The sequence below is a fragment of the Rana temporaria genome, chromosome 5 (genome assembly GCF_905171775.1).
Source record: "Rana temporaria chromosome 5, aRanTem1.1, whole genome shotgun sequence".
Taxonomy (NCBI): Eukaryota; Metazoa; Chordata; class Amphibia; order Anura; family Ranidae; genus Rana; species Rana temporaria.
Genome location: NC_053493.1, coordinates 379,890,450 through 380,178,807, shown reverse-complemented (window position 1 = coordinate 380,178,807; position 288,358 = coordinate 379,890,450). Strand labels below are relative to the sequence as shown.

At 40.0% G+C, this 288,358-nt stretch overlaps 2 protein-coding genes across 2 annotated transcripts; both read left to right on the top strand.

The window, feature by feature from the left end:
- The first annotated feature begins 143,715 nt into the window (after nt 1-143,715).
- Nucleotides 143,716-176,907, top strand: LOC120941469 (CUB and sushi domain-containing protein 3-like). Its single transcript, XM_040354867.1, has 3 exons — nt 143,716-144,017; nt 144,578-144,904; nt 176,624-176,907. The coding sequence occupies exons 2-3, from the start codon at nt 144,607-144,609 to the stop codon at nt 176,863-176,865; spliced, it is 540 nt and encodes a 179-aa protein (XP_040210801.1). The 5' UTR covers nt 143,716-144,017; nt 144,578-144,606; the 3' UTR covers nt 176,866-176,907.
- A 5,368-nt stretch (nt 176,908-182,275) lies between these two features.
- On the top strand, nt 182,276-288,008 carry LOC120941319 (CUB and sushi domain-containing protein 3-like). Its single transcript, XM_040354645.1, has 15 exons — nt 182,276-182,300; nt 183,605-183,743; nt 190,335-190,522; nt 192,551-192,739; nt 210,722-210,838; nt 227,948-228,163; nt 230,361-230,549; nt 237,624-237,793; nt 246,423-246,579; nt 248,578-248,769; nt 248,933-249,059; nt 264,030-264,232; nt 271,022-271,213; nt 272,431-272,569; nt 287,596-288,008. Exons 1-15 carry the CDS (start codon nt 182,276-182,278, stop codon nt 287,816-287,818), a joined length of 2,466 nt encoding a protein of 821 aa, XP_040210579.1. The 3' UTR covers nt 287,819-288,008.
- Nucleotides 288,009-288,358: the final 350 nt, after the last annotated feature.

The following is a 288,358-nucleotide window of genomic DNA, read 5'->3' as shown; positions in this document are numbered from 1 at the left end:
TTTAATGGACTTTGCTAAATACTTCTAGTAACTAGGGTATATCAGCTATCCTATGTGAGATAGGTTGGTGTCTTATTTTGTTTCCAGGAATGCACATTTTGATTTAAATTATTATTATTATTATTATTATTATTATTATTATTATTATTATTATTATTATTATTATTATTATTATTTGTAGTAGTTGTACAACAATACAATTATTATCAGCTTTGGAACATTTATTTTTAAATACTTGAATCTCCCAATAAAAGTGTGCAGGAAGCTCAAGGATAATACAAATATTGCTCTCTCTCTCTCTCTCGCATAACTTCATGGGACAACCTGAGTGCACTCAGAGAGGAGGGGGGTATACTTAAAGGAAACATTCATTAAGAGCAAAATTGTTCTTTAAATTCTGCTTGAAGATATGTTCAAATTTGTTGAACCAACATTTTAGGTCCTCCCTGCTTTGATTCGTAGATCTTTCTCAATTAAAGCGGAGGTCCAACCAATTTTAAAAGTTTTGTTTAATCAAATAGCATACATGTATTCATTAAGAAACTGAACTTTTTTTTTGAGTGTACCTGTGTATTTATACTGTTCATCTCTGTTTCCTGTACATGATACTGCAGGTATTTTGCGGGTATTTCGTAATTTACAGTGACTCCTGGGAGCTTGTGTCATTGTTCCCAGGAGTCATTGGGATTTAGAGGAAGTGACGCGATTACTACAGTCAGAGAATGCCGTTACAACTGAGCATGCGCAGGAACGAGAAAGGAATGCTGGTAGCTCAGCATCACTGGAAGCAGGAAGTAAATGCTTGTGGGCTTCAAATGTCCACAAGCAAGATGAAAACGGCCGTACACATTTTATCTAACTTCTTCTTTGCAATGAAACCAGACATCAGGCAAGCTAATTCTCCAAAACAGTGAGTCTGGCATTGTTAATGTGTAATTGTGTTACTGTTACACAATCGTCAGTGGTCCTCCGCTTTAACTTGTTAGCAGTACAAGTCAAAATTTGTCTGGCTAGTATTAGTCTAGTCTACCCACAACTTTAAAAAGTTAAGTATTATTATTAATTTATCCAAAACACAAAAAAGAAATGCTGCACAAGTAATATGTGCAGTGCAAACAAGCTTAAGATGCTATCCAATTATCTGGCATATTGCTCATTAACATTGCAGTATCCTTTATTGTACAGTGTTTAATTAGGCAGAACATGATACCGTATCACCATTACTTATTGTCACATCATTCCATGCACTAACTACAACATTATGGCTTAATGTTTAAAATCATCTTGCTGTTAAGTGGAAGACATTGCATTTCTATTAAGCAGCAGTGAATGATTTTCCCAGAATTCACTTAGCCCTGCTTTGATCCGCAAGCAAAATGACTGATGAGCATTTAAGAAGGAAGGAGACACTGATAATATTGAATTTCCTATGCAATAATATTAGTAATTGCTAAAGAGGATTTTTTTTTTTGTGAATGTTCAAAGATATAGATCTGACAGATTTGTAGTCTTGTATAAAAGTTAGTTCAGAAGTTTTGATTGTTGAATAGTTTTTGTCTGATAGGGCAATTGTAACACATGTATTATTGTACCAAAGAATTGACAGAACACCAAAGTGGTATTAAACCCAAAAACAAACATTTAATATATTGCAGCCTATCAACTTTTAGAGTGATGGCTAAAATAATTTTATTTTTTAAGGCTTTTTTTCCTTTATTGTCACCTGCTGTTTTAGGATGTCTCCACTCTGGATAGAATAGCGATGGAGAAACTTTTGAACAGCATTTTCAAACTGTAGAAAGGGTAGTGCTGGATATAATAACAGATTTAGATGGACTTAAACAACGTGAATCTTACACTTTTAGGCAGTTACAACAACAGTTCGTTTTTGCTGGGCAGCTTGGTCTGTTAAAGGTAGTTGAAAGACAACACATTTACTGGCAGGGTCATCAGGTGAATATAATGAAAGAGCCTAAAAATAGAATACTAATACAGCCACTAAATTTAAGAATTGGTAAGCCACCTCGACCCCAATTCAAATTGCTTTTGCAGGTCACCACAGCTGCGAAGCAAATTATCGCAAAGGCCTGGAAAACCCCCCACCTAAACACTTTGGAAACCAAGAATATAATTACTAGAGCGATGATCCACACTAAGGTTGAGGCTCCTTGATAAGGTCGCTAAATTTGAAAGATTTTGGCAGCCTTCGGTAGATCACTTTCTCTACTCTGATTTGACAGCTCTCTACTCTGTCCTTAAATCACTCCCTTCCTAATTTTGATTACATGCAGGCACCGGAACCCCCTTCCCCCTCCCCCTCTTTATTGTGACTGCTCTTCTTTTTTTGCTCGTTCTTTCTTTCTATGCCTTTTCCTCTTTCCTCATCTTTACTGCATCTGTTGTCCTTCTTGGTTTTTCCCCAATTATTTATTCTCCTTCCAGGATTCATGTATCTACTTGTTGGTCTATGATCAGGCACCCCTAGTTTCCTATGTCTAGCCTGACTCTATTTCAACCTCATTCCCAACATCTGTTGTAACTAGACCCCACTCATGGGAGTAGCCCGCTGCATGTTTCAGGTCCATAGCTAACCACTGTCTCACCTTGTACTGGCTATATGAAGTATCAAATACTGGTTTTTAATGTTTTATTGATGTTACCATAATTTACACAATTGGCGCTATGTGCCTACTAGTTCCACAGTTTGTGTTCCACTCTCTACTTTGTTCCTGGAGGAAGCTTTTCCTCTCCGACTCTATGCCATGTACCTTTTACTCTTTCTAATAAAATGTTTAAACAAGACAAAGAATTGGTAGCCTACAATATAAAACATTTTTATTTTGGGGTTTAATACCTCTTTATTAATAACAACATGGTCAATTTTGTTCACGCACTTAACATGTCACAAAAACAGCTTTACAGCTTGCAGTTTCCCCTGAGGAAGCTAAACAAGTGGTGAAACACACTGTGAGTAGTTTTGTAGTTCAAAGCACTTACAAACGTATTTAGTGCAATATAATAATATTAAAAAAAACTGTGAAGAACATACAGGAAAGGCAGCATCTCAGTAAAGTATACAGGGCATGGGTTGTGGGGATGGGGCCCTTGTCCCCATCTACATGGGGACAAGGTGATTTGGGGGGGACCCAAAAGCACCCTCCCATGTTGAGGGCAAGCAGCCTGGTATGGTTCATAAAGGAGGAGCCCTCGCTCGTCCCCCCTTTCCTGGCCTGCCATGGCTGCTTACTCAGATAAGGGTCTGGTATGGATTTTGGGGGGACCCCCACACAATTGTTTTTTTAATTTTGGTGCAGGGTTCCCCTTAAAATCCATACCAGACCTGGAGGGCCTTGTATGGATTTTGGGGGCCCCCACTTCATTTATTTTTTACATTTTGCCATGGAGTTCCCCTTAATATCCATACCAGACCTGAAGGGCCTGGTATGGACTGAGGGGGGCACAATGTTCAATGTTTTTTTATCTATATTACCAAGAGCCGACAATACATTACAGCTGTATGTATTTTTAAATAAAAAAAATTCCTTTAGAAATTTTATTTTGCTTTGGCACAGTAAAACATGATAAAGATGCACCACTTTACAGGCAGACTAAGAGGACCCCCAAGCCCCCAAGACTATTTCATTTTTATTGTTTCATTTTAAGCATAAAAAATGGGCATTTAAAAACAAATTGCATTGATACATGTCCCACGGGGCAGTACCTGGGTCCCCAAACACTTTATATGTTATACATTTTAGATGCATCAAGACAAAAGGTGTGCAGTCCTATAGTACTTTTTCTTTAGAAAGAAGCCACATGCTAAGTAGAAAAGCCTGTCCCCAGTCAATATTTAAAAGAACCCTAAAACACACCACCTGTCGAGTAGAGAGTTCTCCAATCAGAGGGAAAATTGAGCTTTCCTGATTGAACAGCTATAGGTGTGACATAGCAGGGGGGTGTCTGACTTCTGCAGAAAGACCATTGACTTTACAGAGAGAGCATAAAAACTTTAAGAGTTTGCAAACTTTTTTTAATATACCTGGAATTTATTTAACTGATTGAAATTAAAAATGTAACAGGGCTTTACATTTCGTTGTAGAGGATGAAGTATGTTATGTCTGCATTTAAATGTATTCAGTTATTCCTACAAAGGTCATTATTTAGAGCAAGGTCATTCGATTCAATGTGATTATCAGCCATGAACGTCCAGCAGTATTGTCTCTTGCAGGGTAAAATTACCTTCAGGGATATAATGAGGTCATTGGTCAGGGGGAGAAGTGAAGGCCTTATTTTGGAAAGCTACCCTGTGAGACAGCATTTCACCAATAATAGCTCATTATATCCACTGTTAATTTAGTGGTTATACATTTATACCATTTACATTCTCTTCACATCTTGTTGTACTTACTAAATATGTCATATACTAAGGCTTATCACTTAGAATTGGATTGAGCTGCCCAAGTTGAACCTATTCAGGCACTATTCTCATCTTAGTTTCACACTTACCATCATCCGAAGCTAACATATATTTATGATAGGCATATTATATGTAAATATAAATATAACAGTCAAGCATTAGTCAGATGTATTTTATTTTTTGTGCTCTAAAAATAGGACAGTTGATTCCATGGCCTACCTTGATAAATTTGTTTTAGTGTCAAAGGGTCTATATGTGTGCACCATTCTTTATAATAAATGATAGTTCATGTAGTTCATCAGTTCATGATTACCTCCAGCAGGCAAAACATATTGGGGTTGATTTATTAAAGGCAAATAGACTGTGCACGTTGCAAAGTTGCAGTTGTTCCAGAGCTTAGTAAATGAGGTAAAGCTTCACTTTGCAAAGAAAACCCACTCATATGCACAGCAAAATCAAAAAACTGCATTTTTGCTTGCACATGATTTAATAATGGAAGTCAACAGTGCTTCTGTTCATTTACAACGTTTTGGAGCCACTGGTCTTGCAGAGTGCTACTGCTCTTTGCAAAGTGCACAGTCTTTTTGCCTTTAGTAAATCAACCCCTTTGTGATTGTGTCTTTCTACAAGTAAACATATTGGGGCAGATCCACATACATACGCTGCGCCCGGCGCAGATGTCAGATATGCTACGCCGCTGTAACTTACTTTGACTTGGTTTGAAACCTCAACGAATTTGTGCGTAAGTTACTGCGGCGTAGTGTATCTCTCGCGGCGTAAGGGCGCGGAATTCAAATTTGGCGGGTAGGGGGTGTGTTTCATTTAAATGAATCGCGTCCCCACGCCAAACAAACTGTGCATGCCCCGTCCGTCAAAACTCCCAGGGTGCATTGCTTCAAATGTCATCGCAAGGACGTCATTGTTTTCGACGTGAATGTAAATGGCGTCCAGCCCCATTCACGGACGACTTACGCAAACAACGTAACATTTTCAAAATTATATGTGGGAACGATGGCCATACTTAACATTGAGTACGCCACCAGATAGCAGCTTTAACTATACGCCGAAAAAGTTGAACGGAAACGACGTAAAAAAATGCGACGGCCAACGGTACATTTGTGGATCGTCGGAAATAGCTAATTTGCATACTCTACGCGGATTACGATGGGAACGCCACCTAGCAGACGTTGAAAAATTGCATCTAAGAACCGAAGGCGTACGAAGACGTACGCCTGTCAGATCTAACCCAGATGCCGTCGTATCTTGGTTTGAGGATTCAAAACAAAGATATGACGTGGGAATTTTTAAATCCGGCATACTTTCTTTGTGGATCTACCCCATTGTGTATGAATGTAATAACTTAATAATTTTCCTTTTGTTTATTTACTAGAAAGATTTGGGGTATAAAGTTCACTAGTGATGGTCTATTTGCTAGCTTTAGGGTACACAACTACAGCCACTAACATCTCATAACATCTCCAAGGGAACCAAATGTTCAGTATATGTAGTGCTACAGAGGTTGGTCAGAGACTGCTGAGATATTCAGAGACCAGCGGGATGCTAGAGGTTTTGTCAGTTATGCTGCAGATGACTGTTAGACTCTGGTGATAAATTAAATGAGACTACTGGAGATTATTACAATTATATCTGCTATACTAATGCTACCTCTACTGGCTGATAAGGATGACAAGTTTAATCTTAAAGTGATACTAAAGGTTCACGTTTAAAAAAAAATAACAAACATGTCATACCCCCACTGTGCAGTTTGTTTTGCACAGAGTGGCCCCGATCGTCCTCTTCTGGGGTCCCACATTGGCTCTCGCGGCTCTTCCCCACAATAGCTAACCCCCTCTGGGAAGCTCTCTCCTGAGAGAGAGACCTTGCCGGTGTGCTCCTGCATCATACATTCGGCGTACATAGCCGCCGAGTGTATGACTCGGCCCCACCCCCCGGCGGCCGCATCATTGGATTTAATTGACAGCAGCGGGAGCCAATGGCTGCGCTGCTATCAATATATTCAATGAAGAGCCAAGAAGCCACGGGGAGAATGACACGGGATCACACCCACGGAATTTTGGGGCTCAGGTAAGTAAAACGGGGGCTCGAGGGGGGGGCAAAGAGTGCAAGGTGTTTTTTCACCTTAACCTCCCTGGCGGTATGATTCTTTCAGAAAAAACATGCTGAAAGCGGTACCATTATTTGCAAGGAAATTTGGCGTTTTATATTGTAGGTCTGTGATTTTTAGGAATAACTCACTTAAATCTGACCAAACAAGATTCTAATAGGCATCCCGTGTATAACATTTTTTTAAAAACAAAATTATAAATTATAATATAATAAATAATTATAAATAATTATAACAAATAATAATATAATTATAATAAAAATTATTCAATAATGTAATCAAATTAAAATCACTGAAATTTGCTCAGTTGCAGAATTGTTGCTGTCATTATTTTTTTTTTTTTATGACGAATTTCCCCACAAATCGCTATCGCACAATTCTGCAAGTGATTATAATTTATTATCGCTGTTTTTTAGCTGATCTAAAACTATTTTTGACATAAAGGGACACTTTTGGTTGCTATGGACAATCTACAGTTTGCAGGGAGAAAAAAAGGTTTTTATTATATAAAATGACATGCAGGACACTGGGCAGACCACTAGGGACAGGGGGGGTGTGTTTTTTTTACATACAGTACTGTAATCTATAAGATTACAGTATACTGTGTGTATAGTGTTTGTTTACGTTTTTGAATTTGGCGCCGTTCTCCGTCCCCGTGCGTCGTAACGTCGCAGGGAACGGAGATCGGCGTCACACGGAGGCACTATGTGAATCGAGCGAGGTCCCGCTCGCTCACACAGCGCGGTGGCATCGCTGGATCCAGGGACAAGGTAAGTAAAAAGTGCCTGTGGATTCAGCGAGGCGAGCCGAGACTGACTCGGGGTTACCGATAGTAGCAGGAAAATCTAACCCCGAGTCAGTCTCGGGAAGACCGCCAGGGAGGTTAATGCAAAAGGGTGCATTAAGGTGAAAAAACAAATTACAACGCAGGTACTTGCTTTCACTGAATAAGTGTGAATGTTCTGTCATACACAGCTATAGTGGGGAACAATATTCTGTAAGCCAGAAAAATACACTCCAATATTAATTTTAAGATCATTTAGTTGGGATGACTTTTAAAGTTTAACAATTGAGAAGAATGAACAGTGATCACCCAGTTTATGGGAACCTTATTACTGCATGTAGTAATTTAAATCAGCCACTGCTGTAGAGCTAGTATATGGATTCCCTTTATTAATGGACATCAGTGACATCAGATTGTTTAGCTTTACATGTCTTAGTGACAAATTCTTTCCTTAACAATAACATCAGCAGAAAGATATTCTCTTATTTTCTCATTCCAATAAAAAGTGTGTATGCCTTTCTACTGTGTGTCCCTGTAACAGAGGTTTACCTTTGCTTCCTGTCTTTGTGACCACAGAAAAAAAATGAGGGTTAAAATGTAAAAATGCAGATAAAAGCACAGAAAAATCAAATATTTAGAATGCTTACTTGCAGCATTTTCTCTCCTGTGAATACGTTTAAAATGACTTGCATTTTGCCCCTGAACTTACTAGAAACGTTGACATCTTCAGAAAGAATCAATTCCCTAGCACATCCTCCTTCCTCCTTTGCACATCATAGCTCGCGCCCCTTTTGTCTAATTACTGTCTGTACTGGACCAGCTTCTCCACTCCTTCCCACAACTTGCCCCATAACGTTTTATGTAGCTGGATGGGAGTAGTGAAGAGGAATTCCTGTAGAGTGTAAGTTGAGTAATAGTTCTGAGCCTGCTGGTGTTGCTGACATTGCATCCAAGATGGCATTGCCCAACAGCAGCCTCAGGGATTTGAGATTTATAAACAAGGAAGGTTTTTACATGGAATATAATGCCTAAAATATGTTAAATGCTCAAATAATCTTTTGAAGATGACGGGGTATCTGTATTACCCCCAACAAGCACACAGTCAGTTGGAAAACTTTCTTTCAATCTAAAAAATTTTTGCCTGGTGTTGGCCTGAATTTATAAAAAAAAAACAACAGTGGTAAAAAAAAATGGAAACATATAAAAAAAGAAATGCTTGGTGGTTAACATTATCATGGAAGATAGACATTTGGATGATATTTTGCATCTGAGAACCAAACTTTTACATGGTGTTTAATAACTGGTTTATTTAATAAACAGTGAAAAGTGCCATAACTTTATAAAAAGTGACCCTTACCAACAAACTATTTGTTCCTAATTTTACTTTACTAAAATCTGATTGGTTGCGATTAGTTACTGAACATTACACATAGACATTGTGTGGTGTACTTTTTCATTAAATAGCTGTTTACATATTTAACATGTATTGGCTAATTAACTATTAGCATACATTACACAATAAATAAATACTTCATTCATATATCAAATTTTTCATAAACAAATCCTATTATATTGTAGATTGTGAGATTCAAGCTAAACATCAGGCAAACAGATACATCCTCAGATATATTGTATTTATGGGAGCTGCTTTATCTGTACCAAGGTTTGGGATTTACACAGATGGGGGCAGGGGAGGGGACCTGATTTTTTTTTCATCTGCAACTTAGTACCGCTTACAGATCTAGCAGGGTAGAACATATGATTGTTCTTGGTTGCAGTTTAGGTTCAGTAACAGGTATCCTCCTCTCCCCCAACCCATTAGTGGCAGTGAAAGGAGGAGTAACAGACTGATAAGCTCATATCTTAGTCACTTTGTACTTTCCTTATATCAGAATGCTTCTTGTCAGCACATGAATCAATTTGCTCCTTGTACTGCTTCTCATGTTACAATACTGAGCTATGTTGTACAAGGACTAAATAAGGATACTACCAGGTCGAATTTCAGTACGGCTTGCATTTATGGATGTATTAGTGAATGAATACTTGTATTAATGTGTATATTTTATATTCACTTGGAGCTTTATTCTTATACATAATGAACAATACAAACTTCTTGCATTAATTCTGTTTAATTCTAAAAAGACTTCAGTTAGTTCATTTTGATTTTAAATAGTACATGGTATAGTTCTTGACATACAGAGCAACAAGAAATATTACATATACAGTAGAAAATGATTTAGAAAATACACTAGGCAGCCAATTATCACAATCATGGTGCATTACTGATTAAAAATGTATTTAAACACTGAGCTGACCTTGTGTTAGATTTATCAGACAGTGTTCTTTTAATAAGCAGAAGGGCAATCATTTTAATTCATTTGTTTTTCTGCTGAGTAAGAGCTTTGGCAAGCTGGATCTTTTTGTCTTTTCTCTCCTTCACCTAAGCACTTTGCTGAATTGGAACTTTCACTGTATATAATTTACTAATCTGCTTATCAGTGTCAATTTCCCATTCATTTCTCAATTTTGCCTAGATCATCAGTTAACATTTTAAGAAAAAAAATAAAATAAAATAATCACTTATTGGAATTCATGACTTAAAAAAAGAAATGCAGCACTATATTCAGCTTATTTAAAGCTATATTAAAAAGTTAAAATTAATAATGTTTGTTGTTAATGCAAATCTATAGTCAAATTAACACTCCATTTACTCCAATCAAATTATTGACATTGCCAAATGCAGAGGCTCATGACCGAGTGATCTCACCTAAATGGTGAGGCCCCGTACACACGGCCGAGGAACTCGACGTGCCAAACACATCGAGTTCCTCGGCCAGTTCAGCACTGAAGCCGCCGAGGAGCTCGGCGGGGCGAGAGCTCCCATAGAACAACGAGGAAATAGAGAACATGTTCTCTATTTCCTCGCCGAGGTCCTCGTCGGCTTCCTCGGCCGAAAGTGTACACACGGCCGGGTTTCTCGGCAGAATTCAGCCAGAAACTCGGTCGGAAGCTGAATTCTGCCGAGCAAACTGGTCGTGTGTACGGGGCCTAAGACTAGAGCTCAAGCAGAGCTGCTAATTGACAAGCTTACATGTACTTACATTCCTTTAGCCTCTTTAGGTGGGATTGTCTGACACTGTTTTAGTGTAAGCTTTGTTTTCTGCAGGATAGGATTTTTAAAGCTTTGTTTACTATTTATGAGGGCATCTGGTAAAAGGCAATCAAAATATATTTTTTTTATTTGGCTATAGTAGTAATTTAGGCTAATATAATCCTTACTTTGTCCTTTCCTTTTCTAAATGTAATCCTTTCTAAAGCTATACAGGTCCCTCTCTCACCAAAACAGCCAAACTGTTTTATTGTTTGTGACATGAAGATTATTCTCTTGGGAAAGTCAAAGAGATTTTTTTTTAAATGACTCTCCCAGTTACATAAAGGTGCAACATAAATATTATGGGAGCCAGTTACAGTGATATCATGAGCTCCAACGTGATTGGTGTTTAAATGTTATATTTAAATTATCAACATTTTTTTTTATTGTTTATTTAAAATGTATTTTACAACCTAATTAATACTAGGTGCATCCATAGCACTGGAGTCCCAGTGCATTTTAGGTTAGAAAACACTGCATCAGCTATCTGTATTCAGACTAGTCTTTTCTAATTGAATCTTCATATGATTACATGTAGACAGCGAAGGCAGAGGGGAAGAGGGGGTGTTGAGCTAGACATATGTTTAAAGGTGTTAAAGCTTGACCTGGGAAATATGTACAATAGAGCATAAAACTCCATATACTGGCTAGAAAAAAATTATAAAATATATATAACTAATATTTAATGTTCTATCTGACTAAAATAATAGAACTGTACATAACAAATGTAATCCTAACTAAAATAAACTGTATACAAAAACACCTTAATGCAAATAACTTACCAGTTCAGAATTAATATTGCCTCTAGATTACATACTATCTTATTTTTTTATTTTTTTACATTTTTGTATTCCAATGAGACTTTTGTGCTGCATGAGGCTTCTTCTTTATTCCCTATCTGACCTTGTATCCACCAATGAAATTGCCGTTACTCTTCACAGATCACGTTAATGATACCTCCATTTATCTATATGAAGGATTAAAAGTTTCCCTACTTGCACAGTGCACATTACATCCACCTTGACTGTAAGCATTATTCAGATCCCAAAGAACATGCAGGAAATGGGGGTGTCCAATTCCTGTAACATGTGAACCTTTCTATTGGTTAGTAGAGCACATGTATTGCATTATTGTTTGCAATATGAGTCATGACACAGCTCAAAAAATTGTTGAATATGTTATTTATCAGAGTGGCAGTTTATTTTATTTCAACTGAATCTCAGACCAGGAGTTAAAGGAAAAATGAGCAGGAAATTTGTGGTTACCTTTACCATTTTTGAAACAGAGTAGTTTGAATAGAATTTATCTACGTTAATTTTCTACTGTTAATTAATTTGCAATTGCAGCATGCATTTTATGTTGTTACAGTTAAGAATACAACACTGTGATCTTGCTTAACACATGACAGGTTAGCTTTTACAGAACCATGATATTTTCAAATTGGCCTTGAATGATATCTCTTTGCCATATGCAGTATTTATTGCTGAACTTGACATCACTTCTTAAATGCAGGGCAGCCTGCATACTGGCAAAATGCAGATGGAGATGTGTTTTTATTCAGCTGAATAGATCACATTATCTTTTGTCATAGTTGGGTGCATATAAATGGTTTTACATTGTACCAAGACTTTTAAACAGTTTGTGCAACAATTTTCCCTGCATGAATTAATAAATAAGTAGCCTGTTAAAGCTTTTGGCAAAATATCTGGATTTAGTAATTTCATTTTCAATAATGTATTTGTGTGTTCCCTTTGAGCCTTTAATTCCCTGTGGTTTTTTAAATTCAAAGATATTCCTTTTATTTGTACTTGAAAATATGATGACATCAGTACTTTGGATGCAAGTAATACACAAGGATATTTTGAAAAATAAATCAAGGAAGCTATATGGAATGCCTAATACTGTAGGTGTCATTATGCTTAGCATGAATCTTTTTACACAGCTCTAATTGTCATATTTCATATCTACATTTATTAACCATCATAATATTTGCTAAGCTTCATAAAAACTTAAGACTACTTTTGGCACTAATTTGCCTATACCGATTATTACTATAATTTTTATTATTTGTTATTATTATAATTTATTTATTAATATTATTATTTCTGTCTTTTCATGCTTCTAAAAAAATTGCATTTTTTTTCAATGAGTTACAAAAATTCCTTCAAAGAGAGCAACACATGCAGGGGCATTAGTGTTTATAGGCCATGCCAGATTATAGTATATGGAACCCAAGCATACAGTTTTAAAGACTGCATGACCTTCATACAACAAATTGACAGTAAATATGTTAGAAATGCTGTAAAAGTAAAACTGGGTCAGGAAAAAATGGTCATTATTTAATGACTAAATTTCCATTGAATCATTTAGAAAGAGGGCCAAACTGACAAATTTTATGGAAACCTTAAGACCTGATATCTAACAGAACTTGGTTAAGGCTTTAGACTATTTACACATTTTGCCACTGTTCTCTCATTCCAAATCCTGTAATAGATCTTCAAAGGACTAATGCATGGGGGACCTTGAACAGCAATGACCCACCCTGCTAAATTATTACATTAGTAATATCTGCTGGCCTCAAAAGTCAGTCATCTTCCATAGGTTTATTGGTTTGTTTTATTAGCTTTTAAATAACCTAATCTTCTCAGTAATAAAGACAATTTATTTTTGATAACTTAAGCTTAAAAAAAAGTAGAAATTTGGTTGATGACATAGAAAGATAGATACCGTAGATAGATGTATAGATGGATAGATAGATAGATATATAGATAGATAGATAGATAGATAGATAGATAGATAGATAGATAGATAGATAGATAGATAGATAGATAGATAGATAGATAGGTAGATAGATAGATAGATAGATAGATAGATAGATAGATAGATAGATAGATAGATAGATAGATAGATAGATAGATAGATAAATAGACGCATTCTATTATTTCTTCAGTGATTTAAATGCATACCTTACTTTTTTACATTGCCAAATGGTTTATAGAATTTGTATGAGATGTCTGGATATGTGTTTCTTTAATATGAACTAAAACTACTGCTCTTAAAAAAAAGTGGTTCTCAAAAATTGGTTGACTGACAGCCCACATGAAAGATCAAAAGACCTTGTCAGCGGTCCAACTGCTGCAGCTAGATCAAGCCCTTAAAATAGTAATAGTCAGCTGAAACTAAGTCCCATGCATTTTGGAGTCTACCATACAATGTTGTCTTTGAAATATTAACTTAATTCCTATCAGTTTACGCAGATTTAATTTTACAGTCTTACTACTTTAACATTTAACAAAGGAAACATATGTTTTTATATAACAGTCACATTGATTTTAAACTAGATTGTTTTACCTTATTCATTTTCTTTTTTGTTTTCCTAACTAGTGAAAAAGTCCATAGATTTTAAATCTAGAGGATTTAAATTGTTTCCAGGGAAAGACCTCAGCAGCAAGTTTTCTATCTGTGAGTGTAACCATTTTGTTCCTCTTTTGGTGCAACATTGACCTCTTGTGTCTGTGTTTGTTTTTCAAAATTAAGATAATACAGCTTAATATGACTATATTTTTATGTTAATTGTTAGTCTGCATGCAGATCACTCTGTGTAATTTACCAACATAGCTTAGAGGTCTAATATCAAAGCTAAATTAAACATTTAGGAGTTTATGTATTAACGGTATCAGCATTCCCTTTCAGTTAAAATTTTGGTATATTAAAAATCATTAGACTTCACACTATAAGATGACTTGTAACAATGACATATGACTATTTTTACTAAAATAATTACATGCTCACACCATACCATAAATTATCCATAATATCATCATCGAATGTATTTTCAGATTCAACCTTTGCTGTGATATATAAATTTAGAAGACATTTGTGCTGACTTGGAGATCCTACTTATTGTGTTGTTTATTCAGTCTTTGTAATAGTTCATAAGGGGCCAGCTAAGGCACCAGGAGAAAAATGGGGTGGGGGTTGACTAGCTAAGGTCTTGTTAGCTCCAAAAAAGACTAAAAATGCATGTATATCATTGACATTTGACATGTATTTTTGCAACTTGTCTTACACTATTCCGTGGGGCATTTTTACCTGCATTGCAATACTGGCACCATGTAACCACCGGAAGGATTTACCCCCTTAATGGCGGGCCATTTTTTGTGATACGGCACTGCGTCATTTTAACTGACAATTGCGTGGTCATGCAACGCTGTACCCAAACAAAATTGGTGTCTTTTTTTCCCCACGAATAGAGCTTTCTTTTGAAGGTATTTAATCACCTCTGCGAGTTTAATTTTTTGCATTATAAACAGAAAAAGAGCAACAATTTAAAAAAAATTTTTTTTACTTTTTGCTATAATAAATATCCCCCCAAAAAATAAAAAAAAATAAAAAATATGTCTTTATCAATTTAGGCCAATATGTATTCTTCTACATATTTGTGGTAAAAAATTGCAATAAGCGTATATTGAATGGTTTGCGCAAAAGTTATAGCGTCTACAAAATAAGGAATATATTTATGGCATTTTTATGGCATTTTTATTATTTATTTGTTTTTTACTAGTAACAGCAGTGATCTACAATTTTTAGCAGGATTTTGACATTTTGACATTGCGGAGAACAGATCAGACACTTTTGACAATTTTTTTGGCTATAAAAATGCACTGATTACTGTATAAATGTCACTGGCAAGAAATGGGCTAACACTAGGGGACGAATAAGGAGTTAAATGTGTTCCCTAGGTGTGTTTCTAACTGTGAGGGGATGGTAGTGACTAGAGGAGGAGACATATCGCTGTCCCTACTTAGTAGGAGCCACCATACAGCTACGGCGATTCACAGGAACGTGCCATCTTGCCACCCTATAATGACAGCAGCTGGTTGGCAAGTGGTTAAAGCAATGTACCTATTAAAGTTCAATGTAGGCATGAATGTATCTTATGGTATAAAATAAGCCCCATAGTTAAGGCAAGTAAGTGAGGTAAAACAAAGAATATATATAAGCTATATAAGCCTATGAAAGCCTATATAAGCTTACTGGCCATCCAATTAAAAATCATAGGCATTGAAGCTTGTCCCACCTTAGAGGATATAAGCCAATAAAAGCCTCCACTATCGTGGAAAGGCTATCCACAAAGTCTTGGAGTGTTTCTTTGTAAATTTGTGCCCATTTATTTAAAAAAGCATTCAGTCAGCTCATGATGTTAGAAGGAAAGACTTGGCTTAGTGTTTCAATCAAAGTTCCATTCCATCCCAATGGTGTCTAGTAGGGTTATGATCAAAGGTCTGTGCAGGCCACATAAATTTCTCTGCGTTAGACTCATCAAATCATGTTTTTATGGTGGCTTTGGATACAGGGTACAATCATGCAGGCATAGAAAAAGGACTTTCCCCAAAACTTTTAAAACGAGGTTGACAGCACACACAAAATACTTTGTGCTGTATGCTACAACAAAAGTTTATGTTAAGGCAAAACTTGTTTTTGTTTAAATGTAGTGAGGAATAGTTAGAGCCTCTGTCACATTTTTTAGCAAACGCTATGTTCCTGCTGAAGAGGTTCACCCCTCTTTGTCCTGGTAACCATTTTCACAGAGATAGAAAGTGATAAGAAATGCAATATTTTAGAACTGTCAGGAGAGTAATGCAACGTAGACACGATCTGGCTTTTGCCTGACCAAAAGCACATTGAAATTCCGATGGAATCCCATAGAACATGTTCTATATTTAAACTTTGATGGAATTCATCGGAATTCCGATGGAATTTCTCTGATGGGGCATACACATGGTCAGAATTTCCTATGGAAAAAGTCTGTCTGACTTTTTCCATCGGAAATTCCGATCGTGTGTACGCGGCATAAGAGGTGAGGGGGATTTCATCCAGTAGGGACAAATGTCCTGGTATCAACTCTCTAAGATGTAAACTTCCTCTTGTATCTTTTTGAGTCTTAAGGACACTGAAGGAAAATCTCCCCAGTGGGTCAGAGACAAAAAAAAACTCAATAAGGATTTCAATCCTTCCCTACTCTATTATGGGCTAAAGAAGATGGGTACTCTTCACTTGATAGACCTGAACTAAAAAATTGCCGACGTATCTGTTGATACGCCGTGTAAGTTCTAGGATGCGCCGTCGTATCTATGCGCCGTATTCTTGAAACCAGATATGCCTGGCTCCATCCGACCAACGTAAGTCTCCTAAGCTGTTGTATCTTGGGTGCATATTTACGCTGGCCACTATGGGCGCTTCCATTGATTTACGCGTCGAATATGTAAATGACCTAGATACACCGATTCACAAACGTACTTGCGCCCGTCGCAGTAAGCTACGCCGTTTAGGTAAGGCGTATGTCCGGCATATAGTTATCCATCATAAAGCAGGGGTAAGTCATGTTAGGGTATGGACGTCGGAACAGCAGTGAGATTTAACGTAGTTTGCATAAGTCTTACGTGAATGGGGCTGGGCGTAGGTTACGTTCACGTTGTACGCATTGAGCCGTCGTTTCTTAGGGAGTATATGTGACGTGATTCTGAGCATGCGCGCGCATTCACCGTTCGTTCGGCCATTCATTTACATGGGGTCACGGTTAATTTTAATACAACACGCCCACTACCTTACAAATTTGAATTAGGCGGGCTTACGCCGGCCCATTTACGCTACGCCGCCGTAACTTAGGGAGCAAGTGCTTTGTGAATACTGCTCTTGCCTCTCAGAGTTATGCCGGCGTAGCGCATATGAGATGTGCTACGCCCGCTCAATGATACGCCAAGCTACCTGAATCTGGCCCATAGTTTATTTAGGAACTTTTCATTGATAATTAGATGTTTAACCCAAATGTCACTTTTCCTCTCTTAAATGCAGTATATAAGAACTTTAGAATGGACTGTGCCTAGGGGTTGTGTATGGTCATCTAGGTTCTCATGATCTCATTTTAACTACGCTTCCTAATGACATAAATATTTTTTAAATTGGTTTCAAATCAGATCTGTTTATCATTATAATCATTCTCACTGCATTCTATTTGTTTGTATTGCCTTCAAGCTAAACATTTTAAATTAAAGGGGCCACAGACAAAAAAGAGAAGGAAAAGCTTTTTAGAATGTCTTTTTTTGTACATATTGTACTGAGAGTGTAATGTCTATTACTGGTCTACAAAAGCAAAACCATTTCAATAAAGGACTACACATCTTCTAAAAGGACTGCATCTCATCTAATAGAAAGAAAAAGGTTCTAAATTAGATTTTAGGCTTGATCTTTTTGAAAGCCATAACTGTCATTTAAAATGTAATGGAGAATCAGACAGTATTATCAATATCCCTGTCCATGCTGAAAAACAAACCCTTGAAGTGTATGCTTCCATGATAAAGCTGTTCTAGTCTTTAATTGCAAAAGAATAATGTGATAGTCACTGTTTCCTTAGCCCATAAAATAGACATGTTAAAGCCCAAATAAAGGCCCATACTTGTTTCTCCCTTTTTTTTTACCTGTGTTACCATGTTTCATGATCTTTAGTTGACATTCAATTAGTGATGCCTTAAAATACTCTTTTCAAGGGAAAGATAATATAAAGTAAGATAAGATAATAGAAACATGATCGCTATCCTACCATTTCCTAGACATATGCTGGCACATATTTGTGCTTAATTGAACAATAATAGGCATAACTGACCTGTTCTATTTGAGCTTTGAAATACAGAAAGGAGCACCAGATCAACATTTTATAAAATAATCTGTAATAATTTTAATTTGTGATAAAAAAAGTATTCTAAAAACAGCCTACACAAGATACATCTTATATAAATTGTTATATTGCACGCTTAAGTGTATGCTGGGCTGCTGCCACCCCTAAGGGGCTCCAACCAGAGAACCGATTTTTAAAAAAGATTATATAAATATAGAGGTGGGAAGTGTGATCCTCCTCAGTGAGTCACTCTTCCCAGGTGAATGTGCAACAGATAGGTGATAAACACTACCGTCACCTGAAGGGTAATCCTCCAAAGTGAGTCACTCTTTTATAAATGAGTGGTGAGTGATAGGATATGTTGTTCTGTCTCTAGGACAGATAGCTAAACCTACTTGTCCCATAAACTTCAGATACCATATTTCTTTGATCTCGGTTTTATTAGAACAAGCCAGGTGAAACTACAAAATAACAGAAATAGACCTCAATAAGTACAATATTGCATACATTACAGCATACATTACAGAAACAATTATCTACAATAGAGGGTGAGATACGTTTCAAGTTCTCTAAGGGGTGATGGCGATAGATTGAGAAATACATGTCTTGCTTCCTGCAGTATCTTCTCAAAGAATGGTGGCTACTTCACTTCCTGTGAAGATTATACCCAGAATTCCCTGCTTACTAACAACTTCCTAACTACACACACAGTGAGCCCAATAAACAGAACAACTGCAGCAATACCAAAAAAGAACACTAGATGGAGCCTACACTCCACATATGATTGTCATATGTAAATTACAAACCTTACATGTATCTTTAACAACACAGATACAAATAATTAGCATAGACATCTGGTGGACAGAACATATGTGATTAGTCACAATGTGAGGTAGATGTCATGAAGGGCGTTCTCACCCTGTGCCTAAAAAAGGGTATACTAATTGGTTGTGCTGATTGCAGATGTTTGTGCCAACCTGTAATGTTGAAATAAATGTGTGTAGTGTAGTAGTGAATAATCTCATCAGATCAGCAGTCGCAACCAAATTTTATTCTAAACAATTCATTCCAACTAGTATATAATAAATGTGCAGAAAAAATGATATCCAAATTAATTGTGGAGATAAATAACAACTTCCAGTGAAAAAAGTGAAAAAAAAGTAATATTAATTCAGTCTTTAGTTGTGCAAAAGTGGCAAAGTTTCAGGTGACTTGTGCTTGTCCAAAGTGACTCGTGACTATGTAGCAATTTTTGGGTGACTTCCATTCTCCCCTTCCATTCCCCACTCACCAGATCCTTGCACCCCTGCAGGGATAAAGTGCATGTAGTGAGTGTAGTGGCAGTCCTCAGAGAAATCACCTCTTTCTTAGCTCAGCAAACGATAGGATATCCAAATCCTTAAGCCCCTTCGGGGGTGAGCAGCTTCCAATAAATAAGTAACAATATCTAACGAGTGGACATTGATGGTCAGACTTTCAGGCCAAGGAAGTAAGTTTAAAAAAAGTTCTATTTAATAGCATATAAATACAAAACTTCTGAGGAATATACAGTGGCTAATAATAATATTTTTTTGTAATATTATTTTGTATTATTGTTTTGTATTTATATGCTATTAAATAGAACTTTTTTTAAACTTACTTCCTTGGCCTGAAAGTCTGACCATCAATGTCCACTCGTTAGATATTGTTTCTTCTTTAATACTTTACAGATGCGGCCCATGTGAGTGCTACCCATACGTTTTTTTCTATTTTTTTTCCTGTCTCTCCCCCCTTTCCTCTCTATCTAGTCAATCTCTCTTTCTTTCTTGCTTTCCTCATTTTCTCCCCTTCCCTTTATTCTTTTCCTCTCTTCTCCTGTTTTTGTTCCAATAAATAAGGTTGCAGTAATTACCTCCTCCATGGTAGACCACAAAATATCATTTAAAAATATCAATTAATTTGGATGTAATTTTTTCTGCACATTCATTATATACTAGTTGGATGAATTGTTTAGTGATTAAATTTGGTTGCAACTGCTGATCTGATGAGATTATTCACTACTACACTACGCACATTAATTTCAACATTACAGGTTGGCACACACATCTGCAATCAGCACAACCAATAGAGCAGTATTAGTATACCCTTTTTTTAGGCACAGGGTGAGAACACCCTTCATGACATCTACCTCACATTGTAACTAATCACATTACCTATCACTCACCACTCATTTATAAAAGTGTGACTCACTTTGAAATATTACCCTTCAGGTGAAGGTAGTGTTTATCACCTATCTGTTGCACATTCACCTGGTAAGAGTGACTCACTGTGAAGAATTACTCTTCAGGTGACGGGCAGCGCCACCCACCCTTATACAGGATACGTCTTGTAGGCTGCCTGCAAAGTCCTCACTGCTGTTCCTGCACAGGGCCTTTTTTACACTGCTTTGAAGAAAAATATCGAATTAGAAATTGAAGCAGGAACTATACTGGTGTTGACAACTTCTTAAAACATGGTCCATGTTATCGCTGTATGGGAGAGTGTTGCCTTGCTTATTGCCCGCTGGTGCCATCTGGTGGATTCTTTGGAAATTGAACCCATGTAAAGTTGATTACCAATCTTTGGAGATTTTGCTTCTTGCCTTTTGACCTAGCCACAGGTCGAATTATTGAGGTGAGAGGCCACCCTTTTCTCTTGGTGGAGGTTAACCCTTTCCTGTGGGTCACGGATCCGTTGAAGATTTTTTGCACTTTTGATCACTATTGATTTTTTGGAGCACTTTTATCACTTTGCACTTTATGGACTTTACCAAATTTATTTATTGATTTATTATTGTATTTATTGTATTATTTGCGCTGCACTATTTTTCTACATATTCACTTTGAGATATTTTTGAGTTATATCTACAGTGCTGGCTTGCAATTTAGTTTAATTTTATTGATTTTCCAGCGCTGAATCACTTTTACTTACGTCTTGTATGGACTAAGAAAAACTAGTGACGTCATAGATCTATTTTATAACCAGTATTGAATTCTCCCCATGAAAAAAACAACAACCTGACAGCAGTTGCTTAGCAGCAATGGAGGAGGCTCTGTTAAAGTTCACTTGGCAGCATAGTCAAACTCTACTGACTGTTGGCCTGAGCAATAAAACATACACTGTGCAACTGCTATAGCAAGAAAGAAAAGTAATGAAACTAGTACATTTTAAAGTGACGTGTAATTTTAGTTCTCATAAGTTTTCTATGCATGCAAAATGTGTTTCCAAATAAAAATCACAATCAAATGTAATCATAAGTATATTCCTTTTGGCTTATTCAAGAGTTGTCGCTATATCCAAAAATGATCAGGAAGAAACATTGGGGTGGAATTACTAAAAACAAATAGACTGTGCACCATGCAAGTGCAGTTTCTGCAGAGCTAAGTAAATGAAGGGAAGCTCTGCTGACTTTCATCCTCCAATCATGTGCAGGGAAAAATGCTGTTTTTCTTATGGGTATTCTTTGCAAAGTGAATCTTCATCTCATTTGCAAAGTTCAAAGTCACCAGTATTGTCTGTGGTCACCCTTAACCCTCCTGGCGGTATTTTTTTGGCTGAAATCGGTAACCCCGAGTCACGCTCGGGGTAGCTATGCAGAGCCTGCAGCGCGCGCTGGCTTACCTTCTCCTGGATGCAGCGATGTCACCGCGCTGTGTGAGCTGTGTGAGAGCGAGCGTCCTCCTGTGACGCCGATCTCCGTTCCCTGCGACGTTACGATGCATGGGAGCGGAGATCGGCGCCAAATTCAAAAACGTAAACAAACACTTTACATACAGTATACTGTAATCTTATAGATTACAGTACTGTATGTAAAAAAAACACACCCCCTTGTCCCTAGTGGTCTGTCCTGTGTCATGCATGTTCTTTTATATAATAAAAACCTTTCTTTCTGCCTGAAAACTGTAGATTGTCCATAGCAACCAAAAGTGTCCCTTTATGTCAAAAATGGTTTTAGATCAGCTAGAAAACAGCGATAATAAATTATAATCACTTGCAGAATTGTGCAATAGCGATTTGTGGGGAAATTCGTCAAAAAAAATAATAATAATGACAGCAACAATTCTGCAACTTAGCATAATTCAGTGATTTTGAGTTGATTACATTATTGAATAATTGTTATTAGAATTATATTATTATTTGTTATAATTATTTATAATTATTTATTATATTATAATTTATAATTTTGTTTTTAAAAAAATGTCATACCCGGGATGGCTATTAAACTCTGGTTTGGTCAGATTTAAGTGAGTTATTCCTAAAAATTACAGGCCTACAGTATAAAACACCAAATTTCCTTGCAAATAATGGTACCGCTTTCAGCATGTTTTTTTTTCTGAAAGAATCATACCGCCAGGGAGGTTAATGTGACCTTTTCAATACTAATGACTTATGTTTTCTTATATTGCATTGTGTCTCTTGTTGCTGTTTCAAATCTATATATTTAAGATTTACTCAAAGAAATGATATGGGTTAAATAAGAGTTCTTTTGACCAGAAGTGAAAGCTTCAATATAATAAACATTTATTAGAGCTTATACAAAGTCTAATCTAACACACAAACTATCTATCACCTTAAAGAAGCAGGAAATAGCAGTTTAAAATACAAAGTCTTTACATGGAGGGATACAGAGCATATTCCTCTAAAACATTAAATTACAGACATATTTAGTTACAGGTACCGCAGACTCTTTTCCATAATTACCCTTTTAGAACCATCCTGCAGCATATCCTTCCATAAAAGTGAGCTCCCTTCTCCTCCCCTCTGGAGTCTATCTCTCTATGCTGTTGTCTCATTGGTTGGCCTGCCTTGGATCAGGATTGGAGGCCTTACTACACAAGTCAGCCCCCTGTCATGCAAATCCTGCTGACTATATCCGGGCAGGAGATTAAATTGAATTTTCCCAGATTTACAGGTGGGGCTATCTTCAATGCACATCCCAGCATGAGGTCAATTGAAGAAAGTGGGTTTAACACAATAGAATTGTCTCTCCAAACTTGGGGCTCCACACAGTCTACTTTTAACAAAAGGGCTTTCCTGGTGCTAAATGACATATATTCAGCAAGCTAAATGAAATATATTCAGCAGGCTAAATGAAATATATTCAGCAGGCTAAATTAAATATATTCAGCATGCTAAATGAAATATATTCATAATTACAATATATATTCATATATACGGCTATTTAGTGGAGGTTACCCAATAAAACCATAAGGCAACACTCTGTATGAAGGTGGCCAGCTTGATAGAATCAGCCATTTATCTCTCCAAGCCAGGGACAAGGAGCAGAACAGTAGTGACATCACCAAATCTCACTTCAAATCTCCTGGAACTAGCATTTAGGCAGCAGTGTAAAAATATCAAATGTTGTGCAATGCTTAAACCCTAAATAATATTGCCTATTGGACCAGTAAGTACATGTTTGTGGAGATAAGTCTGCTAGTAAAAACCGTGATAAGTTCTTTCGACACCATCTCACGAATAAATTTGAGTCTGGATGCTGGCCATGATGCAGGACTATTGGACAGGTAAGTATGGAGACTTTGGGCCAGATTCACAAACAGCGGCGCAAATTAAGTTACTCAAAACGTATGTCATTTAAGTTACGGCGCCTTAATTTTGTGTCGTAAGTGCCGTATCCACAGCGCATTTGCGCCCAAAATTGCGCAAGCGTAACTTAAATCCTGAGGCGTAAGGCGGGGTTATTGCAAGTGGGAAGAAAGTGGGCGTGCTCTATTGTAATGAGCCGTGACCCCATGCAAATGAAGGGCCAGCCGTACTGCGCATGCGCGCACGAATCTGCACCTCACTGGGCATGTGCAGAACTCGGCTCGGCGCAATCAGTGAGATAGGTAAAAGGCCAAGCGTACTTAGTTTGAGAATCGCCCTGTGTATAAATAGCCCCAGACAAACACACTTCCCTTGCAAAAGTACATCCCTGTGTTCCCCTTTCCTAGAGCAAGTTGCTTCTGCTCTGTCGTCTGTTGGTGTGTGTTGGTGAGTTTAGTGTTAGATAAAAGTTTTGGAGGAGTAGTAGAGTGTAGTAGCTGTTTTTTTTCTGAGTGTATTTTCTGTTTGTTTTTTCCGTGTTTGTTTTTTGCTGATTGTTTTTTTTTCTGAGTTTGTTTTTGAATTTGTATTAGCTGTCTGCTTGTGTGGTTTGATTTTTGTGTGTTTGTTGTGTGAGTATTTGTGTTTGTTTGTTGTGTTAGCTTTTTGTGTGTGTTTGTCCTGTGAGTATTTGTGTTTGTTTGTTGTGTTTGTTTTTGTTGGGGCTGAGTGTTGGTTGTTATGGCACCAAAGCGCAGGAAGTTACATTTTTCTGTCCCAGAAAAGCAGATTCTTGCTAGGGCCATCACCCGATATGGGTGTTATTTGCATGGCCCTGAGAGCCGGAACACCCCCCCGGCCAGGAGGAAGGCGATCATTCAAAAAATCACAGATCATATCAATGCGGCGGGGGGGGAGACGAGGACCCCCAGTGGGATTCAAAAGAAGATAAACGATCTTAAGAGCCTGGTCCGTGCCAAGATGGCCAAGATCAATGCCCATGCCACGGGCACTGGAGGAGGCCCACCCTGCCCCGTCAGGCTGACTGAGGAGGAATGGGCAGTGGCCTGGTGCTTCCACCCACAGCAGGTGGTGGGCCTGCCTGGCTTTCAATCTGATTCTCCTGTGAGGCCAGGTAATTTTGGGGTTTTTCTATCTGGTGAATAGCATGTGTGGGTGGGGGAAGGGAATATGTGCCAAGTGTGTGGATCCTCCAACCTGTGAATGTTTTGTGTCCTCCACAGATGGCCAGGAGATTGCTGGGCCATCAGGCCACGATGCACCATCCCCAGGACAACAGGCTGCAGAAGAGTCTCAGGAATGGCAGGATTCCCCAGGGGAGGGGAGTGGCCACACCTCCCCTCATGAAGAGGTTGAGGGGGAGGAGGATGAGGGGGTGGAGGCTGAGGATGAATATATGGACATTGCCAGGGAAGTCCTTTTGGCCTCGGATTTGTTTACCCCTCAGGCTACCCCTGAGGCTGGCAGCAGTCAGGCCACCATCAGGGGTAGCCCCTCCCACTCCTCCCCCAACAGGCCTCCACCCACAAGGGTCTCTCTCTCCCCTCCTCCCAGGCCACAAGACTCAGCTGCAGGCAGGATGGCGACCCATGAGACCAGGGGGGTGGCCGAGCGTCTGCCGGCCAGTCTGCAGAGGGACAATGACCGGCAGACCCGCCATCTGGGTCAGATCAAACAGACTCTGACCCAGATAGAGGACAGCCTGGGTTCAATTAAGGAGTCAATCACTGATGTGGCCACAAACTGCTTGGCGGTCATCACATGCTTTTGTGACCTGCAGACCGCCACAACAGGCGTGACCTAGGAGGTGAGTGCCCTGACCCAGGCTGTCCAGGACAACACCCGGGCTGTCCAGGCCAATACGGCTGCCCTCACTCTCAGTCTGACCAGGATAGCAGTGGCCTTGGAGGGCAGGCCAGCAGGAGGACAGTCACCAGGAGAGGCTCCTCCTTCCCCTGCTCACCCCCTCATGAGTCTCCTCCTTCCCCTGCTCACCCCCCCAGGAGTCTCCCCTGGTGGGCCGTGGCCATGGGTGGCCCAGGCGTAGCTCACGCCGCCGCCGTTAATTTTTGGGGTTACTTTTGATTTTTGATTTTTATTATTTTTTTTAGTATACTGTACTTATGATTTGTTTTATGTGTGTGAATGATGTGTGAATGTGGGGGTGGCATTCCTGATTAAATAAGGGTGTCACCCTCAGTTTTGGTGGAGTAGGGATCCCCAGGACCAGGGAGAAGTGATCCCAGGTCCATGTGAATGGACAGTGACATAATTGGAGCCATGGCATGGCGTTACTGCTCCCAAGTACCATTGGGGGTACTTGGATCTAATCCAATTAGATGTGCATGTGATGTGTCTGTGCTAGGGACCACAGTGGGTGTGCATGTGTGCATTCTCATTGTGCCATGATTAATGTGTGTGTGTTTTTTTTTTTTTCCACAAAAAAGGTTTTTATTAAGGAAAAGATAGTCATACATATACGCGTACAAAAATGCACAAGTACAAACAAAACATGATAATACTTCTGGTAGTACAATTATGGCGTGACATAAGCAAGGTAACACAGTTTATCACGGCATCAATGAGCACGTAAGGTAGAACCATGCAGTACTTAACATAATAACACCAGGTAAATACCATAAGCCTATGGACAAACCATGGATAACCGACACTTGTGGTTCAAACAGGGGGCCTGGAGGAGGTGTTGGTCGGCTATATCGCCAGAGGGGCCAAGGGCCCTAGTTGGAGAGGGGGAAGGAGAGAGAAAAGGAAAAAAGGAAGAGAGGGAAAAAAAGAAAAGAAAAAAAAAAAAGGGGGGGGGAGTGGGGTGGGTCCAGGTCGTGAGAGTGCTTCTGACAAGTAATTTCTTGCTAGCAAGGGAAGAGGGACTTGTAAAAATCTGAGTTCCTGAAGTGTGACCAACAGGCCCACGTCGTTGTAAACTTCTGAATACGATCTTGGGCAATATAAATTAATTCCTCCATCTCCTCAATTTTGGACACCCTAGCCAGCCACTCTCTGATGGTTGGGATATCTGATGAACGCCAGTGGGTGGGAATGCAGAGTCTGGCCGCATTGACCATGTGCATGGCCAGCGATTTCTGGTAGGCGTGTCGGGAGAGGGATGTGTGGTTTAAAAGGTATTGAGCTGGGGTGTAGTCTAAGGTATAGGTGGTGACCGAGGAAATTATGGAGTGAACTTCTCTCCAGAATGGTTGGAGCAAAGGGCATTCCCACCAGATGTGAATCATGGAGCCTATTGCATTTTGACACCTCCAACAGGTGTTCGGAACTGAGGGCGAGAACTTGTGTAAGCGAGCTGGGGTCCTATACCATTTTGTGATGATTTTATATCCATTTTCCTGGATAGCTACATTCATCGAGCATTTGTGAGCAGATGTATAGATGGATTCCCAGTCGTCTTCCGTGAGAGTCAGTTGTAGATCTGCTTCCTAATGTGTGTGTTTACTGTGCAAAGATGCATTCTGCGAGGCGTCTCCTGACTGCTGTTCCCTCAGAAGAGGGGGTACCCTTGGTTACTAAAGTCACTAGTATAGCTATGCGCATGGATGCCCCTGGCATGTTGGCATACAGATTGTTGTCCTGCAAGTGTGTGTTCAGCTCTTCCTTAATGGTGTTGCTTTAGCTGACCTTTACACAGCTGGTGTAAAATTAGGGCACCTTTTATAAAGTGTAATTTTACACCATGAAACTAACAGAAGCGCACAGGGCCTAATCTACGCCGCACAAACTTAATTTTGTGGATCGCCTTATCTTCCTCATTTGCATCTTTGCCTATCAAAACAGTGGTGTGTCTAGCGTATTTTGCGTGCGAAGAAGCGCCGGTGTAATTATTTTAGGTAGGACGGAAAAACCTGGATTTCAGGCGTATCTCATTTTGAGGATCAAAGATACGCGCAGCGCAAATTTCAATTACGCCGTGCATCTCGAGATAAGTCGGCGTAAGTACTTTGTGAATCTGGCCCATTGGTTCCACTTTAAGTATCCTTGTTTACCCAGAAGTGCTTTTTTTTAAAGTAATACAGTATATGAAAAAAGTAGATTTTTTGGGACTTCTTGGGCACAGTTAAAATTTAAATGAGTAAATGTCCAGTATAACGTAGCAAAATTCTTACTTTTCGAGTTCAGTTTCACTGTATTAGTTAACTATGGGCCTGATTCCCAAAAGAGATACGCAGGCGGAACTGCTGTTCAGTCTGTGCCTAACTTTGGAAACGATCCTCAAAAGGCTTTTTCCAAAGTTAGGCAGAAAATCTGACATGTGTAAGACACTTACACGGTCAGATCTTAGGATGCAGTACCGCATCCGCCGCTGGGGGCATTTCTCATTGAAATGCCGCTTTGTGTATGCAAATGAAGACTTAATCAGATCCACAACGCTTTTCAGCACTGTGATTTCTGCGTAAGTTCCGATTTGCTTGCGCAAAACTAGGGCTGGTTTTACAATGTGGAAAATTAGTCACACCTTGTAAAGGCCCATTCAAGCGATGGAATTTGGTATGCATTCCTGAGGGAGAACTCCACGGCAATTTTTAAATTCAAAACCAGCATGGGTTCCCCCCCCAGGAGCATACCAGGCCCTTAGGTCTGGTATGGGTTGTAAGGAGACCCCCCTACGCCGAAAATTCGACGTAGGGGGTCCCCCTACAATCCATACCAGACCCGTATCCAAAGCACGCTACCCGGCCGGTCAGGAATGGGAGTGGGGACGAGCGAGCGCCCCCCCCTCCTGAGCCGTGCCAGGCCGCATGCCCTCAACATGGGGGGGTTGGGTGCTCTGGGGCAGGGGGGCGCACTGCGGGCCCCCCCACCCCAGAGCACCCTGTCCCCATGTTGATGAGGACAGGACCTCTTCCCGACAACCCTTGCCGTTGGTTGTCGGGGTCTGCGGGCGGGGGCTTATCGGAATCGGGGAGTCCCCTCAAATAAGGGGGCCCCCAGATACCGGCCCCCCACCCTAAGTGAATGGATATGGGGTACATCGTACCCCTACCCATTCACCTGGAGGCAAAAAGTAAAAGTTATTAAACACACAACACAAGGGTTTTTAAAATAATTTATTAGTCTGCTCCGGAGGCCCCCCTGTCTTCTTTATTAGCTCTAATACCAGGGGGGGCTTCTTCTTCCGCTCTCCGGGGGTCTTCTCCGCTCTCCGGGGGGGTTTCTTCTTCCGCTCTCTGGGGGGGGGGGGTCTTCTCCGCTCTCTGGGGGTCTTCTCCGCTCTCCGGGGGTCTTCTTCTATCTTCGCCGCTCTCCGCTGTTGACTCGGCGCACCCCGGTTCTTCTGCAGCTGTCCGGTGCCTTCTTCTTCAGCGCTGGCTGCCTGCTATCTTCGTGTGTTAGCTCAATTACTAACAGGCAGCCAGCGCGGTCTTCTGTGACGTCACCTTCTTCTCTTCTGTTCTTCTCCCCTCTTCCGATGTTGACACGTCGCCTCTTGTCACTGCAATGATGGAAACGCGCCTTGCATCCCATTTATATAGGCATCACCGTCCCATCATGCTCTGGTAGGTACCCACGTGCACCCACCACGTGGGTACCAACCTAATAAAGAAGACAGGGTGGGCCTCCGGAGCAGACTAATAAATTATTTTAAAAACCCTTGTGTTGTGTGTTTAATAACTTTTACTTTTTGCCTCCAGGTGAATGGGTAGGGGTACGATGTACCCCATATCCATTCACTTAGGGTGGGGGGCCGGTATCTGGGGCCCCCTTATTTGAGGGGACTCCCAGATTCCGATAAGCCCCCGCCCGCAGACCCCGACAACCAACGGCAAGGCTTGTCGGGAAGAGGTCCTGTCCTCATCAACATGGGGACAGGGTGCTCTGGGGTGGGGGGGCCCGCAGTGCGCCCCCTGCCCCAGAGCACCCAACCCCCCCATGTTGAGGGCATGCGGCCTGGCACGGCTCAGGAGGGGGGGGCGCTCGCTCGTCCCCACTCCCTTTCCTGACCGGCCGGGTAGCGTGCTTTGGATACGGGTCTGGTATGGATTGTAGGGGGACCCCCTACGTCAAATTCTCGGCGTAGGGGGGGTCTCCTTACAACCCATACCAGACCTAAGGGCCTGGTATGCTCCTGGGGGGGGAACCCATGCCAGTTTTTTCTTTGAAAATTGGCATGGAGTTCTCCCTCAGGAATGCATGCCGAGCAACGCTGACAATTTTTCTTTTTTGTTTTTGTTTTCCCGGCGCTTTTTTTCACCCATCGCAACTTTAGTGTCCCGTCGCAATCCACAAAGCCCGCCGTAAATTACGTTCGCGCGCTGCACGTCGGGAAAATTACGTTACACGCATGCGCAGTACGGCCGGCGCGGGAGCGCGCCTCATTTAAATTTTAAACGCCCCTCGGAGAGGAGGACCGCCTTGCGACGGAGGCACTTAAGTTACACGGCCTGAAATTTCTAGGTAAGTGCTTTGTGGATCAGGCACTTAGGTAGAAATTTTCCTAAAATAATACATGGCTTTAGGAAATTTACCAACTGAATTATCAAAATGAAAAACTCTAAAAGCTTTGATGCAAATATTTTGAGATATACAAAGCAGTAATTAAATTTGGAAATTGCTTATTATAAATTGCCTTGTTTACAGGATTTATAAGTATGGACTATAGGAATTTATAATATTATGTTGGTCTTCTGAATGAATGTAGTCTTTTAAAGACTTGTTTCTATCTCTAAGTCAAAAAATAATAAAATAAAATAAAATAAATTTATTTTGTTATATAATAAAAATAGAAGCTATAGTACAGCTTCTATCAATGGAGGATGGGACAGAACGGGAGGGCATAGTCAGTACATGAGCGCAAATAGCTGGTTTCTTAGCTCTATTAACTCTTATAGCACAAGAAGATTACCACTATTTGGGTTGGAGGGGAAGGGCAGAGGACAGAAGTTTTTCAACTAATGGAGCAGGCAGCAGCACAAGGCACAATGCCCATCACTAAGACTGTAAGTACTTTAACCACTTAAGCCCCGGACCAATATGCAGCCTAAAGACCCAAGGTGTTTTTACAGTTCGGGACTGCGTCGCTTTAACAGACAATTGCGCGGTCGTGCGACGTGGCTCCCAAACAAAATTGGCGTCCTTTTTTCCCCACAAATAGAGCTTTCTTTTGGTGGTATTTGATCACATCTGCGGTTTTTAGTTTTTGCGCTATAAACAAAAATAGAGCGACAATTTTGAAAAAAAAGCAATATTTTTTACTTTTTGCTGTAATAAATATCCCCCAAAAACATATATAAAAACATTTTTTTTCCTCAGTTTAGGCCGATACGTATTCTTCTACCTATTTTTAGTAAAAAAAATCGCAATAAGCGTTTATCGATTGGTTTGCGCAAAATTTATAGTGTTTACAAAATAGGGGATAGTTTTATTGCATTTTTATTTTTTATTTTTTTTTTACTACTAATGGCGGCGATCAGCAATTTTTTTCGTGACTGCGACATTATGGCGGACACTTCGGACAATTTTGACACATTTTTGGGACCATTGTCATTTTCACAGCAAAAAATGCATTTAAATTGCATTCTTTATTGTGAAAATGACAGTTGCAGTTTGGGAGTTAACCACAGGTGGCGCTGTAGGAGTTAGGGTGCACCTAGTATGTGTTTACAACTGTTTGGGGGTGTGGCTGTAGGAATGACGTCATCGATCGTGTCTTCCCTATAAAGGGAATGACGCGATCGATGCGCCGCCATAGTGAAGGACGGGGAAGCCGTGTTTACACACGGCTCTCCTCGTTCTTCAGCTCCGGGGAGCGATCGCGACGGAGCGGCTATAAACAAATAGCCGCGCCGTGGTCCCGGATCGCTCCCCGAGCGGACCCGACCGCCGCATGTAGCGGGGGGGGTCCCGATCGGACCCCCCACCCGCTAATAGGCGAGGACGTACCTATACGCCCATGTGCCTGTACGTGCCATATTGTGGACGTATATGTACATGCGGTGGTCGGGAACTGGATAAGTAATTTCCCATGTGCTGATTTTTAAAACATATTTGTTGACTAAGCATAGACTTTTATTTACAATTAATTGATTAATGCCATGATGTGGTTGATTCACTAAAGGCAAATAGGGGTTGATTTACTAAAGTTTAATAGACTGTGCACTTTGCAAGTGCAGGTGCACTCATTTTTCTCACAGCTTGGTGAATATGATGTTTCACTTTCTAAAGAATACCCAATCCGATGCAAGAAAACAAAAAATGCATGTTTGTTTCCATATGAATGATGGAAATCAGCACAGCTTCACCACATTCACTAATCTCTGGGTAAAATGAGTGCAACTGCACTTTCAAAGTGCACAGTCTATTTGCCTTTAGTAACCTCATAGGCTGTTCACTTTGCAATGTATCATGTAAAAGATCCAATCTAATATAGTAAAATCAAGTAAAGACAAATTAGAGCTTGCTGGATTAGGGCCAGGCAATGTACTACTTTTGTTCTTCAAAAACAGGTAACTGATTGAAAAGGAGAATCTGGGTGTTATAGGCAGTCCTATCAAATAATATCAACACTGAGTTAACCATTAGGCTGCTGCAGAAGCTGGGTTTGTGTGTAAATCTGACACTCTGACACTCAACTATCAGATGGAAGCTATTGGGTGGCTGTACAGCTGCCCATTTGCTCCCACACAACCCAGCATTGGTCAATCCTCTGCTACTTTTGCTGGGTTTCATGCTCCCAATGGTGGACCCAGTACTGGGTTAGAGGTTCTCACCAGATATAAGGGGGGGGGTGAATCAGTATAACTTAATTTGCTAACTTCCCCTTCCTACTAAGAAGCTAGAAGCGAAATGTAAAACATCACTTACAGGTCTGACTGTCACTTTCCTACCCGCTGAGGATGGGGAAGAAGTTTATGGATTGTGATCTGCACTCTGTTATGTGCAAACGACCCCTGTTGTCTCATTAAAGAGTACCTATCACCAATTGAAATTACATTTGGACTTTTTTGTGTAATGAAAAATAAAGTGTAGTGAAAAAACTACACAAAAAACATTGATTGTGCTACACATGTTACATATTGCCACATATGCGAGCAAACATTCTATGGCCATTATTCAAGGTTATTGCTAAACTGATGACCTGTAGGGGCCTTTAAAATATCATCTTAATATTTAGGGTATCAGAGTTTTTTGCCATTTAATGAGAGCACGCAATTTTAAAGTGGTTGTAAAGGATCTTTTTTTAAACCTAAAATTCTATACTTATACTTGCCTGCTCTGTACAGTGGCATTGTACAGAGCAGCCCCAAATCTCCTATCCTGCCCCCCATCAGCACTCTCTGCTCTTCCTCTTCTGTGTCAGTCTCCAAAGCAAGCTACTTGCTATGGGGGCAGATGTGTGGCCTTTTTTTTCGAGCCAGGCTGTGTGCGTCCATAAACACACACAGCACAGCTAGGCCCTGCCCCCTAATCTCTACTCACAGTATTTGACTGAGAACAGCAGGAGACAATGGATCACTTTTTTGCCTCTATGTCCTGAATAAAATAGATCCATTCAGTGTGTATTGTGATTAGCTGAGATTGACCACAACTGATCATATGGTAAAGATGAGCTGTGATTAGCCATGTCTGTACCATGTGATTACTGTGACCAATCACAGTGTGTGATCAACACAACAGTACACAATATATGGCATGAATCAAAGCCTTTCATTGTGTAAAATTGTCATATGGTCTGCTGTGATTGGCCACAATGGTCAAGTGGTACCGGCAGCAGGCCAATACACTGATCTGTCATCCACTGTGTCTGGTGAACATACTGTATAAAGCCATGGGCCACGCTATGGCATGATCATAGGCGGAGATAATATGACCTCCACCCAGGACAATATGGCTCCTGCCCGGCCATCAGATGTCATAATAAATGAACTCCAGCATCCATACATAGGAGTTATGAAATCCTTTGCTGCCCAATCAAGATGTAGACTGTTAACCCAAAGGAAATCAGTGAAATGAAAGCATCAGTGAGGTAGTTCATGGATATTGTTTCACAGGAAAGAGGTACGTATAAGTGGAGTAATTGTTAAGCTTTAGAGGAGGGTGATTGGTACTCATTTCCATCCACCATACATTTTTGCATTTAACAGGGTGTCCTTTCATTGCACCAGTAACCCATTGTCAAGTGATGTAGTGTATGCATACAATATGTCATCACCCTCTGGCATTGATTTGCATTGTTTTTACGGGTGATATCCCCAACATAAGAATGTTTACAGTGCAGGTGCAATGTTCTTTAAGTCCTAAATACTCTTTTGCAGTCAGAACCCCTCTAAACTTATCATTCAACAACAAAGCTTTAAAAATCAAAAGATGTTAATTTAATTCTTTATTTATTTTATTTTGGCAGACATGGATTTTAAAATCATAAAATAGTCCACTTATAGTGGATATCTATTAGTGTTTACTTTCTAGTACCCTCCCACACCTGGTTTACTTAGTGTCACATATGTGTCACATATGTTTTATCTATGTTTTATCTAAATTTGTCATATAAACAAAAGAAGGAGCAAGTGGCTCAAGGTACAAAATTGTAAAATGACATGCTATGTCTAACAAGCTTATGATGTCAATTACTAGATCTCTGTGGGGAAAAAGAGAATCCCTAGCTGGTTGTCAAATTTGAAGGAAAACATGACTAATATGCACTTTACAAATGTTTAGCCTGTCATTTCATTTTACACAGTACATATATATTTCATTTCTAAATTTGTCCCAAGGCAGAACTGAATGCTAATCATTTTATAATTATTTAAGTTTATTCCCTGGCTCTGCTATGTAAATTATTAGCTAATTGCAGAGATAGTATAAATATTTTAAATTAATTTTCCTGAAAATCAATAATATCAAGTTTTATATCATATGTGACAACTGTGATTTCCTTTACTAGCTACATGCAATTAACCACTTACCCCCCGGACCATATTGCTGCCCAAAGACCAGAGTACTTTTTGCGATTTGGGACTGCGTCGCTTTAACAGACAATTGCGCGGTCGTGCGACGTGGCTCCCAAACAAAATTGGCGTCCTTTTTTTCCCACAAATAGAGCTTTCTTTTGGTGGTATTTGATCACCTCTGCGTTTTTTATTTTTTGCGCTATAAACAAAAATAGAGCGACAATTTTGAAAAAAATGAATATTTTTTACTTTTTGCTGTAATAAATAGCCGCCCTAGTGGCGGCTATACGATAGGACGTATAGCTACGGGCTCTCGCCCAGGAGAGCCGACCTGCCGCCGTATAATGACGGTGCGCGGTCGGCTAGTGGTTAAACACTAAAATGTGAATCTAAATACTTTTTAAATCTACACAACACTTTCATTTTAAGGCATTCAAGGCAGCAGAGTTCATTGTATTAAGTGTATTATTGATCGTGACTCCAGGTGGACAATTTCCTTTTCACCTGAACTGAGCTGTTACAGGCAAGGCTATGATATGATCTGAACAGCATCATACTCATATCTGGAATTCATTCTCTATATATTTCTCTGCTGATGTCACTGCCCCTCCCCCCCCCCAGTTTTTTTGTTAATATAGGAATAAATGAAACAAGCACTTTGGAGAGGAAAAATAGGAGGGATGTCCCCTCTTAGGCATTTTTCCCACAATTTTATTTTCATTTATAGATTTCCCCTTACCCTCACCTCTTGTTCCAATGACTTAATTTTCCATTACTTTGTGTATCAGAAACAGATCAATCGTGATAGTGAATCTCCACAGTGGGGTCACAGACAGCAAAAAAAACAACAGATTTTGGGCTCTAACCTATCTCTATCCAAAACAGAAAAAAATACATATGCATTAAAACCTTAGGTGTCATGGAAGCACCAAGTGAAAGGGTATCCCTCCTTTTGTGTCAGAGAGATTAGTAAATAAAATACATTTTTAAACCTATCTTCTCTGATTTCTTGAGTAAATTTATGCATACATAACAATTCTGTCGAGCAAATTGTAAGTTGGTTTTAAAACAAAACAAAAGTTATGCTTGAGAAGTCTTGCTAATCTTAGACTCTTAATTTAACCACTTACCCCCCGGACCATATTGCTGCCCAAAGACCAGAGTACTTTTTGCGATTCGGGACTGCGTCGCTTTAACAGACAATTGCGCGGTCGTGCGACGTGGCTCCCAAACAAAATTGGCGTCCTTTTTTTCCCACAAATAGAGCTTTCTTTTGGTGGTATTTGATCACCTCTGCGTTTTTTATTTTTTGCGCTATAAACAAAAATAGAACGACAATTTTGAAAAAAATTAATATTTTTTACTTTTTGCTGTAATAAATATCCCCCAAAAATATATAACATTTTTTTTTTTTCCTCAGTTTAGGCCGATACGTATTCTTCTACATATTTTTCGTAAAAAAAAATCGCAATAAGCGTTTATTGATTGGTTTGCGCAAAAGTTATAGCGTTTACAAAATAGGGGGTATTTTTATGGCATTTTTATTAATATTTTTTTTTACTAGTAATGGCGGCGATCAGCGATTTTTTTTTTTCGGTATTGCGACATTATGGCGGACACTTTGGACATTTTTGACACATTTTTGGGACCATTGGCATTTTTATAGCGATCAGTGCTATAAAAATGCATTAGATTACTATAAAAATGCCACTGGCAGTGAAGGGGTTAACACTAGGGGGCGGGGAAGGGGTTAAGTATGCCTGGGTGTGTTCTTACTGTGGGGGGGGGTGGCCTCACTAGGGGAAACACTGATCTTCTGTTCATACATTGTATGAACAGAAAATCAGCATTTCCCCTGCTGACAGGAACGAGAGCTGTGTGTTTACACACACAGCTCCCGTTCCCCGCTCTGTACCGAGCGATCGCGTGTGCCCGGCGGCGATCGCGCCCGCCGGGCACACGCACGGGAGTCGGGGGCAAGCTGGGGGCGCGCGCGCGCCTCCGGCGGCGCGCGTGCGCCCCTAGTGGCGGCTAATAGGCAGGACGTCATATTACGTGCTCTCGCCTAGGAGAGCCACCTTGTGGATGTATTATGACGGTGCGGCGACGGCAAGTGGTTAATTAATTCAATAGATTTGTTTTTGTTAAAGTGATTGAAAAGTCTTACTTTTTTTCCAAAATTACAAACATGTCATTATTACCTGCCAATGGTTTTGCAAAGAGAAACCCTGGTTCTGCTCTTGTGGGGTCCCCCGCTGGTGGTTTTGGCTCCTCTACTTCTGTAAGTGCCCCCATAGCAAGCTTGGCCCCATTCCACTGCTGCTGAGCCTCCTGTGAGAGAGGGGAGAGAAGAGCAGTGCTGATTGCAAGTAAACCATTTTCCACGTATTACTAATGCAAGGGTTCACTTCTACACTAACAACTAATATCAGAGGACATTTCATGTTTTACAGTCTGTGTTTCTTTTATTTGTTATTATTATACATTTTATTTAAATATTACTATTAAAAATTGTTTTGTTATTTACAGCACGTACATGTTAAAAAATGTATCTGGTCTGGGAGTCATATTCTAAGCACACTCCATTCCATATTATTTTATTTAAAACTTTTGCAACTTATTGACCACACTAATGTACCATGAGCTGTAGGTATAATCATTTTAACAGGGGTCCCCTGAGACCTGATAATTATTACAAGGGTTTCTCTGGGGTAAAAAGGTTGAGAAAGGCTGTTCTTGAATCTCATTGGAATGATGCCACTTGGATTGTATTATTTCAAAACTATCTGAAAGGTATCGAAAAAGTTATGTACTTATTTACATAAATATTAATCTTATGTTTTTTTTTTCCTACTTAACTTTTTATTTGGGCACGTTGTTGGCAGTGGTGACCCCATGTTCGCATTTAAACCAAAATTTATTGTAAGATAAACATTTTATGCAGGCAGTTGTAGCTTTGAGATATAGCTGGCACATAGCGTGTCTAGACTGAGTAATGCATTCTGCTTTTTACAGTGATTTGTATTGCCAGCAATAACATATTAATAATTCTGAATAATAATGCAGAAAAATTTCCAAAGTGCTTTAATATAGAATGTATGTCTCTGTTACCTCACCACATCGATATGTTTATAGGTTTCCTGGCTAAAATGTTAAATTTAAGTGTATATACACCCTAACAAATTAACTCATATTGTTACTTGTTGGCCTGTTAAATATTAATTTTGTTATAGCTGTTCAATATATGCAAAAAAAATGCAAAAAAAAAAATCAAAAGACCGGTTGAATTTTAGTGGTCTTGAAACGTTCTTTTCTGTAAATGTCTGTTAGCAGGGTTATGATTTTTCTCTGTGGACTACAGAATTGTTCCTACTTTGTCATGGATATAAAGAAAGTCAGAGATGTATCATGTTGCATTTCCTATTGATACTGCCTGAAATCCTGAGCTGATAACTTCCTGTCTGCTGCCTGAGAGCAGGAAGTACTGTGTTGACTATTCATGTGATTATGTGCATACACCTAAATCATTGTAGTCATATGGACATACACATATCTAGCTCTTAGAGATCTTGTAAGTAAAAGTCAGCCTAAGTATCCCAATCTTAGAAAAAAAAGGCTCTATCAGCAATACAAAAATAAATAAACAAAAAAATTAAACCTCCCAAATAGCAACCCTAAAACATTAGTCCACCTTTTTTATAAACAAAAAAACAAATGTTTGTTATGGATGAGACCAGAGCTTAAGGTGACCATTGACCTAAAATCAACCACAAACTAAAATGAATGTCAAAATAGACTCTAATACTAAGACTAAAAAAAGCAGCAAAGACATTCATTGATCAAATAAGGTAGTAATCAAAATTAAAGTGTAGTTTCCGAATTTACTCTAATGTCTCGTTATGCAGTTTTCATCTGTTAACTAGGTTAGGTGCATTTAGGAATATTTACAGTATCTCATAAAAGTAAGTACACTCCTCACATTTTTGTAAATATTTTATTATATCTTTTCATGTGACAACACTCAAGAAATTACACTTTGCTACAATGTAAAGCAGTGCATGTACAGCTTGTTATAACAGTGTAAATTTGCTGTCCTCTCAAAATAAGAGCCATAAATGTCTAAACCGCTGGAAACAAAAGTGAGTACACCCCTAAGTGAAAATGTCCAAATTGGGCCCAAAGTGTCATTATTTTGTGTGGCAACCATTATTTTACAACACTGCCCTAACCCTCTTGGGCATGGAGTTCACCGGAGCTTCACAGGTTGCCACTGGAGTCCTTTTCCACACATGACAACATCCACTGCCCCATTTACCACAGTCCACTCTTCTGGCTCTACACCCATCTCAGACTGCATCTGACTGTGGGGGATGGGTGACACACTATGACATCGTGGGGGATGAGTGAGACGCAATTGTGGGGTGGAGGATGGATGACGCACAATGATGGTGCGGGAATGGGTGACACACTATGACATGGTGGGGGATGGGTGACATGCAATGATGGGGTGGAGGATGGGTGACACACAATGACAGGGTGGGGGATGAATGACATTCAATGACAGCGTGGTGGATGGGTGACACACAAAGACGGAGTGGTGATTGGTGACACACTATGACATGGTGGGGGATGGGTGACACACAATGATGGGGTGGGGGATGGGTGAAACTCTATGACATGGTGGGGGATGGGTGATGGATGAGACAGAAATAGGATGGATGATACAGAAAAGGGATGGATGAGACAGACATGGGAAAGATGAGACAGAAATGGTATAGATGAGACAGACATGGTATATATGAGACAGAAATGGGATGGATAAGACAGACATTGAATGGATGAGACAGACATAGGATGGATGAGACAGACATGGGATGTATGAGACAGAAATAGGGTGGATGACAAAATTCTGTGGGGGTGGAGAAGGGGACACACAATGCTGTGTGGGGATTGTTTAAAAAAATAGCATTGAACACAAATACATTTTTTTTAAATGTATTAAATAAATAATAATGAAAGATGCTAGGAATTATACAGTGGAATGTAACTTTTTGTTTCAAATTACCATATTTTAGAATAATTTATTTGTTGTGCTGCTGTTACTGTGCCAAAGTAAGTTCAGCCTGGAACTGGCAAATTGGAGACTCAAAGCCGCTGTCAATCAGAAAACACATGGGGCAGAGCTAAGCCTGGGCTGCGGTCCAGAGCTCCAGATTCCCATGCCAATCAAAGGACATGGGAGGTGGAGCTATAGCGTTTTCCTTGGCCATGGCTCCTGTGCCTCCAAGCGCAGTCAGTGTCTCCCCGCAGAGATGTAGTCCCAGTGGTGGGAGCACACATGCACAGGTGCCCCATTGAGAATGACACTGCAGAAGGGGCACCCATCTGGCAGAAGGACCGGAAGTGGAGAAAACAGACCCCAAAAAAAGACATTTAGAAATGAAAACTAAGAAAAAGGTTAGCGAATACATGCTGAACTACTGTAAAGGAGCAGGCTTTTGAAAAAAAACCATGAGGGTTTAGGAGCACTTTAAGCTTTAAACAGATATCCCTGATACAAGTTTCCTTTGAAAGTGCTGAAGTGAAATTCGAATTTCCCTAAAAGATGTCATTTTTGTAGAACATAGTTAGCAGTTAACAATAAAAGTGTGCTATCTGCTTCAATCCATGTTATTTTCGACAACAGTAGAATACATTTAGGTAGGTTGTAGTCAAACTAAGATGTCTGTCACCTAAAATGAGACCATACATTTTGGGGACATTGATTTCCCTCCCATTTCAGAAAAATTCATTCCTTTCCTTTAGTAAAATTTTACAGATATTTTTGGCAAAATGTGAGAACGATTGTCACTGAAATATACCTGCAATTTAACATTAGGGTAGCCTAAAAGCAAATGATACAACTGTTTTAAATACCTTTTCAAAGTCCTGAAGCCACACAACTCTTTTAAAGGGTAAAATCAACTTTATTATTAAGTACATGCACTAACACAGACCTTCTGCCCAGAATCCTGGGTGGAGTATCTAAACTAGTGCAAATACTGAACAATAAAGTTGATTTTACCTTTAAAAAAAGGTGTTTAGCTCCAGAACTTTGCCTAATATTGTATGTGAGAAACAGAACCCACAGGAGTGAGCACCTATTACATAGTTACATATTTACATAGCTGGTGAGGTTAACCTCCCTGGCTTTCAGATTTTAGGTGCTGAAAGCGGTACCATTATTTTGCAAGGAAATTCGGCTTTTACATTGTAGGCCTGTAATTCTTAGGAATAACTCACTTAAATCTGTCCAAACAAGAGTCTAGTAGACATCTCGGGTATGAAAAAGTTTGAAAAACAAAATCATAAATTATAATATAATAAATAATTATAAATAATTATAACAAATAATAATATAATTATAATAACAATTATTCAATAATGTAATCAACTTAAAATCACTAAAATTTGCTCAGTTGCAGAATTGTCGCTGTCATTACTTTTATTTTTTTATGATGAATTTCCCCACAAATCGCTATTGCTCAATTTTGCAAGTGATTATAATTTATTATCGCTGTTTTCTAGCTGGTCTAAAATCACTTGTGACATACAGGGACACTTTTTGGTTGCTATGGACAATCTACAGTTTTCAGGCAGAAAGAACAGTTTTTATTATATAAAAGTGCATGTAGGACACTGGGCAGACCACTAGGGACAAAGGGGGGTGTATTTTTTTTACATACAGTACTGTAATCTGTAAGATTACAGTATACTGTATGTATTGTGTTTGTTTACTTTTTTAATTTGGTGCCGTTCTCCGCCCCTGTGCGTCATAACGTCGCAGGGAACGGAGCTCGGCGGCACACAGGGACACTATGAATCGAGCGAGGAGACACCGCTCGATCACACAGTGGAGAGGCATCGCAGGATCCAGGGACAAGGTAAGTAAACCCTGCCTGTGGCTGCTGCGAGGCGGTCCCGAGTCTGGCTCGGGGTTACCGGTTTTGGTGCTGAAATTCCACCCCGAGCCTAACTCGGGAATACCGCCAGGGGGGTTAAAAAAGACACAAGTCCATCAAGTTCAACCTGTGTGTGTGAGTGTGTATTTATGTCAATAGTACATTGTATACCCCGGTATGTTGTGGTTGTTAAGGTACCCATAATAGTTTTTTTTTAATTATCTATGCTCCCCACTGATACCACTGCTTTTGGAAGAGAATTCCACATCATTATTGCTCTTCCAGAAAATAACCCTTTACGCAGTTTAAGGTTAAACCGCTTCTCTTCTAATTTTAGTGAATGGTCGTGTGTCATTGTGTGAGCATGCGCGGGTTTTGAACTGATGCTTTCTGTACTAACCATTGCTTTGGACCGTTCGGGCAGCGCTCCATCAGTTCAGTTTTAAAGCATGTTTTAAAATTTTGGTCTGAAGAAAAACAGACCGATGGGCTATACACACGGTCGGTTTGGACCGATGAAACTGAACCTAGGACCATTCTCATCGGTTTTGTCCGACCGTGTGTACGGGCCTAAGGTGTCTGATTTGTCTGCCACAATGTCACGGTCCCTCTAAAAATCGCAGATTACTGTTAAAAATAAATAAATAAATAAAATGTAAAACATTTTTTTTAACAAAAATATGTACCAGAATACAAATTGGCCTAAAATGATGAAGAAATGTGATCAAAAAAACATTATTGGGTATGTTTTTATAGCAGAAAATAAAAAATATACCTTTTTTGTTTATGGCACAAAAAATAAAAATCACAGAGGTTAACAAATACCACCAAAAGAAAGCTCTATTTGTGTGAAAAAAGGACATTTGGGTACCGCAACCGCGCAATTGTCAGCTAAAGTAACGCAGTGTCGTATTGCAAAAAAATGGCCTGGTCATTAAGGGAGTAAATCCTTCTGGGGTGTCGTTAAAATGTAAAATGCATCAATCACACACAAAATTATATAAAACACTACACTGTGCTAAATCTCACTTTACATTTAAAGGGGTTGTAAAGGTACAATTTTTTTTTCCTAAATAGCTTCCTTTACCTTAGTGCAGTCCTCCTTCACTTACCTCATCCTTCGATTTTGCTTTCAAATGTCTTTATTTCTTCTAAAAAATCCTCACTTCCTGTTCTTCTGTCTGTAACTCCACACAGTAATGCAAGGCTTTCTTCCTTGTGTGGAGTGTCGTGCTCGCCCCCTCCCTTGGACTACAGGAGAGTCAGGACACCCACTAACACACAGCTTCTTTATCTGCAACATAGAGAGTGTCCTGACTCATAAAAAAAACCTCATAAACTTTAATAATATAAACATTGCAAAGGCACATTGTGTCCTATTTTCAATTTTTTTCAAGTATCTTGCAAATACATTTTCATAGATTAAGAGTTTCTTTAATAACACTTTTAAAATCATGCAGGTATTTATAAGCAGTAGAAAAAAAACAAGAGTGCCACTTTTGTGTTCTGATAAAGCAATGAATCCTGTCTCTTAGACGCAGCATGATGCTTTTATATCCAGCTGTGTGGGGATTCTGACTGGAAATTAAATAGCGAGAGACACCGAGGAACATGATGAAAGGTAGAAAACCACCTACAACTTTGTACAAAAGAAAGAGATAAAATACACACAAAAGGAATATGTAAAATCTGTACATAATCAAATGAAATAACTAAATACGCACTGACAATCAAATAATGGTTCTTTTTGTATTTTTTTGTAGATTGTTTTATGCTTTCAAATATACTTACATAATATTACATTTTAAAAAAAAAATATATAAAAAAATATATTTATGTCTTGGAAAATCCACTGCCCTCACAATAGTAAATATTGTATAATTATACATTATGTACTGTATAGAACAGTAAAGGACTAAAACCACTATTAGTTTATTGTTTGCTGTCTATATCCTTTTAGGGAGATTTCCATTCATTCATGTCTCAGAGATGCAACAAAAGTAAGAGGAAATCTCTTCAAAGCAAGTGGCACTCCCCTCGTAGTTTTAGTTTTGTGTGCTATAAACAAAAAAAGAGCGACAATATACAGTGATCAGAGCTAAAAATAGCCCCTGATTACTGTATAAATGTCACTGGCAGGGAAGGGGTTAACACTAGGGGTCGGTCAAAGGGTTACATTTGTTCCATGGGAGGTTTCGTTTTTTGTGCTATAAACAAAAAAAGAGCGACAATATTGAAAAAAAACAATGTTTTTTACTTTTTGCTAAATATTCCCCAAAAAAGTCTTCATCAGTTTAGGCAAATATGTATTCTTCTACATATTTCTGTAAAAAAAAAAAGTGTATATCGATTGGTTTGCACAAAAGTTGTAGCATCTACAAAATAGGGGATAGACTGATGGAATTTTTATTATAAATTTTAGTTTTTTTTACTAGTAATGGTGGTGATAAGTGATTGGTAGCGGGACTTCAACATTGTGTAGGACAGATCGGACACCTTTGACACTTTTTTGGGACCATTGACATTTATACAGTGATCAGAGCTAAAAAAAGCCACTGATTACTGTATAAATGTCACTGACAGGGAAGGGGTTAACACTAGGGGTCAATCAAAGGGTTACATTTGTTCCCTGGGAGGTGTTTCTAACTGTGGGGGCAGTGTAGTGACAGGAAGTAGAGATAGATCACTGTTCCTGATCACTAGGAAGAGCAGATCTCTCTCTTCTTCCCTGGCAGAATGGGGATCTATCTGTTTACATTGACAGATCCATGTTATGGCTCTCTAAAGAGTGATTGCGGGTCGCCGGTGGACATTGCGGCTGCCTGCTTCTCGCATGGGCTACGACATCGCTCCTAGAGCACTTAAAGCAGCTGCCGTTCAGCTACAGGGGAGCCAACCTGCTGCCGTATAATGACGGTGGCTGGTCGGCAAGTAGTTAATTAAGCAGTTCTTATCATAATGTGCAACTATGCACATAATAATTACAGATTATGACAAACTTACCTCCAAGTTTGCATTTCTCCAGCCATTTCAGCTCCTTCCTCAATGTTCCATCCACCACCACTGCTATAGTTTCTACTGTTTCTTCTGGTTGAGCATTTTCTCTTATTGGTCACTATTAGCAAATGATGGTGTAACTCCTACCTACCCATGCAGACTGGTGTTTTATAGTCCCAGTATTTACAGATTAAGAAAGCTGAATAGCTGAAGGCCAAAATACAGACTCAACCCAACCATTTACAAAACTATATGGAGATTTAGATATACAGTACATAGGCAGTTACAGGAACAACTGGCCAGTTTTGTTGGAAATCCTAAATGTTGTTCAGATCAACATCATGGCTACATACTATAGTATGCTTATTTGTAAAACATAGATATAATGTGAATAATACATAAAAGACATAAAAGACAAACTAATATTACTCTAAAAGCATTAAAGACCCCCTTTAAAATAATAGATACACATTTCTTATCTTGAGATTGATTTACTAAATAAATAGAGACCATTCATTTAGAAAAGTAAAGCTATGTTCACTTTGCGAAACCAGTATTTTATAAGGAAAGAAAAAAGAAAACTTGATGTTGCCCTGCACATGATCAAACGGTTTAATTAACCAAAGCATAACTTTATTAACTAATATGAGTAAACATTTTCTAGTCCTTTTACTCAATCATCCCCAGTATACATTTCTCAATTTTGCTACAATACTTCTCACAGTGAATATAGCTAGAAACCTATAGCAATAACATGATGCCAAACTTTAGAATAAATCATTATTCCTTTAGAAAAGAAAAATCCATTTGATCTGCCATTGGTCTATTTTCCCTTCCAATAACTAACTTTCAGTGTAAAGTTTAAAACCGTAAAACTAATAAAGGTCAAAGTTGTGATGATTGCTCAATAGTTATTCCAGTTTCATATACTTAATTAGCAAACTTCTTGGCTGGGAATCTGTAGGAATATGAATAATTCTGAATAATTAACTTAGTATGAGGCAAATTTGACAGAATAGACGAAAAACTGAATTTCACTATGGTTATATTTAATATGAACTTTGGTCATAATAAATACATAGCTATTGCAAATGTACTGCCTTAACTTCCCACAATCTTGTTTCTGTTTTCCTAGTAGTGCAGCATTGCTGAAGATGTGCACCCCAGGGCTTCAGTGCTGTAATTCTAAAAATGACAACTGGTTGCCACTGGCCTTTTTAATTGCCGTCATATGCACTGATCTATGCACATGACAAATCCCACAGTCCCTAGTTCATTCTGAGAGTGAGCAAGAGAGGGTAGTTCCTACATACATTGGAACCATGGGTAATGAACATAGACACCCTCTAACAGGAAGTTGGATCACAGCAGCAAAAAAGAAAATGGAATTTAGATATTCAGAGGAGGCTGAGAGCAATATGTATTTTTTTTTGAGTTAAGCATACATACTTGAATATATATATATTTTTTTTAAATTAGAGTTTACTGTCACTTTAAATAGTGTGGTGTCTATTGTTTATTTTTCCTATAGTCCAATGATGGCGAACCTTGGCACCCCAGATGTTTTGGAACTACATTTCCCATGATGCTCAACTACACTGCAGAGTGCATGAGCATTATGGGAAATGTAGTTCCAATACATCTGGGATGCCAAGGTTCGCCATCACTGCTATAGTCCATAGTAGCATTTCCTACAGTGATCATTGCAAATTGCTTCACAGTATCTATTAGACATGTGCACACTGAAATATTTTGTTTCGGAATTTCATTTTCGTCCAAAAAATGTATTTATTTAGTTACTCCCGAAATTCCTTTTTATGTATTTTGTTTTGTTCCGAATTAATTAAGGTCAAATCTGTCATTGAAGGCTTATGGTGTCTGTCAAATGTTCTAAGAAGATTCGACAAAGCAGCTAAACTGTACGACGCCGCAATTGTACATTTCCGGTCGAATGTTCTCCCTACAAGCTCTAGAAGAATTCTAATGTTCTATGACTAGTAATAATTATATTTATATATTATTATTACTAGTCAACCAACATTCAAATTCTTCTATAGCCTATGGGCCAAGCATTTGACCGGAAATGTATGATTGCGGTGTCGTACAGTTTAGCTGCTTGTCAAATCTTCTTAGAACCTTCGACATACACCATAAGCCTTCAATGACAGATTTGACGTTTTTATGTTTTTTGCTGCTTTGTCGAATCTTTGTCGTTCATGTTGAATGGTCTACCCCAACACCCCAACACTTTCCCTCTATGTCGAATCTTTTCTCTCTATGTAGAATAATCTTGGACTAATAGAGTAAGGTTAGGCACATTCGACCACAGGTTCGATAGACACAGATTGCAATTGTCAGCGTCATGTCGAATCTCCTATCTATATCGAACTGTTGTAGCAACAAAAATGAAAATAAAGCATTTTTATGTCGGATCTTTTGGATTTCGAATCCTGCGCGTTCGTTTTCATTTGTTAAAAAACGATAACGAAGATACCTGAAATTTGGACGAAAATGCATTCAGATGAAAACTAATGCACATGTCTAGTAGCTATGAGTAGGTCCTTATAAATAAAAAAATAAAAGGGACGGGATTCAGCACTGTATTAAATTCCATTGTGTGCAAGGACTACTATGTTGCTAAGTAAAAATGGAGCAAAATATAGAAGTTCATTGTTACAGTTTACATACATTTCAAAGTTGAGTTTTGTGTATTGCATGGTGTTCTTTTTTAATGTAAAATATATAGATTTCAACACCTAGTCATTTAAACAAAAACAAAAAACATACTGAGTGGAGTGATATACTGAAGGGAAATGCTGCTGTTTAAAATATATTTACTACCTGCTAGAAATTTATATTCAGGAGCAAAGTGTATGTCCCAGGAGTAAAAAGGGATAATTCATCTAGTTTATTTGTCATAGCAGATGATGAAGTACTCCATAGCGAAGGGTCACACCTTCTATCACTGTTGCATGTTTGTTGCTTGTTATATCTGTTCTTATTTGTTGCTGACTAAGGTCAGTCCCAGAAGTCATCATGTGTTAATCTTAACATCTGAGATAAAGCTGGCATACTTGCTTGTAGGATCATTAATAACATTGATGTCACACTGTACCCTATCTTGGCAAAAGCCGATAGGAAAGACCAGATGTGATTCCCTAGATGAATACAATTATAAGTACCTGGCAGCACAGAACTACTAATTATAATCCTGTGGCTTAACTTAGAATAATTCTATTTTTTTTGACCACCTTTACCCTCTGTTGTGTCATCTGTTTATATTGAATGATAGCGTTGCATTAAATATCAAATATTTCCAATAGCAAACATCCTCATCCTATAAATTATCTCACTTTCATGATGTTTTGTTTAGGGTTTTTCCAAAGTTCATGTAATACGTTTCATCATCGCTTGGAGAGATTGTTTACTGGCTGGCGCAATGTTTGTTATTGTGTACATAGCATTATGTGTTTTCTTCTTCTAATTAAAATATTCAGTCTTTCTTAATCCTATCTATTAACCCCTTGACCTTCGGAAGATTTACCCCCTTCATGACCAAGCAATTTTTTTGTGATACAGCACAGTGTTATTTTAACAGACAATTGCGTGGCCATGTGACACTGTATCCAAATATAATTTTTGCTTTTTTCCCCCCACAAATAGAGCTTTCTTTTGGTGATATTTTATCATCTCTGTGGTTTTTATTTTTGTACTGTAAACAAAAAAACGGCAAAAGGAAAAACAGTATTTTACACATTTTGCTATAAAACACAATAAAAAAATCAAATTTCTTCATCAATTTAGGCCAACAAGTATTTTTGGTAAAACAATTTCCAATAAGCTTATATTGATTGGTTTGCACACAAGTAATATCGTCTATAAACTACGGGATATATATTTTTTTACTAGAAATGGCAGCGATCAGCGACTTATAGAGGGACTGCAATATTGCTGCGGACAAATCAGACACCTAATGCCCTGTACACACGATCGGTTCGTCTGATAAAAACGGACCGATGGATTTTTTCATCAGATATTCGATAAAGCTGACTTTCATCAGTCTTGCCTACACACCATCGGTTAAAAACCAGATCGTGTCCAACACAGTGACGTAAAACACAACGACGCGCTGAGAAAAATGAAGTTCAATGCTTCCGAGCATGCGTCGACTTGGTTCTGAGCTTGCGTGGATTTTTGACCGATGGATTTCCCCACAGACGATCGTTTTTTTCTATCAGTTTTTTAACCATAAGAAAAATTTAAAACAGGTTCTATTTTTTTTTCCGATGGGAAAAAAAACGATTGGGCCCACACACGATCGGTTTGTCCGATGAAAACGGTCCATTGGTCCGTTTTCATCAGATGAACCAATAGTGTGTACAGGGCATAACTGACATTTTTGACACTTTGGGGACCAGTGACACTAATACGGTCATTAGTGCTAAAAAATATGCACAGCCACTGTACAAATGACATTGGCTGGGAAAGGGTTAACAACAGGAGCAATCAAAGGGTTAACTGTGTGCCTAGCTTGTGCTTATTTACTGTGTGAGAGGTGCTTTGACTAGTGGAAAGCTGATTTGCAGAAACACAGGATCAATACCTTCCATTCTAACAGAACAATGATCTGCCTTGTTTACATAGGCATATTGCTGTTCTACTTGTGTCCTGTGTAATTTTCAGATTGTTGGTGGAATCAAATTTCAGCTTGCTTGAATCAGCCCATTAAAAATGGCTTATTGCTTGTCATTAGTTGTTTTTACCTAATTTAGTAGGCCTAATTATCTTTCTTTTAGAGATAATAATAGTTACCACAACTAATCTTTACTCATTGCTACAAGTACCCCTTACTCATTACTACCAGTACCAAAATTATTGTATTATTATCTAAACATCATTATTTTTTATCTTTCATTATTCATCCTCCTCAAACATCATTAATCATCAACATCTGCGTTAAATATTATGGTAAATCATTTCTAAACATTATCACTTAAAATATGTCAGTCATAGCAACTACAAGAGTATACCATTTTTGCCATACATTCATACTGTACTAAGAGTGTCTTCTTTTTAAGTTCAGGACAAAAATGTACCAATCAAATTTCCAGTAAGGATCTGTAGATAATGGGAACTTGCAACATGAAGAGATTGGTCCTGAAGGAGAGCCCACCTTTTTTCACCTTAAACAAATACAGTGTATAGGTTTGCTATAATCCACTTGTTGGTCCAGGCCAATAATTGAAATAAGTGAGCCACTTTTAAGGGTTATATGGACCCTAGAAAGCAAATGATGTTTCTCAGAGAGTACTGCAATTTAATACTTGAAATTGAAAAAAAATTGCTCAGGGTGTTTTTAAACATTTGATGCGGACAAATCAGCGTTCTCTAATGGCACAAATAGTGTTAAAATATATTATTCCATAAAATTGTTCCAGAAAATGCAAAAAGTTTAAACCTTTTATCCAGCATAAAAAGGGTTTTTCTTTAGTACTTTAACTAGTTATTATTTTCAAAAAGAAAAATAGACCTCCCCTGTCCCTAAAGCAGGTGTGCCCAACCAGTGGCCCGGGGGCCACATGTGGCCCGCGGAGCCCTCTAATGCGGCCCACGACCTCTTGCTCTGGGATGGAATAAAATAGAATACTGTTATTAAAGGTACGTTTTTATTACAAAAATCACAGTGTGTGTGTGTATATATGGGCATATCTGTTCTGCAGGGGTTACTGGGCTGCTTTCAAACAGATCCACAGGTACAGAGAAGTTTACCTGTGGGTTACCTGCACTGAGCCATAGACTTCTATTACCTGCGAGTTTAGTGTGCTGAGAGTAGAGTGGGCTCTATAGAGCCAAGTGGACTGCCATCCACCCCCTCATTGTGGCCCGGGACTGGTTACCAAGTCGCTTAAGTGGCCCTTGCTCTTCAAAAGGTTGGGCACCCATGCCCTAAAGTATACGTTTTCTGAACTTTCTCCCTATTGTATCCCCTTAGCTCATTCTTTTCTAAAAGCAATTTTTTTCTACTTAGGTTTACCATTTTCTGTGTTATTTCTTCTTTACTTCCGCCTGTCCCCGCCTAGGTGATTACACACTAAGTGATTCACAAGGCTTCCTGGTATAGCAGCGTGATGTATCCCTGGAGCCCTTGTAATTGCTTACTGCCAAAATCTCGCTTTAGCTCAGCGGCATTACTGTGCATGCGTGAGATTGGGAGGTACATGCTGGACAGAAATCCAGGAAATTAACACAGGAGGGCTTCAGATGCCCACAGCTAAAATGGGACCTGCCTGCTTCCAAGATATGTGAGTAACAAACTATTTTTGAAAAAAGTGAAAATACAAAAAATATGACATGTAAAATTTAGAAATGTCCCGCAAAAATGTTTGAGGGACCGGAACTCCACTTTAAAGTAGATGTTAACCAAATTACTAAAAGTACACATTTCATAATATTTAATATGTTAATGTACTTTAAAAGTATTTCTAAATAAGAAACTTATTAAAATATTACATTGTAGTCCCACCATGAAAACCCTTGTGCAGGACGATAATGCTCTACTCTTGTCTCCCAATTGCTCGTCTGCATTGTCATCCTGTCACCCTGTTACCTAAACATACAGTGGAGACTATAAGCTGCAGAGCTCATTGTACATGCATGTTCTGTTGTTTTCACTTCAGGAAACCCACCCTCTGATATGGGCAGGCAGTTACTTGAGAGTAGAAAGATCAATGATCTTTGACAGTGCAAACCAGCACCCCTTGTAATTTATTTAAAACCACAAGCCGTCAACCACAATGGCTGATGGTACTTGTAGTCTATTCATTCACAGGAAACTATAAATGAATGACTGGCCATGAGGGGCAGTGAGAAGGCACCCCCCGCTGTCACAATGAGAGGGGATTGGGTTGAGAGGGTGCAGATGCTGCAACATGTTGCATGATCCACCCTTAAAACAGGTGGAATGTGTAACATGTTCCAAATGTAAACATATCCTTTATAACATAATGGGATTGATTTACTATGGTTTTTATTGTCAAAGCTTATGTCAAAAAGTTAGAAGTTAGAAGCAGATTTGCTACCATGCAAAGCTGTACCAGATTTTACACTCTTCAGGTATAGTAAATCAACCCCAAAGTGCTTTAAAAAATGGAATTCATTTCAGTTAGGGTTTAGATATTTAGGATTCTAGGTCATGTGAGCACAATTAAAAAAACATATATATATATATATCAGTTATTCAGTGTTATTTACTTATAAAATTATATCACATGGGAAGATTGCTTCTTTTGCCTTGTACACACAATCGTTTTTCACAATGAGAAAAGTGCATTTTTTTATATTGGTCGTGAATACCGGTCGTGTGTATGCTCCCTAGCAGTTTTCTCGAAGAAAAAACTGCCCACAAAACAAATTAAACCAGCTCTCTTTTTTCTGATCGTGTTTTCCATTAGTTTTTTTTTCATCGCAAAAAACGGTTGTGTGTATGCTTTTCCAAGGGGAAAAAAACATGCATGCTCAGAATCAAGTATGCAGCCCAAAAGCAGCCCAAAGGGTGGTGCCCTTTGAAATGAACTTCCCCTTTATAGTCCTGTTGTATTTGTTGGACGTCACCGTGCTTTGGTCAGACTTTTTTTTGCATGAATGTGTGTATGCAAGTCAAGCTGGAGAGGAATCACGTCGGGAAAAACGTTGTTTTCTTTCCTGCCGAGAAAAATGGTTGTGTGTACGAGGCATTAACCTCCCTGGCGGTCTTCCCGAGACTGACACGGGGTTAGATTTTCTTGCTACTATCGGTAACCCCGTGTCAGTCACGGGCTTGCCTCGCTAGATCCACAGGCACTTTTTACTTACCTTGTCCCTGGATCCAGCGATGCCACCGCGCTGTGTGAGCGAGCGGGACCTCGCTCGATTCACATAGTGCTTCCGTGTGACGCCGATCTCCGTTCCCTGCGACGTTACGACGCACGGGGACGGAGAACGGCGCCAAATTCAAAAACGTAAACAAACACTTTACATACAGTATACTGTAATCTTATAGATTACAGTACTGTATGTAAAAAAAACACACCCCCCTTGTCCCTAGTGGTCTGTCCTGTGTCATGCATGTCATTTTATATAATAAAAACGTTTCTTTCTCCCTGCAAACTGTAGATTGTCCATAGCAACCAAAAGTGTCCCTTTATGTCAAAAATAGTTTTAGATCAGCTAAAAAACAGCGATAATAAATTATAATCACTTGCAGAATTGTGCGATAGCGATTTGTGGGGAAATTCGTCATAAAAAAAAAAAAATAATGACAGCAACAATTCTGCAACTGAGCAAATTTCAGTGATTTTAATTTGATTACATTATTGAATAATTTTTATTATAATTATATTATTATTTGTTATAATTATTTATAATTATTTATTATATTATAATTTATAATTTTGTTTTTAAAAAAATGTCATACCTGGGATGCCTATTAGACTCTTGCTTGGTCAGATTTAAGTGAGTTATTTCTAAAAATGACAGACCTACAATATAAAACGCCAAATTTCCTTGCAAATAATGGTACCGCTTTCAGCACCTTTTTTCTGACAGAATCATACCGCCAGGGAGGTTAAAGGCCATTTGAATGCTGCTAATTGCAGCAACAAGGGCTAAAAATGTGTTAAAAGGGTTAAAAAAAATGCAACAAGGGTTTAAAATTTGTGCAGTAAGCACATAGGAGAGTTGGACTATGGTTCACACGCATACAGTGAAAGCAATGGCTTGGCTCTCCTGCTGTCTGACTCACGTTACTGAACTTTACTCTAATCAACATCTCTCTCCCTATATGTATATACAGCCTGGCTGCATTACAGTAATATACTAAGAGGTTTCAACTAAAATACCACTAGCTTTGGAGTGAAAATAATGAAGTTTCAGTTAGGTGTTTATTGAGGAGAGAAGATTAAGTAACAAAAAACATTGATCTAAGCATTGATTTGTGTTTGTAAATTGAACATATTGAAGAGAAAACGATCATGAGATAAAATACCAAATGATGTTTGAATTTTTCATCTATACTATTTTAATAAGCTTAAAGGGGATAATTATTTCGTGGGTAGAGAATATTTAAATTATTATTTAGTTTAAGGTCAAATTAGTGCAGAAAGTTTGTGATATCAGAAATGATGCTACTGTATATTTACAGTATATCTTATCTATCTATGCAATATTAGTAGAACTAAAGGCAAAACTTGTATTTCATTTTGGATTGGATTAAGTATTTGGAGTAAGAAAGGATTATAACGCCTGTCAAGTGTTTTTTGTCCATCTGTGTCCTAATTGGGAGATGTATCTTAATTTCCAATCCTATAACCAAAACAGGTAGTGAGGGGAAATCCTGTCAAAGTTAGAGAATCCCTGGAAGATTTGGCCTCTATTACTGTTCTGGGGAAAATCCAAAATTGAGGAATTTTCTTTTACTTTAGTTATATTTTAAGGTAAAAAATAATTATGTAACTAATGTATTCATCTTGTGTAGTTAATATGATTAATTAAATACTATCCTGTTTTGTTTATTTTTGTTACTGTCTAAACATACTATGATTTCAAGGAATTAAATATTATAGTTTATGCAATTCCCTCCAAACTGTGCTGCACCCAAATATAACTGTTGTGTTTGCAAAAGATAATAATCATGTAAGGACATCTTCATATATGTTGGTTAAACTAGAATATGTTCATATATACAGATATAAAATGTGTAAAGTTTCTCATATATATTTGCCACCTGAGGTGAAAATAAGGTATTATTACTTTAGTAATAAACATAATGCCGAAGAGGATACAAGGGGAGGTAGGTAAATGCTTTACTTGGTTTCAGTAATGATGGTTTTAATGCATTCTTCAAAAGTCACTTTTAAAGCATGCTTTGCTCCTATTTGTCTTATTCTGTTTGCCAAGTACCTTGGCAGCACTTGCAAATTAGCCGGTGGAAGATTTAGGTGTTACAAGTTAAATTTCCATTCAACAGTTTTGAAACTCTCTATAAGTGACATTGGGCTCTGGTACAATCATATCTTCTTACAGCTGTAACATATACAAACAGACATGGTTTATTAAAAGAGGAAAAAAATAGTGCAGAAGTTGAAATTAAAATGTATTTTTTAAAGATAGCATAAAACCTTCATTACTGAAAAAAATGTAAGGGCAGTACTTAATGTCCGCATTTCATTGCAGTATATCATTTGTTGAAAAGTGAAGCAAAATTTTCTTTTTGATTAAATCAGTTATATTTTTTGCAGTTGTTAGCTGGTATGGTATGCAAGTCTGGTATGCTTGCAAAAAATGGACATTTGATTTTCTTTTGGTAAAAAAAACATGCATTTCTTAAAAAGCAGGCATTTTTTAAAGCTAGTTACATTTTATGTTCTTGTGTGATTTTTTTTACAGCGTTTCTCTGTATTATATTATGTCACCTATATCCATTAATTTTTTTAAATGTTTTTTTTTTTCACAGTAAATGAGGGAGGTATAAAACAAGCATCAAATATGTGCCCTGACCCAGGAGAACCAGAAAATGGGAAAAGAATAGGCTCAAATTTTAGGTAAACAAAAATGAAAATATTGGTGGGATCACTATGGTCAACTGACTCAATTGTCTGAAACAATTTACTAATCCATAATTATCAGGCCTCAAATATACATCAATCAAGGAGCAGCTGATATGCCATATTTTCCTCTGCAAACCAATCAGTTCATTAACTAGTGGATTAACACAGGCTGTTAGAAGGCAAACAATCAGTGCAAGGCTTTCTTGAGAAATCCCAGTATGTTTTGCAAAAACAGCATATATACTCTGTAATATTTGTTTGTTAGAAAATAATACAAATAAATTGTAAATATTGTTTTGAAAAATGTAAATTCTAAGGCAATAAATAGATGATAGCAGATGCTGTATTATTGAAAAAAAAATGATATTTTAATGTCATTTGAAAATAGTCTACTTGTGTAATGAAGGTAAGTGGATGTGCTGTATCCGAAAGAGTGACCGTCAACTAACAGGCAGGACAAATGCTGAAGTAAAATAATGAACAGAATGGATAACAGACAGAAGTCAAACAGAACCTGTTATTTCAGACATATGCTAAATACACAGAAGTCTATTTAAGCATTACTGATCAGGACAGGTGTGTACTGCAGCATGACCTGAGCTGAGATGCTGAGTAAAAACAAGCAAGTATTGAACATTAATGTATGGTCTATTAAGCCTAAACCATCTATTCTTCTAAAAGGATTATGAAAGGGAATAGCCTACACAATTTGCTCTTTAAGGGAGCCCAGGCTTTTCTTCTTGGACTATTCCTTTTTTCTTTTTATTGGAGGAATAATTTCCAGAAGAAACACCTTGAACTTAAAGTAAACCTGAAGTAAGCCAGCTATCTCCATATTTTTTTTTATTTTTTTATAATTTTCTAGCATATAGACAACAGAAGTGTCTTATACTCAAATTACAGGTGAATGGTAAGCATCAAGCTAAGCCTGTCAGTTTGACTAAGCAAGTGGATCTATTGCAATGCACTCCAAGTGCTGAGAGCTGCCATGCTGAGTCTGACAGAAAGTTAAGGTAGCTTCTAGTGTTCGGACATGTGTGGTCACACTAAAAGGCTGAGCATGCTGGCCATAATCATTTGTCATTTGAGAACAGGGATTATTGGAACACCAGTAATGCAAGACATCATACATCAAAGAAAAAAACTAAATGGAATGGTCTAAATGTTTATAAAAGGGAACAGTCTAAACACCCCCTGAAGAAGTGAATGGGGCAGGTTATTTCCTACTATTGTCAATTCCAGAATTAGTGATAGTTTAGTAGTACAAACTTTGTAAAGGCCTTTGGAAAAATAATGGGCTAATATCTTCAATGTTTTATCATCAGGACATGCAAATAGTTTACGATAATGGTCCCTAAATATATCAAAAACGATTCTCCAAAAAATATAATATTTACATCAAAATGCATCTAGTCTAATGAAAAGCACCCAGTATGCACGTGGGATGTTTAACCACTTAAGACACAGACCAAAATGCAGGTAAAGGACCAGGCCCCTTTTTGCGATTCGGCACTGCGTCGATTTAACTGACAATTGCGACGTGGCTCTCACAAATAGAGATTTCTTTTGGTGGTATTTGATCACCTCTGCGGTTTTTATTTTTTGTGCTATAAACAAAAATAGAGCGGCAATTTAAAAAAAATTCAATATTTTTTACTTTTTGCTATAATAAATATTCCCCAAAAATATCTAAAAACCTTTTTTTTCCTCAGTTTAGGCCGATATGTATTCTTCTACTTATTTTTTGTAAAAAAAATTGCAATAAGCGTTTATCGATTGGTTTGCGCAAAATGTAAAGCGTTTACAAAATAGGGGATAGTTGTATTGCATTTTTATTATTTGAATTTTTTTAATAAATGGTGGCGATCAGCGATTTTTTTTGTGACTGCGACATTATGGCGGACACATCAGACAATTTTGACACATTTTTGGGACCATTGTCATTTTCACAGCAAAAAATGGTATAAAAATGCATTGTTTACTGTGAAAATGACAATTGCAGTTTGGGAGTTAACCACTAGGGGGCGCTGAAGGGGTTAATTGTGACCTCATATGTGTTTCTAACTGTATCTATATCAGGGAACAGGCGATCAATGACAGCGCCACTGTGAAGAACAGGGAAAGTGTGTTTACACACACCGCTCTCCGTTCTTCAGCTCTGGGGACCAATCGCGGGACACCGGCGACGATCGGGTCCACGGGTCCCGCGGCCGCGGTCACAGAGCTTTGGACCCACGGCTGGGCATTTAACAATCACATACAGGTACGTGATTGTGCCCAGCCGTGCCATTCTGCCGACGTATATCGGCGTTAGGCGGTCCTTAAGTGGTTAAATATCACAGTTACAAAAATATCAATTAAAATATAGGAACGCGGCAAAACACAAGTTGCACAGCAGATTGGCAACCTGTCATTGAGCGTGTGTGTGTAATCTATCTAAGCTATGTATTTAAAATAGCATGCTGCTAAATAATATCTTAATTTAGTCATAGTGGATGGTTGTAATTAGCACTTAACAATGGCAACCACATATCAGTTGATGTGATACAGTATGTTACCAATAATTACAATTAATTATCTGCTTTTCTTTCTACCTTTTTTCCATTTAGAGAGTTTGCTTGATTTGGAACTGTTGTGTTTGTTTTATTACTTTACATGTATATCCTGTATAGAAAACAATGATTATTTAAATGTTTTTTTTTTTTAAATGAACAGTTTAGGGACAGTCATATTCCAAAAGATTGTAAACAAAAATGTTCAGAGACCTATTCTGAAATAGCAGATACAAAGTTTAATTAATGGGATAGGTTATGTAATTAATAGTAGCAAAAGTCATTGGGCTAGATTCAGCATTGATTTACGCCGGCGTATCTATAGATACACCGCGTAAATTCAAAGCTGCGCCGGCGTATCTTTTTTCTGTATTCAGAAAGCAAGATACGCCGACATTAGCCTAAGATCCGACTGGCGTAAGTCTCTTACACCGTCGTATCTTAGGGTGCATATTTACGCTGGCCGCTAGGTGGCGCTTTCGTCGTTTTCAGCGTAGAATATGCAAATGACCTAGATACGCCGATTCACAAATTTACGTACCCCCGGCGCTATTTTACGTTTGGCTTTTTCGGCATAAGTTTGCTCCTGCTATTATGAGGCGTACGCAATGTTAAGTATGGACGTTGTTCCCGCGTCAAATTTTTTATGTCGTTTGCGTAAGTCGTTCGCGAATAGGGCTGGACGTAATTTACGTTCACGTCGAAACCAATGACGATCTTGCAGCGTACTTTGGAGCAATGCACACTGGGAAATTCCACGGACGGCGCATGCGTCATTCGGGAAAAATGTCAATCACGTCGGGTCACCACCCATTTACATAAAACACGCCCCCCTCATGCTCATTTCAATTAGGCGCGCTTACGCCGGCCCCATTTACGCTACGCCGTCGCAACTTACGGAGCAAGTGCTTTGTGAATACTGCACTTTCCCGTGTAAGTTGCGGCAGCGTAGCATAAATAACATACGCTATGCCCGCACAAACTTACGGCGGGCTACTTGAATCTAGCCCATTGTGTATTTTTTTTTATGTTGGAGTAACCATTGCTTTCCCTTGTTATTTGTGTCCCATTATGTTTTGTTTTAGCCTCGGAGCAACTGTACTCTTTTCTTGTGATGAAGACTATGTCCTTCAAGGTGAAAAAAAAATCACTTGTCAGAGGATTGCTGATGTGTTTGCAGCATGGAGTGATCATAGGCCTGTGTGCAAAGGTAAGTGTAGAGTGTGACAACTTACATCCAACCTAATTCCTATGCTCTCTGACTGAATGGTGATGAGGAAATATAAGTATTTGCTCTCTCGCCACAGTTTTATGCATATGACCAACTTCTACCTGGATTAACTGAAATTATATTTTAGTTAATATAATATATTATTCTTACTATTTTGCTGGAGGAATGTACACTGCAGAGTCTATGAACATCTAGCATTGTGTTATGTATTGTATATGACATACGTACCTTAGTATCATTATTAAAGGAGCATCTCTTATACAATCTAGTAAGTGTTTATGTTGAAATTTTCAATATTGGGGCCTAGACAGTCAGCTTGATAAAAGCTGACCTTGCGTGAAAAATTGAGAATGACAAATTCTATGAGAATGCACTCCTGCTCAGTAATAATCTATTTTGCTGAGATTTGGGGTTATCTCATCTTTCCCAGGATACTGCAAGATGCATAAGTGATGTCACCAGAAGATGAGATGTCACCATAGTTGAAAGGGTAGTGTTTTTTCTTCTAATATTCTTAGGTAAAGTGAAACTTTGCCCTACAATGGAAGTTCTGCTTTAACACCTCCTACCCCCCTCAACTTCCACTTTTGAAGGTTTCTTAGTTTTTGCAGGGACCTGCTCCCACTTATTCTCTGACTGCCTAGGTGATCGGAATGAAAAGGTCTTAACCCGCCTGCAATATTCTGGGTCCCATCAGGCTACAGGACCATTCATACAGCACAGCCAGCTCTTGCATGAACAGTGGCTGTTCAGTCGCAATGAGTCACAACCAGATTCCCTTAGTAAATATTCCGGCTCTAGGGACCCGAAGACTGTTGAAGGTCTGACCAGGGTGAGGACAACGCTGGATACCTGGACTGTCAAGTGCCCCATTTTTTTTAAGTCAGTAGTTTATTTAAATATTTTTTAAGGCTGAAGATCTTCTTTAAATTTCAGTGTATAAAGTAAATGTTTTCAATAGTTTTTGGTGTGGATAGTTTAGAATACCTATCAGGTTTTTACTTCTGCATCCAGGCTAGGAGGATTCACCCATCCTAATGACCATTATCACCAACACAGATAATGGTGTGAAAACCAAAATCTTACAGTTGTTCAAGTGACTTCTGTTGTATCTTCAGGACAAGTGAAGGGAAAGCATCTAAACACAACATAGACACAAAAAAAGAAAAACAATGACAGATTTAATTATTCTCAATTCTTTTTTTATGCTAACTATTTTTAATCACAGGATTAAATAGAACAGAGTGGTTCTACAAACTATTCTCTCATCCTGTTCTTGAACAATCAACATCTGCCTTGACACATGGTGATTGGATCAAGGTGTCAGCATTACCATTGTGGATATAAATGCTGGGGTATGTTCCTAAAAGTCATTAGAACAGAAAAGGCACTTGGATAAGCTGTGAAACGCCTTCAATATGTAAAAAAATCCAGTTGAATGTGATTAACCGATCATATTTGGCAATTTTACTACTTTGAAAATACAGATATCTGATCCACACATCTTTTGGCTTGTTGTTCATATTTTTTTTTTCTCAAATCAAACTAAAAATGTTTATTGTTCCATAATCTCTATCACAGTGATAACTTAAAAAAAAGGCAATATAGCATGATGTAATACTTTATGCTCTAACATGTATATAAGAACTACTGACAAGTAAGTAAGTATCCTGATACTGTATGCCCAATTTGAAAAATAATAAATAAATGACTGTATTTTACAAGAAGACATATGGCTTTAATTACAGTTTAGCAATTACTAAATGAGTATAGTATAAATATAAGGAATCTTGATAAACAGCTAAAGATAGCACCAGACAATTTTGAATTTAAAGAAAAACTTTGGAATACCACATAAAAACTGCAATAGGTACACTGACCTATGTAAACTAATAACCTTTATCAGTTTATTTATAAGCCTCATCCTTCAATAGAAATTTAGAATGCAATGTTTGTGATTTTACCACTCTAATTAAAAAAATAGCAGTGAAGAAGGAGATGTAAAACACATCCTGTATTTTCACTCAGCAGCTAATTAGAAACTACAGTTCCCATTATCAATAGCTGTAGAGTGAGAAGGAAGGGCATTGTAGGGAATGGGCGTGAATATGGGCAGGTAAATTAGGCATGTATTGCTTGCACTAAATGAGCTCATATACTTTCCCACATAGTTCTAATATTCATTACAGGTATGGGTTGCTCAGAGAGGTCTGTCAGTAAGTAAATTAGGCCATATGAGGCTAGATGTCTCCTGGCTGTCTTTCTTATGATGATGCATCACTGGGTGGTTTAGACTGGAGGTCTCAGAATCCTGTGTCCGCCCACTACAGTGGTGGAATTGAAAAATGTTCTGGTCTTACAAAATTGATATCACAGGCAAGGAACAGCAAACAAATACTGCTGCGCAATGGTGCAACGTTGAGTAGTCAGTCACTCAGGAGATAGTTGCTATGGTCTTGCTGCCCTCCAGGATAGGGGATATCCTAGTAGTCACAGAACAAGAAAGAAAAGGAGGGTGCAGCAGCCTTGTGCATTATCCCAAGCAAATTTAATAATAAAACCAGAATAAAATACTACTCACAAACATATGGGGAATGGGCGCTTAGACTGATCCTTGCAGACGTGTTTCAAAGTCATAGCTGAAGAAGAAACTATGACTTGGAAATGCATCAGTCAGCAGCAGCACTTATGTATTTTCCATAGCTATCTGGAGACTATTGGTCCTGGATTGATCGCCACAATCAGGTGGCTACGCTAAGATATTCTGGTTTTATTAATACATTTGCTTGGGATAATGCACAAGGCTGGTGCACCCTCCTTTGGTTTATTGTTCTGTCACAAGCAAGGAAGCCTCTGATTCAAATAACGCACCTCAATTTTCTCAGAGAAGATGGACTGGGAAAAAAATTAACAAGATCTTTGCTGATCAACCATGAACCATAAAGGAACCATCAGCTTACATAGAAAAAAAGTTTCTGCTCGTAGTTCAGCTTTAAGTAGAATACAAAAGCAGCAGTTCTCCTATTTTGCAATGCAGTACAAGTTCTGCCAGGTAATCAATGTTATGTCAGTCATATTACATTTTCTGTAAATGTTTAGGTAGCACAACAGACAATGGGGTTCAGAACACATTACCTAAAACAGAATGAATATGCCTTACACAGATGAAGCATATTATGAAGGATGTTACAAATGCCTACACTGGCATATGGTAAACAAATAAACAGATGGTATCAAAATGCTGGTTTCTTGTGTAATACAGTATAGGCGTTTTAGTTTCTTCAGGGATTGCTTTTCAGTAAATACCTTTTACATTTTGTTCACCTGCTTTAAGTTAGAGACATAATTGATATCACCACAAATGACACTGCCAGAAAAAGCGTTGATTCTTAAAAATGTTTCCTCTCCCTAATCCCACCTATCCCTATCCTGCCTAACCTGTATACAAAAGATCTGTATACTTACCTATTTTTCTTTCCAGTGGGTATATTGCCCCATAGGGCCTGGGATAGGATACATACTTATGGCATTCGACTCAGTGGGCCTGTATATGGTTTATTGTTGTGCTATTATTTTTCAGCCCGCATTGGGGGGGCTCGTATTTGATATTTAAAGAAATACTAGTGGGACGCACCAATGTTATGGACTAATCTATATATGATTCCCTGGATTAAATACTGTGCAATGAAAAGCTGAGATTTTATTTTTTATATTTTGTATTTGTAATAAAAACTATTGAAACATACTTACCTATTTTTAATCTGCTTTGGTCCGGTCCCACAACTCCAGCTACCTTGTGTCAGTGAGCAGCTTTTGCAGGAGAGGAAAGGGATCACTGACAATGGCTTGGCCATAAGAGCCTATGGGTGATATCATGGCTCCTGAAATCAGGGCCATTGTTAAGTGTTCCCTTACACAGAGCTGCAAGAACACATAACCAGAGCAGTTAAACTATAGGTATGAATTTAATTCATTTATACAGTTTAGGTAGGATAGGTAAAAGGAGGGGGGAAGGAACATTTTTAAGAACAGATATACTTAGGCTTAAAACTTAGGCTAATAGATATACTTAGGCAGAAAGGGGGAAGTCTAGCTGAGGAGCAGAGAGAAATATAAAATGCTCGCTGAAAAGCTGAACATATGAATGAACCCTTTATCACTTCTGAGAGGATACAGGTAGTAATAATAGTTTTTTAAATATATTTAAAATATATTTCTATCATTTTTATACTGTGTTTATAGAGATTATACAGTGGACACTTGGTGTTGTGTTTGAACACAATGGTTTTCAAGCTTGTTTGTTTTATTTTCCTGTGTACAAGTTACCTTTTAACTGGGAGGCATTTCATCAATGTGTACCTTGTCCTTTGTGTCCTTGATAGATTTACCAACATTTAATGTTTTAATGCCAATGACTAGGGGGAAACAAATCTGATTTGTTTGTGGAAATATTTGAACTTTGGATACTTCTATTTAACTTTACATTCAATTAAAATGTCCACACATATTTTGGTTATGAACTCATTTTACTAGTTTATGAATAAACTGTGTGTTTGTTTTTCCTTTTACTGACTTTTGTCAGCCAATACGATAGAATAAAAAAGTACTATGAAAATGATATAATATCTAGGTGAAGAACAGTAAAAATGAATTGTAAAAATCCTATTTCTTTTATTAGAATATAATTATATTCCTCTCCTTTTACTGTCTAAAATTGCTTCTATAGGGAACTGTGATTTCAGCAAAAGTGTCAATAAAATAACCTAGGAAGAAAGTTTCAATAAAAGGTTGTGTGAAATATATTCCAGAAGACTAACTTAAAATAGTCTCTGACAAGACTTAAAATGTGCATTCAATTTTCTTTTTTAGGGCAGTGAACAATAATCTGAAATTGGTGTGCGAGTTACAATTGCAAAAAAAAATAAAATAAAAAATACTGTTTACATGGGATTCTAGTACACAGGCCTAAAACACTATGGAATAATGCAGCGGCAATGCCATGTCCTGTTTACAAAAATGCTGTTGTTTGTAACTAAAAGGAGTATTACTTAGTAATTAATTAAATCATAACAATATAGTCTTCAAATCATCTGTTACATATAATCTGACAGACTCTGTCAGGTAGAACTGAAGTGAGATGAGAGAATGGCCAAGGTAGAATTTTGTGCAGCCCTACTAAGATGAAAGATGTGCCTGTGTTTGTTATGTACTTTTATTATGGCACCGCTATTGAAAAATGTAACTCTGAAAGGATCCTGACCATATTGTTGGGTTCCACCCAGCTGCCTGATTGAAAGATGACTGAGAGACAGCTGTGCCTGCCCCATATCCTGCTCGTCAGTCCAGTGAGCACTGGAGGAGCAGAGCAGAAAGCGGTGACTGACAGCCATCGCTCTCAGCTCACAACCAGTTGAGAACCGAGTGATCAATGGCCATGTGAATGCTCCGTTTTCAGTGGTAGAGCTGGTAAGGGACAGATGCAACATCAGACCAATGCTACAGCATGAAGGTAAGTAGGTAAGTCTGTTTTTATACACCCCAGACTTATCCTTTAAGTCTAATCTATTTGAGCCATCAAAATTTTATTTTTGTTTTCTTTTTTAGTTTCTCATCTATTTTGAGCTATAAAAGTTCAGATGATCTAATTCCATTTAGAAGTCTATTTTATGTTGTCCATTTCAAATCTAAATGGCTTTTGGAATAAACATTTACACTTTGAAAGCAGTATTGTCAGATATCTAAATAATATACAGTATATAAATAAATTACAATTTGATGGAGAAACTATGGGCAGAACGGTTAGTTGGCTTATTGTCTTCTTCATACTTATGCGTTCTGACCCTGATCTTGTTGGCAAACCTTTTAACCAAATATGTGCTAATTGCTATATTTTGTCATTTTTTGCCCTGTTGGTGCTATATTAGACTGATTCTTCTGTGTGGTGTTCTGGGTATTCAGACCCTCATTTGGTTTCCATATCCACTCCTGTTTGTTTCCACTCCTATTTGGGATGGCATGTTCTTTTTCTAGTAGTGTTAGTCTTAGGGATCTCACCATCATTTGTCCTCTGCAACTATTCATATATATATATATATATATATATATATATATATATATATATATATTCTCCTTATGTCCTGTACACTAGAGATGAGCTTCGTATTCAATCAAACTCACGTTCGACTCGAACATCGTATGTTCGATCGTTCGTCGAATTACCAACGTTTTGGGCCAATCGCGCCAAATTCGAGTGGAGTGTCTCGGCCCATAATTCACTGCGGCATCGCAGTGCATTGCTGACTGATGATTGGCCAAGCATGCACTATGACCCGCATGCTTGGCCAATCACAGCGGGCAAAAAACGGTGAGCCACAATTGGCCAAAGCCAGGGTGGCTTTGGCCAATTATGGCTCAGGGGATTAGTACACACCCCACACTATATAATGCTGCCTGTAAGTCGGCCTTGTGTAGTGTGTTGGGGGTTTACAGAGAGAGACAGAGAGAGATAGTGTCATTTTTTTCGAGTTAGATAGAGCAGGCAGGCAGGCAGGCTAGTCGGTTAGAGTTAGAGTGTGTAGAGGATATATATGCATCCCAGGTGTTGTATATATATTTATACATTGTATTGTGGCATGGCAGGCATGTGATTGTGCTAGCTGCAGTATTTTCACGTGGTGTACTGTCTGTGTCCTCTGTACAGTGTGCACCTAAAGCTACGTCAATTTGCTTAGATTAAATTAGATTTGCTGGTGTTTCTCATATTAATTCCTAAAGGCAGTAGAGCTGCACGATTCTGGAAAAAATTAGAATCACAAAGAATCTCAGAATGAAGATCACGATTCTCTCACGATTCTCAAAAAAAATGCATGGTGCTTTTGTTAGCATGCATTTTTGTGATTTTTATTTTATTTTATTTACACACACATTATATATATACAGTACAGACCAAAAGTTTGGACACACCTTCTCATTCAAAGAGTTTTCTTTATTTTCATGACTATGTAGATTCACACTGAAGGCATCAAAACTATGAATTAACACATGTGGAATTATACCTAAAAAAAGTGTGAAACAACTGAAAATATATTTCATATTCTAGGTTCTTCAAAGTAGCCACCTTTTGCTTTGATTACTTCTTTTGGCATTCTCTTGATGAGCTTCAAGAGGTAGTCACCTGGCGCAGCACCCCATCACTCTCCTTGGTCAAATAGCCCTTACACAGCCTGGAGGTGTGTTTGGGGTCATGTGTCCTCTGTACACTTTCTGTGTTGTCTCAAGGAAGGTATTTCCACTACCTATAATATTTCCACACTATAAGTAGTGGAAATATCTCCTACACGTGCACCGTTTAGGAGATATTTCACTTGTAGTCCACCGGTAAAACAAACGGCGCATGCGCCGGGCAGAAACTAAACTACTGTGTAAACACACAGCTCCACGTCCTGTCAGGGAGCGAGGAGACCAATCTGTGTCCCTTGTACATAGGGACACAGCATCGGTCACCTCCCCCAGTCAGTCGCCCCCCCCCACACACACAGTTAGAAACACTCCCCGTTTACACATTTAACCCCTTCCTCGCCCCCTAGTGTTAACCCCTTCACTGCCAGTCACATTTATACAGTAATCAATGCATTTTTATAGCAGTGTTCGCTATATAAATGTGAATGGTCCCAAAAATGTATCAAAAGTGTCCGATATGTCCGCCGTAATGTCGCAGTCCCAATAAAAATCGCAGATCGCCGCCATTACTAGTAAAAAAAATAAATAAAAAATAAATCATAATTCTGTCCCCTATTTTGTAGGTGCTATAACTTTTGCGCAAACCATTCGCTTATTGCGATTTTATTTTTAATATACAAATACTTAGAAGAATACGTATCGGCCTAAACTGAGAAAAAAGCACAGTTCTCTCCTAGCAAGGACACAGGGGATTAATTACTAAAGAGTCTAATTCAGATAACAAAGATATAGGAGAAACACAGTGGGGAAGCTGAAGCACAGATAAACCATGGCATGAGGTTTACAAGGAGACACAATGAGGATCTGCATTTATATCTGACCTGGCTGGAGGGGTATGGCCCCGTACACACGACCAGTTTCCTCGGCAGAATTCAGCTTCCGACCGAGTTTCTGGCTGAATTCTGCCGAGGAAACTGGTCGTGTGTACACTTTCGGCCGAGGAAGCCGACGAGGAGCTCGGCGAGGAAATAGAGAACATGTTCTCTATTTCCTCGTTGTTCTATGGGAGCTCTCTCCCCTCCGAGCTCCTCGGCGGCTTCAGTGCTGAACTGGCCGAGGAACTCGATGTGTTTGGCACGTCGAGTTCCTCGGCCGTGTGTACGAGGCTTAAGAGTACAGAATGTACACAGTAGCTGAGTCTGCTGCTAAAGCCATGATCCATGTGCACTGGGGTCACAAGTTCACAAGACAGGAAGAGAAACTGACCAGCTCTCTCACTGGTCTCCCTTCCTGTGCAGAGAGAAAGGGGGTGGGAGGGGGGTACTGTCACCACACTCTGTATGAGAGAGAGCTCTCCGAACACTGCAGCTAGCAACTCCTCTTCCACAACGTTTTTTTTTTTTTTTTTTAATTGGGATATTTATTATAGAAAAAAGTAAAAATATTGTGTTTTTTTTCAAAATCGTCGCTCTTTTTTTGTTTATAGTGCAAAAAATAAAAACCGCACAGGTGATCAAATACCACCAAAAGATATCTCTATTTGTGCGGAAAAAAAGGACGTCAATTTTGTTTGGGAGCCACGTCGCACGACCGCGCAATTGTCAGTTAAAGCGACGCAGTGCCGGAAGCTGAAATTTCGCCTGTGCCCAGTAAGCAAGTGGTTAAATAATACATATTATTTAGACCAGCCCTCAAATTTTCCACTCGCCTACTCGCATTTTGCGAGTGAAAAATTAGGGCTGGAGAGGATCTGAGCTGCCTGGGAGAGGGGGGGCGAGCACCATCGGCATGTGGGGTTGATCGGGAGACGTTCTCCCAGGGCGATGTGGAAGAGGAGTTGCTAGCTGCAGTGTTCAGGGAGAGCTCTATCTCATACAGAGTGTGGTGACAGTTCCCACCTCCCACCCCCTTTCTCTCTGCACAGGAAGGGAGACCAGTAAGAGAGCTGGTCAGTTTCTCTTCCTGTCTTGTGAACTTGTGACCCCAGTGCACATGGATCATGGCTTTAGCAGCAGACTCAGCTACTGTGTACATTCTGTACTCTTACCCCTCCAGCCAGGTCAGATATAAATGCCGATCCTCATTGTGTCTCCTTGTAAACCTCATGCCATGGCTTATCTGTGCTCCAGCTTCCCCACTTTGTTTCTCCTATCTCTTTGTTATCTGAATTAGACTCTTTAGTAATTAATCCCCTGTGTCCTTGCTAGGAGAGAACTGTGCTTTTCTTCTCTGCTTCAGCCCAGGTTCACACCAGTGCGATTAGAGATGTTGCATGCGATTTGCACCCGCACCTGTGGTGCCGATCGCATGCGATGTCTGTGAGATGCACGTTCAGCCATACAGTTGTAGTTGGATTGGTAGAGAAAAAAATCGCAGGGACTTGTTTTTCCCACACTAGAATCAGATCACATGAGTGTTCTCACCTATGCAATCTGATTCCTGTGCGAGTTAACAGTTCACACTGCAATCTGCAAACTAAACTGGGGGTGTCGTTAACAATGTATTGACACCCGCAGCGGTTCACAGAGGGCAGTGTGAACTGCCCACAGAAGAGATACGATGCGGCAACTGGCACTGGAATCGCACTGGTTCCCGCATCGCATCAGTGTGAACCCGGGCTTAAATAACACATGTACACTGCTGCTTACCTAAATGGTTAAGGCTGCACTCACACCTGAGCATATTTTTTTCCAGACAGAATGTCACGTGTTTTTACCACAATTTTTGCTGTGTTTTTTGCCCCGATTTTTGTACAGGTCAAAAGGTCACCAATGTAAAAAGCAGAAAAATGCCTGTAATCTGCCTATAAAGAAGTTCATGTACTTTTTTGAGCTTGGGCTCTTTTTGGGCATTTTTATGCTCTCAGCCATAGCTCTAAAAAAAATCCCATTCATTTCAAAGGCCCCTGTTCACATCCGAGCTTTCTGTCACCTAAAGCAAAAGGTCTGTTGCTAAAAAAAAAGTACAGGAGCTTCTTTTTTGGCAGATTACAGGCGTTTTTTATTCTTGTACATTGGTGACCTTTTGACCTGTACAAAATCGTGTAAAAAATAGCGTGACTTTTTGCCTAAAAACTATACGCTCAGGTTTTGAATGCAGCCTCAGGCGTTCTACTACAGGCGACAAAACGCTCAGATGTGAACAGGGACATTTAAGTGTCATTTAATGATATAATTTATGAGGGCGTGATTAGGGGCGGTGGCAGGGTAGGGGTTGGGTGGGGCAACTGGTGGCGAGTAACCCTTGAGGCCTGGCTAGTAGCTCAGGACTTGAAATTTAGACCATGGATTTAGACCATGGATTTTTCGCTGCAGAATAAGTTCTAATCTGGCAATTGTGTTTATGGTTAAAGTGTTTTAAAAATAATGACAGTGAAAAGCCATAGAGGCAAATGGTCAGATTGTGAAAGAATATATACACATATTTATAAATACATATATGTATATGGTGGATGATGGACTTTGAAGGCGTAATAGGTTAAAAAATTGAATATTTATTGAGAAAAACACATTAGAGTCATTGAAAAACATAAAATTCATAAATAAGGCCGTTCCTAAGAATGCCTAAGAATACAAAAACGCTAGCATGACAAAACACCTATTACATATGGGTACAATACAAAGATAAGAGTGGAGGACTAGCAACCACTTCCTAGTAGTAGTTATAACAAAACCCTTGAAGTTTGCAGGAGGTGAAATGTCATACGATGCTCAGCCCTATTCATATACACAATTCCACTCTGTGATGATCTGATTTGTTATTTCAAATGATCAGATTGAGCAACTAATCAATGCAAATTTGTTAACATTGAATAACAACAAATGTAGGCTTATAGTAAATGTGTGAATAAAGAACAACAAGCTGGCACTAAATAAGTGATTCCCACTTATGCACTAGTGTACCAAAACAGGTAATTAATAAGTGCAGTGCTATGAACTAATAGAAATATAATCAAACTAACACAAATACCAGCTCCCAATGCAGTGCAATAACACACTTCAAACAATGCTGTGAACAAACAGTGATATAAATTGCAATATCTATAATGTTGCTCCAATACATACAAATTTACCAAAGGCAAATCCACTTTGTACTACAAGTGCACTTGGAAGTGCAGTTGCTGTAGATCTGAGGGGGATATGCAAGGAAATAAAAAAAAAAACAGCAATTTTGCTTGCACATGATTAGATGATAAAATCAGCAGAGCTTCCCCTCATTTCAGATCTCCCGTTCAGATCTACAGCGATCTACAGCAGTTGCACTTCCAAATGCACTTTCAAGTGCACTTGCAGTGCGCTTGTTGTGAAAAATGGATTTGCCTTTCGTAAATAACCCCCATTCTGTTGACAACGTTAAATATAAAACAGCTGTAATGGTCTACAGTAGTAAACAATCTTCAATACTCAAATTAAGCTATTAGTGTTCAAACATAAAATGCACAAACTCAAAACACAACATTAAAGTCCATACAATATACTAGCATGTTTCTTTGTGCTTGTGCTTCCAAATTTCACATGTGGTGTGCCCATTCACTTAGTAGCACTCCAAACTGCCCACCTTTATTACAGACCTCTAAGTTATAGGAGGTATGCATTAACTTGTAGCAATGAACATCTAACTTTGGGGTGAGTAGGGATAAAAAGGGATAACAATCTGCCTCTCTCATGGATCACCAGAGCCTAGAAAAAAAATGCACTTGCATAGTGCTCTCTGTGTAACTTTATTAAGATTTCCCCAATGCCAAATGAATACTCACATTGATAAAATTATGGAGGCTAAAACATCAGTGATGGCTATGCATGTACTAGACCTACCATAAAATCAATCCTGGAATCATAGGCATGCGCACAGGGTGTGCCAAGTGTGCCTGGGCACACCCTAATCACGCTGTGCTTCACAGATTCCCTCTGCTGCTTGGGTGCAAATGAGGGGACTGTGGAATCTCTGTATAAAAAGTGAGACATCGGGGGTCTGTTTAGACCTCTGATATCTCACCAAATCCCCCAAAAGCTCCTAAAAAATGTATAAAAATAATAATAATAATAATAATAATAATAATAATAATAATAATAATAATAATAATAATATGTTATTAAATGAAATTGTAATTTAAAAAAAAAACATAATATAAATAAACTACTGACATCAATCTCTTCCCTACTGACCCTGTCCACTGCTCTACTGAACTGATATACAGTATACTATATATATATATATATACACATACACACACATGTGTGTTTGAGCTTTGGGTGCACACCCTAATACCATGGTCTGTGCACACCTATGCCTGGAATCAAATGTAACATTCTACAGAGATTGGCAGTTATACCTAATTTCAGCATGCTGTGCATGTACTTAGCCAAACCAATCGGTCCAGGAATCCAATGTAGTGCTTTGCAGAGATCAGCATTTTCTGATGAAGTTCAATATAGGATGTAATATGTAAGGCAAGACTCTGCCTCGATCACATCAGTACGCTGATACTTTTTGGAGTGTACTATTGTACTGCACTGAGAGTTGGTATTTACTGGTATTTGTATTGGTTTAATTATTTGTGTTCTTAAAATTTGTTAGCATTCTGCCACATCCTGTTTTGAACTAGTCTCCAAATACATTTGCCCTGTTATGCCCTATTATGACTATGTAATAATGCTGTGGTCGACATTAAACCTGTTCTTATTGTAATGATACAACCCTATGACAACAAACATGAATGCACATTTACTGTAAAATATTAGATATATTTTATACACTCTGGGCATAAAGTTGATACTGAAATCTAAATGTTTCCTTTGAAGCATCATTATTTCCAATGTTCTATAAGGAAAAAAAAAGTTAATTGAACAAAAATAATGAAAGTAATTTACTTGTACCTTCTGCAATTGTTTTTTATCTAAAAGACATGTGGGATGTGCTGGACTGGAAATTAAACTTTGCCCTGTTAAACTCATTTCTGCTCAGCCTGCCAAAGTTAAAATATCAGAAAGCAGCAGAGAGGAAAGGGCCAGAAGCTGTAACGCCAATGATATAGCTTATGGATAGTTGCACAGCAAGGGAGAGACACTCATTTCTTGAAAATTGGACTTCCACAATATGTAATTTTAATTTGATGTGAAGAAACAATTATGGGTAAAAATGTGAATATAAAGCTACAAGCTATCACAGAAGTATGGATCATATGAGACCAAAAATTACCCATTTACTCCTGGGGCTCTAAATTGCTCTTCAAAGTAATACCAGCTACTTCTTAGAATGGATGTAGGGATAACTTCAAATAGAACTTAGTGTATCCCTTCAAGGGATATGTAAAGAATTTCAACAGCAGACATGGAACAAGAAAAGAGAAAAGTAATAATATTAAAAAGAACAAGAAATGCATGTGTAAAAGAATATATATTGCTATTGGTTATGGCTCTGCAATATTACCCTTTGGTCAAGCGTTATCTGTCTTCTGTAAGTCTGTGTCTATAGAATTCTTTATTCACACCAAAAGCTTCTATATATGGGATTCCAAAGACGCAGGTTCATTCTTCAGACACAAATAAAAACCTGTGTTGACTTCCAATACTGAAGGTGGAGAGGAAAGAGAATTTGGACTTTTTGGGTGCAAAGTAAATTTCCAAAATATCAAATGATTTTACTTTCTATTTTGAGCAGCAACATAAAAATAAATATAAATGGCTAGTACAGTTTATCACAATTTCATCGAAAAAGCAATATAAGATGGACTTCCGTACATGTTTCACCCATATGTCAGGCTTCTTCAGGGGATGCTGTCCGGTTTAGGACTACAAGCCTTCTATCAAAAAGCACAAAAGAACATATATGTATCATATTAAATCAATACATTTAAAATTCATATAGTACATTAACATTTACATTTTTATTTATATATGCATGTGCATCTTCGCTGCCAAGGCACTGCCGCTTACCTATATCTCCTAGCAACAGATCCAAGAACTGCCAGAACATCTAGATGTCTAACTGCATTAAAGGAACCAAATGTGATAGGCGGCCATAGATGGTAATCAAGGACCAACTACAAATTGAAAAAATATATATATAGGTAAATCAAATGCTTTTAAATATCAGAAAGAAAGAGCAAATATCCTTGCAGATTTTAAAAGCAAAAAACTGTATTATATTGCCCACTTACAGGAACAGGTTCTGCAGCAGACTTAAATAGAAGAAAAATCAGCGCAATAAAAATAAAAAAATAGAACACAAACAGCAGCTGTACACTGGGATTCAGTTAAAAAAATTCCTGAAAGTATATATAAAAAATCTGCAGCAGACTTACAAAGGGCACACGCTCTCTCAACACTTCTCAAAGGCTATCTAATTGCACAAAAATAAAAATAAAAAGGAAAATACAGTTAAACACTTGCAGTACAGTGCCAGCAAGAGAAAACAACAATAGAAAAAACTATTGTTAACTTAGTATGCCCAGAGAGAGAGTGAGGCCGATTTCCAGAGTTTCAACTGTTTAGAAAATTACCTGATTGTTCAAATAGTAACTTGCTTGTGTCCCTCGATTCCTGCAGGGTCTCTGTGCTGCATACAGCGGCCTTAAATACCATCCACCTGGTCCGAAAACCAGAACCGGATGCAAGGACCATGCTGCACATGAGCGAGCCCAGTCATTCCACACACCCCGTCCCATACCTCCGGGACCTAAGGCCCAGCTGGAGAACAGGAAGCAGGACTCCCTCTGGTGGATTGGAGGGGGATTCCCATATGTTAAAAACATATAGAGATCCAAGGAGGCAAGACTGAAGACTGAGGGCAGCTTATAGATAGTGACGAGCGATCCTGGTAGGGTTGGATTTATAGGAGATTTTAAAAATCTAGCGTGAATCCTGCAAATCTATTTGCTTAGTGCCAAACCCTATTGAAGTCTGAAGGAAGCAAATCTTGTTATTTTTTTCTCTTTGTTTTTAAAGCTAATAGATAAACTATTGTTAAAAATAAGAAAAAAGGAAAGAAACTGCGCTAAGATACCATTGACAAGAGGAAGTGAAAAAAAGGAAAAAAGAAACCTTCGGCCCAATCCTGGCCTATTCACTCTGAGAGCTGTGATAAACAAGTAAACAATAAGTACAAGAAGAAAATAGTGATAAAAATAAAAATTGTGCTAACTCTAAACATATGAGCCTATTAAAGGCACCAAACAGTGATATTTGAAGACCAGTAACATATAATGCTATGTCAGAATATATATATATATATATATTGGGCCATATTCAGAAAACACTTACGCTGGCGTATCTAAAGATACGCAGCGTAAGTGTAGAGATGCGCCGTCGTATCTATGCGCCTTATTCACAATACTAGATACGCCTGAAATATGGCTTCTTCCGACCGACGTAAGTCTTAGTACGCCGTTGTATCTTGGGTGCATATTTACGCTGGCTGCAAGGGGCGCTTCCATCGATTTACGCGTCGAATATGCAAATGACCTAGATACGCCGATTCACGAACGTACTTGCGCCCGTCGTATTAAGCTACGCCGTTTACGCAAGGCTTACGTCCGGCGTAAGTTTACCCCTCATAAAGCAGGGGTAGGTCATGTTAAGGTATGGACGTCGGAACAGCCGTTGATTTTTACACTGTTTACATAAGTCGTACGTGAATGGGGCTGGGCGTAGGTTACGTTCACGTCACAGGCATTGAGCCGGCGTATGTTAGGGTGTAAATTTGACGTGATACTGAGTATGCGCGCGAATGCGCCGTTCGTTCGGCGCTTTATTTACATGGGGTCACGATTCATTTAAATACATTACGCCCATCTTCCACCTACTTTGAATTAGGCGGGCTTACGCCGGTCTATTTACGTTACGCCGGCGCAACGTTGTCGGCGAGTGCTTTGTGAATAGTGATCTTCCCTCTCTATATTAGCAATATACACCATGTAAAAACAATGATAAAGGCTCCACATAGTGTATTAAAAGAGTAAAACAATTTATTTTTAAAAGGTAATGCACTTACAGAAATGCAGTAAAAAGATCGCCTTGAATCTGATGTGCCGGCCGGAACACAAATTCACGGACACAAGTCCACTGGGGAACGCTTGGAGCTTGTTTGGGTGACGACAGTATCACCGTTTCTTTTTGGTCTTGTTATCTACTACATGATATTTGGCACAACTCACGGGTGTTCCGATGAAATCTTCATCAAGAATTTATGGACTTTTTCGTTACAGTTCTAAATTCAACATAATTTATATTTACTTGCTTTGTTTACTTTGATTTTCAGTTTTTCAGTTTCTGTCCATATATGTCTATTTGAAATGTTTAAACTGTTGGTATCACTATAATAATGTATATTAACATTGATGGGTGTTGATATGGTGATCTAGTGCCATCTAGTGGCTACCCACTCCCATCACACAATATATATATTTTCTGACACAGCTATATATAGCATTATATGTTACTGGTTTTCAAATATCACTGTTTGGTGCCTTTAATAGGCTCATATGTTTAGAGTTAGTGCGATTTTTATTGTTAAAAATGGAAGTGGGAAAAAACAAAATAAATAAAAATACTGTTAAGTGGGTGGAGGGTCTTTTCAAGTGATTTAAGTGTCACACTGAAAATACACAAATAATATGCTTGGGGAGTTTCTAAAAACTGCACATGGTTTTATAGAGCAGTGCTAGGAACTCCTTTAAAGGTAACAGAACATTAACTTGAAAAGGGTGCCCTATACACAACATCGCCCCAAAGAAACTCCAGAATTATTACTTTTATAGTGGAGGGTGGTGCATTTTTTACTGTGCTTTTTGGTGCATTTACAGCATGTTTCTGAAATACACAACACAGCATGCATTTTCTGTGCAGTTTTTAGTGCCTTCAGCAAAAACACAGATGTGAATGGAGCCTCATTGGTTTTGTGTAAACACACCAATTTTACTTTCAGGCCCCATTCATACCTAGCGTAGTGGGAGTACATATTTTTTGGCTTCTCTTTCCCATAACACACATAGGGCAGCCCACTGATTTCAATGGGCTGCTCTGGAAAAGTGGTTTATGGCCCATTTTTATGTGTTGTGGGTTGCCCCTTTTTTTACTGTGCTTTTTGCTGCACTATTTTTTTCACACAGCAAAATGTGAGTTTGCTTCTGTGTTTGGTGTGCCATTAACGGTTAATGTTACTGGAAGCGCAACTAGTTAATTTTAGGTGTATAAAGGTGGCCATATACTATATAATCTGAAGTCCCGTAAACATGACCGGGAATCCCTTCAGGAAAAAAACGTTGGTTTTCCCGACAGGATTCCTGGCAGGCTTGCCCTGAAAAGCTGTGTATACACATGGCCACACAAAAACCCGCCGTTATTTTGAATGGCAAGAACGCAATGATGTCATTGACTATGACGAGCCGGTATCTCTTCACATTCGATGCCGTCGCCGCTATCTTGCTACACCCCACACTAACCTTGTATGCTACTGCGCATGCGTCAAAGTGTTATCGAGCATGCAAGGTTTTTCACCGCATACAGATGACTGGTTTTCTCGGCAGGAAACACTCTGCCAGGAAACTTGATGAGAAAATAGAGAGCAGGGTTCTCTATTTTCCCATCGGGATTACCGTCTGTTTTCCTGATGGGAAAACTGCTAGGGCGCATACACACGACCGGGATTCCCAACCCAATGCTCTCTTGGCAGTTTTCCTGCCGGGAAAAACGGTTGTGTGTACGAGGCTTCATTGTACAATCTCTGTATGATCTCCTTTAGATTTACCAAAACTATATATTGTTTTGGTCTATGTCCTCATTAGAGAGATTTACCATCTCGTTTTTTTTTTTATTAGATTTTTTTTTATATACATGCAAACAACATTGAGACAATACCATCTCCCTTATAGGGTGAACAGCTTCAATAAACCCCTGGCAGAGGCTCTAACCCTTCCACGCTTGATCCAAAGCAAAATCAAAAGCTTTAGCTGGAGATAGGCTTTATCCCCTTCCCGATCATTTGATCACATCAATTGAATTATCATTTGATCACATTGATTGGCTGTCACATAAATAGAAACCCATTCCGGCAGCTCCCGATTATGAACAGGGACCCAAAGCTGTCTTCAACAGCTCAGTCACTGTGTTGGCAAAGCAAATTGAGTGTGATTTCAGCACTCTATTGATGCATATGTGTGGCAGGTCAGCATTAATGCCCACCTGCCCTGCTGCCACACCTATGTGTTATGTGATCAGAAAGATGTTAATGATCCATTAATGGGATTACTTGTTGTTCCAATGTGATTTTTAACAGAAATTTTTATGGAAATAGCCTTTGTATCAACATCAACCAAATGTATGACAGTACAGATAATCAAGAATGAATGAGTGAGTCATGGAAGCACTAATTTTCCTATCTGTAAAATTCATTATGTATGCAAGCATACATTTATTTATTCATGCATTTACTTACTTCATTTTTGACATCCCTTCAAGCTCAAATACCATCTTGAGTATTTTAAAGATAAGTAAACACCTCTTGAATAATAAACCTGTTTACAAAACTTGTAACATTTAATGCAATCTCAAAAAAAATCTGTTTAAATTGAAAGAAAGACAAAAAATAGGGTCTTCAAAAAGTTTTCATACTTTTTTATATTTAATAGTGTTAAAAAGGTCCTGAAACATTTTGAAGCACCCTCGTAATAATAATACAAATTCTTTGATAAACGTATTTGCACTTTACGGTATGAATATAACTAATAGTCAAGAAAGTGACCAACCAGATGGCACATCCTTTGTTAAATATTGATGAAAGAAATATAGATTCTCAAATGCTTCTAGTGATAAAGACTGCCATTGGCATAGTATTACTTAGTGAAAAGGCTTTCATCAATGTAGCAGTAATGTTAAGTGTATATTGATTGTTAACACATTAATGGTGCTAAGTGAATTTTAGGTTACCTTTTATGTGAACAAGTGATTTTTGTTGAATAGAGAATCATTACAAGGACTTAACAAAATATAAATATAAAATGCCTCTCTATTGTTGATTGATGATACAACAAATGCACAATCTAGTAGACTTGTTTTTGTTTTGAGTACAGGTGTATGTACAGATAGAGGTGTATGTACAGATAGAGGTGTATGTAAATTCAAAACAATTTTTTAACTTTAAAGTTTTTATTGCTATTTGTGTTTCCTCAATTTGTGTTGGTGACCAGCATCACCCATATGGAAAGCCGTGGGAATTCCAAATCTTTAGAGCTGTCTCCAAAGCAAGAGAATACATTGTTTAACCTCCCTGGCCGTATTCCAGAGTCTGACTCGGGGTGAATTTTACATACCAAAAGCAGTAACCCCGAGCCAGACTCTGCATCTCATTGCAGGATACAGGGGAAGTTACTTACCTTGTCCCTGGATCCTGCGATGTGTCCCCGCTGTGTGTGCGAGCTGTCATCTCATTCGATTCACACACTGGTGACTGCCGAGTGCCGCCGAGCTCCGTTCCCGAGCGGCGTGACACACGGTGACGGAGTTCGGCGCCAAATTCAAAAAAGTAAAAACACAGTATAGATACTGTATACTGTAATCTTACAGATTACAGTACTGTATCAAAGAATTTCACATCCCCTTTGTCCCTAGTGGTCTGTCCAGTGTCCTGCATGCATTTTTATATTATAAAAACTGTTCTTTCTGCCTGGAAACTGGAGTATGTCCATAGCAACCAAAAAGTGTCCGTTTATGTCAAAAGTGGTTTTAGACCAGCTAGAAAACAGTGATAATAAATTAGAATCACTTAAAGAATTGAGCAATAGAAATTCATCATCAAACACTGAAAATAATGACAGTGACAATTCTGCAACTGAGCAAATTTCAGTGTTTTTGATTTGATTACATTATTGAATAATTTTTATTATAATAACATTATTATTTGTTATAATTATGTATAGTTATTTATTATATTAAAATTTATGGATTTGTGTTTCAAACTTTATCATACCCGAGATGTACTTGACCATGGGTGCTCAACCTGTGGCTCTCCAGCTGTTGCGGAACTACAATTCCCATGAGGCATTGCAAGCCGCTGAACAGTTTTTATTGTTTCTAGAGTCTCTTTAAGCTTAAACAATATTACTAAATGTTGGCATTCAAAGAGTTTAAAACTCAGATATTACACTCACATCGATTATTTTAATTGTTGTGCATATGATTTTATTAGGCAATTATGTGCTCTTGAAAAGTTGGAAATGTTGGGTCTATCCAAACTTTAAAGGACATTTTTCGAAAAAGCATTAACCAAAGGCATTTTCTGGTTTACCGGAAAAACTGTCCTGAAATTGCACAAATTGAAAACAAAGAAATGTTTTTACTTTACACATAGTTACATCATCACAAATTAACATCAGCCAGTGCTCTCTAATGTACAGAGCAGTAAAATAAACAATTGGATGACATGTGCAACCAATGATTCTGGTGCTGTATTTTTTTAATTGTTCCCTAATTAGTTTTAAATAATGTTGTAAATAACTCCACTGTCATATTATAAAACAGATGGCAATGACAAACGTTGCTGCATTCTATGAATATTGATTAGATGATATGATTTTCAATTTTTATTTAGCAATCCCTTATGAGTTTTTCCCGAAAAAAAAATGTAATCATATTTACTTAGCAATCAAAGTAAATATGTGACAAAACAGAGACGCTGATATAATAATATTGTAAATGCAAACTTCAATATTTAATACAATGTGCTGTTATCCTAAACGAAAGGAGAAAATTTTGCTTACTGGCAGAAAATCCAATCTGTTCCTGAATAAACAAAGAATTGCTTGGATAAAGGCTCTACCTCTACAGACTAACAAATGATTGTGAAGCCAGATTTTAGAATAATTTCATTCTATCTTTGGTGCCTGAGGAATGAATGTGAAAGACCCTGCCAAACCTATTCACTTTTGCTTTTGACATTTTCCCTTCTTTACAGACAGATTGAGCTTTACTGCCTACATTATATGTTGCTGGAATCCAAAGTTCTGACTGCAGAACATTCAAATGGGCTATTCAGTTAAAAATAATTCCTAAAACGTATTAGCATAGCTTCTAAATAGATTCTAAATAACATTCCACATTACCCCCAAAATCAGCGATAGATAGGTAGATAGATAGATAGATAGATAGATAGATAGATAGATAGATAGATAGATAGATAGATAGATAGATAGATAGATAGATAGATTAATTCTCTTAGCTATGTAACCACTTGCATCCTGAAAGGTTTACTCCCCTTCATGAGTAGGCCATTTTTTGTGATACAGCACTGCATTAGTTTAATTGACAAATGCGCGGTCGTGTGGCACTGTACCCAAATACATGTTTTGTATTTTTTTCCCACAAATAGAACTTTCTTTTGGTGGTATTTGATCACCTCTGTAGTTTTTAATTTTTGCGCTATAAACAAAAGAAGCCTGACAATTTTGAAAAAAATATGTTTTACTTTCTGCTATAAAACACATCCAATAAAAAAATTGAAAGAAATCAAATTTCTTCCTAAATTTAGGCCACTATGTATTCTGCTACATGTTTTTGGTAAAAAAAAAATCCCAATAAGTGTATATTGTGCAAAATTAGTGATCAGTGCTAAAAAACATATTCACTCTAATGACACTGGCTGGAAAGGGGTTAACATCAGGGGAAATTAAAGGGTTAACTGTGTGCCTAGCTTGTGTTTTCTTTCTGTGCAGGAGGTGTTTGTACTAGAAAAAGGCATGTATTGGTGCCCCTGGTGACACAGGATCCATGGCTTCTGTACTGACAGAACAGCAATCTGCCTTTACATAGGCAGATCACCATTCTCCCTCTCTACCAAAGGATCAGCATATGCTGGTGGACATAGAGTTTGTGGTACCCATTGACTCCCGCAGTCCAGTGGGAGAGTGCTGTAGGCGACATGTGTGCGTGCCGCCTGACCTTGACATGTCAGATCACGTACTAGATACATCACTCTCTGACTATCTAAGTTATACGGTCGGCAAGTGGTAAAAGTGTATCCAAAGCCTAAGATCCTTTGCTTTAGTTAAACCAAGAAATGGTTAAAATGGTAAAACCTCTCTCTCTCTCTCTCTCTCTCTCTCTCTTTTGTGTGTCTTTGTTCCAATAGGAAGATTCCCTATATTTCCTGCCTGGGAGACACAACAGAAAGGGAAATCTCTCCAAAGTGATGGGGGGGGGAATCCTCTGTTAGACAGTTGTCACGGACACTGGTGTCCTCATTGAAAGTCATTTGAGATTGGACACATTTTAAATGACAATAATTGTGTTATGTAATCACTGTTTTTAATCAAAAGGTGGCACATCAGTTTTGTAAAAGTCTCTTTAGATTTGATCAGAAAATTTATTTTTTCCCTTAATGGTGACACATGGAAATTCTGTTTTCACCACTTTCTGATAAAAAAAATGTATTTACAATTTTGGGTGATTTTTGGGTGAAATCTGGAAATCAGTAATATCTGAAGATTGAATGATCAGATTGAAATGTGTGCATGTGTACCTTACGGTATATCTAAAACGATTTTTTGGGGGGAACTTATCGGAAATCATATAGTAGTAAGATGTAACTATCCAAAATATATTTTGTTTCATTTGCTTTTTGTCTTTGGGACATAAGCTGAAGGAAATATATTAAGTGGGACACAGACAACATAAAATAATCACATTTTGGATTTCATATCTCCTTCTGTCTTGGCGACAAGAGAGAAGTTGACAGGATGAATCTCCCTAATGGAGAAACAGATGGCAATAAAAACCCAATAGTGATTTTATCTATTTTTCAACTCTATAAAAATAAAAAAAAATTAAAACAAGAATAATAATAATAATAATAATAATAATAATAATAATAATAATAATAATCAGTGTTGGCTTTAGATATGCATTGAAACCAATAGTCCTTTCCTTTCTGCTAAGAGACAGAAACTGCTATTTTTTACAGTGAATTATGATTACAAACCATGACTTTATCACCTCTCACTGCTGTCTGGAATTATTGGTACTGAATCTATTGAATACTGCAATAAAGCAAGTCTCCACAGGAGTCTAAAAGTTTGTCTCACAAAGGTATGGGCGACTTTTAAAGGCAAGCCTTAGCACCCAATTACTGATATAAGTACAAAAGTAGTTACAGTGTTCCCAGAAAGTCACTTTTTTCCACCAGGTGTATACTTGTTACCTCTTTGAAATGCTGACATTCTGATGGCTAAATGTTTGCAATTACGAACACGTTTTCATTTAGTAGGCTTGAACTTGTGCAGATGTTTGTTTCAAAAGTGTCATAGAAAGACAAGATAACTCGGCAAGCCTGCTACATGGTAATCAAATGACATGCAGAGACAGTTCAATCTTGCGGGTCACTTATTTAAGAAATGGTCCATTTCTCTCTTAATACTTCTAAATCTTATCAAAGCAGTTAGCTGCAAACAGCTTTAGTTTAGTCTCCAGCAAGCAGCATATGCACTTGTGTTTTTACTGCTGGGAAAGTGAATCGGTTGTAGAATGACTAATCTGTTATATCTTACAGGGAAGTTGATATAAAGAAAACAGGAGTTCCTTGTATTTACAGAGTTTTGTTTTTGTCAGTGGCAAAAAAATTTGAGAGAAAGGATACATTATAGTTCTATGTAATTTGTAATATATTTAACCACTTAAGCCCCGGACCAATATGCTGGCTAAAGACCCAAGGGGTTTTTACAGTTCGGGACTGCGTCGCTTTAACCGACAATTGCGTGGTCGTGCGACGTGGCTCCCAAACAAAATTGGCGTCCTTTTTTCCCCACAAATAGAGCTTTCTTTTGGTGGTATTTGATCACCTCTGCGGTTTTTATTTTTTGCGCTATAAACAAAAATAGAGCGACAATTTTGAAAAAAATGCAATATTTTTTACTTTTTGCTGTAATAAATATCCCCCAAAAACATATATAAAAATAGTTTTTTTCCTCAGTTTAGGCCGATACGTATTCTTCTACATATTTTTGGTAAAAAAAATCGCAATAATCGTTTATCGGTTGGTTTGCGCAAAATTTATAGCGTTTACAAAATAGGGGATAGTTTTTTTGCATTTTTATTTTTTTTATTTTTTTTACTAGTAATGGCGGCGATCAGCGATTTTTTTTCATGACTGCGACATTATGGAGGACACTTCGGACAATTTTGACACATTTTTGGGACCATTGTCATTTTCACAGCAAAAAATGCATTTAAATTGCATTGTTTATTGTGAAAATGACAGTTGCAGTTTGGGAGTTAAATACAGGGGGCGCTGTAACATTTAGGGATCACTGTGTATGTGTTTACTAGTGTAGGGGGGTGTGGCTGTAGGATTGACATCATCGATCGAGTCTCCCCTATAAAAGGGATCACTCGATCGATGCGCCGCCACAGTGAAGCACGGGGAAGCCGTGTTTACACACGGCTCTCCCCGTTCTTCAGCTCCGGGGAGCGATCGCGACGGAGCGGCTAAAAACAAATAGCCGCGCCGTCGTCCCGGATCGCTCCCCGAGCGGACCCGACCTCCGCATGTACGGGGGGGGTCCCGATCGGACCCCCCACCCACGTCTAGGCAGGCACGTACAGGTACGTTGATGTGCCTGTCCGTGCCATTCTGCCGACGTAAATGTACATGAGGAGGTCGGGAAGTGGTTAAATAAATGGAGTAGATTTACTAAATGAGTTCACTTAGTAAAATGAATAAAGTAAAGTGTTCACTTCAATTTCCCAATTATTTTAAAGGCAACCCTTTGTTGCTTTTTTACTTCCCTGCTTATGACTGGGTAGTCAAGGTAAACACATATTCACTTTGATATGCAAACAGTATTTACTACCCCTTTAGAAAACCAACCCCAAAAGATTGAATGACTATACTTCACTATGTGAATATGCTAAAGCCCTGTACACATGATCGGACCTTTGTCCGACCAAACTCACATCAGAATTCTGACGGAATCCATTGGAGTAAAAGAGAACATCTAAATATCTAATATCTATCTAAACTCTGATGGAATTAATCGGAATATCCGATGGAAAAACTCAGATGGGCATACACGCGGTCAGAATTTCTGATGGAAAAAGTCTGTCTGGCTTTTTCTATCGGAAAAATCCGATCGTGTATACGAGGCATAAGAGAAATTAAGTAATTGCAGGATATGTCCATCTTTGTTTTTTCTTCTGCAGTTTTATGAATATTTGGGTTTATACATACAGGGACAGATCCACAAAAGCATTACGCCGGCGTATCTATTGATACGCTGGCGTAATTTTAAATTTCCCGCGTCGTATCTTTGTTTTGTATCCACAAAACAAGATACGACGGCATCTCGGGTCGATCCGACAGGCGTACGTCTTAGTATGCCGTCGGATCTAAGCTGCAATTTTTCGGCGGCCGCTAGGTGGCGTTTCCGTCGAAATCCGCGTTGAGTATGCAAATTAGCTAGTTACGGCGATCCACGAATGTATGTCCGCCCGGAACATTTGTTTACGTCGTTTGCAATCGGCTTTTTCCGGCGTATAGTTAAAGCTGCTATATGGTGGCGTACTCAATGTTAAGTATGGCCGTCGTTCCCGCGTACAATTTTGATTTTTTTACGTTGTTTGCGTAAGTCGTTCGCGAATAGGAATTTGCGTAGAATGACGTCACCGTCATAAGCATTGGCTTGTTCCGGTTAAATTTCGAGCATGTGCACTGGGATACCCCCAGGGACGGCGCATGCGCAGTTAAAAAAATACGTTGTTTACGTCGGGTCACGGCGTATTTACATAAAACACACCCCCATTACAACCATTTGAATTCCGCGCCCTTACACTGCCCAAGATACACTACGCCGCCGTAACTTACGGCGCAAATTCTTTGTGGATTTGAAATAAAAAAAATAAGTTACGGCGGCGTAGTGTATCTTAGATACGCTGCGCCCGGCGTACAGCTGCGCCGTTGTACGAGGATCTGCCCCACAGTTTATAGTTTTTCATTTCAACTTGGTATTACCACTGTGATGCTCATTACATCTCAAGGCCAGTTAATCCCAAAAAGGATGTTTCAGTTATTTTTCAGTCTCGAGCTTTGTATATACCCTGTATTATGCCAACAGTTCTCCCTACCATAATTTAGGGTTCTGCTCCTGCCCACCTGAACATTTGTTGGTGTTCCCATCCAACTTTTCATGTCCAAACCCCTCTTGTTGCATTCTCTATAATCTAAAATAAATAAAAAAAAATCCTGCAATCATCTCATAATGATGGCAACAACAGGTGGACCTGACAAGGGCAGGGATCACCAATTAAATCCCTGAGGCCCCGTACACACGAGAGGATTTATCCGCAGATACGGTCCAGCAGACCGTTTCCACGGATAAATCCTCTCAAAGATTTCCGCTGATTTCGATGGGATGGAGTGTACACACCATCGCATTGAAATCCGCGCGGAAATCCTCTGCCGATGACGTGTCGCGCCGTCGCCGCGATTATGACGCGGCGACGGGCGCGACGCTGTCATATAAGGAATTCCACGCATGCGTCAATTCATTACGACGCGTGCGGGGAATCCCTTTGGACGAATGGATCCGGTAAGTCTGTACAGACGAGCGGATCCATCCGTTGGAATGGATTCCAGCAGATGGATTTGTTGTGCAGCACAGCAAATATCCGATCTGCTGGAATCCATCCCAGAGGAGATTTCTCCGCGGAAACAGATCCGCTGGCGTGTACACACCATAGAATCTATCCGCAGAAACCCATTTGCTGGGATTTATCTGCGGATGGATTCTATCGTGTGTACGGGGCCTGAGAGATATACAAAAAACTGCCAGGTAGTTTAAGATGAAATATTGGTTTGAGGTGGACTGCCATTTTAATATTAAAATGTACACCAATTAGCTAACTGATTATGATAACCCACCTACTCTGCTTCTAAAACAGCCTTGACCCGAAACGGCATGGATGCCACTAGACCTCTAAAAAGTATGCTGTGGTGTCTGCCACCAAGTTCTCATAGCAGATCCTTTAAGTCCTATAAGTTGCCAGTGTGGACTCTTAGACCCCTTTCACACTGGGGCGGGAGGCGTGGTGGCGGTATAGCGCCGCTAAAAATAGCAGCGCTATACCGTCAGAATTGCCGCGGGATTCGGCCGCTAGCGGTGCGGTATTAACCCCCGCTAGCGGCCGTAAAAGGGTTAATACCACCTGAAATGCGCCTCTGCGTGGGCGCATTGCGGGTGGTATTACCACGGTTTCCCATTGTTTTAAATGGGAAGGAGCGGTATACACACCGCTCCTCTCACCGCTCCAAAGATGCTGCTTGCAGGAGATTTTTTTCTCTCCTGCCAGCGCATCGCCTCAGTGTGAAAGCCCTCTGGCTTTCACATTGAGAAGGCTGGGCAGGAGTATTTTAGGCAGTATTTAGGCGCTATTTTTAGCGCTGTACCACCTTAAAAACTCCTCAGTGTGAAAGGGGTCTTATGGATTGGACTTGTTTTTCCAGCACATACCACAGATGCTTAATTGGATTGAGATCTGGAGCATTTGAAGGCCAAGACCAAACCTCACAATCATTGTTGTGTTACTCAAACCGTTCTTGAACAATTTTTGCAGTGTGGCAGGGCACATTATCATGCTGAAAGAGGCCACTGCCATCAGGTAATACCATTTCAATTAGACCCCTTTCACACTGAAGCATTTTTAAAGCAGTTTAGCGTTAAAAATAGCGCTATTAAAACGCTCATAAAACGCTCTCCATGCATCTTAATGGACCCTTTTACACTGAGTCCTGCAAGCAGCATCTTTGGAGCAGCTTTTGGGCACTGAAAAAAAACGCTCCAAAAACGCCCCTCTCGATTGAAATGAATTGAAATCGCTGTAAAAATGCCTTACCCTTTCACACTGAGGCACTGCAAAAACGCCCTAAAACGTTAGGGTCTTGGCGGTGCTTTACCAGCACATTGGGATTGCAGATGAGGCTTCGGCTCGAATAACGCTTGAATAACGCTCGAAAAACGCTGAAATAGCGCTTGAAAAATGCTTGAACAACGCTCGAAAAACGCCCCAGTGTGAAAGGGGCCTTAAGGAGTATACTTGGTCAGCATCGCAACCTCTCTGCCAGGTTGCTTTCTTCCTATACTGCATCCTGGTGCCATCTCTTTTCCCAGGAAATGGACACACATGCGCCTGGCCAACAACATGTAAATGTAAAATGTGATTTATCAGACCAGGCTACTGTTTTCCATTGCCCCATGGTCCAGTTATGATGCTCATGTGCCCATTGTGTGCGTTTGGCTGTGGACAAGGGTCAGCATGGGCTATGCTGCCCAATACATGACAAACTGTGATGCCCATTTTTTCTTCTTTCAACAGATCAACTAGGGATAAGATGCTTACTTTCTTCCTAATGTAGCCCACTGACTTTCAGATGCCATTGTAACAAGATAATCAATGTTCTTTGTTTTATCTGTCAGTTGTTGTTATGGCTCATTGGTGTATGTATAACTAAAACTTTTTTTGTTTAATTCTGGATACAAGTTTTGTGAGTTTGTTTTTTGATGTCTGTGTCGTGTCAGAGAGGAGTCCTCTCACTTTCTGTCTTAGGCCTCGTACACACGCCCAAGGAACTCGTCGGGTGAGACACATCGTTTTCCTCGATGAGTTCCTTGTTAGGCTTGTTGAGGAACTCAACAAGCTTGCTTTGCATACACACTGTCAAGACAAAATCTCCTTGTTCTCAAACGCGGTGACGTACAACACGTACAATGGCAGGGGAAGTTTGATTCCACTGGCACAACCCTGGGGGCTGCTTTTGCTAATCTCATGTTACTGCGTGTTAAGTAAAAGTTTGGTAAGAGACGATTGCCACTTTTCAGTCTGTTACAGCGTGAAAAATGTGTTATCTCCATTACAAATGCTACTTTTACTCCCGTCTCATACTTTATTCTGAGTATGCGCGGGTTTCTTAGCATACACACGCTCGAGTTTCTCGTTGAAAACTAGCCCGACGAGGAACACAGCGAGGAAATTGAGACTCCCGTCGAGGAAAAAGAGAACTTGTTCTCTTTTTTTCTCGTTGAGTTCCTTGACAGTTTCCACGATGAAAAACGTACACACGACCGTTTTCCTCGGCAAAAAGCTCTCCCACCAAGTTTCTTGATGGATTCTGTCGAGTTTCTCGGTCGTGTGTACGAGGCTTTAAAGTGAGAGAGATTTTCTATCTTAGACAGTTGTCACCAGAACATTTTTCCCAACCCCCTATGTTAAGGGCATGTGGCCTGGTATGTTTCAGGAGGGAGGGGAGCTTGCTTCTCCCCCCTTTCCTGACCTGCCGGACCGCATGTACAGATAGGGGTCTGGTACGGATTTTGGGGGGACCCTGTGACATTTTTTCGAAAAAAATTGGCATGGGGTTTACCTCCAAAGCTATACCAGGCTCAAAGGCCGTTTTTTCCTTTTTTTTAGCAGCCACTCTTTTTATTGTTCAGGTGTCAGCGAGGAAACCCATTGACAGCTGATGACTCATTAGTTGTTGAGGACGCTGCGGCTGGCTTTCCGGAGCCGCTGCTTAACAACCAGCTTACACTGAGCCCTGATTGGGCAAAGCTTTGCCCAATCAGGGTGCAGAATGCACTGTGCAGTGCATTGCAGGGTGTTTGTGAAAATACGGTTGTTCTGCAAACAGATGAATGAGCAAATGTTCAGCCCAAAGTCATGCTTGGGCTGAACCATTCACCCCTACCTTTCTAGGTTTAGGGCTAGTTCACTTAGTACAAAAGCATTTTTGTTCTTGTGATCTTTTTATGACAGATAATGCCATTTTCTTTTCACTAAAGATAGCATTTTCAATAAATGAATCAGATTAATTTACACAGTAGTCATATTATACATTTTTGCAATTGCTGTATAATCACAATTGTATGTCTTGAGTGTCAGTTTATAAACATTATCAAAGAGGTTCTCACTCACTCTCATATATAAAAACTTTATAGCTGCTGTAGCAAATAGTCTTATTTGGGTATCAAGACCCTTATGCCGTGTACAGACGGTCGTTTTTTGTGATGAAAAAAAACGTTGTTTTTTAAAACGTCATTTAAAATGACAGTGTGTGGGGAAAACGTTGTTTTATGTCTTCTGAAAAACGACAAAAAAAAAATTCGAACATGCTTGAATTTTTTGTGTCGTTTTTCAAAACGTAGTTTTTTGTGTCATTTAAAATGTTAGTGTGTGGGCAAAACGACGTTTAAAACGACGTTTTTAAACACGCGCATGCTCAGAAGCAAGTTATGAAGCGAGCTTCAATGAAACAGAGTGCCGTCGTACGTGCTAAACGTAACCACGCTTTGCTAGAGCATTTTGAAAAAACGATGGTGTGTAGGCAACGTCGTTTTTGAAAATGAAGTTTCAAAAACAACGTTTTATTTCATGATTTAAAACGTCGTTTTTTTTTCATCACAAAAAACGTGTGTACGCGGCATACGGCTGATTCACTAAAGTAGTTAAAAATCTTCATAAATTAAGTGAAGATTTGCTTTACCACTTGACCTCTGGAAGATTTACCCCCTTCACGACCAGGCAGTATAGCACTGTATTATTTTAACTGACAATTCCGCAGTCATGTAAAGCTGTACCCAAATAAAATATATGCCCTTTTTTCCCACAGATATTTATTTTGGTGGTATTTGATCACATCTGCGTTTATTTTTTTTGCGCAAGAAAAAAAATCTGACTATTTTGAAAAAATATATATGTTTTTGACTTTCTTTCTGCAAACATATCCAATGAAAAAAAAACAGAAAAATCTAATTTGTTCATAAATTTAGCAAAATATGTATTCCACTGCATATTTTTGGTAAATAATCCCAATAGGCGTATATTTATTGGTTAGCGCAGAAGTTATAACGTCTACAAACTGTGGGATTTTTTTTTTTTTTTACTAAAGGCATGTATGTGTGCCCCCCTACCCGAAAGTGGAAGATCACATATATACTGTATATACGTGATCCAGTGCACAGGTGCGCCCTGTAGCAGTAAAACTGCTATATGGCGGATCTTAAATGGTTAAAGCGGAGCTCCTCTGTTAAAAAAAATATTAAAAGCCAGCAGCTAGAAATACTGCAGCTGCTGACTTTTAATATTAGGAGACTTACCTGTCCTGCAGTCCAGCAATGTCGGCAGCAGAAGACGAGTGATCGCTCATCACTCTGCTGCCCCCACCGCCATCCTCGGTGAGGGAACCAGGAAGTGAAGCATTGCAGCTTCACTGCTGTTGCCCGTGCTCACTGGTCCCCACTGTGTTCTGGGAGCTGTGTGTTTCCCAGAACACAACGGGGGGGACGGGAACTGACATTCTGTCCGCAGTCTACCCGCAGACTGTGTGACCGGAAGTGGGAAATACCTGTCTTAGACAACAACAGGTAATTCCAAGTGAATGCAGCTACAGTTTTCTAAACAAAGATTTGCAACTCCTTCAATAAATCTGCCCATAGTATACTTCTTTCTCTAAAGGTCCACAACTAAATATCAGAAACACACATAAGAGTCTTCCATGATGGTTCTAGCTAATGTTTATTTTGAAAAACCATGCAAGTTTTCACTAGAGTTGTAATCAATTTCACACTGAGGCCTTGTACTCACGACCGGATCTGTGCGCTGGAAACTGTCTGCCCGACAGTTTCCGGCGTACAAGGCTGATTTGTGTTTTGTTCCGCTGGCGTGTACACACCAGCGGACCAAATTCCCGTCGTACCGGAACGCGTGCACGTAAACTACGTACGACGTCACTATAAAGGGGAAGACCAAAGTTAATGGCGCCGCCCTCTGTTCCTCTTTTGCTAGTTACGTGTTTGCTCGTGTTAGTGAAGGTTTGGTTAGAGCTGATTCGCGCTTCTCGGTCTCCAGGCTTTGACAGCGTGTATTCACGGGTTCAGTGCGTGTGCTTGCGGTAACGTAGTTGTCATTCGGCTATAGGCAAGCAGGTTGTTTCTGCTTTAGCAGTTGCATCCTGTGCGCTCGTATCTGTTTGTCGCGCGTTTGTCGCAGGTAGTGCTGGATTTGCGAGTGCTTTCTGTTTCAGTGTGTTCTTGACTGACCAGCCGGCCGGTTTGAAGCCATGATGGAGCAGCAGCGTCAATTTTCGCGAGTTGGTGCTGTTTATGGGATGGCTGCTGGATATGTTCATTTGTCCAGTACTTTGGCCAGAAACAGGGGGCGGAGGCGTTTCTGGACCAAGAATTGGTTGCGCCAGCGTGACCAGTTCTCACATATGCCTCTGCTTAGGGAACTCCAGGAGAATAATCCTAATGACTTTAGGAATTTTCTCCGCATGACGGACCCCGTATTCAACCGTCTGCTGGATCTTCTGTCCCCCTATATCACGAGGCAGGACACTGTGATGCGCCAAGCCATCACGGCCGAGCAGAGGCTTATTGCCACGTTGCGGTACCTGGCGACTGGGAGGAGCCTGCAGGACCTCAAGTTCTCGACAGGCATCTCTCCGCAGGCGCTTGGGGTCATCATACCGGACACGTGTGCTGCCATCATCAAAGTTATGCATGAGGAGTATATTAAGGTAAGTTTCCTGGCTCTAATAATGTGGCCAACTAACTTTATTTTTATTTTCCCAGATATGCTGTGTGTTTAACTAACGTTAGCTTTTCTCCCTATGCATGTTGATATCAGCTTTACATGTTTTATTCTTGGCCTACCTGCATATTTGTCCCTTACCCAATATTAACCTGTCCAGCATGCTATCCTAGGGACAAACCCACCTTGCCATTTTTTCAAACAGGACTTTTTGGGGTTTTCCCCCCCCCCCCCCCCCCCCTTCAAACTTTTATTGTCCCCATCAGAGGGCTGTGGAGTCTCTTAATGAAGTGGCCCTATATATTTCATTTTCCAAATTCTCCATGCACATTTTTCTAATGCAATTTTAATACTGTGAACTGTCACAAGGATGCTTGTAGGATGTATTTGTTACAAAGTACTAAATCTCTAATTTTGTTTGTCCCCACAGCTACCCTCCACACCACAGGAATGGCAGTCTGTGGCTTCCCAATTTGCCCAGCGGTGTGATTTTCCAAACTGCGGTGGAGCAATAGATGGGAAACACGTCCGCATTGTGCCCCCACCCCGCTCGGGGTCCTACTATTATAATTACAAGGGTTATCATAGTATTGTGTTGATGGCGGTGGTGTCGGCACAGTATGAGTTTCTATATGTGGACGTGGGGAAGAATGGCCGGATGTCTGATGGGGGAGTGTTCGCACGGACTGATTTCTATGATCGTCTCCAAGCTGGTGGTCTGGCATTGCCACCAGATGAAGATAATGTGGAAGGACTTCCGTTTGTGTTCCTAGCGGACGAGGCTTTCGGGCTTGGTCCTCACCTCATGCGGCCTTTTCCCCAGAGGACCCTCACCTCAGAGAGGAGTGTGTTTAATTTTCGGTTGGCCAGGGCTCGGAGGGTAGTCGAGAATGCCTTTGGGATACTCACCAACCGGTTCCGCCTGTTCAGGACATCGATACATCTGGCGGAATATAAATTGGACACCGTTGTATTTGCCTGCTGCATTTTGCACAACTTTTTACGCAGGCACTCCCAGACGTACCTACCCGACATCGGTTCTGAGGCAAGACTACCCTCAGATCCCCTTCCCGGGCTGGACACTGGTCGCGCTGGCTTGGCCCCCCAATCAGCTCGTGAGGTACGCGACAAATATGTTGAGTACTTCATGGGTCGGGGGGCCATTGCTATGCCAGATCATATTTCTTTCTAATTCGGCCCCCAAAGAAAGGAATATTCTAAAAAATAATAAATAATTAGACCATTGGACTTTATACAGTTGTTTGTCATTAATGCTTTTTCTCTTTTTCTGTCTTCCTGGTTCTCTAACTAACTTCTTCAATTGTAATGCATAATTGATTTCTCCACTTTTAGTAACTAACCACATTTTGCACAGTATTCACTCATCTACAAACAGGGTATTGAGTCTAGAAATAAGAAGCAACTCCATTTGTAAATGTTGAGGTCAATTTTTTTTTATTTTTGCTTGTTCATGACCCCAAAAAAATTTTTTGATTTTTTTCATTACTCCCTGCTTTTGTACTTAGGAGTCTTCAAAATTTTTTAAAAAATTTTTTTTTTTTTCAGGTAATTCAACCAAAAATATTATGCAGATTATACATTTATTAACAAGTTCACTTTTTTTTTCCTCAAATATAGTTAGATTTATTGTTTACATATATATATATATATATAGATTATATTTGGTGGGGTGTTTACCGCCTTAAATTTATTTTTGGCCATATTTTTTAGGCACAAAAAACAATAATTTTGTAACCATTTTTCTTGTTTTTGGTGTGTTTTTCTAAAACAAAATTTTTGGGTGAGAATTTGGAGTCAAATCTCTACTTCACTAAATTCAGTGATTAGAGAGATTTATAATTCTATATATATATTGAAAATAATTTTTGGCGTTGTTTATTCTTTATGGTCTAAACTTTATAGTATCCCAAAATGTTCAACATGGTCAAAAAGTAACAAAATCAAATTCAAAAAATATAAAAACTCACAACAGCAGTCAGTCATGGTGTGCTTTCACACTGGAACACGCCAAAATTGGAAGATACACACATTCAGTGCAAACTCGCCAAATGTCATTGGTTCAACAGACAAATGGCCACATGTGCTATCTGACATCATGGGTGATCAATGTCTGTGTTTTGTGGGAGCAAACCCTTCCTCTCAACTACTTGAGGATGGAGGAGGGGGTTGGACCCACAAAGCACAGACATTAGATATTCTGTGATGGCAGATAGCACATGTTGGCACACTGTGTGTGTATCTTCAAATTTTGGCGTATTCATTATTCAAACTGTTAAAATGTTTGTGGGGGCGGGGGATGGGCGGGGGGTGTTTCAGTCTTTGACACGGCCCATCATGTCAATAATGTTCTTAAAATTTGCTTCGATTACCATCATTCTTTGCCGCATATTGTCCATTTCCGTGCTGCATTCCAAAAGGACATTTGTTACATTCTGTTCCATGAGAAACATCCTTTCACGCATATTGTGCATTTCAGTGCTGCACTCCATTACCTGCTGAATAATTATAGCAGCACTTGCACGTGAAAATCTTGGCACACCATCCTCCTCCCCTAAACCAACAAAAAAAAAATGGCATTTACAATATTATTTTTCAATGAGGCCTATCTACATATGTTTTTTGGAATCAAGCTAGGGTGACACTGACCTGATGGGCTTCTCCTTTCCACCTCTTCGACATCTTCTATCACTCCTCCTTCTTCCACCACCTCCCCATCATCTTCAATCACTCCTCCTTCTTCCACCACTTCCCCATCATCTTGGACTCCTCCTTCATCCATCAATCCACCTTCTTTCAATTCGCCAAATTGTTCTTCCGCCACTTGCCCTTCATCTGCTATGACTTCTAAGTCCAAAATTACTTCTTCCTCCTCTCTTCCTTCCTCCTTTCTTCCTTCCTCCTCTCCTTCCACATCCTCCTCTCCTTCCACATCCTCCTCTCCTTCCACATCCTCCTCTCCTTCCACATCCTCTTCTCCTTCCACATCCTCCTCCTCCTCCACATGTTGAGATGGCAGATTTTGGCCTTGTCTGGCCCTCTCTGCCTCCTCCAAATGCTGGCGACTTCTTTCCCCTGAAATAAACCAAAAAAAATGTAGACTCATCAGCACACAGATATTGGAGAGCATAAATCGCACACATTGCTTAGAAGATGCTTTCATTTAGTTACTTTTATCTTTCACCAAACCTACATTTTGCAATTACTTCTATATGGCAAGCTCTGATCCTGCCCCTTTTTAGCAAAGTGACACACATGGATGTCCCCCCTAAACTGTATTTCTGGGATACCCTACCAAAACCCATTTTTGATTTGGGGAGACACAGGTGCTCTGCATTGCAGATGTGAAAACATCTGCTTTATTACCACTGTTTTTAGAATGAATCCTGTTTGCCTTTCCCATTCTCCTTCTTTTTTTTTATAGAACTAGCTTTTACACAATGTTTACAAACAAAGTTTTTGGCCAGTGAGCCATGTCCAGGTGTGTTGTTCCTGGAATAACCGAGCCTTTCTGATAAACTATGTGATGTTACGTTGTTTACTAAGAACACTGTTTGTAAATATGTAGTTATTTATGTTCTAAAAAATAAATAACAACATGTCTTTAAAATTACAAGCAGGCCAAGGAGGCAGATGGTGAAATATACATGGCAACACATTATTGCAGACAATCACCACCCCCCCCCCCCCCAAACCCAATATATATTTACTTACTTTTACGCAGAATTTTAAGTATTTTCTTCATCTGATGTGGCTCCCTCAATTTTAAGTCTGACCATCGTTTCCTCAGCTGTTCCTTGGACCTGGTGATCCCAAACATCCTCTGCATTCTCCTCGCCACCTTGTCCATAATATGTGCCTTTCGGCGGTTAGGGGTCTTGTATGGCCCTAATTCACCATCATAGTCCTTTTTTCGCATGATGTAAACTAACTCCACCATTTCCTGGAACCGCATATTAGTGGCTTTATATCTTCTTTTCCTTGATCGGGACGTCCCTGCCTCTGTCCCTTCACTTGTGGCATGAGAGCATCGTGCCCGCTCGTGTGACATCGCCATCTTTCCTTTCCCACAGAGATTATGGGCGTGGAAAAGATGAATTCTTACGCCATGGGCGGAGAAGAGGGCGGCGTTTAATACATACGCGGAGTGTAGAGAATGCAAACAACGTGTTTACGTCCGTTACGCGGAGAATCTTCGAGCGCATCCAGAACATACACAGTTAACGCCATATTTCCTAAAATCATTGATTAGGGGCCTCGCAAAGGTGACGAGGGCGGGGTTTCATAAATACGCGGAGTGTTAAAAAGGTTTACGCCGTGATTACGCATCTTACGCGGTAATTAGGCGAGCGTGAGAAACGAGGAGCGAGAGACAGGAAGGTAAGGAATTTAAAAATGTGATCAGCAGAGGCCTTGAAAATGTAGACACATGGGATGGGGGTTTGGGCTGTTGGTTGCACCCTTTTTAAGCTATTCTGTCTATGGGGTACCACAATGTTATTTTGGTATCCAAATGCTTTTGGACACCTCACAAAATAGAGATGTGAACAATGCTGTACCTCATTGACAAGTTTTTGAATGGTGTATTCAGATCAGGCAAAGTATTGTTCAAGTGTTGGTTGTACAGAGGTCATTAGGAAGTGTCTTTTATGTCATCCATTGTCAGGGGTATGAGATTTACACATGAAAGAGTGCCTAGATGAAAACTGTCATTTGTAAGCATTGTTTAATTTAATATATTTAAAATATTTACTGCAATGTGAACAATGGCTCTGCATCTAGCAAATCAATGTTTGGTACAAGCAATGCGGCCGAGCTGCCAATCATTGTTTAAACAAGAGAGACTGTGTTTGGAATTAGATATAGGTAATAAATTTGAAGACACATATTAGATCAAGGTCAACGCTGATCCTTTTGAATATTTATTTTTCTGTGGTTTATGTTTTTGTAATCTAGACTCAAAAAGAAATATAATTTTTCAAAAATTGCAATGGACCTCCTACAAAGCAAGGAATCTATAGAGGCCTTACTTCAAAAATACCAGGACACGCCCATCCTGTGGAATTCAAAACACTCGTTATATTGCAATAAAGAGGTACGAGCGGCAGCACTAGAAGAGCTAGCAAATTATATGCAAACTTGGGTGCCAGGATGCACTGCCAACATGGTGAAGGATAAACTTGCCAACCTCAGAAGCACATACAGGAGAGCATACAAAGCTAATAAAATCAAAAAATCGGGAGCAGCAGCAAGACAAGCAAAGGAACCCAAACTGTGGTATTATAAACAGATGGCTTTTTTGCGGGACGAAATGGAAGGCAGGAAAACGATGTCCAGTCTTTCTTCCAACCTTTCCTCCATGCTACCTTCCAGCGGACATTCCCCAGATGACCACAGCCCTGCAGAGTCGGAGGAAGAGGGCCTGGCTGACAGAGATGCAGATCTGCCACCCTTCGATGAGGAGGTATAGTAGTTTCCTCTATATTTATGGCCTAAATAATTCTTGGTGGATTAATGATTAGATATTGAAAAAAAAAAACCAAGCTGGAAAAAAACAAACAAAAAGGTGTACAGACAAATAGGTGTCAGGGATGACAACTGCAGGGGTCAGAAGTAGAGTGTATTCAAGTAATAATGAACAGAAAATACTGAACGAAAAACATGAAAATGAGTGTGGTTTTATTTAGCGAAATTGTAAAAAAATTCCTTTTTTTTACACACAGGAAGAAGAGATCAGCCAGGAGGTGGCAGATCCTCAGGTGTCTGTCAGCCAGGAGGAGGCCGGGGTCAGTGGCAGCCAGGAGGAGGCCGGGGTCAGTGGCAGCCAGGAGGAGGCCGGGGTCAGTGGCAGCCAGGAGGAGGCCGGGGTCAGTGGCAGCCAGGAGGAGGCTGGGCCCAGTGGCCTGCAGCAGGTCCACCCGGCCAGGAGAACCACCACCAGCCAGTCTTCTCCCCCCCAGGTGAGGCCATCAGGCCGAAGGAGGCAGTTGAGGCCTGTGGAGGAGGCAAGCCTCCGCATGATCCAGGAGGCAAGCGCCATCATGAGGGCCCCCCTCAACCCCACAGAGGCCTTCAGTGCCTCATTGGCCCATGATTTAAATGAAGGGGAGGAGGACCAGAGAAGACTGGCAAAGGCCCTGATGAACCAGGTACTTTGGTGGATGCAGAGGGGCCTGCTGACCCCAGACACTGGGCTATGTGACCCGGCCCGGCTTGCGGAACACCATCCTCCTGCTGCCACATCAACCCCACCTGCAAGACCCCGTGTTCGATCCGCTGGAAGGCTGCCTGGAGGGAAGGCTGGAAAGAGGAGGAAACGTTGATTTTCTGCCTTCCATTTCCTTCCACATAAAGGACATCTTGTTTGTACTACCACAGTTTGGGTTCCTTTGTTTGTGTGCTGCTGCTTAATATTTTTGTGTTTGGCTCCTGAGGCTTGGAAGTTTATCCTTCACCATGTTGGAAATGCAAGTTTGCATATAGTTTGCTATCTATTCTAGTGCTGCCGTTCTTTTTATTTTTTTGTGATGACATTTGCCAGAATAAAAGGCCTTTTGCTTTCATTTGAAAACATGTCTATTGTTTGATATACTGTGGGGATTATTAGGCAGCAAACCTTTAATAAATATACAATGGGTAATTTACAAAGGACACACTCCTTGGGGGGGGGGGGGACATTTGGTGTGCCAACATGGTTTAATATTCTCTAATGAAACACCAAAAAAAAAAAAAAAAAATTAAAAATACATGTAAAAAAAAAATAGTTTAAATGGTGACATAACTAGAAACAAAAAAAGAAATTAAAAAAATGCACATTCCTTTACAAAAATGAATACTCTAAATTATGGAGGACCACCAACCAAAACACACGTCTGGCATAGAAAACATTATTAAAGGATTACATCACAAGCAAGAAATGTGACATTTCAGTATGGGACAACTCTATTGAAATTGCATCAGCAAGAGAACGGGGTTATTCTAGCAAGAGAAGAATTAATCAAACGAGGCTTGAAAATGTGGTTTAGTGCGCCTTTTTAAGACATTGTTCTCTTGCTAGAATAAAAGGTTTCTAATGACGAATGTGCCATATCCCAAAGAAACGCGAGTTTTACCTGAACGAGCGCTCCCGTCTCCTCATTTGGACTGAGCATGCGCGGGGTTTTTGTACGCTGCTTTTGTGTACAGACGACCGAACATGTCTGACGGACACGATTCCAGCAGACTGTTTTAAAGCAAGACCAGGAAACAGTTGTTCGTTGGAAAACGGTCTGGCCGACGATTGTTTGCTGGAATTCTGTACGTTACTGCCTACACACGAACGAACATGTCCGCTGAAACTGGTCCGCGGACCAGTTTCAGCAGACATGTTTGGTCGTGAGTACGAGGCCTGAAAGGTTAATTTAACCACTTACGGACCGCCCGCCGCAGAAATATGTTGGCTGTTTGAAGAGGAATACCATTGTTATAGTAGCAGCTAGCTACCATAACCCCGGTATCCTCTTCTTCAGCGGGTGATCCGCTACAAGATAAAAGTGGTCTCTGCAGCAGATACGCCGCAAGATCACTTTTATCGGCGGCAGGAGAGGGGGACCCCCTCCCACCGCTCTCCGGTGCCCTCGGTAGCAGCAGAGGCAGTCGGGTCTTCAACCTTGATGTGTATGGAGACGAGTGAAGGTAAGATGGCCCGAACTCATCTCCATTTCACTACAGGGCGGAAGCAACATCAAAACGTCACTTCCGCCCATAGCCCTTAAAGGGACATATTTTTTTTAGAATTACAATTTTTTTTTACCCCAGATCTCATATTTAACAGGACCTGTCATGCTTTTTTCTACTACAAGGCATGTTCCTTGTAATATGAATAAAAGTGACCAATTTTTTTTTTAATATAAAACAATATCAAAAGAAATAAAATTAAGTAAAATAAATACAGTAAAAATCGCCCCATCCCGACAAGCTTGCACGCAGAAGCAAACGCATACGTGAGCAGCGCTCTCATATGAAAACGATGTTTAAACCACACATGTGGGGCAATAATTCTTGCCCTAGACCTCCTCTGTAATTTAAAATATGCAACCTGTAGAATTTTTTAAACTTAAACGCCTATAGAGATTTTAAGGGTAAAAGTTTGTCGCCATTACATGAGCAGGCACAACTTTGAAGCGTATTATGTTGGGTATCAATTTACTTGGCATAACATTATCTTTCCCAATATAAAAAAAAATTGGGATAACTTTAATGTTGTCTTATTTTTTAATTCAAAAGAGTTTATTTTTTTTTCAAAAATGTTGCGCTTTTAAGACTGCTGCGCAAATACCGTGTGACAAAAAGTATTGCAACAACCACCATTTTATTCTCTATGGTGTTATAAAAAATATATATAATGTTTGGGGGTTCTGAGTAATTTTCTAGCAAAAAAATACAGTTTTTAACGTGTAAACACCAAATCTCAGAAAGAGGCTCAGTCCTTAATTGGTTAACACATTAAAATAAAATTATACTGATTGTGGCATTCACTTCATCTACTGAGAATAACACAAAAGGAATGTTCATTGTGGTCTGAAGGTAATAAAAGCATACTCTCTGAACCATATAATTGAGAAACATATTAACTAATTATTAAAGCTTAATTCCTTATAAGACAGGAGAAATAGCGTTCTCCATTTCAGTTGTCCTTTAGGAATAATTACAGGGAATATATGTTAAGTATATATTATACATTTATTTATATCTATATAGATCTATATATAGATCTATATAGATCTATATATAGATATATATACTGTATATACATATACACTGTATATTTTTATAGATTAATACTCTTCTTCTATTCTGAATGGATTAAAACAATATATTATTTTATAGTAATTATTTGCAAGTCTCTTTAATATAAAGTATATATCAGTACATTATGCCATAAATGTGTATTATAAGTGTATTTTTCTGTTACAGTAAAAACATGTGGCTCAAACCTTCAAGGTCCAAGTGGCTCATTCACGTCACCAAATTTTCCATTTCAATATGACAGCAATGCTCAATGTGTTTGGGTCGTTACAGCTGAAAATCCTAACAAGGCAAGTATAACTTTAATCATTTTGAATACATGTGCTCTTTTTTCTTATTGTAAAACAATCTGAAATATTTTGTTGACCATACCAAATAAAAGGTTAGAGGTTACTGTGAAATCTTAGATCTTGTTTACACTCCATTTGCTCTGTGAAGAGTGATCTGAATGCAGATCACTCTTCACAGAGCATTTAGCGGGCAGTAAGGAGGCATTGTATCAAATCCTCACTGCCTGCTTTAACCCATTGAATCTCAAATTAGAACCCCACAACCACATGCATTGCAGGTGGTTGAGGGATGATTTCAGAGCACCCCTATTCACTTCAGAAGGGGAACAATTCCTGCTGTGGCCCTGAAGTAAAGCATTGTGGTTTGCGGCATCTGTACACCCTTGGTCACTGCTTTTAGAAGCTAAAGAGAGTAGTTTTACCACCCTCCAACCAGTGGTGTGAATGAGCCCTTGTGGAATTTTTGTTTTCACTGTGGAGGCACTATTCCAGGAAACGCACATGTATAACATCCTATGGATTCTAACATATGACCCTTAAAAGGATCAATTCCACCATCAGAATAATGCAAAGAACAAGGCTGCCTATAATTACTGTATATTTCATTATCATAATTAATTTTATAATAATAATACATTTTAATTTATATAGCACCTTTAAAGGTACAGTAGGTGAACCCGATATTGTGTCAATCTCGCTCTCTTTCTCGGCGAGATTGAGCACCTACGAGCCCCATCGCGGGAGCCAGCGCCGAGCTGGCTTGCCGCGATGGAGACAGAGCCGTCATAGAAGCGACGGGAGATCCGACTTGGATTCCTGCCAATTCTACACGTGTACGGCGTTTGTTATGAATCCTGAGGGGGAAGTCCCCGCCGGATTTTAAATAAAAATCCGGCATGGGTTCCCCCCTCAGGAGCATACCGGGCCCTTAGGTCTGTTATGGGTTGTAAGGAGAGCCCCCTACGTCGAAAAAAAACGGCCCCCCCACCTCAGAGCACCCTGTCCCCATGTTGATGAGGACAGGGCCCCTTCCCGACAACCCTGGCCGTTGGTTGTCGGGGTATGCGGGCGGGAGGCTTATCGGAATCTGGGAGCCCCCTTTAATAAGGGGGCCCCCAGATACCGGCCCCCCACCCTAAGTGAATGAGTATGGGGTACATCGTACCCCTACCCATTCACCTGCAAGAAAAGTGGTAAAAACACAAATAAACCACACAGGGTATTAAAATATTTTATTAGTCTGCTCCGGAGGCCCCCCTGTCTTCTTTATTAGCTATTTTACCAGGGGGAGCTTCTTCTTTGACGTCTTCGGGTGGGTGGGGGCCGCCGTCTGGTTCTCTTCCACCGCCGGGGGGGTCGCTTTTAAAAAAGCCCCCACCCCCCGGCGGGTTTCCTCCGGCGTCTTCGGCGGGGGGCTTCTTCTTCCGCTATCCCGACGGGTCTTCTCCGCTATCCGGGGGGTCTCCTTCTATGTTCGCCGCTCTCCGCTGTTGACTCGGCGCACCCCGGTTCTTCGTCTCGCTGTCCGGTGCCTTCTTCCGTGCTGTACGTCTTCTTCTCCTTCCGTGCTGTGAGTTCTTCTTCCGTGCTGTGACGTCATGTTCTTCACTTCTCTTCTTCTCCCGATGTTGACACGCCGGTTCTTCTCGCTGAAATGACGGATGCGCGCCTTGCATCGGACCTATATAGGCCTCACAGTCCCATCATGCTCTGTACCTACCCATGTGATACCTACCACGGTCGTGCGACGTGGCTCCCAAACAAAATTGGCGTCCTTTTTTTCCCACAAATAGAGCTTTCTTTTGGTGGTATTTGATCACCTCTGCGTTTTTTATTTTTTGCGCTATAAACAAAAATAGAACGACAATTTTGAAAAAAATGAATATTTTTTACTTTTTGCTGTAATAAATATCCCCCAAAAATATATAAAAAAACTTTTTTTTCCTCAGTTTAGGCCGATACGTATTCTTCTACATATTTTTCGTAAAAAAAAATCGCAATAAGCGTTTATTGATTGGTTTACGCAAAAGTTATAGCGTTTACAAAATAGGGGGTATTTTTATGGCATTTTTATTAATATTTTTTTTTACTAGTAATGGCGGCGATCAGCGATTTTTTTTTCGGTATTGCGACATTATGGCGGACACTTCGGACATTTTTGACACATTTTTGGGACCATTGGCATTTTTATAGCGATCAGTGCTATAAAAATGCATTAGATTATTATAAAAATGCCACTGGCAGTGAAGGGGTTAACACTAGGGGGCGGGGAAGGGGTTAAGTATGCCTGGGTGTGTTCTTACTGTGGGGGGGGGGGGGGTGGCCTCACTAGGGGAAACTGATCCTCGGTTCCACAGAAAATCAGCATTTCCCCTGCTGACAGGAACGAGAGCTGTGTGTTTACACACACAGCTCCCGTTCCCCGCTCTGTACCGAGCGATCGCGTGTGCCCGGCGGCGATCGCGCCCGCCGGGCACACGCACGGGAGTCGGGGGCGAGCGGGGGGCGCGCGCGCGCCTCCGGCGGCGCGCGTGCGCCCCTAGTGGCGGCTAATAGGCAGGACGTCATATTACGTGCTCTCGCCTAGGAGAGCCACCTTGTGGACGTATTTCGACGGTGCGGCGACGGCAAGTGGTTAAATGCTACAACATTTTCATTTGAAATATCCTTTTACTATTATTGCATAAGATGTGCCCTAATCATAACAACCAATCAAATGTAACAATTTGTGAGGATGTTATAGAAAGTAAATGTTCTGTAGGGTGTTACATTTCTCTTGAACTCTCCAGACCATGATATCAGAACATACATGAATGGCTATGCATAAGTTTTGCCATTCGTCTAAGCTGTTAAAGACCTGGACTAGGACAAATAAAAGACTTTCCGCCAGAAGAATTTCTTCACTACATTGCTCTCAGCATTTTATTTGATATTAAAGCAGGTATTAAAAAACTGTTCATTAAATTGCCTATGGAGCCTTGCAGTGCGGTTGAAATTAAACATGACTTTTACAATATTGTTCAAATTCTTAATGTTCTTGGTGCAATTGATTGCACTCGTGTATCATTAGTGCTTTCTTTCATGCATTAAGCTATGTTTAAGAACATGAAATTGGTCATTTCCACCATCTGCTTGTAACAAAATCCCAAAACGACTCAAAGCTGCTTTTTTGATGTACTTTCTTTTTGGAAAAATAATGTTCCGATATTTTTTTCTGTGAGGCAATTTAGCATGAACTGTGTAAGTTCTCTTCCTTGTGCTGAAGTTGGGTATGCAAAAAAGATAACTTACAGCAAGATAAAACATTATTTTTGAAAGTACTGTAAACACTATCAGATACAGCTGAGAGCTGGATATTGCAAAAGAGGGTCTGATATCTTACAAACTATCTAAGGGGGTGGGGAGGGAGACATTACACATATAATAATGACCATTGAACCTGTATAAAACGGTCCCCAACCTCCCCGACACCAGAGACCGGCTGTACGAAAGTCAACCATTGACTGGGGGGGCTGCAGACTGTAGTAGTAGATATATTAAATTCTATTGACTGACTGTTAAAGGCTAGCTCATTGTCCAGGCTGGGAAACCAGTGCCTTCAAAAGAGAGAGGGGAAAGATAGGGGCACCAGGCAGCAGTATAGTGTAGTAGTTTGTTTTACTGTGAAATAAACAATTAAAAATACACTCACAAGAACTTTGTGAACAAAGCCATGTTACTGTAGAGAAGATATGCAGTATCCAAGGTCTGGAGTGTGGCATGGATGGCATGGTGAACTGCTGCAGGCATTATTCCTACAGGATGTGCAGGATCCAGGGTCTGAGGTTCAGGATGGATGGGATGGGTGAACTTGTGCAGGTGGGTTCCCACATTGAAGCCAGTGTAAAGATCGCTGGAGTCGCCGCAGACTTCCCTCTCCTAGTACCATCAAGAAGAATTGTGGTCCATCTCAATGAAGGGTGGTCGGACAGTGGCAGTTCAAGATGAGCTGTCTCACTCTGCCCACTGCTAACCCCTGCTGCACGGCCCAGCTTCCAGCAGGCCACAAACCTGTACCGGTCCAAGGCCCAGGGGTTGAGGACCACTGCTGTAGATGATGCATGCATTTAAACTATAGACATAAATACACCCCAAAATTGGTATTTTCGTTTTCGGTTAACAAAACAACCCATTTCTTGTATTGCTTTGGAGTATATTGGTTAACACTCTCTGCATTTAAATGACAATGAAATAAGAAAAACTTGGAACATGCAGAGGTGGGTGAGAACATCAGACATTCTCAGGTTGACAGAAAGATTTAGGAAATTTGACAGACAGATGATGCTGCTGGAGTATAAAAGGTATTGAAGAGGCCAGGGGCTGACTATTTATACAATAGGTAGGTGTATAAATAGGTGTAATATTAAAATGTCATTTTTGGGTGCACTGACTGAGTAAGCATAGCTTTGCTTCATTCGCTAAAGCTACTCTATTGATAAAAAAAGAAAAAAAATGTTTATAAATAATGTGCCCCCTGCAAAGAAGATGATTTTAATTTCTGTTATTGGCCATACCCCCACTGCTGCTTAAAAAATCATCTGAATCAGACACTTCCTGGAGTGTCTGATTCCTAATCCCCCACCATGCGTTATTGTTATTTCTGCTACCTCCTACTGTATGTGTGTAATGCAGCACTGAGTCCCTGAAGTGTCAGAATCAAAGGATTCTTCAAGTGGTGGCTTCACTGAAAGACAACAGTGATGCTTGGAAAATGTGCCTTATCCTTTTTTTCAGGGAGCATATTATTAAGCATTTTTAGTTTGGTGATATATTCACTCTAGGCTTAGTAAAAAAAAATATATATTTCTTTAGATCAACCCCAAAGAATGACTGATGTCAGGATATTTGAATTTGTTCCAGAGCTTGGTATTTTTCATGCATTATGTAGATAAAGAAGACTTTTTAGACTTAATTTTGTAAACCCTATGGGCCTGATTCTCAAAAGAGATACGCAGACTTAACTGCTGTTCAGCCTGCGTATCCCTGTGCCTAACTTTGGAAACGATTTTCAAAAGGCTTTTTCCAAAGTTAGGCAGAAAATCTGACATGTGTAAGACACTTACGCGGTCAGATTTTAGGATGCAGTACCGCATCCGCCACTGGGGGCATTTCTCATTGAAATGCAGCTTTGCGTATGCAAATGAGGACTTAAGCAGATTTTCAAAGCATTTCAGCACTGTGATTTCTGCGAAAGTTCCGAATTTGCCTGCTCAAAACTAGGGCTGGTTTTATAATGTGGAAAGTTAGTCACACATTGTAAAGGCCCATTCCAGCGACGGCATTTGGTATGCATTCCCGAGGGAGAACTCCACGGCAATTTTTAAATTAAAAACCGGCATGGGTTCCCCCCAGGAGCATACCAGGCCCTTAGGTCTGGTATGGGTTGTAAGGAGACCCCCCCACGCCGAAAAATTGACGTAGGGGGTCCCCCTACAATCCATACCAGACCCGTATCCAAAGCACGCTACCCGGCCGGTCAGGAATGGGAGTGGGGACGAGCGAGCGTCCCCCCCCTCCTGAGCCGTGCCAGGCCGCATGCCCTCAACATGGGGGGGTTGGGTGCTCTGGGGCAGGGGGGCGCACTGCGGGCCCCCCCACCCCAGAGCACCCTGTCCCCATGTTGATGAGGACAGGACCTCTTCCCAACAACCCTTGCCATTGGTTGTCGGGGTCTGCGGGCGGGGGCTTATCGGAATCTGGGAGTCCCCTTTAATAAGGGGGCCCCCAGATACCGGCCCCCCACCCTAAGTGAATGGATATGGGGTACATCGTACCCCTATCCATTCACCTGGAGGCAAAAAGTAAAAGTTAGTAAACACACAACACAAGGCTTTTTAAAATAATTTATTATTCTGCTCCGGATGCCCCCCCTGTCTTCTTTATTAGCTCAATTACCAGGGGGGCTTCTTCTTCCACTCTCCGGGGGTCTTCTCCGCTCTCCGGGGGGGGTTTCTTCTTCCGCTCTCCGGGGGGGGGCTTCTCCGGACTCCGGGGGGCTTCTTCCATCTTCTCCCCTCTTCCGCTGTTGACTCGGCGAACCCCGGTTCTTCTGCAGCTGTCCGGTGCCTTCTTCTTCAGCGCTGGCTGCCTGCTATGTTTGTGTGTTAGCTCAATTACTAACAGGCAGCCGGCGCGGTCTTCTGTGACGTCAGGTTCTTCTTCTCCCCTCTTCCGATGTTGACTCGTCGCCTGTTGTCGCTGTAATGATGGAAGCGCGCCTTGCATCACATTTATATAGGCATCACCGTCCCATCATGCTCCGGTAGGTACCCACGTGGTGGGTGCCTACCCACGTGCACCCACCACGTGGGTACCTGCCGGAGCATGATGGGGCGGTGATGCCTATATAAATGTGATGCAAGGCGCGCTTCCATCATTACAGCGACAACAGGCGACGAGTCAACATCGGAAGAGGGGAGAAGAACAGAAGACCCTGACGTCACAGAAGACCGCGCCGGCTGCCTGTTACTAATTGAGCTAACACACAAACATAGCAGGCAGCCAGCGCTGAAGAAGAAGGCACCGGACAGCTGCAGAAGAACCGGGGTTCGCCGAGTCAACAGCGGAAGAGGGGAGAAGATGGAAGAAGCCCCCTGGAGTCCGGAGAAGCCCCCCCCGGAGAGCGGAAGAAGAAAACCCCCCGGAGAGCGGAGAAGACCCCCGGAGAGTGGAAGAAGAAGCCCCCCCTGGAAATTGAGCTAATAAAGAAGACAGGGGGAGCATCCGGAGCAGAATAATAAATTATTTTAAAAAGCCTTGTGGTGTGTGTTTACTAACTTTTACTTTTTGCCTCCAGGTGAATGGATAGGGGTACGATGTACCCCATATCCATTCACTTAGGGTGGGGGGCCGGTATCTGGGGGCCCCCTTATTAAAGGGGACTCCCAGATTCCGATAAGCCCCCGCCCGCAGACCCCGACAACCAATGGCAAGGGTTGTCGGGAAGAGGTCCTGTCCTCATCAACATGGGGACAGGGTGCTCTGGGGTGGGGGGGCCCACAGTGCGCCCCCCTGCCCCAGAGCACCCAACCCCCCCATGTTGAGGGCATGCGGCCTGGCACGGCTCAGGAGGGGGGGGACGCTCGCTCGTCCCCACTCCCATTCCTGACCGGCCGGGTAGCGTGCTTTGGATACGGGTCTGGTATGGATTGTAGGGGGACCCCCTACGTCAATTTTTCGGCGTGGGGGGGTCTCCTTACAACCCATACCAGACCTAAGGGCCTGGTATGCTCCTGGGGGGGGAACCCATGCTGTTTTTTTCTTTGAAAATTGGCATGGAGTTCTCCCTCTCAGGAATGCATGCTGAGCGACGCTGTCATTTTTTTTTATAATCATTTGTTTTCCCGGCGCGTCTTTTTTTTTCACCTGTCGCAACTTTAGTGTCCCGTCGAAATTCTCAAAGCCGCCCTGCGTTAATGCACGTCGGGAAAATTACGTCACACGCATGCACAGTACGGCCGGCGCGGGAGCGCGCCTCATTTAAATTTTAAACGCCCCCAGGAGAGGAGGACCGCCTTACGACGGCGGCACTTAAGTTACACGGCTTGAAATTTCTACCTAAGTGCTTTGACGATCGGGCACTTAGGTAGAAATTTTAAGTCAGTGTAACTTAACTGCTGAAATTTAAGTTAGGCAGACTTTTTGAGAATTTGGCCCTATGACCTTAGTATGGCCTCCTGTGACCAATGACCACCATTAAAATTTTTACCAACAAAAAATAATATTGTTAAAACAGTTGCAACAGATTGTCAGAAAAAAAAAGTATTTGCTTAATAAAGTACATCTTATTTATGTACTTGAGCTAATAATTGTGATTTATAAGAATGTAATCAGAAGACCGGAACTGCATAATTGTTAGCAATTTCTGTCTAGATGGTCTGTTTTCTCTGTCACTAAATACGCAATATGCTAGTTATAAATGTATTAAATAACATTGGTCTTTCCAACATTGACCCTGCTCATTAAATGTTTAGCAGTATGGTCAGAAAATGATAGTGGATCAGTCCACCTGTGACTTCATTACTGAACCACACATATTATTTATTGTATTTATTGGCGTATAACACTCACTTTTTCACCCTGAAAATAGAGGGTAAACTGTGCCTGCGTTTTACGCAGGGGGTTGTGTAAAGTGTTTTTCCTGAAACTTCCCTCTTAAAGTTAGGGTGCGTGTTGTACACCTGTGCGTGTTATACGCAATAAATACGTTATATTTGTCTGTCTGCTTTTGGAACATTTTAAATTGCAAGTTTCTGTGAATCCGTGTCTTATCCACTTACTTTGTGGTAAATACATTTGAACAGATTAATTTTCTTATACATGTTATGGTTCTTCTATTTAGATTATTCAAATCAATTTTGAAGAATTTGATTTAGAAATAGGCTATGACACCTTGACCATTGGAGATGGAGGAGAAGTTGGAGATCCAAAAACTGTTTTGCAAGAGTAAGTACATGGTCAATAATCTTTCATTCAGAATCCCAAATTTGATATAAACTTTGCTGATATACCAACACCCAGCTTTTCAACTAAATGCATGCCATGCATAGCCCTGTCCTTGCCCTCTCTACCCACATGCTTGCCCACTTTATATTCCATGACCACATATCTGTGTTCTACTCCTACTACCATGCCCCAGCCACTGAAAACAATGCTAAGAAATGAAGTAGCAGCATATCATAAGCCCAATTGCACGTTAGTCTAGAGACTTGAGCTGCAGAATCACACACTGACATTCACAAGAAAATGTTACTAAATAGGTAAGAAAGATTCTAGGAATGTTTTTAAATAATATCAGATGAGTATTCAATGTTGCATTGATGATTAATGATTGAGAATTGAACCAGATTTTAACTATTTGTACCAGTCCTTCCTATAACAGTTTATAATCAAACTCTCTTGCCATATTCATTTAGGCAAAAAAACTGTAAAACCAGTTTTTAATTAGAAGCTGTTTTACTGTAGCATAAGTAGTGTCTTCTAAGGGCATGTTGCTAGCAGGGGCAACTTAGAACAGATCTTTAGTTTCCAGCACAAACATTCTGTACTATGTTGACTGAAGGTTCTAAAAACAAAACAAGGCAATCCACAGACAGAAAGTGATTTTCATTGATTTATTGTGTAGGCGACTCTGCATAGAAATCCCATGGATATTGTTACCATGGAGAGTAAAGAAATCTATAGCAATTGAACATGTAATCTTTTAAACCCAGCTTTGTAACAAAATACGAAGTGTTCATAAAATGTGACGCATAAAGATATTATCATTACTTTTATTTTTCGATAGGTTAACCGGAAGTTTTGTTCCAGACTTGATAGTAAGCATGAGTAATCAGATGTGGCTTCATTTACAAACTGATGACAGCATTGGCTCAATTGGTTTTAAGGTGAACTATAAAGGTAAGCTGTCAAACATGCATGCCATTATAACTAAACTGAAAAAACTGAACAAAACAACAATTTGGGATTTTTGTTGCTCTACTGCATACATGCATGAATGTCTATCCAATCTGCAGGTCACCATATAACTCATGTATCAAGATTGCTTTGCTTTTTTTAAATTGCATGTGTCTCTATAAGGAAGTATTTAGGAATATCGAAACTGATGAATCTGAAGGTATTTAACTAATACTAATTATTAATAATTATACCAATGAGAAGATCTAGGGCTAACCAGTTACTCTATTGTTCTTCTCCCCCCAGTGCACATACTACTGTAAAATTAAGAAATTACTAAATTAAAGGCATATTATATAACTATTACTTTGCATGACATGCTAGGCGAGATCAGGCTCCACACTCCATAATCACATCTCAGGAGTTGGCTTGTCTTGTCTCCACCAAAGCTTAATTGAACAAGCTGAGGCTGTATTGGCTTCCATGCACAGCTGCACCAGATGTTTCACTCTCCAGTTCTATTAACCCCAATATGTTTAACCACCTCATTACTGTGTTTTAGCTGAAAGGCAGCATCAGCCCACATTCATGGATGTCCTCCCAGAACAACGTCCACTACACCTTTCTGGGTGTGCATCGTGTATGCTCTGTGACTGCTGTGTTGTTAGGACACAGCTGATCACAGATCCCGATAAAGGGCCAATCACAGCTGCTCTTTATGATGTGATAAGCTGTGATTGTCCTAACAACACAGAGCGTGCACCATGCACACCCTAGAAGGGAAAAGCAATATTTTACCACATTTACTAAGTTCTGGGGGAAAGTGCAAGTTCCCTTGCAAAGTAAACAGCTTGTTTGTCTTTCAGAAATTAAGCCTAGCATGTCTTTTCAGTGAAACTAGTTCCTTAAAAGTCCAGAAAATAATATTGTCTTAGTCACTGCAAAATAAAACCAAACTACTGATTGTTGATCTCTTGAGTATCTCTACACTTTTTGAACTGAAGAAAATCCTGTAAAGATGAAACAGGACTGATTTTATACATTCAGACTGTTGAATGTTTACTTTCATGTGATTGGTCGATTGAAGTTAACACAGTGAGCATTAATTTGGTTAAGTGGATATTCTTTATTTATTTCCTAAGTAACCCCAATGAGTTTTAATTAAAGATACTTCATAAACTGACAGTGAGGGTTATTTACTAAAGGCACATCCACTTTGCACTACAAGTGCAAACTGCATTTGAAATTGCACTTAAAGTGCTTTTGGAAGTGTTGTTTCTGTAGATCCAAGGGGGACATGCAAGGAAAATAAAAAACAGAATTTTAGCTTGCACATGATTGAATAATAAAATCAGCAGAGCTTCCCCTCATTTCAGATCTACCCCTCAAATTTACAGCGACTGCACTTCCAAGTGTACTTTCAGTGCATTTTCCAGTGCACTTTGAACTTGTAGTTTGCACTTGTAGTGCAAAGTGAATTTGCCTTTCAGAAATAACGCCCATATTTGTAGTATTATTGATATTCTTAGTTTTCAAATATCAAGTCAGCAATATCAATATCTTGGTGCTGGTAGTACAAAATGATTTGGTGGTAATTGTTGCAGAACCAGGAAAATCAATTAACACTTAGTCCTTTCATCGGTGTTAGGGATTTTTTTTTTTTTTACTTTGGATAGAGTTAGGCCCCGTACACACGGCCGAGGAACTCGACGTGCCAAACACATCGAGTTCCTCGGCCAGTTCAGCCCTGAAGCCGCCGAGGAGCTTGGCGGGCCGAGAGCTCCCATAGAACAACGAGGAAATAGAGAACATGTTCTCTATTTCCTCGTCGAGCTCCTCGTCGGCTTCCTCGGCCGAAAGTGTACACACGGCCGGGTTTCTCGGCAGAATTCAGCCAGAAACTCGGTCGAAAGCTGAATTCTGCCGAGGAAACTGGTCGTGTGTACGGGGCCTGAGGGAAGGTTATAACCCCAGTAAGTTTTTTTCTTCACTTTTTATGTGCTGTTGTGGAGATTTCCCTTTACTTCTTGTTTCATAGCCAAAACAGGAAGTGAGAGGAAATTACTGCAAAACCCCAAGGTCACTAGAACGATTGTCCCCATAGGAAGATGTCCCCAAAATGTATGATTATCTTTTACTGTCACTTTCAATGATAATGAATCTCTTTACCAGGGACACGAACAGCAAAAAAAAAATGATAAGCATTCTAATCCCTTTCCACTCTATCCAAACTAAAAAAATAAAATTGCCTTTTTTATACTTTAAGATTTGTTAGAATTATTGGTAACTGTTGGTAAATTAAAGCCCTGTGCACATGCGCCAAATTTTAAAAGACATCAGGCAGTTAAAAAAAAACAGGCCCATCTGTATGTCAAACTAGAATGCCGGAAAACCATCACCAGACTGACTCCCGGTGAGCGCTCTCAGCCAATGACAGAGATCACTGATTGGAGTGTTCTGGTGAGGGTGGCATCCCCCTGTCAGAAGACAACAGCTCAATGGGGTAGATTGCTGTACTAACATTGAATGGTTAGTAGAGTGACTCTGACCGGAGCTGACAGTTTTTTTTATTCAACTTGCTGAGTTGAATGAAAAAAAAAAAACTCATAGTGTGTACCAGGCTTTAGTAAGGTACCAGGGTTTCAGCTTAGCTTACCCTGGCTCTATAGTACCAACGATACCCATGGGCATGATACAATTACAAGAATAGTAAAATGAACCAAACACCCAAAACAATCTGTACCTACCTTAAATGAAACACCACGATTAGCATGTTATTTTAAATCCTCATGCATTGAAAATGAAATACAGGAGATTAACCTACTTTTCAAGTTTAATGATACCACATTTTTAATGATACCGTTAGTATCAATTCACAATGCATTATTTATAAAAAAAAATCCATTATTAAAAAGAATATTGTTCTATAATATGTGTTTATGTTTAATAGAATTTATAGAGTTAAAACTCAGTTCAGCTAAGTTACTTGGCTTGCCATCCATTGTAATACATTTGGTAGCACTTGTTATCCTCCCCTGGGAACAGAGAGAAATGTGTCTGCCAATAGCAGTTGTAGGTTTGCCAATTTAAAGCTAATCTGTTTCTCACCACTTCAATCACCTCTCCTGCCCTTGTGGATTAAACCATTCCCCTGTATCGGTGCCCCAGGTGAGTACATGAAGTTCAGTGGGTAATCCTGCCACTTGTGACAAGTTTTTTTGACCTCTATATTGAAAAAGGCAGCATCTTGTCTAATACACACAGAAAAAAATGTATGTTAAAAAAAGGCCATATAAATAGTTTTTTTGTGTTAAACAGAGCAAGGGTTTAGCCAAATCCAGTAAACTATTTTACAATGTACCCTTCCACTTAGCAAATCTGCAAGTGAGTCAAATGTATTTTTATTATTTGATTTGATTTATTATCACAAATGGCCCAATATGAATATAGTCATATAATCTTTCAAACTGCACATTTAGAGGGGATCGGCTGTGAATAAGGTTCAGAAGTGCAGTATTTTTCAGTATGAAACTGAGATCAGGGACACAGCGACATAACCTCAAACTAGCAGGAAAAAAGTAAAAAAAATAACTTGATAGGAATTTTTTACCAAAAGTGTAGTTGGATGCTTGGAACAGACTTCCATAAGTGCAAGCGAGTCAAACAACCAGAGCTGAATTTAAACATGTTTGGGATAAACATTTATTATCATGAATGGTCCAACAGTCATATAAAATTGCAAATTGTAAATTTAGAGGGGATAGGGTGTAAAAAAAAAAAAGTTAGACGTGCAGTATCTTTATGTATGAAACTAAGGCCCCGTACACACGACCAAACATGTATGCTGAAACTGGTCCGCGGGCCAGTTTCAGCAGACATGTTTGGTCCTGTGTGGGCGCAAGCGGGCCGAATTCCAGCAAACATTTGCCCGCCGGGCCTTTTCCCAGCGGACAAATATTCCTGGACGTGTTTTAAAACCGTCCGCTGGAATCCTGCCCGCTCGGACATGTACGGTCGTCAGTACAGACCTACCGTACATGTCCAGGCGCCCGCCGTCCCTCGCATGCGTCGAATGACTTCGACGCATGCGTGGAAGCCTTTAAATGGCAGGCCCGCCCACGTCTCCGCGTCATCGCCGCGTCATCGTCGCGGCGACGACGCGGACACGCCCCGCATAATGTTTACGCGCGGACTTCTGTACGATGGTGTGTACAACCATCGTACAGAAGCCCTCTGGCAGACATGTACGGTGAAAACGGTCCGACGGACCGCTTTCACCGTACATGTTTGTTCGTGAGTACCCGGCCTAAGATAGGGAAAATGGGGGCATAACCTCCAACTTGCAGGAGAAAATCCTAAAACAAATCTAGGAAGGAATATTTTACATGTAATTTTTTGGGGGGGAGTGGGTTCTTTGTTTTGACTTCATGTTCCACTTCCTCATTCCACCTACGGGCCGCCTAGGCAACTTCTCCTCTCCCCCTCCATCTAGGTGATCTCCTGGGACATGTGACAGTGGAACTCCTATCCACTCTGAGAGCACAGTGCGACTAGCGCATTCGCAGCGCACGCCCGGCCGTGAAGCCAGAAGCTGTGGCCGGGTGCCCACAGTTCAAATGAAGGCGCAGAGGAGAGGAGGGGGGAGGAGCAGGGCTCCGTGTGGCCGCATCGCTTGACCGCTGTTTATTAAAAGTCAGCAGCTACACTTTTTGTAGCTGCTGACTTTTGAGAAACTAAAAATAGCCTGGAACGCCACTTTAAAATAAATACATTTAACAATTAATAAAAACAATAGTTTTTTACTTAAAAAAAACATGGAGGATGCAGAATCAATGAACCCTCTTTGATTCTTTCCAGAAGACACTCTTCTTTGTTTCTATCTCAATGAAATTAAGCCGGATGGCTATACACAGATTGAAATTCGGTAAGATCAGCAGGGACTGGCCGAGATTCAATCTATGTATGGGCAGACTGATTGCACCCAAGTCGATCCATAGATTGGCTTGGGCACACAACAGTCTGTTGGATTTTTACTTTCAATCTTTTTATTATGGATTTTCAAAGAGAAAAATAGACATACAGAACTATTAAAGATCAGGGATACATCTGCAGTCGGATGCAATTTGTGAAAAACTGGCAACAAGGAAAAATGTTACAAAATATAACATCCAATGATCATCCTACCCAGAGTAATGCCTTGTACAGTCAGGGGGACTTTTTCCATCAGATATTCCAATCGTGTGTAGCCCCATCTGAGTTTTTCATTGGATATTCCGATGAATTCTTTCAAAGTTTAGATATAGAACATGTTCTATTTCACTCTGATGGAATTCTATTAGAATTAGAGGAGCATTAGAGGAGACCCCTGAGAGTGTAACATTAACCTAAAGAAAAATGGTGCACCACTCAGAATGTATATTTCAGAACAAAAAAGGGAACAGCCCCAAAGTCACACATTTGTTGATAGAACTATAGCTGGAGCTATTGGCTCAGCTATGATCATGGGCAGACAGGTATAAATGGTTACAGACAATAAATTAGAACAATATTGCATACATTATCTATCAGGCATAGGGAGAAAAATAACAAGAAATTCAAGTGTAGGAAGGGTCAAAGTAGTACAGGGCACACATGGGAAAAAACTCTCAACCCTATATCAACACAGGGCTTCTCAGAGGTATGCATGTTGGATTTTTTTACATGTCATTACTGCCGGTAGCAATAACCTCTAGCAGCAATCATTGTGTTCTGCCTGCTGGGAACGCTCCACACACTGGCAGATCATAAAAGTCCTGTGGGATCGATTTACCCATTAACACTGACTGTGATTTTCCTTCCTTCCACCCTTGGTGTAAAGAAAATAAATGAAAGTCATCTATGGCCTTACACTCTGTATACCCCTTGGCAGTGACAGGACGTAGGTGATAATATTAAATACCATAATGCTTTTATGCACACACAATAAACTAAAAATACATTATAGCAGTAGATAATAACTCAAACCACTGTATTACATTATGTTGAATGAGCCAGGCCTCACTCAACATCAGCAAAGGGGCGATTCCGCCGATTTACACGTCGAATATGCAAATGACCTAGATACACCGATTCACGAACGTACTTGTGCCTGTTATATTAAGCTACGCCGTTTACGTAAGGCTTACGTCCGGCGTAAGTTTACCCCTCATAAAGCAGGGGTAAGTCATGTTAAGGTATGGACGTCGGAACAGCTGTCGATTTTTACGTTGTTTACGTAAGTCGTATGTGAATGGGGCTGGGCGTAGGTTCACGTCACAGGCATTGAGCCTGCATATGTAAGGGAGTAAATTTGACGTTATACTGAGCATGCGCACGCATGCGACGTTCGTTCGGCGCTTCATTTACATGGGGTCACGATTCATTACATCACGCCCACCTTCCACCTACTTTGAATTAGGCAGGCTTACACCAGCCTATTTACATTACGCCAGCTTAACGTTGTCGGCGAGTGCTTTGTGAATAGTGATCTTCCCTCTCTATGTTACGTTGGCGTAGCGCATATCAGATGCGCTACGCCACACTAAAGATACACCGATGTATCTGAATCTGGCCCATAGTGTGTAGATATATAACATGCTTGTAATCCAAAGCACTTGTATATCAAAGCATTTTTTTACAGGGTATAAAAGAGAAGAGAGGCACCTCTAAGTGTAGCAATAAGGTGCTAAATGTTGTACCTTCTTTAAATGTAACCATATTGCTATACTGAGGCCTCGTACACACGACTGAGTTTCTTGGTAAAAACCAGCAAGAAACTTGATGGGAGATATTTTTTTGCAGAGGAAACCGGTCGTGTGTACATTTTCGTCGAGGAAACTGTCGAGAAACTCGACGAGCCAAAAAGAAAGCATGTTCTCTATTTCCTTGACCGGAATGGAGAAAATTGGCTTGTCGAGTTTCTCGACGGCTTCACAAGGAACTCAATGAGCAAAAGGATGTGTTTCGCCCGTCGAGTTTCTCGGTCGTGTGTACGAGGCCTTAGAGGCTCCTCTCTTCTTTTTTATACTCAGTTGTGACATCACGCTACTCTTAAATCAAGACATAACCTGTATATCAAGGCAACATTTATTAAAACATTTTGCTTGTCTTGCAAAACGCTCTCAAACCAAGTTACTCTTAAACCAAGGTTTTACTGTATATATTTTTCAACCTTCCAAGTTTTTATGATTAATGGTTGTTCAATAAAAGTTTTTGATTCACCACCGGATGTGTGAGTGCCAGCTTTGAAGTAATTCCCACATTTCATACATACAGCAGTGCCAGTTAGTGATACATATCTAAAGCCGTGTACACATAATTTTTTAAATTGGTCATTAAAAATGATCGTGTGTGGGCTGTAGAGCATTTTTCACGACGTGAAAAATGGGCATTAAAAATTTAAAACATGCTCTATGTTTTTTCTCGTTGTTTTTCAAGTCGTTGTTTTTCTTGTCGTGAAAAATGGTCATGTGTAGGCTTTAACGACTTTTACTAACACAAAATCAGCAAAAGCAGCCCAAAGGGTGGCGTCATCTGAATGGAACTTCCCCTTTATAGTGCCGTCGTACGTGTTGTCGTACGTGTTGTACATCACCGCACTTAGCTCGAGCATTTTTTTTCGCAATCGTGTGTATGCAAGGCAGGCTTGACAAGAATCACGTCAAGAAAAACATTATTTTTTTCTATGACATTAAAAACGGTCGTGTGTACACGGCATAAGGATGTGGGCTGAGAAACATTCCCCAAATGTAGTAGTTTTTGTAAGCATTAAAAAGATCTTACTATAACAAATGCATTTAAAGGCTAGCAGTTCGAAACAACAAAGAGGTTATTAAATAATCTCTCAAGACTCGATAGAAGAAAAAAATAGATATAAATTCCCAGAACTTTTCTTTCTGATCAACGTTCTGTTCAGATGGATGTCAATCTGAAGAGACATGTAAACAACAGTAGATTAAGGGTACTAATATATTAACATATTATCCTAGGCATCCAAGCGTTCAAAATGTATGCAGAGAATCAATAGAAATGCGATTAAGTGTTATGCATTTTTTGCATAGTAATAGAATTTTAGGATGTCATTATGTATGTAGGAAAACATCTGGGTACTTTAAGTATGAATTTAATGAAGCAGCTTGCATTTCTAACAATACATAATCTCCAATGATTAATTAATTATGCTAGGAAAGAAAATCGCTATTGTTAATTATCTGACAATGTCAATGCTTTTTATACTTGGGTTGTTATATAATTTTAGTGTTACTCTTTGGATTATGAGCACTGCTTAACCATGCTCCCACTACTGGAGCGCCAATGAATACAAAACAAACTATTAGTTCAACTGCTGCTCTGAATGTCTGTGAATCTCTAGAATCACACCTGTCCCCTTGTACAAATTATTTTATTAGCTTTCTAAATCAAGACAACACAAACTCAAATGGAACATTTGGAAATTTGTAAAAGAACACATTATATTCTAATATATAATCCAATGATTCTGTTATATAATAACAAAGCAATAATAATAATAATAATAATAATAATAATAATAATAATTTATTTCCAGTAATTATGTAGCACCTGCATCGTACACATTGCTTTGCAGAATATACAGTAGGTGTTTGTGATATTGTGCTTTTAGCACGACAGCGTCGCGCTGATACTCGGCGACATGGTGCCGAGATCTCGCCGACATCTTGCACTCACTGGAATAGTGACAGCACATCCCAGCAAGCGCGTCATAGAAGCGACGGGAGATCCGACTTGGATTCCCGCCAATTCTACACGTGTGCGGCGTTTGTTATGAATCCTGAGGGGGAAGTCCCCGCCGGATTTTAAATAAAAATCCGGCATGGGTCCCCCCCTCAGGAGCATACCGGGCCCTTAGGTCTGTTATGGGTTGTAAGGAGAGCCCCCCTACGCCGAAAAAAACGGCGTAGGGGGTCCCCCTACGATCCATACCAGACCCGTATCCAAAGCACGCTACCCGGCCAGCCAGGAAGGGAGTGGGGACGAGCGAGCGCCCCCCCCCCCTACTGAGCCGTACCAGGCTGCATGCCCTCAACATGGGGGGGTTGGGTGCTCTGGGGCAGGGGGGCGCACTGCGGCCCCCCCCCACCTCAGAGCACCCTGTCCCCATGTTGATGAGGACAGGGCCCCTTCCCGACAACCCTGGCCGTTGGTTGTCGGGGTATGCGGGCGGGAGGCTTATCGGAATCTGGGAGCCCCCTTTAATAAGGGGGCCCCCAGATACCGGCCCCCCACCCTAAGTGAATGAGTATGGGGTACATCGTACCCCTACCCATTCACCTGCAAGAAAAGTGGTAAAAACACAAATAAACCACACAGTGTATTAAAATATTGTATTAGTCTGCTCCGGAGGCCGCCCCGTGTCTTCTTTATTAGCTCTTTTACCAGGGGGGGCTTCTTCTTTGACGTCTTCGGGTGGGTGGGGGCCGCCGTCTGGTTCTCTTCCACCGCCGGGGGGGGGTGGCTTTTAAAAAAGCCCCCACCCCCCCGGCGGGTTTCCTCCGGCGTCTTCGGCGGGGCTCTTCTTCTTCCGCTATCCCGACGGGTCTTCTCCGCTATCCGGGGGGTCTCGCCGCTCTCCGCTGTTGACTCGTCGCACCCCGGTTCTTCGTCTCGCAGTCCGGTCCCTTCTTCCGTGCTGTACGTCTTCTTCCGTGCTGTGAGTTCTTCTTCCGCGCTGTGACGTCATGTTCTTCACTTCTCTTCTTCTCCCGATGTTGACTCGCCGGTCCTCCTCGCTGAAATGACGGATGCGCGCCTTGCATCGGACCTATATAGGCCTCACAGTCCCATCATGCTCTGTACCTACCCATGTGATACCTACCCACGTGATGTGTCCTCATCAACATGGGGACAGGGTGCTCTGAGGTGGGGGGGGCCGCAGTGCGCCCCCCTGCCCCAGAGCACCCAACCCCCCCATGTTGAGGGCATGCAGCCTGGTACGGCTCAGTAGGGGGGGGGGGGCGCTCGCTCGTCCCCACTCCCTTCCTGGCTGGCCGGGTAGCGTGCTTTGGATACGGGTCTGGTATGGATCGTAGGGGGACCCCCTACGCCGTTTTTTTCGGCGTAGGGGGGCTCTCCTTACAACCCATAACAGACCTAAGGGCCCGGTATGCTCCTGAGGGGGGGACCCATGCCGGATTTTTATTTAAAATCCGGCGGGGACTTCCCCCTCAGGATTCATAACAAACGCCGCACACGTGTAGAATTGGCGGGAATCCAAGTCGGATCTCCCGTCGCTTCTATGGCGGCTCTGTCTCCATCGCGGCAAGCCAGCTCGGCGCTGGCTCCCGCGATGGGGCTCGTAGGTGCTCAATCTCGCCGAGAAAGAGAGCGAGATTGACACAAAATCGGGTTCACCTACTGTAAAGGACTATTCAACTCAGTTCCTAACTGGGAAGTCATTGTAGCTTAACACCTGGAGTATCTTCCCCAATATAGTTTTAAGGGCAACCTGTGCTTAGTGAAATATGGAGGATGACACTTAAACAGCACAATTTCACCAAAAAGAGCAAAATACCTTTTAATATAAAAAAAATCTATCTTTGACTAGACAACTGTAACTATCTCTTGTAAACAGTAGACATGTGCACACTGAAAGATTTTGTTTCGGAATTTTGTTTTCGTCCGAAAAATAAATGTGTTTGTTTCGTTACTCCCAAAACTCATTTTTAATTGTATTTTTTAGTTAGTCTGAAAATCTGAATTAAAGAGGAAGTAAACCCTCTTTCTTTAAAAAGGTAAAAATCTGTCAATTGATGGCTTATGGTGTCGAATGTTCTAAGAAGATTCAACAAAGCAGCTTAATTGTATGACGCGGCAAATGTACATTTCCGGTTAAATGCTCCCCCCACAAGCTAAAGTAGAATTCTAATGTTGAATGACTAGTAATGATTATATTTATTAATTATTATTACTAGTCAACCAACATTACAATTCTTCTATAGCATATGGGCAGAGCATTTGACCATAAATGTCTGCTCTTCTATCTATATCAAACTGTTGTTGCAACAAAACAAAAATAGAGCATTTTTTATGTTGGACCTTTACGATTTCGGATTCTGCACGTTCGTTATCGTTTGTTAAAACAAACGTGAAAATCCCCAAAATTTGGACGAAAACGAATGCACATGTCTAGTAAACAGACCATGGGGTAGATTCACGTAGAATGTGCGGGCGTAACGTATCCTATTTACGTTACGCCTCCGCAACATTTACAGGCAAGTGCCGTATTCTTAAAAGAAAGTTGCGGCGGCGTAGCGTAAATAGGCCGGCGTAAGCCCGCCTAATTAAAATTGTGAAGTGGTGGGCGTGTGTTATGTAAATCAAGCCTGACCCGACGTGATTGACGTTCTTCCCGAATGCCGCATGCGCCATCCGTGGAATTTCCCAGTGTGCATTGCCCCAAAGTACGCCGCAAGGACGTCATTGGTTTCGACGTGAACGTAAATGACGTCCAGCCCCATTCACGGACGACTTACGCAAACGACGTAACTTTTTCAAATTTCGTTGCGGGAACGACGGCCATACTTAACATTGGTGCGCCGCATATACGCCTCATATAGCAGGGGTAACTTTACGCCGGGAAAAGCCTAACGTAAACGGCGTAAATGTACTCCGTCGGCCGGGCGTACGTTCGTGAATTCGCGTATCTAGCTGATTTACATATTCTAGGTGTAAATCAGCGTACACGCCCCTAGCGGCCAGCGTAAATATGCAGTTAAGATCCGACGGCGTAAGAGACTTACGCCGGTCGGATCTAATGGAAATCTATGCGTAACTGATTCTATGAATCAGGCGCATAGATACGACCGGCCGGAGAATCTGGCCCCATATGTTTATGTAAAATCATTTTTGAAAAGAACAGTACAGTTGCTAAGGTAGCTGGTAGCTGAGAAATGTGATACATGCTGAGAGGTAGAGTTTTAATTTTGATAAATGTTTTCATGAATTTTTTGTTTGCTGCGTTGATTTGCTTCAGCATGCCACAGCCACACAAGCCTATACACGTGTTACACCTCCTACACATGCTCTGTCTGTGCCGGCATTTCTCTGGCTCTTTGCACATTCTACTATGTTAACTCCTAGTGTGCTGGAATGTGCAAAGCCCAGAGAAATGTCAGCACACAGACAGTACAGTGAAACTCACGGGGCTGTTTGTCAGTTGTGGATTCTAATCCCTCCTGACCTCCCAGCAGCCACATGCCTGAATTCCTGTACCCTGTAGTGCACTTTTTAAAGGGGAGTTCCACCCTATTTTTAGTTTATTAAAAATCAGCAGCTACAAAAAGTGTAGCTGCTGACTTTTATAAAACCAACACTCGCCTGGCCCACGGTCCATCGATGCAGCCGCACAGAGCCCCCCTCCTCTCCGCCATCAAATCTAGTCTGTAGGCACCCGGCCATGACAGTTACGGCTTCATGGCCGAGCACGCACTGCGTTCTTCCACTTCCGCTTGGGGCGCCCCCAAGCGGAAGTGGAAGCGCATCAGCAATCGTGATGCATCGCGGAATCGAATCGAATTGAATCATTGACCAGATAATCGTAATCGAATCGTGAGCCAAGTGAAGATGCGCACCCCTACTATAGACTATCAGACTAAATTCTGACCTTCCAAAATGCGGTGACGTAAAACACTACAACGAGCCGAGAAAAATTATGTTTAATGCTTCCGAGCATGTGTCGACTTGATTCTGAGCATGCGTGGATTTTTCTCCAATGGAGTTCCACACAGACGATCAGAATGTCCTATCATTTTTTTTTCCATCGGAAAAATTTAAAACATGTTCTATTTTTTTTAACACCAATGGAAAAAAGTCCGATGGGGCCCACACATGATAATTTTTTCAGATGGAAAAAAAACAATTGTTTGTACACGGTATTAGACCCCTTTCACACTGGGGCGTTAGCGGTAAAGTGCTATTTGTTTAAACAGCGCTTTACTACTGTTTAAAGCGGGGGTTCACCCGAATTTTTTTTTTTAACATTAGATTGAGGCTAATTGTGGGAAGCACAATCGGTTGTTTTTTTTTTTAAATCAATGCAGTACATACCGTTTTAGAGATAGATGTTCTCTGCGGCTTCCGGGTATTGTCTGTGGGACTGGGCGTTCCTATTTGATTGACAGCCTTCCGACCGTCGCATACAGCGCGTCACGAGTTGCCGAAAGAAGCCGAACGTCGGTGCGGCTCTATACGGTGCCTGCGCACCGACGTTCGGCTGCTGTATGCGACGGTCGGAAGGCTGTCAATCAAATAGGAACGCCCAGTCCCGCAGACCATACCCGGGAGCCGCGGAGAACATCTATCTCTAAAACGGTATGTACTGCATTGATTTAAAAAAAAAACACCCGATTGTGCTTCCCACAATTAGCCTCAATCTAATGTTAAAAATTAGTTTTCCGGGTGAACCCCTGTTTTTAGCAGTGCTTTTCGGCTGCTAGCGTGGCGCTTTTAATCCCAAAGAAGGGCACTTCCAAAACACTTTTTAGGCACTTCAGAAGCTCTGCCCATTCATTCCAATGGGCTCCCAAACCGCCCCAAAGATTCTGCTTTCATGACTTTTTCTAATGTCCCGCAATCACACCACCCCAGTGTGAAAGCACTCAGGCTTTCACACTGGGGCGACATGGAAGGCAGTTTTCAGGAACTTTACAGGTACTATTTATAGAACTAAAATGTCTGAAAACTGCCTTAGTGTGAAAGGCACTGTAAGGAACAAACATGTTTAGTGCCGGCAGGGTAATTTTTAATAAAATGATATCAGCACAAGTGCACTTTGATACCCATTATGAATTAATGCACACAATCGTTATATTTTTCTGTGCTGCATTGGCAGTTTTAAAGGCTTACAAGGGAAATGGGCTGTGTTATGAGATAACAACACCTGATTGGACAAATGCCAAGGCCATCCAATCAACTGGCTCTGTCCAAGAGAGACATTTTCAGTGTGTTTATAATTACCCTAGGCAGCAATTATTGGAGATTTGGATTTTTAATCTTTCACAGCTGCATCTCAGTAACATTTGACACCTGAAGGAAGTGACCCAACTGATCTCGAAAATAAATGTCCAGCATTTGTTTTCATTATTATATAATCTTTAAATGGCCTTTTTTGGGCCAGATATGCTAATACGAATTTTTTGATGTGTTACAGAACATTGAAAAGCTTACTATTAAAAATCAATTAAAGTAAAAGCTAATGGGAGGAAGGAACCACCAGCAGTAAGCTGTTCCCAGGCCATTGGCACATTCCTGTTATGGGCTTTCGCCTTCATGTCGGTGCACTCATTTGCATGCCTTTGCCACCTGCAGACTAATTTACAGATTGCAAGCTTACTTCTTTTAACAAAGGAACTAGGTATAAATAATTTTTGGTTCAATGTGAAGTCAAGCCCAGAAAGGTTCTTTGTGCTCCTTTGTTACATTCTAGTGTTGATCTTTAACATATAATTCCATATACAGTATATCTCAGATCTCTATCCTGTCATTTTGTTTGTAATACTTGTAGTCAACCTTGAATCTTGCCAATTATATGGCTCTTCCTAATCACCTTCTGCCCTGGCCATTTATTATTTTAGTGTATAAATCCTTTTGTTGTCTGCCTTAAATGTCAACTGTCACAACCATAGACAAGATTCAAAGCTTATACAACCATATCAAAACTTCCTTAAATGATTATATGTTCAGAATGTATTCTAACCTATTTATTCTAATCTATTTCTTTAATCTCACAATTTCTTCTGCATCAATTTTTTTTCATCATTTACTTTGTTTTGCATAAAATTTATATTTTATATTTACATCTGAAACCAAAAAAGCAACTTTAAAGGGTCACTAAAGGAAAATGTTTTTTTTTTCTGAAATGACTGTTTACAGGGTATAGAGACAAAAAAGTTAACTGATTCCTTTTAAAAATGATTAAAAGTAGATACAAATCAATCATATAATGTGCCTCTAGTTTCACTTTCACTTTTAAACTGGCTTCATGTTTCTGTGAAGTAGAGAGACACAGAACAAAAACAAACAAATCCAGGGCAGTGTTTTGTTTTTAAAATGAATCTGATTGGTTCTGGGAAGTTTTAGACACACAGTAATGACAGCTTAGACCACCGTGAGAAAGCTCCCAGTATGATGGTTATAAGGAGCCAGACAAGCAGGAAGTGTGGAGATCACAGCAGAATTACAGCTACTTCAAAGCAAAAACAAACAATGAGGACATGAAACCAGGACTGCAGTAAGGTAAAGGAAGCTATTTAGCTAAAAAAAAAATCCTTTAGTGACCCTTTAACCTGAACTAGCTGTGACTGTAACTCTGATGCCGCATACACACGACCGTTTTTAATGTCATGGAAAAAAACAAAGTTTTTCTCGAACATTAATTATTAACTAAAAATGTTAATCTTTATGCTGCTAGCCAGGAAGGTATATTATATTTACTTATTTTAAACGTTTTCCCCCATTTAGTCAGTTGCTTCCTGGTTTCTGGTCTAGGCCAAATTGATGTCATACATCTCAGGAGCCTTTATAACTATATTTTTTCTTTCATCGGAATGATGGGGAGAAGGGGTTTTCTAACTAAGTATGCCCTCCTTCCTGTATGACTGAGCTAAGGGCAGGTGGATTCCAGGCAGTAAATGCTATGTAAATCATCTACCCTTACGCAGGATGGCCACAGAGACATAAATGAATGTATTATTTTGCTTTGAATTTTTTAAATAAATTAAACAGTGTTTTCAGTTTGTGATGCTTAGATATAGTTTAGTTACTGTTTAATCACTTAAGCCCCAGACCATTTTGCTGGCCAAAGACCAGGCCACGTTTTGCGATTCGGCACTGCGTCGCTTTAACTGACAATTGCGCGGTCGTGCGACGTGGCTCCCAAACAAAATTGACATCCTTTTTTTCCCACAAATAGAGCTTTCTTTTGGTGGTATTTGATCACCTCTCTAAACAAAAATAGAGTGATAATTTTGAAAAAAAATGCAATATTTTTTACTTTTTACTCTAATAAATAACCCAAAAAAATATAGAAAACAACTTTTATTTTCCTCAGTTTAGGGCGATACATAGTCTTCTACATATTTTTGGTTCAAAAAACCGCAATAAGCGTATATTGATTGGTTTGCACAAAAGTTATAGCGTATACAAAATAGGGGATAGAATTATGCCAATTTATTCTTAATATTTTTTTACTAGTAATGGCGGCGATCTGCAACTTTATGGCAGACACATCGTACACTTTTGACACATTTTTGGGACCATTGTCATTTTTACAGTGATCAATGCTAAAAAAAATGGACTGATCACTGTGAAAATGACACTGGCAGTGAAGGGGTTAAGCACTAGGTGGCATCAAAGGGGTTAAGTGTGCTACAGGGAGTGCTTCTAACTGTAGGGGGGATGGGCTAAGTGTGACATGACAGTGATCACTGCTTCCGATTACAGGAAGCTGTGGTCACTGTCCTGTCACTAGGAAGACTGGGGAAATGCTTGTTTACATCAGCATTTCCACCTTCTTCCTCACCGTGACACGATCGCAGACATGGTCGGAGTCATGGAGCTTGCGGCGCGCGTGCGTCCACAATGCCCCTTCTAAAAGTGAACGTATATATACGTCCTTTTGCCTGCACGTGCCATGCTGCAGACGTATATCTGCGTGCGGTGGGCGGCAAATGGTTAAGAACTGTAACTTTAGAGTGGAGAACAATGAATAATTTCAAATCGTTGGTTCATATTTTATTGGGAAATGAAATGTGAAGTAAAAGTAAAGTGGGGCACCCAGGCATTTTAGGGCTATTTTTATTCATTAGATAGATCCTATGGGAAAAATGCCCCTTAAATTGGTGGCTGGTCAAACGAATGTCATCCTTACAGTAGTAGTCAGAATATCACTCTTACTGACCATTTAAAAGACCATTGACAATATGCAGCTGGCTCTACCAAATGGCACTGGCCTTAGAATTATGTGGGCACCATCAAATTGAAGGTCAGACAGCTCTCGCGCAAGGCCCCTGGCAACCTCTTTAGGGATCCAAGTGTTACACAGAACCAAGGTTGAGAATGGCTCTTAAAGTGTTACTAAATCCTGTAATAGTAAAGGTCTGCAGACCTCAGCACCTACCATCTTTTCTCTGTGATTTTCATCTTAAAAAAACAAAAACACCACAAGGATAGAGCACCTCTGAGGCTACAAAAGCAGTTTATTTAATTGATGGACATAAAAATATATCAAGTCATAACAGTGTATACTCCCCCAAGGAGAGTTCATCTTCACTATCACCCCCCATGTCCCCTGCACACACCTCCCACCATAATTCCAATACCCCCTACGTGAACCCCAGCCCCACTCCAATGACCCTAAACTTCACTCCACCATCTTGAAAGATAGACTTATGCCCAGTTCTTGCTTTTTGGTAATTTCATCCCCTTGTAGAGTTACATTTTGATTTTGAAAAGTAAGTGTAGCCCAAAAATTATTATTTAAAAATGTATTGTGGAAAGTTATCTCTCTCTCTCTCTCTCTCTCTCTCTCTCTCTCTCTCTCTCTCTCTCTCTCTCTCTCTCTCTCTCTCTCTCTCTCTCTATATATATATATATATATATATATATATATATATATATATATATATATATATATATATATAAATGGTGGGTACACTATATATATTTTTTTCTGTTTCAGGAGTTATATAAATTAATGATTATAAAAAATATCAAAGCAACCTGCAAAAAAAAGTTATAAATACAAATTTTTCCATTTTACCTTAGCCTAGACCAATGATCTTGGGAACACTTGCAGCTCTAACTTGTTTATCCCTCTAAAATCACATCACTACTGTATCCTACAGTGATTTTAGGTCAAAAGGGACTAACTAGCGTGAACACCCAGAAGCATCAGTATCCCAGCAGTATTCAAGGGACAATAATCCATGACCTGAATGTAATAATAATGTTGTCTGCTGTCACTCATTTTGTAATAGGAATAACAGTGATAAAAAAAAGTGCCTGGGATTTATATGGGCATATGTTGATGGACATACACATCTATGGGACTGCTAAACCTACTTGAAACTGGTAAAATTCAGGTTTGAAATAAATAAATCACAGGTCAAATGCACCTGTCAATGGTGTATACATGATCTCAGAAAAGTCTCATACTGATGTCAAACTGATGTCATCAACACAAACCTAAAGTTGTTAATACAGGTCCTAAAACTTCATTCCACTTTTGAGTTATATTTTCCATTCCTCAAAGAAGAGTCCACAAGAGGCTCTATATGTGTATAGAGTCAACTGTTACAGTGACTTAAAAAAGTATTCATACCCCTTGAAATTGTCCACATTTTGTCATGGTAAAACCAAAAACATAAATGTATTTTATTGGGATTTTATGTGATAGACCAACACAGAGTGGCACATTATTGTGAAGTGTAAGGAAAATGATAAATGGTTTTCAAACTTTTTTACAAAGTGTGGCGTGCATTTGTATTCAGCCTCCCTAAGTTAATACTTTGTAGAACAACCTTTTCCTGCAATTACAGCTACAAGTCATTTGGGGTATATCTCTACCAGATTTTCACATTTAGAAAGTTACATTTTTGCCCATTCTTCTTTGCAAAATAGCTCAAGCTATGTCAGATTGGATTGAGAGCATCTGTAAACAAACAATTTTCAAGTCTTGTCACATATTCTCAATTGGATTTAGGTCTTGACTTTGACTGGGCCATTCTAACACATGAATATGCTTTGATCTAAACCATTCTATTGTAGCTCTGGCTGTATGGTTAGGGTTGTTGTCCTGCTGAAAGGTGAACCTCTGCCCCAGTCTCAGACTTTCTTCTAAGATTGCCCTGTATTTGGCTCCACCCATCTTTCCGTTAGCTCTGACCACCTTACATGTCCCTGCTGAAGAAAAGCATCCCCACAACATAATGCTGCCACCGCCATGTTTCATGGTGGGGATAGTGTGTTCAGAGTGATGTGCAGTGTTCGTTTTTCATCACACACAGCATTTTGCTTTTAGGCCAAAAAGTAACATTGTGGTCTCATCTGATCAGGACACCTTCTTCCACATGTTTGCTGTGTCCCCCACATGGCTACAATCAAACTGCAAATGGGACTTCTTATGGCTTTCTTTCAGCAATGGCTAACTTCTTGACACTCTTCCATGAAGGCCATATTTGTGGAGTCAATGATCAATAGTTGTCCCAAGGACAGATTCTCCCACCTGAACTGTGGATCTCTACAGCTCCTTCAGAGTTACCATGGGCCTCTTGGCTGCTTCTCTGATTAATGCTCTCTTTGCCCGGCCTGTCAGTTTAGGTGGACGGCCTTGTCATGGTAGGTTTGCAATTATGCCATACTCTTTCCATTTCCAGATGATGGATTGAACAATGCTTTGTGAGATGTTCAAAGCTGGGGATATTTTGTTATGACCTCAGCCTGCTTTAAACTTGTCCACAACTTTACCCATGATATGTCTGGTGTGTTCCTTGGCCTTCACAATGCTGTCTGGTCACTAAGGTTCTTTAACAAACCTCAGAGTGTTTCACAGAACAGCTGTATTTATACTGAGATTAAATTGCACACAGGAGGTATTTTTTAATTAGGTGACTTATGAAGGCAATTGATTCCGATATATTTTAGTAAGGGGCATCAGATTAAAGGGGGCTGCATGCAAATGCACGCCACAATTTTCACATATTTATTTGTTTAAAATTTTAAAAAACATTTATAATTTTTCTTCCACTTCACAATTATGTGCCACTTTGTGTTGGTCTGTCACCTAAAATCCCAATAAAATACATTTACGTTTTTGTTTGTAACATGACAAATTGTAGAAAATGCTAGGGGGTATGAATACTTTTTCAAGGCACAGTATGTTATACAATCTACCTTTTTACTTTGCAGGGACATAAGATAAATTGTCACAGGTGGCCTATTTAAAAAAAAATACCTCCTGTTCAACAAAAAGAATGATTGGAAGCTAGTATGATGTCAACACCTATATAAGTGAATAGGTCATTCCCTGACTATTAAGGGGGACTTATTTTTTCATGGGCCAATGATCGTTGCAGTCGGTAGCAGACAACCAAACCACAGAGGTCCTGTATGCTGAATTGACAAAAGCTATAGCCCACTATTTCAGTTTGTCATTAAATTGTTCAAGTATAGTGTTGTCACTATGAATAAGAAAACATAAGAAATAAAGGACTGAAAAAAGAGGGAACCTTGTCCTTAAATATTCACATATAACCTCCAAAAACACGTAATCATAGTTTTTAAAATATAATGAAATATTGATATGGGTTATTCTACCATTCATAAATTATGTTCATGTACACAGATTTGTTATATGGATAATTACAGCAATTGAGCGTTGTAATATTTCATCTGACAGCAAGAATTGTTAAAGATTAAATGTGTATTTTTCCTGCATGAATCGTAAATGTATTATAGGTAATTTCCCTGTAGGGGTCAATGATGATGGCCCTGATGAGCCAGCATCTCTCTTCTGATTAGCACAGGTAATATGAGATACAGCATGGGAGGGCATGAACCACGTCCAGCAATAAAAAACCCATATAGTTAAAAAACATCTTCCAATAAAATTGCACCTCACTGGGGCTAATTTGAAGCTGAACTACAGGCAGATATAACAGACACACCATAATGTAACATTCTATTCATTGTTGCATCATTAAACTACACATCCTGCAAAGATAAGAGTAAATACTTATCTCTCCCATTGCCCATGCAGCACAGGTAAAATTAACTCTTTCTGGGAATGACGATCTCCTGGTTTCCCTCTCCATACTCAGTGGTTCCTCCTATTAACCTCCACATCTCTACAGGACATATCACTGATGTGGAGTTTGGGGTGAGGAACCACTGAGCGAAGTGAAGGACCAAGAGACTAACATTAGCATAAGTGCTGATTTCTCAGCAGACTTTCATCTTTTCAATGGCGTGGCTTTGATTTTTGCAGGGATAGCTTTCTGGATACTTTTAGTCTTTTGACAGGGCCACTTTAATTATTTTTTTTAAATGCAAAAGTGTAAGTACCTGTGACCTTATATCAGCCTACTGAAATCCCTTGTAGCTAAGACTGGGAGAGGGAGAAGTAGCACAAAATGTCAATAAGTTGTACTGCAGTAATCCTGTGCTAACAAGGGCATGTTTATAGGAGGAAGTGGCAAAGTAACAGGGAGATGAGCTCATGTCTACCTCTTTTCCTCTCTCTCTCTCTCTCGCTCTCTTTATATGTGTATATATATCTATCTATGTGTGTTGACCTGTCAGCCAAGGCTGTGGATAGATAGATTGTATAAATGTCAGGACTGTGTGTTTAAAGCAGCTGTTTAAAGTGGTTGTAAACCCTTTACAACCACTTTAACCTACAGGTAAGCCTAGATTAAGGCTTACCTGTAGGTTCTTGAAATATCTCCCAGACCTGCACGGTCTAGGAGATATTTGAAAATCGCTGTAAGGCGATTTTGTTCTGCGCATGCGCCAGAGTTAGAAAGGGCATGCTGTGCCCTTTCTAACTCTGGTCATGCCGCGCACATGAGGCCAGAGCCAGAGTTCACGGCCCCAGAAAGAAGAGGGGAGAAGAGTAACCGCTCGCTACTCGCGAGGAAGACAGAGATATCGCGGGCTTCTCCTGCAGGTAAGTGTCACATAATGGGCTACTTATGCTGCTTACACACGATCGGTCAAACCGATGAGAACGGTCTGATGGACCGTTTTCATCGGACCAAACCGATCGTGTGTGGGCCCCATCGGTTATTTATTCATAGGTTTAAAAAAAGCAATCTTGTTTTAAATTTAATCGATGGATACCTAACCAATAGAAAAAAAACGATCGTTATTAGGCACAACCATCGGTTAAAAATCCATGCATGCTCAGAATCAAGTCGACACATGCTTGGAAGCATTGAACTTCGTTTTTTTCAGCACATCGTTGTGTTTTACGTCACCGTTTTCTGACACGATCAGTTTTTTAACCGATGGTGTGTAGGCACGACTGACCATCAGTCAGCTTCATCGGTTAACCAATGAAAACGGTCCATCAAACCGTTCTCATCGGATGGACTGATCGTGTGTACGCGGCATAAGCGATGCATTGCAGCCTATTATGCTTTACCTTTGCAGGGAAATAAAGAAGAAATAACACCCATCTGGGTTTACTTCCTCTTTAATTGTGAGTGTTTTCCCTGTTTGAAAAGTCATGTTAAATAAACTAATGAAACAAGTATAAAATATGCATAAGCTTATGTACTTGGTACAATGTCATAACAAATAATGAAATAAAAACAAGCTATTTTACCTATATGTTAATATAGAACAGTGCTGTGATTGCACTGAAATTGAAAATGGAATTCAAATGGACACTCATTGACTGTCTCCAATAACTGAAATCTCATCATAATCATAGTGAGAATTTTATCTCCTTGCAGTTGACAGTCTGCTGTGAAAAGGCTTGTGCCACTGCTAAAAGCATTCCCTGCAAATGACTGAGACATCTATTACACTCACTAAATAAATATATACCATAATGTGTTGGAGAAAAAAAAATAACATTTAGATACACCATTCTAACCCCCCCCCCCCCCGCCAGTCCCTACTGTACTTACTTCCATGGGGACGAGCTGACAGTGCCTTTACAACTGGTGTAGCATTCAGGGGATTTGAAATCCCGACTCCTCTCCATCTTCTTTCTGCAGGGCTTCTGGGACTGATCAGAGTGAATCTCTGTGCCACTGCTGACCAATCTGTGTCAGTGCTGACCTGTTCTGGAAGCCCTGCAGAAAAAAAGGGGGAGAAGAGCAAGGATTTCAAGTTTCAGGACCACTACACAAGCTGCTTGTAAATCACCAATGGAGGAAAGTACAGCAGGGACTGGGGATGGTGTAGGATTTTATCTGAAAAGGTGAATTTACACTTTAATAATGACCTAAACTGTTGAAGGTGTGCCTAAAAAGTCAAGCAGAGGGCAAAGTACTAGTCATTAATGAGCTTTGGGTTCAACTCAAACCCAGCCTGTTGCAGTCAGGGGTATGGGCGAATAAACTGGCCAGTTTGGCCATGTTTGGCAGTTTGCCCACGTGAAACCCAACTGATGTGAACAACTGCTTAGACACAATTATTATTTCTCAGTATTTCTCAGTGTTCCCTACAATGTAGAACATCTGTGCTTTTTGAGTTTGGGTCCACTGAAAATAATAAAGAAAGTTCAATTACTCTTAGGCCCCATACTCACGACCAAACATGTTTGCTGAAACTGGCCCGCGGACCAGTTTCAGCATACATGTTTGGTCGTGTGTAGTTACGAGCGTACAGAATTTCACCGTACATTTGCCCGCCGGGCCGTTTTCCAGCAGACATTTATTTCCAAACTTGTTTTAAAACCGTCCGCTCAAATCCTGTCCGAACGTACATGTTTGGTGGTGAGTACACAAAACCAACGTACAAAAACCCCGCGCATGCTCAGACTAAATGAGGCCACGGGAGCGCTCGTTCAGGTAAAACTCACGTTTCTTTGGGATATGGCACATTCGTCAATAGAAAGATTAATTCTAGCAATAGAACACTGAAGCAAAACACACAATAACCAATGCTTGATGCCGTCGTTTTATTCATTCTTCTCTTGCTATAACTAATCAGTTATTTAGCTCATGTTATTTCAACTGAGTTGTTCCATACTGAAAAGTGACATTTGTTAGCTGTGATGTAGTAAGATTTTTGCAAACTTTTATTGGCCCGACGTATCATATTTTTAGTGGTCCTCCACATTTCAAATTTTTTGCTTTTAATGTTTAATGGTTATCTTTCCCACTTTCTTTAGGTGTTTATAGTTATGTCACCATTTAGAATATTTTAATAGTAAATATTTTTGATTTAGCTTTTGTTTGTATATTTAACATGATTTTGTTGAAGGTTGTTTAAATTGTCTACCATGTTGGCACACCAAATGACCCCCCCCCCCCCCCCACATGAGTTAGTGAATATTTTAGATTAATCATTTTATTTGTTTGTAATGTTTGATGCCTAAAATAATACCCACAGTATTACAAACAATAGGCAAGTTTTTCAAATCAACAAAAAGGCTTTTATTTGAGCAAATTATAAAAAGGATCAAAAACAGAATGGCAGCACTTGAACAGCTAGCAACATACATGCAAACTTGCATTTGAAACATGGTGAAGGATAAACTAGCCAACCTCAGGAAGCACACTAAATAAAATCTGAAGCAGCAGCACATAACCAAAGGAACCCAAGCTGTGGTAGTCCAAACAAGATGCCATTTGTGGGGGATCAAATGGAAGGCAGGGCATCAACGTCTCCTCTTCCTTGAAACCTTCCTTCCAGGCTGCCTTCCAGCGGGTCTTCCCTGGGCCCTTGCAGGTGGGGATGATGTGGCAGCAGGAGAATGGTGTTCAGCAAGCCGGGCCGGGTCACATAGCCCAGTGTCTGGGGTCAGCAGCTCCCTCTGCATCCACCAAAGGGCCTGGTTGATCACGCCCTTTGCCAGTTGCCTCTGCTCCTCCGTGCCTTGATTCAGGTCATGTGCCACGGAGGCACTGTAGGCCTCAGTGGGGTTGAGGGGGGCCCTCATGATGGCACTCGCCTCCCTAATCATTTGGAGGCTGGCTTCCTCCACTGCCCCCAATTTCTTCTTACGGCCTGGTGGCCTAATATAAAGGGGAGGAGCCTGGCTGGTGGTGCTTGTCCTGGGGAGCTGCTGAACGCCACTGGGCCCGGCCTCCTCCTGGCTGCCACTGACCCCTGCGGCCTGGCTGTCAGTGAGGAGAGGATCTGCCACCTCCTGGCTGGTCTCTTCTTCCTGTGTAAAAAAAAGGGACATGTTGTAATATATTTAGGAATATACTCACTCACATTTTCATGCTTGAATCTTATTTTTTGCCTTGAATTTAAACTTGAAAACAGACTCACCCTCTGACCCCTGCAGTTGTCATCCCTGACACCTATTTGTTTGCCCACGATTTTAGATTTTTACTTCCCAGCTTGTATTTTATTAACCAATATCAAGTCAAGAATCAAACAATAATTAATATTATTACATAAATAGTTATGAAACTACTATACCTCATCATCGTAGAGGCGCAGATCTGCCTCTCTGTCAGCCAGGCCCTCTTCATCTGACTCTGCAGGGCTGTGGTGATCTTGGGAAGTCCCGCTGGGAGGTAGCGTGGAGGAAAGGTTGGGATTCAGACTCGACATTGATGGCCTGCCTTCCAGTTGATCCCGCAAAAATGACATCTGGTTGTAATACCACAGCTTGGGTTCCTTTGGTGGTCTTGCTGCTGCTCCAGATCTTAGCTGTTTTTGGTGAGCTTTGTACGCTCTCCTATATGTGCCCCTGAGGTTGGCAAGTTTATCCTTCACCATGTTGGCACTGCATTCTGGCACCCATGTCCTCATGTATGCTGCTAGCTGTTCAAGTGCTGCCGCTCGTACGTCCTTATTGTGGTAATGGTCCTGCTTTGAATCCCACAGGATGGGCATTTCCCGAAATTTATCCAGCAAATGCTGGATAATGTCTTGGCTCTGCAGGAGATCCATTGTGAAATATTTTTTTTTTTTTTTTTATTCTAGATTGAAAAAATGAAAAGAAACCAAAAACACAATTAAAAAAAGCCTCAGCATTTACATTGATAGAATATGTTGTTAAAAAAGTAGTACCTAGATATAAATACAAACACAGTGTCTCTTGTTTAGAAAATGCTGGCCAGCTCTGCCCCATTGGTTGGTTTTAGCTAACATTTTTTTTTAACATGCCGCCCCTTTGGTTACATTGCAGGAAATAATATAAATCTACAACCATACACAATTATTACAAATGACAGCATTCATCAAGGCACTATTGCATGTGTAGATATCCTGCCCCTCAGCATTGATTACATGAAAGAAACTTCCTAATGACCTCTGTCCAACCAACACAGAACAATACTTGGCCTGATCTGAATACACCCTACATAATTACTAATGAGTCACAGCATTTTTGATCTCTCTATTTTGTGATGTCTACAAAAGCATTTGGGTACGAAAATCACATTCTGGTATCCAAGAGACATAATAGCTTAATAAAACTGTGCAACCAACAGACCAAACCCCCATCCCATTGCTCTACATTTTAGAGCCCGCTGCTGATCCCATGTTTAAATTTCTTACCTGCCTCTCTCACAATCCTCGTTTCTTCCGCTCGCTGAATTAACACGTAACCTACGTAATCACGTCAAGCGCCTTTTATACACTCCGCGTATGTATGAAACGCCGCCCTCGTCACCTTTGCCATGCCCCTAATCAATTGAAAAAGTAAATGTGGCGTTAACTGTGTAGGTTCTGGAATCGCGCGAATATTCTCCGCGTAACCTACGTCAATACGTTGTTGGCATTCGCGACACTCCGCATATGCAATAATCCCCGCCCTCATCTCCGCCCCTGACGGGACATTTCCTCGTTTCCACGCCCCTAATCTCTGTGGGAAGGAAAGATGGCGATGTCACACGAGCGGGCACGGAGCTCTCATGGCGCAAGTGAAGGGACAGAGGCTGGACCGTCCCGATCCAGGCCTAAAAGATATAAAGCCACTAATATGGCGTTCGAAGAAATGGTGGAGTTGGTTTACATCATGAGGAGGAAGGATTATGATGGTGAATGTGGGCCCTACAAAACACCGAACCGTAGGAAGTCACACATAATGGACAAGGTGGCAAGGAGAATGAGGAGAATGTTTGGTGTCACCAGGTCAAAGGAGCAACTACGGAAGCGTTGGTCCGATTTAAAATTGAGGGAGCCACATCACATGAAGAAGATCCTCAAAATTCTGCGTAAAAGTAAGTCCATATTATTTAAGGGGGGGGGGAATGTCTGCAATAATGTGTTGACATGTATTTTTTCACATCTGCCTCCTTGGCCTGCTTTTACTTTTGAACATGTGTAGATACTGTATTGTGTTTATGTCAAATAACAACCTTAAACAAATTTGGTTAAATAGTAAACACGCGTAATATGACATTGTTTCGCAAAAATGTGACGTTACTCCAGGAACAACACACCTGGACATGGCTGACTGGCCCCAAACTTGGTTTTCCAACATTGTTGACTAGCAAAATCACAGAAATTAAATTGAGTGAATGTGACAGGCAAACAAGATTCATTCTCCAAAATGCAAATAAAGCTGATGTTTTAACATCTTGAAATGCAAAGCACCTGTGTCTCAAAAATCAAAGTATATTTATTTGGAGGGTCGACGAGAATTAATGTTTTGGGGGGACATCCATGTGTGTCACTTCTTTGCAAAAAAGGGGCAGGATCTGAGCTTGGCCTAGAACTACGCCAAAAATGGAGGATTGCTGAAAGAAAAAACAACCAAAAATCATCATAAATGTATCGTCTATGCAATGTGTGCGATTTATGATATCCAATATCTGTGTGCTGATGAGTATCCCTTTTGTTTTTTATTATTTCTTATAGGGGAAAGAAGACGCCAGCAATTGGAGGAGGCAGAGAGGGCCAGACACCCGGAAAATCAAACACCTCCACATGTTGAGCAGGAGGAGGCTGGGGAAGGAAGAGAGGAGGATGTGGAAGGAGAAGAGGATGTGGAAGGAGAAGAGGATGTGGAAGGAGAAGAGGATGTGGAAGGAGAAGAGGAAGGAAGAAAGGAGGAAGGAAGAGAGGAGGAAGAAGTTATTTTGGACTTAGAATTTATATCAGATGAAGGGCAAGTGGCGGAAGAACAATTTGGCGAATTGCAAGAAGGTGGATTGATGGATGAAGGAGGAGTCGAAGATGATGGGGAGGTGGTGGAAGAAGGAGGAGTGATAGAAGATGATGGGGAGGTGGTGGAAGAAGGAGGAGTGATAGAAGATGAAGAAATTGGGGATGTGGAAATTATCAGGCCATCAGGTCAGTGTCACCCCTATATTAATAGGGCCAAACATATGCAGATAGGCTGGAAATTATTTACATATTTTGAATGCCAATTTGTTTCTTTTTAGGGGATCAAGATGGAGTAGCACATTTTTCACGTGCAAGTGCTTCTATCATTGTACAGCAACTAATGGAGTGCAGCACGGAAATGGACATTATGCAGGAAAGGATGCTAGTCATGGAGCAGAATGTGCGAAATGTCATTTCTGAGTGTAGCACGGAAATGGAGAACATGCGACAAAGGATGCTAGTCATCAACCAAAATTACAAAAATATCATGGACATGATGGGCCGTGTCAAAGACTGAACCACAGAAGCCCATCCCCCGCCCATCCCCCGCCCACAAAACCCTTTTTAATTTTTGTACTTTATAATACGCCAAAATTTCTAAATGCACACACAGTGTGCCAATATGTGCTATCTGCCATCACAGACTATCTATTGTCTGTGCTTTGTGGGTACAAACCCCTCCTCGATCCTCAACTAGTTGAGAGGAAGGGTTTGCTCCCACAAAACACAGACATTGATCACCCATGATGTCAGATAGCACATGTGGCCATTTGTCTGTTTAACCAATGACATTTGGCGAGTTTTCACTGAATGTGTGCATTTAGAAATTTTGGCGTGTTCCAGTGTGAAAGCACACCATCCATATGACTGACTGCTGTTCTTTTTTTAAATTTTTGTTTGGTGTTGATCTTTTTTGGTTTGTAAATGTTTCCAGTTTCAGATCACAAAACGAACAATAAATCTCACCTAAAGAAAGAAGTTAACTAATTTTAGAAAAAAACAAAAAAATTTTTGTGTTGTGTTAAAATCTTGTTTAAAAAATTAGACACAAACAAATGACAAGCCCAAAAATTCTTGCGTATAGTTTCAGTGAAATTATTGTTACATTGTGTTTCGATCATTATTATTGATAATCACTGTCAATAAAGACCAAAAAATAAATAATTAAAAGCCAATATTTTGTCTCCAGAATTTGCAGGAAATGTGTTCTGCCTAAAAATACACATTTCTTGTTAAAAAATGACTAAAATAAAAAAAATAAATGAGACATCAAAAGCAGAAAAAAGAGTGGCTTCTTATTTATAGACTGAATACCCAGTTTGTAGATGAGTGAATAATGTGCAAATGTGGTTAGTTAATACATCTGAGTAAGTAAATGTGGCACTAGAAGTGCACTATTTTTGGAGATAACCTGGAAGACAGAAAAATAGAGAAAAAGCAGTAATGACAAACAACTGTATAAAGTCCAATGGTCTAATTATTTATTAGTTGTGAGAATATTCCTTTCTTTTGGGGGCCGAATTAGAAAGAAATATGATCTGGCATAGCAATGGCCCCCCGACCCATGAAGTACTCAACATATTTGTCGCGTACCTCACGAGCAGATTGGGGGGCCAAGCCAGCGCGACCAGTGTCCAGGCCAGGAATGTTCTCTGAGGGTAGTCCTGCCTCAGAGCCCATGGGGGCTAGGTACGTCTGGGAGTGCCTGCGTAGAAAATTGTGCAAAATGCAGCAGGCAAATATAACGGTGTTCAATTTATATTCCGCCAAATGTATCGATGTCAGGAACAGGCGGAACCGGTTGCTGAGGATCCCAAAGGCATTCTCGACTACCCTCCGAGCCCTGGACAACCGAAAATTAAACACACTCCTCTCTGAGGTGAGGGTCCTCTGGGGAAAAGGCCGCATTAGGTGAGGTCCAAGGCCAAAAGCCTCGTCCGCTAGGAACACAAACGGAAGTCCTTCCACATTATCTTCATCTGGTGGCAATGCCAGACCACCAGTTTGGAGACGATCATAGAAATCAGTCCGTGCGAACACTCCCCCATCTGACATCCGGCCGTTCTTCCCCACGTCCACATAGAGAAACTCATACTGTGCCGACACCACCGCCATCAACACTATACTATGATAACCCTTGTAATTATAATAGTAGGACCCCGAGTGGGGTGGGGGCACAATGCGGACGTGTTTCCCATCTATTGCTCCACCGCAGTTAGGAAAATCCCACCGCTCGGCAAATTGGGAAGCCACAGACTGCCATTCCTGTGGTGTGGAGGGTAGCTGTGGGGACAAACAAAAAAAGAGATTTAGTACTTTGGCACATAAACATTGCAAACATAATCCTACAAGCATCCTTGTGCAACTTTACAATTTTTAAATAGCATTTGCAAATTTTGAAGGGAGAATTTCGGGGCACAAATATATAGGGCCACTTAATTAATAACAGACTCCACAGCCCTCTGATGGGGACAAAAACACTTTGAAGGGGGGGTGGGGGGTGTTTAAACTGTTTTTAGAAAACCAAAAAAATTAAAATAAAGTGGCATGGTGGGGGTTGGCCCGAAGATAGCATGCTGGACAGGTTAATATTGGGTAAGATCAAAATATGCAGGTAGGCCAAAATAAAAAGAACATGTAAAAGCTGATATCAACATGCATAGTGAGAAAAGGGAACGTTAGTTAAACACACAGCATATCTGGGAAATAAAATCAAAAGTTAGTTTGCCACATTATTAAAGACACATTGTGAGGTTAAAATGAGGAAACTTACCTTCATATACTCCTCGTGCATAACTTTAATGATGGCAGCACACGTGTCCGGTATGATGACCCCAAGCGCCTGCGGAGAGATGCCTGTCGAGAACTTGAGGTCCTGCAGGCTCCTCCCAGTCGCCAGGTACCGCAACGTGGCAATAAGCCTCTGCTCGGCCGTGATGGCTTGGCGCATCACAGTGTCCTGCCTCGTGATATAGGGGGACAGAAGATCCAGCAGACTGTTGAATACGGGGTCCGTCATGCGGAGAAAATTCCTATAGTCATTAGGATTATTCTCCTGGATTTCCCTAAGCAGAGGCATATGTGAGAACTGGTCACGCTGGCGCAACCAATTCTTGGTCCAGAAACGCCTCCGCCCCCTGTTTCTGGCCAAAGTACTGGAATAATGAACATATCCAGCAGCCATCCCATAAACAGCACCAACTCGCGAAAATTGACGCTGCTGCTCCATCATGGCTTCAAACCGGCCGGCTGGTCAGTCAAGAACACACTCCAACAGAAAGCACAATCAAATCCAGCGGTACCTGCAAAGAACGCACGACACACAGATACGAACGCACAGTACGAATCTGCTAAGCAGAACGAACTGCACGCCTGTACCCGAATGCCAACTACGTACCCACAAGCACACGCACTGAACGAGAAAATACTACCTGCTAAAGCCTGGAGACCGAGAAGCGCGAATCAGCTCTAACCAAACCTTCACTAACACGAGCAAAGCCGTAACTAGCAAAAGCGGAACAGAGGGCGTCGCCATTGACTTTGGCCTTTCCCTTTATAGTGACGTCAAACGTGGATTACGTGCACGCGTTCAGGTCCGCAGGGAAATATCGTCCGCTGGTGTGTACAAGCCAGCGGGCCAAATGAAAAAACAGCCTTGTACGCCGGAAACAGCCCGTCGGACATTTCGAACGGACATGTTTGCTCGTGAGTACTCGGCCTAAAGGTTGCCGTTTAAGATGCATTTTTATCATTGCATGCATCTGTTCTTTCTATTAGTCAATGCACTCATATGTAAATTAAATAGCAATGTACAATTGCTGTTCTTAACAGTTTATCTTCAGAGAAATATATGTCCCATATGTAAATTAACTATGAATCATACTGTTTTGGTCAGGCTTTACAATAGATATTTGCCTACCTTGCTGATTCAGCTGTATAACTCTCTAGTTAATATTTGGTCTCTTTTTATATAATTAAATAGTCGATTAGGTGACTCATAGGATAATATATAACAAACAAGTAGTCATGTGTAATCTGGTGCAAATGCTGACATAAGGAGAAAGAGGCTACTCAAACTGAATCTTTAAACAGAATTTAGATCTAATGTTGTGTATTGGTGCACAAATAAACTGTATTTAAAGAAATGTTTTGAGTTTTTGGTAAAGTTGGGAAAGGGTTTTACATTTTTCAAACTTTTGTTGCTGTCTATGTCCTTCCTAGGGATGTCCACCCCCCTATTTGTCCTTTTCACCATGGTTACTGAGACAGAACGTTTTGGGCAAATACATAATTTTGGAGATGCCACCACTAGAGTTGAGCGGACACCTGGATGTTCGCGTTCGGGTCCGAACCCGAACTTTAAAAAAAAAGTTTGGGTTCGGGAACCTGAACCCGAACCCAAACTCCAAACCCCATTGTAGTCAATGGGACACAGACTTTTAGAAAAAAAAATGCGCGGAGGTCCCCGCAAATTCAATAACCAGACCCTTTAGGTCTGGTATGGATATTAAGGGGAACCCCGCCGTCAATTTAAAAAAAAAATGACGTGCGGTTCCCCCTAAATATCCATAACCAGACCCTTCAGGTCCGGTATGGATAATCAGGGGAACCCCGCCGTCAATTTAAAACAAAAATGACATGCGGTTCCCCCTAAATATCCATAACCAGACCCGTTATCCGAGCACGTTGACCTGGCCAGCCGCAGAAAAGAGGGGGGGACAGAGTGCGACCCCCCCTCTCCTGAACCGCACCAGGCCACATGCCCTCAACATGGGGGGGATGTCCCCATGCTGATGAGGACAAGGGTCTTATCCCCACAACCCTTGCCCGGTGGTTGTGGGGGTATGCGGGCGGGAGGTTTATCAGAATCTGGAAGACCCCTTTTACAAAGGGGACCCCCAGATCCTGACCCCCCCCTGTGTGAAATGGTAATGGGGTACACTGTACCCCTACCATTTCACGAAGGAAGTGTAAAGTCTTGTTAAAAAAAAACACACTGACACCGTAGAATAAAGTCCTTTATTAATAAAATAAAAAAAAAAAAAAAACTCCAGCGGTGATAATCCACTCATTCCCGGCTTCCTGCGTTGTCCTGATCCTGCAACGGCTGCGGGTGATCTCCAGCGATGAGAAGATCCTGCGTCGGGTGATCTCCGCTCCAGCGATGAGAAGATCCATCCATCCAGCGCAGCAGCATCCCCGACCTCCTCTCACCGCTGGACACAGCCCAGCGATACCCTTTTTAACAGTCATTTATTTATTGGTCCTAACAATGGCCAGGGTTTAATAACAAGTATCATCCCTCCCTCCCCAAATCCACCCACAGCTGTATTTCAAACAATATTTGTCACACCCTTTGCAAATTGAACTTGGGCAGCTTCACCCATCATTAATAGCAACCCTAAATACTTATTCCCTTGCCTTATAGGATATCAGCTGGCATTCTCATTGGCCATCAAAAAATGGACACCTTTTACAAACTACCAACCTGATGTGGAAGGTTGCTGGGCTTTTCCTTACCTTTGACACCCATGAGAGTCAAGGAATTCTGCTCTATATCAGCCCATACAGTAACAAGATCTGTTGGACTGTTTGCTATGGTTAAATGAAACTAAGTCAGAGCCTCTAAAAATCTTTCTAGTATAGAGTAATAAAGTGCAATCCTCTTCTTATGCTGTCCCAGGTTAGGTGTTCATATAATATAACGTAAGATGGTAACCATATTAGCTGCTTTACCAGTATATACCATCTATGTTTTTACTGAAATTGTTATTATTCATTGATTTGTTTCTTTATTGTAGAAATTGAAAAAGCGAGCTGTGGTGACCCTGGAACACCTCTGTATGGTATTCGAGAAGGGGATGGTTTCTCCAATGGAGATGTGTTAAGATTTGAATGCCAATTTGGATTTGAATTAATAGGTCAGAAGTCAATAACTTGCAAAGAAAATAATCAATGGTCAGCCAATATACCAATATGTATCTGTAAGTATTTTTTAATATACCTTGGTTTATTATGCATATAACACAAATGAATCATTCCAAAAATCTGTCTAATATGCTGAATCTTATAACTGGCACTAACTTGGTTGTTGTTTACATATACAACTCTCCTTATTGAAATATCCAAATGTTTCTCTTAAAGGTATGCTAAAAAATAAAAATGGTACATTGAAACAGTTTCTGCTATCTGTTCTATAAAACTTTGGTGAAGCAATGCAACTGTTTAGTTGACTAATATAATCAAACAACACATTTTAACAAATCCCAAAATATTTTCTTAATTTAGGTGAATAAATAATACTTCTGTTTATTCTTGTATTTTATACAGAACTTATATGGTATCTACGTAAACAAAACTGTTTTCAAACAAAAAGAAAATAATTAAAGCTGACAATTGCAATTTTAATTTATTCTCTGTCTAGAGAATTTATATACACATAAACAATCAAGAATAGTAAGCCATGTTTTATGCAAATTTGTATAATGAATGTGGAGTACTTGTTACAATTTGTCTGTACTTTATGTATTTATTTATTTTGCAGTTCCATGCTTATCAAATTTTACTGCACCAATGGGGACAGTTCTCTCTCCAGACTATCCAGAAGGCTATGGAAACAATTTGAACTGCATTTGGACTATAATATCTGATCCAGGGAGTCGGATCCATCTGTCATTTAATGACTTTGACTTGGAATCTCAGTTTGACTTTCTTGCTATTAAGGATGGTGATTCTTTGGACTCACCAATATTGGGAACTTTCACAGGTGCTGAAGTCCCGTCCCACCTTACCAGTAACAGTCATATAATCCGCCTGGAATTCCAAGCTGACCATTCAATGTCTGGACGAGGTTTCAATATTACATATAGCAGTAAGTATTATACAAAAAAAAAAGTTAGCTGGTAAATATTATAAGTGAACTTTTGAACTTTGAAATGCTTATGTTAAAGTGTTAGTAAACCTCAGACATGAAATATGAACAAAGCATGTTCCTCTTTAGTATGTATTTGTCTCTGTCCAGAGCATTAAGTGGTTGATTTACAAAAAATGGAGCACTCAGAAACTGCTACAGTTGTGCATGATAGCCAATCAGCTTCTAAATTCAGCTTGTTCAATTAAGCTTTGACAATAAAACCAAGAAGCTGATCGGTTCTATGCAGAGCTGCACCAGATTATGAGTGCTCCAGTTTTAGTAAATCAATCCCTGTGTGTCATTTCTGTCTGCTGCTCCTTTTCTCTGCTATCTGCATGAATCACTTCTGACAAGTTTTATTAACAACAAGAGAAAAATGGTGACAGGGGAGGGAGCTCCAGCTGATTGAAAACTGAAATTCTGTTCCTGTGTGCTATGTGAAGGGGATGTGTCTCTTCCCTCCAATCAGCTCTGCAGAGTGTAACTTCAGCTCTCATCCCATTTTATCTGACAAATCAGACACGCTTTATAAATTCCAGACTTTGAACGGGTGTGGAGAAGAGAACACTGCAGATAAACAGATACAACTTGTGTAGGATGATTTGTTTCATCTCTGTGTATCACCTTAGGCCAGTCACTTACTCGGTACTGTATATGTAAGGCTTTTCAACCACTTAAATTATAGTGTGTCTTGTGTAAACTAGTATGGTAAAACAAATTCCAAAAAGCCAATTTCCTGCCTTGTACATTCCTTTGCGTGGAATCATGCAACCATTTCTTCCAAGACACACTTGCCTCTGTACTCCTCACCTGTTGACACCATCTGAACCAAATAAGCTTATCTTGGTCTCATCAGACCATAGGACATGGTTACAGTAATCCATGTCCTTAGTTTGCTTGTCTTCAACAAACTGTTTGCAGACTTTCTTGTGCATCATCTTTGAAGAGGCTTGCTTCTGGAATGACAGCCCAGCAGACCAATTTGATGCAGTGTGCAGTGTATGGTCTGAGCACTGACAGGCTGACCCCCACCCCTTCAACCTATACAGCAATGCTGGCAGCACTCATACGTCTATTTTCCAAAGACAACCTCTAAATATGATGCTGAGCATGTGCACTCAACTTCTTTGGTTGTCCATGGTGAGGCTATAAGAAGATTGCCAAGACCCTGGAACTGTCCTGTTAAACCGCTGTATGGTCTTGGCCACCATGCTGGAGCCCAGTTTCAGGGTCTTGGCAATCTTCTTATATCCTATGCCATATTTATGTAGAGCAACAATTCTTTTTTTCAGATCCTCAGAGAGTTCCTTGTCATGAGGTGGCAGGTTGAACTTCCAGTGACCAGTATGAGAGAGTGAGAGGCATAACACTAAATTTAATATACCTGCTCCCCATTCACACATGAGACCTTGTAACACTAATGAGTCACATGACACCAGGTAGGGAAAACGGCTAATTTAGCCCAATTTTGCCAGTGGTTTAGACATTAATGGCTGTGTGTTGAGTTATTTTGAAGGGACAGCAAATGTACACTGTTATGCAAGCTGTAGACTCACTACTTTACATTGTAGAAGAGTGTAATTTCTTTAGTGTTGTCACATAAAAACATATAATAACATATTTACAAAAATGTGAGGGGTGTACTCACTTTTGTGAGATACTGTACATATTACACTATACACTATATTACCAAAAGTATTGAGACGCCAGCCTTTACACGCACATGAACTTTAATGGCATCCCAGTCTTAGTCCATAAGGTTCAATAATGGTTTGGCCCACCCTTTGCAGCTATAACAGCTTCAACTCCTCTGGGAATTCTGCCCACAAGGTTTAGGAGTGTGTTCATTGGAATCTTTGACTATTCACCCAGAAGGGCATTTTGTGAGGTCAGGCACTGATGTTGACGAGAAGGCCTGACTTGTAGTCTCTGCTCTAATTCATCCCAAAGTTGATGGTCAGGACTCTGTGACCAGTCAAGTTCCTCCACCCCAAACTTTCTCATCCATGTCTTTATGGACCTTGCCTTTGGTGCATAGTAGTGTTGGAACAGGACGGGGCCATCCCCAAACAAAGTTGAGAGCATGAAATTGTCCAAAATGTCCTGGTATGCTAATGCCTTAAGAGTTCCCTTCACTGAAACTAAGGAGCCAAGCCCAATCACTGAAATGCAACCCCACGCCATTATCCCCCCTGCACCAAATGATTTGGACCAGTGCACAAAGCAATGTCCATAAAGACATTAACGAATGCACTTCTGGAAGAATGGTCAAACATTCCCATACACTCCTAAACCTTGTGGACAGCCTTCCCAGAAGAGTTGAAGCTGTTATAGCTGCAAAGGGTGGGCCAACTCAATATTGAACCCTATGGATGAAGACTGGGATGCCATTAAAGTTCATATGCGAGCCAATACTTTTGGTAATATATTGTACAGGGAGTGCAGAATTATTAGGCAAATGAGTATTTTGACCACATCATCCTCTTTATGCATGTTGTCTTATTCCAAGCTGTATAGGCTCGAAAGCCTACTACCAATTAAGCATATTAGGTGATGTGCATCTCTGTAATGAGAAGGTGTGTGGTCTAATGACATCAACACCCTATATCAGGTGTGCATAATTATTAGTCAACTTCCTTTCCTTTGGCAAAATGGGTCCAAAGAAGGACTTGACAGGCTCAGAAAAGTCAAAAATAGTGAGATATCTTGCAGAGGGATGCAGCACTCTTAAAATTGCAAAGCTTCTGAAGCGTGATCATCGAACAATCAAGCGTTTCATTCAAAATAGTCAACAGGGTCGCAAGAAGCGTGTGGAAAAACCAAGGCGCAAAATAACTGCCCATGAACTGAGAAAAGTCAAGCGTGCAGCTGCCAAGATGCCACTTGCCACCAGTTTGGCCATATTTCAGAGCTGCAACATCACTGGAGTGCCCAAAAAGCACAAGGTGTGCAATACCCAGAGACATGGCCAAGGTAAGAAAGGCTGAAAGACGACCACCACTGAACAAGACACACAAGCTGAAACGTCAAGACTGGGCCAAGAAATATCTCAAGACTGATTTTTCTAAGGTTTTATGGACTGATGAAATGAGAGTGAGTCTTGATGGGCCAGATGGATGGGCCCGTGGCTGGATTGGTAAAGGGCAGAGAGCTCCAGTCCGACTCAGATGCCAGCAAGGTGGAGGTGGAGTACTGGTTTGGGCTGGTATCATCAAAGATGAGCTTGTGGGGCCTTTTCGGGTTGAGGATGGAGTCAAGCTCAACTCCCAGTCCTACTGCCAGTTTCTGGAAGACATCTTCTTCAAGCAGTGGTACAGGAAGGAGTCTGCATCCTTCAAGAAAAACATGATTTTCATGCAGGACAATGCTCCATCACACGCGTCCAAGTACTCCACAGCGTGGCTGGCAAGAAAGGGTATAAAAGAAGAAAAACTAATGACATGGCCTCCTTGTTCACCTGATCTGAACCCCATTGAGAACCTGTGGTCCATCATCAAATGTGAGATTTACAAGGAGGGAAAACAGTACACCACTCTGAACAGTGTCTGGGAGGCTGCGGTTGCTGCTGCACGCAATGTTGATGGTGAACAGATCAAAACACTGACAGAATCCATGGATGGCAGGCTTTTGAGTGTCCTTGCAAAGAAAGGTGGCTATATTGGTCACTGATTTGTTTTTGTTTTGTTTTTGAATGTCAGAAATGTATATTTGTGAATGTTGAGATGTTATATTGGTTTCACTGGTAAAAATAAATAATTGAAATGGGTATATATATTTTTTTTGTTAAGTTGCCTAATAATTATGCACAGTAATAGTCACCTGCACACACAGATATCCCCCTAAAATAGCTCAAACTAAAAACAAACTAAAAACTACTTCCAAAAATATTCAGCTTTGATATTAATGAGTTTTTTGGTTTCATTGAGAACATGGTTGTTGTTTAATAATAAAATTAATCCTCAAAAATACAACTTGCCTAATAATTCTGCACTCCCTGTATGTGTAAAGCAGAAATGTAACTTTCACCCAGCATTCATTGGTGATGAATCAATCGCTGTAATTGAAAACCTGTGCACCAAAAAGATGGACCTGCAGTAAATGTTTGTAAATTGTCATGTTAACTGATTAATAAACATGCAATTTTAGGTTTTAAGGTTTATACACATGGACATTTTCCTGCCCCCAGGGACACACGGATTCCACATACAAGCTAGCTGTACATGGATGTACTGTATTTGTGTAAACACTGATACTTGCTTGCATCAACATTTACCCTTGCAAGTGCATATCATTTATTTTCCAAAGAAGGATTTTTTTCATTTGAAAAATACATTATTAAAAAAATACAATATTATAAATGCCAGTTCTTTTGACAGAGGAAAAAAACAAAATTCTCATATAGAGCAATTTTGTACAATCATTTGAGCGAGTTTCGGCATGTTTAAGCACAATTAGCATTTTTCTCTGCCAGGAAACTCCTGCAATCCAGAAGTTTCTTTTTTATTTTTCTGCCTCTAAACACTGAGCTTAAAATATGACTCTAAATGTCCTAATGTGCATGGACACATGATATAAAATTGAGTTGCTTCCACAGGCAAAACACAAAACTCCAGTAGAAGCAGCGTTTTTTAAGCCCAGTGTGCATGGACCTTTGGGGGTTGAAGACAAACAGACTGTGCATTTTTCAAAAGTACAGTTGCACTCTGCAAGAGCAGTTGCTCCAGAAGCTCTGCTGACTTCCATCATCCAATTGTGTGCAAGCCAAAATGCTGTTTTTTTGTTTTTTCCTTGCACATGATTGGGTATTTTTTGTAAAGTGAAGCTTTACCTCATTTACTATGCCCTGGAGCAACTACACTTGCAGAGTACAACTGCAGTACACAGTCTATTTGCTTTTAGTAAATCAACCCCTTATGCCACGTACACATGATCGGATTTCTGACGGAATAAAATCCAATGGATTTTTTTGTCGGAAATCCGATGAAGCGTCGAATTGATTCTGAGCATGTATGGATTTTTCTTCGATGGAGTTCCACACAGACGATCGGAATTTCCTATCGTTTTGCAATAAGCGTTTATTGATTGGTTTGTGCAAAAGTTATAGGCCCAGATTCACAGAAAGCAAGGCGCACATTACGCCACCGTAGAGCAAACACTGTATGCTACGCCAACGCAGCACAGAGAGGCAAGCATTGCATTCAGCAAGCCAGTGCTCCCAACGCTGAGCCAGCGTGGCGTGGGTTTCGAAGGCGTACGCCGGCGTAGGTGGAAGTGGGCGTGACCCCATGCAAATGATGGGCCGAGCGCCAGACAGGTACATATCACGAACTGCGCATGCGCCGTCACGTGGACGCACCCCCCTGCGCCTGCTCATAACCATGCCGGCACAACTGCCTAAGCTACGCCGGATCACTGTGTACGCCGTGAACATAACGTATGCCCAGCCAGACACACGTCTAACGCACAATACGCCGGTTTGTGTTCCCTGGTGCAGACCTGAGCATGTCTGTTGCTGGGTTGCACCTCCTTTATTGGGAATAACTTTACGCCCGGCCATACAACTTACGTGCATCTCGCGTAGCATGCGCCGGGCACACGCACGTTCGTGAATCGCCATATTTCCCTCATTTGCATGTTTGAATGGCTAATCAATGGGAGCGGCACCATGCTCCCAGCCTAAATGTACGCCCACCCTTAGCCGGCGTAAGCAAGATACGTTGGCGGGGTGTAGCCTGTTTTTAGGCGCATATTAGTTTGTGGGTCTGGCGCACAGATACGACGGCACACATTTGCACTTACGTCGGCGTAACTTGTTATATGTCGGCGTAAGTGCTTTGTGAATCTGGGCCATAGCGTCTACAAAATAGGAGATAGTTTTATGGCATTTTTATTAATATTTTTTTACTAGTAATGGCAGCTATCAGTGATTTTTATCATGACATTATGGCGGACACATCGGACACTTTTGATGCTATTTTGGGTCCATTCACATTTATACAGCGATCAGTGCTATAAAAATGCACTGATTACTGTATAAATGTGACTGGCAGGGAAGGGGTTACCCACTAGGGGGCTAGGAAGGGGTTAAGTGTGTCCTATGGAGTCATTCTAGTGCTGCGTATATACGATCGGTTTGTCTGATGAAAACGGTCTGATGGACCGTTTTCACCAGACGAACCGATCGTGTGTGCGCCCCATCCGTTTTTTTCCCATCAGTGAAAAAACGTAGAACCTGTTTTAAAATGTTCTGATGGTTAAAAAATGATCGAAAAAAATTATTGTCTGTGGGGAAATCTATCGGTTAAAAATCAACGCATTCTCAGAATCAAGTCGACGCATGCTCGAAAGCATTGAACTTAATTTTTCACGATCGTTTTTTCAACTGCTGGTGTGTAGGCAAGACTGATGAAAGTCAGCTTCCTCGGATATCTGACGAAAAAATCCATCAGACCGTTTTCATCGGATGAACCGATCGTGTGTACAGGGCATTACTGTGTGGGGGCGTGGCTTACTGTGATACTACAGTGATCACTGCTCCCGATGAGAGGGAGCAGATGATCAGTGTCCTGTCACTAGGCAGAACAGTGAGATGCCTTGTTTACACAGGCATCCCCCCGTTCTGCCATTCCGTGACACGATCGTGGCGTGCGTGCGCCCATGCGGTGGCAAATTTAAAGGGATGTACCTGTACCCCCATTCTGCCAACATAAAAGTGCATGCACTGGTCGGCAAGTGGTTAACAAAGACAAGTTTACGCTTGACACATTTTTGAAAATTGTTTTTGTAGTTGATTACTTAGCATGGATACACATAGTTGAAAGACTTTTAATGCTAAGTTAACGTGTAGGTCGTGAGCAATCTGTTAGGTTTATGAATACCTTGAAGCAAATTTTTAGTTTAAACGGCAAGTAGGTTGTTTTTAATGTTATCTAGATAGTGTCTGAAGTAGTTGTCTAATCTTATTGCAGTTTCAAAACTAGTAATTGTTTCTGCCAAGGCCAGAATCATGCAATTAATAACAATATAAATTTAGTGCCTTTCCAAAGTGACACTAGTGGATAATGCTGTCACTAATAAGTTCTCAAAGTGTAATTGTGTAGCATTAACATTAAATTGACTGTGACATATGTCACGCCAGCTTGGTATATAAAACTGCTGTTTTGCCAGTAGGGTTTTCTTTTCCAGTGTTAAATATTCTCATTTGACTGAAGTTCAGTTACCACGCATGACTTAAAGTTAGGTCCTGTTCCTCCATGCTGAAACATTCCTACCACATTCATACTCTGTGTGCACTTAATTATACTGCAAGCAAAGAAAAAAGGAATCCATTCAAAAAAGTCTAAATAAAGATTTTAATACATTTTTTATTAGCTTTCAATGGCTGCATTGAAAAAGAATTGTGATCTTAAAGGGTTAGTAAAGGGAAAAAAAAATCCTTTAAAATAACAAACATATTATACTTACCTCCACTGTGCAGTTCGTTTTGCACAGAGTGGCCCCGTTCCACGTCTTCTGGGGTCCCTCGGCGGCTGTCTCTGGCCATAGCCGCTCACTGTATCACTCGGCCCCACCCCTCAGCGTGCCGCGTCACTGGATGTGATTGACAGCAGCGCCAGCCCAATTTTAAGAAATCGCTTTTTAAATGACAATTGCGTTGTCATGCTACACTGTACCAAAACAAAATTTATATAATTTTGTTCCCATAACTAGAGCTTGCTCTTTGGTGGTATTTAATCACCTCTGGGGTTTTTATTTTTTGCTAAACCATTAAAAAAAGACTGTAAATTTTGAAAAAATATATATGTGTTTCTGTTATAACATGTTGTAAATAAGTAAGTTTTCTCCTTCACTGATGGGCACTAAGGAGGAGGCACTGACAGGAATTGGTAAGGTGGCACCGATGAGCACTGATGAATGAATGAATGAATAACTTGTATAGCGCTACACATGCGAACTGAATCGCCTCTAGGTGCTTTTTCCAGCCAGTGTCTGCTTGGCTGGTGCAGTCATTTTACCCCGTAGGATCTCGACACGCTTGGGACACACAGTCATACACACAGATATACATATATATACTGGGCCAATTTGGACAAGATCCAATTTACCTACCAGCATGTCTTTGGGGTGTGGGAGGAAACCGGAGTACCCGGAGGAAACCCACGCAGGCACAGGGAGAACATGCAAAGTCCAGGCAGATGGTGTCGTGGTCGGGATTCGAACCAGCGACCCTGTAGCTGCTAGGCGAAAGTGCTACTCACTACACCAATGTGCTGCCTGATGAGGTGGCACTTATGAGGTGGCACATATGGGCACCGATGATAGGCACTAATATGCAGCACTTATGGGCACTGATAGGCAGCATCATATGGCGGGCGGAATTGGTTAATCACTTCTTGACCATGCTATAGCTGAAAGATGGCTACAGCGTGGTTGTCCAGTTCTGGGAGGGTGTCCATAGATATCCTCCCAGAACCACACCCCCTGTGAGTCCGCTGGGGTGCACATCCGGTGTGCTCTGTAATTGCTGTGTCCTTTAGACACAGCTGATCACAGATTGGTTAAAGGGCCAATCACAGTGGCTCTTTATCATGTGATCAGCTGTGTCCAATCACAGCTGATCACATATAAACAAACTTGCTGGTTTTCAGCATTCCTTTCATCAAGAGCTGTGCCGGTAGCCACCAAATGTGATAGGGTAAATTTACACTGATAATCACGGAACAGTGCTAATCAACACCCATCAATGCTGCCTATCAGTTCCCATCAGTGCTGCCTATCAGTGCTGCCTATCAGTGCTGCCTATCAGTGCCCATCAGTGCCCTCCAGTGATGCCTATCAGTACAGCCTCATCAGTGCCGCCTCATAAGTGCAGTGCACTCTATTCCACTCCTGAAAACGCATCTCCATCCCGGGATAGTATTAAAAAGGGGGGGATGGGGTTGGGACTTTAGATGAGGCATATGATAGAAACTACCACAGGCCTCCATCCCTGTAAATGTATAAAAAGGGGGGGAGAGCTGGGACTTTTTAATACTATTCAGGGATGGAGATGCGTTTTCAGGAGTGGAATAGAGTGCCTCCACCGATCTACCACCAACAGTTAATTATGCATTGTCATTTTTTGACTAGCTGACCCCGTTTGATGTGGTCCGCCTTTAGTTTGGTGGTATTTTGGTTTGGTAGGCATGTTTGGTTCCACTCCTGCATTTCTTTTATTTTTCCAGTGCTCTTTTTTGCCAGACCAACTATAGATAGGGGCGGGTTTAGGTGATCACCTGTCCCCTATCTATTGATTAGCACGACTGTGCTGCTTTTTAGAAGACTTTACAATTCATAGTTAGGACTGCAGTACCGGAGTGCCTTGACGTTGGCCTGCGGCTTACACAGGTATTTGCAAATACATGCAACTAAACCTCTGTTTTTAATTACATACAGTTAGACAGATTAATTTAGTTTAGTGCTCTTTTGGTTGGTAACTTTGAGCCTGGCTAATATGGAAACATTTGTTATATTCCATATATATATATATATATATATTTAATCGCATACTGCTAAAAACGCATCAAATTCAAAGTCCCAGCTCTCCCCCCCCCCCTTGTATGCAGTATCTTATGTAACAAAAATAATAAATTCAAATTTTTTACTGCAAAAATATGGGATTTTTTTATTTCTCCTTAACCACTTAAGCCCCGGACCAAAATGCTGCCTAAAGACCCAAGGGGTTTTTACAGTTCGGGACTGCGTCGCTTTAACAGACAATTGCGCGGTCGTGCGACGTGGCTCCCAAACAAAATTGGCGTCTTTTTTTCCCCACAAATAGAGCTTTCTTTTGGTGGTATTTGATCACCTCTGCGGTTTTTATTTTTTGCGCTATAAACAAAAATAGAGCGACAATTCTGAAAAAAATGCAATATTTTTTACTTTTTGCTATAATAAATATCCCCCAAAAACATATATACATTTTTTTCCTCAGTTTAGGCCGATACGTATTCTTCTACCTATTTTTGGTAAAAAAAAAAATCGCAATAATCGTTTATCGGTTGGTTTGCGCAAAATTTATAGTGTTTACAAAATAGGGGATAGTTTTTTTGCTTTTTTTTTTTTACTACTAATGGCGGCGATCAGCAATTTTTTTCGTGACTGCGACATTATGGCGGACACTTCGGACAATTTTGACACAATTGTCATTTTCACAGCAAAAAATGCATTTAAATTGCATTCTTTATTGTGAAAATGACAGTTGCAGTTTGGGAGTTAAACACATGGGGCGCTGTAACATTTAGGGATCACTGTGTATGTGTTTACTAGTGTAGGGGGGTGTGGCTGTAGGAATGACATCATCGATCGTGTCTTCCCTATAAATGGGATGACGCGATCGATGCGCCTAAACAGTGAAGCACGGGGAAGCCGTGTTTACACACGGCTCTCCCCGTTCTTCAGCTCCGGGGAGCGATCGCGACGGAGCGGCTATAAACGAATAGCCGCGCCGTTTATTTGTTTATTACCACTTTAAGTGCAGTAAGAAAAAAGTAAAATCACCAACCTGGGTGTGCTGCCTGTCAGGGCTATGTATATCTCAGGAGTGGATAGAAAGAAATATAAATTATTTTAAAGTTTGCGTTTAAAATATTTTGATGCAATGTTAATGTTTTAGATGCTTGCTGTGACATATTTTATTATATTATTACATACCCAGGGATCTAACAGGAAATGAGACAAAAGTTCCCAAAATGGAGGTGAAATCCCCTTTTAGGCACTTGCCATCCAAAATAAGGATTCCCACAGGAACATTTCCTTTCACTTTCTGTTTCGATAACAACCAAAAAACCTTGGTTTTTCCACCATACATCCTAGTGACAATGGTCATCAGAGAAATTGTGGAAAGTAATTCTCCACAGCAGGGACACAGAGAGAAAAAAAATTAGAAAGGCATGAACAATACACTTAAATGATTGTTATTAGCAATATGATGATGATAATAATGGTCATTTTTTTATTCTCAGTAATAATTAATATATAATTTTCTATAAAATTACATGTTACATGTTTTTCAGTAGATTTGTATTATATATCCACCCCGTAATTGAGAATAATCCAGATTGTCTTTATCAGCAAAGATACCAGCATAAATCCAATCATCTGTGATGTATTTAATTATGGGAAGACCTACATCTGCTGATATGTTTTAGCATTAATAGGTTCATATGGCATGTTGAGAGATATCTAATAAAATTTATGTCTATGAGCCTGTGACTTCATGTTCAGCTAGAATTGCCTAGAGGAAGTCAGTGGGAGTATAGTATGGAACAAAACGTCTTCACTCGCTCCCAATACTCGTTAGCCTGGAGTTATAGATGCACAACAGGTCACATAGGCATAAAGAAATGATTTGAATGTCTCTATACAATATTCATTATATGAAGAATGAACTTTCTATGGAATGGATTGAGGTTGCAGTAAATATGGAATTACATCCTTTTCTAAAATATCCTTTATAAATTATCTATAGTGGAGGTCCTCTCAGCCTCATCACCATAACATTAAAGAGACACTGTAATGGTTTTGGGTCTATTTTATTTAGATTTTATATACACAGTTTTTTTGTATACAAATAAACACTTGATTCATGATAAAGTATTCCAAAAGCATTATGCATTTGCTAAAGAGGGAGTACATCAGAAGGTATCTCCTTACATACAATGAGGAAGCCTTAATTGAAGATCTAGTAGTAGTGTACATCACATTTTTGCAAAGCTTTTGCTGAGATTTAGCTTGAGGTGATTGTAGCCATATTAGTGCACATGTACATTCCTGTACTGTCTGTGATGCTTTTTTATTTGCAGTTAAAAAAACACACAAACAAACATACACAACAATGGTAAATAAACTTGAATTATGGTGGAAAACATATTCTAAGACCCCAAAAAATATTGTAATAAAATATAAGCAGCGCTGTAAACAATGTAAGATGAAATATCAGTTTTCACAGGTATTCAAAAATAATGCTAATGTCCATAAACATCACCATGTGACAAAAGTGAATATGTGCACAAATTTCAAAAACTGTATAAATGTCTTTAAATATGAATTAAATATAAGTCCATATAACACATCAAGTAAGTTTGTGAAAAAATAATGATAATAGCTTCCAATCTTCCACCACACCCGGTGTCAGTGAATCCTCTCCCTTTAGATGCAAAACTCACCAACTCAAATTGCCTAATGCCCCGTACACACCATCACTTTATGTGATGAAAAAAAACAACGTTTTTAAAAACGTCACTTTAATTGACCGTGTGTGGGGGAAAACGTCGTTTTATGTCTTGTAAAAAACGACCAAAAAAAATTGAAGCATGCTTCAATTTTATGTGTCGTTTTTCAAAACGTCGTTTTTTACTTCACAGAAATTGACTGTGTGTAGCAAAAAACGTTGTTTAAAAAGACGTTTTTACACCCGCGCATGCCCAGAATCGAGCTTCAATGGAAAAAGTGGTGAGAACATAACCTCGCTTTGCTAGAACATTGTGAGAAAAACGATGGTGTGTAGGCAACTTCGTCTTTGAAAATTGAAGTTTCAAAAACGTAGTTTTTTACTTCACAGAACATGTCGTTTTTTTTCATCACATAAAGTGATGGTGTGTATGCGGCATTACACTCTCGTGTTTGGTGTGTAAACGTGTACAAAAAGACCTCACTGGTAGGTATAGCAGATAATCCCAGTTCCAACCAATTCACTGCCAGAAAGCTCTGCATGTAAATAAAAGAAGTGCTCAAAATAGCGTGATACCGTGATACCGTAAAATCAGTTTAATACCACACTTAAATCTTCAAATATAGCACTCACATGAATCTCAAAAAATAGAGCAATACACTGCACAGCAAGCACTCGTTCAGAGATGAACCAAAAACCGAGTATTTTGGTCACAGCAGACCCAAGGTGTCAACTTATTGATCACCACCTCCCCTCTGTTCCTTCCTGGATCTCTGCTTCCTCGATCGGCCTTTATACATCACACGTTCACTTCAGATGGTTGCCGCACAGCCACTTCCTGACATGTTTCGTCATAAAAGACTTAGTCATGGGATTAATGGGATTGGCTGTGCAGCGCAGCAAACCCTCCTTTTACCCCCCCCCCCACGTGAACTCGGGGTGAGAGAAATAAAACCAAACCCTCCGACTATGGGCGGAAGAATGATCGTCACAATCACCTCTCCATAGGCTCAACAGGTGTCCCCGTGACCTTAATACACTCGCTTCTGGTTGCAATATTTCAATTAGATACAGTATATCTCTGTCATCAAAACACTTCCACAATTCCTCTGCAAGTGTACCATAATCGTAGAGTTCATAAGTGCGAATGATAAACAATATTAAAATATATTAATTAAAATTAGCTCCGAGCATTATGAGATTGATTTCTAAATAACGGATACTTAGAAAATGCAAATAACATGTAAAACAATATATATTTGATCTCACTAACCTGGATGAGTGGTAGAGAAAATATATACATATCTGCACATACATATATATACATAAACTAAAAATTGTGTCTATAGCATTCCCAATGTGATTACAAATAAACACACCCTCACTCACAGCAGATAACCACTTATGTAATATATATTACCTGATAAAATATACTCATACTTTGCTGTATTAAAAATAAATGACCATACACTACACTAATTCATTGGTATGGGTGCATTAACCATAGAATGGTGCAAATATGTAGAAGTAAAATCAATAATTAAAAAGTATTTCAATATATAAATATTAAAAATATATTAATTAAATACTTTAAAAGTTATTAATAAAACCGTTGAGATCTAACTCAATATTAAGGCCCCTAGGATTAAGACTCTTTAAAAGAAAAATCCACTTGGTCTCTCTTTGTGACAGATTCCTCACACGATTAGATCCCCTCCATGATGAATGCACATGATCTATGCCACAAAATGGGATCAGGGACGGATCCTGCTGGTGTTTCTCTTTAAAGTGTAATGACACACTATGATACTTAAAGCCCTTCCTTATATTCGCCAGGTGCTCGGCTATACGTACTCTAAGTAGTCTTTTTGTTCGGCCTACTTAGTACAAACCACAGGGACACCACATGAGGTATACCACATATGATGTGTTACATGAAATAAATTCCTCGATGTTTAAAAAGTACTGGCAGATTTTAAGTCGTGATAGGCATTTAGGGGAGGTCTTACCGAAACAACCCAAATTTATATATAGACGTGCCCCGAGCTTTGGGGATCGAGTGGTATGTAAAATTCTGGACCCTCCTGATGAACAGTTTTTAAAAATGTACTTGAAAGGATTCTATGCATGCAGGAAATGCATATGCTGTAGAACAGTGAAAATACAAAAAAGAGGTAAAATGAATATCATGAATAAAGACCAGGAGACTTTTGACATAGAGGAATTTATTTAATGTAACACATCATACGTGGTATACCTCATGTGGTGTCCCTGCAGGTTGTACTATGTAGGCCGAACAAAAAGACTACTTAAGAGTATGTATAGCCGAGCACCTAGCGAATATAAGGAAGGGCTTTAAGTATCATAGTGTGTCATTACACTTTAAAGAGAAACACCAGCAGGATCCGTCCCTGATCCAATTTTGTGGCATAGATCATGTGCATTCATCATGGAGGGGATCTAATCGTGTGAGGGATCTGTCACAAAGAGAGACCAAATAAATTTTTCTTTTATAGAGTCTTTATCCTAGGGGCCTTAATATTGATTTAGATCTCAACTGTTTTATTAATAACTTTTAAAGTATGTAATTAATATATTTTTAATATTTATATATTTTAATACTTTTTAATTATTGATTTGACTTCTACATATTTGCACTATTCTATGGTTAATTCACCCATACCAATGAATTAGTGTAGTGTATTTACATTTACATCCAATAATAACTTGAACATGACTTTTACTGTAGTAAAACGTTAATTACATTTACACACAGCATAGTGATATACACATGTCTTTTGTTTGACAAAATCTGTTCCTTTTAGAATATCTAATTTTATCGTATCACCAACCTGAACTTTGGTAGCTTTGCCTAAAAAAAAAAGCAGGTTCAAATGCCAATTCACAAGTACTGCCTGTATATATACGTCTCCCTATTTCAGACTTTCCATACCTTGTTTTGCACTGTCTCTATGTGAAAGTGATCCTATTGTTAAAGAAACAGTCAGAGACAGCAGTACTTTGTTGATCTTATATTGCAGATATATAGCTATGAGGCGCACGGCTAAGCACATAAAGTGGACTTTAATACTTCAAAATTAATTAATGGCAAAGGATACATTTGTATGGTACTTTTTAGGCACAATTCTCGTTTTGGGATGTCACAGATAAGAAAGCAAGTCTTCGTTTTTTTATTTCAAGTCCACATCAATGTCCATCATGTATCATTTAGCTGAAAAATAGGCCAAGTGATGATCCTCTAAACAGACACATAGGAGAGAATTTTAATGTCTTAAGGCCACTGGTAAAACTATTGCTCCATATAATGTAGTATTATGAGGACTCATTGCAACACGTCTTCTTGGGAACAAAACTGATTAAATAATCAACATCAAATCGAAGAGAAAACAGCTGCACTGCCCATATGCGAGTTGTTACTAGCACAGCCTGAATTGACTTAAACCGATGTGACACAGAGAAAGCCTTGCTTATTTCAAGACAAATCGAATTTGCCATGACAGAAGTTAAAAATGTTGCTCAAGGCATCCAAGGCTTTATTGGAGTGTTTCATTCACTAATAATTTGTAATGAAGAGTTGTACTGTGGTAGGTGTTTTACTGCAGTTCAGTGATGAAGCACATCGCTTAAGATATGCATTTGGTATGTTTTCAAGGTCCTCTGCTTTTAAAGCAAAAAAAATCAGGATATACTAAGTTCCTAATAACTGTCAGTTACAAATTCTGCCAATATATATATAGCAGAGCTCTTGACACTGAACTGATTTCACATCTTCAGGTTTGTAGATTAGCATGTCCCCATGTCTGGCTGCTGTGGTTGTTCTGAGGTATGGACTGCAGAGAGAGTGAAACCATTTTGCCCCTGTAAAAATCATTAGTAAGACCTCATCTGGAATACACAGTTTAGTTTTTGGCACCAGTTAACAGAAAAGAAAACGGGAACTCAAAAAAGTGCAGAGAAGGGCAACCAGACTAATAAGAGGCATGGAGGAGCTCAGATATGAGGAAAGATTAGAGGAACTGAATTTATTCTCTCTTGAGAAGAGGAGAATAAGGGGGGATATGATCAACATGTACAAATACATATGTGGTCCATATAGTAAACTTGGTGTTGAGTTATTCACCTTAAGGTCATCACAGAGGACAAGGGGCACTATTTACATTTGGAGAAAAAAAGAGATTTAATATCCAAATATTGAAAGGCCTTTTCACAGTAAGAGCTGTGAAAATATGGAATATGAAACTATGGAGCCCTCAAGAGCTAGAACCAGCTCATTAAATTGTTAAAACAAATCCTGGATTTTTTCCTAAATCCACATAATATAACTGGATACTAAAATGTATAGGTAAAAGGATCCAGGGGATATCCTGTTACCTCTTGGGGGGTCAGGAAGGATTTTTTTCTCTTATCTGGATCAACTGTGGGTATATGATTGTATATATGGAGGTTGTCTGTGTGTGTGTTTTTTTTTATGTTGGTTGAACTGGATGGACTAATGTCTTTTTTCCATTATTTTATTTAACCAGGAAAATACAGCTCCAGTTTAACAGGTCATTAATACAGAAACAAGTAACAAATGAATCCAAATAACATAGACAAATAAACTATGAATGAAACATTTTGTTTTTAGAAAGTCAGTAAATCAACCAATTGAGTTTTGTAATGAGAAAGGTATCAAACTCTAATCAAGCACAAACAGCCTTTTGGTATGGGCCATTTGGGGAATCACATGGAGCTACTCATTACATTTTTCTTTTTTTATACACATTATAAAGAATAAGAAGAAAGACTAGTGATAGAGAGGAAGAAAGAGATAGAAAATGGGTCAAATAGAAAGGGAAAGAGGAAAGTTAAAGGAGAGGGGGATGAGGGAGGGGAATCGGAAGGGGATTTGGAGGGAAGGTTTGCAACGGTAAGGCAGAACAGCTCAATGAAAAAAAAAACAAAAAAAAACGGAATGGCCTTGTGGCACCCATTTATGACATAATAGAAGCCATCTACCTGCTGTTAGGAAATGGGAGGCCTGGCCTAATTTTCTTTTTCAGACAGATTAACTATGTAATTATATAACTCCTGACAACTCTTATGTTGCTAATATGTGCTCCAAAGACAAGGAGTAAGTAAGAGAAAGCACAGTGGCCACTATTTTGTTCTTATGAAGAAATTCGTTTTAGCAAATGAGCAAACAAATAGATATGTCTGATTGCGTTTACCCCCTTGTTCTTAGATCTGACTATTCATCAGAATAGGCATGGTTGACCTCTTATGGATAAGGTTTGGTCAGTTTCATAAATAGTTAACAGAGACTGTCTCTTTGATTAGGCTTGTTTTTGAGTGAAATACATTTACAGCAGATGATTTTACAGCTAGCAAGTTTTCATTCGGATGACTTTTTGCAAGGAGCAGGGATGTGTTTAAAGGCAAGCACCTGGAGTTTGGTTTTAGCATGGCAGGTAGGAACAGTGTGCTTCAGAGCAGTGTTTTTTGAATTGTCTACCAACTATTAAGCATCTCCATTACAACAGTAACTTCATATTTTTATTTGCGACTATTGCTGCTGATGTTATTGTAGAATAATTAAGTACTAACATATAAAAAGGTTACCATGTATACTTTGCCAGCTATGTTTGCTGAAAATACCTCTTTGCACTGTGCATATTGTGACAAATCATGAGATCAATCATTTGAATACACCCTCTATAGACTGTCAATAGGCAGAGGTATGACTGAGTGGTGCACTTGTCTCAGCCCAGCCAATTGTTAGCATGGCCACAATAATTTTAAACTCCATAAATGGGTCAGCACATGGTCCAGCAGTCTGGGCTTAGCTTGTTTTGCATCGATATACCCCATTGACATAAGAAAATGGTGTTAATTTACTAAAATAAAATAGAATGTTTACTTTGCGAGAGAGCATATGAGGTAAAGCTTCATTTTACAAAGAATGGCCATTCATATGCAAGGAAAACAAAAACAGCACTTTTGCTTGCACGTGATTGGATGATGGAAGTCAGAAGAGCTTCCATTCAGGAGCAACTGCATTAGCAGGGTGAAACTGCACTAGCAAAGTTCACAGTCTACTTGGCTTTAGTAAATCAACCCCAATGAATAAGCTGATTTATGAGTTTTAACAAAACAGTTCTGTTTTAACAAAAGGACAACATAATATCAGGAAACTTCTAAAGCACTTATTCAAAAAAGTTTAAACATTCCTCTTCACAGTCAAAAAATGTAAAATAGTGTTCTATATAGTTCAGTATTGCTGTTTCTTTGACATTGCACAAATGTTTTTAAATCATTTTTAAAAAATTGACTTTGTTTAAAATAGGAAGTCATTTATTTATAGGCAATAAACATACACCTTTTTTGTTTATTAAATAATGATTATTTTGCATAGGTAATTTAAAAGCATTATAAGAAAAAAATAAAATAATAACTAATCAGATACAAGCTCTGTTTAGTCTGGCATAAACGGAACTGACGGAAGAAAACTAAAGAGTAGCTTAGTGACCAAGGGTATTGACCGTGTCATGATGACATTGAGAGATTTGCTGAAGTCTTCACTTTAAATTTCATTTGTCAGCTTGCTGTGACCTTGGAAAAGTCACTTGATTTTTCTGTGCCATAGCAACAAAAAACTAGACAGAAGCTTGATTGGACAAAAAATATGGATTAAAGATTACAAATAAAGTGGCTGGCTAAGTTAAGGTAAATACCTGCATCGCTCCATTTTTTTTTATTTTTCTATTTCCATTTCTACAATATGAGAATAAAAAATCATACTATATATGTGTATATATATATATATATATATATATATATATATATATATATATATTTTTTTTTTTTTTTTTTTTTCATTTTAAAGCCTAACTCCATTAGGCATTTTATTTAGCTGTGGGTAGAGTGAGGAAGAGTTAAACATTCTGTCAGGTTTTATTTTCTGTCTGTGAGGCAATTGGGGAAATTTGCCCTCACTTCCTGTCCCTGTGACAGTTATACAAGAAATGGCAGAAATGGTTGTTACTTAGACAGGAAGGCACAGAGAGTAATACAATTAAAAACATTGTCAGATGCTTTATTAAAATTATGTTTTATTTTCTGGGGGGAAATCTTCCAAGTTACAACTCATATGACAGTAGAAAACTAACAGAGGCTTTCCCGCTCAAATCAGGGATGTCCAACTTTTTGACAGTCCTGGGCCACATTGAAAGAAGAGGAATTGTCTTGGACCACCCAGAAAATACACTAACAATAAGAATAGCAAAAAATTGGGTAGCTTACAAGTCAACGAACACCAATGTAGATAATGTACCTATTTGAGTTTTTCTTTAATTATAAATGTAAAAGAGGGCAACACGAAGCTAGTGAAATATTTTACACTGTTTTTGATAAGCTAACCCATCAATATCTGGTTTGATGGATCTAGTGGCAAGTCTCAATTAATTTCTCAGATTTATTGGTTCTAATCTTGTCCTTTGTGTGATTCATCCTTGAAAATAGTTGTTCACAAATATAGGAGCTGCCAAAAAACTGATCACATGAAAAAGGCGTGATTGTGAAAAGTAGAATATTTTTCTTTGGGAAGATAAAACTTGTAAAAGTCTAGTAACGAGACATTGTCAGATTTTTCTTTGGCCGCATGTGTTTTCCAAGTGTAAACACTTTTACAAAAAACTCCCCAAAACAATAAAATGTTTAAGTAATTTTACAATTTTATTTTGGGCCACATTCATAGCCACCTTGGGCCTCACGCGGTCCGTGGGCCACAGGTTGTACACCCCTCGTAAAAATAGGATTAAACAAAAAAATCTAGCTGTAGCAAGCTTTGATGTATATTTAAATACACATTCATAAATATGTGTATGAACATGTACAGTAGATGCTTTTGTAGAAACAAAGTGAGAAAGTAAAAAAAAAAAAAAATTGTGGCTTAGGGTAACTGTATTGCATAGTTGGTTAGCTAGGTAGGTGGTGATGAGGAGAGTGATACGTTCTGTTTTCAAAACTAAATATATGAGAAAAAGATCATGCAAATAACTTCTGGAACAAGAAACATAGCAGGCTTCAAACAGTTAAATGTCACGTTGCCTGAAAAAATAACCCTGGCCATGCAGGCTTTCTTCTACATTAAGCAAACATGCTTGTTTACATGCCAGGGGAGAACAGCTTCCATTGTGTATAAGCACTCATGATTCCCAGTGTGACTGTCATATCTCTGCCTCCCATTTCTCCAGACCATTCACAAAAGACACAGCCCCAGGCTTCATTTTGTTAATTGCCATGAGGAGAGAAAATCAGAGATATGACCATGTTGAGGTCTATAAGACCTGTAGTGTTCACATCCAAATTCAAGAGGATTCTATAACATAAAGAGCTAAAATTTCTTTGGCATGTAATTAAACAAGTTTGCCTAATGCAGAAGAAAGCTTTATGCTGGGCCATTTACATGGAGAGGCACAGTGAAGAAGGACATGGGTCACTAAACTTCACTGGCACTCTGCCTGTTGCCACACAATGTATTCTCTTTATGGGGCTACTTTCTTATTGTACTCCTCCCCTTTCACAGGTATGCTTGCCCTACTTCTGGGGCAACAGCCGTGACGCCACAGCCGTGACTCCCTCCCCCTCCCTCAGGTGCCAGGACAGTAGGAGAGCGGAGCGTAGCCTTGTGCATTTGCAGTAGGGTTCCCAGCGTGAAGCTGTAAGGCTTCACTGCCAGGTTCCATTACTCGCATGGGAGGCGGCATGCACCTGACAGCTGATGGAAACATCAGCTGCGGTGCCGACATCGCTGGACTCCAGGACAGGTAAGTGTGATTATTAAAAGTAAACAGCTGCAGTATGGGCAGATCTCCGCTTTAAGTGCCTTTGTGTCAAAAGAGGCATTATTTCTGACTTTCAACTTTAAAGCCTGATTCTATGATTTAAGCCCCCCCCCCATGGACCTTTAACCCTCTCTTCTCTGAACTCCCCCCCTGCAATTTTTTCACAAACAAAAAAAATGTATGCCCTAAACCTTTTAGCCTTCTGCCTGGTGACATTGTGGTTCCATCCTCATCTTTTCTAACAGAGTGTCACTATGTCAAAGTGTATTGTGAGCCTAGGTCGACATGATGGTCTGATGGCACGATGATGACATGATGGCATGGCCGCCTGAGCACACAGAAAAAGGTTTGATTATGGCTATCAGAAAAATTAGAGAACAGTAATTCTACTTTGTTTTTCAGGTGGGTTTGAGTTGTGTGTTAGGTTGCAAACCAGCAACAGGTTGGATCTCAATATTTCACTGTTTTAATAAAGACATTTTTGTATCATATACCTGTACCTCAGTCCCTTTTGCCAGTAATGTATTTGAGAACCCCCGGTGATGATGTGTAGGATAGCTTTTCCTAAATCCATCCACTGCAAGATTTGTGATAGTTCTCAGTTACAGAAAGTCTGATGTGAAGTCTTTGTGAGGTTTAAATGTTAATGGTTGAATAAAAAGCAGAGAGATAGGAAGACGCAGCTCGAGTTTTAGGATGTACACTCCTAGTGATCTGTAAGGTTGCCTGAATTCTTGCTGCAGTACATTACAGAAAGCAGAGAACTCTGAAGAAGTATGGAGAAGTAATTAAATATCAACATTTTAGTACAGATGCCACATTTTCAGCATAGCATAGATACTTAGTGGCTGATCAAACTTCATGCCTGGATTTTCTGATAAACATAATAATATACTGGTAGTATGTGAGGTTTAGTAAAAGATTATTTTTACATCAGTTTAATTCCATCAGAACAATGAAATAATAATTCTGATTGCTTGATATCCATTGCTGAATTTTACAGTGGTTCTTTGTCTCATTATTTAAATCCCATTATCTGCTTTAAACTTTTACATAAGGTATATATTATGTGCGTTGGCTGACTTTGAAGACAGTTGTTAAACCATAATGTATATGAAAATTAAAGAAAAGAGAGAAAAGAGAGAAAACCGTGCTGTCAAGTGGTATATGTGTATGATAGCTGCCTGCACGACAGATATACTGTATAAAGGCAAAAGTGAAAACAGTAAAGTGTGGCGCTGAGATTGATAATTTTGATGTGATCAAAAAATGGATGAATAAGAAGGTGCTGGCTATAGTAACTCAATCATTAGACTGCACTAGTGTGATGATTGCAATGTACACACAGAGGATAATGCATGAATTTTAATAAAACAAACAAAATTAATGGTGCATAAAAACATAAAAAACAACAAAATCCTGATAGACAAAGTGTGTAGCTGCACAAAGAGATATATATATATATATATATATATATATATATATATATATATATATATATATATATATATATATATATATATATTGAACATCAAAGTGACAATAAACCAAGGGTGTTGCTAAACAAGTGAGGATAAAGTCCAAATATTCCACTGAGATGAAAGTGACTGTATAATCAGTTGTCTGTAGGTAATCCACCACCGGAAGATTAAAGGCTTACCAAACGAGTTGGACCCAGCGAGGCTTACGCCTGATGAATCAAACGGACTTGTTGGTGTATCTCACCCAGAGAGAAATAAACAAGTACGGCTTCCAATGGAACCAGGCAGAGGTATATCGCAGAGTTGGCATCAATGAATATATACCATGGATAGAGCAGCAGTACTTCATATATAATCCTCCCAATGTAAGATACGGTAAAAGGAAAAAGATTGGGCCACATAGTGTAATTCCGTTTCAAAATGAGAACATTTATTAAAATGATAAAATGGTCACTCACATTTGAGAAGACATATAAAGCAGATAAAAGTAACGCAGTGGCATAAGCGGAGCCATTTCTGACGCGTTTCTCCTAATAAGGCATCATCTGGGGAGCTTGTCCACTGCGTATATATAGGTATGGAGGATCCCCCAAATTAGGGCCAGCTCTACAATTGCCAAAACCAGGAAGTGAACTACTTCCTGTTTGTAAAGATGGCACCCATGGCTTGCACTTCAAGCCTCATTCTGAATTATGGCTCAAGCCTCACTTTCAATAAAATAGTTTATTTGAAATTGAATTAGTGTATGAATATTATATACATATAAGCCACAGGATCTGATCCTTCTAGCTGAAATATGTGCAAAGAGTGTATTATAAGGCGGCAAACTAATGCTCTGCCTAAATAAATATAAAACAAATGAGATTCAATAATGTAATGGCATGAATCCACAACAAAATGGCCCCCAGACTCGGAAGTGCGACACTTCCCGACTCAGGAGCACATTCCAACTGGGCACCACCCAACCACATCACAGAGAGACCCGACCACCGAGCCAACAATAGGTACGCAGGACCACAAACATGCACCGAGAGGGCCCAGGGAAACGATGTGCCGTGGGGCTACAAAAAATGGCACCTGCGAGCGGAAACATGGTCCTCTAATGATTGTACTCAATCTAATGGTTGATTGAACCAGGGGAACCAAGCCTCGTCCTGGCTCTAAGAACAACTTCCAGATCGGATACCGGAAGTGTAGTGACAGAATGGAATAAGAAAATTAACATGTTAATAAGTGCACTCGGGGGCGAATATAATTAAAACTAATAAAAAATATGTAATTTTAATTTTAATTAAATGAGCCATATATTCCCCAACTGTATGGATGGCAAATGTATATATTAAAACAAGTGAGTGTATGAGTCTACCTCTACATGGCCTCCACTGGACTCTGTGTACACAAAATATGGTCACCGGGTCAGTGGAAGGTAAAACAAACATATAGTAGAGCTGACCCCCACCTCAGGGTATTGCATAATAAAGAGATATACATATAGGAATTACCAATAAAATAAAAAAATTAAATTAAATAAAAATAAAGATAAAATGGTGATAGTTTTGTGTTGAATGAAATATAGAATTCAAATGAATGATTTTTAGAATAATAATATTATACATTCACAAAATAAATAAATATGAAAATATAAATCCAATGGATAAATGTGAAAGTAACAAGGAAATAGACATTGATCTAAAAACATACTGTAAAAGAAACATCAAGCCTTGTTTATAAATTTATTGACATCCCATTCTACGTTCCAAAATGTCTCCAATTGTGATACACCCCTAGTGAGGGCGCCCCCTCTCCATGGGGGAATGTAACTATCTATCACCTGAAAACTAGTACCTGCGGGATTGCGATCATGATGTTCCCTGAAATGTTTTGGAACCATATGCTTGGTGTCTCCACCTTTTATACTGTCAATGTGTTCCCCTACTCGAATGGTAAACGTACGGGTAGTACATCCAATATATTGTTTCCCACATGGACATGTGATCAAGTATACAACATATCTTAAAGCACATGTGTGGAAACCTTTAATTGGGTAGATTTGGTTAGTGACAGTAGAACTGAACTGAAGTTTTTGTCTTCCCAATTTTATTATGACTACATACCACACATTTTTTGCAGGGATAGTATCCTTTTATGTTGTGAAAAAAGAAGGTCATACAGGAGGGTTAATTATATTGGGGGGCAATTTTACTGTAACGACGGTACTCCTCTAAATGTGACTTTGGCATTGGCTGGAAGTAATGGACGGAGAACCTTGTCAGTTCTCAGCACATTCCAATGTCTATTCAATATAGCTTTGATGTCCCTATGTTGTATGGAGTAAGATGTTAGTATAGCCCATTTATGTGAAATGTCCTGTGATTTTGGTGGTCGATCCATCTACAAAGAACTTCTCTCTATCTCCAGAACCTCTTGGTATTGTGAATGTACTGACATAGGGTCATAACCCTTATCTATAAATGTCTTAGTCAATGTGTCAGCTTGTTTTATAAACAAACTCAGTTTCTGTACAATTCCTACGAAGTCTTAGGAATTTACTTCTTGGGACAGCTTTAAGCCAAGATTGGTGATGGCAACTGTCTACGGGAATAAACCCGTTTCTATCAGTAGGCTTAAAAAATGTTTAAAACTTGAAGCGTCCCAATTCAATCTCTACTTCCAGATCTAAAAAATGTACCTTGGTAGAACTAGACTCATGGGTCAGAGAAATCCCGTTGGAATTTAATGTTGAGAAAAAGAACTCAAGAGATTCTGGACTGCCATGCCATAGGAGGAGGATGTCGTCTATGTATCTATCCCATAAGACTAGAGAGAGACCACCCTCATGATAGACGACATCCTCCTCCCACTTGGCCATAAAAACTTTGCCCCATCACTACACCTCTGTTGGATGTACTACCGTTGGTCAAACCAAAAGTAGTTATGCGCTGTAGCAAATTCCAACATTTCTATGATGAAACCGCATTGAACCTATGTGATGGAAGGATCATTAATTAAAAAAAACAGCATTGATACCCAAATGGTGGGGAATGCAAGTATATAGGGAGGCCACATCGGCCATGGCCAAAATGTAGTCTCCCCGTATATCTATTTGTTCCAACAACTGAATAGTATGACTGGTATCTCTGAGATACGAGGGAACATGTTTGACTAACGGCTGTAAGAAAAAGTTGACATATCGGCCGGTTCTTGAAGTAATTGAATCGATGTCGCTTATAATCGAAGACCAGGGGGGTGAATGGGGTCCTTGTGGATTTTGGGTAAAAAATATATGGTAGGGATCCTAGGTGCTAGGGGCACCAAATAGGATCACTCTTTTTGGTTTAAATGTTTAATTTCAAAACCTTCATCAACTAGGGATACCAATGATTCCCTGAAACTGTTTGTGGGATTATTAGGTAACTCCTTGTATTTCTCAGTATCACCAAGAATTCTGTACATCTCTTTATCATATTCAGTCCTATATAAAACTACAATACCCCCACCTTTGTCGGCGGGGCGTATAACTATATATTTGTTTTCACTAAGTGATTTGATACCAGATTGCAACACAGGATGACTGCAGGGTTTTTGAATGGATAATTGGGCCAAATCACTAAGGACCAAATCCTTGAAAATACTGACTGCTGGAGCGATGGAAACAGGGGGGTTAAACAAAGATTGATTTGACAATCCAGAATGAACTGTGCCCGAAGTTGCAGCAGCCTCGTAACATTCACAAGGGTTGGATACAAGATATCTCTGAATGTTAATTTTTCTAATATACTTTTGCACATCAATGAAGGTGTGAAACTTGTCAAGCTTTTTTTGAGGGGCATATTTAAGGCCTTTTTCCAAAATGGATAATTCATCATTGGTTAATGTCTTGGAACTCAAATTAAAAACACCTTGGCCAACTCTGCACCCTCTTTTGGGTCTGGAGCCCTTTTTCGTGCCCTCATGTCCTGTTGAAAAACCTGATTTGCATACACATGTTGATCATAATGATTATTTCTAGGCAGAGGTTCTTGGTAATCCTCAATATAATGACAATAATCCTCATTATATGTGTCCTGCAAAGGGGCAAATCTGTTATATGTAGTGGCATAAGCACGTTGAGAGGGTCGCATTTGCATATTATGCGGGGTGGTATAATCACTGTATTGAGAGGAAGAATTATATTGTAAATAATACCCTTGCTCTCTCTGGTGTTGAGGATTATGCCCTGTACACACGATCGGTTAAAAATCTGATTGTGTCCAACGCGGTGACGTAAAACACTACGACTTGCTGAGAAAAATTAAGTTCAATGCTTCGGGGCAGAACCTGTTTTAAAATTTTCACATGGTTAAAAAACCGATAGAAAAAAACGATTGTCTGTGGGGAAATCTATCGGTCAAAAATCCACGCATGCTCAGAATCAAGTCGACGCATGCCCCGAAGCATTGAACTTAATTTTTCTCAGCACGTCGTAGTGTTTTACGTCACCGCGTTGGACACGATCGGATTTTTAACCGATGGTGTGTAGGCAAGACTGAAAGTAAGAGTCACGCTGATGGCCTCTAAAATTTCCTCTCCCACCTCTTCTATTTCCACCACCCCATATATGGTTCTGAGGGGGTGCGTGAACTCGGGTTCCTACTTCTATATTGAGGTACAGGATCCTCCTTAGGTGATCGACCTCTATTCTGACGAGTTGGTCTCTGGTTGGTAGAATTAGGCGGGACACTACCCGCCATGGTGATGGCACTGGCTTCTGCTTCTATAAGTATTTCTGTCGTACGTTCGGTTGCAGTGAGTCTCTGCCAGCCAAAGAAACCATAATGTGTCTTCAATTAATTATTTTTTTAACTATTTTCACAATACTTTTTCCTGCAGCTTAATTTAGCACGTGTGACATTACATAACATATAAGAATGTTTTTATCATGTTCTCTTTTCTATTATATCACTTTCTGTTAAGTAAAGTATTTATGTGCAAGGTTTCATTAACAGCATTTAGACTGCATTATTTAATGTACGTCTATTGGTTAAGAGAACCAAAACTGACAGCTCGCCCACTTGCAGCTAAGGGTACTCCGAGTTCATAATTTCTATCTGCTTACTGATATGAAACTTTAGTTTAACTTTATCAGCACTTAGAAATCCATCTATGTAAAAATGTATTTATTTTTTTCAAATAAAAGCTTTGTCACACATATTCAAAGCTGAACTTTAGGTACAATAACTTTCATTTGGATATATTATTTAGCAGCCTTAAAGTGCATCTGTGCCCAGACGATGAGCATTAAAATATTTACATATTCTTAAGAAGCAGTAAAAAATATCTATACTACGAGCCATCCATGTCCTCTCTAGCTGCTTGCACAGGGAATTAAAGAAGTAATAAACCCAAAAGCAAACATGTATTATATTGCAGCTTACTAATTCTTAGATGTGATGCCTGAATTATATATTATTTCCTTTATTTTGATCCAGCCAAAAGTCTGTTGTTTTTTAACCTCTTGACCACCGCCCCATGTCAAAAAGACGTCCTCCTTTTTAAAGTTCAATATCTCGATAACGGCAGCAGCTGCTGCCACAACCGAGATATTCATCTTTTCAGGGGGCGGTGGTGTACACGATAACGGCGGTCTCCGCGGCGGATTCGCCGCGAGATCGCCGTTATCGGTGGCGGGAGAGGGGCCCCCCCCCCTCCCGCCGCTCTCCCGCGCCCTCCGCCGCTTACCGGAGCCGTCGGTAGCGGCGGAGGGGATCCGATGTGTCCGGCAGCTGAGCGGGGACGGGACTGAAGGAGAAATCTCCTTCACCCGTCCTCCTAGCTCTGCTGGGCGGAAGTGACGTCAAAACGTCAGTCCCGCCCAGCCTCTTAAAGAAACATTTTTTTTTTTGTCATTTGAAATAATGACATTTTTTTTTTTTAATTTTTTTTTTTGCATTTAAGTCTAATTATGAGATCTGAGGTCTTTTTGACCCCAGATCTCATATTTAAGAGGACCTGTCATGCTTTTTTCTATTACAAGGGATGTTTACATTCCTTGTAATAGGAATAAAAGTGATCAATTTTTTTTTTTTTTTTTTTCAGTGTAAAAAATTATAAAACTAAATAAAAATAAATAAGAAAACCAAAAAAATTTTTTTTAAAGCGCCCCGTCCCGACGAGCTCGCGCGCAGAAGCAAACGCATACGCGAGTAGCGCCCGCATATGAAAACGGTATTCAAACCACACAAGTGAGGTATCGCCGCGATCGTTAGAGTGAGAGCAATAATTCTAGCCCTAGACCTACTCTGCAACTCAAAAAATGCAACCTGTAGAATTTTTTAAACGTCGCCTATCGAGATTTTTAAGGGTAAAAGTTTGACGCCATGACACGAGCGGGCGCAATTTTTAAGCGTGACATGTTGGGTATCATTTTACTCGGCGTAACATTATCTTTCACAATATATAAAAAAATTGGGCAAAATGTATTGTTGTCTTATTTTTTAATTCAAAAAAGTGATTTTTATCCAAAAAAAGTGCGCTTGTAAGACCGCTGCGCAAATACGGTGTGACAAAAAGTATTGCAATGACTGCCATTTTATTCCCTAGGATGTCTGCTAAAAAAAAATATATAATGTTTGGGGGTTCTGATTAATTTTCTAGCAAAAAAATTGTGATTTTCACATGAAGGAGAGAAGTGCCAGAATTTACCTGGTGGGCAAGTGGTTAAATTACTTTGACAGAACAAGCTGTCCATCAGAGGTGGCAGTTGGATGGCTCAGACAAACCATTTAACACTGACAGGGATGTTTACAATGATTAGCTTTCATTTATTTATGTACTATATATAGAGTATTGGTACTCTAATACAGGAAGTGTGGTGCTGGTCAGATCAAAGATCAAAAGAAAATGAATGCAGCCACCATATATACTGATTGGTAAGTTGTAATATACTACATTTTAGTTTTGGGTTTAATGTCATTTTAATTAATTTTCAAAACATACATGGGTCAGGTGGAGCAAGAAACAGAGCATATGGTACAAATGCCCTCCTATAGATAGGCAGATATTGGGATAAACCTAGGTAAGTGGTGCATAAATAAATATTCATATTTGTAAAATTATATATATATATATATATATATATATATATATATATATATACACAGTATATATATATATATATATATATATATAACCTGGGAGCCACCTATAATAGGATATTGATGATGCACTGAGACTGCTGAACAGCCAAGGTCCTCCCCCCGGGGTTTCCTAGTATATGGAGAGCTATGGTAAGAAATCTGACAGTTAAGCCTCGTACACACGACCGAGGAACTCGACGGGCGAAACACATCGTTTTCCTCGTTGAGTTCCTTATTAGGCTGTCAAGGAACTCAACAAGTCAATTTTCTCCATTCCCGTCAAGGAAATAGAGAACATGCTCTCTTTTTGGCTCGTCGAGTTTCTCGACAGTTTCCTCTACGAAAATGTACCCCTGACCGGTTTCCTCGACAAAAAAATATCTCCCAGCAAGTTTCTTGCTGGTTTTTGCCGAGAAACTCGGTCGTGTGTACGAGGCCTGAGAGACACAGATGACACCCACCATACAGGGGAGTACATAGGATACAGTCAGTAGAGGCATGCTCTCCCTGTCTCCTGTGTATATGACCCTCTTCTTACTCCTCGCCTATACTCCAACACTGCACTACTTAGACTGGACAGCGGGTCTTAACTAAACCCAACTAGTTGTCTCTCCCTATTTGTATGCATCCCAACTGGCATGCCAGACGTGGGCAATCAACCCTTGCCTGACGTAACTCGGCCCGGCCGAAGGTGCACGCCCTCTGAGTCGGCCACGCCGTTCATGCGCAGAAACCCCTCAGTGGTACCTGGAGGCGCCGCATGCAGCATTTAATAGGACCAAGCCCACCACGGCTGGTAGACAGTAGCGGAGCCTTCAGCCATAGGAGGACAAAAGACATCACCAATGCTTCTAAAATGGTCCCATTGCTCATCCACGGTCCACATCTGTTTTCTATAAGGGAAACAAAGCAACAATATAGTTAAATAATATAGACAAATAGTTAATGAACCCAGATATGTAAAGAGAAACCAAAATATATTCGGCACAGATACCATATAGAAGCCATACTGAAGCTACAAATAGTTTCTCTATAGTGTAGTAGATTGCAATAGGGTTAAAAGATTAAACACAACTGGAGCCCAGATGCTTATACAGTACCGCTGTCTGTGATTTCAACACATATACACAGAAAATGTATTAGGTTAAAGGTATGAGAATAATCAATGTCTATGTCCATCTAACTGAATGCTGCAAGGAATGTTATCTTTGAAAAATGTCAAGATACATGTTATGTGTTGGGAGTAACTGCTGAAGATGTGAAAAGACCAATGACGTGATCTCACAATACTAAACTTACAATACTTCCTTTAATGTGATTTAAAATGTTACAATTGTAAAAATATTATCAGTATGTATATTACAACACATATACAGTATTAATGCATTACTTCATGTGCAGCTAATTTGTTAGTGTTGTAAAAGACATTAAAATCAAAATTGCACAGGTTTTGATGAGCTGATGTTGTATTATTTTTTGTTTTGTATTTAATATGTTTGATATTTTTATCAATCAGGATTTATGATTGCAATATCATTTTCTCAATTGACAAAGTCAAATATTATGTCACCTTATGGCAAGGTATGGATTTAATTAATGAGCTTTTGTTTGTGAAAGCATGGCCTGAACAGCATCATCATTATAATAATAATAATAATAATAATAATAATAATAATAATAATTATTATTAATATTAATATTATTGTATTGTTTTATCATTATTATTTTTAGGTCATTAAATAGCTTTATAAATGCCTAAGATCACATCATATTTTTGCCCTAGACACAATAAAATTAACTTTTAGCTTAAGTCTAAACAAATAATCCATCTTACAATGAGTATAGTGTTACATTTTCAAAAGTCGAATTTGTACTCGTGCACTACTGTAAACTTGGTTGCAAAAATGTATATATTTTTAATGGGTTAATTAAATTAATATTTTACTATAGCTTTAATTTGGCTCTCAGAAACACTGTATTGCCATATGGTTGTCAATAGTTATCTTGATACTCTTGTTTTACAGCATTTGGTCACAATGAATGCCCTGATCCTGGAGTTCCATTAAATGCTCGTCGTTTTGGGGACAACTTTCAGCTGGGAAGTTCTGTATCAGTTGTCTGTGAAGAAGGCTTCATCAAGACTCAGGGCACTGAAACCATTACTTGCATGCTGATTGATGGGAAAATTATGTGGAGTGGTCCAATACCAAAATGTGAAGGTCTGTGGCCTCCATTATTTTATTGTTTCAAGATTTTTAATCTTTGATCTTAAACTGACTTTTGTACATCCAAATGTTGCAAGTTCAGATTGTACACATCGGATTTGAGTTTCCAATATCCTAACATGTGCCTGTTAAGATTGTTTATCAGTTAAAAACTTACATTCCGCTTCAAGTAGTTTTGTGAGCAAAACTCAAACTTGCAAAAGTGGAAACTTGTGGCATCACAGGAGTACTGTTTCAACAAGTCTTTGCAAATGTCTAGAGACCTACAAAGAAATATGTGAGGACAAAGACCCATTACTACTATTTTACATCTATGCCCATGCTACTATTTTTAGTCTTGTGTGTATATATATATATATGTGTATTTATGCTAGTGTATGGTTCAATATTGGCACTCATAAGTTGGCACTGATAAGGTGGAACTGATGGGCACTGATGAGGAGGCACTGATATGTAGAATTGATGGGCACTGATAGGTGGCACTGATATGCAGCACTGATGGGCAACGATAGGTGGCACTGATATGCAGCACTGATGGGCACTGACAGGTGGCAATGATGGGCATTTATGGGCACAGACAGGCGGCACTGACAGGTGGAACTGATGGGCACTGATCGGTGGCACTGATGGGCACTGATAGATGGCACTGATTGGCACTAAGTGGCATTGATGGACACTAATAGATGGCACTGATTGGCAGCACTGATTGGGCAGGTACTGACCAGTGTTAATGCTGGGCACTGATTGGAACTGTAATATACACCGATTGGCACTATGGTGGTCACTGATTTGCATTGTGGTGGGCACTGATTGGCACTTTATTGGGCACTGACAGAGGGCGATGATGCAGCACTGACTGGCGGCTACTGGGCACTGATTGGCAGCTGATGGGTACATTTGATGGGGCTGAGCTCATAATCAATGTGTTGATTATTAGCATAGAGCCTCCCTTTGACAGGGAGAGACGCCGATCGTCTCTCCCTGTCAGCGTGAACCATGGAATGCCATTTAGCAGCAATTCCTGGTTCACGTGATGTGGCGTGTCAGTGTGACACGCCGCACTCGCGATCGCCGTGCTGCGCAACAGTGCGCGACGGAATGTTATCAAGATAACAGAACCAGCTGTCATTTTGCTATAGGCCGGGCGGGAAGTGGTTAATTTTTCCCGTAAAAACAATAATAAAAGCACTGCTCCCTGTAAACCTCAACACACACACACACACACACACACACAGAAGTAATACAGATTTATAGATTTTAAGTATAACTATGGGTAAAATTAAAACTGAATCCTAGCCAAAACCAAAGTAGAAGTCACCGAACCATACCAATTAATGGGCTAAACTGTGCCTTGGTAAGTACCCATCTTTCATCAGTTCACATGTAGAGAGTCAATGGCCTATTTGTTCTAAACTTACAGGGATGTCTGAGGGCTGCCTGAGCTTAACCTGCTCCTAACAAGATCAGTAGAGAACATTTGAATTGGATATGTTCCCTCTGAAAAATGTTTTCTGTTCTCAGCAAGTGCAGGTGCACACTTCAAGAGTGCTTTCTACTGAGGGTCAATACATCCTTTGCAGTGGGTAGAAGCACAACTCCTATTCCTGTTTTAACTGTGCATAGCTAGAAGCTAGAAGCAAGTCTTTGTACACCTAACCTAAAGCATAGTGGACTAGTTTTTTTAAAGTAATAATTTTTGAAGCCAGTCTCAGTGTTAAGAAGTCTAAGAAATTCTACTACCTTTGAATGCATATGAATACATTGAATGAATATATTTGGGATTAAAATGTTGTACATTATAGAAATCTACATACAGTATTTATTTTTCGCAATATTTTTAAGCCACTTATATTTCTATGGTACACTGTAATACTTTGCATCATAGTTATCATAATTGGTCACCCAAAGCACTTCATTACTGTCAGACCTAAAATTACTTTCCTAAAAATGCTGAAGTTGGAAAATTAGAAAAGTCAGAGGATGAAAAATAAATAAACTCAATGATATATGAAATTGTTTCACTTTTGCACCGAAAATTAGATTTCATGTTCCTTTTGTTATTAATATGACAAGATATTTTTAGCTCATGTTATAAGTATGTTTTGTGGTCTGCAAGGATAATCACGATAATAGAGTCAATCATAATAATAGAGTAAATTAGCATAACACATGCAGTATTTTAATTACTGTGTATTTTAAAAAATGTTATGTAGCACTACCCCCGTAGGAGCTACTGGTTAGTTTTGGGCCTGCACGTTACCTCAACATTTGTCATCTAGGGGAAGAAAGTCTGAAATAACTCCAATGTCCACACAAGATGTAAAACCTTTAGCTGTCAGGTTTCATTCTTTTTGCTCAAAACTTGTGAAGAAGGTAGAAGGATGAAGGGGAAGGGAAGGGAAGGTACACGGTACATATCACTGGGGGAAAACCCCTAAACTCCAAAGTCAATCACCACTCCCACTTGAGTGGGTATTGCTCACCCAGATAGACCCCTCTCACCTGGCCTAGCAGCCAGAATGATGCACAAACCAGTTCGATAACAGTCTCTGCCACAGAATGATTCGAGAACCAATTGAACAGTCCGGAATCCTCTGCCACAGGATGTAATACCTGAACTTCCAGCTGTACAGTTTAAAGAGCCTTTAAGCCAAACCAGCGAACTGTAGGACAACTTGAGTTGTGGATCCCTCCTAAATAAGGTCACCAGGCTTATCCCGAGACATAAGCCTTCCGCTTGGTCTCCTCCAGGGCAGGTCCTCCCCTCGTTTCCTTCATTAAGGCAGCTTCCTTCTCCTATATGAACAGCTTGAGAACCCTCTTGATTTGTAGGCCCCAGTCAGCATAACTGGGCCTAGATATAGAGATGCAGCTTCGGGCCAACGTGGTCCCCGGGGCTAGAAATCACGCAACACATACCTTGTGCCAGGAGGACGACGAGGCGAAGAACCCCAAAATATGGCGTCTGCACCTTAAGTATCCCTTCCTGGCATGCCCAGCGGAGCACCACTCCCACTGGGCTGCTCCCAAGGAAAGATACTCAATGACCTATGGCGTGGCCATGTTCCAACACTGACCTGTGGGGGTATCACCACCTACAGGCAACAGTGGGAAAATGCTATCAGGCACAACCACTGCCAGGACAGAGGCTAATTTAGAATAAATCATACAGTCTGAGCCACATTATCGGCTCAGACACCCACTAAATTTAACATAGCGCCCAGTCATTTGGGAGCAGGGAGCTACAGTTAAGATATTTTTGTTTTATAAAAAAGTTAAAATAGTACTTGGAAAAATGGAAAGAAACTGTGCTAAAAATAACAAAAATAAGAAGAAAGGAGAGAAAAAAACCTGCAACGTAGTCACAGTCTAATCCCTCCAGGTGCTGCGATTACCGTGTAAACAATAAATACAAGAAATAAACATAAGAAAAATATATAAATCGCGCTACCTCAACCACCCTTCTTGACAAACACAAATGTATGCAAGTGGGTGATCTATGGTGATATATCTGGCTGCTATATTAAAAAGTGACCTATAATGGACACTAGGGTGCAACATGCAGCCACCTCAAAATCCCTCAGCAGTCATAGTGATGGTGATTTAAAAGAAAAACAAACAAAAACCAAAAACAAAAGACACTTGGATCAGAAACCATCAACTAAATATGAATTTTGGCTCTGGATGGGTTAATAAACAGTCCGAAATCTTGACAGTAGAGAGTCCATTAAATAGCAGGTAAGATGTCAAACACCCGTGCATCTGTGCCACATTACAGATTGGTTGTAAACGTGTCCAAAAGAAAAGAGTGACATGTCCTCCACCAGACTTATAGATTGGCTTCTTACAGAATTCCCACGATCCCTTATGACAGGGGATGGTGTCTTTTTAAATATATTTCTACACATTTAATGCACTATGTGGGGCTGTCACTGTTTCTTACATGGTGGGCATTGATACTGCTGAAATTTCTTGGGAAACAAGATCCATCAGGACTGCATATCTGAAACTGCGAGATTGGGACCTATTATATGCTGTTTCTGATCCCCTGTCATAAGGGATCGTGGGAATTTGATAAGAAGCCAATCTATAAGTCTGGTGGAGGACATGTCACTCTTTTATTTTGGACACGTTTACAACCAATCTGTAATGTGGCACAGATGCATGGGTGTTTGACATCTTACCTGCTATTTAATGGACTCTCTACTGTCAACATTTCGGACTGTTTATTAACCAATTCAGAGCCAAAATTCATATTTAGTTGATGGTTTCTGATCCAAGTGTCTTTTGTTTTTGGTTTTTGTTTGTTTTTCTTTTAAATCACCATCACTATGACTGCTGAGGGATTTTGAGGTGGCTGCATGTTGCACCCTAGTGTCCATTATAGGTCACTTTTTAATATAGTAGCCAGCCTTTCACATATATCACCATAGATCACCCACTTGCATACGTTTGTGTTTGTCAAGAAGCGCGATTTATATATTTTTCTTAAAATAGTACTGACTTGTGACTGCCTTTAAAGTAGAACTATGCTCTCACAAAGAATAGTTTAGGCTCCAGAACGTGAAAAATGTCCATTAAAAATTTAGAACATGCTCTAATGTTTCTCGTTGTTTTTCACGTTGTCGTTTTTCACATCATGAAAAACGGTCGTGTGTAGGCTTTACCGACGGGAAAAAAATGCGCATGCTCAGAAGCAAGAGACGGGAGCACTCGTTCTAGTAAAACTAGCGTTTGTAATGGAGAAAGCACATTCATCACACTGTAACAGACTGAAAAGCACGAAGACTGAAAAGCGCAAATCGTCTCTCACCAAACTTTTACTAACACGAAATAAGCCCAAAGGGTGACACCATCCAAATTAAACTTCCCCTTTATAGTGCCGTTCTACGTGTTGTACGTCACCACGCTTTGCTCAAGCATTTTTTTTCACGATCGTGTGTGCAAGGCAGGCTCGACAGGAATCACGTCGAGAAAAATGTTGTTTTTTTCCATGACATTAAAAACGGTTGTGTGTACGTGGCATAATAGTAAAGAGAGACAAATATATATATTTTTTATATATCTTGATTTACCTGGATATGGATGCTAATTTGGCTCATCTGTGACATACAACACAATTTATAATTCAAACCACTGCGTCCCTTGCATTGGACAGAGTCATGTGCCAAGAGAATGCAGTCAAATTTAACATCACCATAAAACGCTTACTGAATCTGGTTGTGATACATTAATTCTTAGGTTTAACAAAACTTTGTGGACTTTTGTTTTTTTAAGTGTAAACTTTAACAATGAATGTCTCAAACCAGTTCGATAACAGTCTCTGCCACAGAATTATAGTTTTCAAAAAGAGTTCTTACACAGTTAAAACAAAGAAAATATATGGGGTAGTAACAAAATATAATAAACGAGCATATATATAGAATTAGGAATTTTTTGCTATTTGCAGGAATGGGCTTATATTTCATGTGTGAAGGTAGAAGCTTATAACTTTTGTGATTGAGCACATTTCCGACTCCGGAAATATGTCATGCTCCCTATAAAAGTAGCACAATGACAGAAGATTTTTGCACATCATTAAATCATTCTTGCCCAAACTTAACTTTTCAGATATATGTGGCAGGTATTAACTGGTGTTCTAGTGTTCATTTCAAAGAGAGACTGTGTTACATTTCAATCTAAACTTAAGAAAATGACTGTTAGATATTCAATCACAAAAATGAGATCTAAAAGCCCTTCTTATACGTACAGTTAAATTTCCAGCATGCTGAAAACTAGCAAACGTGGAGAAAAAGTTATAACTCTATAAAAAAATTTAGACAACAAATGTCAGGTTTTAAATAGGAATTCATAACTATTCTATTTATTTATTGATAGTATGACATGGATTTCTGCAATAAATAAGTTATACACAAAATAACAAAAATAATAAAATATTAATAATGATAATAAAAATAAATTATTAATAATAATAATAATAATAATAATAACAATCAAAGCAAACAAGTAATAAAATGGTGGGGGTGGTTATAAGAGATTCATGTTGAGAGGATAGCAACTGCTCATTGTGCAGTAAGTACTGAAGGGAGCAAGGAAACATCTAAGATTAAAATATCTCTCTGTGTAAAATAAATAAAAATAAAAGCTATGCAGTACATATTTGCAATACATGCATATTTCTCCATGTGTTTTCCTTTTTTGAAAATGCTGCAGATATCCAGTGAGCCCCTAACTTGCTGCATACATTATGCGCCCACTTTATCCATGAAAAAAAAATCACAGTTTGTTTTTTTGTTTTTAACAGACCCAGTATATATTTTCTGATCTTCAATTTACAAGTTTTTGTAAGTTTCAATACAATTATAAAAACTATCAAGATTTATATAAATTTGCCACACACTGATGATATGAATCCTTCAACTAGTTTATTTAAGTCATACAAACTAACATGCCCAGCTTGTATTTATGTCCCTCTAACTCATTTTTACCAAGATCAGGCTTAGTTGTAGGGCTCTGTGATTAAGCCCTATCCCAGTGAAATGCATTGTTGGGGTGTGGCTACAAGTGGGGTCTGGAAGTTTGCTTAACTTGAAAAAAACTACTTGAAGAAATTACATCATCAATGTGTCTCCACTATCTATGGACCATATAGGATGGCCAGAACCTTTTACACCTTGGGATGGGGGGCTGGACAGTGATTGGAGTTGTGCTCACACAGGACATTCTGTAACAAACCATAAGAACGGTTACTAATATGAAATGTATATCTTTCCCTGACAGCTCCCTGTGGCGGTCACTTTTCATCTCCCAGTGGAGTCATTCTTTCTCCGGGATGGCCTGGATATTATAAAGACTCTTTGAACTGTGAATGGGTGATCGAAGCAGAACCTGGACGCTCCATTAAAATCACATTTGAAAGGTTTGATTTTTTTTCACATTCCTTCATACATTTTACAGAAATACTCTTGCATATATTTGTACATTTATATATCTGTACATTTAAAAACAAGTTTCCTACAATAAAAAAAAATCTAATTTGTGCTTGACATGCCAATTGTTCAATTTTATCACTCTTCTGATTCAATTGGATATCCTGTGGGTGGTTGGTTTAAACAACCTCACTGTGATTTTTTTTGTGTGTGTGTGTGTGTGTGTGTGTGTGTGTGTGTATACGTGGGTGTGTTGTTTTATCATTATCGTTATAAAAGAGGTGCTTTAACAAGGAAACAACATCTTACAAAACAAAGCAGAGGAAAAAGGATTAGTCACTAGCATTCCTTGTGGTCTCTCTGCAGTTGATATTCCCCCCATTACTGACTTCCAATGCCGTGTTCTGCTCTGTATGTTTGTGTGGTTGCAGCCATCTTGGTAGAGAATCAAGGTTTTGTTGACTTATGTCAGATTTGCCTCCTCATGACTGATCATCTCATGACTAGTAGGATAAGGATCAAGAAGTAGGAGGAGAGATGTTGAAAACACAGATTCACAGAATGAATGAGGCAGAAGCAAAGAGCGTGTTGTATTTAGATAGAGATTCTATTCCATAAAGAATAACAGTGATCAGAACAACAGTGGCATTGCCAAACCTCTCTCCAAATCTGGTAAGACTGGTAAGCAGAGGCAGCTTCTCCTTGGATGATCTCATGCTACAGATGTACAGCTGTTATGCTACATAAAAGGAGTTCCTAGGTAGAGAGTCATGTCAGAAAGTGCACTTTTATTTTTCTGGAGAAATTCAAGACAAAGTGTAAATTATGTAGGGAACTGCTGCGGCACAATTAATATGTTTAGATGATCTCTATAAGATAGCACATCTCCAATTTTTCGATATTTTTTTTTCAATTCAGATGCACTTTAAAGTTATATAATAAACCATTGGTGATAGTAATGAGGACTGATGAACCCCCAAACTGGATGGGGAGAATGGGATATTATACTTAACACAATGCCACCTTCAATGCTTCAAAATTGTGCAATTCAGTGACGAAACATTCAGATTGAACAATGTAGAGCCGAGAGTTATCTAAATCCTGTTTATCCAGGATCTGCAAAGCATGTTAATGGAATCACATTCTAAATGGTTAATTGACTGTCATTGACAACATTAAGCCATTGACCTTTAATGAAGCACTGTCATAAAATAGTTGTTAAAACATTCTAGTTTATAGCACCTTTGTCAGAACAAAGGCTCAGTCTCATTAAGCCTCAGTAGAAGAGTTTTTAACCCATAGTCTGGTAATGACCATCACAAATATCAATTAACCTCTTTGCTGCCAATTTTACGTTTTTTTTTGCAAACACTTAAAGTGGATGTAAACCCAAAAAATAGCCAAATTATAAAGTCTGTTTCTCTGTTCTTGCTTTGTGTTACAGGTTATTTACATATCTAGAGCTTGGACATGTTTATCATATGTTATGTTATGTTTATCATAATATGAGGTGATACAAAGTTCATTGTATATTACCAGGATATGTAAATAACCTGTAACACAAAGCAAGAACAGAGAAACGGACTTTATAATTTGGCAAGTTTTTATCTGGAATTCTGCTAATTTTCACTGAACATTGAAAGAGGATTGCTCAGCGCTGGATTAACTCTGTGTGGCAAGACTGGGCACAGATGATAGGGAATCTTATACTCTACATTGTGACATCAAAAACAAAAACAAAAATTTGGGGTTTACATCCACTTTAAAAAAATGTTTTTTAGAAAGCAGGAGAAGCTTCAGAAAACTGCTTATCAAATGCATGTTTTTAGTACAAGATACACTAAAGTTATTTAGTGTACACCAATTATTTCTGTATATACACGATGATGTTGCCTTTTAGTAAACAGATACCCAACGTGTGAAGTTTTAAAATGACCTCACTCATAAATAGTCACAAACTTCACTCCCCAATTTATCCATAGGCCTGGTTTTAAACCCTCTACAGGTAATTGGTTTAGAGTTAACTGTGAATTATGGCCTTACAATTATTACTCTCACTCCAGCATGCATGTAGATCTATAAAATGTGTAGCACAATAGCCATTTTCATATAAAGCCATACAAATTCATATTTAATGCATACATTTATGTGGCTATTATTAGAAGGAGGACTGGGGAAGGGAAATTACCTAAGGGAAGGTTACTTGGAAAGAGGTTACCTTTAGCAACAAATAATGATCTTCACCAAAGAACGATACAATTTAATTTTATTCTAGTACCGTAAAATCTTGGAAAAGTACAGTTTAGAAACTCAATAATACAAAAAAAATGATTTGTTGCTAATGGTAACCTCTTTCCAAGTAACCTTCCCTTAGGTCAGTCCTCCTAATAATAGTCGTATATAACGGTTACAGCAACGAAACCCAACAGGGTACATGATCAACTATAGGTACTATCAGAGACAACCTATAAAACCAGCGTACATCTGCCACTCCCCTTCCCCCACATTCCCTCTAAACTGTATACATTTATGTGGAACAGGGGTTAACCACTTCCCCACCGACGCATTGGCAAATGACGTCGGCAGGAACCCTTCCTAGATCTGGGTGGACATCATATGACGTCCTGTATTCCCGGCATTCTATGGCGCACGCGGTACCGCTCGTGACCCGGTGTGCGTTCCGGTGGCCGTGATTGCCAGTGATCACGGCAGGAGTGTGAATCTGTGTGTGTAAACACACAGATGCACCTCCTGTCAGAGGTGAGGAGACCAATGTGTGTTCCCAGTACAGAAGAACACACATCGGTCTCCTCCCCTTGGGAGTCCCCTCCCCCCTACAGTTAGAAGACACTATAGGGAACATTTTAACCCCTTCAGTGCCCCCTAGTGGTTAACCCCTTCCCTGCCAGTCACATTTACACAGTAATCAGTGTATATTTATAGCACTAATCACTGTATAAATGTGAATGGTCCCAAAAACGTGTCAAAAGTGTCCGATGTGTTTGCCGCAATGTCACGGTCACAATAAAAAAAAAAAACCCAGATCGCCGCCATTACTAGTAAAAAAATGTATAAAATAAAAATGCCATAAATCTATCACCTATTTTGTAGAAGCTATAACTTTTGCACAAACCAATCAATATACGATTATTGCGATTTTTTTTTCTTACCAAAAATATGTAGAAGAATATGTATCGGCCTAAACTGAGGGAAAAAAAAGTTTTTTTTTAAATAAATTGTGATATTTATTAAATAAAAAAGTAAAAAATTTTTTTTTTTAATTTCGCTCTTCTTTTGTTTATAGCGCAAAAAATAAAAACGCAGAGATAATAAAATACCACCAAACGAAAGCTCTAGTTGTGGGGGGAAAACAACATAAAGATTTAGTTTGGGTACAGTGTTGCATGACCACGCAATTGTCATTCAAAGTGCAACAGCGCTGAAAACGAAAAATTGGTCTGGGCAGGAAGGGGGTGAACAATGATTTTTTTTTATATGTCACTTTTATTTTTGAAAACATTTTTTTATTAACTGTATTGCCATCACGTGGGAGACAAACAGCCCCATGTGCCAGCATATTATAGGGACAGGTTCTCAGTATTTAGTGTCACAATCAGGCGTCGGGCTTTAAGACCAATTGCAATAGCAGTGGCAGGACAGGAATACAGGCAGTCACTTCTGGCAGATCACACAGGCTCACCTCAGGTGCGGAGTCTAAGTACTAGCTGGTGTTCACCAGAGATCCTGATGGTGGAGATAGATTTAGCTGCAGGCTAGTACCAGGTCGCGGTCCTCAAGTTTGCCCCACCAGGGTGTGAGCAAGCCGGGTTCCAATAGCAGATAAACAGACAAGGATGAAACAGCAGCGTGGTCTGTAAACAAGCCAAGGGATCAATCACGAGTGGCTGCAGGTTAGAATCAAGCAGTAGAGTAGTCAAAGAACAGGCTGAGGGTCAAACACGGGTGGTTGCAGATTGGGATCAGGCAGTTGAGTAGTCCAAGAACTGGCCGAGGGTCAAACACAGGTGGTTGCAGGTACAAATGGCAGCAGGAAAGACAACAGCAAGGCACTGGCAGGGAAAGCACAATAACCTAGCAAAGAGGAAGTGCTGAGAAAAGGCTTTTATAGGAAGTTCATGGGAGGAGCAAGGGGTTCAAGGTTCAATGACAATCAAGACACCAAGCAGAGTAGTCTAATGGTTCAGATAGGTTTATCCAGCAGATCAGGCAGGGAACTGTCCAGCATCCCAGATAGCTCACTGGGAAGCGTCAATGCCAGACACAGAGGAGGTCCCAGGTTCAAGCCTAGGTCCTGACATTTAGACATCAGGGGGCCTAAAATACCCCAGGTGTCTCATCGGCACTCCACTTAAGCAAATGGAGCTCAGATCATACCATGTAATCTGGCAATATTCATATAGTTATAGAAGTAATATTAAAGAAGTACCACTGAATGAACACTTCAACATCACAATCCTCAGCTATTTTGATTAGGTGAAAGTTTTACATCTTTTAGAACATCCACAAAAGATGACATCACTCAATACTCTCCCAAAACTTTCCATGAGTGTTGAGAGTCATTCATTAGCGCTCATAACTCTGATACAAGAGACCAGACTACTCTGTAGTGAATTAGACTTTACTCAGGAACTAAATCCAGAAGAACTTTGCAAGTACTTTTCCTTTTTAATAATATTTATATTGATTTTGAGGTTGTCTATTTTACGATTTATTTTCTGTTAATATTTTTGTGCACCAGTTTTCCTTTTCTTTTATATAAACAATATAAAAAAAAAAAAACTTAGGCTGATTCACTAAATGCTCCGAGTTAGAAATGAAAGAATCCTTGCCTATTTGAAAAATGCTGCAATGCTTAAAACTTAAAACTTTAAACTAAATTGCTGCCTGGCATGGCAGTGAGTGTCAAAGACATTTAATAAAGAGATTTTACTGTTTCACTGAGAGCTATACTTCTTGAACTCTGAAATGGATGTCCTACAAATAGCTGTATGCATCATTTGCAGCTGCAGTTTCATAACTTCTCTCCCCCTGCCCAATCACAGAACCCATCAGTTGATAGAAGGGGTGGTCAGAACAGCTGCTGTGTAGGAGAGCTACTGTATATTGTTATGCAGAAAGGGAAACTATTCCTATTCCTAACTAGCTTTTACAGTAAGGTGCACAATGAAAGGCTTTGCATTGAGTAAACACAACAATATTTTTCCCAACACACTCACCAGCTAACCAGCAAAAAAAACAAAACAAAGCAAAAAAACTAAAAAAACGACACTGTTATTATAATCCGGCTGTGGAAGGGTTATCGCCCAAGTAGCAATAAGCACATATGGGTATCAAAGATACTCTCTCATATATTTTTACCTACCAATTTACGATATTTTAATTTAAAATATATGTGCATCACAGTCCTATATTACCCATTCTGCTGTCTTCTTTTTTAGACATGTGCCCTGTTTTGAGCATAATGGGCCAGATTCTCATACATTCGCGCTGCTCCTGGGCAGCGTAATATATGAGATCTACGTTACACCGCCGCAGGTCTACAGGTTTACATCCTGATTCTCAGAACACTTACCTGTAAACTTGCGGCGGTGTAGCGTTAGATTGCTCGTCGCAAGCCCGCCCAATTCAAATGGGGCGGGCACCATTTAAATTAGGCGCGCTCCCGCGCCGAGCGTACTGCGCATGCTCCGTCGGGTAAATTACCCGACGTGCATTGCGCTAAATGACGTCGCCCCGACGTCATTTGCCTAGATGTATACGTAAATGGCGTCCAGCGCCATTCACGGACGTCTTACGCAAACGACGTAATTTTTATTGAATTCGACGCGGGAACGATGGCCATCGTTAACATTGGTTGCGCCTGCTAATTAGCAGGGGCAACCTTACGCGTCGGGTACGCTACGCAAACGACGTTAATTCGCTGCGTCGACCTCGCGTATGTTCGGGAATCGCCGTACTTACCTCATTTGCATAGACGACGGGGAAAAGCGACGATGCGACACCTAGCGGCGGGAAAAAAAAATACTTTTAAGATCTGACAGCGTAACAGCCTTACGCTTGTCAGATCTAATGGGTACCTATGCGCAACTGATTCTGAGAATCAGTTGCATAGATACCCGGGGCCAGATGAGGTGTTACGACGGCGCTAATGGTGTTGCGCCGTCGTAACGCCTTTGAGAATCTGGCCCAATATGTCTATGAATGTGGCACATTTTCCTGAAGGCAGGTTTTCTCAGCAGCAACATTTGGGTGGCATAACTGGGTCATTTTGCATTTCTGCCCTCTCCACTGAACTAGAGTTCTGGGAGCAGAATGCCCCACATATAGCACAAATGCTAAGCTGCTCAATGGCCTGAAAATTATGTTTATCCATGCAATGTTTTCCATCTGTAGATGTCTTCTTAAGTGCCCAAAACAGCTGCAGAAACGCATGTGTTGACACAACTTTAAAATAAATTGTATTGTTGTATTCCAAATGTTGTTGAGTTGAACTAAAATTAATTAAAAATTTGTTAATGAGTGAATAAGTAATTAAACTGCACTTATGTTTTTTTCTTCAGATTCCAAACAGAACTTAATTATGATGTTCTGGAAGTACATGATGGCCCAAACTTATTATCACCAATTGTGGGTTCTTTTAATGGCACACAAGTCCCACAATTTCTATTCAGCAGCATGAACTACCTCTACCTTCTCTTTACCACAGACAACAGCCGATCAAATAACGGTTTCAAGATTCATTATGAGAGTAAGTAGGATGCACATTAGTATACTGACCAGTAATTGGCTAGCTTCTGGACAGTCAAACTTGTAATGAGCCAAAAGAAAAATGATATACTAAAAAACGTGCCATTTATAAGCTCTGTTTTATGTAAAATGAAAGGCTTTGTTTGTGCAATTGTGTATACTAGACAAGGATATAAAAAAAAAAAATTAATATACAGTGCCTTGAAAAAGTATTAATACCCCTTGAAATGTTCCACATTTTGTCATGTCAACAACTTAAATGTATTTTATTGGGATTTTATGTGATAGACAAACACAAAGTGGCACATAATTGTGAAGTGGAAGGAAAAAAATAGTGTAGCGTGCATTTTTGTTCATCCCCTTTTACTCCGATACCCCTAAATAAAATCTAGTGGAGCCATTTGCCTTCAGAAGTCACCTAATTAGTAAATAGAGTCCAACAGTGTGTAATTTAATCTCAGTATAAATACAGCTGTTCTGTGAAGCCCTCAGAGGTTTGTTAGAGAACCTTAGTGAACAAAGACCATCATGAAGGCCAAGGAACACACCAGACAGGTCAGGGATACATTCGTGGAGACGTTTAAAGCAGGATTAAGTTATACAAAAAATTCCAAGCTTTGAATATCTCACGGAGCACTGTTTAATCCATCATCCAAAAATGGAAAGAGAATGGCACAACTGCAAACCTACCAAGACATAGCCATCCACCTAAACTGACACTCCAGGCAAAAACAGCATTAATCAGAGTAGCTCTGGAGGAGCTGCAGAGATCCACAGCTCAGGTGCGAGAATCTGTCCACAGGACAACTATTAGTTGTGCACTCCACAAATCTGGCCTTTATGGAAGAGTGGAAAGAAGAAAGCCATTGCTGAAAGAAAGTCATATGACGTCCCGTTTACAGTTTGTGAGAAGCCATGTGGGGGACACAACAAACACGTGGAAGAAGGTGCTCTGGTCAGATGAGATCAAAATCAAACTTTTGCCCTAAAAGCAAAACGATGTGTGGCGGGAAACTAACACTGCACATCACCCTGAACATACCATCCCCACCGTAAAACATGGTAGTGGCAGCATCATGTTGTGGTTATGCTTTTCTTCAGCAGGCACAGTGAATCTGGCAAGAGTTTATGGGAAGAGGGATGGAGCCAAATACAGAGCAATCTTAGAAGAAAACCTGTTAGAGTCGGCAAAAGACTTGCGACTGGGGTGGAGGTTCACCTTGAAGCAGGAAGATTACCCTAAACATACAGCCAGAGCTACTCTGGAATGGTTTAGATCAAAGCATGTTCATGTGTTAGAATGGCCCAGTCAAAGTCCAGACCTAAATCCAATTGAGAATATGTGTCAATTGCTGTTCACAAATGCTCTCCATCCAATCTGACAGAGCTTGAGCTATTTTGCAAAGACGAATGGGAAAAATTCCCCTCTTTAATTATGCAAAGCTGGTAGAGACATCCCCAAAAAGACTTGCAGCTGTAATTGCAGTGAAAGGAGGTTCTACAAAGTATTGACTCAGAGGGGCTGAATACAAATGCACACCACACTTTTCACATATTTATTTGTAAAACGTTTTGAAAACCATTTATCATTTTCCTTCCACTTCACAATTATGTGCCACATAAATCCCAATAAAATACATTTACATTTTTGGTTGTAACATGACAAAATGTAGAATATTTCAAGGGCTATGAATATTTTTTCAAGGCACTTTAAGGACAACCCATAATCTCAGTTCTTAAAGCATTGATAAATTGCACATGAGTAAGGGGCTCAAGTTATTTGTGCATTTTCTACTCTGAACAAAGACACACAAGATCAGTCAACAAATGTGTCATTTTGTTGCACCTGTCTTAACCCCATGGGCTGCGAAAATGGGCAGTAATCTTCAACAGTAAGAAAATAAAAGCAAATGAATACATTAAACTGGTGGGGACAATTTTTATCAAGCCTATTCATTTTTTTATTTTTTTTAAAATGTATCCACTTTTACAAAATTAAGATTAACAGTTAACTGGTTTTGTGATGTAGGTGTAACAGTTGACACCCACTCGTGCTTGGATCCAGGGATACCAGTGCATGGTCATCGTTATGGCTATGATTTTTCTATTGGATCTACTGTTTCCTTTGGCTGTCAGCCTGGTTATACACTCAGCCATGAAGAACCATTGCTATGTGAAAAAAATCATTGGTGGAGCCATCCTTTGCCAACCTGTGATGGTAAGAGATTTTTTAATTAAGTATGCTTTTTAAATGCATTTATTATTTCAATATAAACAGGTAAATAGAGCCGGTATGTAGTCGTTACCTTTTTTATTTTCCTCTCTTCATTTTTGAGAGATGTCATTAAGGGCACAGTCTGTTAAAATATATCTTTATTTATTTTGTCATCTTTCCAACATTATTATTTCTATGCATTATTTCTATGCATATAGTAGAGCTGCACGAAGAATCGTTATCACAATTTTTCCCCGTTGCGATCTTTACAAAGTCTTTCCCGATCTTTTGTATGCAGAGAATTCTCTCTGCTCAAAGCCGTCCAAAGAAAAGAAGAAAAAATCTGGGCAGTCTGCCAAGTATCACAACATTCTTTATCAGTGGAACGTTAAGTCTAAACATTGTAACAATTTGTCTTTTACATAAAAGGAATAAACTTCTGTATGTAAATTAGGAAAATGTAACCCACTTAAACACTGAGGCCCAGATTCACGTAGGAGTTACTCTGAGTGTGAGGCGTCGCATCTCTGCGCATGAATCAGATACGCCTCACTGTTGCCTAGATACGAGCGGCGTAAGTCTCCTACGCCGTTGTGTCTTGGGGTGCATATTTACGCTGGCCGCTAGGTGGCGCTTCCGTTGATTTATGTGTTGAATATGAAAATGAGCTAGATACGCCAATTCACAAACGTATGTGCGCCCGGCGTATCAAGATACGTTGTTTACCTAAGGCGTTGGTTACCCCTCATAAAGCAGGGGTAAGTCATGTTAGGTATGGACGTTGGAAACGTCCGAACAGCGTCGTATTTTACATTGTTTACGTAAGTCGTTTGTGAATGGGACTGGGCGTAGGTTACGTTTACGTCGCCTAAGCATTGAGCGGGCGTAATTTACTTAGAAAATTCGACGTGATACTGAGCATGCGTGCGCATGCGCTGTTCGTTCATCCATGCATCTACATGGGGTCACGCTTAATTTAAATACAACACGCCCACGACCTGCCTACTTTGAAATGCGTGCGCTTACGCCGGCCCATTTACGCTATGCCGCCGTAACTTAGGACGCAAGTGCTTTGTGAATACTGCACTTGCCTCTCTAAGTTGCGGCGGCGTAGAGTAAATAAGATACGCTACGCTCGCACAAAGTTACGCCACCCTTCGTGAATCTGGGCCTAAACCTTTTCTGACATTTGTTGTTAAAATCATATTTTCTTTGCTAGAAAATTACTTAGAACCCCCAAACATTATATATATATATATATATATATATATATATATATATATATATATATTTTTTTAGTAGAGACCCTAGAGAATAAAATGGTGGTTGTTGCAATATTTTATGTCACTCTGTATTTGAGCAACATCTTTCAAATGAAATTTTTGGGGGAAAACATTTCTTTAATGAATTTAAAAAAAAACACTAACCAGTAAAGTTGCTCTACCCAGAATTGGTGCTCTATCCACCGTGAGAAGGTGTAAAAGGTCCTCAGCACACCCCCTGGAAAGAATAAACCCATTAGAACACAGGGACAATATGCTCAATCATATAATGAGGTACGACCCTCCACTCCCCTAGACCCACAGAGCTCCACTCACAAAATGAAATGGATAAATGGAAATATACTTTTATTTGTGTTTTGTTTTTAATGAATAAGACTATATAAAGTTAGTCAGTATTGTTTATAAAACTCTTAAGATTTTAAGACGTTCCCTTTATTATGTTAGTTGTTAATGAACTAGAAAGGTTTGTGTTTTTTCTCCTCAATGCATCCTATGCATTAAGGTGAAAAAACACCTTGCACTCTCTGGCCCCTCCGAGCCCCCATTTTACTTACCTGAGCTTCGAATCTCCATGGGCGTGATCCCGCGTTGCTTTCCCCAGGTCTTGTCGGCTCTTTATTGGATAGATTGATATCAGCGCAGCCATTGGCTCCCGCTGCTGTCAATCAATTTCAATGACGTGGCTGCCGGAGGTGGGGCCAAGTCATAGACTCGGCCACTATATACGCCAAGTGTATGAAACGTGAGCATGCCCGCAAGGTAACCCCCTTGGGTGAGAGCTTCTCCGAGGGGGTTAGCTCCTGGGGGAGTAGATACTATATTTTCTGGTGTTGGGCTTACCCAGATTTGTTTTACCATTTTTTAAGCATGAATATAATTATTTCACCACTAAAATGACTGAACTGTTACACTTGTTCACTGCAAGCCTATAATGCATACAATAGAATAAGTCAAGGATGTTCTGTGCTATTGCTTACCATTTAAAAATGTAAAATCCTTAAGGTCAAGGACTCATGCCAGGCTTACAGAGTAGCTTTCATCATGAACTCCTCTTCAGCGTGATACTGACGTTAAGTCTTATAGCATTAACTTAACTTTCACTGATGGGAATTTCTTTTGACACATGTTAGGCACAATGGCAGGAAAATATGCACGTCAATCTAATTTAATTGTATACACAGTAGCTTTGAAAAGTGACGATAGGCCAGAGGGCTGCTTATGATTAAACTCAATTAAAATATTAAAAACACATGTTACACAAACATGAAGGTCATAACGTATAGTATGTATCTGATAGCAACAAAAGAGGCAAGGTAGTATGGTTGTAGAATTTAAAGTCCACTTTTAAGGTGTGTGCAGTGCAACTGGAATTTATAATAATATTACCAATTGCCAACTGCCTGCCGCACATATACGTCGGCAGAATGGCACGGGCCGTCGAAGCAACATACAGGTACGTTGCTTTAAATCTGCTGCCTAGCGGGTGCCCATTGCGGGCTCCATGATCGTGCCTGCGGGACCCACTGACTCGATGTCTGCCGGTGTTCCTTGATCATGTCACAGAGAGGCAGAATGGGGGGATGTAAACAAGGCATTACCCTGTTCTGCCTAGTGACAGGACACTGATCAACAGCTCCCTGTCATCGGGAGCAGTGATCAGTGTCATGTCACATGTGTCACATGTAGCCCAGCCCCCTTACAGTTATTATCACTCCCTAGGACACACTTAACCCCTTCCTCGCCCCCTGCTGGTTAACCCCTTCACTGCCAGTGTCATTTACACAGTAATCAGTGCATTTGTATAGCACTGCTCACTGTATAAATGACAATGGTCCCAAAATAGCGTCAAAAGTGTCCAATGTGTCCGCCGCAATATCGCACTCACGATAAAATCTCTGATCACCGCCATTACTAGTAAAAAAATAATAATAATAAAAATGCCATAAACTATCCCCTATTTTGTAGACACTATGGCCCAGATTCACAGACAGCGGCGCACATTTATGCCGCCGTAGCGTATCTCCTGTACGCTACGCTGGCGCAGCGCAGAGAGGCAAGCATTGAATTCACAAAGCCAATGCTCCCAAAACTGTGCTGGGTTTCCAAGGCGTAACTCGGCGTAAGTGGAAGTGGGCGTGAGCCATGCTAATGAGGCGTGACCCCATGCAAATGATGGGCCGAGCGCCAGACAGATACGTATCGCCATCTGTGCATGCGCCGGGACGTGGACGCATCCTTCTGCGCATGCTCAGAATCACGTCGGAACAACTGCCTAAGATACGACGGATCACTGCCTACGGCGTGAACGTAACCTACGCCCAGCCATATTCACGTCCAACGTAAACAATGTAAAATACGACGGCTTGAGTTCCCTGGTGCAGACCTTTGCATGTCTGTTGCTGGGTTACACCTCCTTTATGGGGAATAACTTTATGCTGGGCGTACAACTTACGCAAATCGCGTATAGCATGCGCTGGGCGCACGTACGTTTGTGAATTGACGTATCTCCCTTATTTCCATATTTAAATAGAAAATCAATGGGAGCGCCACATGCGTCCATCGTAAATATGCGCCCACGATACGCTGGCGTAGGCAAGTTACGTTGGTGAGATGAAGCCTATTTTTAGGCGTATCTCAGTTTGTGGGTCCGGCGCACAGATACGATGGCACATATTTGCACTTATGCGGCGTATCTCGAGATACGTCGGCGCAAGTGCTTTGTGAATCCGGGCCATAAACTTTTGTGCAAACCAATCAATATAAGCTTATTGCGATTTTTTTACCAAAAATATGAAGAAGAATATATATCGGCCTAAACTGAGGAAAAACTAATTTTTTATATATTTTTTGGGGATATTTATTATAGTAAAAAGTTAAAAATATTGGTTTTGTTTCAAAATTATTGCTACTTTTTTGTTTATAGCGCAAAAAAAAAAAAACGCAGAGGTGATCAAATACCACCAAATGGAATCTCTATTTATGGGGGAAAAAAGGACATCCATTTTGTTTGGGAGCCACGTTGCATGACCGCGCATTTGTCAGTTAAAGCGACGCAGTGCCGAATCGCAAACAGTGGTCAATTGGCAGCCAAATCCTCTGGGGCTGAAGTGGTTAAATAGATGTTGTTATCTGAAGTGATTTTGATTAGAGTGGTGTCTAACTTACTAACCATCATAGTTTAAGTAAACCTGTCATGGGAGAAATACAGAGTCTATCATTCCTAATGTTTATAAAAATGTTAGCCATTCAACATTTATGTTGATCTTCTTGCTTCAGTTCTTTTAAATCACTGACCAAGAGTAAGTAAGGAAAGTACTTTTCTCAGACTTTAGTGAGCTACATAGAAGCTGAATTACTAAAGGAGTAAAGCAAATAACATGTTCACTGAGCATAGTTAATAAGTTGATGTGACATACTGTACCTTTTGAAAGTACCAACTCTTTGATTACTGACTGCTATCCTATGGGCTTAATGTACACCTCTGTCTAGACCAAAAGTTTTTACATATTATTAACAAGCACAGGCTTAAAAAAAAAAAAATAAGCTCTTAGTGATGTCTGCAGCTAAAGCATTGTGGGGAAATTATTGTATTCTTTTATTTTCGGTTATATTATTTTTATTACTATATTCCTTTATTTTCTATTCAATTGTATCCTCTTTGGAAATTGGAAAACTATTCGAATACAAAAACTTTTCAAACTCAAATTTATAAACCATTCAAATTCAAAAACAGGGGAGCTGTCAAGTTTGTGTAGGGGATACTTCCCTTTTTATTTTTTATTTTTTATTTTTTGGGGCATTGGTGCATGTCCCTTATGTCCCCTATGGCAATGCCTAGCTTTCCATGCCTTTCAGTTGACAATAGCTTGATTATTAGCCTTACAAAATGGCAAAATTGAAAAATTCCCCCCCCCCCCCCCAATAGACGTCATTGGAGTTTACTGTACACTTTGCAACTTTGAATTCTAAGCAAGATTTATGAAAAAAGTTTGCAGATCAAACCCAGGCAGATTCATCCATCCTTAGTGTCTAGGCACATTCATATATTAGGATAGTGCAGGAGCAATTCAGGACACAAAGTCAAGCTTTAAAGGGATACTATGGGTTCAATTGTTTTTTAAATAACAAACATGTCATACTTACCTTCACTGTGCAGTCCGTTTTGCAATAGATAACCCCCTCTGGGAAGCTCTATCCCGAGGGGGTTACCTTGCAGGCATAAAAAATTAAAATACAATACTTGCGCTGTAAAGTGTGGGACAAGGAGTGTATAATAGGCGGTAACGTTAATGGGTGACTAGTGAAAGTATTATTAGGTGAAAACAATATTATAAGACATATATAGCAATGAAACCAATACAAGGACAGTCCTTAATAAAAAATCTGCACTCTGAAAAGATCCAAATCCAGTGCAGTCCTGCCGTGTATTGGTGTGCTCCAACCAGAGATAAATCCTAATCTCCAACGGTGCAGGTGTTGTGTAAAAATAAAGATCCAAATAAAAATGCAAAATGTACACTTTAGAAAAAGGAACACGGAGAAAAGTTCTGAAGAGAATGTATATAAGACCCTTGGATCCGTAATGTGGGATAGGATAGTAGAGCCAGCACCAAAGTTACATGCAAACACCTTTGGTGAGCCCAGCTGCTCACCTCAAATTGACCACAGTATGTCCAGGTCAAGCTGGTCTAGATGGTTACAGTCCACAAATAGCACACGTAAATCTCCATCCGATATTTAACATGCAAAAACAGAGTAAAAGGACAAAAAAAAAAAAAAAAAAGGCTGATGGTGAAATACCGTCACAAAAAAGATAGGCAATTGGGATCTTGGCGGGTGGGAGTGCACTCACATGTAGGTGAGGGATCTTAGGCTCATATCCACGAGTGCCGCACTCGTCAGTCCCTCTATCTTTCCTCTGCTTCTTTCTACTAGTTGCTGGCTGTTTTGGTCTCCCCAAGACTTCTCAGTATGTAAAGCTGTCTCAGCTGCTGTGGGCTTATGGTAACACCTATCCCTCTCTCATTGGCTCGGGTGGAGCGCTCCGGTGGCGTTGTGATGGGAAAGAAACATACCCATAGTATAGCCCAGTCAGCAATGTAAACAGGTTTTATTAAAAACAAAAAGTTAAAACTCACATGTAAATACAGGAACTCTGCAACAATCCTTACGAGTTCCTGTATTTACATGTGAGTTTTAACTTTTTGTTTTTAATAAAACCTGTTTACATTGCTGACTGGGCTATACTATGGGTATGTTTCTTTCCCATCACAACGCCACCGGAGCGCTCCACCCGAGCCAATGAGAGAGGGATAGGTGTTACCATAAGCCCACAGCAGCTGAGACAGCTTTACATACTGAGAAGTCTTGGGGAGACCAAAACAGCCAGCAACTAGTAGAAAGAAGCAGAGGAAAGATAGAGGGACTGACGAGTGCGGCACTCGTGGATATGAGCCTAAGATCCCTCACCTACATGTGAGTGCACTCCCACCCGCCAAGATCCCAATTGCCTATCTTTTTTGTGACGGTATTTCACCATCAGCCTTTTTTTTTTTTTTTTTTTTTGTCCTTTTACTCTGTTTTTGCATGTTAAATATCGGATGGAGATTTACGTGTGCTATTTGTGGACTGTAACCATCTAGACCAGCTTGACCTGGACATACTGTGGTCAATTTGAGGTGAGCAGCTGGGCTCACCAAAGGTGTTTGCATGTAACTTTGGTGCTGGCTCTACTATCCTATCCCACATTACGGATCCAAGGGTCTTATATACATTCTCTTCAGAACTTTTCTCCGTGTTCCTTTTTCTAAAGTGTACATTTTGCATTTTTATTTGGATCTTTATTTTTACACAACACCTGCACCGTTGGAGATTAGGATTTATCTCTGGTTGGAGCACACCAATACACGGCAGGACTGCACTGGATTTGGATCTTTTCAGAGTGCAGATTTTTTATTAAGGACTGTCCTTGTATTGGTTTCATTGCTATATATGTCTTATAATATTGTTTTCACCTAATAATACTTTCACTAGTCACCCATTAACGTTACCGCCTATTATACACTCCTTGTCCCACACTTTACAGCGCAAGTATTGTATTTTAATTTTTTCTGTTTCACCTTAGTCTATCGAGGTAGACTTTTATATTTGCAGCAGTATTTTTAGTTTGTTCCCCTTCCCTTCACTTTTCAGACAGCGCAGGAGTTTACCCTATTTATACCTTGCAGGCATGCTCCAGTGTCATACACTCAGCGTCCATAGCCACTAAGTGTATGACTCGGCCCCAGTGGCTGCGTCATTGAATTTGATTGACAGCAGCGAGAGCCAATGGCTGCGCTGCTATCAATCTATCCAATGAAGAGCCGCAAAGCTGTGGGGAGAGCGACGCAGGATCGCGCCCACAGAAATTCGGGGCTCAGGTAACGGGGAGCTGGGTTGGCCAGGCACAGAAAGTGCATAGGATGCATTAACCACTTAAGACCCGGACCATTATGCAGTTAAAGGACCTGGCCCCTTTCAGCAATTCGGCACTGTGTTGTTTTAACTGACAATTGCGCGGTCATGTAACGTGGCTCCCAAACAAAATTGGCGTCCTTTTTTTCCCACAAATAGAGCTTTCTTTTGGTGGTATTTGATCATCTCTGCAGTTTTTATGTTTTGCGCTATTAACAAAAATAGAGCGACAATTTAAAAAAAAAAACAATATTTTTTACTTTTTGCTATATTAAATATCCCCAAAAAATATTTTTTTTTTCCCTCAGTTTAGGCCGATATTCTTCTACATATTTTTGTTAAAAAAATTGCAATAAGTGTTTACTGGTTGGTTTGTGCAAAAGTTATAGCGTTTACAAAATAGGGGATAGTTTATGGCATTTTTATTAATATTTTTTTTTCTACTAGTAATGGCAGCGATCAGCGTTTTTTTTGTGACTGCGACATTATGGTGGACACATCGGACACTTTTGACACATTTTTGGGACCATTGTCATTTTCACAGTGAAAAGTGCTATAAAAATGCACTGATTACTGTGAAAATGACAATGGCAAGGGGTTAACCACTAGGGGGGCGCGAAAGGGGTTAAGTGTGTCCTATTATGTGTTTCTTACTGTAGGGGGGCATGGCTGGACATGTGACATCACTGATCGTCGTTCCCTATGACAGGGAACAGATGATCAGTGACAAGACACAGAGAAGAACGGGGACGGTTTGTTTACACGCACCTCTCCCCATTCTTCAGCTCCTGTGACTCGATTGCGGGACACCATTGGCGATCGGCGATCGGATCCGCAGGTCCCGCAGGCGCGGTCATGGAGCTCAGGACTTGGACGCGAGCGCCCTGCCGGCGTTGCACGTGCGCGACCCACAGCTGGGCTCTTAAAGGCGATGTACCTGTACATGCCGACGCATATTGGCGTAAAGGGGTCCTCAAGTGGTTAAGGTGAAAAAACACGAGGATTTACAACCCCTTTAAAAGAATTCCTTTTACAGTGTTAATATCTTTAGATGTTCCTTATGACCTAAAAATAAATCTAAATTTTTTGAGTTCAGGTCCAAATATTTGCTGTAGACAGACAGGCAAAGGGATGTTTTTTTTTTAAACATCCGTCATGAATACCAGTGGACTGGAAAGGGGTCTGGCACTTGTATTTTTATTTTCAGATATCATGAAAGTGCATAATTTAATACATTGATTTATTTTATATTCCCCTTGTCGTTTCCTTTGATTTACTTTTGTTCATAACTGATGAGCTGCTTTCAGTGTCCTACTTCAATGACTGATAATTTAATCATGCTGCTTTTTACAGTATATGGGCACAGTTCCATCACCTAAACTGGTTCCTTTTTACCAGTGCCAATGAAATATAGTAGCCATGTAGGAATACTTTCACACTGTGAGTCTGTTAGTGAAACCTCCGATCAAGATCTGATTTAAAGTAGCCAAGATTTTTTTTCTTTTTTTTAATAAGGACAAAGAAAAATAAAAGTTACAAAAAAAAGTTCTTGAAAAGTTGATATCTTAAATAAACCATGAAAAATGGTAATGGCTTTCTTGCTTTCTCTTGAATGCTATTCAGATTTTTTTTTCTGAAGTAACCTTTCCTGCCTAGACTCTTTTTTGATTTATCAGAGGATTTATAAAGATTGTAAAGTGTGCACTGCAGCATGATTGGAAGTATAGTCCTAATGGGTAAACATAATCTGCTAAGAATTCACAGAGCCATTTAATTTCCAAATTTCTATTAGAATTGATTTTTCTATACAGGGATAGCATTATAAACAGGTTTGGTTACGTTTTTACTGTCTTTTAAATGGACAGTATGTTCTAAAATAGAAAACTCTGGACTACTTTTAAAAGTTTGATACTTGCTAAATATACAATCTTATGCCGCGTACACACGATCGGAATTTCCGATGAAAAAAGTCTGATGGACTTTTTTCATCGGAAATTCCAATCGTGTGTGGGCCCCATCGGACTTTTTTCCATCGGTGTTTAGAAATAGAACATGTTTTATTCCTATCGTCTGTGTGCAACTCCAACAGAGAAAAAACCCATGCATGCTCAGAATCAAGTCAACGCATGCTCGGAAGCATTGAACTTAATTTTTCTCGGCTTGTCGTAGTGTTTTACGTCACCGCGTTTAGGATGGTCGGAATTTGGTCTGACAGTGTGTATGCAAGACAGCTTGAACGGAATTCCAACGAAAAATTCAATTGGATTTTAGGCCATCGGAAATTACGATTGTGTGTACGGGGCATTAGGGGTTGATTTACTAAAACTGGAGAGTGCAAAATCTGGTGCAGCTCTGCATGGTAGTCAATCAACTTCTAACTTCAGCTTTTTCAATTAAGTTTTGACAAAATTACCTGGAAGCTGATTGGTTTCTCTGCAGAGCTGCACCAGATTTTGCACTCTCCAGTTTTAGTACATATACCCCTCAATGTCTGATTTTCTGTATCAGTCTTAGATTTGTGCATAATTTCAGAAGTGATTAGGGAATGAGCAGGAGCTATGACACACTTAGAAAATAATTGGATTGAATGTCCATACTTCAAAATAATGTACTTGTTGAAAAGATATCTCCAGAAGTTAAAGTCAGAAAGAACACGGTGCATGCAATCTGTAACTATCACAGTTTACACATTATTGCATACTCTATATAACTGCTTGTATAATCTGAAGTGTCTAGTTCTGCTGCTTCTACATTCTTTCTTCCAATCTACACTTTGGAGAAAAAAATTTAGCTATTGGCCACAGGACCAAGTTCTTTGTTTTTTTGAAAGGAGCAAACTGATTTAAGGTGGCCATAATGTGCCAGTGGGGTTGATTTACTAAAACTGGAGAGTGCAAAATCTGGTGCAGCTCTGCAAAGAAACCAATCAACTTCCAGTTTTGTTGTCAAAGCTTAAATGAACAGGCTGAAGATAGAAGTCGGTTGACTACCATGCACAGCTGCACCATATTTTGCACTCTCTAGTTTTAGTAAATCAACCCCATTGTGTTTTCGTACAAGACAATGGGGTTCATTTACTAAAGGCAAATCCACTGTGCACTACAAGTTCTCTATATAAGGTGGTGAGTCACTACACTGCCCCTTTGACAATGTCACATATGACGAAACGTGTCTAGTTGAGGGTACATGCTGACGTCACCATGCTGTTTACTATGAGGACAGGCTTTTGATTGTTTTGCCGGCCGACTTCCATTTTTACATGCAAACTTTTATTTTATCTATGTAATTGCAATACTTCCTTTTTTATATTAAAACCTATTAGGCTGTATTACGCTATGGTCAGTCTTTTCTTTCTGGGTCATTTTCTGGGCTCATGGCCACAGACTCTATAGACAGTGACAGGGGTAGATCTGCAGTCATCCAGCCTGTGTTAGGCTGGGTTCACACTACGGTTTTCCCGTCCGTCAGCCGCATACGATTTATATGTAAAACCGTATGCGGCTGAAACGGACGGGAACGTATGGAACCGCACATATGTACGTTTTCCATTGACATTAATGTTAAAGGAAAACGTATGCGGTTGCCATACTGTTTTAAAAACGACCGCAAAACCGTGGTTGAACACGGTTTTGCGTACGTTTAAAAAACGTTTTGCCAGCAAATCGTACGCACCCGGATGCATCTGAGTGCATACGATTTGCAATGCATTCTCTATCTATACGTTTTCCCGTCCGTGCCCGTACGTTTTCAATACTGAAATCGTATGCGGCTGACGGACGGGAAAACCGTAGTGTGAACCCAGCCTTACTGGGTTTTTCAGTATTGATCATCATTGCAAGCTAAAAGCCTTGGCTGGGCTATAGCCACATGCCTTTTGTGCTTGACATCCAGTAAGCAGGTCTTTCTTAACCTCCCTGGCGGTATGATTATTTCAGAAAAAAGGTGCTGAAAGCGGTACCATTATTTGCAAGGAAATTTGGCGTTTTATACTGTAGGCCTGTAATTCTTAGGAATAACTCATTTAAATCTGACCAAACAAGAGTCTAGTAGGCATCCCGGGTATGACATTTTTTTAAAAACAAAATTATAAATTATAATATAATAAATAATTATAAATAATTATAACAAATTATTCAATAATGTAATCAACTCAAAATCACTGAAATTTGCTCAGTTGCAGAATTGTCGCTGTCATTACTTTAGGGATTATAATTTATTATTGCTGTTTTCTAGCTGGTCTAAAACCATTTTTGACATAAAGGGACACTTTTGGTTGCTATGGACAATCTACAGTTTGCAGGCAGAAAGAACAGTTTTTATTATATACAAGTAAAAAATGGGGGAGAGTGGGGGGGAAGGGCTAGTAGCTGAAGCTAGACCCAGAGCCACCCACTCAATTGGTTTGGGGGGGACTATCACGGTACTGATAAATATGCATAAAACATAATAATGTAAAAAAGTTTATTGATTAATTAAAATTGCAAAACAAATAATTATACAGTTCATTGATTGGTCAACGTCGACTAGTTTCGCGGGGTTTCCGCTTCGTCAGGACAGCCAATCTATAGAGTAATGCAATAAGAATATGTAACAAACATCAGCAATACAGTAATAATTAATAAAAAAACTTTGGTAGTTGCTTACCGAATGAGTCAATTGATAATGCGCGGAACCAGGCGGCCTACGGGGGGTCCCCCCTTGGCGGGCAAGGGGATAGTTGATCATAAAGGTCTGGGTGTAAATAAACGATATAAAGATATGTATATATGTTTAACCCCATAGAATCGGTGGGCAGGGAAGGGTATAGGGGGGGGGGGGAAGGAGGGAAAAGGAGGAAGAGAGAAAGGAAGAGGGAAAATGGGAGGCAGGGGGGAAAGGAAGAGGGGGAATTGAGAGGGGAGGAAGGGGGGAAGGGAGGGAAAAAAAAGGGGGGGAGGCAATCGGAAAGGAAGAGAAAAAGGGGGGGAGAAAGAAAATTAAGGGGGGGGAGGAGGGAGAGTGGAGAGGCATGGGAAGGAGGGTGGAATGGGCGAGGGAAGACAGGGATGGTGGAGAAAGGGGGGAGGGAAGGGAGTGGGAAGGAAGGGGGAGGGAAGAGGGGGAGGGAGGAGGAGCACCCACGGATAACTAGTGAGGGAAAGATTAAATGGGGGACTTACCACGATAGAAAATTGTGAGGAATACAACCAGGCCAGGTGGAATAAAGTGCTGGTGTAATGGCCCCAGATCTGCCGGACAGAGGACGTGGACAAGGCAGCCTCCCCCCCTTTTTTTCCCTCCCTTCCCCCCTTCCTCCCCCTCTCAATTCCCCCTCTTCCTTTCCCCCCTGCCTCCCATTTTTCCCTCTTCCTTTCTCTCTTCCTCCTTTTCCCTCCTTTCCCCCCCCCCTTATTCCCTTCCCTGCCCACCGATTCTATGGGGTTAAACATATATACATATATACATATCTTTATATCGTTTATTTACACCCAGACCTTTACGATCAACTATCCCCTTGCCCGCCAAGGGGGGACCCCCCGTAGGCCGCCTGGTTCCGCGCATTATCAATTGACTCATTCGGTAAGCAACTACCAACGTTTTTTTATTAATTATTACTGTATTGCTGATGTTTGTTACATATTCTTATTGCATTACTCTATAGATTGGCTGTCCTGACGAAGCGTAAACCCCGCGAAACTAGTCGACGTTGACCAATCAATGAACTGTATAATTATTTGTTTTGCAATTTTAATTAATCAATAAACTTTTTTACATTATTATGTTTTATGCATATTTATCAGTACCGTGATAGTCCCCCCCAAACCAATTGAGTGGGTGGCTCTGGGTCTAGCTTCAGCTACTAGCCCTTCCCCCCCACTCTCCCCCATTTTTTATTATAAATTGGGATGATGGTACACTTTTATTCATTTTATTATTTCATACATGAGGCCATACTCCCCATTTTGTTCATTATATACAAGTACATGTAGGGCACTGGGCAGACCACTAGGGACAAGGGGTGTGTGTATTTTTTACATACAGTACTGTAATCTATAAGATTACAGTATACTGTATGTATTGTGTTTGTTTACCTTTTTGAATTTGGCGCCGTTCTCCGCTCCCGTGCGTCGTAACGTCGCAGGGAACGGAGATCAGCGGCGGTGGCATCGCTGGATCCAGGGACAAGGTAAGTAAACCATGCCTGTGGATTCAGCGAGGCGAGCCCGAGTCTGACTCTGGGTTACCGATCGTAGCCAAAAAATCTCACCCCGAGTCAGACTCCGGAATACCGCCAGGGGGGTTAAGGTGGTGGGGCACTTTTTTGTTTGAAGTCACTGTGGTGCCATTGAGAAGAGGATTGACTTCCCTAACATTGATCATTAACATGCTGTTCTCTGCATTGATTGGGACTTTGCAGCACAGCTTCTCTTTTTTTATCTTACAAGTGCACTACAAGTGCACTTAGAAGTGCAGTCATTGTAGATCCAAGGGGGACATGCAAGAAAAATAAAAAACATGATTTTTTGTACATTATTGAATGAAATAAATCAGCAGAGCTTCCCCCTTGTTTTAGATCTTCCCCTCAGATCTACAGCGACTGCACTTCTAAGTACACTTGTAGTGCCCAGTGGATTTGCCTTTAGTCAATCAACCCCATAGTCTTTGTTACTATCAAAGTGATATAATCACTCTTTAACTGCTTAACGACCGCTGCATGTATATGTACGTCCACAGAATGGCACGTACAGGCATATGGGCGTACATGTACGTCCCTGCCTTTCCGCAGGTCGGGGGTCCGATCGGGACCCCTCCGGTACATGCGGCAGTCAGAAACCCGCGGGGAGCGATCCGGGACGAGGGCGCGGCTATTCGTTTCTGGTCGCCCCCTCGCGATCGCTCCCCAGAGCTGAAGAACGGGGAGAGCCGCGTGTAAACACGGCTTCCCCGTGCTTCACTGTGGCTGCTGCATCGATCGTGCCATCCCTTTTATAGGGAGACACGATCGATGACGTCAGACCTACAGCCACACCCCCCTACAGTTGTAAACACACACTAGGTGAAACATAACCCCTTCAGTGCCCCCTGTGGTTAACTCCCAAACTGCAACTGTCATTTTCACAATATACAATGCAATTTAAATGCATTTTTTGCTGTGAAAATGATAATGGTCCCAAAAATGTGTCAAAATTGTCCGAAGTGTCCGCCATAATGTCGCCGCCATTAGTAGTAAAAAAATAAAATGAATAAAAATGCAATAAAACTATCCCCTATTTTGTAAACGCTATAAATTTTGCGCAAACCAATCGATAAAAGCTTATTGTGATTTTTTTACAAAAAATAGGTAGAAGAATACGTATCGGCCTAAACTGAGGAAATTTTTTTTTTTCTATATGTTTTTGGGGGATATTTATTATAGCTCTATTTTTGTTTATAGCGCAAAAAATAAAAACCGCAGAGGTGATCAAATACCACCAAAAGAAAGCTCTATTTGTGAGAAAAAAAGGACATCAATTTTGTTTGGGAGCCACGTTGCACGACCGCACAATTGTCTGTTAAAGAGACGCAGTGCCGAATCGCAAAACCTGGCCTGGGCATTTAGCTGCCTAAAGGTCCAGGCTTGTGATAGGGGACTCTGATGTAAAGGCGTGGCATGGGTGTGATGGAGGGACTCTGATGTCAAGAGATGTTTCAGATGTAATGGGGGGACATTGATGTAAAAGGCTTCATTTCCTGATTCCCTTATTGAAAATGGCAGAGACAGCACCCGAGAGCCGAGCAATAGCTCAGCTCGGGTGCCTTCATCGCGGGCATGCTGGACAGGTAAGTGTCCTTATTTTAAAAGTCAGCAGCTGCACTATTTGTAGCTGCTGACTTTAAAAACAAATAAAAAATTGGCTGACCTCCGCTTTAAGGGATTTTTTTTCTAGGTGCATTATTTTACATTTAGAAACATTGGGCCAAATCCTCAAAGGAGATACGCAGGCGGAACTGTTGTTCAGCCTGCGTATCCCTGTGCCTATCTTTGGATCTGATCCTCAAAAGGATTTTTCCTAAGATAGGCAGAAGATCTGACATCTGTAAGACACGTACACTGTCAGATCTTAGGATGCAGTACCGCATCCGCCGCTGGGGGCATTTTGAGTCGAAATGCCGTTTTGCGTATGCAAATGAGTACTTAGGCAGATCCACAAAGCTTTTTAGCTTTGTGTTTTCTGCGTAAGTTACGTTTTGCATACGTAAAATTAGTTCTGCTTTTACAAAGTGTAAACTAGTAACACCTTGTAAAAACAGAACTTTTTTTCGATCGCCGCGATTTTTTTTAAATTTTGAATTTTTTTTCCCGGCGCGTAACTTTTTTTTTACCCGACGCAACTTTATTGTCCCGTCGCAATCCACAAAGCCCGACGTAACGTAATTTTTCGCGATGCACGTCGGGAAAATGACGTCACACGCATGCGCAGTACGGCCGGCGCAGGAGCGCGCCGAATTTAAATTGTAATCGCCCCCCGGAGAGGAGGACCGCCTTTCGACAGAGGCACTTAAGTTACACGGCCTGAAATTTCTAGGTAAGTGCTTTGTGGATCGGGCACTTAGGTAGAAATTTTAAGGCCGTGTAACTTAACTTCTAAAAGTTATGTTAGGCAGGTTTTTTGAGGATTTGCCCCCTTGAACTGCAGTTTTTACTGCTTTGACCAATCTTCCAGCAATGCCTCAAAATGCCTGACTGAAATATTCCCATAATGTTGCCATGAAGTTGCTAAACAACGCTAATCATTACTGCTCTCCTCCACCATCACAGGAGTAAGCTCTGAAATGCTGAGCTCAGGGCTACGGTGTCAGGGAAGAGAAAGAGAATGTGAAGGGGGTTCAATTGGAGAAAGAGCTCACTACTGCGAGTTGAGCAGTAATGAGTAGGCTTCATTTAGCAGTGCCGTAGGAGTATTCCAATCAGGCTTTATGTACATTATTGTATTTATGTAAATAGTATACACCTATAGCAATATTCAACCTTAGTCAGAACAGCAGTTTGTTTCAATCTGCAAGCACTCCTTTTGTAACGGTGAACTAACCCTTTAATCTGCACAATCTGCACTATGCTTAGATGAACTAATTGTCCTTCTCTACACACCCCTGAAGAAGGTTACCCCGAAACGCGTCGGGTGTAATGAAGGCTTTCATGTATTTACCTATTTGGTGACATTCTTTGGAATTGTATATTTTAATTCAATATTTAATTTTTTTGATAAATATGTATAAACGTGAATAAAAACTATTTTATTACTTATGTCCCGTATATTTGAAATTAAAATTATCAGTGCCTTAAAAGTCCACCCAGGGGAACCCCCTTTTTTATTTTCTCATATATACTGGATGTGGCACAAGCATATATTTGCCATTCACCCCCCTTTCTTTAATCTGCACAAGCTCCGCCTCACTGGCCATCAAAAAAGTCACTTTGTAATGAATAGAACATTAGAACATTATTAAAACTGTATATTTTCCAACAAAATTCAATGAAAGTAAAAAATAATGCATTCGGTGCATATTTTTAACAGAATTTATTGATTTTTGTATATTTTTTTTATTAAGTTATGTGACCACCAGATATTTTTAATAATATAAAATATACATAAATATATATATATACATATATATATAAATATATATATATATACATATACATATATATATATATATATATATATATATATATATACATATATATATATATATATATATATATATATATATATATATATATATATATATATATATGTGTATATATATATATATATATATATATATATATATATATGTATATATATATATATTTTTTTTTTAAGAAAGCTTTAGATAAATATTTTGGGAGCTGAGGAAATTTTTGTTTTTGGGATTGCTGTTTCTTTAACCTGGCAATTATACCGAGTAGTACAGCCAGTTCAAATATCATTTATAATATGTTATATAAGAAACTGGAACAGTTGGCCCTTGGCATGACATTTATTAAGAATAATTTCTAGTACATACTGCAATTTCTTTTTCAGCTGATACGATGTTTACCATTAATGGCTAAACAAAAGTCAGTTCTAAAGAACCAAGTTTCATCATGTATTTTTAAAAGTGGAAATTCTTATTAAAGCCAGAAAAAAGCTGTAATCTCTTCTTTTTTTTTTTTTTTTTCAAACATTCTGGTTTGTGTATCTCAAACCAATTTTTTCATGGTATAAGTTGTTATTAAAAGTGACATGTCATGCTTTTCTGTCTTCAGCTTTATGTGGTGGAGATGTCAGAGGTCCCAGTGGCACAATTTTGTCTCCCGGTTACCCTGAGTTCTACCCAAACTCTTTGAACTGTACCTGGACAATTGAGGTGACCCATGGAAAAGGTAAATCTGTCTTGATAGTATTGCGTTTATTGTTGATAGCATTATTATTGTGTTTATTGTGTTATGCCTGTTTAAAATTAACCATTGTTCTGACACTGTAAAATACAATGGATATTATAGAGAGCTAACAGCATGTACATGTATGTATACATGTTTACTCCTCATTACAAGATGCTATGGAACTCTCAGTTATTCACTGTTTCCCCCCAATACTTATAAGAGCAATATCTTGTTTCAAACACATACCAAAGAAAAAAAAAACATGTGGTCTTATTTTAAGCAAACCATAAATGATGCAATTTGCTATGGGTTGAATGAATGATAATTGCTTGATTTCCCCATCAACACAGTCAGTGTTGATGGGGGAATTGAGAAATGCTATTTCCCTCCTGCAGCGCCCTTCTGTTCTGCTAGAGGGTTCACAGAGAGCCTTTCCCACTGGCAGGATTCAAAGTTCACTGCTGGCGGCTATAGCCGCCAACAGTAATCATATAACAATAATAATCCAACAGACTGGTTGTACGGAAGTCTATCCATCTGTCAACTTTAGTACAACCAGCCTGCCCACGGATGAATCGAATCTCGGCAGTCCCTGCTGAACTGACCGTCAATGGATCTATCTATGGTCGAATTTGCTTTAGTAAATGTAAATCTGGTTGCAACAGTATTGCACTTTGTTGCATAATTATTGTTGTGCTCAATGCTCTATCAAATATACATATAAATTATGTAAACACAATTCATGTGTTTAAACTATTATTTCTTATATTCTTTTAAAACCTACCAGAGAAATGTTTAGTAATGCATATTACTGATTTGTGTTATGTGTTAAATACTGTTGCACTTACCTAATTAGTGTCTACGGTATATAAATGTTGGTAGCCAGTATGTTCTTCACTCCAGGGTGACTGTTATGGGTGGGAATTAAAATCTTTTTTACCTTCTCTCTCAGCTACTAAGTATCATGTTTTGCATACTTTTGTTCTTTGCTCTTGCTTCAACTCCATTAAGAGAATTGCACAGTGCATTAAGTAGCATCATGAAGAACAAGGCAGTTGATGGCATTGCATTGATTAGGAACACTCATGTTGTGAACGCTGTTACATTAAAAGAAGCTTAATTGGAACAAAACCATATTTTCTCTATATTGGTTCTGTGGATTATCTTGTATTTCAAAGTATTTCTTATGTTACTGTGCAGTGTTTACTGCATCATTGTTTTTGATGACCTGGCGTTTTCTACCACTTTCGAGGAAAACACTTTTCATTTTTTTATGAACCCTGTAAAGTGTCAATTTAAAGTTGAAGTAAACCTATCTGTAAAACAGTTTCATTTCTGGCACATACCCGAAATGTAACACTCCCATTGGTTGTGTTCTCAACCAAACTGTCAAACCATCCAATGGCTGGTGTTAAAATCTGATCACATGTGCAGCATCATGGCACTTATACATTGAACAGAGGCAAAGATGGCAGCTTCCTTGGCTGAAACTGATAGGGAGATTTACTCACACTTTAATGATAACAAAACATACCAGAATTCTGAAAAACTCCAGCTACCTACACACGGACAGGTAACTATAAACTAATATTAAGATTTAAAGCAAAAGTCACAATTCTTTTTTTTTTATTAGATTCTCTTTGCCACCAGGTTGATTTAAGTTGATTGCTGAAATAAAGCAGTTTTAATTTATGGCAAGAAAAAATTATTTATACCCAAATATTTATGTGGTTTGGGGATGTGGCCATACATGCATCCTAATGATTCATGTGAAGCAAGAATCCTAATGGTAGATCCAAATTTATATAATGGAAAATTGAATACTTACCTTTATGTAATTTTCCTTTCCTGGTGCCTACCCATGGCAGCATACCAATGGTCATGGCTCCGCCCCCGACCGTCCCACAGGATCACTTAACTCTCTTATAAAAAAGTTGTTCCCCCCCTCAGGCATTCTTAGTAACTAGTCTTCAGATCTTATAGAACAATGTAAAAGGGAGGGTGTATGCTGCCATGGGTAGGCACCAGGAAAGGAAAATTACGGAAAGGTAAGTTTTTAATTTTCCGTTTTCCTGGTGCCTCCATGGCAGTATACCAATGGTAAATAACTCGCTTACAGGGAGGGTACTGAAAATATTTTTTTTTTAATGAGTTATAGAGCGGAAAGCTCTAGCGTCCTCTTCCTAAAATCTCGGGAGGTAAGTGCTGCCGGATCTAGGCTATAGTGCGACATAAAGGTGTTGAAGGATGACCAACTCGCGGCCTGCAAATTGTCTCCGGGGAGACCCGAGCCAAAGCTGCCCAAGAAGAAGCGATCCCTCGTGTTGAGTGAGCATTCACCACATTTGTGATTGGAAGACCACTAGCTTGATATGCTTTCTGGATTAGCTTCACAATCCAGCTTGCTACTGTTGTCTTGGGAGCTGCTCTTCCCTTCCTTGCGCCTCTGGGAATGATAAAAAGACGTTGGCCTTTTCGGAACTCGCGAGTTAGACCTAGGTTATATTTCAAGGATCTGGCTACATCTAGCTTGTGTAAATTCGAGGAGGCTTGATCTTCCCCAAAACCATTCCTGGTTGGGATGATAAGCTGAAGGTATGTTGGGGTGAACTGGTGAATGGGCTGCAGGACCACTCTGTCCAGAAAAAAGGTGATGTAGGGCTCCTGAGCCCCTAGAGCCTGAATTTCTGACTCTCTGCACCCTGATGTAATAACGATCAAAAAGGCAGTTTTCCATGTAATATTTTCTAATGAAAATTCCTCCATAGGTACGAAAGGGGGGCGAGCTAGGGCCTCAAGAACAATTGTCAGATCCCATTTGGTTATATAAATACTTCCTGGGAGGGCGTAGCCTCAAAACTGCTTTTAGGAACTGGCCTACTAGAGGCTTTAGTGCCCAGCATGTGTCTGTCAGTGCTGAGCTGGCCGAAAACCTGGACTTTTAGGGTGCCGTGACCTAAACCTAAGTCTAGGCCCGACTGTAGGAAAAGAAGAACATTATGGACTCCAGGTATTAGTGGATCGAAATGGTTGGATTCTGCCAAGTCCACACATTTTTCCCACATCCTGTAATAAGTGGCATTCGTGGATGACTTCCTTGCTTGCAGTAGAGTTTGAATAACTTCTCGAGAACCCCTAAGTCACCCAGCCTTTTCCGCTCAATCTCCAGGCCTTCAAGTCCAGAATTTCTGGATGTGGGTGAAGGAAGTCGCCCTGGAGTAATAGGTTGCTCTTGTGTGGAATAGTGACAAACTGACTAAGAGTGGGAACCATGGCCTCTTCGCCCAATGTGGAATGATTGCCAGGATGGTGACATCCTCCCTCGTCAGACGCTGGAGAAACCTCAGAATTAGGGGAATCAGAGGGAACGCATATCCCAACTGAAAGATTCAAGGTTGGACTAGGGCATCTACTCCTGCTGATGTAGGAGATAGGAGTCTCGAGAAAAACAGTGGCGTTTTCGTGTTGTGTGGGGAAGCGAGAAGATCTACCTGGGGAGTTCACCACCGTTGGCATATCCACTCGAAAACTTCCTGGTCTAGTGACCAGTCGTTGTTCACAAATTATCTTGAAAGGTGATCGGCTAATTGGTTCTCGAGAGCTGGAATATAAGATGCTCAAAGATTGCACAGATTTTCCTATGCCCATGATATTATTGGGGTCACTTTGTTGGATAGTGACCTGCTGTGTGTGCTTCCCTGGTTCTGCACATAGGCCACTGCCACTCTGTTGTCCATTTGGAGTAGAATGGATTTGCCTCTGAGGAGGAGGGGCTAAATACAGGATTGCCATCCAAGTGGCCCCCAGCTCCAGAACGTTGGATATTATCCCTTATGCATTGAACGACCACTTCCCTTGTACTAGTTTGTTCTGGACGTGTGCTCCCCAACTGAGCTGACTCGCATCTGATGTAAGAAAGGTCCACGAGGTAGGCCCGAGAGGCCTAGACACCAGAAGGTCTTGTCCACCGCCAGAGGCTGGATTTCATTGTAAGAGTAATGACTATTCTCTGTTTGAGGTGATTCTTCCTCCATTGCGCCAGAAACCCCAATTGGAAATCTCGCAGGTGCCATCTGGCCCACTTTACCATTGGGATGCATGATGAGAGGGACCCTATGAGGCTTAGACAATCTGATGCTGGCATGACATCCCAGTGCTCGCTTCACTTTCTGTATTAACATCAGAATCTTCTCTGGTGGAAGAGAAACTGCCCTTTCTGGGGTGCTGAATAAGGCTCCCAAGTAAGTCATCTGCTGCGTAGGCGACAATTGGCTCTTTGAAAAGTTGATCAGCCAGCCAAACTGGGTTAAGGTGTTCAGGACTATTCGAACATGTTCTTCTAAGATGCTCTTGTGTTGGGACACGATCAGTATATCGTCCAGATAGTACAGTACTCGTATCCTCCTCTCTCATAGGGGTGCCAGGATGGCCCCTAAGACCTTGGTGAAGGTTCTGTGTGCTGATGAAATCCAAAATAGGAGGCACTGGAACTGGAGATGTAGATTGCCTACTTTTAACCGCAGAAAAAGCTGGAATTGGCTGTGGATGGGGATGTGAAGGTACACGTCTTTTAGGTCTATAGAGGCCATCCAATCCCCTGGTTGGACTGACAGAATTACCGTGTTTAGTGACTCCATCTTGAAGTGTTCTAATCGAATATACTTGTTCAACCTCTTTAGGTCCAGCACAGGTCTCCATCCTCCCATCTTCTTGGAGACTAAAAAAACTGGAGAGTAGAATCCTGAGTATGTTTCTGAGACTGGCACTGGTAGAACTGCCTCTTGCTGCAGGAGTATCCGGATGTATTGGAATAGTACCTCCTTTTTCTCTTTGGATGCCGGGATCTTGGTGGGTCGGAAGGAAAAGGGTGGGGGGCGGGTTTTGAATTTCCAAAAGTGTCCCTGGAGGATGGTGGACACTACCCAATGATCTGCGCAATTTTCCATCCAAACCTGGATGAAAAACCTGAGTCTTGCTCCCACTGGACCGGTCTGGGTGGCAGGGAAGTCAAAAAGACTTCTGATTTTCACCCACCAATGTTGAGGGCTATGGCTTTCTCAGCCTGAGAATGGAAGCTTGAGACCCTTTCCAGCCTCTTCTGTACTCCTTTCCTGGATGGTAAGACCTGGAATCTCTTCTTTGCTGGGTAGCTAGTCTAGGAGCAAACCTTTTCCTTCTGTTCCTATCTTGAGGAATCAGGCTGCTTTTTCCACCTGTGACCCTGGTAATTGCCGAATCCATCTTTTCGCCAAACAGAGCCTTTCTATCGTACAGGATATGACACCACAATTGTTTTGAGGATGGGTCTGCTGCCCACGGCTTCAGCCACAAAGCTCTTCTGGCCGTGATGGAATATAGCATGGCTCTGGAAGAACATCCTAAGACATCTATGGCTGCTTCTGCCATAAAATCCGAAGCCAACTTCAGCTCATCCAAAGCCTTAATGATCTCTTCGGTGTCTATGCCTCTTCTGAGGGCTGTTTCAATGTTATCCGACCACACCCTAGTGGCCCTAAAAATGGATGATAAAGCTACTGCTGGCTTGCAGGCTCCCCCGGTTGCCTGTTATACCTTCTTGAGGTCTGAGTCAATTCTTTGGTCCATGACATCTCTAAAAGAGACTGCATATCAGATTCAGACTCCTTGGATCAGATCAGGCTCCAATAGCAATATACCAAATGAAGAGAAAGCCGCAATAGTATAATTCCGTTTATTTAAAAAAATATATAAAATAAGGCGCCAAATGGCTGCTTACTTTAATCGGTGCCCCGGACCCGGCACTGAGGCTGGAAAGCGTGTAGTGTTGTGGAGAGAAGGTCCCCTCGCTGGGGAAGGGGGCGTGCGTTCCACCTCCGCTTCCTGATGACGTGGTAACATAACGTACGTCGAGGTGGTACCTGGTCACGCACAGCTATGCTACTTCCAGTCCCGCTGGTTCTCCAATCTAGGAGGTGGAATGCATGCCAGCTTCCCCAGGGAGGGGACCTTCTCTCCACAACACTACACGCTTTCCAGCCTCAGTGCCGGGTCCGGGGCACCGATTAAAGTAAGCAGCCATTTGGCTCCTTGTTTTTTATATATTTTTTAAATAAACGGAATTATACTATTGTGGCTTTCTCTTCATTTGGTATATTGCTATTGGAGCCTGATCGAATCCAAGGAGTCTGAATCTGATATGCAGATACACACCTGCGGTTTGAGCCTATATTAACCTCTTTTTTGGCTAAAAAGGTCAACAACATTTGGTAAGGTGCCATCCTTATTCAGAACACTTTTTTGGGGTGATTTCATATGGTCGGTGAAGGTGGAGCTATGCACAGTGGATGTGAAGGCTAATCATCATGCACCCAAGCACTCTATTAAAGAACTTTGTTTCTGCTATTTGTACACTAGTGGTATTTACCACATTAATTGATTGCACTGTCGTTTATTGGCTATAGTCGCTTTTGGACTTAATTGTACTCTGTGGAGGATATCATTTTTGTCATTTTTACATCACTAATTTGCACAGCCTGTGATTGATTCACTAGTATATTATTGTTATTCTATATATTTTTAATATTAATATATGTTAGCACTTTATTTACTACCTATTTATAATGTTTTTAGTGCCTCCACCCTCTTTTTCAATTTTTGAAAATGGTTAAAGGCCACCGGCCTCTTGTCCACTTTCTGCCACTCTCCTGTAACCACCCCTTTATCTCTTCCATTAAAGGAAAGTTTGAGACTTTTCTTGTTAAATGAGGAAAATACTTTTTCGTTTTGGATGGGGGCTCTGGGTCCTTTTCCCACTGAATCGCATTCTTAACTGCGACCACAACAGGTTCCACTAGGCTAAAATCAAAGGTCGACAAATCTTCTTCGGCTGTGACTAATTCGTCTTCCGAAATGCTTCCCCCAGGCTGTGGGGTAGGTGCCTCTGCTGCCCCCTGTTCTGTGGGAGGAGTTGCAATGTCTTGTGAGGAAACCAACTCTCTGATTGACTCTTTAATTATATCTTTTATAGAGCTTATCAGGCTTTGTTTCTCCACTGTAGCCTCCAAAAAGCATTGCCCACAGGCCAATTTCCCTGGTAAGGCTTTCCTGCCGCATACCCAACAATCTTCCTTCCCTGGCTTGGAGGAGGTATATCGGGAAGAACTCTGACGACCATGGGAAATATGGCCTGAGGAATGAGAGTGGCCAGAGCTTCTGTGGCTTCTTGAACCCCTATCATGAGGACTCCGGTGGGAGGATCTGCGGGATGAGTCTTGTTGCGGGCTGGGGAGACAAAACCATAAAAGAAAAGGATATCTTTCTGTGCCCGACGAAGTGCTCTTTTTTAAAAAAAAACGTACCTGCCTGTTGCAGCCCTTACCTAGTGGTATGTTGAGAATCTTTTTGGTGCGGCATGGCTATGTCCAGGGCAGCTAAGAACAGATTTAAAATGATCAACAATTACTATTAGTTCTCTAGTAGGGTCTTATCACCATAGACACAATACAAAATATATTTTTTTTTGCCAATGGTATAAATATATATATATTTCAAGTAAGTCAATAATTTAACTATTTACTCCTTTAAATACTTAAACCCCCCTCTTTTAAAAACTATTTTGGTTTTCTTTACCTTGGCTGGGATACATTTTTTGCCCAAAGAATAGCAGTGGGGTGGAGAGGAGCACCAGTGATGCTACCTCCCTGACAGTCTTACTCTTAATGAGAAGTCAGGCTGTTTAAGTAACACCCGCCACCTACTGCGCATGCGCCCACCGAGCTGATGCAACAGCCGCCCCTGAGATGACAAGGCTGAGCTCCGTGACATGTGCAAAGTGCCCGCAGCTATGGAGGGGACCGAGCTGCACCGGGAACCTGCCCTGGAGAGCCCCTCTCCTCCAAATTGTGTCCGTTGGTGGCGGGGTGCGCCTAAAAGGTGTCAGTATGCACCCGGTAGTTGAGACTGAGAACCCCTAAGGTACCCAATAAAAAATACAGGCTTGTGTAGGAGAAGTGTAAAGGCTCCAGGAGAGCAAGTAAAGAGAATTCTTGGACAGCCAGACAGAACCACCTAATGAGGAGAGAGTAATGCTCCTGGAGGTGTGTGTGTGTGCTTCCCTTTCTTTTACCTTAAAAAAGATCCACAGAAAAACAGGCTCCCATACTTATCTGGCACCTTTAGCAGCCCAAGCGATAGGACTCCATCCTGCAGGAGAGCATGAACCTGCAATGGTCACACCATACAGTATGTCAGTGAGGTAGGACTGGTGCGTGATCCTGCGGGGATGAGGACAGAAAAAAGAATGCCTAAGGGGGGTAACAACTCCTTTTTTATAAGAGAGTTAAGTGGTCCTGTGGGTCGGTAGGGGGCAGAGCCATGACTATTGGTATGCTGCCATGGAGGCACCAGAAAAGTAGTTTTTCACACTTGATGTTAGGTTGTAGTTAGTACTAAGTGCCCCAGCTGGCAATAACCAAGGAGTCAGGACCAGCACTGTCAGATGTGGGTCATATGCTCTACCTTAACTGGTAGTACTGGATATTACTGGGAAGGTGAGTATGTGTAAATGAAGAGTCAGATATGTGAACCTATTGATTTGCCCTTTATTAGCAAAGCCCTGGTTCAGTTTAAAGGAGACCATTCAGGGCACAGCAACATGTTTGCTTTAATGTTGCTTCCTTAGCATCATATACTTATCTTTCCACATTGATCTCCTGCCAATCCTTTTTTTCTCCAGGAGCCAAAAGTAATACCATTAACTTCCTGGTATATAGGGGGATGTGGGCCAATCCCACAAGGACTCCATAACCCTCTATAAGCTCTGACTCCCACAACTTGTAGCATAGCCAAGGCCTTTTCTTTAACCATGGTGAATGAACAGAGTAGTGGGAGAGTGAAAGGAAGGCAAATACTGAATGTATATATTTGGAGGTCTACATTAAATATACCTATTGCTTTGCCATGTATGGGCAAGCACAGATTTATTTTAAGGACTATTATGATGCAAGGTTTGCAAAATAAAATATCATCTAAGTACTAATTGTGCAACTCTTACATTCAACAGTGTCCTACACCCACTGTACTGTACTGGTGTAGATATTGGGATCCATTATCTCTTTTGTTATCTTGTTTCGAAAAACAAATTGTTTTGCTTTATTAAAAAAAAAAAAAAACATTATTTAATTAATAAACAAACTCAGTATGCATTTTACTAGAAGTATAGATTTAGTGTCATGACTATGAATAGGACAACTTACAGAATAAAAAGAGTAAAGTGTGCTTACATTAACATGATTAAAACTATCAGTAAGCAATCAGGAATGTGTATACCCTGCTGCAATTGCAGGCTTCTAAAGAGGAATGTGGCAGGGTCTGCATCCCTGTAGATGTGATTTCACTTTGGGAGCTTCTCACAAAAAGTGATATTTTTATTGCAGGGGATGCCAAAAATCTGACTTGTATCTTAGTGAAGTCTTCTGGAAAAATCAGTAAGCCAATCACCCAATGAAGAAATTACATATCTGGGGGGCATTCTATACACCATGTGTGTACAGAATGCCTCAGGGTTGTCATATTGCATTTTACAGAAAATTACAGTGCTGCAGATTGAGAACGAGAGGTCATTTTTAATAACCAAGCAATTTCTTTAAGTTCTTTAAGAACTAGCCTTACCATAAATGTTTGAACAGATAGTGTAGCGCTTAGTGAAATAATATGATACAAATGGATATAAATGGTGAATCCAAACACTCAATTGATAAAAATGGGTAAAAACCATAAACAATCGTGATAATCCGTATATAGGAACAATTAAATGCCCATAATGTGTAAAAACCAAAACGACACTGTTTAAACTAAGCCCAGTACACAAGGTCAAGAATGCATGCATCAAAGTAATTTCGAGCATGCACAGGTTTCCACGGCGACCAGGTAAGTATACACACTCTCGGGTTTCTCGACAAGAAAACTGCCGAGAATCTCACGATGAGAAAATAGAGAACATCTTCTCTATTTTTCTCGTCTAGATTCTGGGCAGTTTTCTTGTCGAGAAACCTGAAAGCCTTGTACACACGCTCGGTTTACTTGGCAAGAAAGCTCTGCCAGCAGTTTTCTTGTTGGTTCTTGCCGAGTAAACCGAGCATGTGTAAGAGGCTTAAGAGTTCAAAGCTTCATATTGACATCAAGATGATGAACAAATGGTGAACAAAAAAAAACTGAAGTGAAGGGAACCACCAACGATAAGTAGAAGGCTTACCAGAGCGTTTGAACCCAAAAAAACATGCATTCTATGGGTCAAACGAGCTTGTATTGTAAGGCAAGCGATGTAACTGTTCAATTTGGAAACTCAAAATGGCTGGACCAGGATCGCCCAACTATCCACAGGCTAGGATATCCTTTCAGAGTGGTTTCATGAGGGACCATGTAAAAAATTTAATAAATCTATTCTCTATTTTGTATGTGCTATAACATTTGGGATATTATTATAGCAAAAAGTAAAAAATATTGTGTTTTTTTTTAAATTGTGAGGCTTTTTTTGTTTATAGCACAAAAAATAAAAATTGAAGAGATGATCAAATACCACCAAAATAAAGCTCTATTTGTGGAAAAAAAATGATCAACATTTCATTGGGGTACAGTGTTGCATGACGGCGCAATTGTCATTCAAAGTGTGAAAGCTGAAAATTGGCCTGGGCAGGAAGAGGGTGAAAATGCCCTGTATTGAAGTGGTAATAGGATTCAATTACAATAAGACGTGTGTAGCAATTGTATATGCTGAAACTATTTTTGTTATTTGCTATTTTTTCCCCACAGAAGTAGAGTTATTTAAGTAAGTAATGTCAAATATAAGCAAGTGCAAGAGTTGAAGTGGTTAAATAATGTTAGAGATTTGTTGTAGAAATTCTCTGCAATACCACAGCAGATTTTTGTTGCCTCTGATCTGATCTTTGATCTATGGTATTGTTAGGAATACTCAAGTGAGGACAAATGAGTCCTGGCTGGCTGTTGACATGTAACAATTCACAGTAACACCAATCTTTCTTGAAAAAAAAATCCTGTATCTATGAAATCTGAGTTAACAACAAACATGCCATTTTAAGAATGATTTCACTTCATCAGATGGTTTGAGGAATCCTCCCCAAAATGTTGTTATTTGTGTACTGATGAAAAGGGATTTTCCCAAGGTAGACTGATCTCCAGTTGGTGTTATCCTGGATTGTATACATTTTGCTTTATATAGCACTGCCCTTATGTATATGTTAACACGATCTAGATAATTTCGATCATCCATTCCTTAGGGTAAATACATATGGATCGAAATGTTGTCAGTTCAGGAAAGACTGGCCAAATTTCGATCTATGTGCAGCCCTCCCTTTTTGATAGAAGTCAATAATTGGATCGACTTCTGTTGAAGAGCCACACTAGAGAACTTTCATCGATCAGCAGCTGCAGCCAATTGGTCAGTGATCTGTGTATTCTGACAGTGGAGAGACCCCACTGTCAGAATACAATGTTTCAGCAGGGAGGATTCCTCTATTCACCTTACTTGTGTGGATGGGGAAATCCATTCTTTTTTTTTTCCAACCCATCAGCTGAATGAAAAAAAAAACTAACTGTGTGCCCAGCTTTATTGTTGTGCCCCAATGAATTCTATAGAGCTCCAATTCTGTGCAAGTTCCATGTTTGTGTTATTACTTTCCTAAGCCTAAACGCTAAATTATGTTTAAAATGTATCTCAACTTTCAGTTTAAATTGACTAAATGCATTACAGGTGCATGAAAACAAAAAGTGTGTAAAGTCTTACAGATTTTTTTTACAAAGCTGCTGCAGTGAAAAGCCTGTGCCAACATGCTGTAGAAAGCCCCCCTATATTCTGTGTATAAGCAGTGACCTTTTAGCAGGGGTCTGACAAGTCCCCCCTGAGTTAAAGTGATACTAAAGGCTTGATTCTTTAAATCTAACAAACATGTTATACTCACCTGTGCTATGCAGTGGTTTTGCACAGAGCAGCCTGGATCTTCCTCTTCTCGGCCACGTCACCGGCGCTCCTGGCCCTTCCCTCTCCCTTGCTATGGGGCACCTGAGCTGAGCCACAGCTCTATGTATTCATTCAAACACAGAGTCATGATTCAGCCCTGCCCCCTCTCGCTCCTGATTGGCTAACTGCCTTCGATTGACAGCAGCGGGAGCCAATGGCGCTGCTACTTTGTCTCAGCCAATCCGGAGGGAGAATCCCAGATGGCCAAAGCACTTGTGCACATTGCTGGACAGAAATAGGGCTCAAGTAAGAATTAGGGGGCTGAGGGCGGCTGCTACACACAGAAGATTTTTTATTTTTTTGGTGCCCCGTATGAGGAACGAACACAGACGTTTTTTTAATCTTAATGGATTCTGCCTTTACAACCACTTTAAAGCTAAAGCTCTAGAATTAACAGAGATCGTAACTTTGCTTATCAGAGCGCTATATGTCTGATTCAGCATGAGGCATACCAAACCTCTCACAGGAGAATCAGTGACCTTCTGTGCAGAAGAGCAGGGGACATGATTTTCTGAAGAAAATGTATTGTAAATTGAAACATGTATTGTTTTGATGCACCTGGAATGTTTTTAGCTGATCTGATCACACAATTGTATTATTATACCTCTAAGGGGTTCTACATGAATTTCCACTAATCAATAAGTGTAAAACAAAAAAATAAATTGTCATCCTATGCAATTTCTCTTATACAGACCATATTCTACTGAGAAAAGTTGTCATGCTCCATATTGAGTGATTTTCATAGTTATCTGTATTATCCAACAGTATATTTTTGTGTAAGCACACTTTTACACCACACATGAATTAATGTGCTTTCTATACAATAAATCGTATTCATTTGAGTTTTTTGTAGTTACACCTCACTTAAAGCGGAGTTCCACCCAAAAATGGAACTTCCACTTCTCGGAACCCTTCCCCCCTCCAATGTCACATTTGACACCTTTCAGGGAGGAGCAGATACCTGTGTAATACAGGTATTTTCTCCCACTTTCGGGCATAGATAGCTGAGTCACCCGCGGGTATATACGCCACTTCCTTCGTCCCCCCTGCTGTCTTCTGGGAGACACACTTCACTTCCTTATTCCCTTACTGAAGATGACCGCGGCAGCACCCGAGAGCTGAGGGAGAGATCAGCTTCAGGTGCCGACATCGCGGGCACACTGGATGGGTAAGTGTCCTTATTTTAAAAGTCAGAAGTTGCAGTATTTGTAGCTGCTGACTTTAAAAAAAAAAATTGGCGGACCTCCGCTTTAAGTTTGGCAATACTTGTCAACTTTCATCAAATAAATTCTTCTATTAAACTGTGTATGATGGTGATTTACCCTTCACTTTTAGCATTTGCAACTTATTCATTCCAAGTTTGTATAATAATCTTGCTGATATGTATAGTTCTAGCCTGTCCATACTAGATTTTTTTTAACTATCAAAGTCCAGCTACACAGACTTTCCCCTAACCTGTGACCTTGGCTCCATTCCCAGACTGGCTTTTTTTCTCTAGTGAATGCCTTGCTATGAAATGCAATTAGCACCTTTTTTTATTTGGACTTAACCCAATAGCCATTTTTGATTTGTAAGCTCTATATACCGATTTTTAAAACACTAATTCAGAATGTACAAAATAATTAAAATTATATATGGAATAGTGTTATTTAATCATGCTACACATTTAGACAAAGTTTTCATTACTTTTACTGTTATTGAAAGAATGAGTCTCATTAATGGTTTCACTGCAAAAATACTTTTAAGCTGTGCTACTGCCAGAACATCAATTAAATATTAGTGCCGCTGTGCATTTGTAACCACAGTTCACACTGCCATGCAACTTGAATTTGTTCCTATTTATATAGAAATCTAATTTGGTCTATTCCTATGTGTTCATTTTTTGTAAGCAATAGAGTAACTAAAATTCACTTGTGTAGATAATCACTTGACCTCTGGAAGATTTACCCCCCTTCATGACCAAGCCATTTTTTGTGATACGGCACTGTGTTACTTTTATTGAAAATTGCAACACTGTACCCAAAAAAAACATATGTAATTTTTTTCTCACAAATAGAGCCTTCTTCTGAAAAAAAAAATGCAGTGGTGATCAAATACCACATTTGATCACCACTGCATTTTTTTTTGCGCTATAAAAAAAAAAGACTGTCAATTTTGAAGAAAAAAAAAAACTAACAATATTTTTTTACTTTCTGCTATAAAACATATCCGATAACAACATTTTTAAAATCTAATTCCTTCATTAAATTATGCCAATATGTATTTTGCAACATGCTTTTGGTAACAAAAATCCCAATAAGTGTATACTAATTGGTTTACACAAACATTATAATGTCTAAAAACTATGGGATATATATGAATATATATATATTAGTAATGGCAGTGATCAGCGACTTATAGTGGGACTGTGGTGGACAAGCATAGACTAACTGACATTTTTGACACTTTGCGGGAACCGGTGACACTAATACATTGATCAGTGCTAAAAATATGCACTGTCACTGTACTAATAACACTGGCTGGGAAGGGGTTAAACATGGGGTGATCAAAGGGGTAACTGTGTGCCTAGCCAGTGTTTGTGTTCACTATGTGTGTTGCTTTTACTACAGGGATAAACGGATTCTAGTCCCTGCTTTGCTAGAACACAGAATCCATGCCTTCCCACCTGTCAAAATGGTAACGTGCCTTGTTTACATAGGCAGATCCCGGTTCTGTGTAGTTTACAGGCGATTGGCGGGTGGCGGAAGACATTGAGTGACAGGCACCAACAGATCAGCTTCTGCTGTGAATTATCACAGCAGAAGCAACCCGTCATTGGTGTGTGTGTGTGCCCCTTGCAGGCAGAAGTGCAGGTTTACATATATATGTGTATATATATATATATATATATATATATATATATATATATATATATATATATATATACGTGATCTGGCACACAGCTGCCACCCTGTAGCAGTAAAACTGCTATAGAGTGGTCAGCAAGTGGTTAAGACAATTAAAAGATCTGTAACAAATGCACGTTTTCAATATGATGTGTAAATTCCCTATATTTTGTAATGTGTTTGAAGAGAGATATGCAAATACCTTCTGTTTCAAAGCCAAATCCAGTTCTGGGTGCAAGGCCACATAGACCTCTAGCCTTGCAGGCTGTTATTGAGTTACATTGACCACTATTATTATTATTATTATTATTATACAGGATTTATATAACGCCAACAGTTTGTGCAGTGCTTAACAAAATGAAGACAGACATTCCAGTTACATTACAATTTTGGTACAAGATGAATCAGAGGGCCCTGCTCAGAGCTTACAATCTAGGAGGGAGGGTCAATTGATACAAAAGGTAATAGCTGTGGGGATGAGCTAATGGAGTTAGAAGCAGAATAAGCTTCTTTAAAGAAGACCACTGATTATTATGGGGTCACAGAGCCTAATGCCACGTACACATGGTCGGAATTTCCGTCAAGAAAAGTTCGATGTGAGCTTTTGGTCAGAAATTCCAACTGTCTGTAGGCTCCATCTGACTTTTTCTGTCGGAATTTCCGACAGCAAAAATTTGAGAGATGGTTCTCAAATTTTCCGACGGGAAAAGTTATTGTCGGAAATTCCGATCGTCTGTATGCAATTCCGATGCACAAAAAAACATGCATGCTCTGAATCGATTTGGCGCATGCTCGGAATCATTGAACTTAATTTTTATTGGCTCGTTGTAGTGTTGTACGTCACTGCGTTCTTGGCGGTCAGAATTTTAGACTATATTTGTGTGACCGTGTGTATGCAACACAAGTTTGAGCCAAAACTCAGTCGAAAAAAAAAAAAATCCACGGTTTTCTTGTGGGAATTTCCAGGTCGTGTGTAAGTGGCATTATACATAAAATCCATTGTCCTCCTTCCTATTACTTTTTTTTAATCACCGCTGATGGCCCAACAAGCTGTAAAAGTATTACAGCATGAATAGACAGTTGGGTTATGCAGTTGGAGCTGCACCCAGACCCCATGGGGAAATGCTATATTCAATATTCAAAAAAAGGAAATACCACCATATAGGGATATATGGAGTGATTTTATCTTGTTTCAACTATTAAACAGTCAAATTCAAGTTGGGATGTGGGATGTTTGATGGGTGTTGAGAAAACAATGGCACATCTGTTGTTTCCACCATCAAACTTCTTGTACCAACTGATGTATTGGAACTGTGAAAAATATTGGAAGAAGCAGAGTGATGTTAGCCAAAGTTTTGTTTTTGTGAAATACAAGGCACAAGGTAGTCAGTCTATGGAAGAACGAATTGTAAATCTGGCCCTTAGGATGACATCCCATTTACACAATTTTTGTGTTAAGTGATTATGTAAGTACAAAAATACTGCTAGAATGTCCTATTACAGTAGGTCAGCATAGGATATTGTTTATATTCAGAGCTACTTTTTACCTGTACACCCCAACTAACCATAGAAGGGAAAGATGTTTAATTTTGACTTGAACTATGAAGAGCCCTGCTACTTTTGTCAGCATCCCCAACACCACCTTCACCCTACAGATATCTTTCTGAATTTAGTCAGAGGTATCTCAGGTATCTCTTTAGTCTCAGGATCCCTGCCTGCTTAGATCGTACCCACCAGGAAGCTGTCATTGTACACCGCCAATTAAATAAATAACGTGTGTATGTTCGGCTGCGGACAAGGAAATGCCTTATTGCCTATGATTGGTGGTGTGCAGTGATGGCTTCCTGGTGGGTTCAATCCGAACACACCTGAGCCCATTCCTAGTCAGAGGTGTCTAAAGGTGGAAAGTAAATGGAATAAAAAAAAAGGTAACAAAAAGGCTTGCTCAAATGTTGGTATCTGATGCTGAACCCCTGTTTCCTACTACCCTGGATACTGGTCTAAAGGTGCCATTATAGTTATAAAAGATAACTGTTTTCATTCTGTAACATATGATAAAAAAGAAGAAGCTGTTATAAGATTTTTCCTTCTCTTTTTTTTTACATTTTGTCCATAATGGAATACATGACTATTTCACCAATGCAGTAATACTATATTTGAATTGTTTGTAATGATATTAGCTACACTTCTAAATCTCGTTTATTTTTTTAGGCGTTCAGTTCACCTTTCACACCTTTCATCTGGAAGATCTTCATGACTACTTACTAATTACCGAAAATGGTAGCTTTACCCAGCCTCTGGCACGGCTCACCGGCTCTGAACTCCCTGCAGCAATTAATGCCGGTCTCTATGGAAATTTCAGAGCTCAGTTGCGATTTATTTCTGATTTTTCAATATCATATGAAGGATTCAACATTACCTTTTCTGGTAAGGAAATTGTCAGCATACACTTTAAAATTTAATAGTCATTTTTCCTCTTCAGTAATGATAAAGGAATATGTTTAATAAGTTAAAAAAAGTTACCTTTGTTTAATTCAACTTTTATTGTCCCTAGCTTTAATAATAACAGATGCCTCTTTGTATTAATTACACTGCTCAATCTAGATATTAAAAAAAGCTATATACATGCCAAGATAAAATGGTATGTAAACCCAAAGGCCGGGATTCAGGTACATCGGCGCATCTTTGTGCCGGCGTAGAACATCTCAAATGCGCTGCGCCGACGTAACATTGAGAGGCAAGCTGAGTATTCACAAAGCACTTGCTCCCATATTTACGCCAGCGTAACGTAATTAGGCCGGCGTAAGCCTGCCTAATTCAAAGTAGGCAGGTAGTAGGCGTGTTGTATTAAAATGAATTGTGACCCCATGTAAATGAATGGCCGTACGAACGGCGCATGCGCGTGCATGCTCAGAATCACGTTGCATATACTCCCTAAGATACGCCGGCTCAATGCCTATGACGTGAACGTAACCTACGCCCAGCCCCATTCACGTACGACTTACGTAAACAACGTAAAATACGACGGCTGTTTCCCGACGTTTCCGACGTCCATACCTTAACATGACTTACCTCTGCTTTATGAGGGGTAAACTTACGCCGGATGTATGACTTACGTAAACAGTGTAGATTACTGCGACGGGCGTAAGTACGTTAGTGAATCGGCGTATCTTGCTCATTTACATATTCGACACGCGGAAATCAATGGAAGCGCTCCTTGCGGCCAGGGTAAATATGCGCCCAAGATACGACGGCGTAGGAGACTTACGTCGGTCGGATGGAGCCAGAATTCAGGCGTATCTGGTTTTAGGAATACGGCGCATAGATACGACGGCGCATCCTAGAACTTACGCGGCGTATAAGTAGATACGTCGGCGTAAGTCATTTGTGAATCTGGGCCTTAAAGAAAAAATACTTCAGGGCCAGGAGGCGGCGGTGGTATGCATAAAGGGTAAAAAAGTCTTAAAAAAGTATTCATATCCCTCGAATCTGACAACTATTGCACTCCACAAATCTGGCCTTTATGGAAGAGTGGCAAGAAGAAAGCCATTGTTGAAAGAAGGCCATAATAAGTCCCGTTTGCAGTTTGTGAGAAGCCATGTGGGGGACACAGCAAACATGTGGACTAAGGTGCTCTGGTCAGATAAGACCAAAATTGAACTTTTTGGCCTAAAAGCAAAAGTCTATGTGTGGAGGAAAACTAACACTGCACATCACCCTGAACACACCATCCCCACTGTGAAACATGGTGGCGGCAGCATCATGTTGGGGTGGGATTTTCTTCAGCAGGTACAGGGAAGATGGGCAGAGTTGATGGGAAGATGGGTGGAGCCAAATACAGGGCAATCTTAGAAGAAAACCTTCTAGTCTGCAAAAGACTTGAGACTGGGGTGGAGGTTCACCTTCCAGCAGGATAACGACCCTAAACATTCAGCCAGAGCTACAATGGAATGATTTAGATCAGTGGTTCTCAACTCATGTCCGCAGGACCCACTAACAGGTCAGATTTTAAGTATTACCTTGGGGAGATGCAGACTAGAATACTGCAATCACTGAGCAGCAAATGATATCACCATGTGATATATTTCGGTTATCTAGCAAACCTGGCCTGTTAGTGGGTCCTGAGGACAGGAGTTGAAAACCACTGGTTTAGATCAAAGCATATTCATTTGTTAGACGTACACAGTCACACTCCAGACCGAAATTCAATTGAGAATCTGCAGCAAGACTTGAAATTAATGTTCGCAGACACTCTCCATCCAATCTGACAGAGCTTGAGATATTTTGGAAAGAAGAATGGGCTAACATTTTATTTTCTATATGTGCCAAGCTGGTAGAGATATACCCAAAATGACTTGCGGCTGTAATTGCAGTAAAAGGTGGTTCTACAAAGTATTGACACTTTCACATATTTATTTATAAAAAAAAATTCCACTTCACAATTATGTGCCACTTTGTGTTTGTCGATCACATTAAATCCCAATAAAATGCATTTACATTTTTGGTTGTAACATGTAACAAAATAGGGAACATTTCAAGGGGTATAAATACTTTTTCAAGGTACTGTAAATTATCCTAGCATTTCAAATATAATGTCCAATGGCATGTGTGTTTATTATTTTAGAATACAACTTAGAACCATGTGACGATCCAGGAGTTCCACTGTATGGAAGAAGGCATGGCATCCATTTTGGAGTTGGAGATATCGTAACATTTACATGTTCATCTGGATATCGCTTGGAAGGAATATCGGAAATTGTTTGTCTTGGCGGTGGGCGTCGTGTGTGGAGTGCACCTCTGCCAAGGTGTGTGGGTACGTGGTCAGCTGCTTTCATTTGCTTGTCTGTGTAGTCACTGATGTTATGCAATTTTATTCTATTGTTTGCACTTTTCTTTACATTATTAAATCAGCCTGTAACTATTTTGCGGGCAAATCATTTTTTAAGTTTAGTTTTTTTTTAAGTTTAATTTTATAACTAGTACTTTAGATATATGTGAATATTGCTGAACTGAATCCTCCTTTAATTGAATAGAACCACTGGAATACTTGACAAATATAAGCAACCAGCATGTACTTCAATATGCCAAATTAAGCAATGCTAGTATTGTCGACCTTTTTTATGCAGACATTCATGTTGAAATATGAACCTTTTAAATATTTAATAGTGGGGGGTGGGTCGGTGAGAGTTGAGGATTTTTTTTCCCCAAGAAATTTGAGAGGAGTATATGCTATAGGATAGATCCATTCTTAGTTTTTGTGTTTTCTTTATTGATTTATATATTTGTCTTTGTAAAAGTATGTAAGGTTTTATATCTATATAATAATTTAATAAAAATAATTTGAAACATAAATATTTAATACATTTTTAACAATCATTAAAAAAAGTTTAATTGCTTCTGTATTTTGGAACTACTATAAAAATGATGATTACATATCTTAATTTTTTTTTTAATCCTCCAACTACCTTACTGCTTTGATTTGCTCATTTCCTTGGCAAGTATATCTGTAGTCAAACATTTTTTTTGTATAGAGTACAGAAGGGGAAAAAACTGTCTTCATTGTTGTATGTTCCAGTTTAGGAACCTCTCCCTCAATGTTATCCTTGTGAAATCTCTTATTTTGGAGAGATTTATTCTTATTTTCCTGTTGGGTGCATGAAGTGACGGAAGATCTCTCCAAGCAGACATATACATAAATAAAGACCTGATAATCATTCTAACTCTTCCATATTCTAAAAGATAAAACAAATTGTAATCAAAACTATTTTAGTTTAAATAATGTCCAATGAAAAAAATATATTTTTTATTGTTGCTTATTTTATAAAATCACATTGAATTGTGATATGTCCATTTGAGAAAATAAAATTAGATACATGCTGTACATATTTAGTTAAAGTTAAAAATAATCTGTTGTTAATGTTAATCCATGTGGCAGTTGAAGTGGGCTCCATTTAGAATACAGTATCTACCACTTTAAGAAATGCGGTAAAATAAGCTCAGCGTTTAAATACCAAATATGCTATTTTATGAATTGATGTGGTATCTTATTAGTGAAAGCTTATAGTAATTGAATTACGGGCCAGGTACGGGTTGGGAGGGACTCTAGAGCCATTTGTTCCGTGTTTTTTTTAAAGCAAGGAGCCCCTCTGACAGCTGATGACTCATTGGTTGTTAAAGATGTGGTGGCCACCCACTCCTTAAAGTGGAGTTCCACGCATATTTACAAGAAGATCTTAAACTAAAGACTACCCTTCCACCCCTCGTTTTTGGATATATAAAAAATATGTCTGGATACCTAAATACCACATGTGAGCTGCTTTTGTGAATGGAGACCAGTAGCACTAGAGTCAACGAGCCCGAATTATTTTTCTGGCACAAAGAATTTTTAATGCAGTTCTACTAGATAAACTGTTTTTCACATTTACATATGAACTGTAAACAAAAAAAAAAAAAAAAGCTCATGGAAAAAAGGCAATGCATGAGTTAACAATTGGTCAAACTTTTAATTTATTTATTTAAATTTGTTTAAAATTCACACAGAAAATTAATTTATGAATATAGCTGTAGCCTTCATGACGAGCAGGACTGTGTTATCACATTGACAACCTTTCACTATAGATTATTCTGGGCTCCCAATGTAATCAGTGAAAATCACTGTTATAAGCAACCTTTTTTTAAATGAAATCCATTCAGTCATTGTGTACTATTGTGATTAGCTGTGTTTGGCCTATTGATCAATCACAGAGATCAACACAATAGTACACAATGGATTGTATGCATGGAAGCCATATATTGTGCACAATTGTCATGTGATCTACTGTGATTAGTGACAGTGATCCCATGGTATCAGCAGTGACCTGGTACACAGATCTGTACTTTGCTGTGTGTGGTGGACAGATCGTGCTGCAGAGTGGTGGCCCATGAGGCATGCATTTGGCACGATTCAGGGAGGACATCATATGACACCAAGCCAGGATGGGAGAGCTCTTGCCCAGCCATCATATTACAATAGACTGGGTGGAAAGCAGGTAATGTATGCCCAGCATAAGGAAAATTAATAAACATGATGCAGACAGAGAGGGGCTAATCTGCACAAATGATCTGTATAAACACCTTTGAAGTTAATGTCGAATGTTTTGGTTTACAGAGCGCAATAGCTCAAGCTTGGATTAAGTGGAAACTCTGATTAAATTGAGTGAGCCATCTATCTCCCCATTGTGTATAAAATACCTCTGAGCTTTCTCTTTAGAAAGACCATCACACAGTTCAAAACAATTGTGCATGCTTTGTTAAATGATTATTTCTAAAATAAAATATATATATAAATAAAAACATATATACAAAATATTAGTTTAAAACATAAGACAAAAATATAATACTTAAAACCATTATATTTTCCCCTTTAAATGACAATAATTGTGCTCAACTTTACATGATTGAACTATGTTGATAATTGTAAACTAATGTTTCATTGTTACAGTAGGTGAACCCGATTTTGTGTCAATCTCGCTCTCTTTCTCGGCGAGATTGAGCACCTACGAGCCCCATCGCGGGAGCCAGCGCCGAGCTGGCTTGCCGCGATGGAGACAGAGCCGTCATAGAAGCGACGGGAGATCCGACTTGGATTCCCGCCAATTCTACACGTGTGCGGCGTTTGCTATGAATCCTGAGGGGGAAGTCCCCGCCGGATTTTAAATAAAAATCCGGCATGGGTCCCCCCCTCAGGAGCATACCGGGCCCTTAGGTCTGTTATGGGTTGTAAGGAGAGCCCCCCTACGCCGAAAAAAACGACGTAGGGGGTCCCCCTACGATCCATACCAGACCCGTATCCAAAGCACGCTACCCGGCCAGCCAGGAAGGGAGTGGGGACGAGCGAGCGCCCCCCCCCCCCCTCCTGAGCCGTACCAGGCTGCATGCCCTCAACATGGGGGGGTTGGGTGCTCTGGGGCAGGGGGGCGCACTGCGGCCCCCCCACCTCAGAGCACCCTGTCCCCATGTTGATGAGGACAGGGCCCCTTCCCGACAACCCTGGCCGTTGGTTGTCGGGGTATGCGGGCGGGAGGCTTATCGGAATCTGGGAGCCCCCTTTAATAAGGGGGCCCCCAGATACCGGCCCCCCACCCTAAGTGAATGAGTATGGGATACATCGTACCCATACCCATTCACCTGCAAGAAAAGTGGTAAAAACACAAATAAACCACACAGTGTATTAAATATTTTATTAGTCTGCTCCGGAGGCCGCCCCCTGTCTTCTTTATTAGCTCTTTTACCAGGGGGGGCTTCTTCTTTGACGTCTTCGGGTGGGTGGGGGCCGCCGTCTGGTTCTCTTCCACCGCCGGGGGGGGGGTGGCTTTTAAAAAAGCCCCACCCCCCCGGCGGGTTTCCTCCGGCGTCTTCGGCGGGGCTCTTCTTCTTCCGCTATCCCGACGGGTCTTCTCCGCTATCCGGGGGGTCTCGCCGCTCTCCGCTGTTGACTCGTCGCACCCCGGTTCTTCGTCTCGCAGTCCGGTCCCTTCTTCCGTGCTGTACATCTTCTTCCGTGCTGTGAGTTCTTCTTCCGGGCTGTGACGTCATGTTCTTCACTTCTCTTCTTCTCCCGATGTTGACTCGCCGGTCCTCCTCGCTGAAATGACGGATGCGCGCCTTGCATCGGACCTATATAGGCCTCACAGTCCCATCATGCTCTGTACCTACCCATGTGATACCTACCCACGTGGGTAGGTACAGAGCATGATGGGACTGTGAGGCCTATATAGGTCCGATGCAAGGCGCGCATCCGTCATTTCAGTGAGGAGGACCGGCGAGTCAACATCGGGAGAAGAAGAGAAGTGAAGAACATGACGTCACAGCCCGGAAGAAGAACTCACAGCACGGAAGAAGATGTACAGCACGGAAGAAGGGACCGGACTGCGAGACGAAGAACCGGGGTGCGACGAGTCAACAGCGGAGAGCGGCGAGACCCCCCGGATAGCGGAGAAGACCCGTCGGGATAGCGGAAGAAGAAGAGCCCCGCCGAAGACGCCGGAGGAAACCCGCCGGGGGGGTGGGGGCTTTTTTAAAAGCCACCCCCCCCCCGGCGGTGGAAGAGAACCAGACGGCGGCCCCCACCCACCCGAAGACGTCAAAGAAGAAGCCCCCCCTGGTAAAAGAGCTAATAAAGAAGACAGGGGGCGGCCTCCGGAGCAGACTAATAAAATATTTTAATACACTGTGTGGTTTATTTGTGTTTTTACCACTTTTCTTGCAGGTGAATGGGTAGGGGTACGATGTACCCCATACTCATTCACTTAGGGTGGGGGGCCGGTATCTGGGGGCCCCCTTATTAAAGGGGGCTCCCAGATTCCGATAAGCCTCCCGCCCGCATACCCCGACAACCAACGGCCAGGGTTGTCGGGAAGGGGCCCTGTCCTCATCAACATGGGGACAGGGTGCTCTGAGGTGGGGGGGCCGCAGTGCGCCCCCCTGCCCCAGAGCACCCAACCCCCCCATGTTGAGGGCATGCAGCCTGGTACGGCTCAGGAGGGGGGGGGCGCTCGCTCGTCCCCACTCCCTTCCTGGCTGGCCGGGGTAGCGTGCTTTGGATACGGGTCTGGTATGGATCGTAGGGGGACCCCCTACGCCGTTTTTTTTCGGCGTAGGGGGGCTCTCCTTACAACCCATAACAGACCTAAGGGCCCGGTATGCTCCTGAGGGGGGAACCCATGCCGGATTTTTATTTAAAATCCGGCGGGGACTTCCCCCTCAGGATTCATAGCAAACGCCGCACACGTGTAGAATTGGCGGGAATCCAAGTCAGATCTCCCGTCGCTTCTATGACGCGCTTGCTGGGATGTGCTGTCACTATTCCAGTGAGTGCAAGATGTCGGCGAGATCTCGGCACCATGTCGCCGAGTATCAGCGCAACGTGTCGTGCTAAAAGCACAATATCACAAACACCTACTGTATTTATTCTCTGTTAGGAAAAAAATAATTTGTCAAGATAAATATCATGGGTTAGGACTTGGTAGAATAGACTTTTCACAAACGCATATAAACTTCTTTACCTCAGTTTAAAAAAATATCATTAAACAGTCTCACAGGCAAGTCATCATAGATTAGAGATTTAAACTTGACCTAAATGTACTTAAATTGGAAGCAGTGAAATAAAGTTAATGTTTTCAAACCACTACAGAGTCTGTGACATCAAGAAAGTTGAGCTTGAGGCATTTTGTACCTTTGCTTGATCGTTGCATCCCAGTAATCATTACAGTGCAGCCGTGGTGTGAGAAAAATGTCAACATCGGTAATGTTCAGTTACATTGGATTTAAAAATGTTATTGGTGTAAGCCCAGTCTGCCTGTACTGTATAACCACAATATAGAGCGGAATTGTATATGTACAGATGAACTGGATGGGCAAATTTTCCAGGGCTCCCAAAAAGTTCTCAAACAATTTAGATTTTTTTTATATCTCTAAAAATGTTAAATAATACTTAATGCAAAATGTAAAAGTAGAGCATTTAAATTAAACATTTGACATTTAGTTTTGTAGTAATCTACAGTATTGTATGGTGCAAAGGCTCTATAGATGGCACATTATCAGGATTTCTTTTTTTTTTGAAGAAGTTGCTCTGTAACAAGGGACAGCATCATATAGGTCATGAGCATACTAAAATGTATAATTGAAAATATTGTTGTTTGGATGGCATGTGGTTGGCAATTACAATGTAGGGTTATTACTTCAAACAAAAATGGATGAGATTGATGTCATCACCTGTTATTTTAGAACGTGCCTTGTCTGGGCAACATATATCTCAATGTAGACATACTTCCAAAATAAGCAGGTACAGACCAAGGGAACATGATAGGAAAGAGAAGATGATTTTCGCATTTGTTTTAACAAATGAACGTGTAAAATTCGAATTCCGAAAGATCCAACATAAAAAAATCTTTATTTTCGTTTGGTTGCAACAACAGTTCAATATAGATAGAAGATTCGACATGAGGGTGACAATAGCAATCTGTGTCTATCGAACCTGCGGTCGAATGTGCCTAACCTAACTCTATTAGTCCAAGATTATTTGACATAGAGAGAAAAGATTCAACATGATAGAGACATGATGATTTGATGAAGCATAAAAACATACGATCACCACAAACAGACATTTATAGTCAAATGCTCGGCCCATAGACTATAGAAGAATTCTAATGTTGGTTGACGAGAAATAATAATTAATAAATATAATTATTACTAGTCATACAACATTAGAATTCTTCTATAGCTTGTGGGTGGAGCATTCAACCAAAAATGTACGATTGCGGCGTCGTACAGTTTAGCTGCTTCATCGAATCTTCTTAGAACATTCGACAGACACCATAAACCTTAAATGACAGATTCGACCTGAATTAATTCAGATTTTCGGACAAATGCATTTTTTAACGAAACAAAATAAATAAAAAACTATTTTGGGAGTAACTAAATAAATGTATTTTCCGAAATGAAATATTTCAGTGTGCACATGTCTTATTATTATCTATTAAATAAAATAAAAAATATTTAGAGTGCTACAGCTTTAGATTTTAGATACAGTATATGGTATTTTATATTTTTTAACTTGATTTTTTATTTGGTTGGTCTGAACATATCAGTCTTATAGTGTAGTCATTAACCACATGCCATCCAAAACATGTCTTTCAGTGTCTTTCATACCACTTCAGGGATTTGTACATCCCCATGAGTAGACAATTGTGCTTTCACTAAGAATGTTAAAACCGCCAGTTTAAAGGGATCAGGTTAGTAATTATGTTAATGTGCTTAGTTATGTTTTACAGTTTCACTGGGGAAAGCAGTTATAAAGCACATCACTGCCTATTAAAATGTCTTCTCTCACTTTGTGCTTTATCTGCAGCTGAATGTGGAGCATCTGCAACAAATAATGAAGGAATTCTGCTGTCTCCGAAATACCCACTGAACTATGAAAATAATCATGAATGTATTTACAGCATTCAAGTACAAGCAGGGAAAGGAATCAATATCTCAGCAAGAACATTTCACTTAGCACAAGGGGATGTTCTTAAAGTAGGTTATTTGGATAAAAAGTATGCATTTGTGCTTTTAAAATATTTTCAGTTTATGTTCAATTTTATAAGAATAACTTTTCTATGATATTGCATGAAAATATTAAATTGAAAGGCAAATAGTTTCAAGATTAGTTTCACTGAATTATATTTATTGTATATACTTTTATGTAAGGTTGTAATAAGGTTGTACTGTATATTGAAAGGTAGATATGTCCCTGAGAGAAATTGGTAGGGAGATATTTGCCTGTCCACTGTAGCACCGATAGCCAGCACTGCTGACTTAAAGGGTCAGTAAAGGAAATGTTTTTATTTTTTTAAATAACAAACATGTTATACTTACCTCCACTGTGTTCCCGATCCTAGTCTTCTGGGGTCCCTTGGCGGCTGTCTCGGCTCCTCCCTGCAACAACTCCACACAGATATGCGAGCGAGCTTGCATAGTGTGGATCTCTTGCGGGTGCGCTCCCGTGATACAGCCAGCGGCCATAGCCGCCTCTGTATCACTCGTTCCCGCCCCTGGTGTGCCGTATCATTGAATGTGATTGTCAGCCACGCCCACCAATGGCTGTGCTGCTTTCAATCCATCCACTGCAGCCAATCAACAGCCAGGCTTCGACTTGAGGAGGATGACGGGGGGGAGCCCGGAAATTTCAAAGGGGCAGGTAAGTAAAACGGGGGCTCGGTGGTGGGGGGGGGGGGGCGGTATCATCTGATGTTTTTTCACCTTAATGCATTAAGGTGAAAACTGTTTTACCTTTACAACCACTTTAAGGGCAGGGCTACAATAACACCTGCCGACAGAGAAATGTTCCAGTGGGGTTTTTAGGCAAGCTCAATTAAAGAGTTGGGTGCAATATGTAAAATTGTAAAAAGGTTTATTGGGAATGTTACATGGGGAGTATAAATGAGATATGCATTAGCAAAAGACATTATAAAATATTTTCATATAATTTACAGCATACAACAAGTTAATATACAGCTAGATACAGTGAACATGGAATATATAAAAATCCTAACGTGTTTTGACCATAAGGGTCTTCTTCAGAGGTTTTTAGTTGTAACTGAAAAGAAAATTACAGAAGATTATTAAATGGTATTACGTATTTTTATTATTACTTGGCCACCCTCCCTACCCTAAGCCCCATCTATGTAGAGGCACTTTCCATAAGAAAAGAAAAAAGGGGAGGGGGGAGAGGAAAAAGTACAATATATGGGTAGTATAGAAAAGATTAATTAAAATCAATCATTAACAAGTAAAGAAATACGAAAACAGTCCAGATGAGGTTTCATCGTCACAACTCAGGAGGTCCAGCTGGTTCCCCGGAAACTGTTCCAACCTCGAAGGGCTCTTGCGTGGGCGTCCCATGGGTGCTGGGTAATCATGTGTGACACTACAAGGGGTAAACTGATACAGGGTGACGCCCAGCGAAGTGGTAGGCGGGGGGGAGGGATCACATGGAGGGAGTTGATGGCCTACAGTAAGATAAATAGAGTGCTATGTTCAATTGGGGTTTATTGCAGTGTATATGTATGTATGCACGCACGCATAGGACACGTCTCTGGAATAATTAGTTATTTAGGATGCCAAAAATTATTACCAACCCTGACACAAATTTCTAATATTAATTTAAAAGTTAGATTTGATTTAGTCAATTTAGTAAAGGAGTTAACACTTGGGAAGGTTGCAAATCAAACACTAGGAGGAGGTAAATTGGAACTGGAGGGGTGAGGAAGTGACTTAGGGACAGATGAACGAAATGGAATAGAAAGTACACTGAAGTGAAAAGGAAAAATGAGATGGGGGATAAGGGGTGGGTGTGAGGAAAAGGAGGGGAGTGAGAGGGAAAGGGGGGAAAGGAGGAGAAGACAGGAAACGGGGCAAGGAGGTGAAGGGGGAAAGGTGTGAAAAAACTGCTGAAAATAGACAATGGGTGAAAATGGGCCTGGTGAAAGAAGAGAATAGAGAAGAAAAGAAAAGAAGAAAGGGGAGAAACCGATGAGGAATGCGAAAAGAGAGGGGAAAATGAAGTGGGTGGGTAGGAAGGAGTGAAAGGAAAAGGAATCAATAACACCTGCCATCCTATCAGTGAGAATCAGCCAGGCTGCATCGAGTATTGGAGAACCTCTGTGAGCAAATATTGGAGGTAAAGGTCGTTCCCCTCAGTGTAGCTAACCCGTAGGCCCCATTCAGATCTTGTGTAGCAGGAATGAGAGTTTCTGCTTGAGATATTTAAAGTGTTATGCATAGGGCAGCCCATTTACTTTAATAGACTCCCATATGAGTGTTTGTTACCCAAAATAATTTTCTCTTCCTTTTTGGGTGACAAGCTTATTAGTAAAAAAATTATAATAATAAAAATGCCAGAAATCTATCCCCTATTTTGTAGATTCTATAACTTTTCCACAAACCAATCAATATACGCTTATTGTGTTTATCAAAAATATATATAATAGCGAAAAGTAAAAAATATATATATATTTTTTTTTCAAAATAGTCGCTCTTTTTTGGTTTATAGTGCAAACAATAAAAACCGCTGAGGTGATCAAATACCACTAAAAGAAAGCTCTATTTGTGGGAAAAAAGGGACATCAATTTTGTTTGGGTACAACGTCACACGACCGGGCAATTGTCAGTTAAAGCGATGCAGTGTTGTATCACAAAAAATGGCCTGGTCATTAAGGGGGTAAATCCTTCCGGTCCTTAAGTGGTTAAAACATTATATGTGCCTGTTGCACCATTTCTTGTTTTTTGCACCACGTCTTGGCCTGAAATATTGGAATAAAATTGGAGTAACTCAACCCCCCAAATCTCCTACTGACATCATTTTAATGGATATGAAAATAACCCCCCCACAGAAGAAGCTAGATGAGAGCAAAAGCTCTGTGATCTCATCATAGATATACATTTAGGTTTGATGTTGTTTCTAGTGAATTTTGAATTTAGTTAAAACACCCTACATATGTATAATTAAAATTCCTGTGTAGCTATAAAGACATTTTCTTTACTTTCTTTAGGCCCCTTTCACACTGGGGCGTGAGGTGCGTTGGCGGTAACGCGCCACTATTTTTAGCGGCGCTTTACCAACAATATTGCGGCGCTTTTCGGCCACTAGCAGGGTGGTTTTACCCCCTCTAGCGACCAAGAATGGGTTAAAAACCACCGCAAAGAACCTCTGCAGAGGTGCATTGCCGGCGTTATAGCCATGATGTCCCATTGATTTTAATGGGCAGGAGCGGTGGAGGAGGGGTATATACACCGCTCCTTCACCGCTCAAAAGAAGCGGCTAGCAGGACTTTTTTTTACCATCCTGCTAGCGCACCGCTCCAGTGTGAAAGCCCTCGAGGCTTTCACACTGGAGACACAGCAGCAGCTGTTCAGGGTTGGTTTACAGGTGCTATTTTTAGTGCAATAACGCCTGCAAACCGCTCCAGTGTGAAAGGGGTCTAAGTGTGGTAAACTCTGTGGAAAAATCATTGAAGTCCTAGAGGCTTAAAACATAAAGGGGTTGTAAAGGTTCATGTTTTTTAATGCATAGGATGCATTAAAGCGGGGGTTCACCCTATAACCCCCAAAAAAAAAAAATTTTTTGTTCTACCATAAAATCAGGCATTGTAGCGCGAGCTACAGTATGCCTGTCCCGATTTTTTTTTCCCCGTACTCACCGTTTACTCGTACATCGAAGATACCGACTCCCCTCGGTGAATGGGCGTGCCTATGGAGACGGAGGATGATTGACGGCCGGCTCTGGCGCGTCACGCTTCTCCGGAAATAGCCGAAATAGGCTTTGCTCTTCACGGCGCCTGCGCATAGCCTGTGCGCAGGCGCCATGAAGAGCCGAGACCTACTCCGGCTGTCTTCGGGGAGAGTGACGTGCCAGGGCCGACCGTCAATCATCCTCCCTCTCCATAGGCACGCCCATTCCCCGCGGGAGCCAAAATCTATAATGTAGGATTACAAGGTGAGTCCGGGGTTAAAAAAATCGGGACAGGCATACTGTAGCTCGCGCTACAATGCCTGTCTCGATGGTAAAATCATGTGAGTGAGGGTGAACTACCACTTTAAGGTGAAAAAACATCTGATGATTACCCGCCCACCAGCCCCCATTTTACCTATCTGCACTTATCGGCTATGGATGCCAAGTGTATAACACGGGAGCGCACCCAAAAGGTAAACCCCTCGGGAGAGAGCTTCCCAGAGGGGGCTAGTTATTGCAGGGAGGAGCCGAGAGAGCCGCCGATGGACCCCAGAAACTGGCGTTAAGGGCCACTCTGTGCAAAACGAACTGCACAGTGGAGTTAAGTTTGACATGTTTGTTATTTTTTTAAAATCATTGAACCTTTAGTATCACTTTAAAGCAGAGTTCCAGCATCTTACAAAAAAAGTCAGCAGCTCCAAATAATGGAGCTGCAGACATTTAATATAGAACACCCCATCATCTTCTGGGACACACACAGGTCCCAGCAGGCAGCGGGGGGGGGGGCAGGAGGAGGGGGCAATCCAAATCCAGAGATGACGTACCTCACAGCAGCAGTGTAGGATGGAAGCCCTGTTGCAAAAACCAACCAAAAGGTACAAAATGCCTAAAAAAGTTGCTTGATTGGATTACACCTTGTTTGATTTTAGCCTGGAACTCCATACTGTTTGATACAAAACAAAATAACCAGCTAAATGCAGCATTCCTGTCTGTATAACACATACAGTATACTTGAGAGGTTATTGTACTTTATACTATAAGTCTTCCATGTACAGTAAGCATTGCATGTTTCAATGGCATTAAGCAGATAATAGATGTCATCCTGGATGTACAGTATGTAATTAATTCTCCTAGATGATGGATAAGAAACCCAGGTTCTACTGTACACTGAATAATTCTCAGTATAGCAGTGCTGCTTGACTAGTTTTTCAAGAACAGTTGTCTTCAGTATCATCCCCATTTGAAGTTCATTTCAAAAGTAATTTATCTTGCTTGGCCTTTCATTGCTCTGCTGTCATGCCCCAAGGCAAAATGATCATTTACATTTTTTAAAGTTTTAAAACTTTATTTACAAATACATGTAAAGTGTATAGTGCTATTTACACTTTGTTTTACCAAGTTAACACATTTAGAGCCGGTTCACACTGGGGCGACTCGTCAGGCGGCTCAGCCGCCTGACGAGTCGCGTCCCATTCTATGCAATAGAACCATTCTAATAAGAGCTACGAAAAAGGTTCTTGTAGGACTTCGGGGGCGGCTCGGGGCGATTTTCATTGACTTCTATACAGAAGTCATTTTGCTAATCGCCTCTGAAGTCGTCTTCAGGATGACTTGCAGAGTCGCCCCCGAAGTCGTGCCGCCGCAGTGTGAACCGGCTCTCAGTGAGTGTATCTTAGGCACTTTGGGCCAGATTCACATACAAATACGTTACGCTGCGGCGGCGTAACGTATCCCATTTATGTTACACTGCCGCAAGTTTACAGCGTAAGTGCCTGATTCACAAAGCACTTACCTGTAAACTTGCGGCGGCGTACCGTAAATACCCTCGGCGCAAGCCCGCCTAATTCAAATGGGACGGGCACCATTTAAATTAGGCGCGTTCCCGCGCTGAACGTACTGTGCATGCTCCGTTCATAAAATTACCCGACGTGCATTGCGCTAAATGACGTCGCAAGGACGTCATTGGTTTCGACGTTAACGTAAATAGCGTCCAGCGCCATTCACGGACGACTTACGCAAACTACGTGAAATTTTACATTTCGACGCGGGAACGACGGCCATACTTAACATTGGTTACACCACCTAAAGGGCATGCTTAGTTTTACGTGACGCATCTCTACGGAAACAACGTAAATTTAGATCGACGGGCAAATCGGACGTTTGTGAATCGGCGTAACTAGTCATTTGCCTGTCGGATCTTAGGGCTATCTATGCGTAACCTGATTCTATGAATCAGGCACATAGATACGACAATCGTATCTCAGAGATACGACGGCGTATCAGGAGATACGCCGCCGTATCTCTTTTGTGAATCTCGCTCTTTGTTAATACATCACCTAAATGTGGTGAAGTTAACTACAAATGCATCTTCATATTTAAAGCTGTTCATGATATATAAAACATGGAAAACTCCAAGCAAAGAAACGTCTTATTGAACTCAATCACCACATATCAGCATTTCTTAAAGTTTTTACCTTTGAGGAACATTTGAAATATGTTTCAGATCTCAGGGAACCCCAACTGCAAGTTTTTATATACACAATATTTTCAAAAGTATTGGGGCACCTGCCTTTACACATGAACTTTAATGACATCCCAGTCTTAGTCTGTAGGGTTCAATATTGAGTTGACCCATCCTTTGCAGCTATAACAGCTTCAACTCTTCCGGGAATGTTGTCCGCAAGTTTTAGGAGTGTGTCTATAGAAAATTTTGACCATTCTTCCAGAAGTGCATTTGTGAGGTCAGGCACTGATGTTGATGAAAAGGCCTAGCTCGTAGTCTCCACTCAAATTCATCCCAAAGGTTTTCTATCGGGTTGAGATCAGGATTCTCTGCAGTCAAGTTCCTCCAACCCAAACTCACTCATCCATGTCTTTATGGACCTTTCTTTGTGCACTGGTCCATAAAGACATTGTCCAAATAATTTGGTGGAGGGGGGATTATGGTTCGTGATAGTTTTTTTAGGGGTTGGGGTTGGCCCCTTAGTTCAAAGGAAGGGAACTCTTAAGGCATCAGCATACCAAGACATTTTGGACAATTTCATTCTCCTAACTTTGTGGGAACAGTTTGGGGATGTCCCCCTCATGTTCCAACATGACTGCGCACCAGTGCACAAAGCAAGGTCCATAAAGACATGGATGAGCAAGTTTGGGGTGGAGAAACTTGATTGGCCTTTTTCAATTCAAGAACATTTACATTTTGTACTGACATGCTTTTAATATCAAGGAAATAATGAGCTGTTGATTGAAACCAACATAGTATAAGGCCTCTGTGAAGAGTTTGAGAAATGGCGTTGTGCTGGGCACTGGACATTTTGCCCAGTGTGGTTTGTGTGTGCTCTTATTTTTAATGAAACTCTACCGAACCAAAAAAGCCTGGTTAGAAAACATGTAATGTAGCTTTCTATGATAGCACTGTTATCTTATTACAACCCCCCCCCCAAAAAAAAAAAATATATATATAGTTAATCATTAATAAAAACACAGTTTCAGGAGACTACATATACCCAATATATCAGTAGATAGCATATTCCAACATTTATATGTTAACCCTTTTTAACTCCTTTCATTAGCTTACTTCCAAACTATAATATACATTAATGTCTATACCACTGGCCACAAAAGTGGGTACACCCCTATATGAAAATGTCCAAATTCAGCCCAATTAGCCATTTTCCCTCCCTGGTGTCATGTGACTCATTAGTGTTACAAGGTCTTAGGTGTGAATGGGGAGCAGGTGTGTAACATTTGGTGTTATTGCGCACACTACATCAAATTGGTCAGCGTGGCTGTTGACCCAGAAGGAAGCCTCTTATAAAGTTGAAGCAAAAGAAAGCCCACAAACAGTTTGGTGAAGACAAGCAGACTAAGGAAGTGGATTACTGGAACCATGTCCTGTGGCCTGATGAAACCAAAATAAACGTATTTGGTTCAGAAGGTGTCAAGTGTGTGTGGCAACCAGGCAAGGAGTACAAAGACAAGTGTGTCTTGCCTACAGTCGAGCCAGTGATGGGAGTGTCATGGTCTTGGGCTGCATGGGTGCTGCTGGCACTGGGGAACTACAGTTTATTGAGGGAACCATGAATGCCAACATGAACATGTTCTGTGATATACTGAATCAGAGCATGATCCCCTCCCCTCAGAAACTGGGCCGCAGAGCAGTATTCTAACATGATAATGACCCCAAACACACCTCCAAGATGACCACTGCCTTGCTAAAGAAGCTGAAGGTAAAGGTGATGGACTGGCCAGGCATGTCTCCAGACCTATACCCTATTGAGCCTCTGTGGGGAAACGGAAGGTGGAGAAGTGCAACATCCACCAGCTCTGTGATATCGTCATGGAGGAGTGAAAGAGGACTCCAGTGGCAACCTGTAAAGCTCTGGTGAACTCCATTCCCAAGAGGGTTAAATGATAGAAAATAATGGTGGCCACACAAAATATTGACACTTTAAGCCCAATTTGGACATTTTCACTTAGGAATGAACTCACTTTTGCTGCCAGTAGTTTAGACATACAAGCTGTACACTCACTGCTTTAAATTGTAGCAAAGTGTAATTTCTTCATTGTTGTCACATGAAAGATATAATACAATATTTAAAAAAATGTGAGGGGTGTATTCACTTTTGTGAGATACTATCTATATATATATATATATATATATATATATATATATATATATATATATATATATATATATATATATGTGTGTGTGTGTGTGTGTGTGTGTGTGTGTGTTTTTTTCAGTAATCAGGTAGAATACTTTTCTATTTTGTAAGCTGGTTTTAATTTTTTAATTTGTGTTGTGCACCCTTCTTTATCAACATTATCTTGTTTATTACTAATGTCATGTGTGTCTCTGATTACAGCCCCATTCATTCTGAATATAGAACCAAAAATATTTTAGATTTTTGATGTGCCTTTGTTCTACAGATATATGATGGGAGAGACAATACTGCTCATTTGTTGGGAGCCTACACAGCATCAGCGTTAAGAGGACTGACACTAAGCAGCACGTCAAACCATTTATTTCTGGAATTTAATTCAGACTCAGAAACACATGATGAAGGTTTTCAGTTAGTCTATACTAGTAAGTATACTTTATTGCAAAATTATTTACAGGCCTTAGTTAAGTTACAATTTTTTAATTGTCATGGTTAATGTACTGTATTGTTTTTGTGTTGTCCCCTATATAAATCGTGTATATAAAAATAATAATAATAATGTACTGTTTTACTAATGTATTATTTTTTGATTTCAACGTTTTAGAGCTGCAATAGTGTAACACATAACAAAGAAAAAATATATGGCAATGCAGGAGCATGTGCAGCTTGTCCCCTAGCTCTGCACTATCAATAAATATATTGGGGGCAGTGGAGGAAAGGGAAGATCAGAGGGGGCAGGATCAAACAGACTTTTTATGCAATGCAGAGGATTAACCCCTTAGGTTCCACAATCCATATTGCTACGGAGCTTGTCATTAAGCATACAAGTATACGGTGTACCGGAGGAGTGTCCAGGGTGTCCGCATTGGGTCTGAGGGCCATTCTGAGGTCCATTTTATACAATACAAAGACCATGGCTGGGTCATAGCCGACTGTGAGTTTTGGCTTATTTTTGCTAAGCGGCCAATTTATCTACGGTGGTAGGCACTTTGGTTTCAAGCACTGTGGTGTTACCTGATTGGGCTTTTTTGGACTTGTACAATCTATGGTCTTTTTGTGACTCTGTTTTTTTATGTTATACTGGCACCATACTCACCCTTGGGATTGCCACATATTATCAGTTATTTTTAATATATTTTCTTTTTGAGGATCGATTTAAATTAACTTCTATTGGCACAGTTCTTTCTTTATTTATGTACATTTGTGTTTATCCCACCAGTGCTGCTGCCTATGTTTTTCTGTTTTTCTGATTTAAATAGTTTGTCTTAGCGCAGTTTTTTTTTATTTTAATGCAGGAGTTTATATGACAATGGGAATCTATATTTAACTCAAATTACTCCACCCACAGCTAACCTGTTTTGAGTGATGTTTCCTAGATGAGAAAGTGATGCAGTCTTAAAGTTATCACAGTAATGGAAAGTGAAAAATCTGAAAATTTGTGTATCAAAAGTAATTGTACATATTACCCAATACGTTTTCTGCTGCTTGTTTGGTTTGATTTCAAACCAAGGTTAAAAAAAAAGATCATGGCAAATGCAGCTGTTAAGGCTTTTAAATGAGTATGCCTGCTAGTTCAAAAGGAGAAGGACCTTCGGACCTGCAGCATCATGTATAGTATACAATTGTCTCCTTTCTAATAGCTCTTTAGAAAATATGCAATGTTTCAGAGCTAAATGCACCTTGCTCTGGCACATTCTAATTCCACAAATGTAAGCATTTTTACAATAAGCAATAACAAAGCAAATTACTTTATGAGGGATGACACTGGTCTGAGGTCTTTCTGAAAACTATAGCTGAATATGACACATTCAGGAATTTTAAAATGTGTTAATATGCTAGTGCCATTTGTCCTATTGCCTTGTCGCCTTATTGCACTAGTGCACAAGTGGATGGATTCTCATTAGAAAATGGGAAGCTCCCTTGACAATTAGAAATACCAGCAGTGTTGCTTCAATCCTAAACACATTGCAAATTAAATGCAAATGTAGAGAAGCACACTGTTAAAGCTCTTCTGTGGAACTAGTCTGACAACAGACAACAGACTGTTGGAAGAGCTGTGGCAGCTAAATTTTGTAGGGAGCTTAAATCTTAAGAGGCAGGCCATTGCCTCCACACATTACAATTTTAGTTTAGATGTACCTTCACCCAGACTACAACCAAAACTTGCATGTAAACCCAGCTCGGACCCAGCGTCAGAGTAATGACAGAGTCCTGGTTGAGGTCCAAGAATTGCATATTATTGTACCCCTGGGAACAAAGGGTGAAAACACATTATCAGCTTCTACATTTGCCACTTATGAATTCTGAAAAGAAGTGCTGTTAAACCAAATTTAAAAGGTAGAGAATATGTGTGCTTATAATAATAAACAGAAGGAAAACTGTATATTTTATTAACAGTTTTATGTTTTACCAATTTTGTAAAGGCTTTGAACTCTCCCACTGTGAGGACCCAGGTGTGCCACAATTTGGATACAAAATCAGTGACCAGGGACATTTTGCTGGCAGCACCATCATCTATGGATGCAACCCAGGCTACACCTTGCATGGAAGCAGCCTATTGAAATGCATGACTGGAGAGAGAAGAGCATGGGACTATCCTCTGCCATCCTGCATTGGTAAAAATGTTTTGTATTTTTTTTTCTATTTTTCATCCACTGCCATCTTGCATTACATTTCTTTTCTTTTCTGAAATATGATGTGTACCGTCATAAGCAAATATTGTGATGCTCTCTTGTGTTTGATAATTCTTCTATACTCACTGTTATTATTTTCAATTAGCTGAATGTGGAGGTCGTTTCAAAGGAGAATCTTCAGGCAGAATTTTATCACCAGGATACCCCTTTCCATATGATAATAATCTGCGCTGCACATGGATAATTGAAGTGGACTTGGGCAATATTGTAAGGTAAAGCAGATAAGGCTTGGAATTTCGAAACATTGCAAGAAATATCTTAGCAAATATAAATTTGCTGACACTTCTCACAATTTGATGTTGATACCGATAGCTACATATACATAATCTGTATATGTATACAGGCTAGGAATTTGTTCAGAGTCTTTCTTTTTTCAAAAACAAATTCCTGTTTCAAGAGAAACATTGACACCAGTTAACTTCTCTTTAAAGTGTGGGGAACACTAATAAATAATTATGAATAAATAATATACAAAATTAGAAAAAAATGTCTTCTGTCCTCTGTCCTTCTCTGCTCCCCCCTTCATCCTTCCCTTTCCTTCATTATATTCTCTCCTCTCTTCTCCATCTTATCCTCCATTCTCCCATCCTCTCCTCTTCCCTTCCCTTGCCACCAATGTATTCTCTAATCTCCCCTCATACTTATCCTTTCCTCTTCTCCCTGTCTTACTCTCCTCTCCTGTCTCATCCTTTTCTCCCCTCTCTATCTTCCTATTTTCTCCATCTCTTCTACAGTACATAGTAAAGCCACCATATTGTAAACATGACGGAGTAGTAGTGATAACTAACAAGAAACAAAATGTTGGTAATACTCCGTGCACACGATCGGAAATTCTGACAGCAAAAGTATGATATGAGCTTTTGAATGGAAATTCCGACCATGTGTATGCTCCATCAGACTTCTGCTAACAAAAGATTGAGAGTCGGTTCTCAAATTTTCAAAAAATGTGATCGTCTGTAGCAATTCCGACGCATGTTTCGAAATTTTGACGAATGCTCGGAAACATTGAACTTAATTTTTCTCTGCTTGCCGTAGTGTTGTACATCACCGCGTTCTTGACGGTCGAAAGTCAAAAGTTCAGAGAACTTTTGTGTGACCGTGTGTATGCAAGACAAGCTTGAGCAGAATTCTGTTGGATAAATCATCCAAGGTTTTTCCAACAGAAAAACCGATTGTGTGTATGCGGCATTAGAGTTTTAGGACAAAAATATAACTAAATATTTATTTTTTCTACTTAGTATATTATTATATTTTAAATAATATTTATACTTCACATTCTATCTATCTATCTATCTATCTATCTATCTATCTATCTATCTATCTATCTATCTATCTATCTATCTATCTATCTATCTATCTATCTATCTATCTATCTATCTACCTACCTAGTCCCAGTAAATATGCCATACCTCTCAATTTTTATCAGTTCCATTCCATACATTTAAAGAATAGTTCAATAGTAATAGAAGACTAAAAAGTCCTATTACACTGTATTTCCCCTGTAGCATCAGTAATTTGGAATATCTGAATAATTATGTCTGTAATGCGTGGCTTACAGTTGTTCGTTTGAACAAACAGTACTGAAAATTATGTGAAGCAGTGCAGGCAAATCCCACAATTAATCCATGTGGGACTATGGCTAATTAATCATGACAACTGCCTCAAATCTGTTATATTCTATGCATTTTTGCAATACCAACTAGAGAAAAGCAGCCAGCATTAGCTCGTGGTAGCAGTTAAAGATACCAAAGCAACACACATGGGAGCAAATGTGGAATCCAACATGTGATTTTTCCATGTGGATGCTTTGTAATTTGGAAGGTAGTGTGATATTACTTTTTTGTGCAAATGCCTTTTGATGCTTACAGCTTAAAAGTAAGAAAGCAAAATCAACTAGTACAGACCCGCCCTAAAGTGTAACTTCAAATGCTGTCCAAACCTACCGGTCCAACCGTCCAACTCCAACCAAAACTTTCTTTACAGCTACCTGTGTTCCATTTGGGGATTGTTTTTATTCCCACTGTGCTTGACACCTGCCAAGTTGACAAGAATCTCCTATATAGAAACAGATGTTGAAGTGCAGACTCTTCTACACTCTAATCAAACTGATTTTTTTTTTAATTTTTACTTGTTTCCCTTCAATTTAGTTTGGGAAATTTTATTTTTGATATATATTATTTATAAGTTACGCTGTAATTTTTTAATATTTGGCACTGATGTTTGTGGTCATGGGTTATGACACTCAGATGCATATGTGCATTAATTATATGGAGCAGTAAGAGCAGAGGTTAGTTTTAGTAACTATATTATAAAGCTATCTGTATATAAAATCACTAGTAAATATTTTGAAGATATACATCAAGTTATATAGAGGTAATTCCCACTATTGAAAGACACGCCTTCTCACAACACTGTTATTAGACATGTAAAAAGCATAACATTAGATTTATTTGATTAAATTAATTGTGGCATTTTTTTTTATTCTTTTGTCCCCCCCTCTCCTGTACATCTGATCCTGTAGTGACCTGTATATTAACACCTTTGGCTCCTTTATATGGCGTATTAACCCCTCATATTGATCTTTACACTGTATGTGACCTGTACATTAACCTCTTCACCTCCGTCTGTGTATGATCTACAGTATAAATTAATGATGCAGTGTATGGAGTGCACCATTACCAAGCTCCATGTTTAACCACCTCACTACCAAAGTGTGTCTCCATTTTCAAAAAATTGAGCCTGGGAAATAGGTTGCCTTGATGTGTCTACTTTAAAAAAATGTATTCCAATTAAATATTCCCATCACACATTTTCCTGCAAATGGCTTATAGCCAGTGGGTTCTGTAGCAACTTACATAGCTACATAGTTGGTAAGGTTGAAAAAAGACACACGACCTTCAAGTCCAACCTATGTGTGTGCGCTTTTATGTCAATATTATATTGTATATCCATGTATGTTATTGTTGTTTAGGTACCTATCTATTTTTTTTTATTATTATTTATGATCCCCTTCTGAAACCACTGCTTGTGGAAGAGAATTCCAATTTTTTTCTGCTCTTACTGTAAAGAACCGTCTACGCAGTTTCCAGTTAAATCGCTTTTCTTCTAATTTTAGTGAATGGCTGCAAGTCTTTTTAAATGCCCTTCCACAGAAAAGTTTTATGCCTATTGTGGGGTCACCAGTACGGGATTTGTGCATTGAAATCACATCCCCTCCCAAGCATCTCTTCTCCAGAGAGAATAAGTTCAGTGATTGTAATCTTTCCTCATAACTAAGATCCTCCAGTCCCTTTATTAGGTGTGTTGCCTTTCTCTGTACTCGCTCCATTTCCAGCACATCCTGCCTAAGTACTGGAGCACAGAACTGGACGGCATACTCCAGGTGCGGCCAGACCAGAGTCTTGCAAAGTGGGGGGATTATTGTTTTATTTCTGGAGTTAATTCCATATTTAATGCATGCCAATATTCTGTTTGCTTTGCTTGCAGCAGCTTGGCATTGCATACCATCTACTAGGACTCCCAGGTCCTTTTCCATCCTAGATTCCCCCAGAAGTTATCCCCCTAGTGAGTAGATTGCATTCATCTTTTTGCTACCAAAATGTATTATTTTTTTTATTTATTTTTTACGGATGGGAACATGTAACAATACAAGGTTAAAGCATATACCAGTAGCACACTGTGGCATTCCTGATGAAGGGGTCCTGTGTGACCCCAAAACTTTACATCTCTTTGCTGTGTAATCATTCTAATACATTTTTATATGCTTTTTTTAAAGATCCATGGTGCGCTGGCAAGGTATGAATTAAAGTGGAGTTCCACACAGATATTTTTATTTTTTTACCCCAAAACAATGTGAAAAAAATATATACTCACCAGAAAGGGCTGTTGCTATGCGGAAGTAGCTCTTCTGCCTCTTCCTCCACCGCGGTCCTCTTCTTCTTCGTCCTGCATCGCAGTGTCTTCTGGTGAATGGGGCGCGCTGCCTTCTGGGAACTGTGTGTATCCCAGGAGGCAGCCGCCCATTCACAAAGCGTTGTGCGAGTCGCACATGCGCAGTAGGAAATGTGCCTGTTTCCCTTAGTCAGGATGGAGGCGCCAGGACTGAGCGATCGCCGTCGGGGGCCCATCATCGCTGGCACCTAGGACAGGTAAGTGTCCTTATTAAAAGTTAGCAGCTACACTGTTAGTAGCTGCTGACTTTAAAAAAAAAATTGCAGGTGGAATTCCGCTTTAACATAGATTTCTAAATCCATGCTCAGGCAATTAAAAATACCCAGAAAAGCAGCCTGCACAATATCCTGATATACAGTGCCTCAAAAAAGTATTCATACCCCTTTAAATTCTACACATTTTGTTTGTCATGTTACAACCAAAAATGTAAATGTATTTTATTGGAATTCTATGTGATAGACCAACACAAAGTGGCACATAATTGTGAATGGAAGGAAAATGATAAATGGTTTTCAAAAGATTTTACAAATAAATATGTGAAAAGTGTGGGGTGCATTTGTATTAAACCACTCTGAGTCAATACTTTGTAGAACCACCTTATAGCTGCAAGGCTTTTTGGGGATGTCTCTACCAGCTTTGCACATCAAGAGAGTGAAATTTTCTTTGAAAGTGAAATACTCTTTCCATTTTTGGATGATGGATTCAACAGTGCTCTGTGAGATGTTCAAAGCTTGATGCTGTTTGTTCACTAAGGTTCTCTAACAAACCTCTGAGGGCTTCACATAACAGCTGTGTATATATATATATATATATATATATATATATATATATATATATATATATATATATATATATATATATATATATATACTGAGATTAAATTACACACAGATTGACTCTACTCACAGTACTAATTAGGAGATTTCTGAAGGCAATTGATTCTACTAGATTTTGGTTTGGGGTATCAGAGTAGAGGGGACTGAATACAAATGCACGCCACACTTTTCAGATATTTATTTGTAAAAACAAATGAAAACCATTTATCATTTTCCTTCCACTTCACAATAATGTGCCACTTTGTGTTGGCCTATCACATAAAATCCTAATAAAATACATTTAAATTTTTGGTTATAACATGACAAAATGTTGAAAATTTCAAGGGGTATGAATATTTTTTCAATGCACTGTACAACAATATAAAAGTGCAAACACTATATTAGGTCTCTTAAAAAAAAAACACTTGCCAATTATCAATGTGTATATAAACGAAATAAACTGTTAGGGGTAGATTCAAGTACCTCGGTGCATTAATACGCTGGGCGCAGCGTATCTAAGATACACTACGCAGCCGCAACTTAGTTTATTTTTTTCGAATCCTCAAAGAATTTGCGTGTAAGTTACGGCGGCGTAGTGTATCTTTGGCGTCGTAAGGGCACGGAATTCAAATGGATGTAATGGGGGCGTGTTTTATGTAAATACGTTGTGACCCAACGTAAACAACGTTTTTTTTAACTGCACATGCGCCGTCCGTGGGGGTATCCCAGTGCGCATGCTCGAAATTAACCCGGAACAAACCAATGCTCATGACGGTGACATTATTCTACGCAAATCCCTATTCGCGAACGACTTACGCAAACGACGTAAAAATTTAACTATACGCCGGAAAAAGCAAACCACATAAAAAAAAATGCGCCGGCCGTACGTACGTTCGTGGATCACCATAACTAGCTAATTTGCATACTCAATGCGGAATTCGACGGTAACGCCACCTAGCGGCCGCCGAAAAATTGCAGCTTAGATCCGACGGCGTACTAAAACGTACGCCTGTCGGATCTAGCCGAGATGCCGTCGTATCTTGTTTTGTGGATACAAAAAAAGGATACGATGCGCAAAATTTGAAATTACGCAGCATATCAAGAGATACGCCAGCGTAATACCTTTGTGTATCTGCCCCTTAATGTATATAATAAGTGCATACAAAACACAATCTATAATGTGCACCGCAATGTGAATCAAAAAGCAAATATCCATTGCAAACTGGAAAGATTATATTGTAAAAACTGTTATAATCCAGTCCAAAAAGTCAGAAGCATAAGAAACCAGTCACAATCACAAGGAATTTCAACACAAGCATTTCTGTGATATCCACACTACCTCTGTGTTACTATCAAACTCTGGGGTCTGTGTGGGTGGTGACGTCACCGTGTCCAACTCCACCCAGATGCAGGGGCGGACTGACCATTGAGTCACTCGGGCACTGCCCGAGGGCCCCATGCCACTTGGGGCCCCATCCGGGTTGCCAGGCTCAGTAAAACCAGGGACAGTATGTAAAAATCTGTGTTTTTTTTAGATCTGTCCCTGATATGTCCGAAAATGACATGCTTTTAATGTGAATATCCCAAGATTTTAGCTGCCCGCCTCTGCACTACCTCCTGGCGTGGTGGCCATCTGTAAGCCAGAGGGGCCCCATACTCTTCTATTGCCCGGGGGCCCCATGAGTTGTCAGTCCGCCCCTGCCCAGATGTGACATCAGATGTGATGTCAAATCTGATGAAAGGGTAGGGCTGGATGCAGACTGGTACTTACAGTAGATGATTTTGAATGTGACCAGTACTTTTGTTTTTTTTACATTTGAGCTTTTGACCAACTCGTTCATATATTTTTTTCATTGTGTTTTTCACATGGTATACATATACAAGGTGTTATTATCATATAAAGCTGCAAGACATAATTTCATCCTTGAGGGTTTGCATATCCTTTTGATCTATGACCACTCACAGTTTGGGGTTTAATGTCTTCTGGTAGGAGTAAAGAACGAAGTAGAGGGTTAAGGGTAAAAAAGAATTGATGTGGCTTACATGAGAGGGTGTTAATGATAGTGATACAATGGGGGTTATTTACGAAAGGGAAATCCACTTTGCACTACAAGTGCAAACTACAAGTGCAAAGTGCACTTGAAATTGCACTGAAACTGCACTTGGAAGTGCAGTCACTGTAAATCCGAGGGGGACATGCAAGGAAAATAAAAAACAGCATTTTAGCTTGCACATGATTGGATGATAAAAAACCAGCAGAGCTTCCCCTCATTTTAGATCTACCCCTCATATTTACAGCAACTGCACCCCCAAGTGCACTTTTAGTGCAATTTTAAGGGCACGTTGCCCTTGTAGGGCAAATTGGATTTGCCTTTTGTAAATAACCCCCACTAAGTTTGTTTGGCAGCGTGGAGGTAGGAATTGTGGGCCAAATTCACAAAAGGGATACGACGGCGTATCTCCTGATATGCCGTCATATCTCCTGATACGCCGTCTATCTATGTTTCTATCTATGTGACTGATTCAGTTACGCATAGATATCCATAAGATCCGACAGGTGTAATTGTTTTACACTGTCGGATCTTAGGATGCAGTACCGCGGCCGCCGCTGGGGGGAGTTAGCGTCGTAAACCAGCGTCGGTATGCAAATTAGGAGTTACGGCGATCCACGACGGATCTTCACGTTCGCTACGTCGCCGCTAGTCTATTTGCCCGTCGCAAAGTTAGTCGTCTCTTTGGGTGCCCTAACTTTAGTCAGCAAACGTATTGCTGTCTAAAGTATGGCCGTCGTTCCCGCGTCGAAATTTAAAAATGAACGTCGTTTGCGTAAGCCGTCCAGGAATACGGAATTACGCTACACGCGTCGCCGTTCGAAAAAATTACGTCACGGCGCGCAAAGCGCGATGGGGATTTCGAAACTGAGCATGCGCAGTAGGTCCGGTGCGGGAGCGCGCCTAATTTAAATGGCACACGCCCATTTGAATTGGCCCGCCTTGCGCCGGAGGCTGCCAGCCTAGTTTTCTTCGCAAGTGCTTTGTGAATCAGGCACTTGCGATGAAAACTTGCGGCGGTGTAACGTATCAGGATACGTTACGCCGCCGCTCACCTACGTGAATCTGGCCCTGTATTTTTAGAGGGAAGATTTATACTGGGTGAAGACTTGCCAGGACTTGTTTTTACACTACAGTCACTCAGATTGCAGCTATGTTTTTAAAAACTTCTTGTATGGTCTGTTTGCAAAGGTTGTGATAGTCAGGCCTGATTCTGTGTGTAGTAAGGAGGCAAGTGTGTCCAGGGAGCTGTTGTAGACAAAATAGTCTAGGTCAGGGCAAGACAGAGGTAAGATTTTGTCAGAAGTAGTCTGTTGCAGACTAGAGAAGAGAAAGGTTAAAGAGGTGAGGGTTTATACGGGTAACTCCTAGGTCGTGATCAGATAGGGAAAAAGCATTGTTGGAGAAGTTGCAAAAGAGGTATAGGAGAATACAAAGTCCAGGGAGTTGCCATCAGATTGAGCAGAAGCATGGGTCCATTGTTTCAGGTCAAAAAAGGAGGTTAGACTGTTAAGTTTAGTAGCAAGGGTATTAAAATTAACAGAAATTGAAGAATAATTGTGAGAATTTTAGAAGATGGACAGCAGGGTAACCAGGCAGAGAAGTGAGCAAGGATGATTGATACTAGTCCAGGAGGCCAATAATTCACAGCTTTCCCAAAGAAACGGGAAAACATACTTGGCTACAGAGTGTCTCAAATAAGGAGAGCGATAGAGAAGGGGGGTGAGTGAAGAACTTGAAAAGTGCTTTGTGGGATAAAATAATTCTGACTCAACCTCTTATCCATCTACTGGGTCTGGGAGTCCATAGGAGGCCACCATGGGAGCAGACAGCAGGAGAGGCAGATTCAAGCTCTTGAAGCCAGGTTTCAGGAACAGCAAGTAGTTTAAAGAAGTTAGTGATAACTTTTTGCTACAGACATTCCCAAAAGCACATGGGAAGAGGAGGCTCATAGCTAAAGTAAAATGATGGAGGCCCAGGGTTTAGTGATATAATTCCAGAATTTCCAGAAAAGCAGAAGGATGGGGGAGATAATGAGAGGGTGATTAATATGAAGGGACAAGCCCCAGTGTTCTGAATAAGTACCGTAAACAGTGCCTGCGTGTTACACGCCAATATCATGTTTCACCAATAGGGTGAAGTCCGCCCCAGGAGCCACCCATTGGGGGGGGGGTGTCAGGCTGGCTGTCCTGCATCCCCTGGCCCTGGAACAATTCTCCCTGCATAGTCTGAAGTTGAGAAAAAAAAGTCACTTTCCAGCCCCTTCTACACAGCTCCTCCTGTGTCAGTGTCATTGTAAAACAAAGCTTTTAAATATCTTTATAGCTCTGTTTTTTTGTGGCTGCTCTCCTCCTCTTGGAGGAGAGCAGTCACATGACCTACTGTGTAACATCAGAGGAGAGCAGTCATGTGACCAGGTCAGTGAAAAAACACAGAGCTATTGAGGTAGATGGAAGCTTCAGTTTGCAATAGGAGTGACACAGGAGGAGCAGTGTGGAAGGGGCTGACAGTGATTTTTTTTTTACTTAACTGTAGATAATGCTGGCAGCACTGTCCCAGGAGACTGTGGGTCTCATGGGAGTTCAGTGTGGCTGTGTACTGGATGGGGGAATGTATAATCGATGGGGGCTGTATAATGGATGGGGGGATGTACACTGGATGGGGATGTATAATGGATGGGGAGGCTGTGTACTAGATGGGGGATGTATAGTGTATGTGGGGGAATGTATAGTGGATGGGGGCTGTGTACTGGATAGGGGGATGTGTTCTCATCCCCACAACCCTTGCCCGGTGGTTGTGGGGGTATGCGGGCGGGAGGCTTATCAGAATCTGGAAGACCCCGTTAACAAAGGGGACCCCCAGATCCTGACCCCCCCTGTGTGAAATGGTAATGGGGTACAGTGTACCCCTACCATTTCACTAAGGAAGTGTAAATTCTTGTAAAAAAAGAACACACACCGTAGAATAAAGTCCTTTATTAATAAAAGAAAAAAACTCCAGCGGTGATAATCCACTCGTTCCCAGCTTCCTGCTCCAATGTTGTCCTGATCCAGCGACAGGTGCGGGTGATCTCTGATCCAGCGATGAGAAGATCCATCCATCCAGAGCACAGCATCGCCGACCTCCTCTCGCCGCTGGACACAGCCCAGCGAATGACGCGCTGAAGCTGTGACATTACTTATATAGGGGAGGCAGGGCCACCCGTCACGTGACCCCGCACCCTCTGACGCACCCTCTGTACGTCACTGGGGAAGCCCAGGAAGAGGGAAAACTGCGGAGATGGGGAGGTGGGGCAGACATGAGCCTCTATGCAGCTGCACAGAGAAGGGCAGGATCTGTCAGAGGAGATCTGTCCTCCTCACTGCTGCCGACTGGTGAGACAAGGTGGGGGCAGGAACAAAAAGGTTGTCACAGCTGCAAGAAAGGTGCAATGGCCAGATGAAATGACTTGGAGGTCCTCATTCGGCCCATGGGCCTTGTGTTTTGACACCTGTGATGTATGCAAAACAAGCAGAGAGAAACTCACAGCATAACACATTAAAGAGCTGGATGGGGAAACAAGGTCACCTGCAGTCTGTTTAGTTTATTTATTTTTTGCAAAGTCATTTCTAGCAACATTTTTCTTGTGCAGTAGCTGAAGTGCAGCACTTAATCCAAGAAAATACCTTGTCCGAGAAGAATAAATGTCAGTGCCACCCCAGCTTATGCTACCCCTAATAAGGTGGTGTAGATTCATACTGAGATGGGTGGGATTGGTATTTGTCAATTAATCAATCAGGAGTTCATAGAGGACACATGGTTAACAGAGCAAACTTCTCACACTTCAAAACCTATAGCCAGGTGGTACATGTGGGCATTCATCTATGACCACATAAAAAATAAAATTGAAATAGAAATAAAAAAAGAAGGTTGAGTAACAAAGGAGCAGACTGCAATCAACCCAATCTGTATTTTGTATACACCGTCCTTGTTGTTAAAATAAAGCAGAACAGGCTTACATTTTATTATATAAAGCAAGGTGTCTTAAAACGAATTCTAAAGATGAAGAAAACAGTTTTATGGGACCATAGTGAGCTTTATGGGTGGTTTCACAGCAGGTGAGTAGATTTTAGTAGATAAGAACCTTATCAATAAGTTATCAAAGCAGCAGTAGAATTTATTTGACAGATGCACGTAAAGCTCAATTTTTTTCATTGCTACTTGATTAAATATTCAAGAGCATGGTTGAAAGGCGCAGCTTTTTCACTATGTTAATTTACAAAATTTGTCAAAATCCAGGGAACAATAGCTGGTAGACAGTCAATGAATAAAATAGTCACTCAGTGATGAAAGCACGAAGAACAGCATCCGGCAATGCCTTTAGATCTGCACCCTTTCTTCACTTGATGATGATGACGTTATGATGTATCTAGAATATTAAAGATTTTTTAAAGGGTAGCAATAGAAATGATACAAGGAACTGTCAAAAATACCAGCAGAGATTTACTACCTCTTTTCATTACTGTAATTTTCTCCTTCAAATGCTTGCATTAGACTATTCTTCTTAAGAACAGTGACAAATGGTAATGTCAGATTTCCGACACTGAACTGATCTCATTCCTTGGTAAAACAAATTGAAAGTAATTGACAATTGAATATAAAATCATTAAATTACCTTGCATGACTTTTGATGAACTCAGATTAACATAAAAGCCTGAAATTTACATCATAATCATGCAACTTGTATTGTGTTGCCTTGGATTTCTTAAAAAGTTGTTGTAACTGCTGTTTTTGCAAGATGTATATGTTTTAGCACATCAAGGGCAGCAAAATAATTTAAAGCTGAACTGCAGAAAAACAACTAAATACTACTTGTGATCTTTTATTAAGGTCTATTTTGGGATAAATGTAACCACCTTCTCACCCATTCTCCCTCCACTAACTTTTTGCTATATTATTAAATCTGCTGTGGTTATGTGACACTGCAATTCCAAGTTTCACTCCACTTGTAGTTACTTCCAGCAGGTCCTACTTGGGGTGCTAAAATCACTGCCAGCCAACATAATGTGGGCACTTCCTATTAGCTGTCGAGCAGCAGGGTCCACTCCATCTAGAAGAGGAGGGATATCTTTGCCAGGGGCCTGTCAGGTGACTGGTTGGTGATGTAGCATCTGCTGAATTAGATTAGCAGTCTCCTGTAATGGGACTAGCAGGGATTTGGATGGGGGACTTAAGTGAATATAACTTGATTCACTGGGTGACAAAAATATATAAAATTGTAAAGGGGTGTGAGTTAGGGTGCCAGGGGAATCATATTTTTCCTGGAGTATGCCTTTAACATATAAGAGATGTAATATTCTATTTGGCGAGTGGTGTGGCCCATTCACCTTTGCCAGGCTTAAACCAGGTTGGTGTTCTCACTATTCTCCACTTCAGTAAACCAATGCAGCTTGGTCATAGGCCTGCCCTCCACCTGCTGACAGAATAATTATGTGCTTAACTGATTGGGTCATCTCTCTTATTATGCTATTTTCTTCTGTCAGCAATCTTTCTGTTTCAAGTTCCACCTTAAGGATTTAGGATACAGATGAAGGTTTTTATTTGAAAAAAAATCTATCTCTGGCAGCAATACCCACCTCCTTTCTAGTGCTGCCCACTGCAGTGCTGTATCTGTCTTTAATACAATATATACAGTACTTGGCCTTTCCAGTTGAGTAATGCTCAGCACCATACAATCTGGGAGACATGTTGTATAATATACTGTGAGTGCAAGGGGTCATTACCCCCCAAATTGATGAAAAGGGTGGTGTTTATGTCATCAGCAGTTAGCCCATAGTTAGAAATTAATTTGTCAGAACTGAGCAATGTATAAGAGTTTATTTTATAGAATACAGGACTTTCTTTTACAGGTCTAGGTCCTAAATACAGATCTTGGAGCTGTTTATTTGGAGTTGCCTTTTAAAGTATGCATGGATTTGAGCTAATGCCAATAAACCCCCTGTTAACACTATTCTAGTAATTTCATAAAGACTAGTTAACCTAAGTAGGGAGGTTTAATTTTCTGAGTACTATTATTCCGTAATGTCTTTGTAACCTTTCTAGAATAATTGACTTTTAATAGCAATAGTTTAATAGCATAACTGGCATTACACTTAGCAAAGATCTCTAACCACAGTAAGGCCCCATACACACAAGAGGATTTATCCGCAGATACGGTCCAGCGGACCGTATCCGCGGATAAATTCTCTCGAGGATTTCAGAAGATTTCTATGCGATGGCGTGTACACACCATCGCATTGAAATCCCCGCTGAAATCCTCTGCCGATGACGTGTCGCGCCGTCGCCGCTATTATGACGCGGCGACGGGCGCGACGCTGTCATATAAGGAATTCCACGCATGCGTCAAATCATTACGACGCGTGCGGGGAACCCCTTTGGACGGATGGATCCGGTAAGTCTGTACAGACGAGCGGATCCATCCGTTGGAATGGATTCCAGCAGATGGATTTGTTGAGCATGTCAGCAAATATCCATCTGCTGGAAATCCATCCCAGGGGAGATTTATCTGCGGATAAATATCCGACGGAGTGTACACACCATAGGATCTATCCGCAGAAACCCATTTGATGGGATTTATCTGCGGATAGATTCTATGGTGTGTATGGGGCCTTAGAAGGAACAGAAACTCAACTTTTGCTTTGCATTCCAATCCTTATTTAACATTAGTAGTCTGTAATGCCCCTTTGACATTATGCTGCCCTTTATTAAGCTTTACTATATATCTCACAGGACCTAAACGTTTTGTTAATTTATAAGCTTTGCATAATAATATAACTGTTTCTGTTTCCATAAATGTAAATGGTTCAAAAACCAGCAGTAAGCATGGGATCTACTTTGTGGTAGTTCATTGAATAGAGAAAGGAACTATTTGAAGAGATGTCACTGTTCAAGTCCTCCTAAAATCTACAAAGCTGGTTGAGCAATCAATCTGATGGAAATATTAGTTTGGTGTGGATAGACTATTAAAATAGCTTGTATATAAATATTAGATGTGTAAAATATAGATACTCAAAAAATGTAAATATTGTGCAAAAGTTCATTTATTTCACTAATGCAACTTAAAAGGTGAAACTCATATATGAGATAGACTCATTACATGCAAAGCAAAAAATTATAAAAATATAATTTGCGTACAGTTTTGTATGACCGCGCAATTGTCATTCAAAATGCATCAAGGCTGAAAGCTGAAAATTGGTCTGGGCAGGAAGGGGGTTTAAGTGCCCAGTAATGAAGTGGTTAATAATAATAATAATAATAATAATAATAATAATAATAATAATAATCATACATTATTGAATACAGTGCTAGGGAAACTGACAATATCAGTGAGTAAGGTCAGGAGTCAACTTAATAACAAACATAATGTACTTTAGCTAAAAAACATATGTCATATGTAAGATATTGCAGCTTACAAGTAGCTAGCTGTGGTGGCTGCATTTGTTTTCTATTTCCTACTTTTTTTTCCACTTATTTTCATCTGGTAATCCTGCCAGTAACACACTTCTAGTCCTAGGATTAAAATGCTCATTGGCTCAGGATTGTATCAGGATAATAGTCATAGGTGTGCGCACAGGGTGTGCCAGGTGTGCCCAGGCACACCCTAATCACTCTGTGTAGCATAGATTCCCCCTACTGCCCTAGCCCCCCCCTTCCTGCTGCATCACTGCTGGCTTCCCTCCTCTCCTCTCCTGGTGGCTGTTGCTGCAGGGATTTTTTAGGGTGAATAAAGGAAGGGGCCAGTTTAAATGTAATTTACTGACCACTTCCCTTTCTGAATGAACATGGTGAGCGATCAGTAGTGTGTGTTTGAGCTTTGGGGTGCACACCCTAATGCAATGGGCTGCGCACACCTATGATAATAGTATAGGACTGTAATGCTGCGTACACACAATCGGTCCATCCGATGAGAACAGACCAATGGACCGTTTTCATCGGTTAACCGATGAAGCTGACTGATGGTCCGTCACGCCTACACACCATCGGTTAAAAAAACGATCGTGTCAGAACACGGTGATGTAAAACACAACGACGTGCTGAAAAAAACGAAGTTCAATGCTTCCAAGCATGCGTCGACTTGATTCTGAGCATGCATGGATTTTTAACCGATGGTCGTGCCTACTAACGATCGGTTTTGTCCTATCGGTTAGGGCCCCAATGAATTCCCTTAATTTGAAGGGATTTTCTCTCACTTACTCCAAAATGAAAATGAAAAGTTTTTCCTTTAGCTCTACCTAGCTGACCAAAAGGGGAGTTCATTGTTAAGGTTTACATACCATTTGTTGTATATCTAATGAATCAGTACCAACTTTTTTTTTTTTACTTTCAGTCTTCAGTTTCTGGCATTTGACACAGAGGCATCCCATGACATCCTGAGAGTTTGGGATGGACCGCTTGAAAATGAGATGTTACTGAAGGAAATCAGCGGCTCTCTTATCCCAGAAGGAATTCATAGCACTCTCAATGTTGTGACGATACAATTCGACACAGATTTTTATATCAGCAAATCTGGATTTGCCATTCAGTTTTCAAGTAAGTTATTCCTTTCATAATGGTTTAATACATGTAAGTACTTCTAAGTCAGCCTATATTTTATTTGCTCTCTTGAATTAAGGCATATTTTGTTATGTAGAAGTAAAGAAACGAGTTTACAAAGAAAAGACAGTGAACATACAACACATTTAAAATTTCATTTTTTTCATTTCTTGTAAACTTTTGAACTCTGTCAGATTTGGAGGGATTTTTGATTTATATCTGTTGTGATTTTATTTTTTTAAGAACGTCATATAGCATTTCCATCTATGTAATATTACCTGAGAAAAAAAGGGCAACGTCTTTTAGAAGATTTAAGAGAAAAAAATTGTTTTACGCTGTTGACCTTAGAATTGTTCAGTTGCTTATTTTGTTTATTCATTCAATTTTTAGACATGTCTACATGATGTTACCATTATTTAGACACATACAAATATGTTAAGATATGCAGTTGGCAGCCTATTTAGTGGCACAGGACTTGCTTCCTTATGAGATTTTAAAATATATTTACTAAAGGACTAAAAAGTGTTCACTTGGAAAAGTGAATGTTCTAAAAAGGGTAACTCCAATTTCCAAATTAACAAATACAAAAATAACATAGTATAAACAATTGCAACACAAGCCTTTTGCTACGCAAGCCACATTGTAATGTAATGTTATTAAAACAAATTACCTTTCCCTTTAAATCTGCAGGTCAATTCTTGCTTGTGTGATTGGCTCATTGATTTTCCCAGAAGGTCATTTTTTGCGATGCAGCACTGCGTTGCTTCAACTGACAAATGCGCGATTGTGCAACGTTGTAAGTTGTACCCAAACAAAATCTTTTTTCCCCACAAATAGAGCTTTCTTTTGGTGGCATTTGATCACCTCTGGAGTTTGAATTTTTTGCGCTATCAACAAAAAACAAAAACAAATAAAAAAACGAATTTCTTCATTAGTTTAGGCCGATATATATTCTTCTACATATTTTTGGTAAAAATATTGTAATAAGTGTATATTAATTGGTTCAAGCAAAAGTTAAAGCGATTACAAATCAGGGGATAGATTTATGTAATTGTTATTGTTATTATTTTTTTACTAGTAATGTCAGCGATCTGCGATTTTTATCAGGACTGCAACATTGCGACGGACAGATCGGACATTTTTGACACTATTTTAGGACCTTTATACAGCGATAAGAGCTACAAATAGCCACTGATTAGTGTATAAATGTCACTAGCAGGAAAGACGTTAACACTAGGGGGTGATCAGGGGGTTAACTGTGTTTACTAGGTGTGTTCTAACTGTAGGGGGGATGGGACTGATTGGGGAGGAAACCGATCAGTGTTCCTAATTACTAGGAACACACAATCTGTCCCCTCTCCCCTGAGAGAACTGGGATGTGTGTGTGTTTACATCCCTGTTCTGTCACGAGTGATCGCGGGTGCATTAGCTCCAGAGACACGCAGAATGTGTTTGTGCTACTTATATGACGTCTTAAAAGAGTGACGTATAGCTATGACGTTTTGCGCAGCTGTGCCAACCTGCCACAGTATAACTGTGCCGTCTGGTCGGCTAGTGATTAAGATACAAGTAAAATTCTAGGCATCCCCTGCAACAAAAAGTGTAGTTTGGTTGAGTTACTGTATTCAACCACTGCAGATTTTCACATCAGAACACTAGGAGTGAACCAGCTTATTATAATGAATCAGATTCTACCATTCAGATTCAGCATCCAAAGGATATAGTTAAACAAATAGCTTTTTATTCAAAGCTAGGAAAGTAGGAATCTGTTTCAATGTTTGTTAAAATGCCTGCAATGAACACCTAGAGGGCATTGATGTTTTTCTCAACAAAAGTGAAGTTACTTTTTAAGCTTTGCAGTTAAGAAGCTGTGATGACTTCAATAAAGCAATCATACAGCATGCTATTAATAATATATATTGTTTTAATTTCCTTTATAACTGATGGGCAATGCTGTCCTTTTACTTTAGGCTGCACATGCATAGTATGTAATGTCACCTGTCCTCCAGAGCTCATCGTAGTCAGTAGAAGGGAGTTGACAATGTGCATGTTTGGCCCAAATGAAAAGGATGGTATTCCATTCCTGCAATAACTCAGGATGGAGCCATTACTGGCTTCAGAAATGTTTAAGAAGGCTTCTTTTAAATGCAGATTTGAACTATATCCTTAAAAGGGAGCCTTGGCTTTCTAGGTAGGCTTAGCACACTATGGGCCAGATTCACATACTTGCACTGCGGTGTAACGTATGTCATTTACGTTACACCACCGCAAGTTTTAAGCGTAAGTGCTTGATTCACAAAGCACTTGCATGTAAACTTGCGGCGGCGTAACGTAAATCCGTCTGGAGCAAGCCCGCCTAATTCAAATGGGGCGTGTACTGTGCATGCTCCATTAGGAAATTTCCCGCCATGCTTTGCGCGAAGTTGTGTTTTTTGAACGGCGACGTGCGTTACGTCCTTTCGTATTCCCGGACGTCTTACGCAAAAAAAAAAATGGAAATTCGACGCGGGAACGACGACCATACTTTAACATGGGCTGTCTAATATTACACCACCTAAATAGCAAGTGCAACTTTACGACGGGAAAAACCGACTAGCGACGACGTAAGAGAATGTGACGAACTTGCGTACCTTCGTGGATCGCCGTAAACACCTAATTTGCATACCCGACACGGAAAACGTCGCAAACTCCACCCATCGGTCGCCAAAGTATTGCATCCTAAGATCCGAAGGCGTACGAAGCCGTACGCCTGTCGGATCTTAGCCAAATGCCGTTGTATCTTTGTTTGTGAATTACAAATAAAGATACGATGCGGCAAATTTGAAAGTACGCCGGAGTATCAGCAGATACTCCGGCGTACTTTTTCTGTGAATCTGGCCCCCTGCTGCTATACCAATATGGGACAACATATTGTTTTGTAAAGTTAAACTTACCTTTTATTATTCAATTCAATCAAATGTTTGACTTTCTGCAAAATGAACAAACAGTTTATATATATTTAACTCAGGATTATTGCATACAGTATGTTGGTTCATAAAAATAATAATTACCTGGCTACACAATCCTAGTTTCAAACTTTGCTGTAACATACATGTGACTGGAAAGATAATTATCACTGTGATGAACAGATTGAAATTAAATTAATTTCTCTTAATGCATATCTCGTTAATTTAATGTCTAATTAAGGTGTGGATATATTTTTTCCTTATTAGCGATAGTAATTTAAGATGTCATAAGATCACTTGACTTTTGCATAAAAAAAGAAAAAATAATTAGGTGTATTATGTCTTGTTAGATTTTTTCTAAACACCCCCAGGGAAAGTGTAAATCTAAAGGAAAGTGTTCAGTGATTGATTGCATACAGTACAACCCCCTCCCCCAACTGTTAACAAAGCTGCAGGATATATTGGGTCTTGTAGTTCATTTAATGCTGACTATGAACACTCATAGCCTTTTTCTTTTCAACGTGTAAGCAGAATGGAAAAAGTTGAACAAATTCCTCCATCCACACTGCACATATCAGCTGTTTCAATACCTGAACAATGCCTGCATCTGATGCCATTCGGCAAAGATATTTTCCATTAATAATTTTCAATTGATGGATGTCTGCCACCCACTGAGCAAATTTTGACTGGTTAATCAGAAACTGGTTAAAATGTGCTCTGTGTATAATCATCTTAACCCCAATTTGTGAGTGTGACATTTGCTGAGAAGTGGCTGAGAGTACTTGTGTATTGAGAGAAATAGTCAAGCATTAGGGCTGGGTTCACACAGGTGCAATGTTAGACACATAGGCGCAGGGGGTGTGCCAGGTGTGCCTGGGCACACCCTAATCACTGTGCGGCACAGATTCCCCCTACTACCCGGGCTTCCCCCCAGGTTGCCCCCCCTGCCCTGCAGTACTTTTGGCTCCTCTCCTCTCCCCTGGCTGCTGCTGGGATGTTTCAGGATGGAGAGCGGGGGAAGGGGCTATTAAATATGAAATTTACTGGCCCTTACTTTTCCAAATGGGCACAGTGAAAACAGTTGCTCTGAAGCATAGTAAACTTAGCATAGTAAACATAGTTTACTATGCATCAGTTGAAGAATGAACGGGAAGCCACTCAGCAAAGAGCACTTCCTATTCATACACTACCCCATGCAGCTGAGGCTGTAGAGAAAGGAATATGTATTTGAGCTTTGTGGTGCACACCCTAATGCAATTGGCTGCACACACCTATGGTTAGACATCACATTTGATTTGCACCGCACTGCTGTGCAGATCACATGCAATGTCTGAGCGATGCAAATGCAAATTCAGCCATACTATATAGCTTATTTGCATTCACACCAACATGGAGCAGGACCCTTTTTTTGGTCTGCACTGGAATCGGATTGCATAAAATTAAGATCACAATTTTTGTGGCGTAAATTCTTTCACATTATACAAAAAAAATTTTGCTAACTTTACTGGTTCGTTTTTTTTTTATTCATTAAAGTCATTTTTTTCAAAAAATTGCATTTGAAAGACCACTGCGCAAATACAGTGCGACATAAAAAAAATTGCACATCCACCATTTTATTCTCTAGGGTCTCTACTAAAAATATATATAAAGTAATTTTCTAACAAAAAAATGATTTTAACTTCAAAACAACAACTGTCAGAAAAAGGTTTAGTGTTTAAGTGGTTAAACATTCCTAATTTGCATACAGAAGTCTAATCCTTTGATGTAAAAGTCAAATTGATACAATGTTTAGATTTAACATTCCACTGATAGCATGTTTTCAAAACTTGGCAGACTACCCAGACTTGGCAGACTGCCCAGACTTTGACTTTTGATGGCAGAGAGCAGAGAGATTTCTGCATACCAAATATCGGGATTTACTTTAACACAAAATGAATGGACCCAAATCACACTGCAAAAAACGCAAGTAATTTGAACAGGAATGCAGTGTGATTCCTGTCTAAACCGCAATTTCCCCCATCGCACCTGTATGTGTATAGAAAGGGAAGCGCCATCTAGTGGGCAGTTTATTAAAAAGGTTTTAACTTACATTAAAGGCTAAATTAACATTGACAAAAAAAGGTGAACTTACACAGGATGCCCTCCTCACCCCCCCCCCCCCCGTCCCGTCCCATCCCACTAACCTGGAGCACAGCAATCATTAGGAGAAATCGGGTCGCCGCCTGTTTAGGAGCATTCTTATTGGTCGGCACTGTCACATTACCAATTACCAATCAGAACCCGCATATTCGATCCTGTCACCGGTGGGTGAAGAGGAGAGAAAGCCGTGGGATTTCAAATCCCTGGAGCAGGACAGCGGCGATACAAGCTATCAGTGTGGGGGATTGCCGGACTCCAGGTTAGCAGAACCTGAGGGGATTGGGAGGGGGGTCCAGTGTTAGTTCACCTTACAGATTTTATGTAAAGGTGAACTTACACTTTAAGTACATATCTGGACTAATTCAAAATAGTGTCCCAGTCCTGCTGATGATAGCAAATTATGGCTGATGGAGGTGCTCACAGGGCTGAAGGAGTTGTAGAGGCGGTCCACCCCCAAACTGACATCACTTCCACCCCATACCCACAGGGCCAGGAACTTCTTCTCCAGACCTGAGCACCTCCAGCAGCCGTGATTTGCAATCATTAGCAGGACTGGCACACTATGCAGATTTTGCATTTTTTAAGATATGTACTTAATGTGAGTTATAACATTTTTAATAAACTTCCCACTAAATGGCACTTTTCTTTCTACACAAAGGAGCAGTGGGGTAAATCACATGCACTTCGAACAGGAATCACACTGCATTGCAGTGCGATTTGTGCCCATTTATTTTGTATTGACGCAAACCGCAGTGCAAAGTATCGGTAATCGTTTTCGACAATGATAAACCGGTATCGGTGCAACCCTAAAATTTAATATGCAGGTCAGAACAAAATATTAAATAAATAACTATGTCACAAAAAAAATCATCCAAATTCAATAATGCTCTTTTTGATTCCCAAGTCAATACACAGAGCTGCCCCACTCACACAATCAAGAAAACACTTTTATGTCTTGTACACACAACCGGACTTTTGACCGTGCAAAAGTCCGCTGCAAATCCGTCGGAAGTCCTATGCAAAGAAAGAGAACAGGTTCTCTATCTAAGGTCCGTCGGACTTCCGAAAAAAAAAGTCAGATGGAGGGTACACACGGCCGGACTTTCCTAGAAAAAAAGCTTGTCGAACTAATAAGTGTATGTAATTCAACAATCCAAATAGATGGGTGCTTTAATATGACCGTATAATATGTATACAGAATGTGACCTGTATTTAAACTGTGTCCCTGTAATTCATATATACAGTATTAGTTCATCATGGCCATTGACTAAAAGTATTTTGGATTACACTTAAAGCCAATGCCATGATCGAAATATATAAAGAAACATCTAACAGCAGAGAAGGTCCAGCAATAAGACTAACATTTTATCTAAATCAAAACTATTTTGGAATTGTTAGGTGCAGGGAGTTGTAGATCTGATAGACAAAGGCTGTATAGCATAAAATAATTGGCAATGGGCTTCAGTCCTACTCAGTTAAAGCCTTTCTGACTCTGGCAGCAGGGATGTATAGTAAATGTTTTCAATCATGTGCCAAGATGAAATAAGTGAACTCTATACATTTATCATGGGCAACACTTTTTCAGATAGCTTGGATTTGCTTTTTAATGAGCATGGTTATTGTTACCCTGAAGTGTTCCTGTATTATTCCTTAACATCAAAATATTAGCATATCATCCAAATACTATATATTTTGTCTTTAGGCTCTGTGGCTACAGCCTGTAGAGATCCCGGAGTTCCAATGAATGGCACTCGGAATGGGGATGGAAGAGAACCAGGGGATACAGTTATTTTCCAATGTGACCCTGGCTATGAATTACAAGGGGAGGAAAGAATAACCTGTATTCAAGTAGACAACAGATTCTTTTGGCAGCCAAGTCCTCCATCATGCATAGGTAAATTTTAATTTCCTTATTAATGTTCATATACATGCTTGACGTTATTGAAGGGGAGGGGAGATGGATTAGAACACTTGTCAGTTTGTATTGCTGTCTGAGACCCTGTTAGGGAGATTACCCCTCTCTATTTGTCCTCTTTACTATTATCATTAAACGTGGAAGTAAAAGAAAATCTCAACTTTTGGGTTAAAAATTAATAAAGGGAAAACCTTTCAATGGGGACACAAGTTCTGGTGATCTGGGGGTCTCCAAGAGATGTAATTAATTTGCAGGTATGACCTCTCACTTTCTGTTTAGCTATGGGGCAGAAAGTACAGGTAAATCTCCCAAATGGGACAAAGATGGCAAAAATAAACCTTGCAGGGGTTATAATCCCCCTTACTCTAACCAAAATTTTAAAAACTATGATATATTGAAATTATTTTTTTCCAATGACTTCTTTAAAGAGCACCAACAGGTTGACAAAATTAAGAATTACAAAAAAAGCTATAGGACATATATAAATGCACAACTTCAAAAAAAAGGATTAAAAATAGTAAAAAATGTATACAATTTTTATCAATTTTCACATATACCAACAGACGTGCAATTAATGTTAGTAGATATGGCACATCTGTTGTTAATGGTAGAGATTAATAAACTTTCTATATTTTTTGACTATTACTCAACATTTGTCTTGTGGTAGTGCCTTTATCTAGTATATGTCCTCAAGCAATTTATTTTGTTTATATGATTGACTTGTGCACAGGGTGGGCATGCTCTTAGTACATGGATGGGTGCTGTGCCAGTGATACAGGGTTTACATAATTACAAAATACTTCAAGCAACACCTATAATTTGACTTCCATGTGACTCATAGCAAATGTACAGTATAGTACATTTAGCAGAAATATTGTATTGAAGCGTTGTGATGAGTTATGCATACAGTATACCCAAGTGACAGAGACTTAAAATATGTGCATGAAGTATTTTTTTTTTAAACCTCTGTCTGGCAGAATCAATTTTTCTTAATTAAATGTGCTTCCAGCTGAGAGCAGCTCTATGCAAATATGCACAACACTTTGATATGTGATACTTTATCATGTTATATTTTGGCTAACCCATGATTGTCTTCCGCTCTTACCCTACAGATATTTGCTAGTTCTTTCCAATATTTTAAATAATTTTAAATGATATATTCTGTATACAACTAACACATTATTTCTATTTTTCAGCTCCATGTGGTGGCAATCTAACAGGGTCTGCTGGCTTTATTCTGTCTCCAAATTTTCCTCACCCATATCCACACAGCAGGGATTGTGACTGGACAATTACTGTCAATCCAGACTATGTAATTTCATTGGCTTTCATTAGGTAGGTCTCTAAAAAAATAAATTGAGCACTTTAGAAACTTTCTTAGGTGGTTATCAGAGTCTAGTTTCACGTGTAACCCATCGTCTCTGGCTACTTCTGTGGTTAGTTTCCACACAATTTGAAGGCTGATTTACTTTCTGACTGGCCAATAAAGTGCCACTTTGAAAAACTAGTTCATCAGTGCTGGGATAAGCTCCTTGGGCATATCATTACCAATAGTAAGAGACAATCCAATGATGAATGTGAAAGTTACTACCGTGCCCACAAAATGTTTGTAAATGTCAAAAGTACATGTGGAACTTTGGAAAAAAGTTTATAGTGCATTTAAAGGTATTTCATTTCCTTAGGCCGTACACACGACCGAGGAACTCGTCGGAAAAGACACATCATTTTCCTCGACGAGTTCCTTGTTAGGCTTGTCGAGAAACTTGACAAGCTTTCTTTGCATACACACTGTCAAGACCAAATCTCCTCGTTCTCAAACGCGGTGACGTACAACACATACGACGGCAGGGGAAGTTTGATTGCACTGGCACAACCCTTGGGGCTGCTTTTTTTTTTTTTTACATAAAGATTTTATTGAGAGAAAAGATATATTAACAGACATCTTAAAAACATCGATTGGAATAACAATAAAATATATAGACCAAGGGGCCCCAGTAATACACAAGATACAGTAACATATGGCATAATCCTAATGAGGCCCAAATAACACTTTCAGCCAGTATAAGATCGTCATCAGCCTAAGTAAAAAGGAAACTAGGTGCCCAACTATCACAAAAGGCTCAAGATAACATGGGTATACTGCAGTGTTTCTAGATTCTCCGACCCATAGATAAATACACGTACAAAGAACCCCCAAAAAGAGGGGATGATAATTCAGGTTGCCTGTTACACCAGAACAGGACTTTTGGTTTACTTTCGCCTTAGTCCTAGAAGAACCGTTTCCTCCAGCAGGGATGAGCGGAGAGATCCGCCAAGCGCAGACCCATCCGCCCATCTCGTAAAGATCGCTATTATCAAGAGAAAAGGTAAAGAAGAAGAAAGAAACGAGGGGGGAGAGAGACAAAAACAAAAACAGCGATAAAAAAAATAAAAAAAAGGGGGGGTTGGGAAAGAGGGTCAACTGATCTCAAATGCCTGAAGAGGGGGTGGGGAAACCACCAGCTACCCTCTCCGTCTACTTATCATACAACAGATGCAAAGCCGACTCACCTTGCACACTATTATTCATCACACCGTCTTGATAAGGTCCTGATAGGTAGCCGTATTCCTAAATGTAAACCAGTCTTCCCAAACATAGGAAAAGCTAGAGATTCTATCTTGTGCAGTATGTATCAGTTCCTCTATCGCAGCAATATGGTTAATGCGTGCCACCCACTCTTTAGGAGATGGGGGTGTCGTGTCTCTCCAGTGAACGGGTAAGCACAGTCTGGCCGCGTTAATCATATGAATCACCACAGATTTACAATACCGTTTTTTTAGGATTTTTTTTTTTTTTTTTTTCAATAAATTTTTATTGGGTTATAATAAAACATTTACAATAAGCACATGTATCGATGGAAGTAAGTAGAGATAAGAAACATGCATAAAATTATACAAGATTTTAGTCTGGACAGTAGAAATGAGCTTATGAAAGGATTTGCAAGCGATCAATGAAAATAAATCTGTCAAGATAAAGAAATTCATAACATCACTTCAATTATAACAGGCCCCAAATGTATGTAGTATGAGGCTGGAAAGAAATACAATAAAAGTACATTAAGCTATCTTAGGTTGCACCTGAGACGAAAGAGAGATTTAGGGCCTTAAGGTTCTTAAAATAAAGCACAGGCAACAGTAGTATTAAGAAAAGGACAAGTGTCAAAGTTTATATGTTGTTTTCGTACCAGTTTTTCCAAGGTGCCCATGATAAAGTATGTGTAGGTAGAGTAAGCAAAGGTACTGCCATCATTCTCTCATATGTGTAGTGTAAATTAGTTAAATCAATAACATCCAGAATACAAGGTGGAAACGGATCTTTCCACTTTCTGGTAATTGAAAGCCTGGCAGCCATAAGGAGATGGACAATGGAATTTCTGAGGTTCAATACAAAGTTTTCAATGCCCAAAGAGAGCAAAGCTAAGGCTGGGTTGGGGGTAATCCGAGTGCCCGATAAAACAGAAATAATTTTAAATACCTCCTTCCAATATTTTGTAAGCAAAGGGCAGCCCCACATAGTATGGAGCAAGTCTCCCTTAAGTCCGCATAACCTCCAGCATTTGTCCGAGTGTTTGTCACTAAATTTAGAAACGACATCTGGGGTATAATACCACCGTAAAGTGATTTTAATTGCTAGTTCCCATAAGGAAGAACACTTAGTAGATGATTGATTGAATCTGCATGCTGTACGCCATTGGTCATCTGTATATGACTGTTTTAGATCTGTTTCCCACTGTATATGAGAGGAGGTTTTTGTAAATCTCTGCTTTCCTTGTAATAAATTATAGAATATGGTGATACCTTTTTTCCTAGGTTCAGGCGAAGAAAGATAAGACCACATTGAAGATTGTATATGCATATTTTCTACGGTCAATTTTTGCAAACAGTTTGTTATGAGAGGGAAGTGATCCAGATAGGATAGCGGCAAATTAAATTTAGATTGTATGGATTGGAACGATTTAATCACACCCTTATCATCATACAGGTCGTGGACGTACTTAATACCGTGATTTCCCCAAAGATCTAGTGGAACATGTTTTAAAACAAGTCGTAATACATTCAGGGGTATATTAGCTATATGATTGGAGACGGAAGAGTCTACCGATTGTAAAACTGTAAGCCAGGTGGTAATGGATACCTTCATCGTGGGAGGAAGTTGTGCAGGGATTTTGATCCCCAAGTGTGCGCCAAACAACCAAAGATTGGCAGGGCCATGACAGCAATAGGAGGACTCAATCTGACCCCAAGATGTAGTTGGAGAGTGTTGGAACCATTCCTTCATTTGGGATAATATAGAGGAATGAAAGTAATCGCGGAAGTCAACGTATCCCACTCCCCCCCACAACTTGTGTTTGATTAACTTATGGTGGGCACATCTTGACTTCTTTCCTTTCCAAATGAACTTAGAAAGGATAGATTGTAGAGATTTGAAGAAGTAGACGGGGATAGGAATAGGTAGACATCTAAACAAGTATAGTACCTGAGGTAAATGCATCATTTTGAAAGCAGACATTCTACCCCACCAGGAAAACTCGTGTTTGTCCAAATTTGATAAATCAATTTGTAATCTTTTTTTAAGGGGAATGTAATTGTGTGTAAATAGAGATTTAGTGTATCTGGACAGTTGAATGCCAAGATATGGAATACTGTGTTCCGCCCAAGAATAAGGGAATTGGTGTTGAAGCAGATTGTTCGTCACAGCATCAATACCTATGTCCATGGCGTGGGATTTCTTGTCATTGATTTTGTAGAATGAAACTGTGCTAAACCAGTTCAGAATTTTCCGAACTTCCAAAAGAGAAGAGAAAGGGGATGATAGTATCAATATTATATCGTCTGCAAACAGGCTGATCTTGTGGGTGCGGTCGCCAATAGAAATACCTGATACATCCGAACTAGACCTAATATGTTCCGCCAGAGGTTCGATCATTAGGTTAAATACTAAAGGGGATAATGGGCAGCCCCTGTCTAGTACCATTTGAGATACGGAAAGGTCTAGATAGCATATTAGAATTGAAGACACGTGCTGTAGGGTTTGAGTAAAGGGCTAGAATTGCTTTAAGTATAAAGCCATTAAAGCCAAATTTCTGCAAAGTCAGTGATAGGTATGACCAATTGACTCTATCAAACGCCTTCTCCGCGTCTAATGATAGAAGCAGAGAAGGCGTTTTAGATGTATTTGCATGGTGGATGACGTCTATTAATCTTCTAGTCGCGTCAGATGTTTGACGACCTTTGGTGAAACCTGTCTGATCTATATTGATAAGATTGGGGAGTAAATCAACAATTCTATTAGCTAGCGTTTTAGCATAGATTTTTAAATCAGTGTTTAGGAGAGAGATGGGGCGAAAGTTCTGAGGGCAAGTTGGTTCCTTGCCTGGTTTAGGCAATGTTACTACTATTGCAGATAGCATTTCCTCGGGGAATGAAGATTGAGAAGCAGAGTGGTTAAACATTTCCTGCATGTGGGGTACGAGCAATCGTTTAAAAATTTTAAAATATTCATTGGAGTATCCATCAGGGCCGGGTGTTTTGGCTTTGGGTAAAGAGTCGATAGCTAAATGGATTTCAGAATTATTAAAAGGACTGTTTAATTTTGTAAGTTGGTCACATGTCAAACAAGGCAAATTAACATGTCTGAAAGTCGGAAAGTCTGAATTTCATTAGTGGTTGGTTGGTGAGTGGCACCGTCGTTTGAGAGAATATATAATCCGTCGTAGTAAGAACTGAAAGAGTCCGCAATGAGTTGGGGATTAATAACTTTGTCTTGTGTAATAGGGTCATATAAATGAGGTATTCTAGTTTTCTGTCTGTAGCCCTTAATACGATTAGCTAATAGTTTACCAGCTTTATTGTTTGCGATATATGAGCGTGCTTTTAGTTTTTTAATTTTGATATCGTAGGATTCCATTAGAATAGATCTCAAGTTGTGTCTCAGTTTATATATTTGAGATTTAAGTGTGGAGGAGGGGTTAATTTTATTTTTTGAATCAACATCATTTAATTCCTTAGTTAATTCCTCTATCCTAGAATTTTTCAATTTCTTTGCTTTAGAACCAAGCTGTATAAAAAGTCCACGTATAACAGCCTTATGAGCATTCCATACCACATTTGGATCAGTCACTGATCCTTTATTGTCTGAAAAGAAGTCGATCAATTTTTGAGAAATGTGTTTTATATTTTCAGGTAGCTGCAATAAAAAATTATTAGTACGCCACAGATAAGATTTGTTGTTGGAGTTCACATTTTTTAATCTGACACTGATAGGGGCATGATCCGACCATGTAGCAGTATGAATTTGAGAGTCTAATACATTCTGTAACAACCACTTGTCAGAAACGAATAGGTCAATACGGGTGTATGTGTTGTGGCGGGAGGAATGGAACGTGTAGTCTCTTTCAGATGCGTGGTGACACCTCCATATGTCATACAACCCATTGTCTGACAGAAAGGTAGAGAGAGGAGAAGCAAACCTTTTGGCACTGGATGATGAATCAATGACAACATCAGGTATTAGGTTAAAGTCTCCGCAAATTAATAAATGACCTTTTTGTATGCCTTTAATTATGTTCATTGTAGCTTTATGAAATTTCATTTGTCTGAAATTGGGTGCATAAATATTTACCAGTGTGTATATGACATCATCTAGTGAGCACACTAAAATAATATATCTACCTTCTGGGTCTATACACTTGTCTATAAGTACAAAGTCTATAGTATTGCGAATGGCTATTAACACCCCTCTTTGTTTGCGATTATAATCCGCCCTAAAAATATGAGGGTAGGAATTGTGGTGACATTGTGGAGCGTTATCGCAGATGAAATGTGTTTCTTGTAAGCAAAGAACATCGCATTTAGAGGATAGAGCAGTTTTCCACATTGAGGATCTTTTGGCTGGGTGATTTAAACCATTAGTGTTGATAGAGAGGATGTTGATAGACATGTTTATGTAGTGTATATATGCGTCACGTATGATACTCACAAATCTGTAGTACCTTCGGGCAGCGTAATATGATACGAAATCGTTGTATGTCCAGAGTATGCACTGTCAGGGAACAAGGAGTCAACCAATCGTTCTTTAACAGCTGCAATTAGAAACTAAAACAAAAACAAAATCAAAACAATAAACAAAACAAAAGAAAACCTAACCAAAACATTTGAAGTCAAAACAAAAGAAAACTAAGTATCTTAAGTGGTTGGGATGATAACAAACCGTAAATAAGTTCTTATTAGTATCAATAAAGAAAAACTAAATACTATGTAACTTTGGTGAAAAATAAATTCAGCACCAGCAATAAAATGTCATAAAAGTCGGGTGAAGTATTTAACCGACTGAAAGTAGGGGCAGTGTTCAACAGATAGGTAAGTAAAATTAATCAGGATAATATATCAGATACTAGGGGGATGTATAGATAATTAAATATTTCCATAGCAATACATAAGAGGGAGAGAGAGATGGGGAATGATAGATAAAGGAAAAGCGTAATAGCAATTCATTTTCCCCTCTTCATAAGATGATCTTCACGGCATTGACTGTCGAAGTAAGGTCCTGTTGTGTTTCTTCTGCCTTCAGGAGAGTCAGTCGGGACAATACCCCATGAATGAAGTAGGCGGAGTCCATCTTGAGGATTGAAAATAGTAGTGGTTGTGCCATTATTTGTAATCACCAACGTAGCTGGGTGTTTCCATTTATATGGAATCTTGTGGTCACTCAGGGCTTTAGTTGTAGTTTTTAGTTGCCTCCTCAAGTTCAAGGTATACTGCGATAAATCTGCATATAGGTGAATGTCATTAAATGGACCAGGGAGCACTGACAGGACTCTAGCTTTAGCCATTAGCTTTTCCTTTGTGGGATAAAAATGAATCTTCATAAGGACATCTCTGGGAATAGAAGCAGCCAGGTTTTTAGGTTTGGGGATACGATGGATCCTGTCAATCATTCTTTCAATCTATGGCGCATTTGGCAACAAAGCAACAATTAGGTCATCTGCGTATTTTAACAGGCCATCAGGGGGTATAGATTCAGGGACCCCCCTTAATTTAATATTGTTTCTTCTCGAACGGTCCTCAAGGTCCGCGAGTGTGTGGTAGATGTATGTACCAGTAATACGGCGCAGAAACAACAATGTGCATTCTGCTTTTTTTTTTTTTTCACTTAAAAACACTGGCCCAGATTCTCGAAGGCGTTACGACGGCGCAACACCATTAGCGCCGTCGTAACTCCTCATCTGGCCCCGGGTATCTATGCGACTGATTCTTAGAATCAGTTGCGCATAGGTACCCATTAGATCTGACAAGCGTAAGGCTGTTACGCTGTCAGATCTTAAAAGTATTTTTTTTTCCCGCCGCTAGGTGTCGCATCGTCGCTTTTCCCCGTCGTCTATGCAAATGAGGTAAGTACAGCGATTCCCGAACATACGCGAGGTCGACGCAGCGAATTAACGTCGTTTGAGTAGCATACCCGACGCGTAAGGTTGCCCCTGCTAATTAGCAGGCGCAACCAATGTTAACTATGGTAGTCGTTCCTGCGTCGAATTGAATAAAAATTACGTTGTTTGCGTAAGACGTCCGTGAATGGCGCTGGACGCCATTTACGTATACATCTAGGCAAATGACGTCGGGGCGACGTCATTTAGCGCAATGCACGTCGGGTAATTTACCCGACGGAGCATGCGCAGTACGCTCGGCGCGGGAGCGCGCCTAATTTAAATGGTGCCCGCCCCATTTGAATTGGGCGGGCTTGCGCCGAGCAATCTAACGATACACCGCCGCAAGTTTACAGGTAAGTGTTCTGAGAATCAGGATTTAAACCTGTAGACCTGCGGCGGTGAAACGTAGAGCTCATACATTACGCTGCCCAGGAGCAGCGCTAATGTATGAGAATCTGGGCCACTGACACTAACTGACATTGATATTAATTTAAAAAAAATCTTGCCCTAAATATACTGACCTTTGACCGTCTTTTTTTTTACACAGTTTTGTTTTTTTACTTCTTGCTCCCTGCAAGGAGAAAAAGATACAATGTATCTCTCCCTCCATTCAGAGAAAAAGAAAACACAGGAGCGGGCTGTGTAGTGACTGAAAACTGTGATAGCTAATCAGAGGCTATTACAGTGATCAGGTGACCCGGGGCTCCCAGTGAGAGCTAGGAGACAGATACACATATATACATCTACACAAATATTGGCCCACTTCTGTGGGGCCACATATATGCATACTGTCAGTGGGAAGGGGTTACATTAACTTTTAGTATCACTTTAATTAGCATCATATTAGTCAGGTCCTTGTAAAAAGGAGCTTATAAAATCAGATTGTATAGCATATGGCCAGCTTTAGATCAGAATTCAGATTTTGAGAGATTTCCTTTCATTTGATACGAGTCTCCTGGAGGGGAAAGGGAAAAATCCCCCAAAAAACCTGATAGGAGTTGTAACCCTTACATACACATTTAGTAATGCTATAGTTCCTACCCTTCACCTTCTGCTTTTAAAGGAAACCTGTCCTGAAGAAAATATGGGCCAACCATGGTCAAACCTGTTCTAAAAATGCACGCTCACTGACTTTCTTTGGTTTCAGTGTTGAAGAGTTTTGACTGTTGACTTAGCAGAACATTCGGCTTTTATTCTCAGGTTATCATCAGATAGGTCCTTATACGCGTCCACAAGGTCAGTGACAGTTTCTGATTGGTCATCCATTTTGCTTTCAATTGTAACCACTCTGTCACCTAGGCCTTTCAATTCACTAGAAAATGAGTTCATCATCGATGAAAAATTAGACATAAGCGATGTATGCAGCGAAACTAGCATATATTTCATTGTAGTATCCAGTACTGGCTGACCCATTGTAGGGTAATTATTAATGAGTGATGCGTCACAGGAGTTATTCATGTTGTGCAGCACAGGTGACATACCTGGGATCAAATTACTTGCTGCGTCATCAACCCTCCTTTTAGATTTTGCGGGGCTCTGTGATGAAGGGCTACGTGAAGGGGAGTTTTCAGCGGTACCGGGAGGTTGATCATCACTCCATAGGACGCAGTTATCATCAGGTAAATCTGAATATGACGTCTGCTGTAACGTTTCGTTACCGGTACCCTCGTTAATCGGCATCTCCACTATAGCCGGCGTTTCTAAGAGTTCATTGAGCTTTTTGTTCGGCAACTTGTCTTTTTTCTTCCTCGGCAACATCTCTCAAGATCCGCGGGTAATTAACGATAGTTACCGTCTCTCAATGACAGCTCAAAACGATAATATGTCGCTTTATCCCCGGTTCTCTGACGGAGCTCTGTGCTCAAGCGGCCATTCCGATCGCGTGCAAGCCACGCCCCTTTTTTTTTAGTAATTTTTGAGAGATGAAGAAGATACTGTGCTGGTGAAAACTCCAGGGGTAGCGATGATACTGCCGTTGTCACGTCATGGACCCTCTGCCAAAATGTTTGGATTAGCGGGCATTCCCACCAAATGTTGAGCAAAGTACCCGAGGTCTGTCCACATCTCCAGCAACGGTCCGACACAGTTGGACAGAATTTGTGGATCAGGTCTGGCGTCCGGTACCACCGTGTTCTAATCTTGTACCCGTTTTCATGGATGCTCACGTTTTGCGAAACTAGTTTGAAAAACTAGTCTAGCAGTCAGCAATTTAAACTGCATTTTCTGTCTTTGCAAATGCCAGTTTTGCTGTAGTAGGTTGTATACATTGTACATATGCTCCAATTTTCAGGCATCTTAAGAGAATCTCCCATGCATTTTTTTTCTGCTTTGGTACATGTTCCCCAGGGCAGTGCCCAACTCCTTAAATGATTTGTTTGGCAATCTCCTGCCTATTAGTTTAGAAAATGGCCATTACTTTTTCTGTTGTTCCCAATTCAGCACCCAAAGTTTATCCATGTTCTGTGAACCATGAACTGAACCCAGGTACATTTGGCTCATCCTTATTCTCAAGGGGCAAAAAAAGCCTACTGTGAACCTCACCACCTCCACACTCCTGGCCATTTATTAGTTATTTACTTACTTAAGTTCACTGTCACTTGGTGATCCATGGTATTCAAGCTCACTCTTGCCACTTGTTTGAAATTTTGTTTTAATAAGGAAATATGGCTGCCTCCATGCATGTATTTAAAGCATTGGCACAAATTGAAAAAAAAATTGAAATTCATATGACGATCTAAAATATATTTATGTTTGATGATGGTAATAATGCCTTAAAATTAACTAGGGTGTCTTGTGAAGACTTTGTGAAAAGTGTAATGCTGCATACAGAAACAACCGTTTTTCATGATGTGAAAAATAAAAAATAAATTAATGTCATTAAAAACGATTGTCTGTAGGTTCCAGAGCATTTTTCATGACGTGAAAAATGGGCATTAAAAATGTAGAACATGCTCTATTTATTTGCGTCGTTTTTCATGTTGTCGTTTTTCAAAAAAACGCACATGCTCAGAAGCAAGTTATGAGACGGGAGCGCTCTTTCTAGTAAAACTAGCATTCATAATGGAGATAGCACATTTGTCACGCTGTAACAGACTGAAAAGCACGAATACTGAAACGCGCGAATCATCTTTTACCAAACTTTTACTAACACAAAATCAGCAAAAGCAACCCCAAGGGTGGCGCCATTCAAATGGAACTTCCCCTTTATAGTGCCATCGTACGTGTTGTACGTCACCACACTTTTCTAGAGCATTTTTTTTCATGATCGTGTGTAGGCAAGGCAGGCTTGACAAGAATCGGGTTGAAAAAAACGTTGTTTTTTCTAGACCATTAAAAATGTTCATGTGTATGCGGCATTAGACTGGCATGCTTTGGAAAATACATACAATACTTTTTTGCAAGAAGGTCTCTAGAGATGAAAATAGTTTTATTATTTTCTGTTGAAGACAATAGAGACATGAAGGTTCCCAATGAATTCATTAACCCCTTAACGCCCGCCGCACGACTATTTACGTCCGCAAAATGGCACAGACAGGCAGATGGGCGTATATATACGTCCTTGCCTTCTAGCGGGTGGGGGGTCCGATCGGGACCCCCTCCGCTGCGTGCGGCGGGCGGATTCCCTCGGGAAGCGATCCGGAATGACGGCGCGGCTATTCGTTTATAGCCGCTCCGTCGCGATCGCTCCCCGGAGCTGAAGAACGGGGAGAGCCGTATGTAAACACGGCTTCCCCGTGCTTCACTGTGGCGGCGTATCGATCGAGTGATCCTTTTTATAAGGGAGACTCGATCGATGACGTTAGTCCTACAGCCACACCCCCCTACAGTTGTAAACACACACTAGGTGAACCCTAACTCCTACAGCGCCCCCTATGGTTAACTCCCAAACTGCAACTGTCATTTTCACAATAAACAATGCAATTTAAATGCATTTTTTGCTGTGAAAATGACAATGGTCCCAAAAATGTGTCAAAATTGTCCGAAGTGTCCGCCATAATGTCGCAGTCATGAAAAAAATCGCTGATCGCCGCCAATAGTAGTAAAAAAAAAAATAAATAATAAAAATGCAATAAAATTATCCCCTATTTTGTAAACGCTATAAATTTTGCGCAAACCAATCGATAAACGCTTATTGCGATTTTTTTTACCAAAAATAGGTAGAAGAATACGTATCGGCCTAAACTGAGGAAAAAAAAAATTATATATGTTTTTGGGGGATATTTATTATAGCAAAAAGTAAAAAATATTGAATTTTTTTCAAAATTGTCGCCCTATTTTTGTTTATAGCGCAAAAAATAAAAACCGCAGAGGTTATCAAATACCACCAAAAGAAAGCTCTATTTGTGGGGAAAAAAGGACGGCAATTTTGTTTGGAAGCCACGTTGCATGACCGCGCAGTTGTCTGTTAAAGCGACGCAGTGCGGAATCGCAAAACCTGGCCTGGGCATTTAGCTGCGAAATGGTCTGGGGCTTAAGTGGTTAAATAGTCAATTAAGCATAGCATCAGTAGCATTAATAGCAGACCAAACAATCATCATGGAATTGATTTGCAGAGAATTGTACAATTCTTGATTGATCACTGTTTTTTTGGGGGGATTTCCTGAATATAAATTCATGATATGAATTTATGTAGTACTGCAACCCCCAGCTTTGAATTAGAATTACCATAACTTTAATGTGATGGACAGATAATAAATTCATACATGAAACGTGACAAGAGACAATATAGGAACTGAAGTAGAAATTTAATAAAATAAAGTACACCTCCGTCTATATTCGTGTTGAATCATATCAACAATCAAAAATAAAATCCCTAGCAAAAGCATAAGGAAAAATGAAACGAGTATCTGAAGAAAAATAACAATGTGTCATCTTTCAACACCAACAAGCTTACAAAATAAATGACAAAGGGCTAAGCAAAATCTGTGCATATTTCTACTGTGGAAATATTTTTTTTTAGACTTTGCCTGTTTGATCAAAACACATGTGCTGAATAGGTTGAATTGCCAAACGTAAGATGAGTAAGTTTAAAGTTTAAGTCAAGATTAACCTTTTTTTAAATTTTGGCTTGACTGTGGAACCATAAGGATCCCTAGCTGTTTTCTTTTACTATCCTAAAACTAAAAGCATAAGGAAAAATGAAACAAGTATCTGAAGAAAAATAACAATGTGTCATCTTTCAAAACCAACAAGCTTACAAAATAAATGACAAAGGGCTAAGCAAAATCTGTACATATTTCTACTGTGGAAATATTTTTTTTTTACTTTGCCTGTTTGATCAAAGCACATGTGCTGAATAGGTTAAATTGCCAAAAGTAAGATGAGTAAGATAAAGTTTAAGTCAAGCTTAACCTTTTTTTAAATGTTGTCTTGACTGGGGAACCATAAGGATCCCTAGCTGTTTTCTTTTACTATCCTCTCGCTTTCTGGCACTGTGACACTGGCACATACAGGAAGTGAGAGAAAAGTTGCAAAAGCAACAGACAAAGTTAAAAGTGGGGGATGTGTACCAATGCCAAAATTGGAAAGAAAAGAAAAAACATATTTCTCTCTGCCCTGAATTGTCCCCTCTTCCCACCAACTCCAACACACACTGACAACATGGCTGTTCTTAGTCCACCTTATAGAAAGAAGGCTGGGTCATCCAATAATTCAAGATATTAGCTCTTGTGACTGACCTAGATTAAAGGCTATTCTACATTTTCTACAAAATTCTACATTTCAGGAATTTTTTGAATCCCAAGGATTCGCTGCAAAGCCATGGTGGTGAAACCTTCTATCTATAACAGTGAACTGAACCTTTAGATTTCCAATGAAATTAAACAGATTTTCTTCATAACAATTCATTTAAAGTAAACTCTCCCAAACACTAGATTTGATTAACCGCTTGCCGACCAGCCGCCGTCACTATATAGCCACCGTCAGGTTGGCACAGCTGCACAAATCACCGAAGCTGTACGGCCAGTTTAAGAGAAATATCAGGCACCCACGGCGCGACACTGAAGCTGAATGCACGCAATCTCTGCCTGCCACCCGCGATCGCTCCACAGAGAGCCAGAATAGGGGTTTGTCAATGTAAACAAACCGATCCCTGTTCTGACAGGTAAAGAGGGAGAGATTTGCTGTGCCTAGTGATCAGGGACAGTGATCTCTCTGTACTCCCAGTCAGTCCAGTCCCCCCACAGTTAGAAAAACCTCCCTAGGGATCACTTAACCCCTTGATCACCCCCTAGTGTTAACCCCTTCCCTGCCAGTGTCATTTATACAGTAATCAGTGGCTATTTTAGCACTGATCACTATATATATGTCACAGGTCCCAAAAAATTATCAAAAGTGTCTGATCTGTCCACCGCAATGTCACAGTCACACTAAAAACTGCTGATCACTACTAGTAAAAAAAAAAAGAATAATAAAAATGCCATAAATATATCCTTTATTATATCCACTATTTTGCAGATGGTTTTGCACAAACCAATCATTATACGCTTATTGCAAATTAACATCAATATGTTAAAACATACTTTTTGTTATTATTATATATCTCTCTGTCTATTCAATCAAGGGGGGTACACTTGAGAAAATGGCAGTGCCAGTTCACCCTATATTGGTTAGATTAACATGCTTGCTCAATCAAGGTGTAACATCAATGTTGGTAATAATAGCCCCCACCTCATTTTTGGCAGTGCAGTAATAATAAATGCCCAGCATTGGTGTCAGTAGCGCTAATAATAAACCCACCTTCCTTTGTGTCAGAGGCATCACTATAAAACCCCCTTCCATTTACTGGTGGCAGGGGCAGTAATAACAAACCCCTCACCTGAGCTCTGGGTCCTTCCCAGATAGTGGATTGCACCAGCCAAGGGTGAGGCAGGCTTGCCACCCCTGGCACCTGCTGCTATGCGGCCTCAGGTGTGCGACCTGAGGGCCTGATATTAACTATAGACTTGCATCACTTTAGTTAATATATTATATTTAGTTAATGTAGTGTACTCAGTCCTAAAGGAAGATTTAATAGGCTTGGACATTGAAAAACATGTCTGTTGGTTATGCATATTATGTTCAGGGATGTATTTCCACTGTAGGTTTTGTATATTTACAGTATTCCCTAGTGAATGTGTAATAGATTGCTAATTGCTTCTATATTTCATACAGGTTTGTTATCCTTATTCACCATATTGCTGACTTGTGATGGACAGGAGAGAAAATAAATCTAATTAATAGGTTACATCTGCTTATCAGAAAGTAATTAGGTGTTATAGTGTGGAGAAGCACATGTTATGGTTAAGGTTTTCTATTAATTTGTCTGTTAAAAGAAATCTTTCTTGCTGGATTACATTTTATAATATTGTTATTTGAGCAAAGGACAAAAGGAGTCTCTCATAGGGTTATAAGAAAAAAAAAACTTTACTGTAGCAGGGTATATAATCCTATAGAAGAATTTATAAATAGTTACACGAAAAAATGGGTGTTTGAGTGTCCTCCAACAAGACAATATCTTCTAACAGAAGCATGGGTCTGGGTGCAGTTAAAAAATTAAGGTATTTGCAAACCTTGACCTTGCCTGTGCAGCTCCCTTATTAATTGTATTATTTCCAGCTAACTATGTGGGTTTTAAAACACCTTTTCGCATCAAAATATGACTCACTCAGTTCCTTTTTTATTTCATGTTTGTTTGTCTCTGACCTTAAAAGCAAAAATCTTAAAAAACAAAAAAATACAGAATTAGAAACATTGGCTTAGATCCTTAGGTAAAAGCCTCTCCATTTATAATGTTCTGCCAATAAACCTCTGGCTTGTGTCTCTTTTAAATGCTCCAAGCATCCTATTAAATACAGTATTATAAAATTAGTGTGGCAATATATTTAATAAAAGATTGCCCTCCTTCTTTTTTTGCAGCTTCAGCATTGAACCTAATTATGACTTCTTGTATATTTATGATGGCACTGATGGCAACAGTCCCCTGATTGGGAGTTTTCAAGACAGCAAGTTACCAGAAAGAATTGAAAGTGGTTCAAACAACATGCATTTGGCTTTTCGAAGTGATGGATCTGTTAGCTTCACTGGCTTTCATTTGGAATACAAAGGTGATTTTAAAATATACAGCATGTACATTATTTAATATATTTATTTTAGAGGGTACTTTAAGTGAATTATTCTACCTTTGTGTGATTTAATACTATTTTATTCAATGGTATTATTTAAATGTACTAATCCATACTGTATGACTTTTCCCCTGTTTCTGGGGCTTCTTTCCTGTATTCTGTATGGACATATGATTACGTTTTTGAAAGCTCTTCTTTCCTGAATTCTGTATGGACATATGATTACATTTTTTGAAAGCTCTTCTTTCCTGTATTCTGTATGGTCATTAGACCACTGAAAAATACATTTATTTAGTTACTCCCGAAATTCATTTTTATTTATTTTGTTTTGTTAAAAAATGCATTTGTCCGAAAATCAGAATGAATTAAGGTTGAATCTGTCATTGAAGGCTTCTGATGTCTGTCAAATGTTCTAAGAAGATTCGACGGAGCAGCTAAACTGTATGACGCTGCAATTGTACATATCCGGTCAAATGTTCCGCCTACAAGCTATAGAGGAATTCTAATGTTGTATGACACTAGTAATAATTATATTTATAAATTATTATTACTAGTCA

Excerpts from the sequence above, each read along its gene's own strand:
- LOC120941319 (XM_040354645.1), top strand. The coding sequence starts at position 182,276 with ATGGGCTTATATTTCATGTGTGAAG. Across the intron at positions 210,839-227,947 it reads TGAGGTGACCCATGGAAAAG|GCGTTCAGTTCACCTTTCAC; the intron begins GTAAATCTGTCT and ends TTATTTTTTTAG. Across the intron at positions 264,233-271,021 it reads ATTTGCCATTCAGTTTTCAA|GCTCTGTGGCTACAGCCTGT; the intron begins GTAAGTTATTCC and ends TTTTGTCTTTAG.
- LOC120941469 (XM_040354867.1), top strand. The coding sequence starts at position 144,607 with ATGGGGACAGTTCTCTCTCCAGACTATCCAGAAGGCTATGGAAACAAT. Across the intron at positions 144,905-176,623 it reads TTTCAATATTACATATAGCA|CATTTGGTCACAATGAATGC; the intron begins GTAAGTATTATA and ends CTTGTTTTACAG.